Below are 233,502 nucleotides of genomic sequence, written 5' to 3' on the forward strand. Positions count from 1 at the left end.
TATCAGTTTTTATTGGAATTTTATTTTATTTTATTTACACCATTATTTTAATAAACATAACACTATAACATCGGTTGGGGTATTGTGTAATTATCATGAATATGGTGAAGTGTTATTTATTCGAGGTAGTACAATACCATGGAAACTCGTTGTGAAGGCATTCACAATATGAGATATAAATAAAACGATGCCAATTTAATTAATTAATTTAACTACTTCAGTAGATGGCTATGTGAAAAATCATGCTTTTGCACTAACCCACATGTTAGCCATTCTACCTTGTAGCATGAAGCCTTTGCCGCCCTTAAATATTTTATAGTCTATATCACTGCACACCATCAGGCATCTCTCATATTGTGAAGTTATACTTCATAACTGCATTGTCACTATTGCAACACCATGGTACTTGTCCACCCACCAAAGAGGAGCCAACAAGCTTTGAAATTGTGCCGTCTGGGTGGTGGTATCCGCTGAGAATAAATAACAGTAGTCTTCTCCACTGGTGAAGTGTTATTTATTTGAGGTCGTACAATACCATGGCACCTCGTGAAGGCATTCACAATATGAGATATAACCAAAACTGCCAATTTAATTAATTAATTTAACTACTTCGGTAGATGGCCATACATTAAAATGATGCTGTTGCACTAACCTACATGTTAGAAATTTCATTTTTAACTTTGGCCTTAATGGTATCATATTGTTTATATATGATATTCATTACATCATTAGGGTTTTCAGGAAGCAAATACCCTTTATCTTGTATTGCCTTATAAAATTACTCTTGTAATTGCATTTAGAGAGAATCCATGAACAGGAACAAGTTCGCTAACAATTTCTTCTAGGGTGTCTTTTTCCTTCTTAGCAAAATATGTTAATAATATTTGCTTTTGTTGACCAGTAGAAGTGCTTTATGCCTACAAATTCCACTGCCTGTTGGCTCAGTCAATTTACTGTTGAGTGCTTTTTTGTAAAGGTCAAATTAATCTACTTGTAGACCAGCCTCAGCACAGTAAGATGGAACCACACTTTTTACATTTTGCATTTTTTTCATTGGAAGGTTTGAAAAACCTTCCAATTGAGGAATTGAGTTTGAATTGAGGGTTTAAAAAAAAAATAAATAAAAATAAAAAAATTTAAAAAAAATCAAATAATTACTTTTTTTTTAAAATTAAAAGACAGATAAACTCTTTTTCACCTACTATATGGCGATGAAATGGAGAACGGTGAAACTGAGTTTAAAAAAAAACAGATTCTCCATTGTAAATACAGTGTTGTTATATGCAAGTCCTGATATACAGCACCTAGCATACTGGAGGTGACTACCCAAGTGCAAACCAACGTAAGCACGGGTCAAGGTGTGGCACCCACATCGTACGGAAGAATACCATCCCTCTGCATTACCAGGCAATATTATGTAGTGGTGGAATCCATGTTTAGTCTCCAGAGGAAAGCTCTGGCAACCCCCCCCCCCCCACCCTGGTCTCTTCCATCATGCAAAGATACAAACTTCGTTACACTTTGAGGGTACAGCCCCTAAAACAGTGTTCACAGGCAGGCCACTAGATAGTCCAACAAACTGAACCGATTGGTAACTTTCTAGGAGGCTTCTGGATCAGCTGGTGTATAATCTTGCTGCCTCTACTCTGCCAGATAGTAACTGGATGGAGTCCAAGTAGTGTGTATGCTGGGGGGGGGGAGATGCATTGTTGAGGCCATGATATGTAAAGGAGCTGGGTATATTCTTGCCATTTGTATGCCATATCCATTTCTTGTTATTTGTATGCCATATCCAAAAATTTTATTACTTCATACAGCATATCCTCCCACCTTTTCTTACTACTGAATACATCATGTATTGTTAAAGAAAAACAATAGAAAAACTTATTTGCAAAAAGATCTAAACCTCCCAAACACTTCCTTGTTCATTTCCCAAATATATGTGGTCTCAGTTCCAATCTCAGTGATGTCCATTTCTGCTTATAGTCTGCCAAACATCCACGTACTTTTTCTGACAGAATCCCAGTTAGCGGGTGATTCAATCACTGCTCATTTCAGTTGCCTGAATTATTTGCTGTATCATTCCTTTCCCTTGAAAGGTGGTACTTAGGCATATATGTCTGTTCTGATATTCCCTGTCAGAGACTTAGTAATTTGGAATCTCATCTTTTCGATTTTCTCTGGCTTAAAATCTCTGTACCACATTCTGTCAATTTCATCTGTTGCCTCTATTGTTCTCCCAGCTCCACTAATGCTTGGAACTCTAACTTCCTCTCTTTTAAACTTGACTTTCTCCAGTCCAACTTTCCTAATAGTGAGGTAATTTTCCTTGGTGATTTTAATGTTCACAACTCCAGCTGGTCGATATGCTGAGACTTTTGCAATTACTAATGGTCTTGCAGAGATTGTTCATTTACCTACCAGAATACCTGACAATCCTAACCATGCAATCAACGTGATTGACCTTTTTCTCACAAACAATCTTTCTAAGTACATGGTTGAGGTCAGTGGTCCTCTAGGCACCTCAGATCACAACTTGGTGGTCTCTTCTCCAATGAAGCCTTTCTTTCGTCGCCATTTTCAACCTCATGTTGTTTGGCATTACAAAAAAAAAAGCAAAATGGGATGATCGTAAGGTTTCTTTTCTTTTTTTCTTTTGTCAGATTACTGTTTCATATCTTCTGATATCAATGTTTGCTCAGATCGTGTCAGTGAAATTATTCTTTTGGGGAAGAAATCCTTTATTCCACTGCACCTTAAAATCTCATCCTTTCTCTAAACTGTGGTTTTCCAATAAATGTGCTAAGGCTGTTCAAGAGAAAGAACGTTGCATATCATAACTGGCTTGTATCCAAATCTCCAGGTTCATTTTCTATCTACACTAAAGCCTGCAACAATTGTACAGCAGTTATTAATGAGTCCAAACTAGATTTCGACCAGGCTAAGAATAGAAAACTTGCTTCTTATCCAAATGGTAAAGCATTCTGGTCTCTTGCTTAAGCTATTGGCTGCAACTTTTGCCCATCTCTGTTCCTACCTCTGTCAAAACCAGATGGTTCTATTGCTACTTTGGCCAAAGATAAAGCTGACCTACTAGCATCCTACTTTTCTGATTGGAAATTTGTTCATATTCAACCAGTTCCTAAAAAGGGTGACAAATCTCTCCAATTTCAATTATCCCATTAAACTTACTTCTACTCTTTTTAAAGTAATTGAGAAATTAATTAACTACTAACTCTAAAACCATCTAGAAACCTTCCATCTGATCAACGATTGCCAGCATTGATCCACTGGTGATATTCTGGCTTATGTTACCCACCCATGGACACATTTAATGGAAAATGTTTGGTGAGACTCAAGCAGTTGCTCTTGACATTTCAGAGGCTTTAGATCCTGTTTGGCATAAAGGTCTTCTAAATAAGCTTCCATCTTATGGTCTGCCAACTGTTTTTGTAATTGGGTATCCAGTTTTCTAACTGACATCTCACTGCAGATGATGGTAGATGGCTCTCCATCTTCTAACTTCTCCAATAATGCTGGTGTTCCAGAAGGCTCATTTCTTTCTCCCACTCTTTCCCTCTTGTATATTAATGACCTTCTTCCATTAACTGGAAAACCTATTCTGAGCTTTGCTGATGATAACACATTGCATTCCACCTTCCAGCCTGATAAACCTTTTCCTGCACAAACAGCTTCAACTTCTTGAATATCCACTACCAATTCTCTAAATTGTTGTTCTCTGGCAGGGAAAAGATAACTTAGTTAATTTCAGGAAATTAACTAAGTTGCATGATAAAAGACAGGAAAACTCCATCCTGTCTTTTATCATGCAAAAATAATTCTTCTGCTCCTATGCTTCTCTTCGATGACACTGATTTCTGCCAAGATCACACATCTCTGTTGGGGATTACCCTGACTTCTAATCTCTCTTGGCATAAGCACATTGCAAATATCACTTCCTCTGCATCTAGAAAACTGGGGTTTCTCTTTTGCTCCTGGTGATACTTTTCTTCCAAACAGATGTTTACTCTGTACAAATCCCAAATCTGCTCTACCATGGAATATTGTTCCCACATCTGGAGTGGTGCCCCCAAAACCCCTCAGGTTTCTAGATTCTATTCAAAAGAGGGCAGTTAGGTTTATTAATGACTCATCACTAACAGAGTCTCTGCACTCTCTGTCTCACAGACATTCTGTTTCTGCTGCATTCAATTTCTCTAGATACTTCCATGGGCACTGTTCTTCTGAATTGGCTTCTATATTTTTCGCTCTCTCTCTCTCTTCCAAAGCAGTCAGAACATGTGCCACAACCAGTCAACATCCTTTTACTGTCCAACTTCAAACTCACAGACCCAACTTTTCTTCTTCCTCATTTATTCATTCAACTTCCGTTTTCTGGAACAACTTTCCTTCATACATATTTCCTGAAAATTACAGTCTACAGAAGTTCAATTCTGGTGTCAACAAGTATCTTCTTTCATCTTCTCAACCTTCAGCCCATGGACGGTCAGTACTTAAATACTATACTAATACCTCTCGTTTTTGGGGTTTTCATAAAAAAATTTTTAAGTCTGGGGGCAATGCCTGATTTAGTTTTTAAGTTTACTTAAAATTTTTATGCATGTTAATTGCAAATTTTTTTTTCCATAATCTGTAACTGTGTTTTTATAGCTAAAAATATATATAATTCTACAATCAACATATTTAAGACAATAACATACTTGTAAAAAGATCATTACAGGTAAATCTTAATAACTTATTTATTGTTGTACTTTTCCACTATAAAGTTCATATAGTGGAAAAGTTTGTCAGCCACTGTTTTACATGACAACATCCACTGTTCGTTTTCCAAAATGAAAACGCAAAACATTTGGAAAAGGGAGACCAGGACATAGCAAAGTGGTCAGTGTAAGTACAGAGGTATTTTTATAATCTTGCTGACCAAAACATTAGAAATTTTTCTAATGTTTTGGTCAGCAAGTGCAAGTATAAAAATGGCACTTTATAGGGTTACTATAATTTTACTTTTTAAACGAAGTTTGTACAGATTTAATATTACAGCAGGGCAACAGGTGTTTTGGATATTCCTGCTTGACTTAGGATTTCCCATTCATCCACATCAAAGTCTAAAGTCTTAATTTTTTAAACAAAATATAAATGAGCTAATAATTCATTAAAGCAGTTCTTCAATGCTATTGCACTGCTAACAAGAGATATATGAAGTTGAAAAGATTTCCTTACATTTGAAGAAAAAAAAAGCATTAAAAAATAAAGCAAATAAAAAAATAATACAGTGCACTGCAAGATAAGAAACAACTGTCTTTGTTATTAAATAATACAATCTACTGTTGCTTTCTACATCATATTACTATACAAAATTTAATACCCTATACTTGAATGAGTAACAGCTGATGCTACGGTACAATGGCTTCAGCTCTTATTAACAGAATATTTGGTTATTGGTGCTAGGCCTTTGGTTGCCTTATATTATAAAACTACAGGTCTACTGTACAATTTTACTTAAATGGTAACTTATTTTATTTAATAAATAAATAAATCTGCAGCCATTGTCAATCCACTGCACAATGGAGGTCTCCTCAACAAGTCATGTTGAGACATGGACCATAATTTGCCATGCTGGTCTATTGTGGGTTGGCAGATCAACTGTATTTAGCAGACAGTGGCTTGAATCTCGGTCTACTCAAAGAGCACGTGCTATTGCATGCCTGCTCCTGATCAGCTGGCTATGGAGGCCTACTTATTAATAAATATATGAAATAAATGACAAATGAAAGCTGTAAAAACCACCAGGACTTTTAATTTTTACATTAAGGAGTTTAGAATTGTTTGTGTGTGCGTGCATGCTTGAGTACACAGTATACAACTTAGTATGTACTTAACAAGGTGTCAGACTAGCCATTAAATGTTCCATTTTATTTAGAAAGTTTCGTCCTTCCATCCTTTCCCAACTAACTTCTCGGAAATTTCCTCCTAGGTTCTGCCATTTTCGATCTCTAACTAAAGTGCTGGGATAAAAGTCCTGTTGTTGTGGAGAATATGAAACACTAACTTGCACACCAGTCTGTGGCCCACATCGAACAGCAATTACTCTATAAAGAGGTAGCATAAGAAAATATCATTAAGAAAATTAGAACTAATAAAATATAAAAACATATATTTAAAATCTGTCAAATTTAATATGAGGGACAGTCAATAACTTCTGCAGAGATTTCATAAATGACATAGTTTATTAAATCTGAACGAAATCCAATTATAAACCTTCAATGTAATCATATGTTTCATTGTGAGTACTTAAACAGTGTTGTCCATAACTGAAAGTGTCCGCAATTCTGCACAGACACAATAGGAGCGAGTACATGATGAGAGCACTGTCAATCAATTTGGCCCTGGAGAGATTGTGCAAGGATCATAGGGTAGAATTTTTCTCAGCGTGGTCTGTGCCTGTTAACAGGAGAGACTGCTTCTACAGGCACGGGATACACTTAAATAGAACGGTTGAAAGAATATTTGCTGACGCTATCGAGGCAGTGCTAAGTGGGTTGAAAAGCTGCTAGCTTGGGGGAAATACTTATACATAGATTAACAATGGCCGTAGGCAGAGGTAAAAGTGATTCTTGCATTGCTTCTATTGGAATGAGCAGCAGCTTGGGAAGCAAGGCATTAGGAATTTCTAGAACTGCTGGGAGTCATCATGGAACAAGTAAATACATGGGCTGTGTTCAGGTAACTAAGAGTAAGAACAGGTGTATGTATATTTGCATGTACACCAATGTTAGGAGTATAGTAAATAAATTTGATGAATTTTAAGTGTGGTCAAGACAACAAAGGTGGATATTGTTGGGATATCAGAGATGTGATACCACTTGGATATAAGAAATGCTGAATTTTAATTTTCAATATGTACAGAAAGTACAGACAGGATAGGAAGGGAGGAAGGGTTATGCTGTTAGTTAAGAAACACAAAATCTAAGGCAGTACATTGAGTTGATATGGGTGGCCAGTGCAATGCTGAGTCAGTTTGGTGTGACATAAGCACTGTGAAAGCAAAAATGAGAGTAGGAGTGTGTTAGCGGCCTAATGACGTTGATGAGTACAACAAACCACTGTACAGAGAAATAGAGTGGGCTAGTAAATCAGAATGTCTTATAATGGGGATTTTAACTTCAGATATTGACTGGAACTTGTGGATTGGTCACTCGCACACTAGCAAGACTTTTGTGGACTTACTAGATGGCTGTTTTCTACAGCAGTATGTGCAAGAGACAACCAAAGGGAATAATACTCTTGATCTGATTATCAGCAGTGATTATTCATGCATTAGGAATCTGCAGATGTTGTTGTTTGTTATTTGGTTTTTAGGAGCATTAGCAACTAAGGCCATATTGTTCCGGGGATATGCGGTGGTCATTCCCTGATCTTTCCGCACCCTCCTTAGTGTTAGGACACGTTTTATCGCGCTCCTGATTTTTAATGGAATTTAGTAGTTTAAAATGTGCATATAGTTCAAAAAAGTGTTCAAGCTGAAAGAACTTAATCGGAGGATTCCCTAGGTGAGACTATTTTTATATTCTACTGGGAATTTAGTAAACTACCAGCGTTTTTATCTGTGTCCTTTGTTGCCAGACCTACAATGGTCACCATGTGGCTGGCGGCAAGGCCATAGAGAGGCACTGATATAAAGCAGTGGCCACGTCGGTAGTTTGCACTTGACTGGGGAGGTTCCCAAACCGTGTTAAAACCGAGCAGGAAGTTTGCTCCATCAAACTGTGCTGATAACTGCTGCATGTTATATTATGTGTGTGTGTATTAACTGCCATATGTGTACATTAAACCAGAAGCAATGAATTCAGTGACTCCCCCCCCTCTTGCCATAAACTTTGCCTGGCTGACTGTGAACTCCTTACCTATGCATTCCACGGAATTACTAATGACACTATCGCCTCCGGCGCCCCACGAAGCCCCTATGAGAAGTGACCCTGCTCTTCTGGGAGCATTTTCACACTAGGCTATTTCCCCCCCCCCCCTTAGTGACCGAAGGGGATAGCACAAAACTTCAATAACCACCTGTGTGCCTCCAAATTCAACCACAGATTTGTGAAGGACATCGTCCGACAGCATTTTCAGTGCCTTACCAGATCATCCCAACATACGCCCGATAAACCGAACTCTCCCGGTTATCCGGAATTCGCTAAATGGAAGGGAAAACAGAAAAAATTATGGAATCCTTGATGCAGTCACAAAGTGACCACCTCGACATTACTGACGAGACAGAAGATATCGAGGACACCCGATCAGGAGCATCTCAAGCCAAGCGAAAAAATAAGCGAGTGACCCGCTCCCAGACCGAGTCTAGAGAACAGCACGACCACACAGCATCTCAAAGGGAAACAAACAACGATGACAAACAACAGGAACCACCCCTGAACCCCACTCTTCCAGAGGGCTCCGTTTATGAGAAAACATTTATTTTAAAAACGGCCCTTGAAAATATATTCAAAGAGAACCCTAACAGGATCTCCTCCGGACTGAGGTCTCAAATTGTGACAATATTTCACAAAATGGAGACAATTCTCCATGGTACATACTTAGAAAGTGAGAGAATAGCTACACGGCTACAAACCTATATGGAATGTGGGGCAAATAAAATGCCACAGCGCGCCCCCACATATGCTCAAACGCTGAGGAATATACCAAACGAGGCAGAGAAAACAAACAAAGTGGAAATCCAACAAAAGAAAGTATTATTGAAAACCCCGAACATCGTCATACTGAGACCCACCGGAGAAGAGAGACCGACCAGTGAGCAAATAAAGCAAAAAGTCATAAACAATCTCAAAGAGGACTTCGAAGACACTAGGATAAAGTCTATCCGAAAAACAAGAAGTCCTGGTATCGTAATTGAGACGGAAAGCAAGGAGGAAGCCGAGGAGATAATAACGAACCCCAAGCTAAATACCCTGGGACTCATGGCAGAGACCCCAAAAAAGAAAGGCCCATCAATAGTTATTTTCAATGTGGACCAAAATCTACAACCACAACAACTCACGGAAGAAATATATAGAAGAAACCTAAAAAGCCACCTACCGAATCAAGAAGGGGCGACACTGCTGACCCCAAAATACAGAACGCAGTCCAAAATAAATGGAGGATATAACTGGACAGTTGAGCTGACTCCGCCCGCCTGGCAGGTCCTAAAAAACCAAAGCAGGATTTTTGTCGAGTGGAGCTGCCTCCGTTTTAGAGAACATGTGGCCATACCGACATGCTTTAGATGTTGCAAATATGGCCACACCACTCACACCTGTGCCCAAAAGGAACCAACCTGCGGCCACTGCTCAGAGAGGGGACATGATTTTAAGACCTGCCCCAACAAAATTAAGGAATCCATCTGCACCAATTGCAAAAGCCTCAGAATGGATCACAACCACTCCATCCGAGACTCAAACTGTCCCACTTACCTCAAGGTAAAAGGCACCTACCAACAAAGAATCGATTATGGTAGTACAACATAAAAAATACAATTGCGGCGTACTAAAGATACACCAACTAAACGCCCAGCGAGCTCGAGCGGTTGTTGAGCAGGTACGACTCCAAGCAGATGAGGATAATGCCGACATCATCATAGTCTTAGAACCGTATACCAATCAGAAACAAGTAAGGGGATACCCGCTCAATTATAAAATTGTTCAAAGCAACGAAGACACCCCCTGGGCAGCAGTACTAGTAAGAAATCCAGAGATAACGGTTACAAAGATACCACAACTTTGCACGCCCTGGGCAGCCTGTGCCCATATAATATGCTCCATAGGCAGCTACTACATAATAGCCCTCTACTGTAGGCCTGGAGTAGAAATCGACTTTGCCACAACATATCTACAATCAGTACAGACATCCCTGGTAGGGCATAAAATCTTGATTGGAGCGGATGTTAACTGCCGATCACCTGTCTGGCACAGTGCCAAACCGGACCGCAGGGGAACCTCAAACGGACGGAAACTAGAAGACTTCCTAGCAAATTCAATATTTACAGTCATAAACCAGCCGTTCTGCCTCCCAACGTATTGTAACATGCTATGGGAAGAAACGATCGACATAACTTTAACGTCCAGAAATATAGATACAAACGTAACCCACTGGACTGTACAAAACGCGTGGACTACGTCTGACCACCGAACCATCACTTACAGCATACAAAGGAATCAGGCTCGAACAGTCGCCACTAAATACCTGTCAAACAGATTCGCAATCGGGAAAGCAAATTGGGACGCCTACTGCAATTTCCTATCCACCCAAGGGAGACAGTACATGGAGGACTTGGACAGACGGGAGACCGAAGGTGAAAGGATAGACCCCAGCCAGTTCGCACAAGATATAACCTGCATAATCATCAATGCAGCGGAAGCGTCCATGACAAGGAAAACTCCGATGACGGGAGCAATGCCATGGTGGACCCCGGAGCTGAAAAGAATGAGAAGACAAGTACAGGATAAAAGAAAGCAGTATCAAAGGGCACGAAGAACATGGCCCCAGGCGGAAGTTGCAGAACTGAGACAACAATATAGACAGATCCGAAACGTTTATACAGAAACTATTAAGAAAAACAAGAAAACATCCTGGGAACGACTTGTCCAAGTAAGAGGAAATACTGAACCCTGGGGAGTGGTGTATAAAATCGCCACAAACAAACTCCCCAGAGGCGAAGTGATGACCGCAACAAAGACGGCGCAAGGAACACTCACTGCAACATGGCAGGACTCAATAAAGAATATACTCAGCAATCTAATCCAAGAGCCACCAGGCATACTAACAGAGGACCAGAAAGCCATCTGCCAAGCAAACGAAGAATATGAGACCCAACAACTAGAACCCCCTTTCACAGCCAACGAACTACAAGAAGCGGTATCACAAACCAGGAACAAAAAGTGCCCTGGCCCCGATCTCATCGAGCCGGAAATGGTCAAGAAAGCAGCGGAGGTTATGCCGGACCTCCTGCTCCGACTGTACAACACCTGTATCAAAGAGGGCCAGTTCCCCACCAGCTGGAGGACGGCCAATCTAAAACTGATCCTCAAAAATCGAAACAGACACCAGGAAAATCCCAATTCATATAGACCCATAGCCTTATTGTCGACACTAAGCAAGCTTTACGAAAGATTATTACATAAAAGGATCCACAACCACTATAATGAGGCAAACCTGAATTCACCCAAGCAATACGGCTTCAAATCGGGATCTTCGACCATAGATGCCGTCCAAGGCCTAATCACCAAAGCGATGCAGTGTACCAGGAAATATTTCCTTGTCATAGCCGTCGACTTTGCTGGGGCGTTCGACACCCTCTGGTGGCCGAGCGTCCTTTGCAGGCTCAGGGCAGCGAGAACACCAAGCAATTTGTACAGGAGCATCAAAACTTATCTCTCGGACAGAAACGTCCAAGTAATAACGCTCTACAAGAAGTTGACCTGGCCGGTCCGCAGGGGCTGCCCTCAGGGATCTGTCCTGGGGCCGCTCCTGTGGAATATAGTGTTTGACGAGTTCCTCACCATGGACCTGGGGGAGGTGGAGGCCCAGGCCTTCGCAGACGACCTCGTACTGACGGTCGCGGCGGATTCCAGACAGAACCTTGAAACGCTTGGAAACCAAGCCCTTGAAACCTTGCAGAACTGGGCAAAACTACACACCTTAACAATCTCGCCAACGAAGACGAACTCAGTACTATTGAGAGGGAGGTTAAACCTTAGGTTAAATCAAGCTGGCAGGACAAACAATCAAACTGTCAACGCAAATTAAATATCTGGGACTGATCATCGATCAGAACTTATCATTTAAACCGTACCTAATCTATCTAAAAGAGAAACTGCGGAAATACACAGCGCTCGTTGCCAGAGTTACACGCAGGGACTGGGGGCTAAACAGGAGAACCCTGTCCCTGTATTATAAAGCCATCTTCATCCCGATAATAACATATGGATCTCCCATATGGTACAAGAAAGCAGAAACAGCAGTGAATAAAAGGATACTGGGCACGATCCAACGCAACATATTATTAACAATAACAAGAGCATGTAACACGGTTAGTACGAGTGCCCTACAGGTCCTTGCGGGGACCCTACCCTTGGATTTAGAGGTAACCCGCTGCGGACTTATGTATCTACTAGCCAAAGGAACCCAAACCACCTACAACAGTCTTACCATTGATATCACCAATAACAGGAAAAACGAGAAACAAAAAATAGTGGACCACCTTGTACAAATTTGGCAGAGAAGATGGACAGACGGAGAAAAAGGAGCGGTAACAAAAAAATTTATTCCCCAAGTAACCAAGCTGTATCCCAAGGCTCCCGCATGGCTGTACCCAGGCCTAAACACTACTTTTCTACTCACCGGCCACGGGCCTTTCAAGGCCAAATTAAATGCCATGGGCATAATCGAGGAATCACACTGTCTCTGCGGCGAACTAGAAACATGGCATCACGTTATGCATCAGTGTGAAATATACGAAGACATCAGATGTCAAATGATCACGAAAATTAAATACATCCCTAACACCCAGGAACATCATCTCCTGGACACACCAGAAGAATTTGCGGCCTTTAGTCGCTTTGCCCAGGACGTCTTCTCCAGAAGAAAACTACAAATAGCCATCCACCAAGGCCAACAGGAGTAATGAAACCAAATATGGACACCAAGGAATACGGGAAACTAAGGACGGGGATATCAACCAATGATCGATGACCATTGGAATATGCATCAGAGAAGGATGCTGAACCAATGAAAGAGGAACACAAGGATGCAGCTTGCCCCATGAGTGACAATGAAGAGAAACAGACGTGAGACAAAGGCCATATTGGAGACCTGAAGAGGGCACTCTAGCCCTCTTCACCTATAATTCCTAACTCCCCGGGAGGAGGGGACGGCCACACGGTCCCCCCTTCTCGCCATCCCCTGTTTCCTTTCTGGTGGGGCATGGGCATGCCCCACTGAAACTGGGGCCGCCTTCTCTATTGGCTCCATACTTCTGCCTTTTCCCCCCAGTCTTCTGCCTCCTTCCCCTCTATCTTCACGCTAGCGAAGTCCCACACATCAAAATTAATACATCAAAACCGCCATACGCCCAGCATTCGGCCTAAAAAATTAAAGCGATAATATCCCCACGTCAACGCAAATAATAAAAATCACTTTATTTTATTTTCTTGATGACCATTGGAATATGCCACCCAAAGTTTTTTTTTTTTTTTTTTTGGTCCTAGCCGCCGAAATCTCAGGAAACTAAGCGGCAGGACCTGCCAGAGTAAACTAAGTCTACGGAGTTCCTGGCCTGCCTCCACGGGGCGTAAGTGGGGCAACGTTGGATCCCAACAGGGGTCCAGCGGCTAAATGGCCAGAAGAACAACGGTACACGACATTACACGATCCAAGATCCATACACTTTTAAATCTCTGGCATTTACAGTGTACTGTAATACACCACAACGTAAACTACGCGGAGATGGGGGGAACCCCAGGTGCCGCTTGACCCTAAAAACACTTACTTACTTACTTACCCTCCGTATTTGGTGGTCACAGGCTCGAACCCCAGTCTAATCAAGAAGTGTGTGTGCTACGCACTGCTGCTCCTGCCTACCTGGCTACAGAGGTGCCTATCATCAATCTGCAGTTAAAGGAACCACTTGGTGACAGTGATCACAGTGTGCTGAGCTGGGATTTTCTCAAAGACGTAACTACCAACAGTGGTAAAGGAAGGGTTTTGCTTCCGTAAAGGTGACTACAGTGGTCTCATAGATTTTTTAGGTTCTATACAGAGACCAACTAATGATGTTACCAACAGAAAATTCTAAATGGGAAGCATTCGAGGGAGTAATTTTGGAAGCTACTAGGGTTTTCGTTCCAGCTAAGAAATACTGCTCTAGGTTTAGGCCCAAATGGATGTCAGATGAATTAATGAGACTTGTGGCAGAGAAGAAAAATGCATGGGATGCACATAAATTGTCAGGCAATAGAGAAGCCTAAGGTAGATACAAGCTAGTGTGTAATCAAGTCACAAAGGAAGTTTGGCAAGCGAAGGCTGATTATGAAAAATCTTTGGCAAAGGATGCAAAGAAAAACAGCAAAGACTTCTTTACTTATGTAAACTTTAGAAGGAAGGGGATGAATCAGATTGGTCCACTTCATACCAATGGTTCGACTGTTGATGATTCTGCTCAGGTAGCTGACAAACTGAATGAGTATTTTGCATCTACATAGACACATGAGGATTTCTGTAGAGAAGTGGAGGCCAGAAGTTTATCCAACTCTAATAGGGAGCTAAATGATTTTGTAATAACTGAGGGGAAAGTGGAGGAAAAATTGTTGAAATTGAATGGGATCTATCCAGTTATATTAAGGGAGGCAGCAAAGGAAGTAAGCAAACTCTTAGACATAATTATGATACCATCCTTGGATTCAGGGGAGGTCCCCATGGACTGGAGACATGCAAATGTATCCCGAATTCACAGAGGGGGATCAAAGAATGACATGAGTAATTACAGAACTGTTAGTTTAACTTCTGTTGTGGGGAAAATAATGGGTTTTGGGTTTTTTTTTTTTTTTTTGAAGGGGCATTAGCAACTAAGGCCATATTGCTCCGGGAAAATAATGGAGTTACAATGGTTAACGAAGCATTGCAGGATCATCTAGATAAGACTGAAGTTATAGTTCAGACACAGCATGGGTTCCTTAAGGGGATATCTTTCTGACCAATTTTGATGGATACTACGATGTGATCACAAAGGAACTGGATGTAAAAAATAATTTTGATATCATATACTTGGATTTCAGGAAAGCTTTTGACACTGTTGCACATAGAAGGCTGCTGTACAAATTGGAGCAGTATGGCATTAAGGAAAAGTTGCTGCTATGGATAAAAGGATGGTTGAGTGGGCGAGGACAGAGAGCGGTAATCAATGGACAATGCTTGTCATGGACCAATGTTATTAGTGGCATTCCCCAGGGTTTTGTGTTAGGACCATTGTTGTTAATGACAGTATGCAGCTGCAATTGGTTCTAGAAAAGTTGGGCAAATGGGCTGATAGGTGGCAACTGAAGTTTAACATTCAGTTTCTACCTATTGAGTACTGCATACAGATCTGGAGGCTTCAGTTTAGGAAAGATGTCGAGCTCTGGAACGGATACAGAATATGGATACAAATGGGATGCCCCTGCCAAGAAAGGGTTAAATTCTGCAAATTGCAGCGTCTGAAGACTAGGCACCTACAAGGTGAGCTAATCGAGGTGTATAAGGCTTTGAATGGTTTGAGCAAGCTCAATGCTGATGGGATTTACTTCTTGCTCTGATTATGTACTTGAGCAGCATAATTTCAAATTGAAGAAAGACAGTTGCAGAACAGATGTGCAGAAATTTGCCCCTAGTCATGGGTGGCTAATTGCTGGAACAAACTTCTGTCATTGTGGAAGTTGATAGCTTAAATAAATTCAAGAAAAAACTGGACAAAAATTTGGAGCAGATGATGGAGAGGTGAAATGGGAAGGGTTTTTTGGCTGATGCTGTATAAGCTTGCTTTCTTGTAGCATATGCCTCTACTAATGCTACTGCTAACTATATAGGATCACCTCCAAAACTAATGCCTCTCCAAATTTTTTCCCTGCTGGTGTGATATTGCACATAAAATGTAAATATTACTGGAAATATCCTGCATGTTTCAATACTGCACAATAGGTAGCAAGAAGCTGTAGTAGTCTGTGAGAGTGGAGAATGACACTGATGTGCTTATGAAGTATCAATGTGTTATAATTCCCGAGTACTGAGGTTGTTTCATCCATCAAGATTCATTAATATTTGAAGAATGTTTATGGGGACATGACTGTCTATGTGGTGGGTTAGGCATATCAGTGATATGCCTAACCCACCGGGCCATCCTCGCACTGCAGTGATGGCAGAAAATTAGGAGAGTGAATAAAATGATCTGTGAAGGCTGACAATTAAGACTGTGGAAATGTATATGCAAGTGGTAATAGGTTTTAATGCACTGAAAACAGTTCTGTATAATCTAGGATACTGGAAATTGCGTGAGAGGCAAGTTCCATGAAAGCTAATTCCAGATAACAAGAAGTAGTTAGTGTAGGTTTGTGCTCATCTTCTGAAGCAGTACAAGACCATGGGTGATGAATCCACCATGACTGAAGACGAGACCTGGGCACACCACTATGAACAAGAATCAAAAAAGCAGTCTATGGTGTGGCAACACAAGGATAGTCTAATAAAGAAGAATTCAAGGCTCAGTCATCTACTGAAAATGAGATCTAGGTACATCACTATGCATTGGAGTCAAAACAGCAGTCTGCCAACACAAGAATTCAAAGTTCAGTAATCTGCTGGAAAAATCATGTCTTCCATTTTTTTGAATGAAGAAAGGGGTTATTCCTTATGGATTTCCTGGAATGGGAACACACAATCAATTCTGTTTGCTATGTGGAGACACTGGAGATGCAGAAGACACTAATTGTAAGAATGAGACTGGAGAAGAAAAGAAACTTTCTCCTTGAATATGACAATGCCAGACCCCTATCCTGACATCGTTGTTGTTTAATGGTTTTAAGACACAAGGGCATCAGTGGCCAAGATGTGTCTTTCCAAGTTTTTAAAGTAAATCAAACATTTTTTTCAGATTTGTTTATCAAATCTGATTTGCCGAATAAAATTAAACAATTCATCTATATTCGCAGAATTGTCCAAGATCTGTTGAAGGGTAACTGGTTTCTGGTTATTGTATGAACTCTGAAAACAAAGGGATCTGGAATTTCTGAATCAAGGGCATACCAAAAGAATGTGTTTTACTGAAAGCTGAACTTGGCATTGAACACAGAGTGGGGGATTTTTGTTTCTCAATATATGCAAATGAGTAAGATGAGTATGGCCAATTCTCAGTCTGGCAAGTATTACTTCTTCTCTGCGACTGTCTCTGATGCTAGAGTTCCATATTTCTCGATTAGGTTTTATTTCCTGTAGTTTATTGTTGACTTAATTTTTCCATATTTGGGCCCATTCATTTTCACTTTCTCTAATAATGATTGGACTAAAATCAGTGTGTGGGACTATCCTTGTTCTGTTTGGCAGTTCTGATGCTGACTTAGCTGCAATGTCTGCTTTTTCATTGCCTTCTATTCCGCAGTGTCCTGGGATCCAGCAAAGAGTTATTTCAGGGTGTTTCTTTTGACAACAGTTGATTAGAAAGTTAATTTCTTGTAGAAGAGGATGACAAGAATGTCGTTTACCCTGTATGGCTGAAATAGCACTGAGTGAATCTGAGTATATTAAGACAGAGAGGGACGACTGTTGACATATTTCACTTAATGCAAGCTGTATAGCATACAGTTCTGCAGATAGAATGCTGCACTCAACTGGAAGAGATTTTGAAATTACATGCGAAGGGAACACGGCTGCTGCACCTACATGTGACTGGGTCTTAGATCCATCCGTATAGATTATGAGTTTCCCAGTGTGTTGTGAAGTTTAGTTGGCATGCAACTGTCAGATATTACATAGTGGAATGGTATTTTTTGGCCACTGAGCGAAGTAAAGATCAATGTTTATATGATGTCTATTCCATGGAGGTAAAGGCATATTTGCACTTTCCGCAATTTTGTTGAGATCGAGTTTCCACTTTTTTATTACTTCTAGAAGACGAATCCCAGCAGATCTGGATTCATTAGGCTTGGATTCATAAGGTGTTGGCCATAAGGGTTGGTTGAGGTATACCCAACAGGGGTGAGTTGGAAAGCTTTTTTTTTTTTGGCAGCATATTGGCAGAGTAGGCGTTGTCTTCTAAGATAAAGGGGAGGGTCATGTGCTTCTATATACAAGCTTTGTACTGGCGAGGTTCTGTAGGCGCCTAGTGCCGATCGAAGGACACTGTGTTGAATGGTGTTCACAGACCATAAGATGCTGTTTTTAGCTGATGCATATACTACAGCTCCACAGTCTAATCGTGACCGGATTAGAGAATGATATAAATTCAGCAATGACTGTCTGTCAGCACCCCAAGATGTTGAGGATACTGCATGAAGGATGTTTAGTTTCTGGAGGCATGTAGTTCATAGATAGGTTACATGTTTGCGGAAATTTAATTTGGTGTCTAAGTTCAGACCCAATAATCTTATGGAATCTGTCATCGGTATTTCTCTGCCTTTCAGTTTTAATACAGGTTCCGGATGAAGCGATCGTAATTTACAGAAGTGTATTGCTGCTGTTTTCCCCTCGGTTAATTGATAGCCGTTGCTTTCTGTCCAAGTTTCAATTTTGTTTATTGCTATCTGTAGTTGTCTTTCAATGGTAGCCATGTTCGATGATTGACAGGAAATAGCAAGATCATCTGCATACATATAAACTTCTACTGTGGCTGGGATGTCTCTTATAATGTTGCTGGTACGTAATGCAAAGAGTGTGGCACTTAAAATTGATCCCTGAGGTACTCCTTCTTCTTGTGTGTGAATTTTGGACAGCTCATTCTGGAATCTTACTTGAAAGGTCCTGAGGTGAAGAAAATTCTGAATGAATCTAGGTAGGTTACCTCTCAGTCCAAGTTTGTATAAGTCTTGGAGAATTCCATATCTCCAGGTTGTATCGAATGCTTTGGTAATATCGAAGGTTATCATTACCATGTGCTGTTTTTTTAAGAAAAGCATTTCGAATGTGAGCTTCAACCTTGATGTGGACATCAGTTGTACTCCTGTTACGGCGGAAACCAAATTGATGGCATGATATAGCATTTTGATCTTCAACAATCCAGACAAGTCTCTTGTGAACCATCTTTCCTAAACAGCTGGTCAAAGATATAGGACGATAACTATTGGGGGAGGAAGCATCTTTACCGGGTTTCGCTATGGCTACCACAACTGACTGATGCCATGTATCAGGGTAAACATTCTCCTCAAAGATTCGATTGTAAAATTTCAGTAGTACAGATTTTGAGTTTGAGTTGAGGTGGCGAAGCATTATGTAGAAAATGCCATCTGGTCCAGCAGAACTATTTCTAGAATTCTAGAGAGCTTCATTGAGTTCATTCATAGTGAACGGAAGGTTATAAGAATAAGATTGTCTTGTAACAAAGTTAATTTTATATTTTTCCACGGACATTTTTTTGCGTCTAAATGAGTCTTCATAAGATTGAAGCGATGAAGTGACTGCAAATGTTTCTGCTAAAGCCTCTGCAATATCAGTTGGAGAAGAAATATCCATTCCTTTCCAGGACAGGATTGGGGCTTTGGTTGGTTGACACTTTCCACTGAGGATACGGATCTTTCTCTAAATTATTCTGGGGTTAGTGTTTCTGCAGATGGTAGAACTGAATCGAATCCACGCATCCTGTTTAGCTTTTCTACGAATTCGGCGTGCTTCAGCTTTCAGCCGTTTATAGTTTATAAGGTTATCCATTGTAGCATTTCAGCGAAAAATGTTCCAAGCTTTGTTTTGTTTTCTTTTGGCAAGATAGCAATCCCTTGCCCACCAACAATTATACCTTTGTTTCGTAAGGTTAACTTTCGGTATTGTGCTGGCAGCAGCTCCGAGTAGTTCTTCTACTATATGTCTAGTAGCATTATTAATAGATTCAGTAAGAATAAAATGGTTATTAAATTGCACTGTTTTCGAAAACATATCCCAGTTAGTTCGATTAAAATTCCAGGTAATTCTTTGGTTAGATGTATAGTTTGTATCCGTCTGTATTTTGCAAATTATAGGAAAGTGATCACTGTTGTGAAGGTCAGTTAATACTGTCCAATCAAAGCTAGGATAGATGGACGAGGAACATATGGACAGATCCAGAGCAGAACTAGAACCTGTAGGCAAGTGGATGTAAGTATGCACACTGGTATTCAGTAGTGTTAAGTGATGGTTATCAAGTACACTTTCGATCATCCTCCCTCTACGATCTATGTTCGGGGAACCCCACAAAGGATGATGAGCATTTAGATCACCTAGAAAGCATACAGGTTGGGACAGTTGATTAAGTAAATTGTCAAGTTCTGCAATGGAACATAAAACGTTTGGTGGAATATAAATGGAGATAAGAGTGAGATTAATTCCAAGAACAATACGAACGGCTACTGCTTCTAGATTAGTGGAAAGCTGAATGGGTTTCGATGGTACATTACTACGAACTAATATTGCTACTCCTCCTCTTGCTGGAGACTCAGAACATCTGTCACGTCTATATAGTGTATACCGTGAGAAGTATGGGGTATAATTTGGTGATAAATAAGTTTCCTGTAGACAAATACATGCAGGATCATGCTGGTGCATTAAGTATTTTAATTCGTCAAGATTGCTTCTTAGTCCTCTACAATTCCATTGAATAATTTTCTACATTACTTGGGTTTAGGTTAGGTGGATTGATCTGATCGTTTGTTTTCCCCTCGATCCTGTTTATATTTCTCTCGTTTTGAAAAGACTGGGTGAGTAATATATATCTCATCATCAGCATGAAGCAGAACAGCATCCTCATTATCTACCTTCTCATCGATTTCCATAGTTCGTTCAGTTGGTTTATTTTGTGTACGATGAGCATCTTTCTCCTTTAATAATGTGCCTGAGTTGGGAACGTCTTGTTGTGGCTTGGATGGCTTTGTATTAGTAAAATTTGATGGACTCTTTGTCTTTGTTGCTGTCAGTGTCTCACCATCTGCAAGGATGGATCTAGCCCATTGATTAAGAGATAATTTAGGAGGAATAGTAATATAAGTCTGTGTAGAAAATTCTTTAGTGTTTTTGACTGCATTGGAATATGTTTTGGCAGGCATCACATTTAATATTTGTTTCCGTGCCTCTTGGTAGGATACATTTTTCTCTACCTTGTACTTCATTATTTTCTTTCCCATTTTCCATAATTCGCAAGTTCTAGAATATGCGGGGCGAGTACCCTGGCAATTGGGACACTTTGGCGTTGCTGCTGTACATTCAGTTTGGGAATGCTCTGATGAGCCACACAGGGGACAGATTGTCTTACCTTGGCATGCTGTTTGAGAATGACCATACTTCTGGCATTTAAAGCATCTAAGTGAATTTGGAATATAAGGTCGGATCTTACAGGAAAGGTAGCCAGCTTTTACTGATTCTGGGAGATTCGGACTGCTGAAGGTAAGGATAACATTTCTTGTGGGTGTAAGGACACCATCTTGTTTGGTCATAATTCTCTTAGCACCGACAACACGTTGTGCTTTAAGTACTAACTAGTTGACATTTCTGTTCACTGACATTTGTGGGTGGGGGTTAAAATTTAAAAAAGTAAAAAGATAAGCAATCAATAACAAAGAACACGGCACACACAAATTGCAAGTAACACGATACACGCAAGTGAGAACAGAGTAACAAGTTATGAAACTTTAAAAAAAGGAATGAAGAGAAGATTATGAAAATTAATTTTTTTTCATAGTTAGTTATTTTGGTTTTTAGGAGCATTAGCAACTAAGGCCATATTGCTGGGAATATGCGGTGGTCATTCCCTGACCTTTCCGCATCCTCCGTATTTGGTGGTCACGGACTCGAACCCCGGTCTAATCAAGAAGCATGTGCTACACACTGCTGCTCCTTCCCACCTGGCTATGGAGGTGCCATTTTTTTTTCATATGGTTGAAGATTCCATGAAAGTATAAACACATTTCACCATAATAACCCACAGAATTCCAGCTGTCGGTATTATCACAAATTCGATAAGATCAAGTTTACTATCCGTTTATGATAGATTGCACTAACAGAAAAGCCCGAACTCTCTGACCGAACAACGTGGTATGGTCGGAGACGATCGCAGAGTAATCTCCAATGCTGCCGTCTCCTGCCCCGATTAAATGGCATGTTGTCCCAATTAAGCGAAGTAAACCCTGGATATTTTCTCTATTGGGTTCTGTTTTTTAAGATTTGCCCCAAATAAATGGCTGCCCCAATTTAACCGGTGGGCCAAATAACCGGAATCCACTCTATAATATTCTCTATTCACTGTCTAATCTGGAAGAACTCAAATCTAAAGAACAACTATAGGTGGAAAAAAAGGGAAAGCAGGGAAACAGATGATTTCAAAAATCAAGTTTCTCAATAATCAATAAAGAATTTGTATTTGTCAAGTTAACAAATATGTTATCTTAAACTACATAACATGCAGAGATGGAAGTCATCTTAAGGACATCATCTTTTTAGAAGATGTCCTTGAGATGGAAGTCATCTCTGTGCAGGCATTCTTATCTTCCACACATTTCTCATGATGCAGCATAGCATTTCCAAAGGAATTTCAGCCATTTTTTTCTTCTTTCAGCTCTTCAATACTGTGTGCACAATGAGAGTACATCTTGCTTTTCAGTGCCCCCATAAAAAAAAAAAAAAAAAAAAAGGTCACATACTGATTACTTTTCATGCCAATCTTGTTGAAACCAAATGTCCTCATTAACCTGAGGAAACCCAGTACCTAATCCATTATCATCTTCAAAAAAAAAAAAAAAAAAAAAAAGGGGGGGGGGAAGCAGGACAATAATGCAACAAGATGAAATTGCACTTGACACTGATATGCAATCACTGCTGGTGGAATTTGGTGGGGGTTTTCTTCCAACCAATAATGAAAGTTCTGTTTATTCACAAAACCATTTAGATAAAACTGAGCTTCATCAGACATCCATATATTGTAAATAAAGCCTTCATCATAATCCACCAGACTGGAGTCAGCATTTCTTGACAAAAATTTTTGTGTGTAAGGAGATTGTGAGGTTTTAATTCTTTAGTACCTGTACCTTGTAAGGATGAAAATTTAAGTTCTAGTACATTATTTGTTGTACATATAATGTAAGTTCAATGACAGTGCATGTCAATGTGTAGTAATGCTTTGGGCTGTGTACGAGAGTGGTCCTGACAGCTGCCATGTTTTCTGGTATAGTGCTTCTTTTTCCACCTGGAGACCACTTTTTAAGAGCAGAACCAATTTCTTCAAAATTACATGAAAATTACATCGATAGAATGAGCAGATTTTACAGGAGCTTGATACTTAAGTTTAAAGTGAACATGAAATAAACATTGAAAGGTCTCATAGCTGTCGCTGTGTTTGTAAAATGCCTTGATAGTGAAGGCAGATTGGGCACATATCCACTGTTCCATGGTTACTAATGGAATGTGCACAAGGGCATGTCAGGTGATGCAATCCTCCCCAACACACTGAAAATCAGCTTTTAAAATTGCCCATTTCCCTATCCCGTCCTGTGCCAATGGCCATTTGTTTCATTTCTTGGTTCCCATTAAACTTTCCTGCATTTGGGTGATGAAGAGTGCAAGTCATTCTGCAGACTGTCTTACTTATTTTATTTAAAGTTCAAAACCACCATAATCACATTTCATCAATTGCAATGATTCAATGTAAAACAAAAACACCGCTTTTCCATCTAGATAGCAACAAAGATGCAAAAAACAAATATCTGTTTTTTTTTTTTTTTTTTTTTTCCCCACCTTTACACTGAAGGTGGGGTACCCAGCAAGATGTTTTTATTCTCCAAATGTTCAGTAAAAATGGTATAAGCTGTTGTTGGGAAAAAAGGCCTTGTGCGTCAAAGATCTTACAGTATGAACTTACTTACAGTATGGAACAGTATATTCCAGTATAAACCAGTATGGACCAGGATCTTACCAGTATGGACTAAATTTTATTAAAATAAGGATGTACAGAGATTAGTTAAAAATAAGTTAATATTTTCACTGCCACCTAAATGTGAGAGAACTTGTTCAACATGCCATAATTTTCAGAATTCCTGAAAAAATAAACATTCCTACATCTCCAGTATTCCAAAAATTTGTATATAATAGTTGAAAATTAAAAGTTTTCAATTCATTGCTAAAAGTAAACACTTAACTTTTATGCTGAGCTGTAAATAAGAACAAATCTTAAAGTTTTATAAAAAGTTTATTCATGTACATAAACTAACATCAACACAAGCAAAAAACATAAAACTGTGTGCCAATACTGAGTAGTTATTAATTTCATGTGCCTTTACATTTATGGCACTTGTTTGTCGACCACTTAAGAATGCTGCTTGTATGTGTTACAGCAAAACACTCCTAGTGCCGATTTACACATACTGTATATGCATTGAGGCAATGAACATGTTAAAAGCAGTTAAATGCAATCAAGAATAGATAAAACAATATACAAAAAGTGATAAAAATATACAGAGTAAAATATGCTAAAATAACAGGTAAGAGGAGCATTCAATAAATTATTTACCTACCTACATAGGAAATGAGATAGACAAAAAATCTGCTTTTATTTTTCAACGTAACTCCCCTGAACTTCAGTACACTTGTTCTATTTTGTTGGCAATGAGGAAGTATACAGAGTAAATAAAATTCTTTGTGCTGTCCATCAAAGAATGCAGAAACAGCAGACTGCAGTTCATTATCACCAGGAAAGCAACATCCATGTATGTTTTTCTTCAGGTGTTAAAACAGGAAATAGGGGGCCAGATCTGGTCTGTAAGGTGGATGGGTAAGTTCTGTAAAGTCACAGTCTCTCAAAACAGCATCAACAGTATGTGACCCGTGCAATGTTGTGAAGAAGCAGCACACCTCTGGAAAGTTTTCCATGGCATTTTTCATTTTTGACATCCCTTAGGTTGTACAGTAAGGATGCATATGACTCCTCAGTGACTGTCTGCTTGTGTTCCAAGTAGTGAATGTACAAAATTCCCCTCAGCATCCCAAAAATTAGTGGCCATAATTTAGCCAGCTGAAGGTTGTGTTCGAAATTTTTTGGGTTGGGGAGAACCCTTGTGCTTCCATTGCATTGATTCTTGCTTGGTTTCAGGATCCCAGTGATGAACCCATGTTTCATCACCTACAACAATTCCGGAGATGAAAGTTTCAGGATCCCTTCCATAAAGCTCTAAATTCTCCTCATAATACTGTACTGTGAATTGCTCCTACACAGGAGTCAGAAATCTGGAGATCCACCTTGTACTGACCTTAATCATCTTCAAATGTTCATGGAGGATGGTTGTAACTGTTCCGTCAGATATGTGACATTCCCTAGAGATTTGGGACAACTTTAAACATCTGTTATTCAACACAAAGATTTCCACAGCTTGGCACATTTCCAGAGTGGTCACTGTCACGGGCCTTCCTGGATGTGGATCATCTTCGATGGACTCTCTACCCCACTTGAATTGTTTTGACCAGAAATTCACCTGGTACTGTGAAGACATACTGTTGCCATACACAGCAAATATCCTAAACTATTAAAATATTGAAGAGCCAAGAATCTAAAGTTAATCAGCTTATTTATTCCTAGTATTTACAGAATAAGGTCAATAAAGCATTACATTGGAGAATTCACAATTTTATGGGCTACTTACCTAAGGTACATATATCAGGTGTCACTTTACAACTGGGGCTTTGTGTTTATCCAAGGCTACAATAATGTTCAGTCATCTTTTTATAGGCAGATCAAGGGTTCAGCTATGGGTGTTCCTGTCAGATCTATCATAGCCAATGTTGTTATAGAGGAACTAGAAGTTAATATATTTTTGAATCTGCTGGGTCCAATCTGGCTCTGGTGGTATTATACCGATGATGTGTTCATAATCATTCAGGACCTCTGCTCACTCATTATCTCAATTCCCACTCTCGTCATATACAATTTACTATGGACTTGGAGGCAGATAATGTCCTACCCTTTCTATATGTGATGGTGCATCATGTGGACTCATGTCTCAAAACCTCTGTTTTCAGGAAGTCTATGTTTGTATGCCAATTTGCTAACTATGGGTCTGCACATCACAACCCTATACACTTGTGGAGCACTGCTCATGCTCTGTTTCGTCAGGCATGGTCCCATTCCAGTTCTATTTTGTACAAGGATACTGAGATTGCTGCGGTAATGGAATATTTTGCACAGTGTGGATTCCTTCCCATGTTCTTGATAAGCTTGAGATGCAAGATCATGATGTTGCTTTACAGCAAAGTCCCCTTATCTGTGACATTGAGTTTTTATTAACTGTCAATAGACTATCCACTACCCAGGTGTTTGAGTGACTTAGCAGGGTCTTACAGAGTTACCATATTAGATGTGTTCAACTTCTGGCAGGATGTTATAGTCTATTATTACCAACATTAAAATTCCTGTTTCTTTGCTTATCCTATAAAGTGCCTGGATTATGAGGGTGTGTTATGTTTGTGAGTTTGACAGAAGTTGGAGGATAGCATTTTTATTTTATTCATTTTTTTGTGCATTATCGTGTCCTGGCTTTTTCCTTTGTTACATGACAGCTTTGCTATTTACACTGTATTGTGCCACTCACTGCCATATTGATAAAGAGGTGTTCTGTCTCAAAAGCTTCTTACCTGTGAATTTAGCATATTTTACTCTGTATATTTTTTATCACTTGTAACATATTGTTTTACCTATTCTTAATTGCTTTTAACTGCCTTTAAAAAGTTTACTCAGTTGTTGGAAGTAATTCTTACTGATGGTATAAACTGTACCTCAGCTGATACCAAGGCAAGTACACTATGATCTAAGCCATAAGACTGAGAAGCAATGGAAAAAAATTCTCTCTTGTTACTTCTCTTGAAAAGATATGCCTTCAACCATATGTGGAACTGGTATTCTCCTTAATACGTGCAGCCTTTGCTGTTATTACAACTTCAAGTATTGATATAAGTTTTTTTCTGGTTTCTGATAAGTAATCTTTTTACTTTTTTTTTTTTTGAAAAACTGACCATATAAAAACTGTCATAACTGTTCTAAGCAATATCATAACAAATGAAATTGCACAGAACAATTACTCCATGCAATCTCCTTCAAGTCAAATTTAAATCCTGTAACAGTTGTGATAAAAGTTAAGATATGATATGAGGGAATTTATGATGAGAGTTTGGCCAATCAATTTGTCCATGATGAGATTATGCACAGCTCATGGGGTAGAATTTTCCTGGGCATAACCAATGCTTGTTAATAGAAAGGACTATTTTCACGGCAATGGGATATGCTGGAATTGGAGACCTCATCTGAAAAAGAGACATTGAGCTCCTTGAAAAGATGCAAAGACAGGCAACTTTCATGGTGAGATCAGTAAAAGGATGACTATACGAAGAAAGACTCCGATTATGTGGGTTACAGAGCTTGGCAACCAGGCACCTCAGAGGTGACCTGATTGAGGTTTATAAGGCACTCAGAGGGATTAGTAAATGGACAAAGGTGGAACCTTTCACTGTTATAAAGAATTCCAGAACTAGGGGCCATAAATTCAAATTACAGGGGATGAGATTTAGATTGGATTGTATGAAGTTTTCTTTTAGCCATTGATTGCTGGAACAAGTTGCTCTCACAAGTAAAGGCTGATAGTTTGAATAAATTCAAAGGTCAGCTGTATAATTACCTGTATGAGGAGGGAAGCATATAATTTGTATTTTCTTATCTAGTTGGTGGTTTTTTTTTTTTTTGCTAGTGCAGAAAAAGCCTGCGGCTTCCTTGCACTATATAATGAATACTATTGCTATAGAAGCAATGCAAGAATATTTGTTAATCTTATCCAGGCAGTGTTAAGGGGTTTGGAAAATTGTTAGTTTTAGGAAATTGATTTTTAATTATTTTTAAACTATTTGTTACTCTAATGTAAGTTTTTTGATTTTTTCGTTTTAATTTCTGGAGAGTATCATACGGAAGTGTTCTATGTACCATACTGAGGTAAACTTCTCTTATTATTTTACAATTATTTATTAATATAAATTATAAGGTGTAAAAAAATTAAGAATTTAACTTCCTCCTGTTTAAATTGAGCTTTTATTTCACATTTAGCTGAAAAATATCATAATTCAAACCTTTACATGCTGGATGGTATATATCAACGTACCTATCTCCTGTAGGTGAAGCCATCAAAACAGATGACGCATTACCTATTGGTTCAACCTGACCAACACCTATGTGATTGCATGTTGACAACACTTTCCAACCCATTAATTTTGCTAAAGCCTGCACAGCATTAACCTGATGCTGAGAAACCTTGAAAATAAATAAATAAAAAAATAAATAACACACACACAATATTCAGCTATATCAATTTGTGTAAAAATTTTATATATTGTAAAAAATAAAAATATAACTATTATAAAAATATAATTATATCAAAGTACATTTATAACTTGCAATTTTGGTTTTAAATTTAAAAAAAAAAAAAAAAAGAAATACACAATTATATTATTTTGCATTAAACTTATTCAAATTTGCCATGAAACTGCATGACTTTTATAGTTTTGGAGAAAGTTTATATTCTGCCAAATTTTAGTCACATCTGTGTTGTGTTAAATAAAATCCACTGAATATATGACTTGAAACCCATTGTCAGATGTTGCTGCTCATCTTTTGTGCAAAGTATTCCTACAGTTTATACCAAGCACTATTGTTTGTGTTTTGTTTTTGTATTGGCACCTCCATGTTTTATGAAATGTAGGCCCTTGTATATTCATTTTCTAAAGGAGATGATTTTCCCATTGCATAAGGCAATGGTTAGGCAGTATCTTGAGTATGCAGGTCTGGAAGCCTTATTTTAAGTGTTTTAAGGCTTTAAATGGATTGGGTAAACTAGATTATGGTAGCATCCTTACTCTTTCTCAGACAACACACATAAGGAACATAAATTTAAATTGAAAAGGATAATTGTAGGATGGATGTGTGACAATTTGATTTCAGCCAGTGAGTAATTCAGAATAAATTTAAGGAAGGGTTAGACCAATTATTAGAGGGCACGGACAATGATGTTGACTTTGTGGTGGCTTGTTTCAACAGCTGATTATGTTTTGACTGAAGACAAATTTTCTTACCTCTATAACTATAGTTATCTTTCCTTAATTGCAGTTGTGGATTATTTGAATTCTGGAAATGTCTAAAAGAAAAGCATGCTTTAATAGTGGCCCATATCAGTATTCAATAATCCAATGACTGTATATGTGCCAAGGCATAAGTTATAACTGGATGCAAAAATATACACAAGAACAATTAATTTAGAGTTATAAAGTTGGATTATACTACATTAATCCTTTCACAAATGAATTTGCTAAACTGTGTGGACTAATGATAGTAAGTTTCAGCTAATAGTTGGTTCTATGATGCCATTTTTTGCCAGAATTTTGACTTTTTTTTAGAAAATTGTAAAAATAAAAAATTTCTATTCAGTTTAATAAAATGGACTTAAATATTAATTACTTATTTTATTTTGACTCAAATGCTCAACATTAACCTTCTGATGACTAGGAGGGGTCACATAGTGACCCCAATGCTACTTTTTTTTTACAATATTTTTCTCAATTAACGTCTTAGAGCCTTTGTTATTTTTTTTTCGAGTTTTTCACCTTTGTCCAGATCTCTATGGGGTAATTGCTTAAAAAATTTCACTACCTAACTTAGAAAAAATAATTTCTTGATTGGGGTCACTTAGTGACCCCACGTGGTTGTCAATGTTATAACATTGTTAACCAATATAGAGTACAATTATTCATTTGTGCAAGTTTTGTTTGCTCTGTTGCTCACAGCGTAATATTCTCGCTTGCTTGATTTCGGCAGTCCATAGCTATACGATGTTGCGTAACTATCTCACCAAAGCCGAACTTGAAAAGTTAGTAAACAAAGAGTTTGAGGATATTCCTGATGAACTGAAATTGTGGGAAGATGAAGATGTGTTATTGGAAGACATTTCCCAAAGCCAAGGCAACAAATTAGCGATTCATCTGACCAAGACAGTGAAAGAGATAATTTTGCACATGCTTGTAATGAATTATCTGATGACGGCAGTGAAAATAATAATTCTGCAAATACAACCGACTAAAGATGGCACTCGGTGGTCAAAAAATCAACCATCTGCAAAAAGACATCTTGCAACAAACATATTGAACAAAAAACCTGGACTTACAAGTTATAGCGAGAAGATTACGACACCCATAGAAGCATTTGACTTATTCAAGAAACCAATTGGAAAGTTATCTCTCTTAAAGGTGATGAATGGAAGGATGTAAGTTGTGTAGAAATGAGAGCATTTGTAGGCCTGTTGATTATTGCTGGTTCACTCAAATCATGTCAGGAACCCATTCTAGAATGGGTTCCTGACATGATTTCTGCAACCGTGTCACGCATTAGAATGAAGGATTTGTTCAGGTTCATTAGATTTGACAATATAGAGACTCGACCACAATAGCGAGAAGAGAATAATTTAGCAGTGATTGAGGATATATTCCTGGTGGCGACTTATGCACTAACGAGCAGCTTGTCCCACTCCATGGCCGGTGTCCATTTCGTGTTTATATGAAATCCAAATCAGACATGTATGGGATAAAGATATGGACCTTATGTAATGTAGAAGATCCTTATTGCTGGAATATGAAAATTTATACTGGAATGATAGATGGTGCACATGAAAAGAAACATGGAGTTACCACCAATAACCTCTTTACATCTCTTGCTCTTGCATAAGAATTATTGAAGCAGGGTAAAACACTAAACAGAACTATGCGGCTTAATCAAACAGAGGTTCCTCGAGAATTTCAATCCCAAATAGAAACCGTTCAGTGCGCTCAACTAATGTTGTATTTACTAAGGATGCCATGATGATTTCCTATGTTCCTAAGAAAAATAGGAGCATAGTCTTACTAAGCACTTTGATTTGAATATATCAGATGAAACAACTGATTTCAAACTCCAAGTGATACTAGACTATAATAAGCGCAAAAGGGCTGTAAACACTTTGGATCGCATAGTAAGAGAATATACATGCTCTAGTAATGCTAAACATTGGCCATTGGTGATATTTTTCCAAATTCTGAATTTGGCATCAGTAGATGGATTTGTCCTGTACACAAAGAAATAAGAAGATTACGAAAGAGGTAAAACTTTTAGAAGATGCTCATTCCTTGAAGAATTAGGAATGAATTTGGTAAAACTGCTAATAGCTGCACATTCTCAAGAACGGCTACCCAAATACATTAAAAATGCTATTAATATGATTTTGGAAACTGAGAACGCCAAGAAAAAACAAGAACCATGTGGGCAAAAAAAAAAAAAAAAAAAAAAAAAAACCACCTGGAAATGGTGCAAAACACAGTCGCTGTATTGCGTGCCCACTGAATCTTGATAAGAAAACCATGAAAAAATGTAGTAAGTATAATTGGTTTGTTTGCAGGAACCATGCCACTGTAATAAAGTCAACAATATGCCAATCAAGCAATAACCAGAACAAGTAATTTCAATTCAGTGGAATGCATATCTACTGAAACTAGTTAATGTTACAGAACTATGTCGTTACCAGTATTTAACTTAGCAACTGCGTTCGATTTAATTTTTTGTGTGTTATTTCTACCAATAAATATTTATATAGCTTTGTATTGTGTTTTATTTCATATACTTAGTAACCAGAAAATATTCATTGCTGGGACACTTAATGATCCCACCTGGTCGTTTGCATTATATTTTTGACATATCATCGGAAGCCTAAAGTGAAATTATTGCCAAATCGAAATCATAATGAGGGGGGAAACTCATGGTTACTTTTATTTTATTTTTTAATACAATAAGATCCTCTATATCTTTTTATTCATCACTTAATCCAGTTTCAACAATTTCTGTACTGCATTCCAGAGAATTTTGGCTTTTTTAAACCCAATTGAACTATAATGGTTGACAGGTATGATCTTGTCTTCCTTTGATTTTCGAAGATATTTTCATAGTTGGAAACAAAGAGGTTAATAAATATTGGCATTATTAATTTCTTATTTGTAGGTTAGTGCAAAAGCATCATTTTAACATAGCCATCTACCAAAGTAGTTAAATTAATTAATTAAATTGGCATCATTTTGGTTATATCTCATATTATGAATGCCTTCACGAGTTGCCATGGTATTGTACTACCTTGAATAAATAACATTTCACCAGTGGAGGACTACTGTTATTTATTCTCAGTGGATACCACCACCCAGGCGGCACCATTTCAAAGCTTGTTGGTTTCTCTTTGGTGGGTGGGCAGGTACTCTGGTGTTGCAATAGTGACAACCCAGTTATGAAGTATAACTTCACAATATGAGAGATGCCTGATGGTGTGCAGTGATATACACTATAAATAATTTAAGGGCAAAGGCCTCATGCTACTAGGTAGAATGGCTAACATGTAGGTTAGTGCAAAAGCATTATTTTAACGTAGCCATCTATCAAAATAGTTAAATTAATTAAATTGGCTTCGTTTTGGTTATTCTCATATTGTGAATGCCTTCACAACAAGTTGCCATGGTATTGTACTACCTCGAATAAATAACACTTCACCAGTGGAGAAGACTACTGTTATTTATTCTCAGCGGATACCATCACCCAGACGGCACCGTTTCAAAGCTTGTTGGCTTCTCTTCAGTGGGTGGGCAGGTATCCTGGTGTTGCAATAGTAACAACTTAGTTATAACTTCACAATATGAGAGATGTCTGATGGTGTGTAGTGATATAGACTATAAATTATTTAAGGGGCAAAGGCCTCATGGTATGAGGTAGAATGACTAATATGTAGGTTAGTGCAAAAGCATCATTTTAACGTACCCATCTACCAAAGTAGTTAAATTAATTAATTAAATTGGCCTCGTTTTGGTTTTATCTCATATTGTGCTTGGTTATTCATATTGTGCTTGGTAGTACAATACCATGGCAACTCAATTTGGTTATATCTCACAATATGAGATATAACCAAAACGATGCCAATTTAATTAATTAATTTAACTACTTTGGTAGGTGGCTATGTTAAAATGATGCTTTTGCACTAACCTACACGTTAGTCATTCTACCTCTTGCATGAGGCATTTGCCTTTAAATAATTTATAGTCTATATCACTGCGCACCATCAGGCATCTCTCATATTGTGAAGTTATACTTCATAACTAGGTTGTCCCTATTGCAACACCAGGGTATCTGCCCACCCACCGAAGAGAAGCCAACAAGCTTTGAAATGAAGGCATTCACAATATGAGATATAACCAAAACGATGCCAATTTAATTAATTAATTTAACTACTTTGGTAGGTGGCTATGTTAAAATGATGCTTTTGCACTAACCTACATGTTAGTCATTCTACCTCTTGCATGAGGCATTTGCCTTTAAATAATTTATAGTCTATATCACTGCACACCATCAGGCATCTCTCATATTGTGAAGTTATACTTCATAACTAGGTTGTCCCTATTGCAACACCAGGGTACCTGCCCACCCACCGAAGAGAAGCCAACAAGCTTTGAAATGATGCCGTCTGGGTGGTGGTATCCACTGAGAATTAATAACAGTAGTCTTCTCCACTGGTGAAGTGTTATTTATTCGAGGTAGTACAATACCATGCCAACTTGTTGTGAAGGCATTCACAATGTGAGATATAACCAAAATGATGCCAATTTAATTAATTAATTTAACTATTTTGGTAGATGGCTACGTTAAAATGATGCTTTTGCACTAACCTACATGTTAGTCATTCTACCTCATAGCATGAGGCCTTTGCCCTTAATTTATAATTTCTTATTTATATGTTAATATATTCATTCACCGAAATGTATTTGAAACAACCTTGAGTGAATGAACATTTCAGTGAATGAATAGTTAAATTTATATACACCGATGAGCCAAAACATTGTGGCCAGCGAGTCGTTATGCAAATCGAAGCACCTGCAGGTGAACTACGGTGTGCGCATTGGTCAGGACATAATATAAAAAACACCTGATACTGAGCTCTGTTAATCAGTGATACTCTTGTTCTTCGGATGGGAAAGGCAGCAGACTTAAGCGAGTTTGACAAAGGACAAATTATAATGGCCAGACGACTGGGTCAGAGCATATCCGAAACGGCATGGCTGGTGGGGTGCTCACGGTCAGCCATGGTTAATACCTACAGGAAGTGGTCAAAGGAGGGGAAACCCATGAACCACCGGCAATGTGTTGGATGACCATGGCTCATCGATGCTCAAGGTGAGCAAAGGCTCTCCTGGATGGTACGTGCAACAGAAGGGCAACTGTGGCGCAACTCACTGATAATTTCAATGCTGGTGACGGGAGTAATGTGTCACAATACACAGTACATCGAACCCTGCTGAAAATGGGGCTGCATAGCTGCAGGCCGTTCAAAGTGCCCATGTTAACCATGCTTCACCGGCGACAGCACCTACAATGGGCACGCAAATATCGAAACTGAACCTTGAGTGATTGGAAGAAGGTCGTCTGGTCCGATAAATCATGTTTCCTGTTGCACCATGTGGACGGCCAGGTAAGTGTGAGTTGTTTACCTGGGAAGTGATGGCGCCTGGATGCACCGTGGGACAAAAACAAGTCGATGGCAGCAGTGTCATGCTTTGGGAGATATTCTGCTGGGATACCCTGGGTCCAGTCATCCATGTGCTGGGTACTCAGATGTCTACCACCTACCTATACATCAGCTCTGTTTCAACAACAAAATCTCTTTTCTGCCTGTCAATATGGCTTCACCCCAGGTCATTTTTGCGAGAAGGCCTTGTCTGACTTTGTCTGGCACATTGTAAATTCTAAATCCAAATTTGAACTAACTATTATGGTCGACTTCGACACTGTCTGGCGGGGCTGCGCCCTTGAACGACTCCAGTCTGCCAGATGCTCCATTCATATGTACAAATTATTTCAAAGCTATTTCTCTGACCGCTCAATAATTGTCAAGTCAAAATTTCTCCAAGTCTCCAGGAAGGTCTTTCAAGGGTGCCCCCAAGGTTCAGTCCTGGGGCCCCTTATCTGTGGAACATTGTGCTTCAAGACTGGCTGGGCCGCTCTCTCCAGAATTGTAAAATTTTTGCTTTTGCCGATGACCTGACAATTGTGGTCCTCGATTCCTCATCTGATTCACATAAGTACTAAAATCAAAAAATTCACAGGGTCAATTGTTAGAATTTCCAGAGGGGAGTGGAGTCTCTCCAGGTAGTCACCCTTTCTCTACTAGAATGCTGTTTTCCTGCCCATAGTCACCTATGCAGCAGGAGCTTGGTTTCATCAGGCCACCAATTCCAAAATGAGGTTAAAACTGAATTCCATCCAGTAGAGCATGCTCCTCTGTATTCCACCGCTGCAGTGCAAATTATTGAGGAGTCCCTTCTGTTGGATCTATTTGTCATCTATTGTGGCCTCTACTTTCGACACAAAAAACAAATACCTTCAGAATTACTTGGTATCCAGCTAAATTTAAATGCAGATCCCAAAAAAGAGAAATCCAGATGCTTTAACGAGCTAATTAGCATCTGGCAGACCAGATGGGAAATAAGTTAAAACCTGGTGCTCCTGAACTATGGAAACTTCCTTTCTGGTAACTGGACATGGCTCTCTCAATCAAAAACTTTTTCAGTTTCGCTTGCATCACACACACTGATCTCTGCAGCTGCAGACATACAGAAGATTGGAGTCACCTGCTCTTTAACTGTGCAATCTACAACAATCTGAGGGCGAAGCTCCGAACTGACGTTCCATGTCTCTCTCTCCGGGGGGTGGGTTGCTTCTGCAGAATAAGAACCATCTCTCAGCTCTTCAGAACTTTGCCTCCAAGGTGTTTGCTTGCAAAAAGAGAATCAATGCCAGAGTAGCACACCAAAACAATCCACCAAATACACTTGTGTAAGCAGGACAATAGTTTGCTTCTCTGCTATCCTGGATGACAAAACATGTGCTTTCAGGGAACACTCAAAAATTTTTGTGCAGTGCTGGGCTACTCATGAATTAAGCACAATTGCATCACAATTCGATATATTTTCTTCTATGGCTCATGTATGCAAGAATTGTCATTGCACTTATCCTAAAGGTCACCAATTCCGCATCTGAATTATCTTGGATAAAGAGTATTTATTGAAGAATACTTTTCTGTTCTTTTTTTTTTTCCCCCAATTTTTGTCAACCAGCATCCGGTTTTTTTGCCAGCTTTTTTTTATTATAATAATTATTTTTTAAAAAATTATTATTTACTGTTTTTTATTATTATTAATATTTATTTATTTTTTTATCCAAACTATCACCAATGTGTCTTCCCCCCCCCCCTTGCTCCTTTCTTTTCCTCTGGAATGGGCCCCCCAGAGGATCCTGGCCCACCTTTTGGCATCACTAGATAGGGCAGAGTTTCTTTTGAGACATTACATGCTCTACTGGAACTGGCCCACCTACCCGTGGTGTGGACGAATACCCAGAATCATCTGTCCAGGTGACTGATGCTTCTGGGTAGCCAAGGGGCCAGATACAACAACAACAACAACAACAACAGAACACACATAAACCTATGTCACACACATATTTGGCCCATCTGTAGTGATACTGTTCTTCAAGAGACATGAGGCAGAGTTGAACAGACATTCTAGGTACAACCCTATACATATACATATACCTAACCATCATTGCTGACCAGGAACACCTTTTCGTGGCAAAGGTCTTTCAGCAGAACAATGTGCCATGTCACACTGCCCGGACTGTTCAAGACTGGTTCGCAGAACACAAGGAAGACTTCCAAGTATTGCCCTGGCCTCCAAATTCCCTAGACATCAATCCCATCGAGCATCTGTGGTTTGTGTTGGAACAACAACTCCGATCTGCGGTGTCTCAACCACGGACCTTACAGGAGTTAAAGGATCTGCTGGTACGTGTTGGTACCAGATACCCGAGACACATTTAGAAATCTTGTGGCATCCATGCCTCACTGGGTACTAGCTGTTTTGACTGAATGTGGAGGACCAACATCATATTAGGTAGGTGGTCATAATGTTTTGGCTCATCGGTGTATGTATTCCCAAAATGGATTAAAAACCAAAATTTTCTATTGAATTTCATATTAAGCTTTGAATGTAGATGTTGAAAAAAATGATGTATCATAAATCACCCTAAGAGATCTTTTTGGCTAGATGGAGATAAAGTTGGAACCCCATTAACTTTAGGATTAATCAAGAAAATGCTTTTTCCTATTAGAAATTCAAAGGCTAGATGAGTTTATTTTCAAATTAACAATGTGCCAAAATAGTCTGCCAGATTTAATACAGATTTTTATGTCAGTAGTATATGAGATGATGCTTAAATTTTGATGAAGAAATAATTGAAGCTGGGCAGGAAACTGAACTTATGAAAACATTCCAGTATCAATAAGCTTAATGTGAAACTGTTTTTGATTTGAAATGCTGTGGCTAGATTTCATGGTAAAATTGCTAGGAAAGCTAGGAGCACTCCACCAATGCCCCAATAATGCTCTGAAAGAAGATGAGAATCAATGTGATTGTGTAATGCTGATTACACAACAAGCACAGATAAAGATAAACTCACTTTTAGCATTTAAAGTAGCTTGTATAAGTATACTGATGGATAATAGACTGGGAACTGTGGATCTACTAGTTAGGCCATAATGGGTTTGCTGGATTCTATTAAGGTATCTATTTAGTTAAAATAAGACGGTGTGGACTATTCAGTAGAGCAGACTTAGTGATGGGCCTAAGACAGAAGACAGGTTTTGAGACTTGAGAACAGATTGCACGTAAACCAAGATCACTGAGGGAAGAAATAGTGCATTTTTCCAACAACAGTTGTATAAACTTGTTTTCAGAGTTTCTGCTGAGGTGGTGGAATAGCAGATTCTAAAGGAATAACAGTGAAGAAGTGGAAAACTTTGCAAGTACAATTGAGCAAATTCCCAAAATCTGGAATGTAGTGAAGACTGAAAACATTAATTCAGCAGAGCCTAGACCTATTTTTATTCATGTCTTCCAGGTACTTCTGATATTTGCTTTTGCCTGAAGTTGAGTAGGGTTGCATAATGTATTGTATCAAGTGGTTCTTTCTATTTACATCAGACCTTTTCCTTGGCCTTGAACACAGCATAGCAAACTGTCAAAAGAATACAAACACAATATTCTGATACTTCATCACCTTAGCTGCCTTGACACAATAAGAAACAAACAGCAGTGGCTGCAGCCTGGATTTGACCATTCCATATACTTTGCTTGTTTTGAGGTGTTAATTGTATAGCATTAGTAGAAGCACATAATGCAAGAAAGCAAGCTTATAAGCATCAGCCAAAAAAAAGAAAGAACCCTTTCCATTTCACTGATCCATTCATTCCTAATGTTTGTCGAGTTCTGCCTTGAATTTATTTAAGCTCTCAACTTCCACAACAACAGATGGAAGTTTGTCCAGCAATCAACTACACGCTAGCTAAAGACAAACTTTCGCCCATCTATTCTACAACTGTCTTTCCTCAGTTTGAATCAATGTCCCCTCAGGTTTGTAATCTGAGCAATAGGAAGAATCCCATCAGCATTGAGCCTGTTCAATCCACTCAAGGCCTTATACACCTCAATCAGATTGCCTCGCAGGCCTAAGTCTCCAGATTCTGGAATTTGCAGAACTTAAGCCTTTCTTCATAAGAATACCCCTTTGTTCCCTTCACCAGTCTTGTTGCCCTTCTCTGTACTCATTCTAGCAACTCTACATCCTTCCTAAAATGAGGGTTCCAGACCTGTATGCAGTACTCAAGGTGTGGCCTAACCATTGCCTTATACAAAGGGATAATCACCTCCTTGTCTTTGCTAGCAAAATTCCTATATAACGTTGACAAAACTCCATGACCTGCTCTGGCAGTCTGTCTGCACCATTCAGAGAACTTAATATCTGACTACAAAATTAAGCAGAAGTCTTTTTCATTCTCCACCTCCCTGAGTGTAATAACAAACAGTTGGTACATTTCTCTGGGGTTACTGCTACCCATATGCAGCACTTTGCATTTGTCAATGGTAAACTTCAGTTGCCATTCTCAGCCCATCTATCCAACTTTTCCAGATCCTGTTGCAGCAGCATACTGTTATTACTGTTATTAACAATCCTGCCAAATTTGAATCATCTGCAAACTTTAACATTAAGCTTGATATATACCTTCATCAATATCATTGATAAATATAGAAAATAACAGTTGGCCCAACACCGAACCCTGAGGGACACCACTAATAACATTAGTCCACGTAAAACAGTATCCATTGATTACCACTCTCTGTCTTCTCCCACTCAACCATCCTTTTATTCATTGTTGCAACTTGCCCTTAATGCCATGCTGCTACAATTTGTACAGTAGTCTTCTATGTGCAATGGTATCAAAATCTTTCCTGAAATCAAGTATATGTTATTAAATTATTTTTTGCATCCAGTTACTTTGAGACCTCATAGTATCCAATCAAATTGGTCAGACAAGACTTCCCCTTGAGAAACATATGCTTTTGTCTGAATTATTACTGCTTTCTTCTCTAGATGATCCTGCAATGCATCTTTAACCAGTGACTCCATTATTTTCCCTGGAACAGAAGTCAAACTAACAGGTCTGTAATTACTTGATGGCAGTCATCGTGAAACAGGTGGGTATATGGGATGTGTTTGGGTAACTAAGAATAAGAATAGGTGCATGTATACTTGCATGAATACCAATGCTAGAAGTATAGTAAATAAATTTGATGATTTTGAAGTGTTGGTCAAGACATCAAAGGCGAATATTGTTGGGATAGCAGAGACGTGGTGTCACACAGATATTAGGAAAGCAGAATTGAAATTTGGGGAGTACAATGTGTACAGAAAGTATAGACAGGATAGGAAGGGAGGAGGTGTTATGTTAATTTAGAAAAACATAAAATCAAAAGCAGTGCATCCAGTTGATATAGATGAACAGTGGACCGTTGAGTCAGTTTGGTGTGACATAAACACTGCGAAAGCAAAAATAAGAGTAGGAGTGTGTTATAGGCATAATGACTCGAATGAGTACAGTGAACATTTGTACAGAGAAATACAGTAGGCTAGTAAATCAGAATGTCTTATAATGGGGGATTTTAACTTCCCAGATATTGACTGGAACTTGTGGTTTGGTCACTCGCACACTAGTAAGACATTTGTGGATTTATTGGATGATTGTTTTCTGCAGCAGCATGCTCGAGAGGCAACCAGAGAGGGTAATACTCTTGACCTGGTAATCAGCAGTGATCATTCGTGTATTAAGAATTTGCAGATAAAGGAACCACTAAGTGTCAGTGATCACAGTGTACTGATGTGGGATTTGCTTAAAGATATAATTACCATCAATGGTAAAGGAAATGGTTTTTGCTACCATAAATTTGAGTAAAGTGGTCTCAGAGAGTTTTTAAATTCTGTACAGTGGGATCAACTGATGATGTTACTAACAGTAAATTCTAAGTGGGAAGCATTCAAGGAATTAATCGTGGAAGCTACTAAAAGTTTCATACCTATTAAGAAATATTGTTCAAGGTTTAGGCCTAAATGGTTTTCAAATGAACTAATGAGACTCGTGGCAGAGAAGTAAAATGCATTGGATGCATATAAATTATCAGGCGACACAGAAACCTATGGTAGATATAAGCTAGTCTGTAATCAAGTCAAAGGAGGTTAGGCAGGTGAAGACAGATTACGAGAAATCTTTGGCAAAGGATGCTAAGAAAACCAGCAAGGATTTCTTTACTTATATAAACTCTAAAAGGAAGGGGTGAATCTGATTGGTCCACTTGATATTGGTGGTTTGACTGTTGATGATCCTGTTCAGATAGCAAACAAACTGAATGAGTATTTTGCATCTACATTCACACATGAGGAGTTATTAAGGTTTGAAAATGGCAGAAGTTTATCAAATTGTAGCGGGGTGCTTAATGATTTTGTAATAACTGAGAACAAAGTGGAGGAGAAATTGTTGAAGTTAAACATAAGAAAGGCACCTGGGGTGGATGGGATCTATACAGTTATATTAAAAGAGGCAGCAATGGAAGTAAGCAAACCCTTAGCCATAATTATGAGAGCATCCTTGGATTCAAGGGCGGTCCCCACAGACTGGAGATGTGCAAATGTATCCCCAATTCACAAAGGGGGGGGAATCGAAGGATGACACAAGTAATTACAGACCAGTTTGTTTAACTTCTGTTCCGGGTAAAACAATGGAGTCACTGGTTAAAGATGCATTACAGGATCATCTAGATAAGACTGCAGCAATAATTCAGACACAGCATGGGTTTGTTAAGGGAAAGTCTTGTCTGACAAATTTGATTGGGTATTATGATGTGGTTACAAAGGAACTGGATGCAAAAAATAATTTTGATATCATATATTTGGATTTCAGAAAAGCTTTTGACACTGTTGCGCATGAAAGACTACTGTACAAATTGGACCAGAATGGTATTAAGGGTAAGTTGCTATAATGGATAAAAGGATGGTTGAGTGAGAGAAGACAGAGTGGTAATCAAAGGGTGCTGCTCTTCGTGGACTAATGTTATTAGTGGAGTCCAACAGAGTTCGGTGTTGGGTCCACTGTTGTTTTGTATATTTATCAATGATATTGATAAAGTTATATCAGGCTTGGTGTCAAAGTTTGCAGATGATACAAAGGTTGGCAGGGTTTTTAATGACAGTAATGGCACTGTGCTACTGCAACAGCATCTAGAAAATTTGGGCAGATGGGCTGAGAAGTGGCAACTGAAGTTTAACATTGACAAATGCAAAGTACTGCATATGGGTAGAAGTAACCTCAGAGAAATGTACCAACTGTGTGGTACTACACTTAAGGTGGTAGAAAATGAATAAGGACCTGGGAGTAATTGTGCAGTCAGATATGAAGTTTTCTGAGCAATGCAGACAGGCTGCCAGGGCAGGTTATGGGGTTTTTGTCAATGAAATACAGGAATTTCGCTAGCAGGGAAAAGGAGGTGACTGTCCCGCTGTATAAGGCAATGGTCAGGGCATGCCTTGAGTACTGCATACAGGTCTGGAGGCCTCATTTTAAGAAGGATGTAGATTTGCTTGAGTGTGTACAGAAAAAGGTAGCAAGATTGATGAGGGGAATGAAGGGATCCTCTTACCAACAAAGGCTTCAGTTCTACAAATTGCAGCAGCTAGAGACTAGGCACCTGCGAGGTGATCTGACTGAGGTGTATATGGCCTTGAATGGGTTGAGCACACTGAATTCTGATGGGATTCTACCACTTGTTCAAGATTACGAATCTAAGGGGGCATAAATTCAAATTAAGAAAAGACAGATGTAGAACAGATGTGTGGAAATTTACCTTTAGCCAGTGGGTGGTTAATTGCTGGAACAAACTTCCATCTATCATTGTGGAAGTTGATAGGTTGAATAAATTTAAGGAGGAACTGGTGTGATTTTTTTTTTTTTTTTGGCTCATGCTGCATAAGCTCATACACTTGCTTTCTTGCATCACATGCCACTACTACTACTACCCTTTGATCCCCCTTTGTGAATTGGAGACACATTTGCACATCTTCAGTCTGTGGGGACTTCCCCCGACTCCAAGGGTGTTCCTATAATTGTGGCTAAGGATTTGCTTACTTCCTTTGCCACTTCCTTTAATATACTACTGTCTTGAATATAACTGGACAGATCTTATCCACCCCAGTGCCTTTCTTATTTTTAACTTCAACGGTTTCTCCTCCACTTTGCTCTGTTTTTACAAAATTATTTAACTCCCTGTTAGAATTTGATACACATCTGGTCCTCTCCTCTTTGAGTAACTCCTCACATGTGAATGCATTTGCAAAATATTCATTCCTGAGAATGATCACCTACAGTCAAACCACTGATATCAAGTGGACCAATCTGATTCATCCCCTTCCTTTCAGAGTTTATATAAGTAAAGTCTTTGCTGTTTTTCTTTGCATTCTCTGCCGAAGAATTTTCAGACTAGCTTGTATCTACCATAAGCTTCTGTATCGCCCAACAATTTATGTGCATACCATGCATTTTTCTTCTCTTCCACGATTCTCATTAGTTCATCCGACATGCATTTGGGCCTAAACATAGAGCAATATTTTTTAGTTGGAACAAAAAGCCTAGTAGCTTCCAAAATTACTTCCTTGAATGCTTCCCATTTAGACTTTGCTGTTGGTCCCACTGTATAGAACTTAAAAAATCTCTGAGACCACTGTAGTCACCTTTATGAAAGCAAAAACCCTTCCCTTTACCCCCGATGGCAGTTATATCTTTAAACAAATCCCACATCAGTACACTGTGATCACTGCCATCTAGTGGTTCCTATACCTGTAAATTCTTAATGCATGAATAATCACTGCTGATAATCAGATCAAGAGTGTTACTCCTTCTTGTTGCCTCTCTAACATGCTACTGTAGAAAACAATCATCCAATAAATCCACAAAAGTGTGCGCGTGACCAACCCAAATTTGGGAAGTTAAAATCCCCCATTATAAGACATTCTGATTTACATGCCAACTCCATTTCTCTGTATAATTGCTCATTGTACTCATCAGAGTCATTAGGCCTATAACAAACGCCTACCCTCATTTTTACTTTCCCAGTGCTTATGTCACACCAAACCAACTCAACATTGCACTGTCCATCTATGTCAACTGTATGCACTTCCTTAGATTTTATGTTTCTTAACTAATAGCATAACTTCTCCTCCCATATTATCCTGTCTATCCCCAAATTCCAATTCTACATCCCTTATATCTGAGAGCCACCACGTCTCTGATATCCCAACAATATCCACATTGGATGTCTTTACCAGCACTTAAAACTCGTCAAATTTATTTACCCTGTGATCCTAGCATTGGTGTACATGCAAGTATACATGCACATGTTTTTACTCTTAGTTACTCTAACACAGTCCATGTATTTACTTGTTTCATGACTCCTAGCAGTTCCTGAAATCCCAAGTAACTAGCTTTCCAGGCTGTGCTCATTCCAATAGAAGCAGTGCAAGCATTATTTCCACCTCTGTTGCAGCTACTGTTAGTCTATTAGTTTGCAAATCCCCCAAAGATAGCAGTTTTCCGACCCACCTAACATTGCCTCAATAGCATCTGAAAATTTTCTTGCACTCCTTCTATTTAAGTGTATCCCATACCTGCAGAAGCAATCTCTCCTGTTAAGAAGCACAGACCACACTGAGAAAAATTCTACGCCATGAGCCCTGCACAATCTCTCCAGGGCCGAATTGATTGACAAGGCTCTCATCATATACTCCCTCCTATCGTGTCGGGGCAGGATTGCAGACATTTTCAAACTTAACCTAACTTGCGACTTGTTTTCAACATTGACCTGTATTTCCTTAGTAAATCTGCAGATCACTTACACTTAATGTCATTAGTGCTAACATATACAGCGATATCACCTTTTGTCCCCTTAAAAGATGATATCTGCTCTACAACGTAATCAACTTTTGCCCTTGGAGACATACCCCGATCCTATTCCACCTATTGTTTTGTACACTCTTTGTTAACTGTAAGGGAAAAATATAATTAACAAGCTTATACTCAATCAAAAACAACAAGTGGAATAGTTTCTGCTTATCTATTTAATGTGACCTCTTTCCAGATATCTCTTCTTCCCTGGTCTCCTCATCTGCTACTGAATATGGCACTCTAATTAAGGCTATGCAATAGTAACAGCTATGCTATCAGGAGTACAATGTGTACAGAAAGGATAGACAGGATAGGAAGGGAGGTGGTGTCATGCTGTTAATTAAGAAAAACATAAAATCAAAAGAAGTGCATCCAGTTGATACAGATGAACAGTGCACTGTAGAATCAGTTTGGTGTGACATAAGCACTGCTAAAACAAAAATAAAATAATAAATCCACAGACTTTTGTGGACTGATTGGATGATTATTTTCTGCAGCTATTACAGCCTAAAAGCATTATATCTGCACGAGAAATAATGGTGTATGAGGTGACTGAGAAGTGAGATTCAAGGAATATGTTAGTAAAATAAAATGGAGTATCATTTAATTACATTGAGAGGGCGCTGACTCTCTTTAAAAATTACAGCTGTGAATTACAGGCTCCAAAAAAGCAATAAGTGTTTGCCTTTTTATTTTATATTGTACTTTATACGTAGTCTTATAGTTATAGTTATGCTGATTATTTTTATTTTTAATTTAGATAAAAGAGTTTTTGTAAATTACTACTTGATACATGTAAAACCGTTATTTCGTTTGAATCTTGCAGCCATTGTTTTTATATAGAGTAGTAGGGAATTCAAATTTTTAATTGCGGTAACTAGATAGCTCTAACATATAATTATATAGCGTAGTATTGACAATTGATTAATTAAATTTATTGATCTTATTAATTTAAAATATCATGCCTCAGACTAGAGCAGCAAAGCAATGGGCACAAAGTGGCAGGAATGCTGTGACTCAGGGGAGAACTGAGGGGGGTGATTCTCCAACGCATCACAGCCTAAAAAAATGTGCAACTTGTGAAATGTCTGCCGAACTCTCTGGAACAGAACATGATCTAGCCAAGGAGGATGTCTTTGTGTGTACCAGGTGCAGAGAGTGTCTAGAAATTAGGCATCAACTCAGCGTTCTACTGGGCATTTATGAGAGCTTGAGGTGTACGGTAGATGCCCTCGAAGAAATTAATATGAGGGCCCGTCAAGCTCTCAGCTGCCCAACTCAACGCCAGAGCTCACTCCTGGGCGCATCAGGCAACACAGCAGCAATCTCCAAGGCAGAATGCACTGGTCCCAAAGGAACTAGTTATTGTTGGTGACATTATTGTCAGGAAGACGGGGAATATATTGTGTAAAACGGATAGATGGAACAGGACCAGGGTATGTCTGCCAGGTGCAAGAGTTGATGACGTTGTAAAGCATATATCATCTTTTAAGGGCACAAAAGGTGATATTGTTGTAAACTTTGGCACCAATGACATTAAGAGTAGGAGATCTGCAGATTTACTTACAACATTGACCCGTACTTAACAAGTACAGGTCAATGTTGCAAAAAAAGTCGTGAATTAGGGTTAAATTTGAAAGTGTCTGCAATTCTGCCCAGACACGATAGGAAGGAGTACATGATGAGAGCCTTGTCAATAAATTTGGCCCTGGAGGGAATGTGCAAGGCTCAAAGGGTAGAATTTTTTTCAGCATGGTCTGTGCTTGTTAACAGGAGAGACTGCTTCTACAGGGATGAGATACACTTAAATAGAAAGGGTGCAAGAATATTTGCTGATGCTATCGAGGCAGTGTTAGGTGGGTCGGAAAACTGCTAGCTTGGGGGGGGGATTCACAGACTAAAAGGTTAAAGGTAGCCGCAGGCAGAGGTGAAGGTGATTCTTGCACAACTTCTATTAGAATAAGTAGCGACCCAGAGCAAGGGATGCTGCGGGTTTCAGGGACTGATGGCAGTCATCGTGAAACAGGTGGGTATATGGGATATGTCAGGGTAACTAGGAACAGGAATAAGTGCATGTATGTTTGCATGTATACAAATGCTAGAAGTATAGCAAAAAAATTTAATGAATTTGAAGTTTTGGTCAAGACATCAAAGGCGGATATTGTTGGGATATCAGAGACGTGATGTCACACTGATATTAGGAATGCAGAATTGAAATTTGGGGAGTACAATGTGTACAGAAAGGATAGACAGGATAGGAAGGGAGGTGGTGTCATGCTGTTAATTAAGAAAAACAAAATCAAAAGAAGTGCATCCAGTTGATATAGATGAACTATAGATGGGTGCACTGTTGAATCAGTTTGGTGTGACATAAGCACTGCTAAAACAAAAATAAAATAATAAATCCACAGACTTGTGGATTTATTGGATGACTATTTTCTGCAGCAACATGTTATGTTCAAGAGGAAACAGAGAGGACAATATTCTTGATCTGGTTATCAGCAGTGATCATTCATGTATTAAGAATTTGCAGATAAAGGAACCACTATGTAGCAGTGATCACAGTGTACTGATGTGGGATTTACTTAAAGATATAATTACCATCAGGGGTAAAGGAAAGGGTTTTTGCTTCCGTAAAGGTGAGTACAGTGGTCTCAGACAGTTTTTAAATTCTGTACAGTGGGATAAACTGACGATGTTACCAACAGTAAATTCTAAGTGGGAAGCATTCAAGGAATTAATCGTGGAAGCTACTAAAAGTTTCATACCTATTAAGAAATATTGTTCAAGGTTTAGGCCTAAATGGTTATCAAATGAACTAATGAGACTTGTGACAGAGAAGAAAAAGGCATGGGATGCATATAAATTATCAAGTGACTCAGAAGCCTATGGCAGATATAAGATAGTCTGTAATCAGGTCACAAAGGAGGTTAGGCAGGCGAAGGCAGATTACGAGAAATCTTTGGCAAAGGATGCTAAGAAAAACAGCTATGATTTCTTTACTTATATAAACTCTAAAAGGAAGGGGATGAATCTGATTGATCCACTTGATATTGCTGGTTTGACTGTTGATGATCCTGCTCAGATAGCAAACAAACTGAATGAGTATTTTGCATCTACATTCACACATGAGGAGTTATTAAGGTTTGAAAATGGCAGAAGGTTATCAAATTGTAGCAGTGTGCTTAATGATTTTGTAATAACTGAGAGCAAAGTGGAGGAGAAATTGTTGAAGTTAAACATAAGAAAGGCACCTGGGGTGGATGGGATCTATCCAGTTATATTAAAGGAGGCAGCAAAGTAACTAAGCAAACCCTTAGCCATAATTATGAGAGCATCCTTGGACTCAGGGGAGGTCCCCACGGACTGGAGATGTGCAAATGTATCCCCAATTCACAAAGGGGGATCGAAGGGTGACACAAGTAATTACAAACCAGTTAGTTTAACTTCTGTTCCGGGTAAAATAATGGAGTCACTGGTTTGTTAAGGGAAAGTCTTGTCTGACAAATAAATTTGATAGGATATTATGATGTGGTTACAAAGGAACTGGATGCAAAAAATAATTTTGATATCATATATTTGGATTTCAGGAAAGCTTTTGACACTGTTGCACATGGAAGACTATTGTATAAATTGAAGCATAATGGTATTAAGGGTAAGTTGCTACAATGGATAAAAGGTTGGTTGAGTGGGAGAAGACTGAGGGTGGTAATCATTGAGTGCTGCTCTTAGTGGACTAATGTTATTAGTGGAGTCGCACAGGGTTCGGTGTTGGGTCCACTGTTGTTTTGTATATTTATCAATGACATTGATGAAGGTATATCAGGCTTAGTGTCGAAGTTTGCAGATGATACAAAGGTTGGCAGGGTTGTTAATGGCACTGTGCTACTGCAATAAGATCTAGAAAATTTGGGCAGGTGGGCTAAGAAGTGGCAACTGAAGTTTAACCTTGACAAATGCAAATTACTGCATATGGGTTGAAGTAACCCCAGAGAAACGTACCAACTGTGTGTTACTACACTTAAGGTGGTAGAAAATGAAAAAAGACCTGGGAGTAATTGTGCAGTCAGATATGAAGCTTTCTGAACAATGCAGACAGGCTGCCAGTGCAGGTCATGGGGTTTTGTCAATGATATATAGGAATTTTTCTAGCAGGGAAAAGGAGGGGATTTTCCCTCTGTATAAGGCAATGGTCAAGCTATGCCTTGAGTACTGTGTACAGGTCTGGAGGCCTCATTTTTGGAAGGATGTAGACTTGCTTGAGCGTGCACAGAGAAGAGCAGCAAGATTGGTGAGGGGAATGAAGGGATCTTCTTACCAAGAGAGGCTTAAGTTTTGCAAATTGCAGCGGCTGGAGACTAGGCACCTGCACGATGATCCCATTGAGGTGTATAAGGCCTTGAATGGGTTGAGCATGCTGAATTCTGATGGGATCCTTCCACTCGTTCAAATTATGAACCTAAGGGGGGCATAAATTCAAATTAAGAAAAGACAGATGTAGAATAGATGTGCAGAAATTTACCTTTAGCCAGCAGGTGGTTAATTGCTGGAACAAACTTCCATCTGTCATTGTGGAAGTTGATAGTTTGAATAAATTTAAGCAGGAACTGGACAGGCATTTGGAGGGAATGGTGTGATTTTTTTTTTTTTTTTTGCTGATGCTGCATAAGCTCATACACTTGCTTTCTTGTATCACATGCCACTAGTACATAAAAATTAAGAGTACCAAGAAGGAGAAACTGTCATAAGCAAGCTCAGTGGTATTTTTTATGTTTTAACTACTTCAATTTCATAATTATTATCAAATAGTATATTAGAAGGAATACTTCGTTAACATAAACTGCACTATTATTTAATCAAATATTAAAATTTATGTTTACTTTTACCTACTTGACACATAAGCAAGTACTGTAGTTCCTGTGGTTCATAAGACAAATTCATTACTCTTCCATCTCTACATATTGCTTTCAATGTTCTTTCTCCCACATGTATAACTAGAGGAGTTCTAAAAAAAAAAATTCACAGGTTTATTTAGATAATTTACATTTGGCTCTTTAGGATTATCCTAAAGATAGATCAAGTCATGATGCATCAGTACAGTACCAAATGTAAAGAAGACTGGTCTAAAATGTGAAATGAAAATCTGGGGTATCTGAAAGGGAAAATACCAAAATCTCTAAGGAGGATCGGATTGAGGTGTATAAGGCCTTGACAATTTGGCACTGAGTTTGAAAAAGACCTCTTTAAACCTATTTTATTCTAAACCTTTCCACTCAGCAAGAAAGAGAATTCTTTGGTTGACAGTTCTTTATCTCTTCCCCAAAAACATGAAAGCATATTTAGATGCAGAGAATGTATTCATTTTGCTGTGGACATGCTGCAGGTGCGGGAGTAAGGAGAGTCGAATTCTGTTAATTTTGACCTGAGGGGGCCTTCTCAGATCTAATCTGGTTTTAAACACCATCATGCTGGATTTTGTTGGGTTGATCTCGAGTTTATTCAGTGTGGTCCATGATATTAGACTAGTGAGGACTGTTTGGGCTGCTTGTTCTATATATGCCGTGCATGATTTTCTAGAAACAACAATGGTCAGATTGTCGGCGAATGCTATAACCTTTGTTTTTTGAAATGTGTAACTCAGCCAGTCTTGGAGAACCAGGTTCCAAATCGGGGGGCCCCAGCACAGAGCCCTGGGGTCACCCCCGATGGATGGTCTTTTGGACTTGGAGGTGTTACGATCTAATTACAATTGATCTGTTTGTGACAGATCATATCAGACATCACCGAAAGCCTCCTCGAAGTCGAAAAATAGTGCTAACTCGCACTTAGCCCGAGCATCTCCAGGTGGAGAACTAGATCAGTGAGGGCATCTTCACAAGACCTCCCCTTCATGAATCTGTATTGGGCTGGTGAAATAAGGTTTTTGATTTCAAACCAGAGGGTGATGCAAACAGTAATAAGTCGCTCGAGCATTTTCCTGAGGTTGGCTAGTAGCGCAATTGGTCTATATGAGCGGGGGTCTGTCAGTAATCTGCTGGGTTTTGGAATAAGACGAAGCATGGCTACTTTCCAAGCCTGTGGGAAGTGGGAATTTTCCAGACATTTGTTATATAGGAGCAAAAGATTATGTGGCTTCACTTTGCAGAATCTGATTATGAATGCGTATTCTATATGATCCATCTCCGGACATTTTTTGATGTTTATTTTTGATAGGGAGAGTCACGCTCTTGCAGTGAGAAGGGAACGGCTTGAGAGTCCGTCATCTATATATTCTGTATTTGCTTTGTATATGGTATCGAAAGAGAGAATACAAATTACAAAGTCTCAGGAAGGGAATATCAGAACGGATGCACAAGCATCACCTTTAAAGCGAAAGGAATTATACAGTGAATAATTTGGACAATTAAGATGAGTAGTGGTTGAATCAATCAATAATGGATTCTGCCAAAAAAAAGTACATATAGTTTGGCAGACTGTAAGTGGAAATGGACATAATTGGGATTGGAACTGAGACCACGTATATCTGTGAAATGAATGAGGAAGTATTTGGGAGGTTTAGATCTTTTCGCAAATAAGTTTTTCTATTAATCTGTCAATTCATAATGTATCCAGTAATAAAAAAAGAAAGGTGGAGAGGACGTGCTGTATGAAGTAATGAAATTTTTGGATATGGCAACACACGGCAAGAATTGCCATGCTCCCAGCTCCTTGACATAATGTGGCTTCGACAATGCCCCATAAACAAACTACTCGAACTCCCCCAGTCAATACCTGGCAGAGTAGCAGCGAGATTATGCATTAACTGATCCAAAAGCTCCCTAGATAGTTACCAATAGGTTCATCTGGTGGACTATGTAGCAGCCGACCTGCAAACACCACTTTAGAGTTGTACCCTTGAAATGTAAGGAAGACTGAATTTAACCATGATGTCCATCATAACTTCAAAAGACCTCAATCATACTGCATGATGGAAGAGATGGGAGGGTTGCCAGAGTATTGCTCTGGAGACTAAACATGGGTTCCATCACTTCAAGCCTCCACTAATCAAAGGTGATATTGCACCAATTAATGAGAGTATTTACCACCTAGTATTGCCTGGTAACACAGAGGGGGCAGCATTCCTCTGTGTGGTGTGGGTGCCACACCTTGACCCCTGCTTAATTTGGTTTGCACCTGGTTGGTCACTTCCAGTATGCTGGGTGCCGTATTTCAGGACTTGCACATGGTGGTTAAACCCAAAGTTACTAACAGTTCTGCCACCGTGAAGGTGCAAGCAAAGGATTTTTATTGTCACAGACTGACCGGACTTCACTGAAATTAGGCCGACTTCACTTGAGTGTCACCTGAATATCAGTTCCATCAGTGTTTTAGACTCCCATGTAGAAAGCCTTTAGATTGGCATACTTGAGAGAACGCCTGTGACAGCCTCAAGGACTAAGAGGAAGAATGTGTGTGAGAAAAAAATAAATGCCATCTGGACATGGAAACTTCTCAGCATTAAAGTTTTTACATAGTTATTTTATGTGTTTCTGTCAGAAAGCTAAGGCACTGAACAGGACATGTTTACAAAGATAGGAAAAGATTTACCAAAATCATTGATGAAAGAGTTAGAATAAGATGATAATATGTCAACTTTACCTTCAGACATTATTGCAATATAAACATCATGATGTAATAGAGGTGAAAGTATGGGTGGACAGTAGTAGTAATCAAGCCTTTTGGTCCTCTCTTTGGTAAGAGACCAGAAGGCCTGCCTAACATTTGGATAAGAAGAAAGTTCTCCACTTTAAGCCTAATTACTATAAGTTTACAACTTATAGTTGCAATATGTTCAATTTTTATCCGATACATCCTCTACACATACTCGGGAGAGCTATAGTTTAGATAAATGATGAGGGTTTAGGGTGGAATGAGAAATATAATCTACCTCCTAGTTTTTTTAATTCTCAATAACTTTATAAAAAGATAGATTTTAAAAAAAAACAAAAGAAATATTAGAATAATTTTGACTTTTTTGCAAATCAAGAGACACTTATCAAATTATGGTTCAGTGAATACAAGACAATCTGTAAATAGAGTAATGCAACAAGCAGAATGCCAGTGCACTATTGTATAGCCCCCCCATCCCCAAAAGGACAAGGTCATAAACCAGCCACTAATCCGATGCAGGTCGCTATAAAAGATAAGTTGCCCCTTTCATTTTTGTCTATTCCAAGAATTGGGGTTTTTCGACTACCCGAGCAATTAAGAATGCTTGCATGTTTGCATAGTTACCAAAATTTGTACGGGTATATTCGTGTTGTTGTTGTTATGGGAGTTTCTGGCGCAAGAGCTACTTTGGCCATATTGCGCCTACCAAAGGTAGTGAAGCTGTATGTGATGACTGCTCTGGGAGCAGTTAAAATTGATTATACATTTGAAGGTATATTCGTGTAGTATGCTCATTATAACAGTGAGTGATTGTATGGGAATACATGTAATTAAAATCATTGCAGCCGTGATCTCATTATTTCCATGCTCGTTATAACCAAGTTCGACTGTATATACATATGTATAAAAAATCAGATTTAGTGGCAATATATAATTTATCTTGATACAATCTTCCAAATTAGCAAAATATGAAAATATTATACTTACCTACATATTGTTTCATATCCATGTGTCATAATATTAATTTTCACACTGCTTTGGGAAGGACTATTTAAGCAGATCCAGTGGGCGACAATAAGTGGATCCTTTATTTCACAGGCATATGTATCAATCATGTACATTGTTCTATAAAAAAGAGAGGTAAACAAGAACACATAAATGAATAGCAATGAAATTGTGATATCAGTGGGGAAACTGATATCAAAGATATTGAAAACTGATACGGGTGAGGCTTTGGTTTAGTTTGGTGTAAAGATTTTATCGCACATCTTCTGCTAAGGCAATAATATACCACATCTGTGTTTAAGGTGGTGAATAAGTTTTCTGCATAAGATTTTGAAGTTGCAACCTCTTGAAGATGTATTCAATTCTGGTGGTGGAAGGGTAGGCATGGGCGTACGTGTGTATTTCTGATAATTGAATGGGATAATTGGCATTTAATTAGTTGCATGCATAAAAAATTGTCTATCCAACAATTAAGATAAATAATAGAACAAAAAAAAAAGTCAGCAAAACTGGATAAGGATAAAAGAAACATAAGCACAAAATAATTTAATTTATTGCATCTGAATATAAATTCCTTTTTGATAAACTGGTAATTAAATTTTCATTAAACGTACACAGGAAACAAAACAGCATCTAATGTGGCAGAATACCATTAATATATATATATATATATATATTATTCTTTAGTAATATGATAATTTATGTTGTATTTTACTTTTAATATACTTTTATAGTGGTTTTCCTTAAATTATTTCTAGATTTTTCTGTTGTCCCGGTAGCTGTTTTAGCAATGCCCGGGTACGAACAGAGTACATATTATTATTTTATCTTTCTATTGTGGTTTATTGTGTTTATTTTCTTAATTACGGGTGTTTTCTACTCATAGGTATTATGGTTAATACATTACTGGTCTTTAAGCTAGCCTAAACTCGGTTATCTTAAATGCCCAGGGCCTATTCATTTTTTATTTTTCAACTTGTTACGTATTGCTAAAGAAATTGTCATATTAATTATAGATGAAAAACTGTAGCAATACTACTTTATGACAAAATGATAAAATATTAAACATTTTTATACATTTATTGTATTACATCACATGGTCGTCAATCCCCTACTTCATCGGGGGCTTTGAGCGGATTGACGGTCCATTCGATGTAATGCATTACTTACTTACCCGTTTCTGTTTGTATCTATCACAGCTTTGCTATTTTGTCCGATACTGAATTCTAAGTTTCTTTTAAATTCCCATTTTTGTCCCTTTCCCATTGCTATTAGTTAAATAGGTATTATTTATTATAAATTTATTATGAACCGAATTAATATCCCATAATTTCTACAGCAACTGTGATAGAATACACAAAGCCCCAACGGGTGAGTTTTTTAAAAAATTACAATAACTTTACTTACTTGATGTGTATAAGTGGAGGTCGTAGTGTCGAATCAGGAAAGTTTCCCATTCTACTTGATGTGTTTCGGTGGAGGTCGTCGAGTCGAAAAAGGAATGTTTCGCACCCTTAACTTGTTTTATAGATGGCTATTTTTATGGCTTTGTCGCTTTAGCGTTTCCCTGTGTTCCGATGGTGTTTTGGCGGAAGTCCCCGAACTTCAGGCCAAGGTCTATTATGGTGGTTTTGTGGCAGGTTAAATGAATTTATTTAGTTGTGTATTTACAATATTTTTACATTTATTTTATGTCTCACCTCGGAGGTGAGACATAAAATAAATGTAAAAATATTGTAAATACACAACTAAATAAATTCATTTAACCTGCCACAAAACCACCATAATAGACCTTGGCCTGAAGTTCGGGGACTTCCGCCAAAACACCATCGGAACACAGGGAAACGCTAAAGCGACAAAGCCATAAAAATAGCCATCTATAAAACAAGTTAAGGGTGCGAAACATTCCTTTTTCGACTCGACGACCTCCACCGAAACACATCAAGTAGAATGGGAAACTTTCCTGATTCGACACTACGACCTCCACTTATACACATCAAGTAAGTAAAGTTATTGTAATTTTTTAAAAAACTCACCCGTTGGGGCTTTGTGTATTCTATCACAGTTGCTGTAGAAATTATGGGATATTAATTCGGTTCATAATAAATTTATAATAAATAATACCTATTTAACTAATAGCAATGGGAAAGGGACAAAAATGGGAATTTAAAAGAAACTTAGAATTCAGTATCGGACAAAATAGCAAAGCTGTGATAGATACAAACAGAAACGGGTAAGTAAGTAATGCATTACATCGAATGGACCGTCAATCCGCTCAAAGCCCCCGATGAAGTAGGGGATTGACGACCATGTGATGTAATACAAATATGTATAAAGATGTAATACAATAAATGTATAAAAATGTTTAATATTTTATCATTTTGTCATAAAGTAGTATTGCTACAGTTTTTCATCTATAATTAATATGACAATTTCTTTAGCAATACGTAACAAGTTGAAAAATAAAAAATGAATAGGCCCTGGGCATTTAAGATAACCGAGTTTAGGCTAGCTTAAAGACCAGTAATGAGTAGAAAACACCCGTAATTAAGAAAATAAACACAATAAACCACAATAGAAAGATAAAATAATATATATATATATATATATATAGAGAGAGAGAGAGAGAGAGAGAGAGAGAGAGAATCTTTATTGCAACATTTGATTGTAACTGGTTACAAGGTTAAGTATTGCAACTTTCCCTTCATGCCAAAAGGCCAGGGGTTTACAAATCAAGTATTACAAAAACATTAAATACTATAAGACATTAAAAAAACAAAAGCAGATGACAAATTATATAGAGATAAAACAAAATGAAAAATACATATACAATTTACAGTAGTGACTATTGTCCTCACCATCCAAGGGAGAGAGCAGCAAGAGCACTGTCAGGCTCATTTTCTGTTATGCTCACTAATTAATTCACAGGGGTCTCCAATGAGGGCAATTTCACTTCCTTCGATGAGTTTCAATGCTTTGTCAAGAGATGGTGGCGCGTCCCATTCCCTGTATTAGTTAAGGGGATGGGCAGATGCAGCTGACAGTTTGCGGTCTACGGAGTGTGTTGGGCCAAGTATCCCACGTCTATATTGTCGGAAAATTTCTTAGGGTCAGTGTCGATGTCCTGGATTCATCCGAGCATCTCATATGGTAAGAAACGATCTGATAGGTGGAGGTGTGCATGAAGAGGGCAAATAGTTGGGGTGGCTCTGAGCTGGGCAGGCGGAATCCTCAAGCTACAGAGATCCCAGAATGAAGAAGATGTGATCAGACCGGTCAACATCTTTACTGTGATTATCAGTCTTTTTTCGTCGATGAAAGAGGGCAGCCTGGGGATTCCCAGGGTCTGGGCCATTTCAGTTGTATGAACATGGGGTGGTAACCCGTGCTTATAGGTTATCCATTTGAGGAGCAATATTCTGCTGCCCAGATGGGTTTTCTGATCATGGGTGCTGCTAACACCCAGATTTCAGCTGTATAAAGTAGTGGGGAGTATATAATGGTCCTGACATATTTTGTTGCTGTAACCCTGTCTGAGACATAATGCAGGTGTTGTTTCGCTCTCCATTTCAAGTGCACCACACAACTGATGAGTTTGTCAATGTGCTTGTTGAATCTGAGTTATGTGTCAAAGACAACCCCCAAATCTAAATAATAAGGAACAGTCGGGATGGAAACTCTACTGATGTTGGGCGAAATGATTGTTGTTTCTTTCTTCAGGGAGTAGAGCATGCACTTAGACTTCACTGGGTTAATTTTAAGGCCAAATTGTTTAAGGTAGCCCGCTAGTGCGAGGAGGACACTTAATTTCCTCTGTGATCCTAGAGGGGTCTGTGTTTGCTTGGATGGTGGTCAATATTTTTAAATCATTCACGTAAGACAATACATCTGGTCTCTGGCTTATGAAAGGGGATATAATGGCAGTAAAGAGAAGACCTGAGAGTACTCCCCCCAGTGGTACTCCTGTAGCTATTTGCTTGATATAGGTTTTTTTTTGCTTGATCTAAATAATAAGGAACAGTCGGGATGGAAACTCTACTGATGTTGGGCGAAATGATTGTTGTTTCTTTCTTCAGGGAGTAGAGCATGCACTTAGACTTCACTGGGTTAATTTTAAGGCCAAATTGTTTAAGGTAGCCCGCTAGTGCGAGGAGGACACTTAATTTCCTCTGTGATCCTAGAGGGGTCTGTGTTTGCTTGGATGGTGGTCAATATTTTTAAATCATTCACGTAAGACAATACATCTGGTCCCTGGCTTATGAAAGGGGATATAATGGCAGTAAAGAGAAGACCTGAGAGTACTCCCCCCAGTGGTACTCCTGTAGCTATTTGCTTGATATAGGTTTTTTTTTTTTAATGAGAGAGTATAATAGTGCGGTTGAGAAGGAGTGATGAGAGGAAGTGCAATGCATCCCCGCCTATAGAGTAGTGGTCTTCAAGCAGTTGTAGGAGGGCAGGTACCTGAACAGCATCAAAAGCTGCTTTGATGTCGAGGTATGCTATGAGTTCTTTTTTTCTCTCAAATGCTGTAAGGATGCTATGGGTGGTGACAAGGATATTGGTAATGGTGGACCTATTTGGTAATGAAGAATGAATTTGTGGTGGGGCATCTGGAAGTATGTGAGTTATTAGAGTTGGAAGGAGGGCTCTTTCTAGTAGCTTCAGGAGACATGAGGAATTGGAGATGGGTCCGAAGTGCTTTTCCAATGATGGCATTCTTATTTTCAGGTGTGGCCTCACCAGATATACATTCTATTGATGAGGGAAAATGCAGCTGGTCAGCATTGCATTAAAGATGCTAACAAGGAGCTTGATGATATACGGTCCCAGGCATCTCAACATGAACTGTGGTATTCCATCAGCACTCACAGCTGTAGAGGACGGGGTTGAATTCAAGGCTGTCAAGATTTGCTTCTTTGATATGGTGATAGTTGTCAGAGAGTTCGGTTTGTCATGATTGAATATGTGGTCGAGGTTACTGCTGGATCCCGCGATGTCTTCAAATCTGGTTATGAAGTCAATCCACCTTTGGGGATTGAGTTGCTCTGGGAAACTGGTAGTTTGTTCTGTGTATGGTATCTTACCTATTGCTAGCAAACAATCAAAATAGCTCTTGATGGCCTGGGATTTTTGGGATTGAAAATGGTTCTTGCTCTTGAAACGGCTATTCTGTCATTAATTTCACCAGACTGCTTCCATTACTTATGGAGTTGCTGCTTTAGTTGAAAGCTGGAGTTTAGATGTGGGGACCACCATGCTCTAGAGTGGGGGATGTTAATTTGTTATTTGGTTTTTTAGGAGCATTAGCAACTAAGGCCATATTGCTCCGGGAATATGCGGTGGTCATTCCCTGACCTTTCCACATCCTCCATATTTGGTGGTGACAGGCTCGAACCCCGGTCTAATCAAGAAGCGTGTGCTATGCACTGCTGCTCCTTCCCACCTGGCTACGGAGGCGCCCCTAGAGTGGGGGAGTGATAGTGACTGTCTTTGAGGCAGTGTATCGAGCTACCGTAATAATCCATTGAGTTAACAGGTTGACTGCTAGTAAGGTATCACAGGATTCAGGGACATACCATGGGATGAGAGATGCTGCTGTAATGCATCTGGAAACATCCAGATATTTTGGACTATAGATTGTCCTTCGTATCACCTGTCTTTTTGGGTTGTAACTTGGGGTTGGTGGTTCTAGTTGTTTTAGGATTGGGACATGGTCAGAGTTAAAGTAACCATCTTGAGGAGTCTCAAGCTACAGGCAACAGAAGTGAAAATCAGATCCAGTTGGTTTGTACCCCTTGTGGGGCCTTCATTTTTTATAGTAAGGCCAGCCACTCCAAGTTGTGAGAGGAGCAATATTTACATGTGTTCCAGACATGGTGGGAGGTTGAAATCCCCACAAACAATTTTCGTTGATGAGGTGTGGAGGTGGTGAAGGACCCAGCTGGTCACCTATTGCATTGTTTCTGGTTTAGGATTGGGAGGTATGTAAATAACAATGACTTCAATGGAAATGGACCTCATTTTCAGCAATGTGCCTCGTAATCATCTGAGTTACTGGAGATGCTGTAATCAAGGGTGAAGATGGCTTGATTGTAGAATAGTGACAGTCCTCCTCCCCTCCTTTTATTTCTGGATGTGAGTACAGAGCCATAGCCACTTGGAGTCGTAGCTGCAATGTAATGCTCACGGGTTATAGCCAAGTCTCGGTGAGGCAAAGCATATCAAACTCTTTCGATAACAGAATTTTGTCCATGGTTTCAATTTTATTCCTTAAATTGCGAATGTTCTGATACAGCAGTGTGACCATGGGGGTCAAAGAGATTCTTTTAATTGTCCAGACTCTAGTTGGGTTGGTTTTTTCGAGGACAGGCTATTTCCCTTAATGTGATCCTGGTAGTGATAGGCATCTCAGTTTGGCGGATTATGTTTTGAGGTTGTCTTTCCAGAGGCCATACCGGGAGGCAACTCGGGTTAAAGTAGCAGCTGAGCGTGTACTGAAGCATCTAACATTTGGATAGATTGTTCACTACTGTGGCTATAGTCGAGTCACCTGTCTGTTTCTGGGGGCCTTCGGCATTTTCCAGCGTGTCATTATGGCGTTTTGCTCTCCTGTAAAGGGGGCATATGATGGTTCCTACTGGCCATATAGATGGACTTTTGATGTTGTGATACCGTTCGGAGTAGCATTTGAGCGTGAAAGAGGCATAGCTCTGGTGCTTGGCTGAGAATTTTTCCACTGCAACATCAAGTTGCCACCTTATCTCTCAAGGCTGTTGCGATTTGATCAGCTATGGTCTGAGGGAAGAGTCGCAAGACGTATATGCTGCTTATACTATTAGGCCAGATGTGCAAGGTTGTAATTAAAACAAATGGTATTAATTAAATGCCTACAAAAATCTGAATTTATTTGATACTTTCATATTGGGAGATAAAAGTTTCCCAAGTGAGTAAGGGAACTGCAAGAAGAAACCTATTTTCTGCTGTAAATTGGACATTCAATCAGTGTGTGTTTGACTGAGAGGATTGCTAGATCGGGCAAAGATAGAGAGTAAATCATGTAAAATCTGACATTTTATAAGAAATTCTTTAAAATTCAGCATATTTTACCAAACAATTAATTTTAAAATCCAGAAATATCATCAAAGTCTAGGGCTAGGATTGCCAGTTTCTATGACTGCATTAAAGGATATGCCAGATTTCTATGACTGGATTAAAGGACACTCAAAAATAATTAATGCTACCACTCTCCAACACTCACTCCACTCCCTCCCAACCCAAACAAAAAAAAAAGAAAATTGAATGATTTTTAGTTAATAATTAAACATTTTGTTTATATTTTTTTAGATTTTGGTTTAAAAATTATAGTTTTCATATTGACTATAAATATTTGCAATTTTAGAATTTAAAATATTTCACGGTAAACCATGGCTTTCTATGGGGAAGGATATGGATTGATATACAGGGTGTCTCAAAAATACACGGCATAACTTCAGGAATGAGTTCCTCATATGTAGACAATAAAAATATTTTATATCAACACAGTTCCAGAAATGCTTGGTTCCCGAGTTATTAACCGGAATGTCTTATCTCCCACAGATGATTTCCTTCATCACAAGGTACTGACAGAATCTGGTAGTTTTCCATTCCGACCATGTACTCAAATCAGCAGCAAGCGGATATGCACTTTATGTACGGTTTGGCGGACTGCAATGCTCTGGAGGCTCGTTGTTTGTACCACGAAAGGTTCCCAGAATGAAGATGTCCAGACAGCCTAGAACACATCGTCCTTGGTCCTTGAGGTTGTCACAGACATTCTCTTAGATATGCCAGACAAGCTGTACTTGCTACCTGGGAGTCTAAAACGCAGATGGAACTGATATTCGGGTGACACTCAAGTCAAGTGGACCCAATTTCGGCGAAGTCCGGACGGTCTGTGACAGCCAAATCCTCTGCTTGCACCTTCAAGATGGTGGGACTGTTAGTAATCCTGGGTATAACCCCCATGCACAAGTACATGATGGGTGACCACCCAGGTGTGAACCAACGTAAGCAAGGGTCGAGGTGTGGCGCCCACACCACATGGAGGAACGCCGTCCCTCTATGTTACCAGGCAGTACTAGGTGGAAGATGACTCTCATCAACCGGTGAAATACCACCACTTTGCTTATTGGAGGCTTGAAGTGGTGGAAGCCATGTTTAGTCTCTAGAGCTAAGTTCCGGTCAACCCTTCCCTATCTCTTCCATCATGCAGTATGATTGATGACTTTTGAGGTTATGATGAACGTCGTGGCGAGATCCAATATTCCTTACATTTCGAGGGTACAGCTCTAAAACGGTTTTCGCAGGCCAGCCGCTAGTTAGTACACCGGACCGGACCGGACCTGACCTATTGGTAACTCTCTAGGAGGCTTCCAGATCAGCTAGTGTATAATCTTGCTACCTCTACTCTGCCAGATAGTGACTGGAGGGAGTCCGAGTAGTGTGTATGCGGGGAGCATTGTCGAGGCCACGTTATGTCAAGGATCTGGGTATATTCTTACCACATGTACGCCATATCCAAAAATTTCATTACTTCATACAGCATGTCCCACCCACTTTTTCTTACTATTGAATACACCATGAATTGTCAAACTAATAGAGCAAGCTTATCTGCGAAAAGATCTAAACCTCCCAAGGACTTCCTACTTCATTTCACAAATATACGTGGTCTCAATTCTAATCTCAACGATGTCCATTTCCACTTGCAGTCTGCCAAACCTCATGTACTTTTTCTGACAGAATCTCAGTTATCGGTTGATTCAACTACTGCTCATCTCAGATGCCCAAATTATTCGCTGTATGATTCCTTTCGCCTCAAAGGTGGTACTTGTGCATATGTCCGTTCTGATATTCCCTGTCAGAGACTTGGCAATTTGGAATCTCCTCTCTTTGATCTTCTCTGGCTTAAAATCTCTCTACCTCATTGTGTCAAATTCATCTGTTGTCTCTACCGTTCTCCCAACTCCACTAATCACTTGGAGCTCTTTGACTTCCTCTCGTTGCAACTTGACTTTCTCCAGTCCAACTTTCCTAACAGTGAGGTAATTTTCCTTGGTGATTTTAATGTTCACAACCCCAGCTGGCTTCCGTTTTCTAGTCACACCGACCCAGCAGGTCGAGATGCTGAGGCTTTTGCAATTACTAATGACCTAGCACAGATTGTTCATTTACCTACAAGAATACCGGACAATCCTAATCATACAGCCAATACGCTTGATCTTTTTCTCACAAACAACCCTTCTAAGTACACAGTCGAAGTGAGAGGTCCTTTAGGCACTTCAGATCACAACTTGGTGATTGTCTCTTCTCCAATGGAACCTTTATCTCATGGCTATTCCCAACCTCGTGTTGTTTGGCATTACAAGAATGCAAAATGGGATGACCTGCGAGACTTCTTTTCTTCTTTTCCTTGGTCGGATTACTGTTTCAAAACTTCTGATGTCAACGTTTGCTCAGATCGTGTGAGTGAAATTATTCTTGCAGGAATGGAATCCTTTATCCCACACTCCACTTTAAAATCTCGTCCTTTATCTAAACCTTGGTTTTCCAATAAATGTGCTAAGGCTGTCCAAGAGAAGAATGTTGCATATCGTAATTGGCTTGTTTCTAATTCTTCAGTTTCATTTTCTGCCTACACCAAAGCTCGCAACAATTGTAAAGCAGTTATTAATCAGTTGAAACTAGAGTTTGAACAGGCTAAGAGTAGAAAACTTGCTTCTTGCCCTAATGGTAGCCGAGCATTCTGGTCTCTTGCCAAAGCTATTGGCCGCAACTTTTGCCCATCTCTGCTCCCACCTCTGCCCAAACCAGATGGTTCTGTTGTCACTTCAGCCAAGGATAAAGCTGACCTGCTAGCATCCCATTTTTCTTCCAGCTCATGTATTAATGATCTTGGTAAAACACCTCCCACCATTCCCAACACACTCCATTCAATGCCTCCTGTGGTCTTCCATCAAAAGGATATCAGAAGGATTTTGATGAATCTCGATGCTAAGAAAGCTCCAGGTCCTGATGGTATTTCTCCACTTGTTCTCAAAACCTGTGCTCCTGAACTTACTCCTATCCTTTGCCGCCTTTTTTCACTTTCTTATTCTAAAGGTGTTTTTCCTTCTGCTTGGAAATTTGCTCATATCCAGCCAGTTCCTAAAAAGGGTGACAAATCCCTCCCATCCAATTATCGTCCCATTGCAATTACTTCTACTCTTTCTAAAGTAATGGAGAAATCAATTAACCGCCAACTCTTAAACTACCTAGAAACCTTCCGTCTGATCAACGATCACCAGTATGGATTCCGTCAGTGTCGATCCACTGGTGATATTCTGGCTTATGTTACCCATTTATGGACTAATTCAATGGAAAGGTTCGGTGAAACACAAGTAGTTGCTCTTGACATCTCAAAGGCTTTTGATCGTGTTTGGCATAAAGGTCTTCTAAACAAGCTTCCATCTTATGGTTTGCCAACTGTTTTTAGTATTTGGTTATCCAGTTTTCTCTCTGATCGCTCACTGAGGGTGATGGTTGATGGCTCTCTGTCTTCTAACTTCTCCACTAATGCCAGTGTCCCCCAAGGTTCAGTTCTTTCCCCCACTCTTTTCCTCTTGTATATCAATGACCTTCTTCCATTGACTGGAAATCCTCTCCATAGTTTTGCCGATGATAGCACATTGCATTCAACTTTCCATTTTGAGAAACCTTGTCCTGCTCAATCAGCTTCAACTTCTCGAAAATCTGCTACCAATTCCTTAAATGCCGATCTTCAGGTAATTCTCCAGTGGGGCAAAGACAACTTAGTTGATTTCAACCCTTCTAAAACTCAGTCTTGTCTTATATCTCGCAAAAAGGATTCTTCTGCTCCTATGCTTATCTTTAGTGACACTCCAATTTCTAGGCAAAAGGATATATCTCTTTTGGGGATTACCCTGACTTCTAATCTCTCTTGGCACAAGCACATTACAAATATTGCTTCCTCTACATCTAAAAAACTTGGTTTTCTCTTTCGCTCTCGGCGTTACTTTTCTTCCAAACAGCTGCTCACTCTGTATAAATCGCAAATCCGCCCTGCCATGGAATATTGTTCCCACAACTGGGGTGGTGCCCCCAAAACCTCTCTCAGTCTTCTTGATTCCATTCAGAAGAGGGCAGGTAGGTTAATTAATGATTCATCTCTAACAGAGTCTCTCCACTCGCTTTCTCATAGACGCACTGTTTCTGCTGCATGCCTCTTCTACAGATACTTCCATGGGCACTGTTCTTCTGAATTAGCTTCTATAATTCCCGCTCTCTCTTTCAAAACAGTCCGAACACGTGCCGCCACCAGCCAACATCCATTTACTGTCCAACTTCAAACCCACAGAACCAACTTTTCATCTTCCTCATTTATTCATTCAACTGCCGTTTTCTGGAACAACCTTCCTTCATACGTATTTCCTGAAAATTACAATCTACAGAAGTTCAAGTCCAATGTCAACAAATATCTTCTTTCGTCTTCTCAGTCTCCAACCCAAGCACGGTACTAAGTACTATAGGTTCTAATAACTCTCGTGTTTGGGGTTCACATAAAAAAAAAAAAAAAGGAAAACGTTTGAAGGTATCCATCGCCGCCTTTGTGAACATGGGACCTTTACACCTTGTGCTGCCAACAGAGGATGACCAACATCTATGACTCCTGAAGTAGAGGAGGAGATTTTGGATGTTCTGCATGCCACTCCTGGAATCAGCACATGCAGAAAAGCAATGCAACTGGCTGTTCAACGTTCGACTATTTGGAGAGTGTTGCGAGAACACTAACTCTACCCTTACCATCTGCAACGGGTACAGGCCTTGTCACCAGCAGATTACCCTGCACGAGTAATGTTCTGCCAGTGGTTCTTGCAGCAGTGTGGTACAACTCCTCACTTTCCTGCCTTAGTGATATTCACAGATGAAGCACAGTTCACATGAGACGGAATCCAAAACTTTCACAATCAGCATGTATGAGCTGAGGAAAATCCACATGCAATTCTTCCATCACATCACCAACAGCGGTTCAGCCTCAACATCCGGGCAAGTGTTTTTGGTGATAAGTTATTTGGGTCCCATGTACTTCCAAACAAACTCACAGGGCAGGCGTACAGAAAATTTCTGGAAAACAACATGCCTGATTTCTTGGATGACATGCCATTGATCATTCGTCAACAAGCACACTTCATGCACATTTCAGCCACCTAGCCCGCAATTACCTGAATTGAAGGTTTCCTGGTCGGTGGATAGGTAGAGGTGGACAAACTGCCTGGCCTCCACACTCACTCATTTAAACCCACTAGATTTCTTCTTGTGGGGCCATTTAAAGTCATTGGTGTATTCGACTCCTGATTTGAGTACATGGTCAGAATGGAAAACCACCAGATTCTGTCAGTACCTTTTGATGAAGGAAATCACCTGCGGGAGATAAGCCATTCTGGTTAATAACTCGGGAACCAAGCATTTCCGGAAATACGTTGATATAAAATATTTTTATTATCTGCATATGAGGAACTCATTCCTTAAGTTATGCCGTGTATTTTTGAGACACTCTGTATAAGGATAATGAACGATACAGATGATATAAAAAGGGTGAATTAATCCAAATATTTTAATGCCAGTTTAGTGCATTAATTGACATCAAGCTAAAGTAATTTTAAGTAGGTAAAAAAAAAGTACTGGTTTAATAGCTAGAAATCATTCCCATTGAATATATTTTGTACTACTTCAAGCAGCCTTAAGAACTTCGGCATCATTTTTAATTTTCTCAGAAAAATCTAAACAATTATCTTTAAAATTGAAGTAGATCATTAGATTGCTTTTTATGAGTGAAACTGAACATCTATTTTGTCCCTCCCTCTACTTCGAGTTCATTACATTAAAATCCTTTCTGAATTTGCTTCATTTATATAAATGAAGACAGAAGTAGAAGTAAAAGCAAAAAGGAAAAAAATAAAATAAAAAACCTTCTGTCTTTGTTTATTTATTTGATTCTTCACTCTTTTCTGCACCTTTTCCAGTCTGCCTGTCCTTTATTTTACTTAATAAGTGTGTGTGTGTGTGTGTGTGTGTGTGTGCGCGCGCGCGCGTGTGTAATAAGTTTAAAAACGAAGCAAAAAATTAAGTGGTAATGGAGATAAAAATAGAAATATGACATTTGCACCTGGGTGAGTGCAGCAAAGGATACAAAACAAAAGTTTATATGTGTGGTAGAATTAATAAGTCTGTTGAAAAGTGTGAAGATGGATGCTTAAAATTACACAAAATGCCAAGCCTAATAAGAGAAGGATAGCAGAAATTGGAGATGTTGAATGCGTGAGAAAGAATGTGAAAATCCTATATGATATAATGAATTAAAAAAAATTATAGGCTGAATTGGATAGCCAATTAGAGGAAGAGAACTGTAAAGCAAAAAATGATTAAAATATATTGAGTAATAGCAAGCATCAGGTAAGGTTGGGAAATTTTGGTAATAAGTCCAGAAAATCAGTAGAGAAATTATAAGATTATAATCTGATATTAGCTAAAAATGAATATTGATACATAATCACGTATGAGGGGGTATCGAAAAGTTTATATCCTTGCCTAGAAATAATAGCCCTAGAAAGGTGAAACTTCACAGGAACTTTAATCCTTTTCTATGTACTCTCCATGTATGGTAACACATTTCTCCCATCTATGGATCAGTTGTTTAATGCCTTGATCATAGAAGTCTGCACTTTGTGTCACAAACCATGATTCCACTTCATTGATGACTTCCTGAGATGAATCAAGGCAGTGTCCATGAAATAGTTTCTTCATTCCTAGACACCAGAAGATTGATGGTGCTAGGTCAGGAGAATAGGGTGGGTGTAGCAGTAGTTCAAAGCCGCACTGGGTAACAAAGTTGGTGGTGGCAACAGCTGTGTGAGCCGGTGCATTGTCTGACACCTTTGGTTAACATTCCATGCCTTTTCACCTTCAAAAGATTTCTGTAGTATTCTCTGATAAGTGTGGAACCACAAGGTAAGTAATCTGCCAGGATAACCCCTTTTTTATCCCAAAACGTGGACAACATCACCTTCTTTGCAGATGGAGTGGTCTTTGTCTTCCTGGGAGGTGGGGAAGAGGTGTGCTTCTACTGCTTTGACATGTCTTTAGTCTCTGGATCATACTGGTACACCCAGCATTCGTCATTTGTCACCAACCGATCAAAAAAGCTCTCAAAATCAGCATTACACAAATCCAACAGTTAGCAAGAACTTTGCTTTCGACACTGCTTCTGCAAAGGCATCAGCAATTTTGGAACCTATCATGCGAAAAACTTTGACATGTGCAGATGGTCATGTAAAATGCTGTGGGCAGACCCATAACTAATTCCCACTGCATTTGCGAAATGAATTGTCACACGTCTGTTACTCAGCACCAGCTGCTCAACCTTTGCAACAGTCTCACTCTCTGTGGTTGTTGATGGCCTTCCTTCTCTTGGCTCATCAAAGATACTTGTATAGATACTGCAATAGAATTCCCAGTTCCACTTTTTTACAGAGTAATAGGATGGACGATTCTGCCCATACACAGCATTCATTTCTTCATAAATTTCCTGAGCTTTCTTGCCCTGCAAATGCAGGAACTTGATCACTGCTCGATACTCCATTTTGTCAACTATAGCGTCCTTCCTCAGATTCCGGGTTTCACCTCAGTGTGCAATCACCTATGGGAATGAAATTTCACATGTTAGTTATTGAATGTAGACAACTTGTACTAAAAATGCCATCTTCCTACTGATGTTTTACCTAGGTCAGGGTATGAACTTTTTGATACCCCCTGTATTTCATCAGGGTACTACACCTGATCATGTATCAAACATTGCATAAATCATGTAACTCATTTGATCATGTATCAAAAATGTGTAAATTGTAATTTACACATCCATCTTCAGACAGACTTATTCTACCCCCCCCACGTATTTTTTTGCCTTATTAATATTATTGCTTAAAGTGGGATTTATTTTGTTCAGGTATTTTATTTGTTCTAATACAGGCATATATACAAGGCTTTTTTTGTAAAATATAAAGCTTCCAGAATGCTAAGGAAATTTCCCTAGGAAAGAGGAGCTTCCAGAATGCTAAGGAAATTTCCATAGGAAAGAGGGTGGGAGTTGTGTCCTCTCCCAAGAAAATTTTTAGAAAATCAAGCACCAAATTTTCAAATGGGGGGGGGGGGGTTTACAGAATCTTGGACAGTTAGTTTTTCAGGGGATTTCATCCCCCCCCCTGAGATTAAGAAAAAATTATTTTATCATTTGACCACTTGTTACTTTTTTGCTACTGGTGGCCCTTTACTCTCACAGATTCTTTGTTGAGTGTTTAATAATGTCACCTTTCCTTTATTTGATGCTTAAATAATATCACACTTACATAATAAACAGTAATGCATTCTCATTCCTCAGTGACGATTTTAAAGAATGGCATTGTAAGCACTAAGTTGACATTTCAAATTACAAAAGTATAGTCAATTGGAAACTAGTTAATAAAACTAATTTAACAAGTATTATTTATTTATTATTGAAATCATCCTCCCCGAAATGTTACCACTTTGTCACAGCGAGGAGGCTTGAGTATCCCGATGACCCAGAGAGCTATGCTGGCGGTAGCTAGACTACCAGTAGGGCCACCCTAGCCAGACAGGTCAAAGGGTAGGGATCAGACAAAGAGTAACATACTGGTCCTCCAGGTTGGGGGTTGTGCAGGAGGCTGGTTCCCTCCCCATGTAAAAAAAAATAAAAACTCAAAGTTCAAAGAGGAAAACCGGAAGGACAAAGGGATGCGACTCAGACTGGAAAAAGGAAACGAAAAGGAATAACGGACATTTTAAATATTGCAACATGGAACATACGAGGAGGATTAGGATATAAAGAAGTCGAACTACTTGTATGAAAGATTATGATTCTTATACAATGATATACAGTGGAATAGATCAAAAGGAAAGAGCTAGTGGTGGGGTAGCAATATTAATAGATCGGAAATGGAAAACCAAAATACAGAGCTACACATTTATAAATAATAGAATAATAACAGTAAGATTTAAATTAGACAGAGGTTATTTATGTATAATTGGAATTTATGCTCCAGAAGATGGAAAAGTGGAAGAAACAGATAAATTTTATTTGCAGTTACAAAAAGAACTAGATAAGAATATAAAAAAGGACCATGTAGTTATTTTGGGAGATTATAATGCTCGTGTAGGGTATAAGCCAATAAAAAATATTATGGGATGTTATGGAGAAAATAAAGTAAATGGAAATGGATATAAATTAAGAGATTTTGTAACATTTAATAATTTAAAGATAACAAATATATTTTTTAGAAAACGTGATATATATAAATATACATGGTCGGCAAGATGTACACAATCAATAATAGACTACGTAATAGTAAATCAAAAATTAGCAAAACAATGTTGAGATACTAGGGTGTTTAGAGGATATGATATTAATTCAGATAATTTTTTAGTGGCTTCAAAAATAGAGTTATGGGCTAAATGGAAGAAGAGAAAAGCTAATAAACAGGGGAAGGAGGAGGAGTTGTGTTATAAAGTATATCTACTTCAAGAAGAAAGTATACAAAATTTATATGAAAAGAGGATTAAAGACGAAATAAGTAAAACATCGGAGAGAGAACAAATAGAAGAAGAATGGAATAATATATGAAATATAATTCAAAAGATAGCAAAAGAGACACTAGGACAATTCAGGAAAAACTATAAGAAGAGCGGGGGAGGGTAAAGATATAGAATGAAGAAATAGCTAAAACAGTACAAGATAAATATCTTATTATTTTGTATATATCTTATTATTTAGATATATATTTTGTATATATATAATAAATATCTTATTATATATATACAAAACAGGACAAGTGAGAATGAAGAAATAACCCCAGGGGCTCACATCTGGTGAGTATGGGCTTAGCACACCCAGGGTCCTGAGCTGGATATCATCATTCTTCTCTTTCTTGGTGATTCCCTTTTACTTCTGACGCTCTCTTGCCTAGTACAGCATAAGCCTCAGGCTTCCTTGTACTATATGGTTGCTAATAATAATAATAATAATAATAATAATATATAAACAAGGACACAATAAAACTAAAGATATAATAAGGAAGGCTAAAGCAGAGTCATGGGATAGATTTATAAGCACAATAGAGCATGTTCATGGAAGACAAAATTTGGCATAAAAAATGATGAAACACTTGAATAGCACAGAGAAAGACACTTCAAGAATAAATATAATAAAGGAAGAACAATGGAAAAAACATTATGAAGAATTGTGGAAAGACCCAACATATCAAACAGAAGAGATACAGTTAGACCCAGTTAGTGACATAGATCCAATAATGAAGGAAGAATTGGAAAAGGCATTGAAAGCTACAAAAAATAAGAAAGCAGTAGGAATGGATGGTATAAATGCAGAACTGATCAAGTATGGAGGAAGTTTTTTAAAAGACAGGATATTAAATTTATTTAATAAATGTTGGGAACAATATAAAATACCAGAAGAATGGAAGATAGCAAAAATTATTTCAATATTTAAAAAAGGAAATAGAAATGATACAAAGAATTATAGAGGGATTAGCATACTAAATACAGTATATAAAATGTATAGCAAAATAATAAATAATAGAATTAAAATTATCTCTGATTAAATATTAATAGAACAGGCAGGATTCAGAAAAGGAAGATCATGTACAGATAATATATTTATATTAAAAAAAATAATAGAAAAACGAAAAGAGTTTAATTTAGAAACAAATTTAGCATTTATAGATTATGAAAAAGCATTTGATCGAGTAAAACAGACGAAAACTATGGGACATATTGAGTAATAAAGGATACCCAGAGCATCTTACAAAAATAATACAGAGTTTATATCAAGGAACAAAAATAGTAATAGATACAAGTAATAAATTAACAGAAGAAAGTATAATAAATCAAAGAGTTAGACAGAGATGTAGCTTGTCACCAACACTGTTTAACATATATATATCAAGGATATGATATGTAAATGGAAAGAAGAAATTAATACAGGTATATATTTAAATACAAAGAATAGGATTAATACACTGTTATTTGCAGATGATCAAGTAATTATTCAAGATAGTGAAGATAATTTACAAAGAGCAGTATTTAAATTAAACCAAATAACAGAAGAATATAAGGTTAAAATATCAACGATGAAAACTAGAACAATTGCTTTTAAAGGGAAAAATACGGTGAGAACAAAAATAGTTATGGACAATAAAGTATTAGAACAAGTAAAACATTTTAAATATCTAGGATGTGATATAACATATGATGTCGAAGAAGATATGAACCAGGAATTGGCGAAATTTCAGAATATATGCGGAACAAAAGAAAGAACTCTGGCTAAGAAAACAAGGAAAGAAACACAATTGAAATTTTACAAAGTAATGGCAATACCAACACTTCTTTATGGTTCTGAAACATGGATACCGAAACAAAGAGACATCAATAGAATACAAGCTGCAGAAATGAAATTTTTAAGCTATGTTAAAGGATGTACAAAATTAGATAAAATACCAAACGTAAATATTAGAAAGGAATTAAAGATTTACTCAATTAATGGAAAAATTATAGAATATAGACAAAGATGGAAAGAACATGTAGAAAGAATGGAAGATAATAGATTCCCTAAATTAGCTTATACTTATAGTGCAAAATGAAAAAGAGACAGAGGAAGACCAAAGAAAAGATGGGCAGACCTCTTTGAGATTGGAACAGGCACATTGCCTAATCCATGAAGGAAGATAAGATTGAAATCGTTTTTATAAAGATTTTAAAAGCATGTTAGAATATTTCTTATTGTGATTTCTTTTTTTACTGTTTATGACTATGGCTGCATGATGGCCCTGAATAAGGCAGATTTTATTAAGCCTTTAATTACCAAGTTTTGTAATTGGCAAATGCTTCAACAGATGAGTCCCAAAGTCAAGCTGTGCAACTAGCTTAACTCTCCACCAATGCACAACATGCCAATGGCTTTAGTAATAATAAGCAATTTTTGTTTTAAAATATATATTTTTTTTGTTTTAAAGATATGATTTTTTATTTTTATTTTTTTTTAACTTCTGGAGTGCCATTCCGGCAGGGAAAAATCTCTGCATATATGCCATTTATTGATTTCATTTGCTTTAATGTCTGTTCTTGCCTTTTCACCATGTTATAAAAGCTTAGTACTCTTGTATTTGGGCATTACATTATTTCGAGCAGTATTCTTTAATATTTTAGGCAAAGCTTTTCTTATTATTTACATATCAGTGTTATAATTGTATTGTTAGGCAAGGCTTTACCACTGTTTTTATAATAAGTGTTAGAGTCCTGTATTGGATCAGGCACCTGCGTTGCAGGTTGAGTCTTCAGAAATTTTGCAGTTTGCAGATCAGGTGTGGTTCCAGTTTCTAAATGTATAAAATTTAATACAATAATAACAAAAATTAATATATTAACTTATAAAGTAACTGTTTTATTTGTTTTTCTAAGTAACATTATTAACTAAAATATGAAGTGTGTGTTTGGTTTGTGGTTTTAATTACACGCAACACAACTCTACTCTGATATCTTTAGAAATTGCATACATTCGAAAAGGTATGATTAGTTTTCTATATTTAAAATTATTTTTTATCCTCACCCCAACATCACTTTGCCAGAAAATAAAATCAAAACACAAAGACATGCAGGTGTCCTTTTTTTTGATTTCTGATATATCTTTGATTATGACTGTTGCTGTAAGGTTTTAGGTGCAATTCAGGCCATATTATACTGTATATAACATATTTGCAAATTGCGTGTGTTCTGCGGTTGATTTGCTATTTACTGGATGAAAAACCCGAGTTTAGGGAGGGGGGGGGACCATGCTAAAACAAACCTGAGACTAACTCAGCCACGTTGTGAAAAAGATCCATAGAAATCCCTTTTGTTACTGACAGGATTTGAACTCGGGTCTTTTCCATCAAGTGTGGGGAAGATGGTGATTATACCAACCCCGCTGCACATGAAGGCTCTGAATAAGATGTTGTTGTTGTGTACTGCTTATTATAAACTCACTGAGTGCTTCAGAATTAGAAATTGAATTGACAATAAAAATGAAATCTTTCAGCACAAAACAAAGAACATCATTAAAAATTTCTCAAAAATTGCAGATATAAAGAATACTAACTTAAAATTGCATTTGTTGTGGTAAATTCAAAATTACTGTATAATTTAAGCAGCTTATCATCATACATACAAAATCATCTACATTTTTCATTTTTTACTCAGATTTAATTCTTGGCATCTCTGCCAACAGTGCCAATGCAATAAGCAAAAGAGTTTCCTGCAACTGGATTTCTCATCCAAGGAAGAAGAGTACAGCTGAACCCAGAAACTGCTGATGTCCTGTTTCTACACAGCAACTTACTAAAAATTTGCAAATTATATTATGAATGTTTCATTATTTTTTTTAATTTTTATATTTTCTGCTATTTTTATGTATTATATATAATATAATATTGCTAGTATCGATTGATATATTTTAATTTAAATCTAACTATTGTATTATTAATGATGTGTAGAAAATTTAATACAAATTTTCTTATATGTCATTATTTTTAATTTTCATTTTTTATTTCTATTTATTTCATTTTTGTGGGTTGTCAGTAAAAACAGTGTGAATCGTGTTCGGTCTAATGCAGTGGACCTAGCAGGATTCTAATATGTGCTAGGCTTGGTCTTTCACTTATTCTCTTATAATTTCATCTATATAATTTTATTATGGGGCATAACTCATTTAATAAATAATATATAAAAAAAATTATAGATGTCTATTTTTGCTTTCTAATATTTAACACTTTCATTTCTCAGTTTTCTTTTTGCTTAAAGAGTTTTCTATATTTTACCATAAGTTTGTTTTAATTGATTCATTTCATATTCAATGATTGCTCTATGACTTACTGAAATACCAGGACCCCACCTCATGGGTTATTGGTTAGGCAGTTATGCTTCCAGTATGTCCAAGTACCACTGCTATATGCTTTGATCTTCTCTTTATGTCTCTATGCTATCATATTCTGAATTTTTATGCTCTATGAATTATTAGAGTATTCAAGGAGGATTGGAGTACTATTTATATTCTATTTCTTCCCTCCCTTTGCCTTTTTTGGCTTCAGCTTATTTCTTACCTTCTGATTACAAATAGATACTGTAGCTTTCGAGACAAATGATGCCTTTCGAGACAGATGTTGTAGAGTGTCAAAAGAGAAATGGTACTGATGTGCTTGGAGTGCAGTGGGTGAATTTGAAAGTGGAGACTATAAAGTTGTGCACTCTGGAAGTAATGGCGGACAGAAGGAGTGGCAATAATTATGACAAGAAGATTTATGAGAGCACTGGTCGATGTGGAATTGTTGGGACATAGAACCACCATGGTCAGATTTTTGGCAAAACTGGTCGACACTGTGATTATACAAGTATATATGATAATCTCAAATAGTGTTGACGAATTAGTTGAGGAGACATATGAACAGTTGGAGGAATTAATATGGAAAACTATATTAAGAGACAATGTGATAATTATGGGGGGATTGGAATGCAGTGGTTGGGGGAGGGAGGAGAGAGAGAGAGAGAGAGAGAGAGAGAGAGAGAGAGAGAGAGAGAGAGAGAGAGAGAGAGAGAGAGAGAGAGAGAGAGAGAGAGAGAGAGAGGAAGAAAAGACTGGGGAACTTTTGTTCTAGGAGAGAGAAACACCAGAGGTCAATGCTTAGTGGAGTTTTGTAAAGAAGAGAGACTAATGGTAGCAAATACGTGGTTTAAGGCGCCACAATGCAGAAGATATATATGGAAGAATTCTGGCGACTCATGAAGGTATCAAATTGATTACACCTTAGTTAAACAGAGATACCAAAACCAAGTGAAGAAAGCAATGTCCTTTCCAGGTGCCAACGGAGATTCAGACCACTCATTTGTGAAGATGAAAGTGAAACTAAAATTGAAACGCCTAAATAAAAGAAAATCATTCGTGAGATGGAACATGGGGAAATTTAGTGAGGAGAGAACAAAAAATGCATTTGAAGAACTGACCAATGATATCGCTACTGAGGAGACAATGAATGATCGAGAGAAAAATTGGTCTTTAATCAAGGAGATGACTTGTAAAGCTGCATTGGAGACACTGGGAAGAGTGAAAAAAATTAGGAGGAAGCCTTGGATCACAGATGTTATATTGCAGAAAATGGATAAGAGGAGAAGACTGAAAGGCCTAAAAAATGAAGATCAAAGAGTTAACAAAGAGAAAAGTCAGAGAGTTAACAAGAAAGAGGTAGTGGAATTCAAACAAGAGCAATGCGGGATGAAAAGGGAATAACAGTACTGAATTTTGAAGAACAAAAGGAAAGCTGGCGGAGATATGTTGAAGAACTTTATAAAGATACAAGCTGTTTTTGTTGTTATTATTTGGTTTTTAGGAGCATTAGCAACTAAGGCCATATTGCCCTGGGGATATGCGGTGGTCGTTCCCTGACTTTTCCGCATCCTCCGTATTTGGTGGTAAAGATACAAGCACATACACATGGGGGGGGGAATACAGCAATAGAAGAACAAGAAAACATGGAGGAGGAAATATCTAAAGAAGAATTCAATGCAGCCTTAAAGTCTCTTAGCAACAACAAAGCACCAGGAATTGACAACATACCCACAGAGCATTTAAAATATAGTAGAGAAAATCTGAAGAAATCCTTATTTGAACTGATAAAGAAGATGTACAGGGATGAATGGTGGCAAGAAGAATTCTGCACATCAATCATTATCCAAAACGATGACACCAACAGTATGCCAAGGCTACAGAACTATAAGTCTTATTACCCATGCATCCAATATTCTGCTGAAAGTTATCAAAGTCCTTATGGAGAAACATAATGAACAATTTCTAGATGACTCACAGTGTAACTGTTGCAGAGGCAGATCGACAACAGATGGTATCGGAACCTTGAGAGTGTTGGGAGAGAAAATGTGTAACATGGGAGGAAACCTATGTGTGTGTTTTGTGGATCATGAAAAGGCATTTGATTGAGTAATCTGGAGAGAACCATTCCCATTGCTTCAGAAAAATTGGATGCAAGAAGAAGATTATTGGACTGATCTATGACTTATATAGAAGACAAAATGCAATGATAAGAGTGAGAGAACTGACAGAAAAAAGCTAAAGTTAAAAAGGGAGTAAGACAGGGATGCTTACTTGCACCTGGATTGTTCAATGCTTTTGCCGAACTGATAATAAAGGAGGCACTTGAGAGTAAGAAGTGAAGAGTTAAAATAGGAGAAAAGAACATACAGGCTATTAAGTTTGCAGAATATCGGGCCATTCTAACAGCTTGCCTTGCTACACTGCAAAAAATGATCAGAAGGCTAAATAAGAAAGTGCTAAAGTATGGAATGAAGATAAATGTGAAGAAAAACAAAGGCAATGATGATTGGTAGAAGGTCAATTTCCTTCCAAATTGAGAATGATGGAGAAAGAATAGAACAGCTTTAGGTATCTGGAGGAGTTATTTACACAGAACATTATGTCAGAGATTCAAATCAGAATTGCAATGGCAAAACAATCTTTCAAGAATAAACTGTCACTGATTACACAGAAGATGTCACAGGAAATTGGGAAGAAGTTAATGATAATATTTAGCTATAGAAGATAATATAGCACCACCGACCAGATGACATATATCTGCAGTAGAGACGTGGATTCTTACAAAGAGAGACTTGAGGCCTTCAAGATGTGGTGCTGGCGTAAAATGGAAAAAAATAAAATTGACTGAAAAAGTTCAAATGAGGAAGTATTAAGACGTGTCCAAGAACAAAGAAAAATTCTAGGTAGAATAAGATCAACCAGACTCAAATGGGTTGGTTACATGATTCGACATGGTGGCTTGCTTCTGGATGCCATGGAGGGGAGTGTAGAGGGAAATGCCCTAGGGAAAGACCAAAAAATACATTCATCGGGGCATTACTGGATGAAGCAAGACTTCGAAATTTTGAAGAACTAAAACAAACGGCACAGGAGAGACAAAGGATGGATGGATGTTGCTCTCAATACTTAATAAAAATTAAACTGAATTTGCTTTGTATGCATTTTTTATTAACTTTTTCTTAAACCCAGAAATTTATTTGTGGTTTACTGGGAGTACACTGTATACATAAACAAACAATACAGATTTTATTTAAAAAAAAAAAAAAAAAAAACTATATTAAAACATCCTTTCTCAACTATTTTTGTTTATATTAACTTTGCTTTCTTACCTCAACCTTAAAACAACATGCTGAGTTTGCCGAACAATTTGTTCTAGGAGAGCTTCACTAAAAAAAAGGAGAGGAATTAAATATAATTAGAGAATACAATTATATATAATTTCAAATATGACATTCATGAATATAAATTAATATAAAAGTTGTAGAATAGATGTGGGGAAATTTGCCTTTAGCCAGAGGGTGGTTGATTGCTGAAACAAACTAAACTTCCATCTGTCACTAGGGAAGTTGACAGCTTAAATAAATTCAAAGTTGAACTAGACAAACTTTTGGAGGAATGGACAGGTGAAACAGGAAGGGTTTTTTTTTTTTTTTTTTTGGCTGATGCTATATAAGCTTGCTTTCTTGCATCATATGCCTCTGCTAATACTAATAATAAAACTGTCAGAAATCAGAAACAAAAAGTGTAAAGTCAGGCAAAACCCACATAACTACATCATTTACATACTCATACACAGAGTTTAAATACAGGACTCAGAAATTTTACCAAGTTCTAGCACCAAAGCAAAAATTAATTTACCATCTGTAGTTTTTACGGGAATCAGAGTGAACGATATTTGTGACTACATGAGACTCCACTGTGCATTATTCACATCATCTCTCTTCCCCCCCCCCACCAACAAGAGCACAAAATTTCTTAAAATATATTGCCAGACTGTCAAATATATACAGGGTGCTTGTTTTAAAAGTAAACCCAAAAATGCCCAAAGGAAAATACAATTTATTATCAGAATAATTAACAAATAAATGGTGGAAGTGTCTTCCATTGTTAGTAATACAGAAATTCATCTTTTGATCATATTGGGAATGACACAACAAAGAGTTTTTGTCGATACACTTATGATTATATTCTCAACACTCACTTTGAGCTACTGAATTCTTTGTGAAATGTTCTCATAAGCTTTAATTCTACTTTAATAACCCCCATAAAAAGAAGCCTGGGTATGTTAAATCAGAAATAGGTGGCCAAAGTTATTGTGATATGCTTGATCCCCACTAAACTCTTGCAACATTTCAGTGGTTGAGTGTGGTGTGGCAGGCTGCCCCAGTCCTGTTGGAGCCAGATGTCTCAGTTTCCTCTAGCAATGTAATAAACTACATTATGATGCCTTAATAAACATCAGAGGTGACTTTGTTCAAAAAATATGGTCCCAACTATCCTTCTTTTAGATATACCACACCAAAAACCAATTTTCAGGCATGTATGGGAGGAGGGGTTCACAAAAATGTGCAGATTTTCAGCATTCCATATTCTCCAATTTAGATTGTCAATAGACAAGGTAAAACTGTACATCATCAGTGAAATAAATTTTATCCAAAATTTCAATAAATTAAAATTTTTCAAAAACAAGTTTTGTTGACATTCATTATAAGACTTCATTTCCAAGTAAGATTCCACTAAAAAAACACATTGCTTAATGATATACAGCATGACATTTTTCACCAGTAATTCACATGCAACCTCTGACAGTTGGTAACAAACTGAACAATTTAAATGCAAAACTGTCACTTCCTCCAGTTACATAACATCCTTCACAGGTGCCCTCACACAATTACAACAATGATCGTTACTTGGCAGCACTGTGCTTAATACAAATAACAGGGCAGTTTACTTTAAAATGAACACCTTGTATAATATTCCTTAAAGAAATGGGTTTAATCACATGACTTTTTGAATGCATTTTATATAAAATTTATATTACAGTGGTACAGAAATTAAATATTTTACTGTTAAAAGTGTTAAAAAAAATATACGCTTCCAGATTTTATAATCAGATGTACCTCTAAACAGGCTGTCGCACAATATAGACAAATAAGACATGTGGCACCTTGCCTTATTTTGGAACAAATCATTAGAACAAATGAGTAAATTAATTTTGTATTTTTTTTTTTTTTTTTGGCTTGTGCTGCATAAGTTTTGCATCATGTTGCCAATACTAATCCCAGAATTGTAAAAAAATTCTTAGTCACTCCTACTTAGTTCTCCTGTTGGTGATTTCAACTAGCAGTGATCAGATATTCCTAACAGACATATTGTAAAAATTTGACAAATTCAGCTCAATTATTGAATTTTTCTGATGTATGATTCCTGCCCAGAGAGATCATGATCAGCATAACTCAATACACCTCACTGTTGAATATAATTAAAAAAAAGTTAATTTCGGAGCTCATAGGTGCTCTTGTTGTATTTCCTAAAGCTAATACAGTCAAATCTCTATATAATGACCCTGTAGGGGAATGAGAAAAACAGTCATTATATCGATCATTCATAAAATCAGCAAAAAACAAGTAAAAGCTTGAACATTTAATGCAATTGTACTAATACAATATAGTATAATCTTATTTATACGTACTACAGTATTAAACAAGGAAATTATGCTTATAGAGTGCAGTAAAGTTGAAATAAATTGCAAATTTCACTACATAGGCTACATACCTATCAAGACCTAACAAGAGAATTGTTTCATACTTGAAAATAATCTGTCAAAACACACTGTTGCAATAGTAGAGCGTATTTTTAAAAAAGAATTATGAAGGTCCGCAATAGCAGTTATTTCACTTTGGCAGTAGGCTGCACAAATCGACATACGAGTACTAACCCTTGATGAGCATCTTTCACTGCAAACTTCTTGTTCAACCACAGCAGGTTCCTCATCTTCGTAACTACAAATTTCAGAAGATTCCTTTACATCTAGAAGGAGTTCCTCTTCATTTGTGCATATTCTGAAACATTCAAAGTCTACATCCACTTCTGCATAATCTTTGAAGCTTAATTTTTTCTATAAGTTTAGGTGATGATGCACACCTCAAATATTTCTTCTCTATTATCGGACTGTTCTTCACAATTAATAGAGGAAGAAGCATGCAAAACTTGACACACTGCATCATTCAAGAAGCTAATTCCAGCAGGTTTTAATCAGTTGGTACTCACTTTTTCATCAACTTTATTCCATGCTGAAACACACTGGTTGCAGGATGTCAATTTCACATTGATTTTTGCTTTCAGGAAGTAGCACAATTTTCTTTAATAGCATTCTTCGGTAGCTTTGTAGCATCAATGTCCAGGGCTGCATTTTCACCACACTTTTTTGAAAAACAGGCCATGACAAGTCTTAAATTTCTGGATCCATCTGAATGTTTAAATTCTTCAATATCCATTCGATGTGCAAATGATTCAGCCTTAGCTTTTAAAACAGGCCCGGGCAAACTATGGAATGCGGGCCAGATGCAGCCCGCCGCACATTTTTGTGCGGCCCGCGAGCTTTAATTGTATTTTCGAAAAAAGTTTATTTATTTTATGCCTTTTGCGATGCCTTTTTGAAAAATAAATTTGTATATGTAATACATTACAGAATTTGTCGACTTGTAAATTGTTTTATCATCTCTGTATTGTTCAAATTGAGATAGAATTTGAAATTGTGCACGAACCGGAGCGAGCCAACGGGCACTTTTATAACGGTATAATTTGCGATTATAAACTAACTGCGCGAAACTACAGTAACAGACAACCGGTGATGATGACAACAGCTTTGCTGTGGTGGCAGAGTAACAGGATAGGACTGCTGACCGGCTGCAGTTCCAATCTGTTTTCTCTGACGGTCATCCCGCAGTTAGTTATCTTCGGTTATTATCTTGGTGCCAGTAACGATAAAAATAATATTTACGCCCTTTTAAAAATGAATAAAAAACGAAAAATTCAACAAGAGCATCATGTCTTCAATGAAGACTGGAACACAAAATATTTTTTTGCTAACATAAATAACGAGACTATTTGTCTCATCTGCCGGGAGAGTGTGTCTCAGTGTTGAAAGAGTACAATATTAAAAGACATTTCACTACTAAACATTCCGAATATGGTGCCAATTTAACTCCGGAAGCGAGAAAGAAAACTGCTGATGGATTGATTCAAAATTTATCTAGACAACAAAATGTGTTTACGCGGCTAACTAAGGAACAAGAAGCTACTGTAGAGGCAAGTTTTGTTATTTCTCTAGAAGCTACTGTATAGCAAGTTTTGTTAGAGAATAATTGCAAAAAGCAACAAGCCGTTTTCTGATGGATACTATATTAAAGAATGTATGACTGAAGCTTGTGGAATTATATATCCTGACATTAAACACAAATTTGAGAATATATATTTATCTCGGCGAACTGTAGTAAGAAGAATTGAATGTATCGATACAAATTTGAATGAGCAATTATTATCAGTATTAGAATCCATAACATGGTACTCGATAGCTCTCGACGAAAGTAACGACCAAAAGAATACTGCACAGTTATTAATTTTCATACGTGGGTGTACCTCTAATTTTGAAATTATTGAAGAGCTTCTTTCAATGGAATCTCTTAAAGACCAAACAACAGGCTGATATATTTGAAAAAGTTGAAAAATGCTTAACAAGATATAATTTACAATGGAACAAAATGGTAAGTGTAACAACTGACGGAGCACCAAGTTTGACAGGTAAAAATGTTGGAGCGTTAAAGAAAATTCAGGATAACATTTGTGAAAATTATCCTGATTATAATTTAATTACAATTCATTGTATTATACACAACAAGTATTATGTAAAAATGTGTTAAAAGTTGAACATGTCACATCTTGTATTATTAAACTAGTAAATGTAATACAAAACAACGACAATTCATTAATTTTCTTCAAGATATTGAATCCAAGTACACAGATATTCCTTATCATAGCCAAATTCATGGCTTAGCTTAGGAAAAGTTCTTCGACGAGTCGTTCTAAAACTGATCTTAAAGATGACATCATTCTATTTTTAAAACTGAAAAATATTATGGACTTTCCCAAATTAATTGATAATAACTGGATTTGTGATTTTGCATTTACCCTGGACATCGTGACACACTTAAATACTTTCAACACCGTGTTACAAGGGAAAAATTTATACGCCCATGATATAGTAAAAAGTTTGAATGGATTTCAACTCCAGTTGTTCTTTCGACATTTATTGATTAACAAGGTAGACCACTTTCCAACCATGAAGTTGCTGAAGATTCCAGAAAATAAATTTGAAAAATATTGTGAAATTATCAACGCGCTGAATGACGACTTTCCACAAAGATTTGGCGACTTCCGAAAAATTGAGACAAGTTTGGCAATAGTGCGCGACCCGTTTTCAATAGAAATTGATAGTGCACCGAGTGAACTACTGATTTAAGGGAATTGCACCGTCATGAGGAAATCTGTAAATTTTACAATACTCTTAATTCGGACAAATTCGACGAACTTAACAAAAGATTTTGCCCGAAAAATGTTGGTTATTTTTGGATCAATCTACGTATGTGAACAAACATTTTCCATCATGAATCTAAATAAAAATTCTTTACGATCAAGCATCACTGCTGAACATTTACAAGCAGTTTTAGGAATCTCAACTACAAAATTAACACCTGAAATTAAAAAAATTTTAAAAGGTGTAAAACAGTTCCATTCATCTCATTAAATTCTTGGTTGTTAGAGAATAATTTTTTTTATGTTATATTTCTTCATGATAATATATATCTAAAAATAGTATTTTACGTGCGGCCCGCCTTCTTTTTGAATTCCTAATGTGGCCCTTCAGCCAAAAAGTTTGCCCAGGCCTGTTTTAAAAGATTACCATCTATGGGAACGTTTTCTGCAAACATCATTATTATCCATTCCAAAAGTACCTTTTCAAGATCCAAATACTTCACCTTTCATGCTCAGATTCTACCTGGTGCAGCAAATTTCTCCAAACTTTCAATCTTTTTCCAATCTTTCAAAATAGTGAACAGAGTACTCTTAGGCAATGTTAGTTTTAGAATTCACACCTTATCTACAGTTTGCAAAATCCTAATATTATCTGCGATTGGCAAAGCTATCTGCTTTATTGGAGCAAATAACCAATAAACATACACTTTAACTAATGAAATGAACTTCTAACCAATGTTGATTTCATTACAGCACTGTGAGAAAAGAGCATGGGAAATCTTAACAAATGATTTCTCACAATCAGACTGCAACTACTTCAATATATTTGAAGCATTCTGTCATTTTGCATACTTGCATGCCCACCAATGTAAATAAATTTCATGAATTTGAAGTGCTGGTAAAAACATCAAAGGCAGATATTGTTGGATATCAGAGACGTGGTGTCACACAGATATAAGCAGTGCACAATTGGAATTTGGGGAGTACAATGTGTAGAGAAAGGATAGAGAGGATAGGAAGGGAGAAGGGGTTATGCTGTTAGATAAGAAACACATAAAATCTAAGTGCATTCAGCTGACATAGATGGACACTGCAATGTTCAGTCAGTTTGGTGCGATATAAGCACTGAGAAAGCAAAAATGAGAGTGGGAGTGTGTTATAGACCTAATGACTCTAATGAGTATAACAAACAATTGTACAGAGAAATTGAGTGCGCCAGTAAATGTATAATAAAGGAGCTGTTCAGAGGTAAAGTGGTATAAGTCAAGAAAAATCGATTTTTGACTCATACCACATTTTGATACTACTAGGTGAAATGTGTTCACAGGCAAAGTGGTATAAGCCTAACTTTTACACTGATCGTGTGGCAGCAGCACTTGTCAAAGAGTCTGATCAGAATCACAGAGCGTTGTCAGAGGTACAGTGGTACCTCTGACGTCAGTGTTAGCTGTCAAGACGTGTGATTACAGATTGTGTTCCATGAACAAACTTTGTTTGAATGTCTTTTATTGACATTTCTTGAAGAATTATGGCTGGTGAAGAAGAAATATTACATGTACAAGGTAAGTACATTATAATAAGCTTAAGACTATGTTTTGTTTTCATAACCTATAAAAACATGTTTTCTGGTCAGGATTAGTATCCTGAAAACTAAATTAACTACATGAAGTTGACATTACATGAAATTTTTGTTTGTTTTTGTTTGTTTTCACATGTAGACAATGATAAAAAAAGCCTTGACAGTGGTACTCCATAATTCAAAAAAAACAAAGAAACGTAGAAGAGATCCTGAGAGTCATAATTCTACAGGAAGAGAAATATGGGTGAAGAGTATGTCACCAGAAATAACAGAACTGTGAAAGGTCAGGTTTTTACCAACAAAGGCTGTGGCTGTCAACAAAAATGCCTCCAAAAAATAACGTTTGATGATAGGCAACTAAATTTTAACAACTTTTGGCAGACTGGCAATTATTCTAGATAGAACGCTTACTTAAGTGGACTAGCCCACCGAATGCAAGTCAGAAGTCATCGTCCTAGATCCGGAGAGAAAGGGCCTAAGCAAGTTTCTTACAAATATAATTTGAATATTAAAAACAAGACCATACAAGTTTGTAAGTGATTCTTCTTAGACATTTCAAATACCCTATGGACCTTTGGCCCGTTTGTTAAAAAAAGAGGGTAAGGTACCTGGTGAAGATTTAAGGGGAAAAGGACCACCTTTTAATAAAATTTCAGAAGCCTTGAAAGAAACAGTTAGAGAACACATCCAAAAATTTCCAACTTATGTTAGCCACTATACTAGACACAACAACCCAAATAGAAAATATTTGAGTGCAGACTTCAACATAAAAAAAATGTACGAACTGTTTGTTTTAGAGTGTAAAGACAGGCAACAAGTAGCAGTAAAAGAACATGTTTATAGGCATATATTCAACTATGAGTTGAATTTATCTTTTATTGCTCCTAAGAATGATACGTGTCAAACGTGTGATGCCATGAAAATAAAGATTGATGCATCTGAAAATGATGAAGAAAAAAGGCAAACTTCAAGCACATCATGAATTTCATTTACGCAAAGCAAACAAAAGCATGTAAAATGTTGAAGAAGGCTACCGATGATTGCAAGAATGATAATAAATCTTAGCTTTTACATTTGATCTTGAAAAGGCACTGGCCTTTCTTAAGTTATCCACTTCAGTTGCCTATTACAAGAGAAATATGTACGCATATAATCTTGGTTGTCACAATTTACGTAACGGGGAGGGCCACATGTATGTATGGGATGAGACCGAAGGCAAAAAAGGAAGCTAAGAAATTGCAGCCTGTCTTGTGAAGCACATCAAACAATTTGGCAATGGAAAAAATCACTGCATCATGTTTAGTGACTCGTGTACAGGACAAAATCAGAATTGGAAACTGACACTTAGTCTTCTGAAGCTACAGTACAGATAACTCTATCAAGACTCTAGACCACCTATTTATGGTAAGTAGTCATTCTTTTTTGGCGAATGATCGCGATTTTGCTATTACTGAATCCTCATCAAAGCCCAAGGTGTGTTTTCACTGCAGCAGATTGGTATGAAACAATAAAAGGTGCCAAGAAGAAACATCCATTTCATGTACATAAAATGGATAGGCCAGATTTTCTATCCACTGAGCCATTATTAAACCATGTAGTCAAAAAGAAAATTAGTACCCAAAACGACAATGTCAACTGGTTAAAATTTCAATGGATCAAGGCTTACAAAAACCCCACTCCTTATGTTACCCAGTATAAAGAAACTTTAAATGAAATTGAAGAATTCAAGACTATCAACATTCAACCATCTCTTTCATATCGTAGAGGTAGACCCCCCCCCCCCCAAAAGTGAGAGAAGCTTGGGAGAAGTGGAACAGCCAATGTTATATAAGTAACCAATTCCTTTATCAGTTGCAAAGAAACAGGATATGCTGAGTCTACTTCGGCACATCCCACCAATCCACCACAGTGTTTTCTGCAATTTGGTTACTGCTAATGACACTACTGCTGGTGCAAGACAAGACGAAGCAATACCAGATGATGATGATGAAGCAGAAAAACAAGAGGGTGGGAGGAATTGAACATTCTTCATGGTTTAACTTTTTAACATGGTTTAAAAAGATCGAAAGCCAAGTTTTTATGTATTTTTCTGGCTAAAAATTAATAAAACATTTATGTAGACTAAAAATGTATTATATTTTGAATATAAAACCATCCTTATTTGAGTTTTTTAATACAAGTTTCATTTTTCATAAGCTGAAATGCAATAATCTCCTGTGAAATTAAGAGAAAGTGACTTATACCACTTTACCTCTGAACAGCTCAAATATGGGATTTTAACTTCCCAGATAGTGACTGGAACTTGTGGGTTGGTCACACACACACTAGCAAGACTTGTGTGGATTTATTGGATGATTGTTTTTTGCAGCAGCATGTTTCAGAAGCAAGCAAGCAGAGAGAGTAATACTCTTGATCTGGTTATCAGCAGTGATTATTCATGCATTAAGAATTTGCATATAAAGGAACCACTGGGTGGCAGTGATCACAGAGTACTGAAAAGGTATTTACGTAAAGATATTACTACCATCAGGTGTAAAGGGAAGGGTTTTTGTAAAGGTGACTACAGTGATCTTGGACAGTTTTTAAATTCCATACAGTGGGATCAGCTGATGATGTTTAAAACAGCAAATTCTAAATCGGAAACCTTCAAGGAATTAATCTTGGAAGCTACTAGGCTTTTCATACCAATTAAGAAATACTGTTCAAGATTTAGACCTAAATGGATATCAGATGAAATAATGAGGCTTGTGGCAGAGAAGAAAAATCTGTGGGATGCATATAAAGTATCCAGTGGCACAGAAGCCATTGGCAGATATAAGTTAGTCTGTAATCAAGTCACAAAGGTTAGGCAAGCGAAGTTTGATTACGAGAAATCCTTGGCAAAAGATTCAAAGAAAACAAAGACTTCTTTACTTTTTATTAGTGTGAGAGTTGATGGTGGTTGCTCAAAAGTCTCTCAACATTAGGCAACAGGCTGGATGAGGCCAGATGCAGGACATCATCTAAATGAGCATCAATCAGTTAAGTTCTTAATTTGCTCTTTGTGTATTTCATTTTTGAGAAGAGTTGCTCGCACATATAAGTAATACATACATCGATGCCATTTTTTTTCATGTGATCTACCAAATTGGTATATTTCCCAGACTCAATAAGATAGCTCCTGCAGAACTCCAGTAGAGATGCACCTTCTGCATGAAATTTGGATCTTAATAGATTGCTGCACTGCATCTCAACAAGTTCTATTTGAACATTTTCTGGTACGGCATCCACTTCCACGTCAAACAGAGTGGCAAACAGCCTGAAATCACCTGTGCATGAAAGAATGTCAGCAAAATGGGAAGAAAACTCAGTTCTCAAGTTACATATCACAGTCACAAATATGTGGGCATCTGCTGGTTTGGTCTCCTGGAGTTTAAGGAAATGAGTGTAGTTTGATTTCTCAAGCTGGCATTCCCACTATCGTAATTTTGTTTCAAAGGTGACACTGTATTCACGCATCTCATGTATCAGCAGGTTTCTTCCCTGAAGCTGCAAATTCAGGTTGTTTAAATGGGATATTAAATCCACTAGAAATGCCAGACATGAAAGCCGTTTGGGATCACGAAATTCTGAGGCATTCACATTTTTACTTTCAAGGAATGTAGCTATTTCTTTGCCACAGAGTGTATACTCTTCCTAACATTGCACCTTGACTGAGCCAGTGAACATAGAAGTAGAGCAGATCCCCGTACTGAGTCTCTGCTTCCAACAAACGTTGTTGAAACTGATGATGATTTAATCCTGGGCAGTAAACCTGGAGACAAGCTCAGGTTTACAGCCTTCAAATTTGAAGAACGTGATAGGTCCATCACGTTCTTCAAATTTGAAGAACGTGATGCACATATAAGTTTATATATATATATATGCAGTGCATTTTTTGGACTTTGTTTAATTCCAAGGCTTTCCATGTGTCTTTGGAGCAAAGCCACAACACCTTTCTTTTCTCCAACCACTGCCGGCAATCCATCGATTGTTACACATACTAGCTTTGATAGATCCAGCTTCATGTCTATAGTACATTTCAGCAATGCTTCAAGAATGTCTGCTCCTGTGGCAGTACCCTTGAACAAACTCCTCACGAATGTCAAAAGTTGAATTTACTCCATGTACAAATATTGCAAGCCAAGCGATGTCTTTGGTATCTCTACTCTCATTGAGTGCTTTTGAGAACTGGAAAATTTTGTTTATTATAGTCTAAACAATTTTTCACATCTGCTGACATTTCTTCTATTCATCGTGTAACTGTGCTTGCAGAGAGACTGACATTTTAAAATTTTCTCAGGACATAGAATGTCTACAACTGTCATCAAACACTCTTTCACAAAATCTCTGTCAGTGAAGGGCTTCAAATTTTCTGCTATCAACTTTGACATCATGTAGCTGGCAAGTTTATTTCTTTTTGATTCTGCACTTTGTTTCTTAAATACCAAATTGTTTTCTAGGCTCAATTTAAGTTTATGAAATTCATCCTTCCTTCCTTCCTTGCCCGCACATAGTGTTTGTTTTGTCTCATAGTGCCACTTAATGTTGAACTCCTTATTCACAGCAACACTTGCATGGAAAATTAGGCATATGGGCATGCCAAAGTGATTTGTAAAAAAGTATTTTTCTGTCCAAGTGTCTTGGAATATGTGGCATTTAGCATCCACCTTCCTGCATTTTGTTGCCATTGGGGTTTGCTGAAGAAAAAAAAAAAGAAATTCAAATGTTACTATACCTATAACTATTATAATTGAAGATAATGCCTCACAGTTTAGCTATAAATTACGCCACCATGCCACAAGTAGAAAATACAAGAAATACAAACACTGTTATGACAAACAAAACTCACCCAATTCAGATGAATCCAAATTAAGGCACAAAGTAGAAAGAGCAGTAGAGCAACATATGAAATTAAGGAGAAGGCCAAAACACAGGTGACAAGGAGATGGCAAACGAAAGAGTGACAGACATGTCTCTATGCAAGCTCCTCCCATGCCAAGCATAGCCGACGCAACAACAGCCGTGGTGCTGTCAGCTGCTGTAGCACAGACAGAAAACGGGAGCTATGGGAGATCTAAACCAATCATAAAAAATATGTATGAAAGCAACACCGTTCCCCGAATCTTCTAAAATCAAAACTCTATATGCTTCTTTTTTATTTCTATTTTTGATATTTATTTTTTTGAACAAATATGTATATTTATATACAGGCTCTTAACCCTGTCCAAATCATTACAATTTATTGAGATACTGCGGTTCTACATCAGGCCCGAGATAGAATTACAAACTTGAGATCTTTTTTAGGATCACCATGGGCTGGGTGGATATATTTCTTTTTGGGACTAAGGGCCGGATGACTTCGTTTGGTGGGCTAGATCTGGCCCACGGGCCGTAGGTTGCTGACCATTCGGCTAGACCATATATAGCAACCCATCATTATCCATTTATGAGGCAGAGATAGGGGAACCCCCCAGTGCCATAAGACCCTAAACACACCATCCATTTATGATTCAACTCCAAACTTACTTGCCTTTTCTTCTTCATTCTTCTCAACCATCTTTCTTCACATGTATTTTCTGAAAATTAGAAGTTCATATTCAAAGTAACCACAGGCTACAATGTAACAGCCCCGTTTGGTGGGCTAGATCTGGCCCACGGGCTGTAGGTTGCTAACCATTCGGCTGGACCGTATATAGCAACCCATCATTATCCATTTAGAGGCAGAGATGGGGAAACCCCCAGTGCCGTTAGACCCTAAACACACTATCCATTTATGATTCAACTCCAAACTTACTTGCCTTTTCTTCTTCATTCTTTTCAACAATCTTTCTTCATATGTATTTCCTGAAAATTCAAAGTTCATATTCAAAGTAACCACAGGCTACAATGTAACAGATTCCACTAAATGTTTTGTGCCTAAGATTACTATTAAAAACCATCCTTGTCACAGATATAACAACCAGACTAAAGATTACTATACACTGATTCTAGTTATCTATTCTAAACCCACATCCCCTTCCTTACCTTTTAGAAGATTCAAGAATAGTCTGCCTGTCAGATGCATCTGGTCCAGCAAGCTGACGGCATTTGCTAATGCCCAGTGTTGCAGTTGTAGGATGTGGCATTGGATGATGAAGGGCATTATAATGTAGTTCCCTTAGTAGCTGATGAAGGGAATGTTCAAGGACAGGTTTGTGTTCCATTTTTGATACTGGTGGATTATTCTAATCAAAATTAAAAATACATAAAACTCAAAGTATAAACTGTAATAATAAGTCATCATTATAAAAACAACAGGAAAAATTTGTCAAAAAAAAAAAGTGCCACCACATACACATTTCTTAAATGAATTCTGTTTTCTGGGAAATTCCAATTCATTAAATGAATACTTTCATCTTTTAAGCAATTAGCAACAGATCTATTCAGGATGTATTATAAATAATTTAATTCTGCAACATAGCTTGATAGAGAATTACAGAACTGGTAAAGGTTCTGAAACTAGTAGAAGTTCAGAACCTCTGCTAGTTTTTTTGATCATATGTAATTCACCATTCAGAAACAAGTTTTCATTTGATTCCATGGAATTATTTTTATGCTGTAGACAACTTCCCATAAATAGAGCTTTCATCTAAATAAATTTATCCTCTCTTTATTTAACAACCTCCTTTATCACAATAAGCATACCCTCATTCCTAAATCTTAATGATTATATAATTTATCAAAATAAGGAAATTTAATCACAAAGATGGCCAGTGATGAGCATTATATATGGAACTAAATCAAGTATTATTACAGATAAGAGATCTATTCTATGTTGTCAGTGAAGGTGTTAATATTTCTCTTTTTATTAGCTAATTTAGTTTCTAAGTTTTGCTCTGTGCATAAAGGAAAGTACAAACCAGAAACAGAATTTCGGTATCAATACTCACTCATGAGACAAAACATCTACTATCAACATGAGACAAAACATGACCATCTACCTAATAGTGTGTTGAGCTGCCTTTCACCATGATAACTGCACATGGCTCAAGCGTACATTTTTTATTTTTACCTGGCTCTTCCTCAAAGTCTAGATGGCCTGATCTGACCTGAGTCCGAATTTGTTTTTCAAATTCATTCCCCCGAACCAATTTTTATCCCACCCCGATTGAAACTTTTTATCTTTGTTATTTAGTTTTCAAGAGCATTACCAACTAAGGCCATATTGCTCCGGGATATGCGGTGATCATTCCCTGACCTTTCCGCATCCTCCGTATTTGGTGGAAACTTTTTTTATACAAATAAAATCACCAGCATTACTTTGAAGTTACATAATAATAAAAAAAAATTACTTTCAGATTCAACATTCAATATTAATAATTATCCAAAATAATTATCAATATTAATTATATAAAAAAGAAAATATAATAAATTTTCAATTTACCATATTTAATATAATTCCAAAATGAATATTGATATCCACCTCTACTTAAATTTAAAAAATTAGAACTGACTTTCACTGGCAATTCTCACTGTATGAATATACACATGTAAGCAATCATCTTACCCATATTTCTAAATTATTGGTCAATATTGGATATAGCAAAGAAGCAGTTAGAAAGTGTTATAAACGAATGTTCTTAGAATTGAGAGTAGTTCAACCCAAAATCTCAGATGTAGTAGAACTAGGGATTAACGGTATCACACTTTTAAGAAATACTGTATACTGTACACATACAATTAAAAAGGGACCCACTGGCAGTGGGGCATAATGACTCATATCATACTTTTGATTTAATGTAAATTGCAACTTAATACCCGCTAAAGGGTGAGCAAAAATATACACCAGGTCATTTCTACGAAAGAGTACAAATTTCAGTGAATTCTGGAGACGCTGGCAAAGTGTACCTTATTTGTCATTCAACAGACAACTAATACACAAAAAAATATTTATATAAGAGATAGCCCGAAAAAGTCCAAAATGTTTGAAATAACAATTTACAATTATTGGTACCTGACCCAAGCCCGAACATCCTTTGTGTTACCTGACCCGAGTGCTAGGCCTGGACCTGTGCAGACTAGCTGGACAGGATCCAAGATTTGGCAATGAAGCAAGGCACTGGTGGACTGGCAAATGCTACATTCCATTGCAGCCCACATATTTTCAATGGGACTGACGTTGGGAAAAACTGAAGGCCAGAGGAACACAAAATGCTTGAACATAATCCTTGAACCATTCCTGCATAATGCAGACCTTGTGATATGGAGCACTGTCTTGTTGAAAGAGTCTAGTGCAATCTGGATACACAATCATTATGTAGGGTAAGCCTGGTGGTGAGCGTGTATTTAACGGGATGAGGGGACCCAGTGATGTCCATGAAAACATGTCTCAAACCATGATACTACCACCACAGGCCTGTTCTTGCCAAACTGTGCAGTCTGGTTGCAGCTGTTCACCTGCTTGCTGTTGAATACACACCCATCCATCACTGTAATGGAGCTAGAACCTTCATTCATCAGACAAGGCATCTCTTTTTCAGTCATCCAATGGTGCTCCTGTGCCCAGTGAAGGCAGAAGTGTCAATGACAGCCAGATGAGCACACGAACAAGTTGCCTACACAGTAGGCTTATCCACAAGAGTGTCCATTAGATGGTGTGCTCAGAAACATTTCTCTGTTCACAATGGTTGTAGTTTGCCATTAATTAAGGGATCATGACCAAACTGTTTTCTCAGACAGCACATGTCAACTGCCATTCACCCAACTATTAACCAGTGATAGTCACCCTGCCCAGGCACACTGGATGGTTGAATGACCATTTCTGCCACACCTTCACTATGGTGCCCCCCTTGAAAAGCTGACAATGCCTGTGGTTGCCGATATGCTGGCCATGCCATCATAGCATCACAAATCATTCTTCATTCAAACCCTGTCAGATCCTCCCCTTTCCCCATTGTAAGGGATTCATAATAATGAACAGACAGGCACCAACAGTGCCATAATTATGTATGCTGTGCCAGTCAGTGATATCACTGCCAGGTATTGTGGGATGCAACCACTCGCAGAGGCAGGAGTGGGGAGTGGTTGTAATTTTTTGGCTCATTACTGTTTATATATATATATATATGAAGCATGATTGATAAGCATGTGCTTCTGTGACAATTCAGTAGGTTTGCTACTTGTCAATGTTAGAAGTTCTGGATTCAAATCCTATTGGACACTGGAGGAATTTTTAAAGGTTGCTTTAACTATGGTTGTAATTGCAAAAACTGTGAAATTATTCTTCCCATCTGGTTCCTTTGTGATGACCCCATAGCTGCTAATCACGCTGACCATGCATGATCTTTCCATAACACATCTTTGTCATGATTGTCTTATAGATTAGTTCCTATAGAGATAATCTTGAATCACTTCTTTAACTACTGACTAAATTATTTGCCCCAGTACAGTAGTCAAGTCTGTAGTTACTAGGGCTGTTGATTATGTTAAGTGATGCAATTAATGTGTTTATTTTAATAACAATTAAAATTTTTAATTGTAAGATTAAAATCTAATGTCGAATGCATCTGGGACTGAAATATAGCAGAGGATCTTGCTAAGCAGAGAATCATCAAATGCTTTTTCTGAGAGGTGAAAATTGTAAGCAATAGTGGAAGAATTAATTTCAATCAGAATAATCTCGGTTTTGACATTTTTATATCAAAAATGTATATTCAAAGCAATGTCTGCTAAATTAAACTTTGTATTAGAGCATATAAAAGGTTACCAATGAATGTTTTTTTTAGATGCATTACCATTTCAGTTGTGCATTTTAGTCGGTAAGCATGTTTAATAAATAATTCATGCACACAATGGTATAAAGTATTTCAGTTGGGTGGGCCTGAATCTTTTAGTTGAACTTTTCAATTTACTTAACTGTAAAAATTTTTGTTTTTAATATTAACGGTGACGATGTTACCAACAGTAAATTCTAAGTGGGAAGCATTCAAGGAATTAATCGTGGATGCTACTAAAAGTTTCATACCTATTAAGAAATATTGTTCATAGTTATCTAATGAACTAATGAGACTCGTAACAGGGAAGAAAAATGCATGGGATGCATGTAAATTATCAAGTGACTCATAAGCCTATGGCAGATATAAGCTAGTCTGTAATCAGGTCACAAAGGAGGTTAGGCAGGCCAAGGCAGATTACGAGAAATCCTTGGCAAAAGATGCTAAAAAAAACAGCAAGGATTTCTTTACTTATATAAACTCTAAAAGGAAGGGGATGAATCTGATTGGTCCACTTGACATCGATGGTTCGACTGTTGATGATCCTGCTTAGATAGCAAACAAACTGAATGAGTATTTTGCATCTACATTCACACATGAGGAATTATTAAGGTTTGAAAATGGCAGAAAGTTATCAAATTGTAGCAGGATACTTAATGATTTTGTAATAACTGAGAGCAAAGTGGAGGAGAAATTGTTGAAATTAAACATAAGAAAAAGCACTTGGGGTGTATGGGTTCTATCCAGTTATATTAAAGGAGGCGGCAAAGCAACTAAGCAAACCCTTAGCTATAATTATGAGAGCATCCTTGGAGTCAGGGGAGGTTCCCAAAGAGTGGAGATGTGAAAATGTATCCCCAATTCACAAAGGAGGATCGAAGGGTGACACGGTGACACCAGTAATTACAGACCAGTTAGTTTAACTTCTGTTCTGGGTAAAATAATGGAGTCACTGGTTAAAGATGCATTGCAGTATCATCTAGACAAGACTGCAGCAATAATTCAGACATAGCATGGGTTTGTTTAGGGAAAGTCTTGTCTGACAAATTTGATAGGATATTATGATGTGGTTACAAAGGAACTGGATGCAAAAAATAATTTTGATATCATATATTTGGATTTCAGGAAAGCTTTTGACACTGTTGCGCATGAAAGACTATTGTACAAATTGGAGCAGAATGGTATTAAGATGCTGCTCTTCGTGGACTAATGTTATTAGTGGAGTCCCACAGGGTTCAGTGTTGGGTCCACTGTTGTTTTGTATATTTATCAATGACATTGATGAAGGTATATCAGGCTTAGTGTCGAAGTTTGCAATGATACAAAGGTTGGCAGGGTTGTTAATGACAGTAATGGCAGTGTGCTACTGCAACAGAATCTAGATAATTTGGGCAGATGGGCTAAGAAGTGGCAACTGAAGTTTAACCTTGACATATGCAAAGTACTGCATATGGGTAGAAGTAACCACAGAGAAACGTACCAACTGTGTGGTACTACACTTAAGGTGATAGAAAATGAAAGACCTGGGAGTAATTGTGCAGGCAGATATGAAGTTTTCTGAGCAATGCAGACAGGCTGCCAGGGCAAGTCATGGGGTTTTGTCAATGATATATAGGAATTTTTCTTGCAGGGAAAAGGAGGTGATTATCCTCTGTATAAAGCAATGGTCAGGCCACGCCTTGAGTACTCCGTACAGGTCTGGAGGCCTAATTTTAGGAAGGATGTAGATTTACTTGAGCCTGTACAGAGAAGGGCAACAGGATTGCTGAGGGGAATGAAAGGATCCTCTTACCAAGAGAGGCTTAAGTTCTGCAAATTGAAGTGGCTGGAGACTAGGCACCTGCGCGGTGATCTGATTGAGGTGTATAAGGCCTTAAATGGGTTGAGCACGCTGAATTAGCATTAGCATTAGTAGAGGCATTTGATGCAAGAAAGCAAGCTTATGCAGCATCAGCCAAAAAAAAAAAAAAAAAAACCCACTTCCACTTCACCCCTCTGTTCGTTCAAAATACCTGTCCAGCTGAGCCTTAAACTTATTTAGGCTATCAATCTCCACCACAAGGGATGGAAGTCTGTTCCACCAACCAACCACCCGCTGGCTAAAGGCAAATTTCCGCACGTCTATCCTACATCTGTCTTTCCTCAATTTGAATTTATGCCCTCTCAGGTGATTTTTCTGAGCTAGAGGAAGAATCCCATCAGCATTGAGCATGCTTAAACCATTCAAGGCTTTATACACCTCTATCAGATCACCTCGCTGGTGCCTAGTCTCCAGACACTGTAATTTGCAAAACTTAAGCCTTTCTTCGTAAGAGCACCCCTTTGTTCCATTCACTAATCTTGTTGCCCTTCTCTGTACTCGTTCCAGCAGCTCTACATCCTTCTTGAAATGAGGCCTCCAGACCTGTATACAGTACTCTAGGTGTGGCCTGACCATCGCCTTATACAATGGAATAATCACCTCCTTATCCCTGTTGGAAAAATTCCTGTATATCATTGACAATGCTCCATGAGCTACTCTTGCAGCCCGTCTGCACTGCTCAGAGAACTTCATATCTGCCTGCACAACCACCCCCAAGTCCCTTTCATTCTCTACCACTGTCAGTGTAGTACCACAGGGTTGATACGTTGCTCTGGGGTTGCTGTTTCCCATGTGTAGTACTTTACATTTGTCAATGTTAAACTTCATTTGCCACCTCTCAGCCCATCTGCTCAACCTTTCCAGATCCTGTTGCAGCAGCATAGTGTCAGTAGTGTCCTTGACAACCCTGCCAACCTTTGTATCGTCTGCAAACTTGGACATTAAGCCCGATATACCATCATCAATATCATTTATAAATACAGAAAACAATAATGGACCCAACACTGAGCCCTGAGGGACTCCACTAATAACATCAGTCCACGATGAGCAGTGTCCATTGATTACCACTCTCTGTCTTCTCCCCCTCAACCACCCCTTTATCCATAGCAGCAATTTGCCTCCAATGTCACACTGCTCCATTTTGTGTAGCAGTCTTCCATGTGCAACAGTATCAAAAGCCTTTCTAAGATCCAAGTATATAATATCAAAGTTATTCCCTGCATCCAGTTCTTTTGTGACTGCATCATAGTATCCAATCAAGTTGGTCAGGCAAGACTTCCCCTTAACAAAACCATGCTGTGTCTGAGCTATAACTGAAGTCTTGTCTAAATGATCCTGCAGTGCTTCTTTAACCAGTGCCTCCATTAATTTTCCGGGAACAGAAGTTAAGCTCACAGGTCTATAATTACTTGTGTCAGCCTTTGATCCTCCTTTGTGAATTGGGGTCACATTTGTACATTTTCAGTCTATGGGTACCTCCCCTGAGTCCAAGGAAGCTCTCATAATTATGGCTAAGGGTTTGCTTACTTCCTTTGCTGCCTCCTTTAATATAACTGGATAGATCCCATCCACCCCGGGTGCCTTTCTTGTGTTTATCTTCAACAGTTTCTCCTCCACTTTACTCCCAGTTATTTCAAGATTCTGTAGCTTACTGCTAGAGTTGAATACACCTCTGGCATTCCCCTCGCTGAATAACTCCTCATGTGTGAATGTCGATGCAAAATATTCATTTAGTTTGTTAGCTACCTGAGCAGGATCATCAACACTTGACCCATCAATATCAAGTGGACCAATCTGATTCATCCCCTTCCTTCTAGAGTTTACATAAGTAAAGAACTCTTTGCTGTTTTTCTTTGCATCCCTTGCCAAGGATTTCTCGTAATCTGCCTTCGCCTGCCTAACCTCCTTTGTAACTTGGTTGCATATCAACTTGTATCTATCATAGGCTTCTGTGTCATGTGTTAATTTGTATGTATCCCATACATGGTTAAATGGGTTGAGCGGTTAATTTGTATGTATCCCATACATGGGTTAAGAGGGTTAAACGGGTTAAGAGGTTAATTTGTATGTATCCCATACATGGTTAAATGGGTTGAGCACGCTGAATTCTGATGCGATCCTTCCACTTGTTCAGATTACGAACTTAAGGGGGCATAAATTCAAATTAAGAAAAGACAGAAGAATAGATGTGTGGAAATTTGCCTTTAGTCAGCGGGTGGTTAATTGCTGGAACAAACTTCCATCTGTCGTTGTGGAAGTTGATAGGTTGAATAAACTTAAGGAGGAACTGGACAGACATTTGGAGGGAATAGTGTGATTTTTTTTTTTTTGGCTGATGCTGCATAAGCTCATACACATGCTTTCTTGCATCACATGCCACTACTACTACGACACATGGAAAGAAGTTGGTGAAAAAAAAAAATCTTGTATTCTATGCTATATCTGTCTTAATTTAGTTTTGTAGGACTAACTGTAATGTGATGCTATCCCAATCCACAGGCATTATGATGAACACAGTAAGCTCAGGAGAGATGGAGTTTTGTGGGGGGGGGGGGTTCCTAGGCTTCTTATCTAAAGCTGCCTGAAAGGGATCAGATCATAAATGGAGCCTTAGCAAGCCCAGGTGGATGCTTAGCCCAGTGATATGAGATTCGCATTAATACTTGCATTACAATGGACAAAGATGCAAGAAATGAAAACTTATTCTGCATTAGATGTAGATTCCGGAGAGAGATGGAGGGGGAGAAGAAGGAGGATATGCTTTATATCAAGCATTGCTTGAAAATGACCTGATGATAAATGGAGTCTGGGCAAGCCAAGATGGATGTAAAATTTCTGTGCTCTAAGATTAATATTGGTACTACAATAGCCAAAGCATACAAAAAAGCTAACTTATTCTGCATTTGGAAGGGGGGGGGGGGGGAAACAATCATTTATACTACTCCCAATGCTAGTAAATCCACATCCAGTTCCATCTTGAATAATGAACTTGCTATCCTGACCATTTTCAAAAATTTAAATAACCTAAATTAAATACCAAAAAGACAGAATATTGGAATTGGGATGTAGTTGGTATTTTTAAGTCTTTTTGATTATACATCAATTCCTTGAACAGCATTACTGAGCTCCCAGTATAGCCAGCTTCACTATAACCTTAAGGTCCCCAAAAGATCATTAAAAAAAAGAGGGGAACTGATCCATGTTAGCATTAGTAGAGGCATTTGATGCAAGAAAGCAAGCTTATGCAGCATCAGACAAAAAAAAAAAAACAAAAAAAAAAAAAAAAACCACTTCCACTTCACCCCTCTGTTCGTTCAAAATACCTGTCCAGCTGAGCCTTAAACTTATTTAGGCTATCAACTTCCACGACAAGGGATGGAAGTCTGTTCCACCAACCAACCACCCGCTGGCTAAAGGCAAATTTCCGCACGTCTATCCTACATCTGTCTTTCCTCAATTTGAATTTATGCCCTCTCAGGTGATTATTCTGAGCGAGAGGAAGAATCCCATCAGCATTGAGCATGCTCAAACCATTCAAGGCTTTATACACCTCTATCAGATCATCTCGCTGGTGCCTAGTCTCCAGACACTGTAATTTGCAAAACTTAAGCCTTTCTTCGTAAGAGCATCCCTTTGTTCCATTCACTAATCTTGTTGCCCTTCTCTGTACTCGTTCCAGCAGCTCTACATCCTTCTTGAAATGAGGCCTCCAGACCTGTATACAGTACTCTAGGTGTGGCCTGACCATTGCCTTATACAAGGGAATAATCACCTCCTTATCCCTGCTAGAAAAATTCCTATATATCATTGACAATACACCATGAGCTACTCTTGCAGCCCGTCTGCACTGCTCAGAGAACTTCATATCTGCCTGCACAACCACCCCCAGGTCCCTTTCATTCTCTAGCACTGTCAGTGTAGTACCACAGATTTGATACGTTGCTCTGGGGTTGCTGTTTCCCATGTGTAGTACTTTGCATTTGTCAATGTTAAACTTCATTTGCCACCTCTCAGCCCATCTGCTCAACCTTTCCAGATCCTGTTGCAGCAGCATAGTGTCAGTAGTGTCCTTGACAACCCTGCCAACCTCCGTATCGTCTGCAAACTTGGACATTAAGCCTGATATACCCTCATCAATATCATTTATGAATACAGAAAACAATAATTGACCCAACACTGAGCCCTGAGGGACTCCACTAATAACATTAGTCCACGACGAGCAGTGTCCATTGATTACCACTCTCTGTCTTCTCCCCCTCAGCCACCCCTTTATTCACAGCAGCAATTTGCCTCCAATGCCACACTGCTCCAATTTGTGCAGCAGTCTTCCATGTGCAACAGTATCAAAAGCCTTTCTAAGATCCAAGTATATAATATCAAAGTTATTCCCTGCATCCAGTTCCTTTGTGACTGCATCATAGTATCCAATCAAATTGGTCAGGCAAGACTTCCCCTTAACAAAACCATGCTGTGTCCGAGCTATAGCTGAAGTCTTGTCTAAATGATCCTGCAGTGCTTCTTTAACTAGTGCCTCTATTAATTTTCCTGGAACAGAAGTTAAACTCACAGGTCTATAATTACTTGTGTCAGCCTTTGATCCTCCTTTGTGAATTGGGGTGACATTTGCACATCTCCAGTCTGTGGGTACCTCCCCTGAGTCCAAGGAAACTCTCATAATTATGGCTAAGGGTTTGCTTACTTCCTTTGCTGCCTCCTTTAATATAACTGGATAGACCCCATCCACCCCGGGTGCCTTTCTTGTGTTTATCTTCAACAATTTCTCCTCCACTTTACTCTCAGTTATTACAAGATTCTCTAGCTTACTGCTAGAGATGAATACACCTCTGGCTTTCCCCTCGCTAAATAACTCCTCATGTGTGAATGTCGATGCAAAATATTCATTTAGTTTGTTATATACCTGAGTAGGATCATCAACAGTTGACCCCTCGATATCAAGTGGACCAATCTGATTCATCCCCTTCCGTCTAGAGTTTACATAAGTAAAGAACTCTTTGCTGTTTTTCTTTGCATCCCTTGCCAAAGATTTCTCGTAATCTGCCTTCGCCTGCCTAACCTCCTTTGTAACTTGGTTACAGATCAACTTGTATCTATCATAGGCTTCTGTGTCATGTGTTAATTTGTATGTATCCCATGCATGTTTCTTCTCTGCCATATGCCTCATCAGTTCATCTGACATCCACTTAGGCCTCAACCTTTTGCATTTGCTGTTGGTAACATCATCAGTTGGTCCCACTGTATAGAATTTAAATACTGTCTCAGTCCAGTATACTGTCGTAGTCGCCTTTACGAAAGCAATAACCCTTCCCTTTACCCCTAATGGTAGTTACCTCTTTGAGTAAATCCCACTTCAGCACACTGTGATCACTGCCACCTAGTGGTTCATTTATCTGCAGATTCTTAATGCATGAAGAATCATTGCTGATAATCAAATCAAGAGTATTACTCCCTCTAGTTGCCTCCCGAGCATGCTGATGTAGAAGACAATCATCCAATAAATCCACAAAAGCCTTGCTAGTGTGTGAGTGACCAGCCCCCAAATTCCAGTCAATATCTGAGAAATTAAAATCTCCCATTATAATACTCTCTGATTTACTGGCCCACTCTATTTCCCTGTACAGTATCTTATTATACTCATCAGAGTCATTAGGCCTATAGCACACTCCTACTCTCAATTTTGATCTCCCAATGCTTATGTCACACCAAACTGACTCGACACTGCACTGTTCAGCGATGTCCACTGGCTTCACTTCCTTGGAGTTTATGTATTTCTTAACTAATAGCATAATCCCTCCTCCCTTCCTATCCAGTCTATCCTTTCTGTACACATTGTTCTCCCCAAATTCCAATTCTGCATTCCTTATATCTGTGTAACACCACGTCTCTGATATCCCAACAATATCTGCCTTTGATGTTTCGAGCAATACCTCAAATTCATCAAATTTATTTACTAAACTCCTAGCATTGGTGTACACGCAAGTATACATGCACCTATTTCTATTCTTAGCTACCCTAACACAACCCATGTGTTTACTTGTACCGCAATGACTCCCGGCAGTCTCTGAAATATCCTGCATCTTGTTTTTCAGGCTTCTGCTCATTCCAATAGAAGCAGTGCAAGAATCTCTTTCATCTCTGCCAGTGGCTACTGTTAATCTATTCGTCTTTGTCTCCCCCCAAGCTAGCAGTTTTCCGACCCACCTAACACTGCCTCAATAGCATCAGCAAATATTCTTGCACCCTTTCTATTTAAGTGTATCCCATCCCTGTAGAAGCAATCTCTCCTGTTAACAAGTACAGTCCAGGCCGAAACAAAGTCTACCCCTTGAGCCTTGCACAATCTTTCCAGGACCGAATTTATCGACAAGGCTCTCATCACATACTTATCATATATGTTGTTTCTTATTCCTTTGATCTTATATCCCATGACACAAGATCAAAGGAATAAGAAACATCATATAAGATTTTATCCCATCTCCTTTCTTAGTCCTATGTCGTTAATCATATGCAGCATATTCAATGAGTTATACAAAAAAAAAGCATTCCATTTCTGTTCTTTTAGACATGTTTTTTTAACTAAATTAAAATATGCTTAATATGCTTCAACACTAAGAAATTTTTAATGATAAAATATGCTTAATATGCTTCAACAATAAGAAATTTTTAATGTTAAAATATGCTTAATATGCTTAACACTAAGCAATTTTTAACACTTCTTTCATTTAGTAAGTTAGTTTCCTGCCCTCCCATCCAATTAGTTCCTTTTACTTGTGCCACTCATTCCTCTACATCAGTTCTCTTCTACTCCAGTTTAAATCTTACCTCAGAAGTTTAAAAGTTTAAATCTTATCCAGTCACTCTTAGAGCATAGCAAGTAAGTAACATTTAGTATATTATCACTTTTAACCTGTTTTTATAATTTGTCTCTGTATTTTTCTTAATTATACTGATATTTTCATTATATCCTGGAGGCTCTCGATTTCGCTTCTTGATCAGACCGGGGTTCGAGCCCGTGACTACAAAATATGGAGGATGTGGAAAGGTCAGGAAATGACCATTGCATATCCCCGGAGCAATATGGCCTTAGTTGCTAATGCTCCTAAAAACCAAATAACCACAACAACAACAACAGTTCTCAATTTAAATAGTGTAGTTAATTTTGTTTTTATGTTTCTTAATTTAGCATGCCTGTGGTCATGATATCTTAACATAAATTTCAGAACTCTTTAAATCAGTATTAATTCATGCAGTTTGTGAAATCTTTATCTTTCCTTTTTCTCATTCTATTAGTTTTTCTTGATAACAATATCCCATACAGATCTGAAATGGTTGACATTAAAGCAATTTTATTTAGTTAATTGAATATGCCTTTGTTAGGAAACCATTTTCTCCATTCTTGATATCAATAAACTATTTAACTTTGCAAATATACATGGAGCCTAGTGTTTTTAATTATTTTAATTAATTATTAACTACAAATAATGCCCAAACAGAAAATAAGTTTCTTGGTTTAGCTTCTAGAAGGAAAATGAACAGGAAACAAGATGATCATCTGAATGCAAACAGCAAGGAATTTTTTTCATACCTGCTAGTATCAACTTATAAATATTTTCCTATTTCTTTTCTTTCATATTTCAATATCTTAAATAATAAAACCTTTTCTACCTGATGAGTTCTCTCCTGAAAATATCATGAATACATTGAGGCCCAAATCTTTTAAAAATATCACTTTACTTGTAGTTATCTTACTTCCTAAAGTAAAACAAGTAATTTTGCTGAAAAAGTTAAAAAATTTATAATTACTTATATCAAAACATAGATGCTATCTTCAGTGACCTGGTTACTTTCAGAAATTAGCACAAATGTACTAATATATATTAAAAGGTTTTATACAATTACTTTTGTCAAAGAAAAAACTACCTGAACTATATCATAGAGATATCTCTATAATAAAAATATCCTAAAAAATACCATAAAAAATAAAATACTGAAAATTTTGTGCAATTAGAAGAGCTACTAATTAATCACTAACTGTGTTATATTATGTAATAATGTAGGTAAACCTAAGAAGCAAGAATTCCAGATAATAGTAAAATAAAATTACAAGTAAAAATTTACCTTACTTTTTTCTTGTACTGTACTATGGCACAGCCCAATACTAAGCTGAACACCTGGAAACAACTGGAAGAAAATTGAGTATTTTTAGAAAAGAATTAATAAGAATAAGCACACATTATCTTAAGAAAATACCAGAATTAAGTAAAGACCATCTCTTCTTTAACAAAATTTAACTTTTGTTACTCCAAATTAAGTGAGTTCATTATAAATGGGCACAGAGACGGTTTAGCTCATCTGTAGTAAATTTAAGAAAATACTTAGAGCTAATTAATTAAGTAAGTTGCTGAGTGCAATTGTTAAACTGTAGCAAATGACATACAATACAGAGAAAATGATTATCTGGGACAAGATTATCAAAGTGGTAGCAAGGTGAGATATACTTGATGTCCGATAAGTAATTTCTGATTTTTATTTCTTATAACTCCTAAAATAAATGCAACATAACAGTATTGCTACCAGTGAGGTAAAGCTTACTAATTTTCTGCTATTTTGCTCTTTTCTGAGAATGGCTAATTGGTTAAGCATTCAGGAGAATGTGCAAATCGCAGAAAGGATATGAAAAGTAGTAGCATGTCCAAAGGTGACAGCAAGTTACACATGGAAGATATGCAAAACCGGACTCCAAATTTTTCTGGTCTCTAAACTTCATATAAAGATTGGTCATTGACCTTATTGTGAAGTTGATGACTGCAGCTCAGTCAAAAAAGGAGAAAGTGAAATGCCATGCTATACATTGCATACTGTAGAAAAGAGGAAATACATTACCAATCACAAAAACCTGTCCAAGAGCTGTTGGTGGAAAACTGTACCCAATGCACAGAATTTGTTATCACAGAACATATGTTATCATATAAACAAGATTACTCTGACTTGTTTTGTCATTTGGTTTTTAGGAGCATTAGCAACTAAGGCCACATTGCTCCCAGGATAATGTGGTGGTCATTCCCTGACCTTTCCGCATCCTCCGTATTTGGTGGTCATGGGCTCGAACCCCGGTCTAATCAAGAAGCATGTGCTATATACTGCTGCTCCTGCCCACCTGGCTACGGAAGTGCCATTACTTACTCTGACCTGATCAACAGTATTCGGTCATATAAAACAGCCTTCCTTGTTTGAGGATTTTTTAATCAACACAACTACTATTATTGGGCAGATAATGTAAATATGGTAATGGAGAAAATGCAGTGCAGGCAAAAAGTAACTGCCTGGTTTTGTATGATACCACAAAATGAAATGAATTCTACTTGCATATTTGTGAAAAATTTAATGTTTCCAATCATTTCAATCATTTCACAATAGGAGAGGAACTGATATTTGTGTAAAATGGTGCCTTTTCACATTTTGCAACTGTTGGTAGTTGGATAATCACTTTTCTGGAAGGGGATTAGGATGATGGGGGGGACCAAATGAATGGCTTGCTAAGAGACCAGATCTAACAACAATGACAACATCTGGGATTGGGACAAAGAAGGGTCCCATCCAAAGAATCTTGAAGTGGAAGGGGGGGAGGAATCGAACTGTTTTAGGCAATGTTCTGCCTGAGTTCGTGAAATTATTTGTATGGATTTTCTTGGACAGCAAATGCATATATAGTTTGGGCAGCTTCAGCATTTTCTTCCACATGATAAAGGCTTGCCACATTTCTCCCCATCTTTGCATTTTTTGTAATTTTACATTATGGTAAACTCTGTTAAATGCGGCACTTTACAAATCAGAAATATTGAGAAAGCAATCTGACATCCGTATCAACAATCACGTTTATTTTTAAGAATCCATGTGAAAAAGAGTGACGTTTCTTTCTTTATAAGATGCTAACAGTACTATATCTTGTGTTTTAATCTGTTTTTGCCGGTATTTGAATTCATATATTATGCAATGGTTATTAATTCTGACAGCAGAGCAAACTTTCTTTTGTATTGAGTTACCATATCAAACACTAAAGATTTAATTGGCTATTTATTTAAAGATGACACTGCAACAGCCTGCTTCAGGACTAAATGGTCTCCCACAAGATAGCAAGCGGTCTCTAGTGACAATATACCAGAGTTTGTATGAAAATCAAGTAATCTCTTTCACTCCCCCCTTCTTGATTTTCATACAACCTTCTAGATAAACTAGTAAATTATTAGATAATTCTAGTAATTTAGCAAGTTCAAGGACAGAACAGAATAATTTACAGTTATCCTGCTGAGGGTTAGCAACCAGTGTTCTCTAGAGAATAATGGTCATTAACACTATAATCTTTAAATAAGTAAAAATAAAAGAAAAGCAATGGGAAAAGATTGCTATGATTGATACATAGCTGAAAAATACAGAAACGTTTTTTAAAACAAAAAAGGAAGAATCAGTAATGTAAGTTACAAATATAAAATTACTCTAAATTCTAATCTAGCAGTAATCCATAGAATGTATTGAATTTAAACAGAAATCATGATTCAGATTAGAGCGACAAAAAGGATCAAAGTAGCAGGAGTGCTATGGCTCAGGAAAGAACTGAAGAGGGCAGTTGTATTACGAATCACAGCTTTATAAAATATACCACTTGTTCAATGTTTGCAGACTGCCTGGAATGGGACAGATACAGCCGGGGGGGGGGGATGTCTTTTTTGCGGGTGTTTTTTTGTGCAAAGAGTGTAAGGAAATTAAGAGTGAATTCAGCATAGGGTGGATGCCCTTGAAGAAATTAAAATGGGGATCCACTGAGCTTTCAGCTGCCCACCTCAGTGCCAGAGATTACACTTGTGCATCAGGCAACAGAGCGACAATCCCTAAGGGAGCATACAGTGGTCCCACAGGAGATATTTAATGTTGGTGATTCTACTGTATGGTAAATATATTGTGCAAAAAAGGGTAGATGGAATAGAATCAGAGTATGTCAGTCAAGAGCAAAAGTTAATGACATTTGTTTGTTTGGTAACTTTACAGCACAAGAGCAACATGGCCATAATGCACCTAACTATGGTAAATGTGCACTTTTTTTAAATTTTTTTTTATCAATATGGATTATGGTTGAAGTTAGGGTGCATTATGGAGTTGTATCTATTTAAGAAAAGTAAAAACTTTGTCCAAGTTAATGACACAGAGCAGATATCTTTAAAGGGCATGAAAGGTGATATTGTTGTACATGTTGCCACTAATGCTATTAACAGTAGCAAAACTAAGGGCTTAATAAGTACAGGACAATATTGACAAAAACAGTGAATTACAATTAAATAAGTAAGTGTCTACAACTCTGTCCAGACAAGGAGGAAGTACATGGTGACAGCCTTGTCAGTTAATTCAATCCAGGAAAGACTGTGCAAGGCTCATGGAGTAGAATTTTTCTCAACATTGTCTGTGCTTGATAATAGAAAACACTGTTTTTACAGGGATGGGACATACTTAAATAGTAGGGAGTACAAGAATATTTGTAGTGCTATCAAGGCAGCCTTAGGTGGGTTGGAAAACTGCTAGCTTTAGGACTTCCACAGGATTAACAACAGGCAGAGGTAAAAGTGATCCTTGCACTGCATCTACCGGAACATGTAGCAGCCTGGAAAGCAAGATATCAGGGACTTCAATGCCTGCTGGGGTTCCTTATGGAAAAAGTAAATATATGGATTCTGTTAGGGTAACTAAAAGTAAGAAAATGGTGCATGTATACTTGAATGTACACTTATGCTAGGAGGAGAGTAAGTAAATTTGATAAATTTGAAGTGATCGTTAAGTCAATAAATGTGAACATTGTACAGATAGCAGAAACAATGGAGGCACAAGTTGAATATGGGAAGTACAATGTGCACATAAAATACAGATAGCACAGGAGGTGCGGGGTAATGCTATTGGATTAGAATTGCACAAAATCCAAGGCAGTCCATCCAGGTGATATTGTTGACAGAAAAAGTTGACATGAATGGCCAATGCAATGATGGGTCAGTTTGGTGTGACATAAGCACTAAGGGAAAAAAAAAATTGACTTGGAATATGTTACATGCATAATCAGTGATGAGTATAACAAACAACCATACACACAAACAGAATGAGCCAGAAAATCAGACTGTCTATAATGGAGTATTTTAACTTTCTTGATACTGAATGGATCTTGTGGGCTTGTGGATTCACACACTAGCAAGACTTGTGGATTTACAACAGAAGAGCAATAATTCTTGATCTCATTATCAGCAGAGATTCTTCCTGCATTAAGAATACAAAGATAAAAGAACCAGGGTGGCAGTAATCACAGCATATTGATATGAGACTTCCCTAAAGATGTAACTACTATCAAGGGTAAATGGAATGGTTTTTGCTTTTGTAAAGGAGACTATAGCAGTCTCAAAGAGTTTTTAAATTCTATACACTTTGGGATAAAGTGTAAATGGGAGGCATTTGGGGAAGTAATAATCTACTAGGCTTTTTATACCAACTAAGAAATGTAGTTCAAGGCTAAAACCTAAATGGAAAGAAATAATGAGACTTGTGACAAAGAAGGAAAATGCAGGGGATGCATATAAATTATCAGGTGTACAGAAGTCTATGGCTGATATAAACTAAGGAAGTTAAGCAAGCTAAGGCCAATTATGAAAAGTCTTTGGTAAAGGATGCAAAGTAAAAAGGTAAACACTTCTTTCTTCACTTATGTAAACACCACAAGAAAGTAAACAAATCACAATGGTCCACTTGATATCAATGGTCTATCACAGGGATGACCAACTTAATTTGTGATGCAATCTACTTTTTTTCTTCAAAATGTGCCGCGATCTACCACTGAATATGCATTTTGTACCTATATTCACGCATGAGGAATTCTTTAGGGAAGGGGATGCCAGAAGTTTTTCAAATTATAAATTCTGAAGAGAAATTGTTGAAGCTAAACATAAAACAGGCAATGGGGTGGATGGTCTATCACAGGGGTGACCAACTTAATTTGTGATGAAATCTACTTTTTTTCTTCAAAATGTGCAGAGATCTACCATATCAAGAATTTCATTGCACATAGTTAAAAAAGTTAATCAACACATACTGAAAAACGTTGTTTATAAATTTTAAAATTAAATACAATTCAGAATTCTTATTTTAAATTCACATGTATTTAAATTTTTAATCAATGTGAAGTTTGTGTCTTCATGTCATCTCCCAAGTTTTCAAAATTGGGGATATACTGTGATAAGAATCTTCTGTATGCAGGTCCGTAAGAGTAGAGCGATTATTCGTTTTTGTTTGTTTCAAATTCGAAAGGGCCGATTCACATAGAGATGTGGAACCAAAACAGGAATTTAAAAGTTCAATTAATTTTTTTTACATTTAGGTACTTTTCTCGGCAAACATATTTCCAAAAGTCTTTTTCCGATGACCTGGCTTTTAAGAAGTTATCGTTTTGCAATGTAATAATTTCATTTTCAAGTAATATTTTCTGCATGTGAAAACTCTCAGAGATTTTTTCTGTAATTTGTTTCGTATCTAAGTCAACATTAAATGGATAAGAAATATGTTCAATGGATAAGAATATGTTGTCTTCAATTGTTTTAAAATCACTGAATCTGGTTTTAAAATCATCAACAACTCTCTCAATTTCAGAAACATATTTCTCACTATTAAATTCAAAAACAGGATATTTTTGCAAATGATCTTGATATTTGCAAAATGATCGAATTTTTTTTTTTTTTTAGAACTTCAGCATTGCGAAAATTGATATTTATATGCAGAAATACTACTTATTGTGTCACCCACATCTTTATTTTTTTACTTGTAATTCCAAATTCAGATCACTTAATTTACTGGTGAAATCTGCCAAAAAAGCCAGATCACACAACCACTCCATATCTTGTAGCTGCTGATAATCATCTCCCCTTTGATCAACAGTTTTTTTAATTTCATTCAGCAAATTTCAAAATCTCTGTAGAAACTTGCTCCGACTCAGCCACATCACATCACAGATGTGATGTGGCTGAGTCGGAGCAACATCACATCTGTGTGTAATATCAGATCTAGTTCATTTTCATTGAGTTGCATTTTGAAAAGTCTCCTTTAAAGAGATTGTGTCCTCTGATGGAATTCACGATATTTAAAGCTATGTCCATAACACTTTTAGTATTTAATCTTTTGCAGGCTAACACTTGATGGTGGATGATACAGTGGTAACTCAAAAAATCTGGGAATTCATTTGGCACAATGCGATGAATCTGTTAAGATGCCCCGTCAGTGCTTTGGCTTCATCTATTGTTATTGATACGAGCTTAAATATATCAAGACCTCCAGTTCTTTCTTTTAACGAAACCATACCCAGCAGTTCTTCTCTAATAGCAGAATCATCAAACACCATACGAATAAAAACCAAGCAATTGAGCTATATCACTGACGTCTGTAGATTCATCCAGTTGTAAAGAAAAGGACACAATTAGCAATATGAGCATGCAATTGTTCCCTCACATTATTCCTCATTTTTTCGATGCATCGCATCACAGTATTTCGAGATAATTGCAGATCTTGAAGAGCACTTTTAATTTCATTTTTGTTCTTGAAATTTTTGAAAAGAGAATCTGTTATTTCTAAAAATGCATCTTTGATGAATTGACCACATCAGAAAAAGGTTTGTATTTTTTTTGCTAGACTGCTCGCTTCAAATGATGCTGCAGTTGCTGCTTTAGATTGTAAATGAAGAAATTTTGTTGTGCGAATAATCTGGATTTAAATTCTTTTAATTTAATTTTTCTAAAGTCACTATTAGGCGGAAAATCCAATTGGTATTTACCATGGAGTGCGTTGAAGAGCCTTTCCAAATTTCCTTCTTTGGGTATAGCCATGAAAGCACTGCAAATCAAACATTACAAAAAAGTATTCTAGTTCCCACTTGATGAAAATTATAAGTTTTACTCTTTTTCGTAGTATTCATTTTAAATCAAAGGGTATTAAATTAATGTATAAGTACTGTCCAGTTATTAATATTAAGAAAAATAAGAATTCGACACACACACAAGCTTTCCACAATGTAACTGTGTGAATTTTCACTAGACAAGCCTAGCAGCTGCATGGCAACAAGAGTTGTCACGTGGTTCAGCGGATTTGTAATAAGCTTATGCAGTGGGACGCATAATAATAATAACATTTAGATTTTGACTAATCAATTTTTTATATATATTTAAAATATGTCATGATTGACTGGTAGATCGCAATCGACTTGTTGGCCACCCTTGGTCTATCAAATTATATTAAGGGAAGCAGCAAAACAGGTAAGCAAACCCTTAGATAATTATGAAAGCTTCTTTGGTTTCAGGGAAGGTCCCTGTGGATTGGATATCAATGGGTGATATGAGTAATTACAGACCATTTAGCTCAACTTCTGTTCCAGGGAAAATAATGGAGTTGCTGGTTAAAGAAGTAATACAAGATTCTTGTATTACTTCTTTAACCAGAGTGCAGCAACTGGATACCATGATGCCTATGACTGGATACTATGACTATGAGTAATAAATGAACTGGATACAAAAAATAATTTTGATATCATATACTTGTATTTCAGGAAATCTTTTCCTTGTGTTGCACATAAAAGATTGCTGTACAAATTGGGGTAGTATAGTATTAAGGATTAAGGGCAAGTTACTGCTATCAATAAAGGGATAGTTGAGTGGGAGAAGACGGAGAGTGGTTATCAATGGACACTGCTCTTTGTTATTAGTGGAGTCAGTGCTAGGCCCATTGTTTTTTTCTATATTTATTAACAATATTGATGAAGTTATACGAAATGTCAACTGAAGTTTAACATTGACAAATGAATGGTGATTCAAATGGGTAGCAGTAATTGCAAATTAATGTTAATGTATGAACTGTCTGGTACTACACTCTGGGTAGGACAAAACAAAAAAGACCAAGGGAGGGACGTACTGATATTCATACATTAGATATGAAGTTGTCTAAGCAGTACACACAGAAGCCAGGAGAGCTCATGGGTTTTTTAATGTTATACAGCAATTTTGCTAGCATGATAAGGATATGTGATTATTCCATTGTATAAGGCAATGGTTGGGCTACATCTTGGGTACTGCATCCAAGTCTGGAGGCCTCATTTTAGGAAGAATGTGGATCTGCTGGAACATGTGCAGAGAGAGGGGGAATGAAAATGGTGCTCTTATCAAGAAAGAGCTTCTGTTCTGCAAACTGCTGCATCTGAGAACTAGGCTTGATTTGATTTGATTTTGTTTTTTTGTGGCGCAAAAACAGCAGGGTTATAGTGCACCAGGAAAAAGTTAAAATATAAAAAGGTAAGACTGGTAATTTGTAAAAAAGTTACTTCGTCTAAAAGTGCATACAGTCATAAAATCAGTTCAATGACAAAAGCAAATTGTATATTTCATACGAGTGTATATAAATTGATCGACTTTAAAAATTTAAAAACTGCTGACACATTGTCGTTGTCATTTAAAATCTGACTGAGTGTATACGGGTCAGTCAGATGGGTAAAAGCAGTAAAACGAGCATTTATAAAACTGGAACAATCACATAAAATGTGTTCGACGGTTAAAACGGTGTCGCATTGCTCACACATAGGAGGGTCATCAGCCCTCAGCAAAAAAGGAGTGTGTCAAATGACAGTGTCCTATGCGGAGCCGAGCAAGAACAACTTCCTCTTTGCGATCCCTGCGTAAGCTGGACCGCCAAGGATGGATCACAGGTTTAATTCGACATAGTTTGTTTGTAGTAACCAGGCGATGCCACGAATCTTGCCACTGAGATTGCAGGTTACTACGAATCACTTGCCTGTAGTCTGTATAGGGGACTAACAGGTCAAGATTATCCGTCAGGGCTGTCGATTTGGCTGCAGTGTCAGCCAAATCATTTCCTCTAATCCCGATGTGACTGGGGATCCAACAGAAGCAGATATCGAATCCACTTGCATCGAGGCTGTATATTATCTGCTGGATTCGGGACAGGGTTGGATGATTGGTGTGTGACACCGCTGATAAAGCCTGTAGTGCACTCATTGAGTCGGCATATATAATACACCGTTGGTAACGGTGTTTTCTTATGTGATCTAGAGCTAACTCTATGGCATGCAGCTCTGCAGTGTAAATGCTGCAGTTAACAGGTATCTGCTCTGATATGGTTTTATCTGGAAAAACAGCAGCAGATCCTACATATGATTCTGACTTCGAGCCGTCTGTGTAAACTGGCAAGAAGTCAGAATGTTCTGCACGGTGTTGTGAATAGAGCTGAAGGTAGACAGAAGGGGGAGTATTAGACTTCGTCGCAAGTTTGAGCGAGAAGTCACATGCTGGTGTTTGTGCATGCCAGGGTGGAAGGGGCTCCTTTGGTGATCGAGCAACCCTGTCTACCGAGATGTTAAGCTCATTGAGTAGCTCTTGAACACGAATGCCGAATGGCCGATTGGCAGTGCGTCATGTGTTATAAAGATTTTCCCATCGTGGCTCGAAAATGGATGTCCACGTGGGATGGTCCGGCAGGGACTTCAGCTTGAAGGCATATTGCAGAGACAACTGCATTCGCCGAAGTGACAAAGATGGTTCATTTGCTTCGGCATACAGACTTTGGACAGGCGAAGTTCTAAAAGCACAGGTAGCAATGCGGATGGCTTGATGATGGACGGGGTCAAGCCAACGAACAGCGCTATTTCTGGCAGATGCATATACCTGAGACCCATAGTCTAGTTTTGAGCGTACAAGTGCACGGTACAGATGTAGGAGAGTGCATCGGTCTGCACCCCAAGAGGTAGAAGAGAGAGAGCGGAGGATGTTAAGCCCTCTCGTGCACTTTGTGCGAAGCTGACGAATGTGTTGGACAAATGTCAGCTTTTTGTCAAAAATGAGTCCCAGGAATTTCGCCTCTGATACAACTGGAATGGTGCTTTGTCCAAGTCGTAACTCAGGTTCGGGGTGGAGGTTACGTTTGCGACAAAAATGTACGCAAACGGTCTTCTCCGGCGAGAACCTGAAACCATTGGCCGTGGCCCAGGAGTTAAGACGGTCAATAGCTTGTTGCAGTTGTCTCTCAATAACCCTCATACTGCATGATTGAGAGAATATGCTGAAGTCATCGACGTAGAGTGCACTGTTTATAGTTGGAGGAAGTTGTTCAGAAATAGAATTTATTTTAATGGCAAAAAGCGTGACACTTAAGACAGATCCTTGTGGTACCCCCTCCTCTTGGCAGAAGGGCCGCGAAAGGGAGGATCCTACACGAACTTGGAAATGACGGCAGGATAAAAAATTTTTAATAAAAATTGGAAGGTGGCCTCTTAGACCGAGGTTGTAAAGGTCTTTTAAAATACCAAATCTCCAAGTTGTGTCGTACGCTTTTCCATGTCAAAGAAGATGGACACCAAGTGTTCTCTTTTTAGGAAAGCATCTCGGATAGATGTTTCCAGTCTAATTAAGTGGTCCAGTGTGGACCTGTTTCTTCGGAAGCCGCACTGAAAGCGGGAGAGAAGGTCATTCGATTCTAAATACCATAAGAGACGGGCATTGACCATTCTCTCCAATATTTTGCACAGACAGCTGGTCAGAGCAATGGGACGATAGTTTTTTGGACATATAGGATCCTTTCCTGGCTTAGCAAAAGCAAGAATAGTTGCCTTGTGCCAGGTATCCGGAAAATGCTCTTCAAGGAAGATTCTGTTGTATAGGAAGAGCACATGGTCCATGGATTCTGGTGAAAGATGTTTGATCATTTCATAATGGATGTTGTCTGGTCCAGCAGCCGTAGCCTTTGTACGGGCGAGTGCTGTTTTCAGCTCATTGATATTAAATGGCCCATTGTATGGGTGGGAACCCTTCGATGTGAATTTAAGGGCATGTTTTTCAATGCTGTGCTTTAGGACCAGAAACTCTGGGGAGTAAGATGACGTTGCAGAGATGTTAGAAAAAGTTTCCCCAAGAGCATTGGCTATTGCAGTAGAGTCTGCAATAGTACATCCATTATATTCAAGGACCGATGAGGGGTGTGCTGTGTATTTTCCCTTCATTTTCCGGATTTTTTCCCAGACCACCTTAGTACTGGTCGTCTGGGTAATGGATGATGTGAAACGGATCCACGATTCCCTTTGACTCTGACGGCGGATGTAGCGTGCTTTGGCTCGGGCACGTTTAAAGGCTAATAGGTTGACTGTGGTATGATATCTTCGAAATATCCCCCAAGCCTTGGTTTGAGCCTTTTTAGCTGCTGTGCATTCTGGATTCCACCATGGCTTTGGAAAGGGAGGAAACCGGGTGGATGTTTTTGGAATTGCAGTTGCAGCTGCATGGACAATATTTTCTGTTATGTACATAACTGCATCATTGATAGGCTCCTGACTGACTGCAGAGTTGTCAAATTTTGCCAGGTGTTGAAAGGCACTCCAGTCAGCTTGATCAAACTTCCACCGCGGTAACCTGACAGGAAGACAAGGTCTCCCAGTAATTAAGGTGGTTATCACGGGGAAGTGATCACTTCCATACGGGTTCCCTTCTACCTCCCAGGTAAGTGACGAGAGAAGAGAAGGCGAGCCGATAGAAAGATCAATGGCAGAAAACGTACGGGTAGGCATGTGGAAAAAGGTGTTTGTTCCCACATTAAGAAGGCAGAGGTCATTGTCAATGAGCATACGCTCTATGACTCGTCCCCTTCTATTAATGCTAGCACTACCCCACAGGGTGTTATGTCCATTAAAGTCCCCAAGAAGTAAGAAAGGCGGAGGCAACTGCATTACGAGATCATCAAGGTCTTTCTGGCAGATGTCAGTACCAGGTGGCAGATATATAGAGCAAACGGTTAGTAAAAACCCCACTGTTATTCGAATTGCTACTGCCTCTATGTTGGTAGTAAGTTGCAGATGCTGAAAAGGGGTATGGTAGCCCACAAGGATTGCGACTCCTCCATGAGCGGGGCCATCCCCAGTTCTATCCTTGCGAATGATAGTAACGTTGTGCATCCTGGGGTCATCATTTGCCCTTAGGTAAGTCTCCTGTATACAAAAGCAAGATGGTTTGTGCTTTTGCAGGAGTGCCTTGATGTCTTCTGCATTTTTCCGGAATCCACGACAATTCCATTGTAGGAATTTAGCCATTATTTTGACTTGGTGGTTCCTTCAGGCGGCTTCCGAGGTGCTGAGGGCTTATTTTTGTCAGTCTTAGATTTATCCTTCCTGGGGAAGTATGGACGCTGCCCCGTGTCCATATCCTCCTCAGTAAAGAGTTCCAAGACTGCTTCGTCCTGTACCTCCTTCTCCTCAACATCCATTTTTTCCTGAGAACTAGGATGTACGTCAGATTTCTTATTCTTTTCTCCAGAAACTGATTTTCTAATTGGTGGGGCACTAGGAGGTACAGATATTGGAGTGGCAGCTGATTGGTCTTTTTGTGCGGGTTTTATTGAACTTAACAGGTAGCGAGCAATAGGAGTGAATGACTCCTTTGGTGGTATGGTCATTTCGGTCTGAGTTCCGATGGAACAACTCCCAGCTACCTTCTGAGCGTAGGTTGGTTTATTTATATTTATAGGTTTCACCGTTTTCCTTGCCTCTTGATAAGATATGTTCAACTCTGCCTTAAGTCGCTGAATTTCTTTTTCTTGTTTCCACCTCTGGCATGCCCTTGAGTAGGCTGGGTGTTCTTCTTGGCAGTTAATGCAGGTTGGTTTTGCAGCTGAGCATGAAGTTGTTTCGTGGTCCTTTGCGCCACACCAAGCGCATACAAGGGTTCCACGACAAGCCATCTGTGAATGTCCGTATTTCTGGCACTTAAAGCACCGTAACAGATTTGGGATATACGGATGCACTGGGCAGTTAATATAGCCAGCTTTAATTTCATGAGGAATAGTTGGTGAATTGAACGTTAAGATGATATTTCTAGTGGAAACTAATTTTCCATCCCTACGCATGGATATACGTTTAGCAGCTGTCAATCCCTGGGGTTTTAACTCTGAACAGATTTCCTCTTCAGTTACGCGATAACACCACAGGATGAGTTCAGTGTCTTGTGGGGGGTTATGGTGACAGGCATTCCCCCGATAGATGTAGCACGGAGGAGCTGTTCTGAGTGTATATCACTTCTGGTTTCTACAAGTATGTCACCAGAACGAAGCCGTTTGACAGACTTAGGAGAGCCTGCCAACCCTTCCAAACCCTTCTGGATAAAGAAGGGTGACATTTTTCCTATAGGCTTCTCACTAGTTGAGTGAATTATCAGGAACCGAGGTGTAGGACCTGATATAACCTCCTTTTTCTGTCTTTTTGCAGAAGTGACGTTCTCTTGGTCTACGGTAAAGTTTTCAGTTAGGGACCGGGTTGGGGCCCCAGAAGAAATTAATTTATCAGGATTCATGCAGTTTTTTAAGTGGTTCAGTGCCCGGGTTCCCCACCCACCATGGAGCCCAAAGGGACGCCACTACCTGGCATGCAATAAATGCGCTCGGGAGTGGAACGCCAGGGCTACCCAGACACCATACCCGCACCGCCGCCAGCCTGAATCCTGTCCCTCGGACCATGAGGGTAGGGGCATGGCATTGACACGGTTGACCCTCGCAGGCGAGCCTACTAGCCGATTGATCCTAGCCGGGCCTTCCAGGACCTCCTGTCTTGTCGAAGCAGGGGCCAAAGTGGTGTATTGAAGCTGGGCCCCTCAACCACCAGGATCCCCCTTTCCGAATTTCCACGGGTCGCAGCGCACGGCAAACACGCCGGATTCCATTGATGTAAGCCTGGAACCTGGGCTGTGGGCGTTGGATCCCAGTGACGCTAGTCTGGAAGTCCAGCAGCGTCACTGGGAGGTCCCCTCACCACGTACAGGTGCCCACGTCGAGGGGAAGAGAACTAGGCACCTGCAAGGTGATCTGATTGATGTGTTAAAGGCTTTGATGGGATTGAACAAGCTCAATGCATATGGCATTCTTCCTCTTGCTCGAACATGAGGGGGCATAAGTTCAAATTGAGGAAGGAAGGTTCAAGGACCGATGTGCAGAAGTTTGCCTTCATCCAGTGGGTATTTGATTGTTGATAAACATTCTGTATATGCATATAAAATTAAAGATAATTTTATATGCATATACAGAATGTGCCTATATATACAATATATTTATTTTTTTTTTCAATTTTACAGCAAGTATGATATATGAAAGTTACAATATTTAATAAAATATCAGATAATGATAAAAAGTTTGTATTGAAAGTTGAAGTGTTTTTGCTGAGGATCAATTCATCAAATTCCAAATGAATAAGTAAAACCTGCTTGGAACACAAGCAGGTTCATATGTAGTGAAAGCTGAGTAGAAAAAAGAGAAACCACAAATAAGCAAAGCTGTGTTCAAAAGGGTCAGAACTGGGGTGATGTATATGTATGAGGGACATTCATTAAATTATCTATCTACCATACTTTCCATAGTTATATTTCAATGATTCATGATATATCATGTTCCTACATATCTCAACTTGAATTATACTAATTTTGATCACACAATGTTTTCAGGTTGTGCTGCTGTAACAGAAAGAAGGAAGTTACCTATATCAAATGGATTTGCTGAAATTGGTGCATCATTCAGTCATCAAGTTTCTCACCAAAGAAGGGAATGGGCCAAAGGCCATTCGTGAAAGGATGCTGGCTGTGTATGGCAACAGTGCACCTTCACAATACCAGGTGAAATTCTGGTCAAAACAATTTAAGTGGAATAGAGAGTCCATAGAAGATGATCCACGTGCTGAGGGGAATTTTGTACATTCACTACTTGGAACACAAGCAAACAGTCACTGGGGAGTCATATGCATCCATACTGTACAACCTAAGGGATGTCCAAAAGGAAAAATGCCTATGACAGCAACCACTCCAGAAATGTGCAACAGAAACCCTTCTGTTGAATGACAGATGTTTAAAGTTATCCCAAATCTCTAGGGAATGTGAGGGAACAGTTATAACGATCCCCCATGAACATTTGGAAATGACTAAGGTCAAGGTGGGTCCCCACATTTCTGACTTCTGTGTAGAAACAATTCAGAGTATGGTGTTGTAAGGAGAATTTAGAGCTTTATGGAATGGATCCTGAAACTATCTCAGAATTGTTACAGGTGATGAAACATTGGTTCATCACTGGGATCCTGAGACCAAGCAAGAATCAATGCAATGGAAACACAAGAGTTCTCCCCCACCCAAAAAATTTTGGACACAACCTTCAGCTGGCAAGATTATGGCCACCATTTTTTTGGATGCTAGGGGGAATTTTGTACATTCACTACTTAGAACACAAGCAGAAGTCACTGGGGAGTCATATGCATCCCTACTGTACAACCTAAAGGATGTCAAAAAGGAAAAATGTCGTGGAAAAATTTCCAGAGGTGTGCTGCTTTTTCAAGACATTGCACCAGTGCACAGATCACATGCTGTTGCTACTGCTTTGAGAGACTGTGACTCTACAGAACTTATCCATCTACCGTACAGACCAGATCTGACCCCAGTGACCATTTCCTGTTTCGACACCTCAAGAAAAAAAATATACATGGATGTTGCTTTGCTGGTAATAATGAACTGAAGTTTGCTGTTTCTGCATTCTTTTATGGAAAAGACAAAGAATTTTACTTGTTTCCTCATTGCAACAAAATGGAACAAGTACATTGAAGTTCATGGGAGTTACATCAAAAAATAAAAACATATTTTTGCCTCTATCTCATTTCTTTCATAGGTAGGTAGATAATTTATTGAATGCCCCTCATATATATAATCAGTCTGTGGCACTATATAAAAATTTTCTGGATATATTTAAAATTACCATGCACTTACATGTGTAAAACTAAGCATGAAAGGATAAAATTATGTATGCATATGTATTTATTTCAGAAGTACAGAAATGGTTATCTTACTGATGTAATGATGTGATTTCCAACAACTAAATTGGGAATGGCTGACTGAAGTTGAACAGCTTCTCTGGCTAGCTATAAAAAAAAAAAAAAAAAAAAAAAAGGTTAAAAATAATTAAATAAATAGCTTGTGTGTTTGTATATGTTACCTTACCAAAGGTAACTGAATACCAGCATATCTGGAAAAACATGGGTTTTAATAAACAAATTAGTAAGTTGTAAACCAAACTGTAACCCAAATGCTATTATTAATCAATCATATAACTTTCAACCAGTTCCCTGTTACATAAGAGCAGGAATCTGCATTCACTCCTTAAGGTCACTAGTTCAGTTGTGGAAGAGGGGCAGTGTACTAGTCATGCCCTGATCTAACTTTCTTGTTTTTCCCAAAAATGTTCAATCAGATTCATGTTTGCAGTTTGGACAGGCCAGATGATAAATCCAAACCATTTTCCCAAAAGACCAAATTTTTACATGCCCACTGTACAGGATTATCCCATTTCCATAGAACTGCCAAAGCACCACAGAATTTTCTAAGATAAAAATCAGTATATGACCCAGCACTGATAGTTTTTAGCATTACAACGAACAGCCCAAATCATGTGAACCAGTACAACACGATGTGGATCATAATTTCAGGATTCATGGGTGCCACTCTCAGCAACTTACCAAAACTGAAAAATATCCAACCAATTTTTACCATCATCGTCAATGTCAGCACTTGAGTAAATGAAAACATCCCTCCTAATCAAAAATGACACAGCATATGTTTAGCCATTAGAATTGCATTTCAATTATAAATACAGTATAATCAACAATGTATATACACAGTAAACCCTCGATTTAACAGACCCCGATATACCGGATTTCGGATTTAACGGACCGGACAAATAATACAGTAATGTACATATTAATCTCGACCATATTATTTTTTTTTTAGGTTATACAAAACTTCAGTGTTATTATTAATTAAAAATTAATAATAATTATCTATTTCCATTATTGTTTTGAAAATAACCTACTTTTATTTATTTTTATCATCAAATTCAGGAAATTGTTTTATATTCTTTCTGAAAATGTGTTCAAATAGCTGTTTTTCCCAGATTACAGATAACAGCAGGCAGTGACTTGTGAACTGAACATGATTCGGGATACTAAACTGCAGGTCTACCGACTCGCTTTGTTTCTGTCTCAGTCTGCCTCAAGCTATTGTGCAGTCAGATTCTATACAGAGTGTTTCTATGATTTCCAAATTGTGACTTCCATGCATTATCTATACACATCCTCCCATTTTCTTAAATTAACCAAATGTAAGAGTTTCATTAACTGAACAGCAATTTCTCAGTAACTGAAAAATTTCCTTTAAGCCTTATGGTCATCCATCAAAATTCTTGATACTTATCTTACACATGATTTTCAGAAATTCAGCTCATTATGAATGATCAAATGAGCATTCATATTAATTGATATTAAGGTTTATAAGGCTTGGGGGGAATGAAATGAGGTAAAATTTTCACAGTATTAGATGGTGCTAAGAATCAAGGTGCATAAATTCAAACTAAAGGGGAGAGAAATTATAGGATGTTTTCTTTAGCCAATGAAATATTGTCCACTGAAATAAGCTACCTTTGTGGTATTTCAGGCTAACGGCTCAGGGAAATTCAAAGGTTTCCTGGATAGATACCTATAGGAAGAGGGGAGCTTGTATGCAGTACTTATTTCATTTTATTGTAAAATACTAATACAGTAAACCCCCGCTATTCGCGGTATCTGTATTTGCAGTTTCGCGGTCCCTGATTTACTATAAAATTAAACCTAAAAAAATGTGAATTTTAAAGCGCCGTGATTTCCGCCATAAAAAAACATGGGCGTGGCTAAAATTATCTTTCCCGGTCAAAACAGCGCTCAGTGGGTGGGGGGAGAGGGGTGACAAAATTGCGAGCGTGGATGTTTCTCGCTAATCCTTGTTCAGTATGTGTTACGCGCTTGTCATGGAAGATTTCGTCATTTGCTTTTAATTTATATGCTTATAAATTGAATAAATTTATAAGCATATAAATATGCTTACAAAAGTGATAAATCTACCATTTTGCAGTGTAAAACAGACTTTTTCGAGTGTGTTAACGGATGATTTATTGTGGACAAGTTCTTTCTAACCCGTACAAAAATATGGCTACGAATAACAAGGGAAATGTGAAAAGATCAAAGAAGGTGATGACATTAGCGAATAAAATTGAGTTATTTGATAAAATTTCTAATGGTGAAAGTGTCTCCTCAGTGGCAAAACATTATAAAATCACTGAGTCGACGGTACGATCAAACAAGAAATTGGAAGAAAAAATCCGCTGTAGTGTCCGTAAAAACGCGCTAACTGCTTCAAAAATTTGCTCTGTAACTCGTGATGTTAAATTAGAAAAAAATGGAAAAGGCTTTAAATCTGTGGATAGAAGACCGAACTCAAAATAAAATTCCGTTAAGTTCACTCATCATTCGTGAAAAGGCAAAACACCTTTATCAACACTTTAGAGAAACTGGTGATAGCACTGGCGGGATAAGTTTTTTAGCTAGCAAAGACGCTGGTTTGAAAGATTTGTTTGAAATTTCTAATAAATATTACATTTAATATTAAATTGTTTCTTATTTTCATTTCGATGCCATATACTTGCATTTCACTATGTACTGTCTATGTACATAGTCATATTATGAAGGTACATATAATACATACATAGATAAAATTTTAGACTAGTTTTTCTTATATATTTCCTACTTTGGAATGGAACCCCTTTATTACTATGGGGCCATAACTCAGTATTCGCGGCATTTCTCAGGAACGTAACCCCCCCGAATAGCGGGGGTTTACTGTATACTAATACTGATATTTATCGAGCAATTTTTCAAAATTCATTCATATGATATAATCTTGATGCTGTGTCCTGGAGATTTCATTTAATTTGCTTGAACACTGTTTGTTATTGACACTTTGATGACCTTCTTTAAACCTGTGAATTCACTTGTACATGTTTCAGCAATTACTGAAAGCATTACTATACTATGCTACCATACAACTGTAGAGGTTTACAAGTTGAACACATGATGAATACTAATACTGAATCATCATCATCATCAGCCATTTTCAATCCACTGCAGGATGAAGGCCTCTCCAGCAACTTTCCAGTTGCTTCTGTTTTGAGCACTGGACATCCATTTACTACCCACAAACTCATGAATTTCATCTATCCATCTCCGCCTTTGTCTTCCAGGTTTTCTTCTAGCTCCTCTTGGATACCATTCTGTTATTTTCTTAGTCCATCTGTCATCATGTCTTCGAGCTATGTGTCCTGCCCAAGACCATTTTAGTTCTTTAGTTTTGATAAGAATGTCCTTTACTTGAGTTTGTTGCCTAATCCATGTGTTTCTCTTCTTATCTAACAGTCTTATTCCCAATATGATTCGTTCCATTCTTCGCTGTGTGGTTCTCAGCTTCTCTTCCATTCTTTTGGTGAGTGCCCAAGTTTCACTTCCATAAGTCATGGTGGGGAGTATACATTGGTCCATTATTTTACGTTTCAGACAAACTGGGATATTGCTCTTCAGTATGTGACTATATTTCCTGAATGCTATCCATCCAAAATTTATTCTTCTCTTGACTTCCAGCCATTTATCATTATTACAGCTAATAACTTGTCCCAGATAAGTATATGACTCCACCTTTTCAATTACTGCTCCTTCAATCATTATTTCCCTTTCTGTGGCATACTTGTTCATCATTACTTTTGTTTTAGCCATATTCATCTTTAGTCCAAAATCCTTACTAGCTGTGCATAACTGATTAAGATTTTCCTCTAATTCTTTGGGATCATGGCTTATGACCACAATGTCATCTGCAAATCGCAAATGGTTTAGGTACTCTCCGTTCACATTGACTCCTTTCTGCGACCAGTCTAATCTTCTGAAAGCTTCCTCAAGGGCAGCAGTAAACAGCTTCGGAGATATTGTGTCTCCTTGTCGAACTCCTTTCTCAATTTTAAATTTCCTACTGTCTTTGTCTAGTCTAATAAAGGAGGTAGCACACTCATATATTTTCTTCAAAATCATAATATATGGGGTATCAATGCCTTGTCTTTCCAGTGCCCGAAACATTGCCTTATGCTGTATGGAGTCAAATGCCTTTTCATAATCCACAAATGCCAGGCATAATGGTGTTTTATATTCATTTGCTTTCTCCATTAGCTGTGATATTACATGAAGGTGATCCATAGTTGAGAATCCTGTCCTAAAGCCAGCTTGCTCTTTCGGTTGATTCTCATCCAGTATTCTTTCTAATCTGTTAGTAATGACCCTTGTGAACAACTTGTAGATGTGGGATAACAAGCTAATTGGTCTATAATTTCCAATTTCTGATTTATCTCCTTTCTTATGCAGCAAAACTATGATTGCATTATTCCACTGCTTAGGCGTCACACCTTTTCTAATGCACTTTGTGAAGAGCCTTGCCAGTTTTTGTGTTATGTCTCTTCCTCCCAATTTTAACAACTCTACAGTAACTTCATCTTCCCCCGGGGCTTTCTGATTCTTCATTTTCTTCAATGCATGTTCTACCTCATCAGGAAGAATATTGGGTATGTCGTATGTGTTGCTACTTTGCAATCCATCTTCCCCACTGCTGGCATCATTCCCCTGCTCCTTGTATAATTCTCTATAGTAGTCTTCTGCTATTTGAATTATGCCTTCTCTGCTGTTTATAAGTACACCATCGCTATTCTTCAGTTTCAGTATCATTTGTCTTTCTGTATTACTGCTCATGGCTGCTGATTTAAATCCTTTGTTTTCCCTTAATGCTTGTTCTACTTTTCTTGTGTTAAATCTTCTTATGTCCTCTCTGAGTCTCTTTCTAATGGCTTTGCATAACTCAGTATACTCAATTTTCTCCCTGTCAGTGTTTTTCTTGCTTTTCATTTGTCGTCTTCGGTTCATCATGACAAGTGTTTCTTGACTAATTTTTTCTTCTTTGGATTTCTTTTCCCTATAGGTTTCTTGGGCTTTATCACTTTCAAAAAGCTGTAATATTCCTCGTCGATATCTTGGTCCTCAGCAGTCTGCAGAAGCTCAAACTTGTTCTTAAGTTCCAGTACATACTGCTTTTTCTCCTCTTCTGTTATCTCAAAGACCTTTGTATTATTTACTCGAGTCAGTTTTTTCCTTTCCTTTCCTACATCTATATCAAGTGTACATCTTACCATTCTGCGATCACTTCCAACATTTACCTTATTCAGGACGGTGACATCATTCACAATATATCTTCTATTAGTGAGGATGAAGTCGATTTCATTAGTAGTTAATCCATTTGGACTCTTCCATGTCCACTTTCTGTTCACCCTTTTCTTGAAAAAAGTGTTCATTACTGACAGTCCTTGAGATTCTGCAAATTCCACAAGTCTTTCACCTCTTTCATTTCTTTCACCAATTCCAAAATTTCCTATAGTTCCCCTTTCTGTGCTGTTTTGTCTTTTTCCAACCTTAGCATTGAAGTCTCCCATAATAATAGTGTAGTGGGTTTTCTGCTCATCTAGAAGACTCTCAATTTCAGTGTACATTTCTTCAACCTCTTCATCATCATGGCTCGATGTTGGTGCATAAATCATTATAATCTTTAGCTTGTATCTCTTAGAAATCTTGAGTATTAGTCTTGACACTCTTGGTGATGTACTTTTGAATTCCAAAATGTTGTTTTTAAAATCTTTATGGACCAGGAACCCAATTCCACCTTCACTCCTTTCACTGTTTCCATTGGTGTACAGCAGATTTCCACTTGATAAACTTATAAGTGATTCATTTCTTCTTCTTGTTTCAGCCAAACCGATGATATTCCAATTCACATTTTCTAATTCCTTTTCCAGCTCTAATATCCTGTCTTCACCGATGAGTGTTCTTACGTTATAACAGGCCAAGTTCAGTTTCCGTGCATGGCAGCCTGGTCGTACCCAGAGATTCTTAGCACCCTCTGCTTCCACTCTAATCCTCTCGCTGCCGTAAGAGGGAGAGTGAAAGCTGCTGGGGACTGAGGGCCATTTGTTTCGTCGTGCTTTCATATTGCTGGAGGGGTTGGTCTTTTCCTCTTCATGCTGACCAGGCATCTTGAAGAGAACCACTCTACACGTTCGTTGCCACCTAAGTGACGTAACAGGGCTTACCATCGAGAAGGTGTGCATGAGTGGATTTTAGGGAGGCAGGCCAACCGGACTTCTCCTAAATCTTCTGTAATAGAGAGATATTGGATCCATCAGTGTTTTAGGCTGAGTGTCTGATAACACACAGGATACCTGTTCCCCTCTAAGCCCCCTAATACTGAATAGTAATAGAGAATTTTCATTTTCACTAATTGTAAAAATTTTCAATTATAATTGAAAACTTTTACTGAAAATTTTCATTCAATTGAAAATGAGGTTTACCAGTCTGGTAATTATGAAAGTTTTTACCAGTCTGATAAATACTTTTTTTTTTTTTTTTTTTTTTTTTTTTTATGAAAACCCCAAACACGAAAGGTATCAAAACCTATAGTACTTAGTACCATGCATTTTTTTTTTTTTTTTTATGAAAACCCCAAACACGAAAGGTATCGAACCTATAGTACATAGTACCATGCATGGGTTGAAGGAGAAGTATGGGGTGAGGGGGATGCCGGAAACTTTGCTCTAGAGACTAAACATGGGTTTCACCACTTCAAGCCTCCAATAAGCAAAGTGGTGGTATTTCACCGGTTGATGAAAGTCATCTACCACCTTTATGGGTTGAAGGAGAAATATGGGGGGAGGGGGATGCCGGAAACTTTGCTCTAGAGACTAAACATGGGTTTCACCACTTCAAGCCTCCAATAAGCAAAGTGGTGGTATTTCACCGGTTGATGCTTCCATGGTTCCTGGAAAAAGTAGATGAAGATCCTCTAGTGGTGGACTGTGGGCTCTCTTCTGTGATGCAGTATGGGTAAGTAACCTTTCAGAATACTTGTCCGTGATTGATGGAAAATTCCTGTGCAGCACATCAAACTCTCCTGCACTCATCTTTTTCACAGAAACCATAACTTCTCAGAGATATATTGACACAGTCCATAAATTCCTAGGACACATCACTGATGCAGAGATTGTTAAAGCATGGTTTCAGAAAGATAGCGTAACAAGTCACATGTGTGCATCTATAGCTAAACTGTTCCTCAATCAGAGATCACATAATTTCAAAAGGAATATTACCGCCACGTTCAGATTTGTTGCCATTAGATTTCTTTATGAGGGGCCAAGTCAAAGACAACAACAATAATCCATATGGGGAAATCAAAAAGAAACATATCCAATATCATTTCCAACATCACTTAGTACTTTCAAACATGCTTTGCCATGTTCAACTATGTTGTGATTATCATGGTGATCATTTTCAATATTTTTTGCGAAAAAATGAGTAAGTTAAATAAAAGTACAGTAAACCCCCACTATTCACGGTATCTGTATTCACAATCGCTTTTAATATAAAATGAAACCTAAAAAAATGTTAATTTTAAAGTGCCGTGAACATTTTCCGCTATAAAAAACATTGGCGTGGCTAAAATCATCTTGCCCAGTCAAAACAGTGCTCAGTGGGTGGGGAAAAGGGGTGATAAAATTGCGAGCGCAGATGTTTCCCACCAATCCTTGTTCAGTATGTGTTATGCGCTTGTCATGGAAGGTTTCGTCGTTTGCTTTTAATTTATATGCTTATAAATTGAATAAATTTATAAATTGATATGCTTACAAAAGTGAAAAATCTACTGTTTTGCAGTGTAAAACAGACTTTTTCGAGTGTGTTAACGGTTAAAAGAAAGCGACTTTATTGTGGACAAGTTCTTTTCTAACCCCTACAAAAATATGGCTACGAATAACATGGGAATTGTGAAAAGATCAAAGAAGGTGAAGACATTAGCGAGTAAAACTGAGTTATTAGACAAAATTTCAAAATGGTGAAAGTGTCTCGTCAGTGGCAAAACATTATAAAATCAATGAGCTTTAAATCTGTGGATAGAAGACCAAACTCAAAATAAAATTCCGTTAAAAGTTCACTCATCATTCGTGAAAAGGCAAAAAACACCTTTATCAACACTTTAGCGAAATTGGTGATAGCACTGCTGGGGATAAGTTTTTTTAACTAGCAAAGGCTGGTTTGAAATTTCTAATAAATATTACTTTTAATATTAAATTGTTTCTTATTTTCATTTCGATGCTTGTATTTCACTATGTAGTGTCTATGTTTGTCTAGGTACATTGTCATATTATGTAGGTAAGTATCATACATTTTTTTTTTTTTTTTGGTAGTTGTTGGCGCATCGGCTTCTGTGGCCATGATGCACCGCCCAAGGTTTTTGCAGTACTTTGATCCAAGCCCGAGGCGGGCACTTTACCCAGTCGGCAGTAGTATCATACATAGACAAAATTTTAGACTAGTTTTTCTTATATATTTCATACTTTGGAACGGAACCCTTTTGTTACTATGTGAGGCATAACTCAATATTCACGTTTTCGGTATTCGCAGCATTTCTCAGGAATGTATTGGGGGTTTACTGTATACAAAATTTTTACAGTAAATTTCACATCAGTAGCAATCTTTTACTCTAAATAATTCACAATTTCATTGGTTTTCATTTAAAACAATTACCCTGTCTTTTATTATTAATAAATTTAAAACTTAAAAAGCAGAATGGTTAATTTAAAATTTTTGGGATTTTAGTTTGTTGAGCTTTCAGAATTTTGACTCAGATCAATATGTAACATAGCATGCAAAGTGATATATATAGACTATGCTCAAAGAGCTCGCTTTAACCATGTATAAGGTGCAAAAAATGGATCTGAGCAAATCAGTGAAGTATACTGTAATGCAGTCTCTTACCACAAAAGGAACACCTCTGAGTGTTTTCATTCCATGCAAGTTTCTTATGGGAATGCTTATTACAGAAGCAAGCAATGGTTTACAAATGGTGAAAATAATACACGAATGACAGTTGGTCCACCGAGTATCTTCCAGATAATGAAGTCACAATGATGATACTATATACATGATAATGCACAACCGCTTAATTTATCTGAAGCCATGTATCCTCTTCTTCATTTATTAGAAGGCATGTAATCAAATTTTAACCAGAATATTGTGTGGATTTCTGTCTGCAACATCTTAGACACTGCTTATTGGTCTCCTCCATCAGAAGGGGGCCAAATGAAGTAACTGTTTCCAAAAATAAATTATGACATCATCATTAGACACAAAAAGCAAAGATGAACCTTTCAGTGCAAGTGGGATCATTTTTCTTTGATCCCCAAGGACTGATAATCAGAATTTTTACTACAGTGATGAAAAATTCTGGGCACTACTTCAAAACACAACATCTGAGATAACTAAACATTAAGATTTATGATGAGAGATGATGCATTACTAAAAGAAAATATATCCTTTTCACCAACTGAAACAACTGGACAGATTTTAAAGGAAGGTATTCAAACATCTTCCTTACAGTTTATATCTTCATCTGTGTGATTACTATCAATTTAGTCCCTTAAAGATGCACTGAAATCTAAATATTTTCACATGGGTGACAAAAGAAAATCTACAATAAGGAGGTGATTTACAGGGAATTCATTTGAATTATGTCAGGGGTGGATGTGCTTGCTTAGCACAGGGAAAGCTAAACACCTATAATGAATATAATCTTTTGTGAAGCAAAGTAAAATACATACACTTTCTAAGATTCAGTTAAACAACCCTTTATATTTAATGTTTTGTTAATCCTTGATATATATATATATAGTAATGCCTACCACTCTTTCTAAAATGTTAGTCCTTTACTTTTATTTAAGCAAGCTGTGAAAGTATCATTATAATTATTCTCATTATAACTATTAAGAGTAACAGCAGTTCAACAGACTAACAATCTTCTAAAGACACAATCCCAATGGACTACTGATGCTTTCTGCTTAAAAATGTAAATTTTCAATATCTCTCTCCCTCTCTCGCCCCCTCCCCTAATTCTATCAAGGCATTTTAAAACCTTCTGTTGAATGTCTCCCTTTTTTTTATAATTTGATTAAAAAAGAAAAACAAAACTATAAAAAAGACAAGTGTCATTTATAATTTACTAGAAAAGAAAACCCAAGATGCTAATAATGAATATAATCTTTTGTGAAGCAAAGTAAAATACATACACTTTCTAAGATTCAGTTAAACAACCCTTTATATTTAATGTTTTGTTAATCCTTGATATATATAAGCAAGCTGTGAAAGTATCATTATAATTATTCTCATTATAACTATTAAGAGTAACAGCAGTTCAACAGACTAACAATCTTCTAAAGACACAATCCCAATGGACTACTGATGCTTTCTGCTTAAAAATGTAAATTTTCAATATCTCTCTCTCTCTCTCGCCCCCCCCCCCTAATTCTATCAAGGCATTTTAAAACCTTCTGTTGAATGTCTCCCTTTTTTTTTATAATTTGATTAAAAAAAGAAAAACAAAACTATAAAAAAGACAAGTGTCATTTATAATTTACTAGAAAAGAAAACCCAAGATGCTACTCAGGCAAATAGAACCACAGCCAGCTGTAAGCATATTCCTGGACAGTTGTGTGGGGAGACAGAACTTGCAAAACAAAATTATAACTTCAGTGAATGAAATTGCACATCAAATTAATTGAATCAATAACAGATCTCACTGAGATATATCAGAAAAAGTAAAAAGTGAAAGCCCAACTTGCTACCTGTGCAGTAAGTTTCCAAGTAATAACAAAAAATTTACCTGTTTCACCACCACATAATGTAAATTGAATAAATTCTGAAAATTTCATTATCCTATGATAAAAAATTAAAAACAAATACAGGTAACCCTCGCTATTCGCGGGGGTTACGTTCCTGAGAAATGCCGCGAATACCGAAAACGCGAATACTGAGTTATGGCTCCCATAGTAATAAAGGGGTTCCGTTCCAAAGTATGAAATATATAAGAAAAACTAGTCTAAAATTTTGTCTATGTATGTATTATATGTACCTTCATAATATGACTATATACATAGACAGTACATAGTGAAATGCAAGCATATGGCATCGAAACGAAAATAAGAAACAATTTAATATTAAATGTAATATTTATTAGAAATTTCAAACAAATCTTTCAAACCAGCGTCTTTGCTAGCTAAAAAACGTATCCCGCCAGTGCTATCACCAGTTTCGCTAAAGTGTTGATAAGGAGTTTTGCGTTTTCACGAATGATGAGTGAATTTAACGGAATTTTATTTTGAGTTCGGTCTTCTATCTACAGATTTAAAGCTTTTTCCGTTTTTTCCAATTTAACATCACGAGTTACAGAGCAAATTTTTGAAGCAATTAGCGCATTTTCACGGACGCTACGGCGGATTTTTTCTTCCGATTTTTTGATTGATCGTACCGTTGACTCATTGATTTTATAATGTTTTGCCACTGAGGAATTAGAAATTTTATCTAATAACTCAATTTTATTCGCTAATGTCATCACCTTCTTTGATATTTTCACATTTTTCTTGTTATTCGTAGTGATATTTTTGTAGGGGTTAGAAAGAACTTGTCCACAACAAAGTCACTTTCTTCCGTTAACACACTCGAAAAAGTCTGTTTATCACCGCAAAACGGTAGATTTATCACTTTTGTAAGCATATCAATTTATAAATTGATAAATTTATTCAATTTATAAGCATATAAATTAAAAGCAAACGACGAAACCTTCCATAACAAGCGCATAACACATATTGAACAAGGATTAGCGAGAAACATTCACGCTCGCGATTTTGTCACCCCTCTCCCCCCACCCACTGAGCGCTGTTTTGACCGGGAAAGATAATTTTAGCCACTCCCATGTTTTTTTATGGCGGAAAATATTCACGGCGCTTTAAAATTCACATTTTTTAGGTTTCATTTTATATTAAATCGGCGATCGCGAATACGCGAAACCGCGAATACAGATACCGCGAATAGCGGGGGTTTACTGTATTTGGACATATTCAGAGAATAAAAGAAAAAATAAAATAAAAATAATCATTACCAATAAATAAAATATTCAAACATTGCACTGGTTTTACATCTCATACTTACTTAGTGTACAGATCAAGTTAGAGGGGAACAGGTATCCTGTGTGTTATCAGACACTCAGCCTAAAACACTGATGGATCCAATATCTCTCTATTACAGAAGATTTAGGAGAAGTCCGGTTGGCCTGCCTCCCTAAAATCCACTCATGCACACCTTCTCGATGGTAAGCCCTGTTACGTCACTTAGGTGGCAACGAACGTGTAGAGTGGTTCTCTTCAAGATGCCTGGTCAGCGTGAAGAGGAAAAGACCAAACCCTCCAGCAATGAGAGCACAACAATACAAATGGCCCTCAGTCCCCAGAAGCTTTCACTCTCCTTCTTACGGCAGCGAGAGGATCAGAGTGGAAGCAGAGGGTGCTAAGAATCTCTGGGTACGACCAGGCTGCCATGCACGGAAATTGAACTTGGCCTGTTATAACGTATGATCACTCATCGGTGAAGACAGGATATTAGAGCTGGAAAAGGAATTAGAAAATGTGAATTGGAATATCATCGGTTTGGCTGAAACAAGAAGAAGAAATGAATCACTTATAGGTTTATAAAGCGGAAATCTGCTGTACACCAATGGAAACGGTGAAAGGAGTGAAGGTGGAGTTGGGTTTCTGGTCCATAAAGATTTTAAAAACAGCATTTTGGAATTCAAAAGTACATCACCAAGGGTGTCAAGACTAATACTCAAGATTTCTAAGAGGTACAAGCTAAAGATTATAATGATTTATGCACCAACATCGAGCCATGATGATGAAGAGGTTGAAGAAATGTACACTGAAATTTAGAGTCTTCAAGATGAGCAGAAAACCCACTACACTATTATTATGGGGGACTTCAATGCTAAGGTTGGAAAAAGGCAAAACAGCACAGAAAGAGGAACTATAGGAAATTTTGGAATTGGTGAAAGAAATAAAAGAGGTGAAAGACTTGTGGAATTTGCAGAATCTCAAGGACTGTCAGTAATGAACACTTTTTTCAAGAAGAGGGTGAACAGAAAGTGGACATGGAAGAGTCCAAATGGATTAACAACTAATGAAGACAAGGAAAGTAGAACAAGCATTAAGGGAAAACAAAGGATTTAAATCAGCAGCCATGAGCAGTAATACAGAAAGACAAATGATACTGAAACTGAAGAATAGCGATGGTGTACTTATAAACAGCAGAGAAGGCATAACTCAAATAGCATAAGACTACTATAGAGAATTATACAAGGAGCGAGGGAATGATACCAGCAGTGGGGAAGATGGATTGCAAAGTAGCAACACATACGACATACCCAATATTCTTCCTGATGAGGTAGAACATGCATTGAAGAAAATGAAGAATCGGAAAGCCCCGGGGGAAGATGAAGTTACTGTAGAGTTGTTAAAATTGGGAAGAAGAGACATAACACAAAAACTGGCAAGGCTCTTCACAAAGTGCATTAGAAAAGGTGTGATGCCTAAGCAGTGGAATAATGCAATCATAGTTTTGCTGCATAAGAAAGGAGATAAATCAGAAATTGGAAATTATAGACCAATTAGCTTGTTATCCCATATCTACAAGTTGTTCACAAGGGTCATTACTAACAGATTAGAAAGAATACTTGATGAGAATCAACCGAAGGAGCAAGCTGGCTTTAGGACAGGATTCTCAACTATGGATCACCTTCACGTAATATCACAGCTAATGGAGAAAGCAAATGAATATAAAACACCATTATGCCTGGCATTTGTGGATTATGAAAAGGCATTTGACTCCATACAGCATAAGGCAATGTTTGGGGCACTGGAAAGACAAGGCATAGATATTCCATATATTATGATTTTGAAGAAAATATATGAGAGTGCTACATCCTTTATTAGACTAGACAAAGACAGTAGCAAATTTAAAATCGAGAAAGGAGTTCGACAAGGAGACACAATATCTCCGAAGCTGTTTACTGCCGCCCTTGAGGAAGCTTTCAGAAGATTAGACTGGTCGCAGAAAGGAGTCAATGTGAACGGAGAGTACCTAAACCATTTACGATTTGCAGATGACATTGTGGTCATAAGCCACGATCCCAAAGAATTAGAGGAAAATCTTAATCAGTTATGCACAGTTAGTAAGGATTTTGGACTAAAGATGAATATGGCTAAAACAAAAGTAATGATGAACAAGTATGCCATGGAAAGGGAAATAATGATTGAAGGAGCAGTAATTGAAAAGGTGGAGTCATATACTTATCTGGGACAAGTTATTAGCTGTAATAATGATAAATGGCTGGAAGTCAAGAGAAGAATAAATTTTGGATGGATAGCATTCAGGAAATATAGTCACATACTGAAGAGCAATATCCCAGTTTGTCTGAAACATAAAATAATGAACCAATGTATACTCCTCACCATGACTTATGGAAGTGAAACTTGGGCACTCACCAAAAGAATGGAAGAGAAGCTGAGAACTACACAGCGAAGAATGGAACGAATTATATTGGGAATCAGACTGTTAGATAAGAAGAGAAACACATGGATTAGGCAGCAAACTCAAGTAAAGGACATTCTTATCAAAACTAAAGAACTAAAATGGTCTTGGGCAGGACACATAGCTAGAAGACATGATGACAGATGGACTAAGAAAATAACAGAATGGTACCCAAGAGGAGTTAGAAGAAAACCTGGAAGACAAAGGCGGAGATGGATAGATGAAATTCATGAGTTTTTGAGTAGTAAATGGATGGCCAGTGCTCAAAACAGAAGGAACTGGAAAGTTGCTGGAGAGGCCTTCATCCTGCAGTGGATTGAAAATGGCTGATGATGATGATGATGATGATGAGTGTAAACTAAATAAATTCTATGCAAATTTTCCATGCTAAATTGAAACAAGGGATGCAGACATTTATATATATGTAATTACATTGGTATGCAAGATAAGGTTTGTTTGTTATTTGGTTTTTAGGAGCATTAGCAACTAAGGCCATATTGCTCCAGGAATATGCGGTGGTCATTCCCTTGACCTTTCCGCATCCTCCGTATTTGGTGGTGACGGGCTCGAACCCCGGTCTAATCAAGAAGCGTGTGCTACGCACTGCTGCTCCTTCCCACCTGGCTACGGAGGCGGCACAAGATAAGGATATTGAATAATAGTGTATAAAGTACTATACAGTATTATAAAAGAATTCAAAGTGAGCCATTAGGCCAAAAGAACACTTATTTTTTACTTTTCAATTCATGCATTTTATTTTCATTATTACATAAATGTGTGTGTGTGTGTGTGTGTGAGAGAGAGAGAGAGAGAGAGAGAGAGAGAGAGAGAGAGAGAGAGAGAGAGAGAGAGAGAGAGAGATTAATTACAGCACAGTTATCTTCTTCATATTTTTTATTAACGAGTGCAGTTTTGCAAAGACTGACAAATGAAGAATATAAGGAAGATGGACAAACGGCCAGATACACATACACACAGTGCAAAATTTTACGCATTTTGTTTTAAGAATAGTGCTGTGTTCAAAAATTAAAATAAGAGATTTTAAAGAAAGCATAAATATAAATTCTTATGCTGCAATTTTTATATGCAACATTTAGTAAAATGTGCTTAAAGTTATAATATTAATACTGTAATTTTTACTTCTATAAAGGTGCTCCTCTCAAAAGTTGAGGATGTTCACATAACAATGATACTTGTAATAGAGGAAGCTGATGGTAGGATAATGGTGGTCACAATATATAGTCAACAGTTACTGTCATTAAAATTTCCAGCTAAAATAATATATATTTTTTTTAAATAATGCAAAAGAAATATAACTGTTACCTGAGAAAACAGTTCTCTACAAAACAAAATATTCTGAGCTGCTTCTAATTTATGATGCCAATTTGACTCTGGTTGTGCTAAAGGAAGGAGTAGTGTAAGTTCTCCACTTGCAACAGTTTCTGCATCTAGAAACGATGAATATAAATTTATACAATTAAAAAAACTACAAACAAAAGCTGAAAGAATTATCACAGCAAACAACTTCTGATGAATAAGAATAACAAAATCCCTTTCTACTAAGCACAAAAAAGTAATTAACCATAAAAATTCAACATACTGCCATATCTCTTGTCACTATACTACACTCAAAGACACATTCATATTCATGGTCGCAATTAGGCATGTGAAGTCAACTCCCTCCCAATTTTTTATATCTCAAAAGACATTGAAAAATAAGGGTAGCCAGATGTAGGAAATGTGCTAACTCTGCTGGATGAAACATCCTTTAATACACTAAAAGTTTTAATTCCTATAATCTTATACTCAAATAATAGTCTATACTTTACAAAGGAAGGCGATAACATTCCAAAATTAGATTTGTGATGAAACGTCTATAATAGGCTTCAAATGGAAAAAATAAGAAAAATTGTGATGGGATTTGTTTCACAATTGTTCACAACCAGAGTTATATAAGGTGAAGCAAATGTATGGGAAAAATTGCTAAACCACATTAATTATTAACCATTTGAAAAAAGATTTATATGAAAGTTACTGAACACACATAATATAAACTCAATATCGTTATTTATGTATTTAATAACATAAACTTCATAGTGCAATATATATTATTGCTGTATAACTGGTGCATAGTATTATTATTGCATTTAAGTATATTATTTTTGATTAGTAGTTTTAATTAAACTGCATTTGAACACAAATAATGCCTCAGGCCAGAGCCACAAAGACATGGGCTCAAAGTGTGTGTTATGGGTGCTAATAGCCAGTGCATAAGTTGCGCTAGCTATTAGCATTAGTAGAAGCATATGATTGAAGAAATCAAGCTTATGCAGCATCAGCCAAAAAAAAAAAAAAAAAAAAAAAAACCCTTTTCAATTTCACTGATCCATTCATATGTTTGTCTAGTTCTGCCTTGAATTTATTTATGCTACCAACTTCCACAACAACAGATGGAAGTTTGTTCCAGCAATCAACTACCCATTGGCTAAAGGCAAATTTCCACACATCTATTCTACAACTGTCTTTCCTCAGTTTGAATCTATGCAACCTCAGGTTTATATCTGAGTAAGAGGAAGAATCCCATCAATGTTGAGCCTGCTCAATCCATTCAAGACCTTATCCACCTCAATCAGATCGCCCTGCAGGTGCCTAGTCTCCATAGGCTTCTGTGTGTGTGCATCTACAGTTTATGGCAATTTATGTGCATTCTCTGAATTTTTTTTCTCTGCCACATGTCTCATTAATTCACACGTGACATCCATTTGTGCCCTGAGTCCAATGGCCATTCAAGCAAAAGCAAGAAGTATTTATGAAGATATTAAGGATAAGTATGGCAAACTCCAAGCCAAGCAACGGGTGGTTTAATAGGTTCAAGACGCTGGTTTCCAAAACATTAAAGTATGCAGTGAAGTCGCCAGTGCCGATTCTGCAGCTGCAAAGAAATTTTGTGATGTGTTGAAAAAAAAACCCTTCAAAATCTCCACAGTCCTCAACTTCCACAGCAGCGTACTTATCAAGCTGGAGAATTAATTCTGGCAACAATTATCAAAAGGTAAAACTTGCTGATGTTATGCCTATCTCCTCTCTCTTTTTGTAATTTTTTCTGCGCATGAGAAAAAAATTAAATAAATAATTCTATTTACATGTTCGTTGAACATTTCTTTTTTGTTTCAATCAAATTCAATCAAATTTGCGAGCGCTGCATAAGCATTTAGGGAAATTCTGACTTAAGTAGAGTTCCGGGGAACACAACCCTTATGTAAGTCGGGGAGTGGCAGTAGGTTTTAATTGAGGGATTAGTGTTGAGAGTTAGATTAAACATTTCTTGCAGGAAAGTAATTAATGGTTTATTTTCTTCCAATTCAAAGTTAACATTGAAATCTCCGCTCATGATCATGGGTATGCAATATGCTGGTACGATATGCTGCTCACAATCATGGGTATGCAGGTACAAGTATGGCAACAAACCGAAATGAATGAATGAAGTCAATTATGTCACTGTTAGGAAAAATGCAGACAACCATTCTAAGTATCACTTGGCTGTTGGGTAACACTTAAGATCCTTGTTTTTCAGTGATCCCGTTGATGTCAACATCGAGAAATACAGTGAGTATGAATGGTGCATCTTTAGCAGCTGGTTTCTTTATGTTGTTTTCGAACCATAGATGATCACAAATATAGCATATAGAACAGAAATCATTTTTCATAAATATCCTTTCAAACTCTCAATGTGCATTCTTATGTAAATAGAAGTCTGTGTAAGGAAAAACAGCTTGATCATTTAAACTCATCTGCTCCACAACTGGAGAACATTTCTTCAATTGTGGAGCAGATGAGTTTCCATTGTAAATAATTAATACTCACTTTGGATTAATCATTGTTAAATGGAGCAGCATTGCTGGTTATAGGCACTGTTTATTTTCTGTTTGTCTTTTACACAATCTTGGTAGTCTTTGTCATTCTTGTGCACTCACTGCTGCCTCTGTCTTTATTTTCTTAGGTTGACTTGTTCGATACTCTCAACAATGCTGTGCATTTGACTTTGGGATCATTGAACACTCATCTATAGCAGTGCAGTATTCAGTCCCTTTCACTAATCAAAAAATTACAATTACTGATGTGAAAACATCTATAGTGGCACCTAACAATGGAATGTAATGGAAAATGCAGATTGCAACAATACAAATACTTTTATTGTTGTAATAATACTATTCAACAAATGGGTAATTAGGCTATTGGCTTCGATTTTGCTAACCTTTTCCAAACGTTAATTCTGTAGAGTAAGCAGCGGGCATGAGCATAAAACGTTAATTTTTCATACTAAATACTTTGGACTGAAGTATGACACTGTCACTAATGCTGATTCGGTAGAGTAAGTAGCGGGGGTGAGTATAAAATGACACCTCATTCATAACTTTGGTTCTAGTTGTTCGATTTTAAAATGGTTCAGATTTTCGTCAAAGATGTTTTCACATAAAACATCTTTTGTGATTACAGGGTATACACACAGTTTATTTTTTAAGGTTAAGTTCAATAGCAAGGCTTAATTATATGGTACTCACCTTAGATGATCTGCAGTGGTTACTTGAGGAGGGTTGGAAGAATAATTTTGGGGTTTAAATAATTTAGAGTTTACATGGGTTAATTAGTAAGGATACGGGATTAAATTAAAAATTAAAAAGGAATTAAAATATGCACAAGGAAGTAGAAGTGCACGACTCCGTCCCTGGTTGTCATTGAAGAATTTATTGAATTAAGAATATATGAAAACTGGTGAGGCCAAAAGTCATAACGGTTGACTTTCATTTTTAACGTCGTCAGTTGGCAATATTAGGCGAGGAGAGAACGCATATTGTATTTAAAAGAATTTCATGTTCCCGTGATGCTCTTTGTGACATGTGGGAATCTTAAGTGTGTGAGATTCCAGACCAGGGAAAGGTTGGAGGGTAGTTTCGCATTTATGATGTTTAATTTAATTAATTAAATATCAATTTTTGTTTAATTTAATTAATTAAATTAATCTTTCCCTGGTCTGGAATCTCACACACTTAAGATTCCCACATCACAAAGAGCATCATGGGACCATGAAATTCTTTTAAATACAATACGCGTTCTCTCCTCGCCTAATATTGCCAACTGACGATGTTAAAAACGAAAGTCAACCGTTTATTACTTTTGGCCTCACCAGTTTTTACATATTTTAGAGTTCTTAATTCAATTAATTCTTCAATGACAACCAGGGACGGAGTCATGCACTTCTACTTTCTTGCGCATATTTTAATTCCGTTTTAATTTTTAATTTAATCCCGTATCCTTACTAATTAACCCATGTAAACTCTAAATTATTTAAACCCCAAAATTATTCTTCCAACCCTCCTCAAGTAACCACTGCAGATCGTCTAAGGTGAGTACCGTATAATTAAGCCTTGCTATTGAACTTAGTCCAATCACAGCGGTATATTAAGATATTCTATAACTTATCTAATTTTTAAGGTTATTAATTAAGAAGTCAACCAGTTAATGTTAGAATAAATGGAATTTTCAAAATTCTCAATATGTTTGCAGATATTCTGTGATAAAGTAAGGGTAGGCAGAAGGGAACAACAGAGCATATATCATGATAGATTATAGACTATTCCAGCACCTTCCATTCATATTTGAAGCACTTTCAAGAAAGTTCTTTGGATATATGAAGAGGTGTGGACAGACACAGAGGAAGAACAGCAGAATAACTGGATATTATAGTAACAGCAGCAATATTTATTATGATGTAGGTGACATTATAAAGACTACACTGTGTTACACATTCTGCCTCCTATACAATAACACTGCACAGGAATATAATGTATAGTAATTCACATGCAATCTTCATATCCTGGAAGAAAAAGCTAATGAATGAGTCTGAAGTGACAAATGCAGATCAAAACACAGTACACAAATATCTCCTCAAAAGATCTGCAATTTTATGATACATGCAACTAATAAGGCTATTATTAAATCCATCTGATAAATACAAGAGTTCACTTATATTGCATGATGCTGAACATAAAGAAATGCAGTATATAAAATGTGATAATCACAGTTTCAACAAAGACTGGACATATACGGTATTGTCAAACAGTGAAAACCTATACAAAAAATGTTTTGTTTATTTTTATTCTCCAAATAATATTTTATTTTTCTTCCCATGTCATTTATTTTCATAAAAACACATTCTTCACTGTTGACTAAACAAAAAAAGAGGATTTTCCAAATGAAAACAAGTAAACCCCAGAATTCCAAACCATAAATTACCTTCAGATCACATAAATTGCTACACAAATTGGAAAACACTGGGGAAAAATTATAAGATCTGTAAAAATTGATGATGAAAATGTTCTGATGGAGGAATATCTTAAATTATTTCTTTTATGCCCCCTCATGTGCACAGTCTGAGCAAGAGGAAAAATCTCATCAGCACAGAGTTTTCTTAAGCTATTCAAAGCAAACAGATCACCTTGCAGGTGCCTAGTCTCCAGATGCTGCAAATTACAGAACTGAAGCCTTTCTTGATAAGAGCTCAAATATTAAAAGTAACAACCTTGCCAAATATGTTAATTGTTTAATTTGATCCAAGTACTTGGAGAGAGAAATACAGAAACATTTTCTGGAGTAATACAAAAATTATTTAATTATTTTACTTTTTAAACTCAAGAATAAGAAAAAAATTATCATTATTAGTTATAATGCTCAACAGACATAGCAGTACAAGTACTGCTGTTCTAAAGCTCAGGCTATAAGTACTTTTTATTTGCAAATTGGAGATGTCCTACATACTTTAAAAGCAATACAGTGGATTCCGGTTATTTGGGCCATCAGTTAATTGGGGCAGCCGTTTATTTGGGCAAATCTTAAAAAACAGACCCCAATCGAGAAAATAGCCAGGGTTTACTTCAGTTAATTGGGACAACATACCATTTAATTGGGGCAGGAGACCACAGCACTGGAGATTACCCTATGATTGACTCCAACTGTACTACGTGGTTCGGTCAGATTTCTGGAGGTCACAACCATAAAACAATAAAAACAATTAACAGTTGCCTGTTCATTGGGCTTTTCTGTTACTGCAATCTATCATAAACAGATAGTAAACTCGATCTTATTGAACTTGAGATAATACCAACAACTGGAATTCTGTGGGTTATTATGGTGAAATGTGTTCACACTTCCATGGAATCTTCAATCATATAAAAAAATAAATTTTCAGAATCTTCTCTTCGTTCCTAATTTTAAAGCTTCGTAACTTGTTACTACGTCCTCACTTGCACGTATCATGTTACTTGCAATTTGTGTGTGTCGTGTTCTTTGTTATTGATTGCTTATCTTTTTACTGTTTTAAATTTTAACCCCCACCCACAAATGTCAGTGAACAAAAATGTCAACTAGTTAGTATGTACATATTACAGTACGTATTAATTATTCCGATTAACATGTATATTCTTCCGATTTTCAAGTAATTTTTTAATTGGTAAGGTAATAAAGGGTGAATTTGTGCTTAATATATCTTTACTATTATAGCCTGTGGATAATATTCCTCCTATTTTCACTAATTAGAATCGCTGTTTAACAGAATTAAAATTCAATTCACAAACGTGATCACAATGACCAGCACTTACTACACATCGTATAGTGAATGATACTCTACTATGGTGAGTCTATCGTAACGTGATTTGATTGCACAGTGAACCAATTGTAAAGCGGAGATCCATTGTATTTTTAACTATTTACGTGAAACTTTGGATAATTGGGGCAGCCACTTAATCAGGCCAAAATGCACTAGTCCCAATGTGTCCCAAATAACCGGAATCGACTGTATTTGAAGATAATTAATTTGGAAACAGTGTAGTTACAGCCAAATGTTCAATGTCACATTAAATCATATAATTTCATTTTTATCTTATGTATAAAAATATTTTAACAGATATATCATATTTTAAAAAGATATATTTCAATTATCAAAAATATTAGAGCAGCTATTAATTTTTTTTTTATCCAGAAATAATTTTGCACTATTTTTTGGAAGATTTTGAAATAGAAATGAATTAGAATGTTTTCAAAGATATTTTGGAAAATTTAAGCAAACTGCATCACTTCCACATATTGGAAGGAATGGTAAAGTGGGACTTGTTCTGAAATGTGATTTATTTATATTTCAATGATATAATTGATGAATTTGTTAATATAAAATCAAGAAAAGTTAATTTAATTTAAATAATCATTTATAAAATTATTCTGGAGGAATTTTGTATTTCTGATCTTCAATATAATTTGTTATTTATCAATTAATACAGTATTCTAATTTATTATATTCATAATCATAATAATCAAAATTATCACTATACTACCATAATTCTGTCACTGTTTAGTGCAAATGAATCATTACTATACAATTGAATTTTAGGACAAAACCAAAGTTTGTACATCGGGCATTATTACAGCATCTCATATTGTGAAATCCTTCACATCAAGTTCCTTTTCCCTTATACTTCAAATAAGTAACATTTCTGCTGTTACTTATCTCAGTTGAACACCATCATCATCACCACCCATACAGCATCATTTCGAAGCTATTTGGCCTCTCATCCACTGATGAGAGGGTAAGTACAAGAAGATATAAGAGCCAATGACCCAGATACAACTTATTTACATAAACTGAGAGATGCCAAAAGGTGTTCTTCTTAGAACAATAAAATTTTAAAGTGGAAAGCCTCAAACTACATGAAATTCAACTATGATATTTTGTAGTGCAATTGATAAAAGATATGAAATTTATAAAATTTATAATAGTTACTGTTTCATATTAAAGACATACTTTTATACTGAATAATAATTTAATAAAAAAATATTTAATTGAAAGCAAATGTGCATTTCTGAAATTTGTACACAGGTACCAAAAACTGTCACATGTCATTGTTATTTATGGCATACATTTTATGGAGAATCATACTGCTCTTAAATTAACTGCAGTACAGTAAACCCCCGCTATTCGCGGTATCTGTATTCGCGGTCGCTGATTTAAACCTAAAAAAATGTGAATTTTAAAGCGCCGTGAACATTTTCCGCCATGAAAAAAACATGGGTGTGGCTAAAATCATTTTGCCCAGTCCACAGAGTAGTACAGTCAGTCGTCGTATAACACGTGTTTACACTACACTAATTCGATCTTACACGATTTATAAATAGGGGAACGATATCTTATATAACACGAACCGAATTCGCTTATACACGATTCGCCTTTGTGTTTACAAGAAATGGCAGTTGAACGCGGAATCACCCCAACTGAACGCAACACGATAGGAATGAAGAGAAGATTCTGAAAATGTATTTATTTTTTTATAGCAGTGAAGGGGAAACACATTTCACCATAATAACGTAAAAACCAACACAATTCCAGCTATTGGTATTATCGCAAATGCAATTAGAGTTCACTACCAGTTTATAACAGATTCCACTAGCAGGAACGCAACTGGAAATTGTTTTTATTGTTTTATGGTAGTAACCCCCAGAAATGTAAAATGTGAGTTAGTGAGGTGTTAATAGAGTTGTCTCTGCCTTTATGGTGTTGTTTATTCAGTTGCTACACGCTCACAGCTTTATGTGTATCAAGTGTGCCTCCTCATTTTGTAATTGTGCTTTATTCTCTAAAAATGAGTAAAAATAACTTAAAAGGTGTAAAAAGGAAGTGTCCTGCGCTCAATGGGTGTGGGGTGACAAAATCGCGAGCGCGGATGTTTTAAGCTAATCCTTCTTCAGTATGTGTAATGCGCTTGTCATAGAAGGTTTCATCTCTTGCTTTTAATTGATACGTTTACAAAAGTGAAAAATCTACCATTTTGCAATGTGTTGATGTAAACAGACTTTTTCGAGCGTGTTAAAGTTAAAAGAAAGTGACTTTATTGTGGACAAGTTCTTTTCTAATCCTACAAAAATATGGCCGCGAATAAAAAGGGAATTGTGAAAAGATCAAAGAAGGTGATGACATTAGCGAGTAAAACTGCATTGTTAGACAAAATTTCTAATGGTGAAAGTGTCTCCTCAGTGGCAAAACATTATAAAATCAACGAGTCAACGGTACGATCAATCAAGAAATCGGAAGAAAAAATCCGCCCTAGTGTCCGTGAAAACGCGCTAATTGCATCAAAAATTTGTTCTATAACTCGTGATGTGAAATTAGAAAAAAATGGAAAAGGCTTTAAATCTGTGGATAGAAGACCGAATTCAAAATAAAATTCCGTTAAGTTCACTCATCATTCGTGAAAAGGCAAAACACCTTTATCAACACTTTAGTGAAACTGGTGATAGCACTGGCGGGATAAGTTTTTTAGCCAGCAAAGGCTGGTTTGAAAGATTTAAAAATCGATATGGTTATTTTTCGCCCAGCAACCCATGTTCTTGATATGTTTTTGAAAGGTTTCTTTAAAATGTCTAATAAATATGTACAGTATTACATTTAATAAGTTGTTTCTTATTTTCATTTCGATGCCTTATGCTTTTTTTTTTTTTTTTTATGTACTTACTCTCTACGTTTGTCTATGTACATAGTCATATTATGTAGGTAAATACACATAATACGTACAGACAAAATTTTAGACTAATTTTTGTTATATATTTCATACTTTGGAACAGAACCCTTTTATTACCATGGGCGCCATAACTCAGTATTCGCGTTTTCAGTATTCGCGGAATTTCTCAGGAACGTAACCCCCGCGAATAGCGGGGGTTTACTGTATACTTCTCCATAAGAATGGTGCTTTTTATTTAAAGTGCATAGTGCAATACTCAGACAACTCATGGTGAAGTACCTCTACAACACAGGATCAATGCATTTGGTAGCAAACTTAGTTGGCTTAATGCTATGTACAAACTGAAGCTATGCCTGCCTATACAATATAAAAAAAAATGTTAAAAACAAATATTGCAATCCTGGATTAGTACCATTCTGAATGGCAACTTGGATATAGCTAATTCCCTCCAGTTCACTAGGAAGTATAATCTTAATAGCACTGGCTCGAGGCTGAAGAGTAGCTCCAGTTAATACAGGACTAGAAGTTGGGTTTGCAGACTGCTCACTTTTAGTGACTTCAAATGTTCCAGACTGCCAAAATCGAGATCCAGCTTTAAAGAAAGGAAAAGCTTGTTCTAACATATATTGCTGTACATGTATTATAGTAAAAATAAAAATTATTCATTCTTACATCCCTTCTTAGAAGACATATTCTTAAATGGTTTATTCAAAATTAAAGATAAGTGGAGAAAGAAGGGAAATCTGTTAGCATTAACATTAGCAGTGGCATATGATGCAAGAAAGCAAGCTTATACAGCATTAGCAAAAAAAAAAAAAACCACTTCCCATTCACCTCTCCATCCACTTCAAAAGTTTGTCCAGTTCTTCTTTGAATTTATTTAAGCTATCAACTTCCACAATAACATTTGGAAGTTTGTTCCAGCAATCAACCACTCCCTGGCTAAACAACAATGGTTGTTTTCTATATTTCCATTCTTTCTCCTTAATACTGATATTTAACAAAATTTCTCTTCCCTTTCTTTAATGGGGGAATAAGTGATTCTAGTAAAATTGGAGATGCTGAATCTAAACAGAAATAGACAATCTTTTATCACAAATAAAAAAGTAACTAAAATAAACTAATAAAAAAAATAAAATAAGTTTTTGAATGCATTGAATTAAATTCAGTGCATTCAAAAACATGTATATAGTTGAAAAGGAAATAAAAAATTTAACTTTTTTTTCATAAATTAGTGGATATACTCATTTCAACCTCAGCTCATTAGACACTGTCTTGAATAAAGATTTCTTGAGAGCTGAAATAACTGTCAAGTTTTCTTTTCATATATTTTAATAAATTAGAAGGAAACTAAAATATTTGTAAAAGACTGTAGAATAAGAAAAGTGAAAAGATATTAACAAACTTTTCTCACCCCCCCCCACAGAATTTTCATGTGAATCCTTTGATACTGGAAAACTATTGTTTGGAAAATGCTTGACTAGGAATATGGCAGCATTTCTCAAATTGTGGGGTATGACTCCAGGGGGAGGGGGTCGCAGCTGAATACAGATGAATGCATAATGTATAAAAAAATCATTTTCTTTTGTAGTAAAATTGAGGGTTATAATCTCAGATATGCTATTAATTAAACCTGGCTTTATTAACCAAATTACAAGCGAGCCCCTTTTCCTACTCACACAATATTTATGCTACTGTTTTGTTTCTATTTTCATTAAGAGTATCCATGGTAAAAAAATCTAAGGTTAATGAAGTTTTATTTGATGTCTTTACCGTATTTATATTTCTTACCATACGATTCCAAATTTGATATATATATTTTATTTTCAATAAAATATTAGATATCAAAATTATTGAGATATTTGTTTATTGCCCAATTTAATCTCAATGTATTCGATTAGTTTTACTCATGGCAGAAGGGGTGGGGGTCTCACAAATTCAGTTAGCATTTTAGGGGGGTCATGATATCACAAAGTTTGAGAACTCCTGCATTATGGGAATCCTTGATTAATGAGAGTTTGAGATATGAGATCAGTTCAAAAAGTATCTATATTACTATGATACAGTGAAATAAGCAAATTTATGGGGCAGATGACTTAATCTCCTTCAAAACAGTGTCCTTCTGAGGAGACACTGTTTTGAAGGAGACACTTTTTTAAGACACTTCATGCAACAATTTTCTCACTCTTGAAAATCCAATTTTTAAATCACCAAAAGCTGAGCCAATTTTTGAATCACCAAAAGCTTAATAAAGAGTACTTTATTGTTTCTACACCATTGAGCTGATGTCCTTACAGGGCTTTTTTTTTATATATACGTCCAGGAACAAACAAAAAAAAAAGGTCACATGGGGCCATATCTGAAATACAGAAATTGCTGGATTTGAGAAATTCTATGTTAAAAAAAAAATTAATTCTCTAAGCAAGTGAATAGTTTACTACATGGATGCAAGAATGAGACATATCTAAGCTCACCATGCTTTGTTTGAATATGTGCTGCTGTCTCAACCTTGAAGAATGAGCATAATTTAGATACTTTTTGAACAGACCTGTACACACACTTCAGTCAGATGAATTCAATTATGATAAATGGATATAACATGCTCCCACCTATAAGGAAGATATATATATATATATATCAAATAAGGAAGAATTCATCAGAAACAAGTATTTTAATAGTGAAATTTTTTCGTGTTTGTAACCAGTATGGTGACTGCGAGATTTATGGAAATAAGAAGTGAAAATGAAAGGCATAAATTATCTGTATGAGGATAATCGTTTCAATGTTTTCTGATAAAGTTAGATTAGCAGAGAAAGGAACTCAAATACAAGAAACCTCCAATTTGTGTGGTTCCATATCACATTTCAATATTACATTGTTTTTAATTAAAAATTTTTAAATTCTAAATTTAAAAACTTCTGATGCTTCTCTTCCTCCATCAAGAAGATTTGCAAGAAACAAAGTGAACAGAGCCTAGCTTGTTTCTGACAACATGTCTAACCATCCTTATTAATAACAATGAAGACCTAATTGACAACATACAAGTTTTTCCTTGCCAATAAATACTCCCTCTTTGTTGCATCCAAAGGCTTAAGGGATGTAGTGACATTCAAAGCCTATTTATTGCCACAGGACAGTTGACTGCTGAGAAAAACAGTGAGGACCAGCCATCACCTTGAGAGTTCTGACGTGGACACAATATTAAGAAGTTCAGAGACAATAAATTGAGAAGTCATCCAAGCCACAATGAATTGTGTGCGGCAGAATATATAACTAAAGTGCATTTAGTGTCCAGGAATTTGATAATGTCCCCAAAATTCAGTTAATGACTGTGGAATTGACTTGGAAGCATTTCTGGAAAGACAATTCTGATTTTGAAATGGACAAAGGTAACGTGGCAGAGATGCTCAAATTACACGTTACTGAGCTGACTAAAAGTCAGGATCTCAGTGAGTTAGAGAAATAAAAGGTAAAACTGCAGTAAAAAGTGAAAATACAACCAGCACTCACAAATAACACATCTGACAATAAAAAGATGACTAAAACCATCATTTTCTTTAGGAAAGAGGGGCAAATTTATTCAAGAATTGTGTAATCTTTTGTGCTGCTATAAGGAAATGTATTAAAAAAAAAAAAAAAAAAAACCAGCAGCAAAATTCTGTTCAGGCCACTATCTTTAGCTTCTTAAAATGAATAATTTGGCAGTTCTGCATTTTGACTAATACTAAAACTGAAGAGAAAAGCATGGGACAGAAGAATGTTTCTTCCATGTCCTATGCTTTTCTCTTTAGTTGTAATGTTCAAGACCACCCCTGATTCTTCGTTATCTTTTAATTTTAATGTATCATTTGTGCTAATTATTTCATATACAGTAGACTCCCGATTTTCCGGGATAGATGGTAAAATAAAAATCCCGGATAATCGATTTCCAGGTTAATCCAAAAATACAGTAAGTCAGTAACACATGTTCCAAGAATTCTTACGTAAGTCGAGTTTACGTAACTCTGGAATGACTAATAAAACATTGCTCCTATATCCGTGATATGCCAAAATTACAAAAACCACAATATCCTCAGAAGAACGAAGAAAAAAAATATATTTTTAATTAGTTCAATTAAAAACTTTATCTGGAGACAGCAGTGAAGTTGCTGGAGTGGCACATAAGAAAAGAAAACATTAAAGGAAGAAATTGTACAGTAAAAACTGATATGTATTTTGTAGCCTTGGTTATCATAGTTGACTTCATTGGTACCAATCCCTTCACCGCTTCTCGTATTCTGTCTTTTTCCTTTATTATTGTGTTCACTGTTGACATTGACAAATCTAAATTCTGCGCGATACTTGTTCATGTTTGACCATTTTAAAACATCCTTATTTTAATTTTCTGATCCGAATCGATCACTTTCCTTTTTTTTTGATAGATTTACTAGTACCGCTGTCACTTATCCTCTTAGTCGGCACCATGATAACGGTCAAAATGAAATTTTCTGTAAAGATTCACAGGGTTAAGGCAAAAACTCACTATTATCACCCCAAGCGAGCTCACATTTTACTAAAGCACATTTCTGGAGGTCACTGCCATAAAACAAAAACAATTTGCACTTCCCGTGTCATTGGGCTTTTCTGTTAGTGCATCTAATTATAAACGGCAGAAGGAGTAGGGTATTATATTGTATTTCATTTGCAATATGATCGTATTGCATTTGTGATAATACCAATAGCTGGAATTCTGTGGGATTTTACATAATTATTATGGTGAAATGTGTCCTCTTCAATGAAATCTTCAGTCTTATAAAAAAAAAATCTTTAAGAATCTTCTCTTCATTCCTATTTTTAAGTTTGTTACTCCATATCCCACTTGTGGAATTTGTGCCTGCCGCAATTGTCATTATTGATTGCTTATTATTATTATCCTTTTTTTTAAATTTTACAATCCTAAAAAAAAAAAAAAAAACTTTTTTTAATGAAAAACATTAACGTAAGTCAGGGACTTACTACAGTATATCCAAAAATGTTCAGCAACCTACATAAAAAATATGGCGATGGATAAAAAACTTACCGTGCACTACTTGTGTGTCCAATACGATGCTTCCCTTTATTTTTTTTCAATGTCGATTTTAAATCGAATAACTTCCCTTTATTTTTTACATTTTTGCACATGGTTTGGTCACCAACATTGTAATGGTTCTTTAGAGATTTAATGAATGCATCGTTTTCAGACTTTTGAATAATTTCAAGACTTTGTTCAATTGAAAGCACAACTCGTTTGTGTTTACCCATCATTTTTGCAATTTCTAAACCAAAAAAGTTTTTCTTTATCCCTGACAAAAATAATGATACAAAATTTTTCTCTTTGCAGTGCGACCAAACAACAATCGAAGCGACGCAGTAAAACAAAATAAACATTTGGTCTCTTTCTCTTTTTTTTTTTAGCGTCAGGTGTGACGACAGTGGGGGTTGCAAGATAATAATCTCCCAATAATGACTTTATAACACCCTGCATCTTGAAGTGTCCTGGTTAAACCGATCCCAGTAAATCGTGAATCTGCTGTATTTAATTTACTTATGTTAATTGTGTTTTGTTATGATTTAGCTTTTCATGTTAATTGGGATGTTCACTGACTGAATGGTCTATTTTTTTTTTTTGTTTCATTTCCTGATTTAACCAACGTGTGGTGGTATACCTTACAATATGAATTTAGTCCGTTTGTTATTTTCTTTCTGTGTTTAGATTGTATAGATTGTATATAGTTTAGATTGTATATCCAGCCAAATATCTACTGACATTTGGCTGGATAGTGGTCAACGACTGAAATATGATTCTTTTTTGGAGTTCACAAGTGCTGATGTCGTCCCTTTGAAAAGGTGGTGCCATGGAAGCAAGAATTAAAGTAATTAACAATTCTCTGTTTAAAAAAATTCTTGAAATCTAGTCTAAAACCTTCACACATAATTTGAATTTATAGCCTCCTAATAAAAATCATTTATAACAGTGAAAATTTACTCATGTTGATTTTACTTCCACCTCTCAGAGCCTTAATATACTTCCATCAAGTCTTCTAGGTGTCAAGGTGTCTAGTTTTCAAGCACTATATCCCACATATTCCATGTCTTTCCTCATATAGATGCTCTTCTGCCGACTTCACCAGCATGTTGCCTACCTTTGGATCATTTCAAGGCACTTAATGTCTTTTTTTTTTTTTTAGGTGCAATCTATGCTTGAACACTGTTTTCAAAGTGTGGTCTTACAATTGGCTTAAACAGTAAAATTATAACCTCCCTATCTCTACAAGCAAATGTTTGATAAATAAGTCCTTGGCTTCCTGCCACGACAAGCATAATATACCTTTTCCTTTGTTATTTACTGACTATGGTACATTGAATAAAGATTTATTATTAATAGAACCCCATGAGCCTTCCTTGCCACCTGTCTATGTTACTCAAAGAACACATTCGACTGTACATTCCAAAACCCTTTTTAACTCTAATGTTTTTAGTTCAACCCACACTAAGTGTGTAAGTTATTTTACAGTTGCTATTTTGCAAAAACTTTTTTGACATTCCTGAAGTGTAAACTATACTGTAATTGCAGAAGTGTACACATTCTGACCTAACTAATGGCATTTTTTCAACATGGTTGTACAATTATCCAACAAATGGTCAATGTGTGTGTGGTTAATATTTTTAGTCCCCATATGAATAACAATGCTCTCTTTAACTTACCTCCCCCACCGCAAAAAGCTGATTATCTCTTAATGACATCAGTAATGTCTGCTAGCAACAGACACATTTTAGGTTGAGTTTTCCTATCATTATTAAAAAAATGTTACCTGCTTCCCTGACAATGGAATCTCCCAATAAAACTAAATCCTTCTAGAAAGAATCCTTTATTCCACACTCAGCCTTAAAATCTCGTCCCTTATCTAAACCTCGGTTTTCCAATAAGTGTACTAAGGCTGTTCAAGAGAAGAACATTGCATATCGTGATTGGCTTGTTTCCAATCCTTCAGTTTCATTTTCTGACTACAACAAAGCTCGCAACAATTCTAAAGCAGTTATTAAAAATAGCTCTCTTGCCAAAGCTATTTGCCGCAACTTTTGCCCTTCTCTGCTCCCACTTCTGTCAAAACTAGATGGTTCTGTTGTCACTTCAGCCAAGGATAAAGGTGACCTGCCAGCATCCCATTTTCCTTCCAACTCATGTATTAATGATCTTGGTAAAACACCTCCCACCATTTCCAACACACTCTATTCAATGACTCCTGTGGTCTTCCGTCAAAAGGATGTCAGAAGGATTTTGATGAATCTTGATGCTAAGAGAGCTCCAGGTCCTGATGGCATTTCTCCACTTGTTCTCAAAACCTGTGCTCCTGAACTTATTCCTGTTCTCTGCCACCTTTTTTCACTTTCTTATTCCAAAGGTGTTTTTCCTTCTGGTTGGAAATTTGCTCATATCCAGCCAGTTCCTACAAAGGGTGACAAATCCCTCCCATCCAATTATCGTCCCATTGCAATTACTTCTACTTATTCTAAAGTAATGTAGAAATCAATGTTACCCATCTATAGACAAATTCAATGGAAAAGTTCGGTGAAAACACAAGCAGTTGCACTTGACATCTCAAATGCGTTCAATCGTGTTTGGCATAAAGGTCTTCTAAACAAGCTTTCATCTTATGATTTGCCAACTGTTTTTTGTAATTGGTTATCCAATTTTCTCTCTGATTGCTCACTGAGGGTGATGGCAGATAGCTCTGTGTCTTTTAACTTCTCCACTAATGCTGGTGTGCCCCAAAGTTCAGTTCTTTCCCCCACTCTTTTCCTCTTGTATATTAATGACCTTCTTCCATCCATAGTTTTGCCAATGATAGCACATTGCATTCCACTTTCCATTTTGAGAAACCTTGCCCTGCTCAATCAGCTTCAACTTCTCGAATATCCCTTACCAATTCCTTAAATGCCGATCTCCAGTGGGGCAAAGACAACTTAGTTGATTTCAATCCTTCTAAAACTCAATCTTGTCTTATACCTCACAAAAAGGATTCATCTGCTCCTATGCTTATCAATGGCGACACTCTGATTTCTAGGCAAAATGATATATCTCTATTGGGGATTACCCTGATTTCTAATCTCTCTCTCTTGGTATAAGCACATTACAAATATTGCTTCCTCTGCATCTAAAAAATAGGGTTTTCTCTTTCCCTCTCATGTTACTCTTCTTCCAAACAGCTGTTCACTCTGTATAAATCGCAAATCCGTCCTACCATGGAATATTGTTCCCACATCTGGGGTGGTTCCCACAAAACCTCTCTCAGACTTCTAGATTCCATTCAGAAGAGGGCAGTTAGGTTAATTAATGACTCATCTCTAACAGAGTCTCTCCACTTGCAGTCTCATAGACGTACTGTTTCTACTAACGACCTTCTTCCATCCATAGTTTTGCCGATGATAGCACATTGCATTCCACTTTCCATTTTGAGAAACCTTGCCCTGCTCAATCAGCTTCAACTTCTCGAATATCCCTTACCAATTCCTTAAATGCCGATCTCCAGTGGGGCAAAGACAACTTAGTTGATTTCAATCCTTCTAAAACTCAGACTTGTCTTATACCTCACTATTCTTCTGAATTGACTTCTATAATTCCCGCTCTTTCTTTCGAAACAGTCCGAACATGTGCCACCACCAGTCAACATCCATTTACTGTCCAGCTTCAATCTCACAGAACCAACTTTTCATCTTCCTTGTTTATTCATTCAACTGCCGTTTTCTGGAACAACCTTCCTTCATACATATTTCCTGAAAATAACAGTCTACAGAAGTTTAAGTCTAATGTCAACAAATAACTTTTTCCGTCTTCTCAACCTCCAACCCAAGCATGGTACTAAGTAATATAGGTTTTAATACCTCTCATGTTTGGTGTTTTCATTAAAAAAAAAAAATACACTTGATTATGCTGTTCTGGTGACTCAATCAGGGAGGGTGTATCACTTGGCAGTTTACTTCACTAGAATCTTGAGGTTTACTAGAAATTCAAGATCCCAGTTACATTTGTCTCTAGGACAAGCATTTGTTTTGCAAATTCTTCTAGTAAATCCAAGTTTTAATTTTAGATTGGTACACTCCTTGTGCTTCTGCATTCCCTGCCTTTATTTAATTTTATTTCCTTATTTATTATAAAGTGGCAACTATGCTTTGGTGGGCTTGAGGGTGGTCTGTCTGGGTGGGGAGTCATGTCTTTGCACCATTGAGGATGAGTGATGCTTTGTCTTTTTCTTATTTTTTTTTGGATATTAGAGTACTCAGGTAGCAGAATCATACCTGGCCAAGTATAACCCTAATTGTACGAATAATTTGCCACTGTACATTTCGAAGTAATTAGTGTTTATTCTTCTATCATAGTCTTAGAGACATAACCAATGTCAATGTCTGTTCAGATTGTCTCAGTGAAATTATTCTTGTAGAGATGAAATCCTTTCTTCCACACTCCACCTTAAAATCTCATCCTTTATCTAAACCAGCATTTCCAAAACCATGTTCCGTGAGATGCGAACAAGTGTCCTATGAAAAATCGTAATTAATAATTAAAAAAAATAATAATAAAATAAAATAAATAAATTTTGCATATTTGTAGAATACACCACTTTTCTCATTATAATTTCTAACATTATAGTTATTAATATACTGGCATCGACTAATAATCAAATCAACCGCAGAACACAATATTTTGGCAGACTTTGCATAGGAAAAAAGCCGTGAATTCAGGTTGAATTTGAAAGTGTCTGCAATTCTGCGTAGAGGTAATGACATTTACAAAAAAGTAGCAATATAGTGATCTAATATACCATTTGCACATGATTTAGCCTAGAGTACATGGGCCTCCGTAGCCGAGTGGGCAGGAGCGGGAGTGCAGTAGCACACGCTCTTTGAGTAGACTGGGGTTCAAGCCCCTGACTGCTGAATACGGTCGATCTGCCAACCTGCACTAGACCAGCGTGGCAGATTATGGTCCATTTCCCTCAACATCTAGAAAATTTGAGCAAATGGGCTGAGAGGTCGCAAATGAAGTTTAACATTGACAAATGTAAAGTACTATAAATGGGAAGCAGTAACCCGAGTAAAATATCAACTCTTTGCTACTACACCGACAGTGGTAGAGAATGAAAAGGACCTGGGGTCCTTTCATTGAAATTTCAAGACACCATGAGCTCATGGTGTCTTGTCAATGATATACAGGAATTTTTCTAACAGGGATAAGGAGGTGATTATCCCTATGTATAAAGCAATGGTCAGGCCACACCTTGAGTACTGTATACAGGTCTGGGGTTTGGAGGCCTCATTTCAAGAAGGATGTAGTGCTGTTGGAAAAAGTACAGAGAAGGGCAACAAGATTAGTGAATGGAACAAAGGGTTGCTCTTATGAAGAAAGGCTTAAGTTTTGCAAATTACAGTATCTGGAGACTAGGCACCTGTGAGGTGATCTGATTGAGGTGTATAAAGCCTTGAATGGTTTGAGCATGCTCAATGCTGATGGGATTCTTCCTCTTGCTCAGAATAATCACCTGAGAGGGCATAAATTCAAATTGAGGAAAGACAGTTGTAGGATAGATGTGAGGAAGTTTGCCTTTAGCCAGCAGGTAGTTGATTGGTATAACAGACTTCCATCTTTTGTTGTGGAAGTTGATGGCCTAAATAAATTTAAAGCTGAGCTGGACAGGTATTTGGAACAAACGGAGGGGTGAAATCTGAGAGGTTTTTTTTTTTTTTTGGCTCATGCTGCATGACCTTGCTTTCTTGCATCGTATGCCTGTACTAATACCAATAACTAAACTCACTTCCTTGGATAAATTTTTTTTGATAATTATTAGTATTTCAAAATATTATTTTTAAAATATGACCATGGATTTATGGTTGAAAAAAGGAACTTTAAAACGAGAAGCAAGTACTTCTAGTATTGCAACTGTGGTCGATGAAAACGAACACAACATTGTCATACTTCAAAGTGAGGATAGAACAATCGCAGCCTTTCTTTCCCCAAAAATCTCAAGTGAAAAAACAGGAACCAACCAATAAAAGACCAAAACGAAAGTATGATGACAGTTATTTCAATTTTGGCTTTATATGTGTTGGAAATAAAGATTCTGCTGATGCACAGTGCATCATATGTAATAAATATTAGCAAACAGTTCTTTAGCTCCCACTAAACTTGTGTTTTGTAAGTGTTCCATGAATATGTTCACGACTAAAAAGGTTTGGGAAACGCTGATCTATACCTTGGTTTTCTAATAAATGTGCTAAGGCTATTCAAGATAAGAATGTTGCACAATTGGCTTGCATCCATTACAGGTTCACAATCATTGTAAAATAGTTATTAATCAGTCCAAAGCCGACCGGGTTAGCCGGGCGGGTAAAGTGGTTGCCTGGCAACCCAAAGGTCGCAGGTTTGAATCCTGCCTCGGGCTTCGATATTAAGATGGTGCAGTACTCTCCAGTTGGACCTCACGGCAATGATACATGAAGGAAGCAGGAAAAAACTGGTTCCTTCGTGTATTGCTCACATCATACGATAAAAAAAAAAAAAAAAAAAATCAGTCCAAACTAGATTTTGAACAGGCTAAGAGCAAAAAACTTGCTTTTATCCAAATAGCAACCAGGCATTTTGCTTACACCAAAGTTCACAACTATTGTAAAATAGTTATTAATCAGTCCAAAACCGACTGGGTTAGCTGGGTGGGTAAAGCTATTTGCTGCAACTTTTGCTGAACTCTATTAAAATCCAGTAGTCCTACTGCCACTTCAGCTAAAGATAAAGCTGACCTGCAAGCATCCCATGTTTCTTCTAACTCCTGTGTTGGTGATCTTGGTAAACCATGTCCTATTATTCCCAGTGCACTCCACATCTGATGCCTCCTGTGATATTCTGTCAAAAGGATGTGAGAAGTAGTTTGAAGAGTCATAAGGCCAAGAAAGTGCCAGGTCCTGATGGCATTTCTCCACTTGTTCTCAAAACCTGTGCTTACTCTTGGTCTCTGTCACCTTTTTACACCTTCTAATTCCACTGGTGTTTTTCTTTCTACTTGGAAATTTGCTTGTATCCAGCCAGTTCCAAAAAAAAAAAAAGGGGGGGGGGGTTAAATTCCTCCCATCACAGTTACTTCTATTATTCTAGAGTAATGGAGAAATTCATTAACCACCAACTCCTAAACTATCCAGAAACCTTCCATCTGATCAATGATCACCAGTATAGATTCTGCCATAGCGGATCCACTGGGGATATTCTGGCTTATGTTACCCATCTATGGATAAATTCAATGGAAAACTTTGGTGAAACTCAAGCAGTTGCTCTTGACGTTTCAAAGACTAGATTGTGTTTGGCATAAAGATCTTCTAAATAAGCTTCCATCTTATGGTTTGCCAACTGTTTTTTGTAATTGGATATCCAGTTTTCTCTCTGATTGCTCACTGCGGGTGATGGTAGATGGTTCTCGGTCTTTAACTTCTCCACTAATGCTGGTGTTTCCTAAGGTTCAGTTCTTTCTCCCAATCTTTTCCTCTTGTATATTAATGACCTTCTTCTACCAACTGGTAATCCTCTCCATAGTTTTGCTGAATGATAGCACATTGCATTCCATCTTCCAGTTTGAGATAACTTGCCCTGCACAAAGAGCTTCAACTTCTCCAACATCCACTGCCAATTCCTTAAATGCTGATCTCCAGGTAATTCTCCAGTAGGGAAAAGATAACCTAGTTAACTTCAATCCTTTGAAAACTCCATCCTGTCTTATACCTTGCACAAAGAATTCTTCCACTCCTATGCTTATCTTCGATGATACTCAGATTTCTAGACAAAATCAAATATCTCTATTAGGGATTAACCTTGACTTCTAATCTCTCTTTGCATAAGAACATCACAAATATTGCCTCCTCTGCATCTAAAAAACTGGATTTTTTCTTTTGCTCTCAGTGTTACTTTTCTTCTAAACGACTACTCACTCCTTACAAATCTGAAATCTGCCCAACCATGCCATGTCACAGATCTGAAATCCACCCTACCATGCTGCCTTCCCACATCTGGGAAGGCAGCATGGTAGGGCAGATTTCAGATCTGCATTTTCACAGTCTTTCCACTCCTGTCTCATAGATGTTCTGTTTCTGCTGCATGCCTTTTTTACAGATACTTCCATAGGCACTGTTCTACGGAATTGTCATCTGTAATTCCCCCGCACTCTTCCAAACATGTACTGCAACGGATCAACATCCATTTATTGTCTAACTTCAAACTCGCAGAACCAACTTTTATCTTCCTCATTTATTCCTTCAACTTCCATTTTCAGGAACAACCTCTCTTCACACATATTTCCTGAAAATTACAAACTACAAAAATGCAAGTCTAATGTCAATAAGTATATTCATTTACCTTTCTGTCCATCAGTCCATGCACGATATTAAGCACTATAGGTTCTAATGCCTTTCGTGTTTGATGTTTCAATAAAAAAAAATAATAAAAAAAAAATAAATAAAAAATTACAAATTTTACTCAACTCACCACTACGATAGCTCAAATCTCCAAGAATGGTACTGCCAACTTTTTTTAAACGCCATGTCTGTCTCATATGAAGTAATTCCATGTGGAAATCTGGAATAGCTCTATTCCTTCCAGACTCACACTGTGATGCCCGCAATCGATCTGCTCCATTTAAAATTATGCCAGCTGCTCCTGCTAGTGCCTAAAATAATCAGGACTTGAGTTAACACAGAAATATTCTCAACTATATCTGAAATCAAAATGTGTTTCACTTAAGTAATGTAACCCCAGTGCCATCAGACAACTAACACACTTTAAGTATTGTAATGTATTACACTTACACCTTCACTTTTACTCCTTACTAATTGTTGATAAAAAAAAAAACTATATGAGGTATCACTGCTGATTTGTATACTAATGAACTCTGTAATCTTCATTAGAGCTGTTCCTTAACTGAAGCATGGAAGATTTAAGTTACAAACTTTATGAACTGAAGTAATGAATGCTTTGATTTGTTTCATCTTGTAAATAGTTAACTGCATAATTTATACTTGCCTAGCTGATACTTTATTTTATTCCTTAAGATTTGTTATTTTTAAAGATAATATCTGTTCAATATAAATATATATATATATATATATATATATATCTGCACTTCATTTAACTACATTGTTATGAAAACGCTTATCAGCTATAACACATTTTGTCTTGCATTAATGACTACTTCATTCTTTTGCTACTGGGCCTGTTCTACTGCTGTAGTCATGAACATGGAGCAAATAGTAATAGTAAGAGTGGGAATTTAAAAACATACAAGAGAGCTTCTAAGCATAAGATATAGATGTGTTTAATAGTGTATAGCTAGGAAAGAAATAATAAGTGAGCTCATGAGCTTTAAGGCCATAGGAATTCAAGTTTTTGCATACTTGTAAAGTTTTTCTGCTTTTCAGCAAGAATTCTAATTTAAATAAAGTTAAACAGTATTTCATAAGCCTAATGAGAAATATACACTTAATACATTACCATCTAACGAGTTGGAAAGGTAAAAGGTTTTTCATTAATCCTGTCTTCTATAGAAGGAAGGATAAAAATCTATTTAAAGATGGCATGATTTTACTACAGTCATTCTTTTTTTACAAAAAAATTACTCTCATTGAAGTTGTTTGCTCTATCATTGAGAGCTTCATATTTATGAAGAAAATGAGGGCAAGCTCTTTCATTTTATGTTTTAAAAAAAATAATTTCTTAAAAATTAAATTTCATTTTTCTTGACACTGGACCAAAACTTATTAGCATTAGTAGAGGCATATGATGCAAGAAAGCAAGTTTATGCAGCATCAGTCAAAAAAAAAAAAAAAAAAAACTCTCCCATTTCACCCCTCCATTCGTTCCAAATACCTGTCCAGCTCAGCCTTAAATTTATTTAGGCTATCAACTTCCACAACAAAGGATGGAAGTCTGTTCCACCAACCACCAACCAACTCTGAATAACTAACTCCTCATGTGTAAATGTAGATGCAAAATACTCATTTAGTTTGTTAGTCACCTGAGCAGGATCATCAACAGTTGAACCCTCAGTATCCAGTGGACCAATTTGATTCATCCCTTTCCTTCTAGAGTTTACATAGGTAAAGAACTCTTTGTTGTTTTTCTTTGCCTCCTTTGCCAAAGATTTCTCACAATCTGCCTTTGCCTGCCTAATCTCCTTTGTGACTTGGTTACAGACCAGCTTATATCTACCATAGGTTTCCATGTAACCCATTAATTTATATGTATCCCATGCATTTTTCTTCTCTGCCATATGTCTCATTAGTTCATCTGACATCCACTTAGGCCTAAACCTTGAACAACATTTCTTAGTTGGTACGTAAAGCCTAGTGGTTCCAAGATAAATTCTTTGAATGCTTTCCATTTTGAATTTGCTGTTGGTAACATCATCAGTTGGTCCCACCATATAGCATTTAAATACTGTCTCAGAATAAAGTCACCTTTACAAAAGTAAAAACCTTTCCTTTACCCCTGATGATAGTTACCCCTTTGAGTAAATCCCACTTCATCACTGCCACCTAGTGGTTCCTTTACCTGCAGATTCTTAATGCATGAAGAAGCACTACTGATAATCAGATCAAGAGTATCACTCCCTCTAGTTGCCTCCTGAACATGCTGATGTAGAAAACAATCATCCAATAAATCCACAAAAGCCTTGCTAGTGTGTGTGTGAGTGATCAACCCACAAATTCCAGTCAATATCTGGGAAATTAAAATTCCCATTATAAGACTGATTTACTGGACCACTCTATTTCCCTGTACAGTTTCTTATTATACTCATCAGAGTCATTAGGCCTATAATACAGCCCTACTCTCAATTTTGATTTCCCAATGCTTATGTCACACCAAAATGACTTGACACCGCACTGTCCAGCGATGTCAACTGGCTTCACTTCCTTGGATTTTATGTGTTTCTTAACTAATAGCATAACCCCTCCTCCCTTCCTATCCTGTCTATCCTTCCTGTACACATTGTTCTCTCCAAATTTCAGTTTTGCATTCCTTATATCTGTGTGACACCAGGTCTGTCTGATATCCCAACAATATACAGTGCATTCCGGTTAATTGGGCCACCGGTTAATCGGGGCAGCCGCTTATTTGGGGCAAATTATGAAGAACAGAAACAAAACAAATATTTAGTCTGAATTTGTTCCGCTTATTTGGGCCAACTCGCCGCTTAATTGGGGCAATGAAGGTCTTGATTGAACAATAAACTATATTTAGATGGCGCGCACAAACATCTAAATATAGTTTATTAGGCCTGACGTAGCCCAGTGGTCAGGAGCGAGAGTGCATCGCACGCGTTCTTTGAGTGGACCAGGGTTCAAGCCCGTGACTACTAAATACGATAATTGCCGATTTATTGTAAATTCTACTGACTTGGTTGTCGTGCCGGAGTATAAACAGAATTTTTTTATTGAACAATAAACTAATTTAGATGGTTCGTAACAAAGAGGTCATGTGGGCAGCAGCGGAATCAGTTATTGCGAAGTCGTGCTGTTTTACGTGGTTGTTTGCGTGGTTGTTTTACGTTTGTTCTGTGTTGTGGTAATCGGATTCTGAAGAAATTTTGCTGAAGAATAGATTAAAAACTGTACCAAACAGTGCACTGATTTTGGTTTCCCCCTCCCCTTTTTTTCAGTACATTTAAGACCCCTGTCAAGATGCCACGTAAAGATTTGTCACTTTCAGAAAAAATCGCTATTCTTGACAAGATAAAAAGTCAACCTCCTAACATCAGTCATTGTCAGCTAGCGGAGATAATAAAGGTGCCAAAATCTACGATTTCACGACTGCTACAGCAACAAGAAAAACTTAGAGAGGAGTGGACATTGCGCGTGGATTTAAAGAAAACATCTCATAAGCGAAAGAGGGAAGGCAAAGATCCAGACGTCGAAGATGCTTTGAATCAATGGTTTTCCACTGTATCTAAACGAGGAGTGCTTGTAAGCGGCCCTATGCTAAAACACAAGTCAGAAGAGTTGGCCAAAAAGCTAGGTCACGTAAATTTCAAAGCGACGGATGGTTGGTTGTCTCGATGGAAGTGTAGACATGACATTAGTTACAAAAAAGCACATGGCGAGAAGGACAGTGCTGATGCTACGAGTGCTGAGCAATGGAAATGTGAAAAACTGCCAGAGTTGCTTAAAAAATTTAGTGCGGATGACATTTACAATGCCGATGAAACAGGTCTATATTATCGTGCTACGCCGGATGGTTCCCTCAGCTATCAACACATAACACTGTCTGGTTCAAAGAAAGCAATGGATCGTGTAACAGTGTTGTGCTGCTCAAACATGTCAGGAAATGATAAACTCAAACTTTTGGTTATTGGTAAAAGTGCCAAACCTCGTTGTTTCAAGGGGCTTACAATAAGCAGTTTGCCAGTTTCGTATTATGCCAATAAGAAGGCGTGGATGACCACATATATTTTTACGCAATGGCTAATGAACTGGGACGCAGAACTGCAACGGAAGTCCAGAAAAATTCTGTTGATATTGGACAACTGCACCGCACACTCTAATGTAGCTGGTTTAAAAAATATTGAACTGGAATTTTTACCCCCTAACACCACATCTCTGATACAGCCTATGGACGCGGTAATTATAAAAAATTTGAAGACCTATTATCGCGGAAAGCTGGTTAATCACATCCTTGAAGCAATTGAGGAAAATCTGCTGACATCATCTTCGAAATCAATAGAGGTTAGTGCAAAAGTTTCGATGTTAAAAGCTGTACAATTTATCGCCGATAGTTGGCGAGTAATAACCAGTAAAACAATTCAGAATTGTTTTACTAAATGTGGTTTCGCGACTAATTGTGATTCAGACGCGATAAGCTGTACAGAAAATGAACTGGCTTTGGAACTGCAACAGGTCCAAAATTGTGAAGAATTTTTAACGATTGACGATAACCTTCAATGCCACGATGAAAATGAAGATTATGAGGAAACAATTATTGAACAAATTGCGGCAAAACACTCAGAGACACCAAAAGACCAAGAAAATGATGACTATGATATACCTAAGCGAGTGACTAACCAGGATGTCAGGAAATGTATCGCTAAATTGAGATGTTATTTCATGCAGGAAGGCAATGAAGGCAGTCCTTTATCAGCATTAGATACCTGTGCCGACTTTGTTCAATTGCAGTCCATAAAGAGGACACGTCAGAGTACACTTCATAATTTTTTCAAAGTAAGAACCCTTAAGTAATGTGTAACCTTTGCCTGACACGGACATTATTCTGTACTGTATCTTCATTTTACACATGTACATACGTACATTTTGTTTGCTTTTAGCTTTAGTTATTTTTAAATAAATGTTTGTACCAATATAACTTAAATACAGTGTGCTTTCTTTAAATACCACATTCCCTTTATTTTATTCATACCTTTTTTGCCTCCGTTAGAATGTGCTTTTCAGCTCATTAAAATTTCGCTTAATTGGGGCAGCCGCTTAATTGGGCCAAAGTGATCTGTCCCGATGTGTCCCAATTAACTGGAATCGACTGTATATGCCTTTGATGTTCTGAACAATACCTCAAATTCATCAAATTTATTTACCACACTGTTAGCATTGGTGTACACGCAAGTATACATGCACCTGTTCCTATTCTTAGCTACCCTAATACAACCCATGTGTTTACTTGTACTGCAATGACTCCCAGCAGTCTCTGAAATCCCCTGCATCTTGTTTTCCAGGCTGCTGCTCATTTCAATAGTTCAAGAATCACTTTCACCTCTGCCAGTGGCTACTATTAATCGATTAGTCCTTGTATCCCCCCAAGTTAGCAGTTTTCCGACCCACCTAACACTGCCTCGATAGCATTAGCAAATATTCTTGCACCCTTTCTATTTAAGTGTATCCCATCCCTGTAGAAGCAGTCTCTCCTGTTAACATTTCCCTTGATTTTTGACTAAAAGTACAGAAGTTCTCTGATTTCCCAGAATATCAGTACCTATTGTGTGTATAATAAATGTAAATATTTTAATGTTTTTGTTGTATATTAAATGCTAATGATCGAAAAAATGGCAAATACCAGTTGATAGGGTTGTTTTGAAAATAATCACTTATTATGTAAAAAAATTAAACATTATTATATTATGCATAAGAAGTGATATAACAAACAATGCTTCAGTGTTAAAAGCAACCTACATACAAACACTAAAAAAAAAAAAATAATTAGAACTATAATGAAAACAATAAATACAATTATAAGAGATAACAACCAAAAGACTACAAAAAGCCAGGCAAGCATAGAATCTCATGATAGTATGGCATAAGTGGTGCCTAAAATCACCCACTCCCAAAATTAGGTTTGGGTGATAAACATAGACAGCTGCCAGCCAAGAAGAAAAATAATGCAAAAAACGTTTAGTGGAACCACAGTGGCTACTTCATTACAGAGGCAACAGCCTCTGTGAAAATTCCCAAATGCCCACATTTCTGTCACAGCCCGCCAAATTGGCAAAATGACCATGGAAGATCCAATACAATGATTTTCAACAAATATATGCCTTAAAAACCAATAACCACAAAACAATTCACACAAATAGAAATTAAAAAAAAAAAAAACAACTAAATGTAAAATTCTAGATCAATCAGAACCAAAACAAGCCTAATGAAAATACCAATATGTAACAATAAAATCTATTAACTAAAATTAGAAGGCAAAATTAAAAATGAAAAGAATATTTACACAGCTAAATACAAATAAAAGTCAAAAGATAAAGAAATTAATAGACAGAATAAATATATATCTGCCTTTAATGTTCTGAGCAATACCTCAAATTCATCAAATTTATTTAACAAACTGGTAGCATAAAAAGCATAATTATATATCAAAGAATGAAGAGGTCACCCAATTCAGTTTGCCATATTAATTTCACATTTTTATCTTTTGACTTTTCCCCTTTTGAAAAGTTGATTAAATATTCTTATTTCAACAAAAAAAAATGTAAAAAAAAGTGAGCCAAATTCTTTTGCAAACATTGCATAAAACTCCAACATGAAAAGCAATGATAACAAAAAATTGTGCCAAGTTTGTTACAGGATCGACTGTGAAAAGCACCGAGATGAAAAAGTTATGCTAAGTTTGCTATTTGCTAAGCAAATTAAAAGTATGTCATGTCATACACTTGGTGGATTCACTACCTTATGAACCTGGAATGAACCACAACTTAAATAATGTGGTGAATCTGCCAAGTAAATGACAAACTTTTAATTCTGTTAGCCAATAGCAAACTTGGGATAACTTTTTTATATCAATGCATTTCATAGTTGAGGTTATGATGAACTTGGCATCACCATTTGATCTCAAACCTTTGCATAGTAGAGGTTTTTGCAAAGCTTGCAAAAGAACTTGGCTCACTTTTTTTTTTTTTAACAAAAGTTTGTTTAGATCAAATCTTTTTGCAGAGATATTAAACTTTCAACACATTAACAAGCTATGTTATATTGGCAAATAACAATAACAATTAGCTGAATACCATTTCTTCTCTGGGCCATGCACACAAATGATCCATGTTTATACAATGCAATTACAAGCAGAGTGATGTATAGCAAATAATGGTCTGCAGTAGGGCATACAATACCGGGATCCCAGAAATTTTTTTCCGGTACTGAAATACTGGTATTGATAAAAAAAATACCGGTTTTTCGGTACTAATTTTAAAAAAAATAATTGTTTATAATTTAATCACACAAAGGTTATAAAATAACCTTTATGTGATTATGACGTCGTTATCTCTACAAGCAAATGTTCGATAAATCGTCGATAGGACACCATGCAACGTTGCAACCTGACCACAATTCTCAGACAACTTCATGTCTGACCATATCGTAACTCCCAAGTCCCGTTCCTCCACTACTGACTTTAATTCAACTCATTTTGGGGTTGCTGTTCCCCAGGAGTAAGACCTTGCATTTTGCTGAATTAAAGCATAGATGCCACTTTTCTGACCATCCCGGAAGTCTATCTAGGTCATTCTGAAGAAGCTCTGTTTGGCGACGATCATTAACTACTCTACTGATCTTTATATCATGTGCAAGTTTAGACCCCCAAGCCCTCCATCCCTTCATAGATGTCATTTAAGATTATTCTAGACATCCCTTCCTTTTGTTCAAAAGTTACTTTGCTGAACGCACTGTCTACATCTAAACCAAACATCAGTCAGTATCCAAAGCTGTTTCTCGAGGGTGTCCCCAGGGTTCCATTCTTGGCCCTCTTGTATGGAACCTCATCCTTGATGATTGGCTGTCTTCTCCCTCCAACACGGCCGATGTGCAAATGATTGCCTTTGCCGACGATCTCTCCATCTTAGTATATGGTAACTCCAGGTCCCAATTGGAACAACGGGCTAACACTGTACTCGATAACTTGCTGGATTGGACTCTGAAAAATAAATTAAGAGTGTACCCATCTAAAACCAAGATGATGATATTTCACGGAAAACTAGACCATAATAGACCTCCAGTTGTCAAGTTTAATGGAGTATCTCTGCCACTTATTACCACTCATAAGCATCTTGGTATTATTTTTGATGAAAAATTGTTATTCTTACAACACATCCAGAACCTTTCCAAAAGAGTGAAAACTTTTACGGCCATGATATTCAAAATCTCTCGGCGGGACTGGGGTTTAAAAAAGCGAACCCTCAGAATTCTATACTATAGTGTTTATTCCAATTGTTACATATGCAGCCAGCATATGGTTTCACAGAACCAAACTTATTACAGTTCAAACCAAACTAGACAGTGTCCAGCAGACCTTTTTGCTAGCTCTCCTGAGAACTTGTAGAACAGTTTCAGCTGCATCTTTGCAAGTCACCGCAGGCTTGTTACCCAGATTTGGGCTTCCTGGGTATGGGAACTGCTGCCATCCATTGCTATTACACTTTCTGCGGTGGATGCGGGATTCTTTGCGGTATTCACCACCGTACGTGATTACAGGAGACTGCTGCATCCTTATGGCTTGTGCTTATTCTTATGGGTGCTTGAAATATTGCATTTAGTTTAGTACGTGTATAGTTCCCTTCCCCATCTCTTCCATCATGCAGTATGATTAATGACTTTTGAGGTTATGATGACCATCGTGGCGGGATCCAATCTTCCTTATATTTCGAGGGTACAGCTCTAAAACGGTGTTCGCAGGCCAGCCGCTAGTTAGTACATCAGACCGAACCTATTGGTAACTCTTTAGGAGGCTTCCGGATCAGCTAATGTATAATCTTGCTACCTCTACTCTGCCAGATAGTGATTGAAGGGAGTCCGAGTAGTGTGTATGCAGGCGGCATTGTCAAGGCCATGTTAGGTCGAGGATCTGGGTATATTCTTACCATGGGTACGCCATATCTAAAAATTTCATTACTTCATACAGCATGTCCCACCCACTTTTTCTTATTATTGAATACACCATGAATTGCCAAACTACTAGAAAAAGATTATCTGTAAAAAGATCTAACCCTCCCAAACACTTTCTAATTCATTTCAGAAATATATGTGGTCTCAATTCTAATCTCAACGATGTCCATTTCCACTTGCAATCTGCCAAACCGCCACGTACTTTTCCTGACAGAATCTCAGTTATCGGTTGATTCGACTACTGCTCATCTCAGTTGCCCAAATTATTCGCTGTATGATTCCTTTCGCCTCAAAGGTGGTACTTGTGCATATGTCCGTTCTGATATTCCCTGTCAGAGACTTGGCAATTTGGAATCTCCTCTCTTTGATCTTCTCTGGCTTAAAATCTCTCTACCTCATTGTGTCAAATTCATCTGTTGTCTCTACCATTCTCCCAACTCCACCAATCACTTGGAGCTCTTTGACTTCCTCTCTTTGCAACTTGACTTTCTCCAGTCCAACTTTCCTAACAGTGAGGTAATTTTCCTTGGTGATTTTAATGTTCACAACTCCAGCTGGCTTCCGTTTTCTAGTCACACTGACCCAGCTGGTCAAGATGCTGAGGCTTTTGCAATTACTAATAACCTTGCACAGATTGTTCATTTACCTACAAGAATACCAGACAATCCTAACCAAAGAGTCAATACGCTTGATCTTTTTCTCACAAACAACCCTTCTAAGTACACGGTCGAAGTGAGAGGTCCTTTAGGCACCTCAGATCACAACTTGGTGATTGTCTCTTCTCCTATGGAGCATTTATCTCATGGCTATTCCCAACCTCGTATTGTTTGGCATTACAAGAATGCAAAATGGGATAACCTGCAAGATTTCTTTTCCTTGGTCAGATTACTGTTTTAAAACTTCTGATGTCAACGTTTGCTCAGATCTTGTCAGTGAAATTATTCTTGCAGGAATGAAATCCTTTATCCCACACTCCACTTTAAAATCTCATCCTTTATCTAAACCTTGGTTTTTCCAATAAATGTGCTAAGGCTGTTCACTTCAGTTTCATTTTCTGCCTACACCAGAGCTGGTTTTCTCTTTCGCTCAAGGCATTACTTTTCTTCCAAACAGCTGTTCACTCTGTACAAATCACAAATCCGCCCTACTATGGAATACTGTTCTCACATCTGGGGTGGTGCCCCCAAAACCTCTCTCAGGCTTCTTGATTCTGTTCAGAAGAGGGCAGTTAGGTTAATTAATGATTCATCTCTAAGAGTCCCTCCACTCGCTGTCTCATAGATGTACTGTTTCTACTGCATGCCTCTTCTAGAGATATTTCCATGGGTACTGTTCTTCTGTATTGGCTTCTATAATTCCCACTCTCTCTTTCAAAATAGTCCGAACACATGCCGCCACCAGCCAACATCCATTTACTGACCAACTTCAAACAAAACCAACTTTTCATCTTCCTCGTTTATTCATTCAACTGCCATTTTCTGGAACAACCTTCCTTCATATGTATTTCCGCTAAATTACAGTCTACAGAAGTTGAAGTCAAATGTCAATAAATATCTTCTTTCGTTTTCTCAACCTCCAACCGAAGCACGGTACTGAGTACTACAGGTTCTAATAACTCTTGTGTTTGGGGTTTATATATATATATATATAAAAAAAAGTTGGGCCCGCCTCCTCATGGCATGGATGGGTACTGGGAAGCAGCCTTCCTGGTGATCGCTGCTTCCTAGTAGCAAAGCAGCCAGAAACAACTAAACAACACACACACACACACACACACACACACACACACACACACACACACACACACACACACACACACACACACACACTTTGCAAACATAACACTACACTCATTTCTGGCCATTGTATAGAGTCTTGTATATCATCACAGAGAACCATGGCGGAGATAAAATAATGTTTAGGGGCCACCTTGTGTAAAACACAGCACATGTGCCCACACACACACAATCAAAAACAACAGTGGTTCTGAGGAATAACCATTTATCACAACCCCCTGCCTGGTGCCCTCAAGCCATCATGCTATCCATCTAAGGATTTTCACTATGATTCCAGCCTGCTCCAACTTATAAAGTAACCACTCATGTGGGGCTGAGTCAAATGCTTTGCTGAAATCCAAATAAACGTTGAAATTATTCCCTAAATGCAGTTCAAGAGTGACCTGTCAAAATGGCTAACCAGATTTGTTAAACATGATTTTCCCTTTACAAAAACCATGCTGTGTATCCTACAGAATTCCATTTCCATCTAAATGATCCTGAATTCCACCCTTGATCATTGCTTCCATGATTTTCCCTACTACTGAAGTTAGACTGGACGGTCGGTAATTTCCCGTTACACTCCTAGAACCACCTTTATGTTCCAATTTACACAAATCCAAAGGAATCTCTCCTATCTAGTGATGTATCTCCTATCTCATAACTAGCCTTAATGGTTCAATGCACTCACTTGCTGCCTCCTTTAAGATTACATGGTATATGCCATCAACCACAGGAGCCTTACTCGCCTGTAGGCACGAAAGTTCTCATTAAATAATCATTTGAAATTCCAACATCATTAATTACATTTTTTTTCAACTTCACTTCCATAATATCTCACTGACACAAAGGTGTTTTTTTTTTTTTTGTAAATATCGATGCAAAGTAACTGTTGAGTTCATCTGCAACTTCAGCTATGTTATCTAATACTATCCCACATCCATTATATAAGGGTCTAATCTGATTTGTCCTTCTGTTCTTTGCATTTATATATGTAAATAATTCCTTATCCTCCATTCTTTACTCTCTTCTTTATTCCTTATCCCCACTCTTTGCTCTCTCCCAGACTCAGTAAAGTTACTATAGTGAAAATTATACTTCACTTAATAAAATGTCTTTCTCCTTCAGAAAATGATGAACATAATTCAACCATGGAAGACCAACATGGAACAGAACACAGAATGTCAGTGTTCCGCAAATTCTTTTCAAAATAAGAAACTGCCTGTCCCCAATGAGATTTTAAAAGATGAACTTGAGTCGGAAATTAATGAAATACTTTTAACTATTTTTGCTAAAAACGTTCAAAGCCTAGAAAATATGGACTGAGATTGTCTACAATTATCTCAGTACAATAGCACCATCCAGCATAGAATCCAAAAGGGCATTTTCTGCTGCTAATCAAATACTGTATATACCAAAATTAGATCCATTTTAAACGATCATACTATTGATTGCTTATGTTTAAGAGCTCACTTTATTCAGACAGGTAGTGTGGATGCTTAAACATAACTGTATTTTAATGATTTTTTTCAGAATATTTATTATTGCAATAAAAGTTTATTTAAAACATGAATTCAAGTAATTACAGTACTTGTTTTTTTTTTTTTCCTCCTTACTTTATTAGGCACCTCCATAGCCAGGTGGGCAGGAGCGGCAGTGCGTGGCACACTCTTCTTGATTAGACCGGGGTTCGAGCCCGTGACCACCAGCCAAATACGGAGGATGCAGAAAGGTCAGGGAATGACCACCGCATATCAGAGCAATATGGTCTTAGTTGCTAATGCTCCTAAAAACCAAATAACAAACAAATAACCTTACTTTATTGCACCTAATTGTCATCAAAATTTGAGAAAAACGTTTTGTTTTTGGAATACCAGTATCCCAGTTCCATAAATTAAAAACACCGAAATACGGGTATTAAGATTTTGACCGGTACTGTAAGCTCTAGTCTGCAGTGTAACTGCAGACTAGAGGTTACAGTACCGGTCAAATGATGTTTAAAGGTGAGATTATTTACACACGCTAAATGGATCATTTGTATTCATTAAGAACTATCACTCATACTGTTATTTTATGTATGCAGCCCCTAAGATAACTGTTATGGTTTTATTAATTTTTCCATTATCAGGAAAGACTATCCTATAACAGTACCAAATTTCAAGTCTCTACCCTAATCAAAAATATGTTAGAATATTGATGTCAGTCACAGATCAAAAAGCTACCATGTTTGATGCTCTACAGAAGGACAGTGATTTATCTGTCCTCCTACTTCGAGAAATGAAATTTGGTATATTTTGTCTCAAGAGTCCAGTCTTTCGGAAATCCAAGATTTTAATCTTCTGGCTTTTCCATGTTTAGAGATACAGTGGTATGAAAACAGATATTTGGTGGTTAGAGTAAAATGTGCACTTAGCCAGGTTCATAACAAGTAGCTTGTTATGAACCTGGCTAAGTGCACTGCCACACATCTTGATAATTTGCTATTTTAATTTTTGTCTTGCTTTTTAACTTTAGTTAAAAAGGAAGACAATGTGTCTTGTGACAATGTGTAGTTAAAAAGCAAGACAATGTGTGCATTTTTATTACGCTTGTCAACTGGTTCCAATTAACATAATAAGCATGTCATTTCCTCGTTATCAGGCTAACCATATTTAAAATAAATTTTCATTGAATATGTCACATCAGGGGAGATCCAATCTGGTTATTTTGGCCAATATAGCAGGCCATGAGAGGTATTCAAGAATTTGGGAATTTTCATAGTGGTCCATGCCTTCACCTCAACATTCAATTATGTTTTTTTTCATTCTTAGTGAAATCTATATTTGCCCATTAAGATAGTGTGAGGGCAGGTTCTTGCCTGATTCAGGCAGTGGTTTTGCCATATTATCACAGGATTCAGTGCTACAGGATCTTGGTATTTTTATTTAATTTTTCATTATGAAGTTTCAATTGTTTTGTTTGTTTTTTTTTTTTGTGCTTGTATGCAGGTTGCAGTTAGCATTATTTGTTTGCAAGAGTTTGCAACAATCATTATATATGGTATAATAGTGTTGATTTCAGTACATCATTAGCTGATTACAACACACTGAATTTACATATTTTGTGAACTTTTATAATCACTTATGTTCTCGCTTTGCTCATATGACCATTATATTTCAAAAGTTATTAAAAATAAAGCAAACAAATTTGTAGAATTAACTCCAAGCTTTTTGTTTAGAATGATAACATACTGTAAGTGCCCAGAATCCAAATCTCTTTGCAACTTTCTCCATTTCATTAATGTAATAATTACTGATGTCCACTTCTTAATTGGATTTTTAAATACCCTGTAATGAATACATCAAATGGGAATGATATATGAATGCACACAATAAATATTTATTCATTGAATGATTTAGCTGCATATATATTTTTAATTCGTAAGCAACTAATGGCTCAATGAAAAAAAAAATGCCCTGTACATGCATAATTGCTGAAACGTTTTGCTTTTTTCTCATCAAAATAAGAATTGTATCAGACAGAGATTATAAATAAGGAAACAATACTGAAAAAAATTTAGAATTTAAAAAAAAACTGATTATGATGTTCAGGAAAAGGATACCTCAAGGATGTGAAAATAAAAATTTAATATAATAAAATGGATAACTCTCTATTTACTGAACTGCAACAGGTTTTAAATTAATGTATGTGACAAATACTGAGTTTTAGTAGTAGGTTCTTTGGAGCAGTTTTTTCCCCATGAAATTTTAGTTTTGTAAAAATGAAAACTTTTACCTAAATGCACTCAAATATTAATTGGTTTTTATTTCTAGTTGTATTGCCTAATATTTGAGCAAAATTATTGTCACTGTTGTTGAATTTAATGACGCATAGGCTGCTAGGGCCATACTGTGACCGGTATCGTGACGGTGAAGCAAAATTGTCAAAAATCAAATCAGAATTTTAAAAAACATCATTAAAATTCAAAAAATGAAACAAAAACTAATCACTCTTCTTTCTTGATGCAATAATATCCTCTATATCTATTTATTTATCACTTGATTCAATTCATCAAGTTCTGGTTCTGAATTCCATAGAATATTTTCAATTTCAGGATGAATTTGGAAAAGTGAAGCTAACAATCTCCTCTGACTGTGAATTTGAAAGCTACTTTTGTGCTACCATATTAAAACTGTGTTTAATATTAGTTAGAAATACAGGCACTTCCTATATAAATAGAAGTTATTTGCAATGAAAACATAAATATATGTATATGCTGCTGCAAGGGTTAAGGAATAATTAACAAGTAATGTGCATATTAATCAGCATATTAACCAGGTTAATATGTTGATTGCAGCATATTAACATGGGACACATATAAAGAGAACTGTTGTCAAGAGCAAACAGAATGGTTTTAATTTTTGCAAGGGAAATTATTATTTCTATTTTAGAAATTAAGAAACAGCTGAATAAATTACCTAAGGAAATTTATAAAAATAAATGAGTAAATAAGGAAAATTGAACAAGTACAAATGCAAAACAGGATATGTTCAAAGAAGCTACATATCTTTTTCTACTTTTAAAGTACAATTCAGGCTTAGACCACAGTGTACAACTACTGGATGAAGTTAGTAATCTAAAAAGAAAATTGTGTGGAATGAATATAAATTATCAAGCAGTAGTGGACACCATAACAAGTATAAATTAATGTATAATTTATAATTTTTATAATTATGTGTGACCTGAGTATGACAAACTAGGGCAGACTTTCAACTTGACAGTACTATTGGACAGATAAACTGGCAGTGGAAACTAAATGAATACGTGATAGCTGAAAATGGATTGAAAAAAAAATTATCACATTTGAATCTGAAAGAGACACAAGGAGTATGATGAAATTTATCCAATAAATTAAAACATGCATCATGACAAACTTCTAAACCATTATGTATCATAATTATGACAATCCTGAACTCAAATGAGGTCCCAGCAGGTTGGGGCTATGCAAACATCTTTCAAATTTGCCAAAGTCTATTGAAAAAGAAAAAGTCTTACAACTGCAAATAAAAAAGTTTCCCATCCTATTAAGACACTCAAAAAGATTATCCCTTTTCCAAATTATATTATTATTCAAAATATCAGCTTTTACCGAGCAAACTGGTAAATTCCAGGATTTAGCAGACTTTGGACATATATGCACGTACACTTGTCAGCACATGTGTGTTTTAATGTTATTACATGTATATACAGGGTGTCTCAAAAATATTGGTACAAACGTGTAGGGGAGGTAGGTAACATCTAAAGGAATGTGAATCGCATGGGACCCCATAACCGGAAACGTCACCGTAAGTCGGTACACGGCGCTGTTCATCAGTTCGCAAGAGGGAAAATTTCTGGTTTACTCATTCAAGCAGTAGTCGCCGCACAAAGAGCATGCACTGATATACAAACTGTGAGCTGGCAGACATGCACCTAGTGTATTGATTAGCAGAGGGCAATGCACGAGCCACTCAATGAATTTATGAAGAACGCTTTCCAGACAGACATGTACCGGACCACCGTTTGTTTGCACATGTGCATCAAAATTTGTGCGATTATGGGTCATTTAGAGGTAACAGGAGTAGTGTGGGCAGACCACGTTCGACACGAACTCCCGCCATGGAACAAAGTGTGTTGAATGCCATCCAAAATAATCCTACTACCAGCACACGTGCCGTTACCTCTGCCTCAGGGGTGTCTCGTTGCAGTGTACAGCGTGTCTGGCACAACAATTCCTTACATCCCTTTCATCTCCAAAGGGTTCAGTTACTGCTCCCCCAAGATCATCCTGCACATGTGGCTTTTGCGCAGTGGTTTCTCCAAGAAAATGTTCAAGAACTTGAATTTTCCAGCCTATGTTTTGTTCACGGATGAGGCTTATTTCGCTCGGGAAGGCTTATTCAATCAGCACAATGCTCATGTGTGGGCTCACAATAACCCACATGGTGTGTGCTCCATGCGGCACAACATCGCTTCACAATAAATGTGTGGGCAGGTATAATCGGTGGCTGCTTAGTCGGATGGTAACATACCTGTTACCATCCCGCATGAACTCCGCTAAATTCGGATCTTTCTTGAACAAGTTCTATCAGGGTTACTTGACTATGTTCCAGCAAATGTGAGACGCAACATTTTGTTTCAACATGACAGGGCGCCTACCCATTATGGAAGGTGTGTTTGTGACCATTTGAGCAGGCGTTTTGGGTGTCGATGGATTGGCCTCGTTACACCCGTTGCCTGGCCCCCACGCTCACCTGATTTATCGAGCCTTGATTTCTTTCTGTGGGGGGGCCCTCAAATCTATCGTGTATGAATCGCCTGTGGAGACGGAAATGGATCTCGTGGCGAGACTTGTCTGCGCTGCTGCTACTGTCAAAGAAACTCCAGGTGTATTCGACCGTGTCCGCCAATCCATGCTGCGTCGGTGTCATCGCGTCTCATGGTGGAACCTTCAAGCATCTGTTGTAACATCATGAAATGCATCCATCTTGTACTCCATTGTTAATATTATGTCAAATAAATGTTTGCCACTAATTACTGTCATGTGTCATTTCTGCTTCTTGTGCCTCTGCTACTACTTTCCTGTGACATTTCCAATTATGGGTTCCTATGCGATTCACATTCCTTTAGATGTTACCTACCTCCCCTAAACGTTTGTACCAATATTTTTGAGACACCCTGTATAAGCAGAATTAGTGCATAAGTACAATTTTGAAATTTTGCATACTTAATGGTTTTATAAACTTGCACATGGAAATGAGTAGGGGCGACTCGTCCATAGGCACTGCAGCACCCCCAGCTATTTAAATCTAGATATACAGTGAATGGATTATATGAAATTTTGTGAAGAACGAATGCAACACAATGAATATTTTTATTAACAGGACCTGCATACGGTATGCACATCCTCTATTTCCAGTAATCATTTCAATAATAAACGAATGTTTATTATTGAAACACAAAATTGTTTCCAACTTTGAAGTTTAATTAACCTTAGGCCTCACTGTGTGCCAGGCAGTGACACATTTTGCATTCCAGTGAATATCTGGTAGTTGGTTGCAATTGGCAACCAGCATATTGGCAACTTGCTAATATACATTTTTATAGGTGAAACGAATCAAAGTCACTATTGGACAAAATATCGAAGTGCATACTAGATCAGTTAGACATAACTCCAGGGTCCTGAGCTGGATATCATCCTTCTTCTTCTGACTCTTGTTCTTCCTCCTCCCCCCCCTCTCTCTCAGGGTAATTCAGAAAATTTTTTTTGGCTGGTGCAGCAAAGGCCACAGGCTTCCTTGCACCATACGGCTAATAATAATAATAATAATAATAATAACAGCAGAAGAACCGAAAACAGAAGGAACCGCCAGCTTGAAAAAGAAGACTTCAGCAGAAGATAGAAGAATTAAGAGTCAAGATAGGTCAGTTGACCCAGTACCAACAGGGTAATAGAAGTAAGAAATTGATTGGAAAGGTGAAGAGCATCCCTCAAGAGAGACAGCGTCCACAGCAAACATGAAACCAGAAATCAGAGAATGGAAGAATACTTGGACACACTGAAGCAGAATCTCTTTGCACTCAGCAAGAGACTATGCCGACACAAAGAGAGCTCCCAGAGGAAAATAAACAACCGAATCTTCGATGAAGACCAAAGGGCCTTCTACAGGAAACTGGGTGAAGATGAGAGAGCAGGAAAACGGTCCACTTGAGAAGATGATCGAGGAGTTCTGGGGAAATATCTGGAGCAGTGAAGTAAGACATAACAGCAGAGCCACATGGCTAGAAGTAGAATGGAAGAAAACCAAGGACATACAAGAGATGAGAGAGTGGGAGATTCGAGAAGAAGTAAAACAGTCGATCAGGAACACCCATAACTAGCGAACCCCAGGAACTGATAACATCCACAGCTACTGGTATAAGAAGTTCACCTGCACACACACACACACAAGCACCTAGCAGAGCAGTTCACTCGAATGATAAGGCACCAGAAGACAAACCCGAAGTTTCTCACTGAAGGAGTCACATATCTGAAGCCTAAAGATGAAGATACAAGAAATCCGGAGAAATACAGGCCAATCATCTGCCATCCAATGATGTACAAGATACTGACCAGCTGCATAACAAAGAAGACGTCAGACCACTTAGAGAGTCAGAACATAATGGCCGAACAGCAGAAAGGATGCAAGCGGAGGAACAAAGGATGCAAGGAGCAGTTAACAATAGATGCCACAGTTATGGAGCAGACCTACAAGAAGCACCACAACCTACACACGGCCTACATCGATTACCACAAGGCCTTCGACTTTGTACCTTATAGCAGGCTAATAGAGACAATGAAGATCTATAAGGTCAATACAATAGTGACAAACGTCCTGGGAGCAACAATGGCGAAATGGAGTACCACCATTAAGGTCAAGAACATCACAACCAAGTCAATCCCCATCAGAAGAGGAATCTTTCAAGGAGATGATCTGAGCCCACTGTGGTTCTGTCTAGCATTCAACATGCTCTCCACCATTGTTAACGGCAGCAAGTATGGATATAACCTCAAAGAAGGAAGAAAGAACCCGTACACCCTCACCCACCTGATGTACATGGGTGACAAAGCTCTATGTGGCAACCGAGAAGCAACTCCAGCAACTACTCCGGATCACTGAAGAATTCAGCAAGGACATGAGGATGGAATTTGGTCTAGACAAATGCAAGACCCACACACTCCAGCGGGGAAAATTAGTCGGTCGAAGCTACCAGATGCTGACTGGTAAAGAGATTGAGGCTATGACAGAAAGAGAGACCTACAAATACCTAGGGATGATGCAGGCTCAGCAGTTGGAGCATAAGGATTATAAGAAGTGCCTGACCGAAAAATATCATCACAGACTCAGAAGCCTGCTGAAAGCAAAATTGAACGGAGGGAACACAGTTAAAGTCATAAACACCTATGCAGCTCCAGTACTAACATACACCTTCAGGTTCATAGATTGGACTAACACCAAGCTAGAGGATATCTTACGAAAGACAAGGACAATGACGACCAAGATCCGTCAACACCACCCGAAGTCAGCAGTGGAGAGACTAACAATAGCTCGGAAAGAGGGAGGAAGGGGCCTGATAGAGAAACAGAAAACAGCAATAGTTAACCCGAAGGATTACTTCTAGAACAACACAGCATCACTCCACCAGGCCATAAGGAAGATAGATGAGTGGTATACCTCACAACCTAAGCACCCAAACGGCACAAGAAACGAAGCTAGAAAGATGGGCAAAGAAGACACTCAATGGCAGACACTACAATGACCACCATCAAGATAACATCAAAAACATTGCTTCCAATGCATGGGTCATTTAGCGGTAAGCAGGAAGCTCTTCCCCGAGACCGAAGGATTCTTGCTGGCCATCCAAGACCAGGTAATCAACACCAGAAACTATAGAAAATACATGGCAAAGGATACTGGAATGTCAGATTACACACATCGATGATGCCACCTGGCCTCAGAAATGATCCAACACATCACCGCGGGGTGCAAGGTGATCACCCAGACTGAGTACACTCATAGACATGACCAGGTAGCCAGGATAATAAATCAGAAGGTAACAAGGAAATACCAGTTGAGCAAAGTGTACCATATTACAAGCACGAAACCCAGTCAGTACTAGAGACCCGAAACCACAAGTTGTATTGGGACTGCGCCACAATAACGGATAAGACCATCCTGCCCAACAGATCGGACATAACCATTGTGGACAAGATGGAAAAGGCTACCTACCTGATTGACATAGTGGTGCCCAACACCAGCAATGTCCAGAAAGCCCATGAGGAAAAAATTAGGAAGTGCACGAACCTGAGACATGAGATCAAGATGTGGCATATGCAAGAAGTAACGATCATCCCGATCATCGTCGTGTCAACCACCGGTATGGTGCCAAAGGCTCTACAATGCAGCCTAGCAGCAATAGGTCTCTCAGAGAACATCTACAAGGAACTCCAGAAAGTCACAATCCTGAACGCCTGTAGGATAGTCAGAGAGTTCCTCGACCAACAGTAACACCAGACATTACACCACCCTGTGTACTTGGTAGCTGTTCCCATCACAGAGTGGAATCCCTCAATCAGGGAGAAATAATATAAGAGCAAAAATAATAATGATAATCCAGAGACAATGCCGAAGTTTCTCACACAAGGAATCACATATCTGAAGCCTAAAGATGAAGATACAAGAAACCAGGCGAAATATAGGCCAATCACATGATTCCCAACAACATACAAGATCCTGACCAGCTGCATTACCAGGAAGATATCAGGTCACTTGGAGAGCCAGTACGTAATGGCCGAACAGCAAAATGGATGCAAGGAGCAACTCACAATAGATTATGGAGCAAGCCTACAAAGAAGTGCCACAACATGTGCACAGCCTACATCAATTACCACAAGGCCTTCGACTCCGTGCATCATAGCTGGCTAATAGAGGCGCAGAACATCTACAAAGTCAATCCGATAGTGACAAACTTCCTAGGAGAAACGATGGCGAAATGGAGTACCACTATTAAGGTCGAAAACATCGCAACCGGGTCAATCCCCATCAGGAGAGGAATCTTTCAGGGAAATGCCCTGAGCCCATTGTTGTTCTGTCTAGCACTTAACCCGCTATCCACCATGCTCAACAGTAGCAAGTACGAATATAACCCCAAAGGAAGGAAGGAAGAACCTCTACACACTCACCCCACCTGATGTACACGGATGACATCAAGCTCTAAGCTGGAACTGAGAAGCACCTCCTGCAACTACTCCAGATCATCGAAGAATTCAGCAATGATATTAGAATGGAATTTGGTCTAGACAAATGCAAGACCCATGGATTGCACCAGGGAAAATCAGTCAACCGAAACTACCAGCTGCAGACTGGTAAAGAGATTGAAGCCATGGCAGAGGCCTACAAATACTAGAGGATGATGCAGGCTCAGCAGTTACAGCACAAGGAAATTAAGGCCTGCTTTCCGAAAAATACCATCAGAGACTCAGAAGCCTGCTGAAAGCAAAGCTGAATGGAGGAAACACAGTTAAAGCCATAAACACCTATACAGTCCTAGTGCTAACATACTCTTTCGGGGTCATAGATTGGACTAACACTGAGGTGGAGGATATCACAAGAAAGATAAGGACAATGATGACCAAGAGCCACCAACACCACCCGAAATCTGCCATTGAGAGACAGACAATTGCCTGGAAAGAAGGAAGAACGGACCTGATAGACCTCACTGAGCAACAGAAAACAGTGATAGTTAACCTGAAGGATTACTTTCAGAATCACACAGCAGCACTCCAGCAGGCCATAAGGAAGGCAGACAAGCGGTATACCCACTCAACCTAAGCGAGGAGTCCTCCCCCAACCAAGAGGCACAAATGAAGTTAGAAAGATGAGCAGAGAAGACACTACAATGATCTCCATCAAGATCACATAGATAAAATAGCTTCCAATGCATGGCTTACGAGCGGGATGCTCTTCCCCGAGACTGAAGGATTCATGCTCGCCATTCAAGACCAGGTGATCAACACCAGAAAATATAGAAAATACATCCCCAAGGAGCCCAGTGTCCGATGACACGTGTCGATGATGCCACCTGGCCTCAGAAATGATCCAACATATCACTGCGGAGTAAAAGGTGACACCCAGACTGAGTACACTCATAGATACGACCAGGTAGCCAGGATAATACATCAGAAGGTAGCAAGGAAATACCAGTTGATCGAAGTGTACCGTACTACAAGTACGAACCCCAGGCAGTACTAGAGATCCCAATCTACAAGCTGTACTGGGACTGTGCCATAATAACAGATAGGACAATCCCACACAACAGACCAGACATAATGTTTGTTTACAAGGAAAAAGCTACCTATCTGATTGACATAGTGGTACCCGACACTGGCAACTTTCAGAAAAACCCATCAGGAAATACACGAACCTAAGACAGATCAAAGAGATGTGGCATATGAAACAAGTAACAACCATCATGTCAACTGCAGGTATGGTGCCAAAGAGCCTACATAACAGCCTAGCAGCAATAGGTCTCCCAGCAAACACCTACAAGGAATTCCAGAAAGTTGCAATCCTGAACATCTGTAGTATAGTCAGAGAGTTCCTCGACCAACAGTAACACCAGACGTAATAACCACCACTCTGCGTACTTGGTAGCAATACCTGTCACGAGGTGGAACCCCAATTAGGGAGAAATAACATAAGAGCAATAATAATAATAATAATCCTTGAAGGAAATGCTCAAAAACTGGTTGTTCAGACATTTGATGGTGCAAATGTGATGAAAGGCAAAAAAGGGGGAGTTCAGGCTAAAATAAAAGAAGTGCACAAAAATGCACATTTTATTCACTGCTATGCACACCAACTAAATCTGATGATGAGAAATGGAGCAAGTAGGGCCAGAGATTCAAGAATATTCTTTTCGAACCTCGTGTCGATACCAATATTTTTCTCGAGATCACCACAGCGTCTCTCTGTTCTCAGAAATCATATGGACAGTCGGTTGTCCAACCTTCCCCTACAAGATGGAACTTCAAATTACGCACTGTAAACAGCATTTATGAAAATTTTGAATCCTTAAAAAAAAAGTGCATGGAGGAACTACAAGTGACATCAAATGTAGATAAGACGATTTCAGAAGCAAATGGAATTTTGCACACCTTGAATAATGAAAAATTCGAGTTCTGGTTAGAGCTTTTCCATCAGATAATGCCTGACGTGGAAGTTATTTGTAATCAAATGCAATCTTGAGAAATTGAGGCAGTTAAAATACATGAATATATAGGTAACTTTAAGAATGCTATTCTAAAAATCAGAAATTCAATGTACTGTGAAAATCCTTCAAAAACACTCACATGATTGAAGCAAAGGAAGTATGGACTATATAAGTGTTGACATAGGTGAGAGATATTCTTTTACAAAGCAATTAATTGCTGCTAAATTGTTTAACAAGGAGAATTTTGTTATTTTTCATACAAAAATGCCCATGGAAAAAGGTATGGGAGACTACTGATTCATATCCCATGATTGAAAGAGAAAAACTTCTTATGGAATTGCAAGTTTTTAACTGACTTGCTGAAATTTATCTCAGAAAATAATCTAGCTGAAGTTCTTGGTAAACTTAGAAAACTCATAAAAGTTCTTTTGACCATTCCGATGACTAGTTCAGAGCCTCAATGCTGCCATTCGACATTAAAAAGAATAAAAACATTTTTAAGGAGCACTATTAATCAGGAATAGTGCTAAATGCTCAAGCAATGCTTTCAATAGAAAAAAGCTTGGTCAACAGTGCACCAAACTTGAATGAAAAAGTTATTAATCTATTTTCATTATAAAAACCGAAGAATGGATTTTGTTTTAAATAAAAGTTCAAGTCTGTTAATGGTAAATGTCTAGTTAATGTTTTGTAGTATTTTTAACTTGCTTATCATAATTACTGTGTATGTTGTTGTTGTTTGGTTTTTAGGAGCATTAGCAACTAAGGCCATATTGCTCCGGGGGATATGCAGTGGTCATTTCCTGACCTTTCCACATCCTCCGTATTTGGTGGTAACAGGCTCGAACCCCAGTCTAATCAAGCGTGTGCTACGCAATGCTGCTCCTGCCCACCTGGCTACGGAGGCACCTTACTGTGTATGTATACATGTCTTATAACCAAGGCAATTTAATGTAATTTTAAGACGCAGCACCCCCAAACATCAGAGTCACGAGCTGCCACTGGGTTTGACTATTGATCATGCTCAGGTAGTGATAAACTGAATGACTATTTTGCATCTATATTCACACTTGAGGAGTTATTCAAGGAGGGGAATGCCGGAAGCTTATCAAACTAACAATTTTGTAATAACTGATAGCAATGTGGAGGAGAAATTGTTGAAGTTAAATATAAGGAAGGCACCTGGAGTGGATCTATCCAGTTATATTAAATGAGGCAGCAAAGGAAATAAGCAAACCCTTAGCCATAATTATGAAAGCTCACTTAGACTGAGGGGGAGGTCCCCACGGACTGGAGGTGTGAAAATGTATCTCTAATTCACAAAGGTCGTTCAAAAAGTGACACAAGTAACTATAGACCTGTTAGTTTCACTTGGTTATTTTTGTTATTTTTGATTTTCAGGAGCATTAGCAACTAAGGCCATATTGCTCTGGGGATATTTGGTGGTCATTCCGACCTTTCCGCATCCTCCGTATTTGGTGGTCACGGGCTCGAACCCCGGTTTAATCAAGAAGCGTGTGCTACACACTGCTGCTCCTGCCCACCTGGCTACGGAGACGCCCAGTTTCACTTGTGTTCCAGGGAAAATAATGGAGTCACTGGTTAAAGAAGCAATGCAGGATCATCTGGACAAGACTGCAGTAGTAGTTAAGTCACAGCATGGGTTTGTTAAAGGGAAGTCTTGTCTGACCAATTTGATTGAATACTATGATGTGATCACAAAGGAACTGGCTGCAAAAAATAATTTTGATATCATATACTTAATTGCAGGAAAGCTTTTGATACTGTTGCACATGGAAGACTGCTGTACAAATTGGAGCTGTATGGCAGTAAGGGCAAGTTGCTACAATCGATAAAGGGATGGTTGACTGGGAGACGACAGAGAGTGGTAATCAATGGGCACTGCTCTTCATTGACTAATGTTATTAGTGGAATTCCCCACAGTTCGGTGCTGGGCTTGTTGTTTTGCATATTCATTAACGATATTGATCAGGGTCTATCAGGCTTAATGTCCAAGTTTGCAGATGATACAAAGGTTGGCAGGGTTGTTAATGACAATAAAGACAGTATGCTACTGCAAATGGATCTGGATAAGTTGGGAAAATGGGCTGAGAAGTGGGAAGTTTAACATTAACAAATGCAAAGTACTGCATATGGGTAGCAGAAACCCAAAAGAAATGTACCAACTGTGTGGTACTACACTCAGGGAAGTGGAGAGTGAAAAAGACCTGGGGATAATTATGCAATCAGATATGAAGTTCACTGAGCAGTGCAGACTGGATGCCAGAACAGGTCACAGAGTCTTATCAATGATATATAGGAATTTTGCTAGCAGGAACAAGGTGATTATTCCATTGTACAAGGCAATGGTCAGGCCACACTACGAATACTGTGTACAGGTCTAGAGGTCTCATTTTAGGAAGAATGTACAGTTGCTAGAACGAGTACAAAGAAGGGCAACAAGACTGGTGAGGAAAACAAAACGGGTGCTCTTACCAAGATAGGCTTAAATTCTGCAAATTGTAGCACCTGGAGACTATGCACATGTGAGGTGATCTGATTGAAGTGTACAAGGCCTTGAATGAGTTGGGCAAGCTAAATGCTGATGGGATTGCTCAGTTTAAAGACCTGAGGGGAATAGATTCAAAGTGAGGAAAGATAGTTGTAGAATAGATGTGAGGAAATTTGCTTTTAGCCAGCAGATAGCTGATTGCTGGAACAGACTTCCATTTTTGTTGTGGAAGTTGATAGCTTAAATAAATTTAAGGTTGAGCAGGGGTTTTTTTTTTTTTTTTTTTTTTTTTTTGGCTGATGCTGCATAAGCTTGCTTTCTTGCATCTTATGCCCTCTGCTAATGCTAATATCCCCAGATGCATTTGTGCCCATCAGCAGTGTTAATCATACTTAAGCTGCTTTAAATCCAGAAGCTCTTTTCTCATGTTGGGAGATTTTTGCAAGGTAAGCATTTCCAAAATAGCCTGCCTTCATCCACGATGAATACCAAATTTGGCAGTTATTTTCCTTGCTCCACTATGGCTTGCAGTTATCTAGGAAATTCTGCTGCTGCCTGGACATCGGCACTTGCTGCCTCGCCTCTCAATCTAATGCTCTGAATCCCTGCATATTTTCTGAATATTTCAAATCATCTGCGAGAAGCCATAAAAGTCTTGGTGGTTTGTTCAGCTTCCTGGGCCTTTAAATGGTTAAAAAAAGTCTAATGCTTATGTTGAATTACCACCTGGGTGAGTGGAATATGGCACTGTATTGTATCACCCAAACACAACATTTTTTCAGGTTCTTTATAACACTACTATGTGTACGTGTTAATTTAGATGCGGTAAGGTCACTACAATTTTGCACAGAATCCTTAACTTTATAAGTTTGATTTAAAATTGTTTTTAGTTGATTGCACCAACCCCAATGACTGTGTTACACATGGCTTTTCTTTTCTCCAGCCTCTATCCTCCTTATAATCTACATTTTTGTTTCTAAACATATTACTTTGTTTTCTTGACATACTGGGCAACTTAATATTTTATAAAAATATTAAAATAACTACATATAATAACTACGTAATATATGTACTTGCAGTGTGCACAGTATCAATGACCACTAACTACTGCTCAGAATAGCATGGAGTGAGTTTATGTACATCAAACATCCCCGCTGCAAACTTGCGCATGTACTGTAGTATGTTATTTGCTGCCTTCGTTATAGAGGAGGGAGCCTCGTTCATAGAGGATTCAATAACTGTGGTATTAATCTAATGGAGTTTGTAAAAGACCTGTGTTTAGCTTTTACTTTCTGATTGATATATGTTAATCCTTAACCTTAAAGTTTTGTAGGCAAACATATCATTCTTCATGTATATTTAGACATTAGGCCTTAACAACCGTATTTGTGAGACACTTAATCATCTTAAATAACTGACATGCACAGAAATGTAAATAGCTTTATGAAGTTGCACTTTACCTCTATCTAAATTGTTAATTATACTGGAAGTTACCGATGTTTATGAACTTGGCCTGTTATAACGTACGATCACTCATCGGTGAAGACAGGATATTAGAGCTGGAAAAGGAATTAGAAAATGTGAATTGGAATATCATCGGTTTGGCTGAAACAAGAAGAAGAAATGAATTACTTATAAGTTTATCAAGTGGAAATCTGCTGTACACCAATGGAAACAGTGAAAGGAGTGAAGGTGGAGTTGGGTTTCTGGTCCATAAAGATTTTAAAAACAACATTTTGGAATTCAAAAGTACATCACCAAGGGTGTCAAGACTAATACTCAAGATTTCTAAGAGGTACAAGCTAAAGATTATAATGATTTATGCACCAACATCGAGCCATGATGATGAAGAGGTTGAAGAAATGTACACTGAAATTGAGAGTCTTCTAGATGAGCAGAAAACCCACTACACTATTATTATGGGGGACTTCAATGCTAAGGTTGGAAAAAGGCAAAACAGCGCAGAAAGAGGAACTATAGGAAATTTTGGAATTGGTGAAAGAAATAAAAGAGGTGAAAGACTTGTGGAATTTGCAGAATCTCAAGGAATGTCAGTAATGAACACTTTTTTCAAGAAAAGGGTGAACAGAAAGTGGACATGGAAGAGTCCAAATGGATTAACAACTAATGAAATCGACTTCATCCTCACTAACAGAAGATATATTGTGAATGATGTTACCGTCCTGAATAAGGTAAATGTTGGAAGTGATCACAGAATGGTAAGATGTACACTTGATATAGATGTAGGAAAGGAAAGGAAAAAACTGACTCGAGTAAATAATACAAAGGTCTTTGAAATAACAGAGGAGGAAAAAAAGCAGTATGTACTGGAACTTAAGAACAAGTTTGAGCTTCTGCAGACTGCTCAGGACCAAGATATCGACGAGGAATATTACAACTTTCTGAAAGTGATAAAGCCCAAGAAACCTATAGGGAAACAGAAATCCAAAGAAGAAAAAATTAGTCAAGAAACACTTGTCATGATGAACCAAAGACAACAAATGAAGAGCAAGAAAAACACTGACAGGGAGAAAATTGAGTATACTGAGTTATGCAAAGCCATTAGAAAGAGACTCAGAGAGGACATAAGAAGATTTAACACAAGAAAAGTAGAACAAGCATTAAGGGAAAACAAAGGATTTAAATCAGCAGCCATGAGCAGTAATACAGAAAGACAAATGATACTGAAACTGAAGAATAGCGATGGTGTACTTATAAACAGCAGAGAATGCATAATTCAAATAGCAGAAGACTACTATAGAGAATTATACAAGGAGCGAGGGAATGATACCAGCAGTGGGGAAGATGGATTGCAAAGTAGCAACACATACGACATACCCGATATTCTTCCTGATGAGGTAGAACATGCATTGAAGAAAATGAAGAATCGGAAAGCCCCGGGGGAAGATGAAGTTCCTGTAGAGTTGTTAAAATTGGGAGGAAGAGACATAACACAAAAACTGGCAAGGCTCTTCACAAAGTGCATTAGAAAAGGTGATGCCTAAGCAGTGGAATAATGCAATCATAGTTTTGCTGCATAAGAAAGGAGATAAATCAGAAATTGGAAATTATAGACCAATTAGCTTGTTATCCCATATCTACAAGTTGTTCACAAGGGTCATTACTAACAGATTAGAAAGAATACTTGATGAGAATCAACCAAAAGAGCAAGCTGGCTTTAGGACAGGATTCTCAACTATGGATCACCTTCACGTAATATCACAGCTGATGGAGAAAGCAAATGAATATAAAACACCATTATGCCTGGCATTTGTGGATTATGAAAAGGCATTTGACTCCATACAGCATAAGGCAATGTTTCGGGCACTGGAAAGACAAGGCATAGATACTCCATATATTATGATTTTGAAGAAAATATATGAGAGTCCTACATCCTTTATTAGACTAGACAAAGACAGTAGCAAATTTAAAATCGAGAAAGGAGTTCGACAAGGAGACACAATATCTCCGAAGCTGTTTACTGCTGCCCTTGAGGAAGCTTTCAGAAGATTAGACTGGTCGCAGAAAGGAGTCAATGTGAACGGAGAGTACCTAAACCATTTACGATTTGCAGATGACATTGTGGTCATAAGCCACGATCCCAAAGAATTAGAGGAAAATCTTAATCAGTTATGCACAGTTAGTAAGGATTTTGGACTAAAGATGAATATGGCTAAAACAAAAGTAATGATGAACAAGTATGCCACGGAAAGGGAAATAATGATTGAAGGAGCAGTAATTGAAAAGGTGGAGTCATATACTTATCTGGGACAAGTTATTAGCTGTAATAATGATAAATGGCTGGAAGTCAAGAGAAGAATAAATTTTGGATGGATAGCATTCAGGAAATATAGTCACATACTGAAGAGCAATATCCCAGTTTGTCTGAAACGTAAAATAATGAATCAATGTATACTCCCCACCATGACATGGAAGTGAAACTTGGGCACTCACCAAAAGAATGGAAGAGAAGCTAAGAACTACACAGCGAAGAATGGAACGAATTATATTGGGAATCAGACTGTTAGATAAGAAGAGAAACACATGGATTAGGCAGCAAACTCAAGTAAAGGACATTCTTATCAAAACTAAAGAACTAAAATGGTCTTGGGCAGGACACATAGCTCGAAGACATGATGACAGATGGACTAAGAAAATAACAGAATGGTACCCAAGAGGAGCTAGAAGAAAACCTGGAAGACAAAGGCGGAGATGGATAGATGAAATTCATGAGTTTTTGAGTAGTAAATGGATGGCCAGTGCTCAAAGCAGAAGGAACTGGAAAGTTGCTGGAGAGGCCTTCATCCTGCAGTGGATTGAAAATGGCTGATGATGATGATGAATTACTTGCTAATGGATAGTTTTCTGACTAAAAACCTTGTCTGTACTTTCCTTGCATTAGATTTCTGTGAAGCATCTATGGCATCACATTTTCTGGTTTAACCAAACTTATGCCAGCTATGGCATATATATATACAGAAGAAGAGCTGCTTAATGGATGACTTTGAAGCCCATATTAATAAACATATCAATCACACTTCAGCCTTGGATAGGTCTCTAATTGGAAAAAAAAAAAAAATACACAATTAAAATCGGTAAGAATCACCTTCAATAAAATTGAAAGTGATTTTATTTTTTTGCCTATACTGTGCATTTTAGACAAAAACACACATTACAGAAAAAAATTTAATTTTATCAACTTATTTTAAAAAATCATTTTCTATATACAGGTAAATATGAAAGCTAGCAAGTATGAATTATCACTATCATTATTCATGCAACTATTTTTTATTTAGAGATGTCTGAAAGATGATTTAGAGGGTGCTGTGGTGACAAGTACTGTTTCCTTACATTGACGTGATATAGTAAATAGTGCTAAACCTCTAATCAGCACTGAAAATGTTTGAAAAATTATTATTAATATTACTAATTAAACCATACCTTTTTCTTTGCTAGAAGTACAGCAATTGGCTTTAATTCAGGTGGATCTTGGGAAACAGGATCAAGAAATAGGTACCGTTTTTCTTTGGCAATATTTAAGACATCTACCAGAACTGTCAATTCTGTTAGCATGTTCCTAAAATTGTAGAGAAGAGCATTATAGTAGAATAATTTTATTAAAGTTGTTTTTAACAAAATTTACCTTTTAATGAAACAAATTAATGCCCCACCAAAAGTCCACAAAATGCAAATTGATTAATGCAAAAAGCACTCAATGAGACAAAATTTATGGAGTAATAAACTTTTAACAAAAACAATTAATTAGACATGGGGCTCACTGCAGGGTGTACACTATTTATGGTGTGGTAGTGTTATTTACATGCAAAACTACAAGTTGCACTAAAAAAAATTTCAGGTGTGATGAAGTAAATGTCAGAATTTTCTACAATTTTTCAGACTCAAGAATGATTTAAAAGTCCTTTTAATAGAGCCAACATAAAGATATATATCCTAGGAAGTTTGAAGAAAGTCTCTAATTTACAAACTAAAGGCCCAATCTTATGAACTTTTGCACAGTGACTTGCAAATCTGGATACAATGCAGTTTCAACCATGCAAGTTGTACAACATACCTAGCTGAATCAATACTAGGTGTTACACTGCTGTGATGCATATACATTTTAGGATGCTACCTAGTATTTTCTGCTGTATTGCTCTAAAGCTTTCCTGTGTTCACATAAGAAGTTCACCCTGTCAAATTACAATTTAATGTGGATTACTGAAGATGCTAAACTATCAGTAGTATTCTTTTATGGAATGAATCTTAGTGGTTAAAGGAGCTGACATGTTCAGTGATAAATAACAGTTCTTGACCAACAAGATTAAGTTTTTGTTATACACTAACATTTAATAAATACAGGTTGACCATCACTAATCCAGCCACCGGTAATCCGGTTCCACAGCTAATTCGGACATAATTTCCATGAACGTAATTTCAAAAATCCCTGGTCAGCGCATCGACCTGCCACTACTGTTTTGGTGGCATTGGTTGCAGCATCAGCTGTTGGCACGAACTCGTAAACACTGGCAAGCCATTCCCACTTGTTTTCCTGCATTTATTAATATTATAACCTGCTCACATTTAGCCCCAGCTGTGGTGCCAATACATAAAGGAAGTGCCTCTGGTGGTGTAAAGCACAAACACCGTACATTGTCTATAACAGATAAAGTTGAACTTCTGAAAAAACTCGACAGCAGTGTGTCCTGCGAGAAGTTTCACTCTGCTTAATTGTAAATTCCAGCAATTTCTCCCAATTCCTCTTATTTTATTAATTTTCTTTTAGCCATTCCTTTTTAGATTATTATTATTTTTTTTTTAAACACACTTGTACAAACTTACGGAAAAACACAACACAATATGATGGATAATACAGCACGCTGACAACTTGTTTTCACAAAATCTCTAACAATACTGACAAACTTATTGCGACGTTTGAGTTTATTTTATTGCAATTAGTTTTATTGCAGTGCTGGTGCAATAAACTAATCACAAACGACCTTCATATGTATGTCATAATAGCGTCACATGTATGTGGCCGACACGGCTTCTCAAGAAATAAAGTAACCTACTGGTCCACATATATGCGACATAAAAAAAGTCTCTTTTTTTTTTAATATTTGCGAAAAAAAATCAACACTGACATTACAATATTTATTTTAGAATTACTGATCAAATTATTTGATTAGTAATGGCAACTGAAGTTTAACTTTGACAAATGTAAAGTACTGCATATGGGTAGAAGTAACCACAGAAACGTACCAACTGTGTGGTACTACACTTAAGGTGGTAGAAAATGAAAAAGACCTGGGAGTAATTGTGCAGGCAGATATGAAGTTTTCTCAGCAATGCAGACAGGCTGCCAGAGCAGGTCATGGGATTTTGTCAATGATATATAGGAATTTTGCTAGCAGGGAAAAGGAGGTGATTATCCCTCTGTATAAGGCAATGGTCAGGCCACGCCTTGAGTACTGCGTACAGGTCTGGAGGCCTCATTTTAGGAAGGATGTAAATTTACTTGAGCGTGTACAAAGAAGGGCAACAAGATTGGTGAGGAGAATGAAGGGATCCTCTTATCAAGAGAGGCTGAAGTTCTGCAAATTGCAGTGGCTGGAGACTAGGCACCTGCGCGGTGATCTGATTGAGGTGTATAAGGCCTTGAATTGGTTGAGCACGCTGAATTCTGATGGGATCCTTACACTTGTTTAGATTACGAATCTAAGGGGCATAAATTCAAATTAAGAAAAGACAGATGTAGAATAGATGTGCGGAAATTTGCCTTTAGCCAGAGGTGGTTAATTGCTGGAACAAACTTCCATCTGTCATTGTGGAAGTTGATAGGTTGAATAAATTTAAGGAGGAACTGGACAGGCATGTGGAGGGAATGGTGTGATTTTTTTTTTTTGGCTGATGCTGCATAAGCTCATACACTTGCTTTCTTGCATCACATGCCATTACTACTACTACTACTATTTGCTAAATATTTTTTGGCCACTGGGGAATTTTTTTCTTAAACTGGCTTGGCAGTTAAAGGTAGGAGGAGGTGGTTAGCTGTTGGGCAAACTGTATGTGCTAAAATAACCACAGGTGATCCAGCAAACTCACTAATCCAGCACCCCCACAGGTCCCAACACTGCCAGATTAGTGATGGTCGACCTGTAATTTGTTGCACTCTTTTTTTTTTTTCCTGTTAGATAAAATGCATATTATTGAATTAATCCAAATTTGCAAACATAATAAAAAAGAAGCTATATAAACATAATAAAAAAAAGAAGCAATAGAGCACATGCTTAAAAGGCTTATGTGCAGGTTATTATGCAGGACATGCATATTTAATCAATGCTTCATAAACAGCGCAATAAAAATCCAAAAAATTAAAAATCCCGAAACTCAGTTATATAGAAAAATATTGACTTAATATGAAAAATTGCCTCCAAAAAGGAGATTTTGCTCAATAACAACACTTCAGCACTCTTTGGGGCCAGTCCCCTTAAAAGTACCATAAAAGGAGTTTATTGTAGTTTTGAGGAAAAATTCAGTGCAAGGAATTACTTTCACTTAAACCTAATAAGAATTAGTTTAAAGGGGGGGGGGGGATTTTTTTGGAAAATTATAAATGGCGCTGTGTAACTGATATTATAAATAGAACTATGGATGCATTCGCTTGAAGGGAGAAAAATGGAGATTTGAAAGATGCAGCAAAGGCATTCATTATTATTCTTTACTATACTTCAAACCTTTCTGAATAATTATGCTTTTTTTTAAATACTTGTGGTATCCACATTTTTAATTGTACTAAAGTTAAATTTTCTTATTAATGCAAGGAAAAAAAAAACTAAAAACAAAACTAATGTATTAATATGTGTAAAGTACAATAAGGTGTATCTGCTGTACCACATTTCTAAAGATGTGGCATTTTTTATAAATAAAACATGCTTTCAAAACAATATTCTCTATTTTTCACTTTTGTAGAACATGTTATACATTTTTTAGTACATGTATCGTAAAATAGAAGAGATATTACTACTCGGGGAGTTTCTAGGGAATGTGGCGCCTAGGCACCAATCGCAATTTGGTGTCCCCGCCTTTAAAATTTTCTTCATATGTGTATGTTAGTTTCAGGTGCCACTTGAATGTTGGCACCCAGGTGTAATGCACCCCTTGTGCCCTCAGGAAGGTCCACCCCCTGTTACTACTTATATTTATTAGAATTCTGCAGAATTTATTTCTACAAATAATAATTCTTTTGAAATAATTTTCAGCAATATTTACTGGAATATTCTGGTACAAAGAAATGATTCATGAATCACCAAGATCTTCAACATAACTTTATAGTATATCACTTTTCACAAGCCGTAGGGGAAACTGACTAATATTTAGAAATAACATTTATTGATATAATAAAAAGGAAACAATACCTGATGGTTTGTAATGAGAACTTCATTGCTATATAATTTTGTATAAATAAATTCTATTTATATTAATTGTTTACAGGTGGCTGCATGCAAACCCCAGGGGCTTATTTGGTGAGTATGGGCTTCACACACCCAGGGTCCTGAGCTGGATATAATCATTCTTCTCTTTCTTGGTGATTCCCTTCTACTTCTGACTCCTGCTCTCGTACTCGCACTCTCACTCACTCTCTCTCTCAGGGTAACTCAGAAAATTTTTTTGTCTGGTGCAGCAGACAAAAAGGCTTCCTTGCACCATATGGCTAATAATAATAATTTCCTATACATGCCTCGCATGGCACTCAAGCCAACATTGTCTTTTTAATGTTACACACAACAAAATTACATAAAAAAACATAGCAACACTTTTGATGTGAAATCACCTTTGCCGACACCTACTAAATTTCAAACTGTGACACGGACATGACATCATGTGATGTCATTTCCGTGTCACAAAATACAAACTGGAAATGACATGTCACAAAATCGTGACAGAATAGTCAATTCCAAGGGAACGAAAGAAGTGTCAATGATGAAAATGACGTCATTTAACATCATTTATGATTTGATTGACAAACCAAAAATCACGATTGCATGGTAATTACATAATTTTACATAATCAATTTCCATGTGACTGTCATCAAAGAATGGCTGATCTATCGTGATTTTATACAATCGACAGAGAGGTGTATTGACCAAATATTGAAGCCATGCCTTAACTACTCGCTTTCTTACTACCTTGATCAAATAGCTGGACTTGTGTATTTTCTTGCATTTTATATGCATGTTTATACAATGATCATCATCAATCTCCCTTGGCAAGTGATGGACCATCATGTTGAATGAAATCGGCACATTGTTCACTTGGCCCAGAATGCTGTATTGTCCATGTGCATGTCTCAGGCGCCTTATCTGCATGAACGATAAGTGAGGAAAAACAAGTCTCTTTGTCACTAAATCCGACTTCAGTAAATGCAATGTAATTTATGAGTAAATAAAGTCATTCAACTTAGACAGTGCTGGAATGGTGATGTTCTTAAGTGATCCTCTACAGCTATTACACACAAGGATCCCATCGACTTAAACATTGGGAAATGCAGTGCATATCAATGGTGTATCTTTAGCAGCTGGTTTCTTTGTGTTGTTTTCAAACCATACACAATCGCAAACGTAGCATACAGAACAGAAATTATTTTTCATAAATATCCTTTCAAACTCTCAATGCACGTTCTTATGTAAATAGTAGTCGGTGTAAGACAAAAGAGCTTGATCATTTAAACTCATCTGCTCTGCAATTGGAGAAATGTTCCATTGTATATAATTAATACTCACTTTGGGTATATCATAATTAGATGGAGCGGCACTGCTGGTTGAAGGCACTACTAAATCCAATGCTTGATTTTCTGTTTGTCTTTTACGCAATCTTGATAGTCTCTGTCGTTCTTGCACACTCATTGCTACCTCCATCATCTTTATTTTCTTAGGTTGGCTTGCTGGATACTCTCAACAACGCTCTGCATTAGACTTCCGCATAATCAAATACTCAGCTGTAGCAGTGTGGCATTCAGTCCCTTTCACTAATGAGAAAATTAATGATGTGAAAACATCTATAGCTGCACCTAACAAATAATGTAACGAAAATGCAAATTGCAACAATACAAATATTTGTATTGTTGCAATCATACTATTCAACAAATGGCTAAAATCAAATGGGTAATTAGACTATTGGCTTGGATTTCGCTAACCTCTTCCAAACGTTGATTCGGTAGAGCAAGTAGCAGGCATGTGCATAAAACATTACATCTTTCATAATAAATATTTTGGACTGAAGTATGATGCTAATGACACTAATGTCACTAACGTAGATTTAGCAGACTAAGTAACGGATGTGAGCATAAAACATTACATTGTTCATGACTTTGGTTTTAGCTGTTCATTTTTAAAAAGGCTCTGATTTTCGTCAAAGATGTTTTCACATAAAACAAATTTCATGTGTACAGGGTACACAAGCAGTTACAAACAAATTTCAAGAAAAATCCTGTATGCATCTAATTAAACAACCACCATTTCTAACTGCCAAGTGAAAATGGTACATGTCAGCATAGGAAAGTTGTCATCATCCCTCATTCAAGCAGTTGGACAACACTGTTACTAAAGGAGTCATGAAAGTAACATCAATCATCATGTTTTTATTGAAGTACAGTAAATTCATAGATGCAGACAATCTCCACAGGCTATTGGTCAAAATTACTTATGCAGGCAGAGTGTTATTTATTTATTATTTTTTTTTTGAACAACTGTACTGCAGCTGTATTCCCATACTTTTTTAATGTACAGTAGCACAAACTAAATTCGGTATACAGAATTGTTACAGTAGCCTTTTTTTTTTTTATTTTCTTTAATTCTGGCAATGGTACCTCATAGTGTTTGGCCGTTTTTTGCCTTGCTAAGTGATACATCAGTAGAACTGAATCAGACAATCCAATTAAGTTTGTAAACATTCTTTACCAGCAGTGATGAGCACTATTAATGGCATATTATGCCATCTATTCCACAAGTTGTCCACAGCCACCACAAATCTAATTAATATTAATGTAACCTTGACCTTCACTTGCCTTCATTGCAAATTCTGTTGACCTACAAAAACACGCACATGTCAATTACCCTTGAAAGCGTTCACATGTGTATTAGATAAGTGTCCATTTTGGAGAGGTCATTTAACATGTAATTTCTAATACTTCTGAACAGGACAAATGAGCCAGCAATGCCATTTGTTTTTGTAAGGGATGACGAATTTGGGTTGACTGAAAATTTAATACTACCATATCCATCAAAAAATTTGAGCAGTGAGCGAAGAATTTTCAATTACAGATTAACTTGAGCAAGGTGACTTGTAGAATGAATGTTTGGAATACTGAGCAATAAGTTGTGCATTTTTCACTCTAGCATATTACTGAATCCCCATTCTGCTATCAACGTAATAAAAAATTGTTGCATACTGCATAATTTTGTGAGAAAAAGGATGGATATGTTTTTGAAGACACTAACTTATGAGATGGAAGAGGGAATGGAAACAAGAGCAGTTGGAGCGTGGTCTTCAGCTTCAGGGCCTAGTAACCATACATGTTTCAAAGCTGCATTCAACTACTACTTTATTATGTTTATATGTTTCGGCTGAATAAGCTACATCTCATTTAGCTTATCCAACTGATATAGCAGAAAAGTGGTTTCAAAAAAGTGACTATGAAACACTTTCCACATATCTTCAGTTTGCACACTATCCTAAGGAAAGCTGGATATGACTAGTTGAACAATCATTCTTCGTTGCGTTCTTTCAACCAATAAGATTCAGTCCTGCACCAAGATGCAAATTCAAAGATCTCTGAGTTCAACCTCACAGCCACTAGACCGACCTATAAAATACTATTCACCAGGTTGGATTTTTCAGTTTCCACAGTGACTCTGTGTAGATTTGTTCAAAATTGGATATGATACTTATAACACAAATATAATAATGACTTAAAATATTAGGTCTGGAAAAGATTAAAATCCTATCTTAATCTCATTTGTCTACAAAAACTCTCTAACTGTCTGACATGATTTTATTTAATAACTATGTGAAAAGAATGCATATATGTGAAATATCAAGTGAAATGAAAAGCAAGGGAAATGCTAACTTATAAAAATTTCTGCATACTAACCTTATCTTATTACGGACAGAATCCCAAGGCCAAAGAGAAGGCTGAAACAGAACTAACTCTTTATGATCTTCTTCAGTGCCATCTGTGGTTGTCAGATCAGGACTGTCATCATTCACTTTACGAAAATCAATCTTCTGTGCAAGTTTAGCAAGATTTTCTGACATAGAAAGTGGCCTACACAAAAAAGAAGGAATATTAAATAATATGCAAAGCTAACATTAAACTATATACAAATATTCCAATTTAGAAAGTAAACAGCAGAGAGAAAAGTGAAAATAAACTTTTAATTAGAACTGTTATAGACATAATTAATATCAGAACTCTACATCCATAGGTTAGAGAATAATGGTTTAGAACTTTATATACAGAATTTGGTTTTGAAAATGTTAAGAAAGCCTTTATAGAAAGTATTTATAGCCCTTTGCCGTACCTACAACAAAGGCTATAAATATGATATAGTAATAAGGTATGCTAAGAACAAAATTAATGCAGCTGTAATTAAATTAAAGTTCATAACAAGTACACATTACTGAAATTAGTAAAATTATTAAATGGGTGATTTGAAAAGTTGGGTAAAATAGGTATTTGAGAGCTTCCATGTTTATTTTTATTTATTTTTTTCCCACTTTCATTGTCAAATTATCTAGTTTTATACTTTTCTGGTACTGTAAATCCTCTGGTTTCTGTTAACGAGATCTCTCTGTAATTATACCTTTTACAGTTATTAAAGAATATTATTTATTTGTGAAAAGACAATCTTGTCATTATGAAATTATATAACAGTAAAAGTACATAATTATACTATTTTTCAATATAGTTACTTTACTTATTAAGGCATTTGACCTATTGTGGGATGAGATTATCTGTATTACTTGCAATTAGGGCTGAGCTCTGACTTTTATTCTTCTGAAAAAAATGTCAGGACTCAACCCTAATAGTCAATCAAACACCAAACATGCAAGTGTGTGTATATTTGGTGCTCAATCGGCATTTCTGGAATATCTGAACTATAGTATGCCATGAGGTTCTCTGGGCAGTGCAGATAAGCTGCTGGGACAACTCGCAGGGTCTGTCAATGATACACAGGAATTTTTCCAGCAGTGAAGAGGGAGCGATTGGGGTCACATCTTGACTACAGGTCTGGAAGCCTGATTTTAAGATGCAGATCTCTTGGAACAGGAGCAGAGAAGAATAACAAAATTATTCAAGGACACAAAAAAGGAACTCTTAACATCAAAAAACTGGAGATCAACATTTCTAAGCAGGAGGAAAAGAGGTATTTGGGCTAAAACAGGCAAAGAAAAAAGAGACTTTTTATATATATATATATATATATATATATATATATATTGGAATTATGTCTGATGACAATTAGATTTAAATATTAAATTTGTAAATAGCGTAAATGACAGTAACAGGGCTAGATTTATACATAACTAGCGGGTTGGTTAGGGTCACTACAAACCTGATGCTCCCAAGTAGTACCAAAATTAATTATAAAATGTAATAATATATAAATAAGTTAAGTATATATATATATAAAGGGAAAAAAGGATGTTTTTTGGGAAAAAAAAAATTTCACTGGAAAAAATATTTCATAGGATTGTTTACCAGTAGGGTATGCATTTACATATTCAATTACCTAACATTTTTCTGTGTGAATTTCTAGATTGCTGTTTGAATATTCTGTTATACATTAACTGATTTTGACTGCTTCAAGAAAAACACAGACTTCTCCCTCTTCAGAAATGCTGAGTCAAATTTTTGTTCATAACAACTGAGCTGCTGTCTCAACTTGGCTGTTAAGTAGTATTTAGTAATAGCAATAGTTACAGTATTGACCATATAGTGCAAGGAAGCCACAGACTTTTGCTGCACTGGCCAAAACAAAACAAAACAAAAAAAAAAAGAAAGAAAGAAAACGCACATAGCTAAGAAAATGCAAATTATGTGCTTTCTTAACTACTTTTTCTTTTTTTCTTCAATTTCCGAAGCCTCATCAGAAAGAGAGAAGATCTGAACTCAGTTTTTGGTCCTCTTTTGTAATAGCATATGTTAGTCACAGTATGAAAACCTACCAGATGCTATTATGAAACCCTATCATATGCTATTCTTTCATAATAGTATCTGATAGGTTTTCACAATGAAACTAACAGAACTGATGCTGCAAAAAACATCTATCGTCCATTTATTTCTTTATATTTAATGACAACAAGAAGTACTGGAAACGTGCAGAAAAAATTTCAAAATTGAAAATGACTGGCAGTCATTTTCAATTTTGAAATTTTTTTTCTTCTTATAGAATCTCCACATCCTTGGCAGTAAAATTTGTGCTACCTGAACATTTATAATTTTTCAAATGGAACTTGAATGCAGGGCTGTGCAAATGGGGGTGCATTAGATGTGCTACACCATGACCATGACCCCTGATCTAGAGGTCCCAATCAAGGGAGCCATCAAAGTCCCAATGTAAATAAATTAGGCCCCTTAACCCCATTTGCATCCAGGCTTCCAAGTATCTTTGCACAGCCTTGCTTGTCTGCCATTTAGTCACATGCACCAATAAAGCACTTACTCACTAAGCAAAAGAGCAGAATCTTTTCTTCTTCTTTTAGACTCTCCACAACTCTGGCAGTAAAAGTGCCTATTACTAAATCAGAATCATGTTTCTGGTTTTGTCTACTATGGTAATCAACTTTCAAAATAGAGGTGAAAGTTTTAAAAACTGTTGCACATAACGTTCTTTCAGCATAAGTGTGCAAATTAAGAATTTTGAGATTGTGGGAACGGATAAGTTTTCGGAAATTTTTACCGTTTCTTCTGATTAATTAATATATTAAATTGCATTTGACAAATAGCTTAATAGTCTTAGTTGTGTCCATTAGCTTATTTTTAAATTTAGCTAGAGATTTTTTTTACGACTTATTATTCATAGAGCTTTTGTATTGGTATTTTGGAGCAAATGTTTAATTAATGCAATGAAATTGTGGTAAAATAAGTAGCTTGTCAATTAATTGATTAATTTTCATTGTTAAACTATTTAAATGACAGCAAAATGCAAGGTCTTGCACTCAGGGAATGGGGTTAAATTAATAACAATAGAGGAAGAAAAAGATTTGGGAGTTAGGAAACAGGCAGATATGAAGTTTTCTGGAAAGTCCATAGTGTCCTATCAATAATTTGTTGAATATTATCCTGTAGGGATAGGGAGGTCATAATCCCAATGTATAAGGTAATTGTAAGACCACTTTTGGAATACTGTGTTCAAGTATGACTTCATCTGAAAAAAAGACACTCAGCTTCTTGAAAAGGTCCAAATATGGGCAACTCGAATGGTGAAATTGGCAAAAAGACCCGGCTACATATTGCACTAAAGTTTACGTTGTACCTTATTCTGTCAAGTTCAAGTTATATATTTGACTCTACCATTACGTTCACAGAGTTTTAAATTAGTTATATCCTTACTAAAAGTAAATCGTACAAGAAAAGACTGATTATGTGGGTTACAGAGCTTAGCAACTAGGCACCTCAGAGATGACCCTGATTGACATTTATAAGGCTCTAAGAGGGATTAGTAAAATAAATAAAGGTGAAATTTTCGCTGTTATAAAGAAATCCAGAACTAGGGGCCATAAATTCAAATTACAAGGGTAAGGTTTACATTAGATCATAAGAAGTTTCCTTTAAGCCAGCAAGTTGTTGATTGCTGAAACAAGTTGCCCTAGCAGGTAGCTGAGGCTGACAGTTTGAATGAATTCAAAGGTCAACTGGATAGTTACCTATATGAAGAGGGAAGCATACAACTTGTATTTTCTTATCTACTTGGAGAGGTTTTTTCTGTGATTCAGGGAAGAGCCTAAGGGGCAATTCCCCTAAAAATCATGGTCTAACAAAATGTGTAACTTGTGCAATGTTTGCGGACTTTATGGAACAGGACTAGGCACCTGCGAGGAGATCTCATTGAGGTGTTTAAGGCCTTTAATGGATTGGGTAAGCTCAATGTTGATGGTATTCTTTCTCTAACTGAGACTACACATATGGGGGGGACATAAATTCAAATCGAGAAAGGAGGGTTGGGCAGCTGATTGTTGGAATAAACTTCCATCTGTTGTGGAATATGTGGTTTGAATAAATTCAAGGAAGAACTAGATAAATTCTTGGAGGGTATGGATGGGTGAAGTGTAGTGTTTTTTATGCCACTACCAATATCCTAGAATAATGACTTCGGCACACAGATCTGAGGTATGTTGGATTGAAGAACTATATTTAGATTTTCAAACATTGACATAACAGTTAAAAGAAACTGGTATTCTTTATTCAATCCAGAAGGGAGAAATGTGAAGACTTTCTACATGAATTAGAATAACATGCCTAGAATTACCAGCATGCTTGGTTGGCTGTTTAGGATTACTTTTACCAGAACTTCTGAAACACAATGGCTCACCAAATATGAATGGCACAACTATTGATAATCCTGTTTAGGTTGCTTATAAACTGATAAATATTTTGCATTTACATTCATGCATGAAGTTAAGGATAGAAATATAACCAAGTTATAACTGGGAAGCTAAATGATTTTGTGGCTAAGGTAAAGAAAGCCAACACAAGAACCAGTGGAAACTTCAGGAAACTTTTACCAGTCAAAAGTATTTCCCAGTACTGCAGCTCCTCCACGCATTCTCAGTAAACAGATATTGGTTGTTATCGGTAGTGGCAGTAGAAGTCAATAATGATGTACTGATTAGTTTTTTTCTTATTATTAAAAGCAGATTATCAGAGTTCATGAGTGGGCTGAAATTATTATGAGTACTTATTATGAGTACACCCTCCAGACTGCCCAAGTCTTAGGGTATTTATCCTCCCTACCTGCTGTTTTAACCCGATACTAAAATGACTTCTACAAATGGTGCATATTATCGGTAGTTGCAGTAGAAGTAATTTTCCTATTGGGTTAAAACAGAGGGAAGGGGGAAAAACACCCTAAGACTGAGGCAGTCTGGAGGGTGTACCCGTAAGTAAATTTCAGCCACAAAGGCATTACACTCATGAACTCCAATAATCTGCTTTTAATAATGAGAAAAAACTAATCAATACATTGTTATCGACTTCTACTGCCATTACCGACATGCACCATCTGGTTAGCGAGAATGCAGGGAGAAGCTGCGGTACCAGGAAAAGCATTTGACTACTAAAAGTTTCCCGCAGTTCTTGTGTTGACTTTCTTTACCTTCGCCAATTTTGTAATAATGATAGGGAAGTGAAATAGAAACTGTTAAAGCTAAAAGTAAATAAGACACCTAGGACTGATGGAATCTATCCAATTATGTTAAAAGCAGCAGCATGGACATGAGAGCATCCTTGGATTTGGGAGAGGTCCCTATAGACTGGAGATGTGGAGGAAATTTAGGGTAAGGTGACCATTCATCCCCAAAACAATACTTGTTTATTTTTTTTTTTATTTTTGTTCCCGATTATTTTGTCCCAGCTTATTTTTGTCCCCGATTCTGTATTTCTTCCTTAAAGTTATAAAATAATGAATATAAGACCAGAGCCACAATTTTGTAATTAAAATTAAAACTTAAAATTCTGATAAACTGGCAACAGTGTAACCACACTGGGAATCCCTGAGTTCTCAACTGTAATATTCAGCCCTGGGTTGTGATCAGTGATGAACGAGACATCAAAGTGGTTTGATGACAGGTTTCTAGTAGAAGTATTTTCGTAGAGTTGAACACTTGTCTTTCTATTTACTACGTGTGTTTACTGTATTATTAAATAAAAAAGTTATATAGGATTAAAACTGTAAATTGCTTCGTATATTGAAATTTTAAATTAATTACTCACTTGTTATTTTAGAATTATTAGTTCAAAAAAGCGAAAGGCTCACTTCAGCAAATCATTACAAGCCCAATTTTCATTTATTCATGCAGTTAACAATGAAAGCGCTTCAGTACAATGCACTGTGTGCAATTCGATATTTTCTATAGCCAGTGGTGGAAAATCTTCCATAACATCTTTCATGATGGAAGAAAATCTTCCATAACATGAAAACACAAAACTGCATTGGAAGCAAATTCTCAGTCTCAAAGTATTAGTAACTATTATCGCAAACTTGAGCCATCAAAATCCGAATACGATTTAGCTATTCATGGTACTTATGCCTATAATACCATTTGACAGAATCAAAGTTTTCGAAGCATGGACTGCACAATGAGTTTACAAAAGAAATTTTCAGACAAAAAATTTTCATGCTCAAGAACAAAGTGCAAGGCAATTGTAAAAAATGTACATTGTATTTTACCCTTGGTCGCTGGAAGAAATGAAAAATGAACTTAAAAACACTAATTTTCACCTTTTCTTGAGATACTTTGAATCACAAATACTTAAAAGTTACTACCAATTACTGAGAGTTGTATGATGGATACAACATGCTCCGATCAATAATAGTCTTAACTTCTGTTGAAATATCAGGTGAAACAGCTGACATTATTTCTTCAGAAATCATGAAAACAATTGCATCTTATGAGTTGGATAATAAGGTAATTGGACTTTTAGCCAATAACACACACAAACTTTGGAGGTTTACTAAGAAGAGGCAAAGAAAATGCTATAACTAAACTTAAAACCCAATTAAACAGAAACATAAGTCTTGACTGTAATGCACATATTGTACATAATTGTGCTAGGGCAGCTTTTGATTCAATGCTCATTGATATTGAAGTACTTGTTACGAAAATATTTGGGTATTTCTATATATATATACACAGTTCGTGTAGAACGCTTAAAAAGATTTTTGTGATTTTGTTGGACAGGAATACAAACAAATATTGGGTTATGCTAATGTGAGATGGTTGTTATTACTTCCAGCCTTAGAAAGGATACTTAAATGTCCAAAAAGAATACCAATGTCCAAAAGTGCTGAAACAATTTTTTGATAGCAGTGACACAGAACTGTGGATTAGCTCTGCTCATTCCCAAGCTTCTCTTTTTCATGATACAATCAAGATGCTTGAAGGCGATGAGTGTGCTAAGGAATCAGCATTAGTTGTAAAAAATCTATGGTCAAAACTGGAGACACAACGAGATGAAAATTTTATTCCACACATGGCGAAGAAACAATTAATAGATTTAGTGGATGATGGCAAATGATAATGGAATCTTATTTTGAAACATCAAAAGAATTTTATGATACGGCTTTATCTTATTTAAAAACTTGGAACAAAAACAATGAAGATTTATCAGATTTAAACTGCTTTCTTCTGAATCAGGTTCCTCTGAGAGAAAATTCTGATATGGCAATTGATCTATTGTCGTCAGAGTGTCAAATACTAAATATCAATCACGATGAACTCTTTGATGAATTTACTTACTTGCAAACGTATTTATCGGTAAGAGACAACGAATAACTCAATTCTACGGCCCTTGCTAAGAAATGGTGCGAAGCTCTTCTTCACATGAAAGAAAATAATGTGCTGCATGCTAACATGAAGAAAGTTGTTAGTCTTGTGATGTGCCTCCCTGGAAGCAACGCTTTTGCTGAAAGAGTGTTTTCTTGCATAAACTACATTTGGAGCAATGAAAAATCACAGCTGAAAGTGCAAACAGTGCGCGCTATCATAGCTGTTAAAATAAACATGAGTTTATCATGCGAGGCCTTCAGTGTGAAAATATTAGCAAACCCTGCTATATATTGAAAAAAATTTATTCTTCAGACAAATATACAGCAGTTAATTAGTGCAATGCAAACATTTATGTAAAATGGGTTTTCAAATGTTCAAATAAAATGATTATTATTTAAATTAAATTATTATCATTATTACTATAGAATAAGTATTATTTAAGGTCCCGTATCAGGCCGTGCGATGGCTGCTCATGTTAGAGTGCACCTCTCTGATTGTTGGGGTTATGCACCATCGGGTATGGTCAGTAGTTGGAGGGGGGGGTGACCATTCTATGACAGTCAGTGCTGGTCCGCAGCATAATGGGCTGAGATCCCACCGAGAGCATTTATATAGCCCATCAAAGGACTCATCCTCTACCAGGAGTAGGGGATGGGCCCTTTAAAAAAAAAAAAAAGGTCCTGCATCCCCAAGAAAAAAATGGTCATCTTAATTTAGGGTATCCTACTGAGGAACAACATGGACTTTGCATCATGACATATGGTGCCTAGGCAGAATAAAATGAGAATTAGAAATTTTGAAGTAGGTTTTTATGCATTTCCCAAATTGAAAATGAAGTGATGCAAGGCTGCCGACACTAGCGAGGCAATACCACAGGATTCAAAAAAACTACTGATTTGGGAACAGGAAGATAGACTAATAATTTAAAAACATCCATAAGAAAAAAGTACAACTAATTCTTGCTCTGCTTCTATTGGGACATGCAGTACCCAGGAAAGCAGAGGGGAGGAAGAATACAAAGTTTCTTGGGAGTGCTCATGGTATTAGCAATTATATGGGCTATGTCAGAATTACTAAGGGTACAAACAGGCATGTATATACTTGCTTATAACCTAATTTTAGGAGCACAGAAAATAAATCAGATGACTTTAAAGTATTAGTTAAGTCACCAAGCGTTACATGTTAGGAATATCAAAAACAAACTGAAAACCACTGTGATATAAGAGAACTTGAATTCTAATTACAATACCACATTGAAATTCAGCGGATTTACAGGATATTTAGTGTAACAAGGCTGTGGTTCAGCAATATTATAAACATTGTCTCATAAGCTAAAAACTTGTTCAGTTTGACATGCAACATATTATTTATATACAAAACAAAAAGCAATAAATAATTAGAAAGGGATTGTTCATATTAAAATTTGTAGTTAAAAGTTTCAAAACTCACCTGCATTTTCCTATTTGAAGAGGAATAATTAAAGTACAGTAATCCCAAATGGTTTTTTTTTTATTATTTTTTGTATCCATGTAGTTCAATCTGGTCTCCTTAAACAAAAGAACATCTCAATTATTGCTTCCACATCAGAGATCATTTGTATGGCAGAGGGACATCATTTGTTTAAAATGTACCTCAGCAGTTCAAGTTTTTTGTCACTTGAGCCATGCCTGGAAATTCCTTTCGACTACCCACCCATGTGTGTTGTGTATGTAAATTGTGTGTTCTTTGGTTGAGTTGCCTGCTTTGCTGGATGAAAAACCCCAGTTTTTCCAGAAGGGGAACCTTGCTATCTATGCCTGAGACCAACCAACTCAGCCAGAGTTAAAAAAAACTTGAACCATGCTTAGATTTAAACAAATTATTATTTGCAGTGCACCTAAAGGTTGATCACCACTGAACTCGATGCAGTTTCTCCTAATCTGGTGAGTATGGGCTTGGCACACCCATGGTCCTGAGCTGGATATCATCATTCTTCCTTTTCTTGGTGATTCCCTTCTACTTCTCTTTACTCTCTCAGTAATTCAGAAATTTTTTTTTGGCTGGTGCAGCATAAGCCGCAGGCTTCCTTGCACCATATGGCTAATAATAATCTCACAACACCAATGTGCCAGGGGATACAATCTAAAAACCACTGCTATCTATACTCTAAATGAGGCATCTAGCAGTACCAAATATAGTTTTGCGCAGGGACATATTGCCCCTCTATGTAAAATTGTGTTTTGAGTAGTTCTTATTTTTCCTTGATTACTTTGGATTTCTTTCATCATTCTTTAAAGACTGAGAAGCATGAGAAGGGTGTTTCACAGCATTACATGAACCCTAGGAAGACATGATATTCTGTAAGTATATATATATATCTTGTTCTATCAGTTTGTTCCGATCACTTTTTCTTATTGCATTACCAACCTTATTAGTTACACGTTGATTACTCTATACTTCCACCTAAAAGTTTGGAATAGCAATGAATAACAATAGTTTTCATTGTTTTTTTTAAATTAGCTAAGAATGTAAGGCTTAATATATCAAAAACACACACTACAAAGTATTTTAAGCTTTTTTATTAAGCAGTGAAAAATTTACAACAAAAAATATTGAAATGATTAATATTAACAACTACACTGATTTTTCACCAAAATACCCTACATGAGATTTTATCACTGCCTTACACTGACATGGAATCCAATAAAAGTTTTATTTTATTTAATTCAACATATTGAAATTACTGGACTACTGATTCTAGCTTTTCAAAATCTGACAATCATTTAACGAAAGTCTTAGAACTACATTTAGTAACAAGTTCATTTTTCTGTAAATTTTTAATGCAAGGGATGGGTTTGATGACATAATACCAGTTTTTCAATGTCCTGTTTAAAGTTGCTTAGAAGGAGTCTTAAATCACATGTTCAGTAATCTGGAGTCAATTTCTTTGTTTGGGTAAATTGGATGATCACACTAAAACCACATTCTACTAAATATGAAGTTGGGAATGTAATAAGTAGCTTCTTCACCATAGTGCTTCTTCACCATAGTGCAGGACAGTGATCAGAAATTTTCTTCTGTAACCAAAACTCTTGATAAGATTTCTTAAACTTCAGTTTCAGCTGAACATCATTTTGTAAGTCAATTAGTTCTTCCCCTAAGTCTAATACCCCAACTTCCTCAATATCTAAAAATGGATTCATCACCCAATCTGGAATTTCTATCAAAAGATCATCCTTAAATCATTCAGACATATCTTTAAGCAGCATATCCAAATGATCACAAAAGACTCACAGATCATCATCCCATATCCCACCAATCTTTTCTAGCTCAGACAGAGAGGGAAATTGATATAGCTCGCAACAGCTTATACTACACTTGAATAAAGTTAAATTTGAAATCAAAGTGGATACTACAGATTTGGCCTTAATAAGGTTGATATCATTTCCTTACAACTGTAAATTCATTTCACTGAACTTTGCAAATAGTTTGGACAAATATGTAATGTCATGCCTGATACCTTTAAGTTTATCAATGAGAAAAGCATCCATCTTTCTCTTCAAAAAACTCCACAACAGAGTCAAAAAGATTGTAAAAGTGTGTTACACAGTTGCCTTTTGATAGCCAATGAACTTCAGTAAGAAGCAACAAACGTTGAAAATCCTTATCATTCTCAACACAAAGCTCCCAGAATAGTCTATTGTTGAGAGAATGGGCTTTGATTTTATTAACACCAGTAATGACAGTGTGTAATGACTTGTGAAGGCAATCACTGAGGTTTTTTGCAACCAGATGTTGCCAATGAATAACACAGTGAATGGTAAAGACATTTGGTACAACTTTCTTCAAGTATGCAACACAACCACGGTAGCGCCCAGTCATTTATAGAATTCCATAAGTTGCAAGAGCGTTAGCAAGTGGAATTTTCATGTCTTTAAAGAACTGCTGAACAATACAAAATATTGACTCACCTTTAGTATCTGTTTCTAACTGCCTTTCAAACAATAATTTTGAACTAAACTTTCATCTTTTTTAAGGAGAACATATGCTAGAAGCAAAGGGTCATTGCCTGGCAAAGTTGACTCATCTAGCTGTAATGCAAATTCTGTAGTCCTTAGTATGCTATACAACATATCCACATTCTCAGCCATTTCATCTATACATCTTTGAATTGAATTGTTGCTTAGTGGAATACTCTTAATTACTTTATGTGGTGACATGTTAGTTAGTTAGTTATTTGGTTTTTAGGAGCATTAGCAACTAAGGCCATACTGCTCCGGGGATATGCGGTGGTCATTCCCTGACCTTTCCGCAACCTCCGTATTTGGTGGTCACGGGCTCAAACCCCAGTCTAATCAAGAAGCATGTGCTACGCACTGCTGCTCCTGCCCACAGAGGGTGACTTATGTAAAACAGTAATCAGAACCTCACTTACTGCTGGCAAGATGAGTTCTTCATCAATTGTATGTGGCTTTCCAGACTTGGCAATCAACAATGAAATATTGTATGATGCATGCAAACCATTATTTTTTTGTTGTGAGGCATTACAAAATATCCTTGACAGTGTTTGCCACTTTTGAAATTTAACATGAAGTGACTGAAAAAAATGTTAAACATTTTGTTAAACAAAATGTTAAAAAAAAAATGTCTGCTATGTCAGGACGATAGTTCCTGAAAATGCTGTACTCAGACAAGGGTGCATGATTTTCACTTATAATTTGGGAACGGAATCTTGAGTTCTGCACACCATTTGTGTGACACCCTGTGTAATTACTTAACAAATATGCACAAATATTTGTGTTATGCACTAACCTGAACAATAAGTAAATAAGCAATCAACACATTCGGGAAGGTCTGGCCTCAAATGCTCTCCTGTTACCCCCCCCCCCCTTGCTTCTTTGCACTCCCAGGTAAACCAGCTGCCCCTAGGGGACAGTACTGCCAACTTTGGGAACCACTGGTCTAGATCAGAGGTTCCCAACCAGTGATTCGTAAACCCCTGGGGGTTCGCAAGTGTTCCAGGGGATTCACACTAAAAATTCTGTAATGGCGTCTGCTTACATTTACATAGATATATTTTTGTAGTAAACTACAAAATATCACTAATAATAAACAATAAAGTAAAATAAAATTATATAAAGTAAAGAACTGCCAACAAAAGAAACCACATCTCCCACAATTCCTTATACTGTAATTAGTTTATTATCTTACAGTATATCGTGTTAAATAATTGTTTTCCATACTATTTTTTTTTTCATTCTCAAAAACCATTGTTATGTATAGTTACTTAATAATAATTTTTATTATTAAGCAATACTGCTTATAAAAACGTAATACTGGAAATATTTTATAAAAATTCAGAACTATTATACGATTTCAGAGAATATAGGCTTAGTGGTTTACAATAAAAATATTACATTTAAACGGATTTGCAATAAAAAAAATATTATGTTGAAAGGGGTTTGTAATAAAAAATATTAGCCCCTCCTGTTGTTTCTAGCTCTGCAAGGACCTTCTAGTTGCTAGAAGGTACTTGCACAGCTCAAAGCTGTGCTTCAGGTCATTGACTTGTAATATAAAATTTCCTCCACAAATTCAAAGTCCAGAGGGTATTGCATTACATTCAAGAATGTTTTATAGCCTCCTTTTCTTAAAATTCCTTCTATTCTGATGATTTCAACCCATTCCAGAAAAACAGAAGTAATCCCATCACGTAACCACCACCACCATGCTTAAATATAAGCACTAAACAATGTGGCACCATTTTTCCTTCGGTTGATTATCTCGCATAAATTCTATATTTGGATCCAAAAATTTCAAATTTGGATTCATTCAACCACACTATATTTTTCCACTCTTTGATTGTCCAATGTTGATGGCTCTTAGCCCAAGCCAACCATTTCTTTTGATTTTCCAGTATTTAAAAAAGCGTTTTTGGACCTCTACATTTCATGAAGTCCTACTTGTTTAGGATGAAGTTTCACAGTGAATGTACACATGGGAGTTTCTCTATTCCTATTGAACTCAGCTCAGATTCCAGGGGCAGTAAGTCATTGACTGGATTTAGAAATTCCAATTTTAGAAATAAAATTGGAATTCCAAGCATTCGGAAAGCTTAATATAGTCTTCAGGACAAACTTACCACTCTGTCTCAAACAAAAATGTTTTTTAATCAATGTATCTTCCCTGTCCTAAAATATGGTTGTGACACACGGACATTGATTGCTAAAACTTTCTAAAGACTGAAGGTCAACGCAAAGAAGTATGGAACGCCGAATTTTAAACATAACTAAAGGAGACCGAAAAACTCTTAAAAGGAAGGGGATGAATCAGAATGGTCCACTCAATATTGATGGTTCAACCATTGATGATCCTGCTCAGATAGCAAACAAACTGAATGAGTATTTCGCATCTACATTCACACGAGGAGTTATTAAGGAAGGAAAATACCAGAAGTTTATCAAATTGTAACTGGGTGCTTAATGATTTCGTAATAACTGAGAGCAAAGTGGAGGACAAATTGTTGAAGTTAAACAAAAGAAAGGCACCTGGGGAGGATGGGATCTATCCAGTTATATTAAAGGAGGCAGCAAACTATTAGCCATAATTATGAGAGCATGGGAACTTCCCCTGAGCTTAGACTCTGGGGAAGTCCCCACGGACAGGAAATGTGCAAATGTATCCCCAATTCACAAAGGGAGATTGAAGGATGACATGAGTAATTACAGACCAGTTAGTTTAACTTTTGTTCCAGGTAAAATAATGGAGTCACTGGTTAAAGATGCACTGCAGGATCATCTAGACAAGATTGCAGCAATAATTCAGACATGCCATGGGTTTGTTAAGGGAAAGTCTTGTCTGATAAATTTGATTGGTTATTATGATGTGGTTACAAAGGAACTGGAAGCAAAAAATAATTTTGATATCATATACTTGAATTTCGAGAAAGCTTTTGACACTGTTGCACATGGAAGACTACTGTACAAATTGGAGCAGAATGGTATTAAGGGTAAGTTGCTACAATGGATAAAAGGATGGTTGAGTGGGAGAAGACAGAGGGTGGTAATTAATGGGTACTCTTCGTGGATTACTGTTATAAGTGGAGTCCAACAGGGTTCGATGTTGGGTCCACTGTTGTTATGTATATTTATCAATGACATTGATGAAGGTATATCAGGCTTAGTGTCGAACTTTGCAGATGATACAAAGGTTGTTAATGACAGTAATGGCAGTGTGCTACTGCAACAGGATCTAGAAAATTTGGGCAGATGGGCTGAGAAGTGGCAACTGAAGTTTAACCTTGAAAAATGGGTAGAAGTAACCCCAGAGAAACTTACCAACTCTGTGGTACTACACTTAAGGTGGTAGAAAATGAAAAAGACCTGGGAGTAACTGTGCAGTCAGATATGAAGTTTTCTGAGCAATGCAGACAGGCCATATTTATGAGAGCATTGACAAAACCCCATGACATGCCAGGACAGGTCATGGGGTTTTGTCAATGATATATAGGAATTTTGTTAGCATGGAAAAGGAAGCGACTGTCCCTCTGTATAAGGCAATGGTTAGGCCACACCTTGAGTACTGCATACAGGTCTGGAGGCTTCATTTTAGGAAGGATGTAGATTTGCTAGAGCGTGTACAGAGAAGGGCAACAAGATTTGTGAGGGCAATCTTGTTGGCTGATGCTGCATAAGCTCATACACTTGCTTTCTTGCATCACATGCCACTACTACTACTACAATAGTCCTATAAAGGGAAAATTAAAGCGAACTTCACACCCTTTATATGATCAATTTTCTTTAAAGCACATTTAAAAAAACATATCCTCCAAAATTAGGCGATGGATTATTGTAATCTGTTTTTGACAGTTCTTTATACTGAAAATTTTATGCTGTGAACACTTTATGCGGTGAGATGAAACGATACCAAATGGCGATGTTAGTTTAGTATATGAATTATGGGATATTCCTTTCTTACTGATAAAAAATTCTGCTTCAAAACTTACTGAGAATAAATTTCTTGGCCATCGTAAGTAATTTCCTGGACTTGGTATTCTTGAGTAGCTTCAACGCTTACATTCACAGAAAGCGCCATTTTAACTAACACTACCTTTAATTTACACACGTGACACCTGGAGTATGGTTGGTTGTTGCTATAGAGTTTACGCGCACTAGCAACTTAGGCCATATTGAGCAATAAATATTATAAATCGATTTGCTGTCTCTCTGAACGAAAAACCCGAAATTCCGGGGATTTAGAAAAAACGATACAATTAAAGAACTACGATTATACACCAGTTTCAAGGTCATATGAATGACAAAAATAATATTACATCCCGACAGATCGCAGAATAATAGAGTGTGTTTTCGAGTAAAAATAAATACATTATGTGACACTCTGAAACAGGAACATAGGCAGGATACTTAGAGTAATGTTAGCCCAGAAGTTAAAGAAAACGTCATAAAAGTTACAGACATTAATGTATGTTGTGTGAACACATTTAATGACACAAAAAAGATGCTTCCAGTGGACAGGTCAGGGGCTGGGGCCGTCCGGAAGGTGCAAGGGGTTCATCGCACCCAGACGCCAACGTTCAAGGGGCACCTGAAAACCTGAAACTTACGTACACATATGAAGAAAATTTTAAAGGTGGGCCAGATTACAATTGGCACCCGAGCATCACATTCCCTAGGAAACTCCTCTGGCTGGTGCGTTTCTGTCTGTTTGGAAGTCTTCGCTATTGAAAAACGTACCGAACAAATTACCTAACGATCCCAAGTCTTACTGTTGTCAACCCTTAGATAAATTACTTGAAAGAATAATGGCCCATTGATGCGACCAAACTCAGATTTGAATTTGAAACTGGAATCAGATTTGACCTCTGATCTACATTTCGGTTTTAAACAGCAAAAGTTGTGAATATGCACTTTATGAATTTGAAACAATAATCGGTGAATCATCCTTCAAATACACTTTAGTAATATATAATGATTTTATGGGTTATTTGACACTTTGTGGTGGTGGTGGTGGTGTAGCGCCTCATAATGCATCAGACTTTCAATTTTGCTCTAACAATTTATAGTAACTTTTTAAAAGTTACTTCTCCAATCGTTCGGTGCTACTGCAAGCTTAAAATCAATCAGTCACTAGATACATCTTTCATGGCTGCCCCAGCCATGTGCGCAGCCATGAAAGATATAGGAAGGATAGCACTTACTTTTTTTTTTCAGAAAATCGGATGTTTCTTTGAGAAAAACAGGCAAGCCGACCAGACAACGCACCCAATTAATGAACATAATACACATGGTTGGATTAGGTTTATCTAGGGTAACTCTAATACTGCAAATTAAATTTTATAAATTGAATGGGTATTGGAGTGCTAAGTTTTCCACTTCGGCCGCGACCGTCAGAAAACAGTTCTAACTTCTTGTTACCTGCTAAAATCAATTCCAAACTCAACGGATTGAAAATTTGCATATACCACCCTCCTTATGTGGGAGGACACACCCAGCCACCAATACCTCAAAGTCATGCAAATCAATGGACACAGGTCTCGTGCCATTGCCAATGAGATTCGTCTGGCTGCTGAGTTGCATGCAGTGGATGTGATTGCAATCCAGGAGCCTTATGCTGCTAAAAACCATTCCAATCACACATCCAAAATCACCGGCTTCTCAATGCACACTGGAGTCATCCAGCCTATCCTGGAGGACCCAAAGACACGCATCGTCGTTCTAAACAAGGATTTGGATGTCCTCGTAATACATGGTCTCTGCAATCAGCTTGCCATTTGTGTGCAGATCACATACGCCACACGGTCATTCTACCTGCTGTCCCTGTATTGTCCCCATTCTGCTGATTTTAACAACTCACTTAACTTCCTGGAATATGCTCTTGACTTCCTCAGCTCAAATTTTTTCCTAGTTGCCTCTGACGTTAATGCCAAGTCTAAGTTCTGGTTTTTCCCTACTGCTGATGCCTGTGGATTACTTCTGGAGGACCTTGTTCTGAATAGAAACCTAACAATACACAATCAACCCAGTCTCTACACCACGTATAGCAGCTGTACAGGTGAATCGAACATTGATGTCACCATCTCCACTAGGGACCTTGACCCCCCTGGTCTCTGACTAGAAGGTTATCCCAGACTGGACCCTCAGTGACCATAGAGTCATACTTTTCCTCATAAACTTAACCCCACTGAAAAAAGACAACCAGATAAGACTGCCTGCACTTGTGAGGTTCTCCATCAGAAATGTCGACTGGCAATCCTTTGAATGTTCTATTAAAGGAGACTTCCCTGAAAGTGCGCGAAATCTATATAAATCCAAGTAAGCCAATGAACTGGTAACTGCTCTCCAGCAAGCAATCCGCAAAGCATCCTATAAATCCGCCGAAAAGAAAATATTCCGACCTATTGTCTCCACTTGGTGGACCAATGATCTCACTAGACTTCGGAGACACTGCAGGCACAACGTTACTACCAGGGGCACCGGGACTGGGCGCCCCCTGAAGTCGAACGGCTCTACAGTGACTACATCCAAAAGAAAAACGACTATACTAAAGCCAGCAGCCAGGAAGAAAGCAACCTAGGTGAGCTTTTTAAGGAAACTGGGAATTCCAACCCCTGGGATTTAGTGTATAAAATCACAAGAGATAAAACCTTCACCCCTGAAATTTTCAACACTGTACAGGCTAACTCCCAGGAAACTTCCAACTGGAATGATTCAGCCAATCTAATCCTTGACAGGGTGTTTCCTCCAGACGATGTTCCTGATGATCTCCCAGAGCATACAGTAATCAGAAGAGCAAATCGAAACCACGCCACAGAAAACAACGGATCCTTTCATCCTGGAAGAGCTGACTGAAGTATTACAGAAAATAAACCCCAACAAATGCCCTGGCCTAGACCTGATAGAGTATATCTTCATCTTGCGTCTGTTTAAACTAAGGCCGTTATACCTCCTCCTGTTGTACAATAAATGCCTCCAGGGAGGTTTCTTTCCCAAGGTCTTGAAAACTGCGCTTCTGCGCCTGATAAAGAAACCACATAAGCCACCTTCAGATCCTTGTTCCTTCCGTCCCATTGCACTCTTCGAAAATCTCGGGAAAATTCTCGAGCGTCTTATGGTCTTAAGAGTCTCGGCACTTTTCAAGGCGAAAAATCTAATCTCTCCACATCAATATGGCTTCACACCAGGACGCTCCTCTGAAGAGGCCCTTTTTTTGACCTGGTGTTACATATAGAAAACGCCGAAGCCAAGTTTGAATTGGCAATCTTTGTCGATTATGAGGGAGCATTCGACACTGTCTGGTGGGACAGTGCTTTGGAGCGCCTCCGGTCTGCCTCCTGTTCCCATCAATTATATAAACATTTCCTTAACTACTTCTCTGAAAGAACTGTTATCCTAAAATCCAAGTATCAACATGTCCTCAGGCCTGTCTCTCGGGGATGCCCCCAGGGGTCAGTTTTGGGGCCTATGGTGTGGAATATGGTTCTACAGAATTGGCTCTCCCGTTCCTTTGAGAACACCAAAGTTGTAGCCTTTGCCGATGACCTTACGATCATTGTCTGGAAAATCTAGGAGTGCTATTGAACATAACGCCAATCTGGTCCTGTCTGATCTCTCCTCCTGGGCAGCATGGAACAAACTCTGCAAGTAAAATACAAGTAAAATCAAAATGATGCTCTTTAAGCACAAGCTAGATTAAAATCCGGTTAAAATCTCTGGAATCTGGCTAACCATAGTTACTGAAGCTACCATTCTTGGAGTGGTAGTTGACCACAAACTGAGCTTCCTGCCACACCTCACCCATCTCATATCAAAAGTCAAGGAGCTCTCTGGCTTCATTATTCGTATCTCCAGGAACAACTGGGGCCTTTCCAAGAGGACGCTTCATCTCTACTATAAATCAGTCTTCTGCCAATCATCACATATGCAGCCGGTGCTTGGTTTCACTGAATTGGCTTGGTCAAGATGAGAGATAGATTGAATTCCATCCAACGTACAATGCTACTGGCTACCCATAGAGTTTGCAGAACAGTTTCTACAGCAGCCATCCAGATCATAGCTGGAACACTTCCTCTGGATTTGTATGCCGCTTACAGAGGACTAATATTGAGAATTAAAAACAACATCCCCACTAGTTACATGACATCAAGCTTGATCTTTACACCGATCCAAAAGCTGAAATGCTACGAGTTAGTGCACATCTGGCAGACCCGCTGGGATGTATCCCAGCAGGTCTGCCAGATGTACTAGAATCTTCTAGTAACCTGGAGTGGTTACTAGAAGATTCCTTCCTGATGTCACCTTTACATCCTCTAATTCGGTCCAATCCTGGCTTTCCCTCGCCATGGAGACTTCCTTCCTAGTTACTGGACATGGCTCTCTTAATGAAAAACTGTACAAATTAGGCTTCTGCACGACTGACCTGTGCTACTGTGGAGCCAAGGAAAACTGGAGGCACCTCCTTTTTGACTGTATTCTGTACGAAGACTTGAGATAAGGTTTAGTGAACACCATCCCAATATCGGAAAACCAATTAGACCAGTTACTCAAAACCCCTGAACGCTTATTTGCTCTTCACAACTTTGCTACGGAAGTCTTTGCTCGAAGGAGATCATGTAGCATGGTATTGAGCCTGAAATGGATTAGACAATGGCTGTTTTTTTTTTTTCTTCTCCTCCTTGCATTCTGTTTGGAGTCAGCCACTTCACACTTACTTTTATTTATTATACTGTATATATATATATATATATATATATATATATATATTTTAATTATTATTTTTATTTTTTTCTCAAAATTTATTTTATTTTAATTTTTTAATTATTTTTATTTATTTTTTATTTATTTTATTTTATTTTATTATTATTTTTAAATTTTATTTATTTTTTATTTATTTTTTATTTATTTATTGATTTATTATTATTATTATTTTGTTATTGTTATTTTATTTATTTTTTTTCCAAAACCTCCACCACGGGTGGTTTTTTATTATTATTATTTTTTTATTCTTTTTTATTTTTTTATTTTTATTATTTTTATTTTATTATTATTTTTTTTAAAAAATTATTTATTTATTTATTTTATTTATTTATTTTTATTATTTTTATTTTATTATTATTTTTTTTAAAAAAATTATTTATTTATTTTATTTTATTTTATTTATTATATTTTTTAAATTTTATTTATTCATTTATTTTTATTTTATTTATAATTTTTTTAAATTTTATTTATTTATTTATTTTTATTTTATAATTTTTTCCCGTACACCAGGGTGGTTTTTTTTTTTTTTTTGTCTGTCCCTCTGGAATGGGCCCCAAGAGGATCCTGACCTACATTAGCATTAGCATTAGTAGAGGCATTTGATGCAAGAAAGTGAGCTTATGCAGCATCGGCCAAAAAAAAAAAAAAAAAATATATCTATATATATATATATATATATAATAATAATAAATGAATAAATAAAAAAAACCACTTCCACTTCACCCCTCTGTTTGTTTGAAATACCTGTCCAGCTGGGCATTAAACTTATTTAGGCTATCAACTTCCACGACAAGGGATGGCAGTCTGTTCCACCAACCAACCACCCGCTGGCTAAAGACCAAATTTCCTCACGTCTATCCTACATCTGTCTTTCCTCAATTTGAATTTATGCCCTCTCAGGTGATTATTCTGAGCAAGAGGAAGAATCCCATCAGCATTGAGCATGCTCAAACCATTCAAGGCTTTATACACCTCTATCAGATCACCTCGCTGGTGCCTAGTCTCCAGACACTGTAATTTGCAAACCTTAAGCCTTTCTTCGTAAGAGCACCCCTTTGTTCCATTCACTAATCTTGTTGCCCTTCTCTGTACTCGTTCCAGCATCTCTACATCCTTCTTGAAATGAGGCCTCCAGACCTGTATACAGTACTCTAGGTGTGTCCTGACCATTGCCTTATACAAGGGAATAATCACCTCCTTATCCCTGCTAGAAAAATTCCTATATATCATTGACAATACACCATGAGCTACTCTTGCAGCCCGTCTGCACTGCTCAGAAAACTTCATATCTGCCTGCACAACCACCCCCAGGTCCCTTTCATTCTCTACCATTGTCAGTGTAGTACCACAGAGTTGATACGTTGCTCTGGGATTGCTGTTTCCCATATGTAGTACTTTACATTTGTCAATGTTAAACTTCATTTGCCACCTCTCAGCCCATCTGCTCAACCTTCCCAGATCCTGTTGCAGTAGCATAGTGTCAGTAGTGTCCTTGACAACCCTGCCAACCTTCGTATCGTCTGCAAACTTGGACATTAAGCTTGATATACCATCATCAATATCATTTATAAATACAGAAAACAACAATGGACCCAATACTGAACCCTGAGGGACTCCACTAATAACACTAGTCCACGATGAGCAGTGTCCATTGATTACCACTCTGTCTTCTCCCCCTCAACCACCCCTTTATCCATAGCAGCAATTTGCCTCCAATGCCACACTGCTCCAATTTGTGCAGCAGTCTTCCATGTGCAACAGTATCAAAAGCCTTTCTAAGATCCAAGTATATAATATCAAAGTTATTCCCTGCATCCAGTTCTTTTGTGACTGCATCATAGTATCCAATCAAATTGGTCAGGCAAGACTTCCCCTTAACAAAACCATGCTGTGTCTGAGCTATAACTGAAGTCTTGTCTAGATGATCCTGCAGTGCTTCTTTAACCATGCCTCCATTAATTTTCCGGGAACAGAAGTTAAACTAACAGGTCTATAATTACTTGTGTCGCCCTTTGATCCTCCTTTGTGAATTGGGGTCACATTTGCACATCTCCAGTCCATGGGTACTTCCCCTGAGTCCATGGAAGCTCTCATAATTATGGCTAAGGGTTTGCTTACTTCCTTTGCTGCCTCCTTAATATTTTTGGTTAAAATTTATTCAAAAATATATTCTTGTTTATACCCCTAAGACTACTAAGTTCAGAGGAGTTACAATTAATTCTTTTGATGCTGAATACAATCGTTAACAGTATTGAGCAGTTATGCATGCATGAATCACAATCCACACAAATCATGTTGTGTATTACTGCACCCTTTAGATTGTCCACTTGGCTAGGTTGGTACTAATTAAGTTTACAAAAAAATATATATATATGTGCATTCAGATTCTTTCTTCTTATGTGTGGTGAAATCACAACAGAAAATTTTAGGTCTTAAGTTTTCTGTAATCAAGAATCTTAACTTTTTTGTCATTCATGATGCTATATGAATTACCTCATTACAGTACATTTTTTTAATCAAATGTGATAATAATGATAAACAATATGGAAAAATTTGTCTGGAATTAAGAAATAACTCATAATTGCTCCAAAAAATTCACATGAGAAAGTGTATTTCTTATTAGCATCCACTCGTTTTTGCATTTTTATATCATATCTTGTTTCTTTACAGAATAGCTAAATCATTAAATTCAAGAAACATATTTTATCAGATATTCAACAGAACATGCCTGATAAGATAAACTTCTGATAGCAAAGGAACAAGGTCACAAACTTGCTTGAATATGTATGTGTCCTAATTTATTCATGCTTTAGTGTGTAGCTCATAGTGAAATACGCCATATCATTTAATGAGGGACCTGTTGCATAGCCTGTTGCTACAAAAAATCAAACCCCCCACCTCTGCAAAACTGTCACAATCCCCCCACCTTGGGGAAAAACACATACTTTTTAACCTTAAATGGAACCTGTTATTTTTATGTTTCAATTTTGCATTTTTGAGTTTTTTATTTTCTATATACAGTAAAATTCCATTACAATGAATTTCTCAAGGGTGCACGAACCATTTTGTTGTACTGAAATTTTGAATTAATAAATATTGCTGAAAATTATTTCAGTAGAACCCATAAAATAAATAAAATGGCAAATATACTACAAAATGTAAAAATATTTGTTCAGAGATAGTCATTTGGAAGCATATTGTATTTATAATAAATAATTTTTTCATATAAATTATTAATAACCCACACATTGGGAAATATGGTACAGTAATGTAGCTTATTGTAACTTTGTGTGTATTTATAATTCAATTTTTGTTTTTAATATTTAACATTTTTTTCACAATTTAATATGAAAATTTAACTTTAGTGCAATCGAAAATGTGTATTCAAGTTGCACTAAATTAAATACGTTTACCCGTTTTAACTCAACAAGTGAGTGAACCATTTTTTTCCTTAGAGGGTTTTTTTTTTATCTTGTTAGGAAATAAAAAAAAGTGATGTGATCCAGCTTTCTCTTATACTCTGAGATTTTATATTTGTGTCCCCTGGTTCTTGTCTCATCTGTGAGGGAGAACAGACCTTCCTCATTCATTTTACTCAACCCCATTTGTGGTACTTTAAATACCCCAATCAAATCTTCCCTTGGGTGTGTAGTTGTCAAACTGCATAAATCACACTTTCTAAGCTTTTATTCATATGCGTATCAATTTGCCCTCATCACTAATCTGGTTGCTCTTCTTTGAACACTCTCCTGAAGTTTCTTCAATATTCCAAAGGCAGTTGAACCATAGTTTTGTATAGAGGGATAATGACATCCTTCGTTTTACCAGCAAAGTTCCTGTAAATCATGGATAGAACATCCTATGCCTTTCTAGCTGCTTGTTTATGCTGCAGGGAAAGGTTCATACCAAATTTAATCACAATGTTTATTTGTTTTCATCTTGAATCACAACACTCCCTAGCTTACTAGGGGATATATCAAAACGTTATCAAAATGTTAACCCTGACTATATTCTATATGTCCCATAGATTCAGATTTGGAACATATATTACTGCTTCTCTATGTAGTCACCACCCAAAGCAATATATTTCTCCTCTTTTGTGGTACTTTCCTATGCCATTTTTGTAGGTTTCACTTGGTCCTCGAAACCATATTTGTTTCTCAGAATTACCTCTGCATTGCCAAATAAATTCTTTCAATGCAAAAATGATTTCATCTGCGGAAAGAGGAAGAAGTCAGAAGTGCCAAGTCAGAGGAACAAGGTGGGAGTGGCAAGATATGAAGTCCTAACTTCCAGCCAAGATCAGTGATTGCACAGCAGTGTGGACTGGTGTATTGTTGTGAAGCAGCAGTATACTTTTGCTGAGCATTTCATGCTGCTTTTCCTTAATTGCTTTATAAGTTGCTATAGTAATGTGGATTTATGGCAGTACCCTTTTCCAATTAATCTGTGAGAATAATGTCCATCTTATCCCAGAAAACTGATAAGAACACCATTTCTGCAAATGGTTGCATTCTGGCCTTTTTGGAAATTGGTGATGATAGATGTTTCTATTATTTTGAAACCTGTTTGTTGTTTCTGGGTCAAAGTGATGTATTCATCCATAGTCAGAAGAAAAAACAAGTCAGGATTTCTGTCATACATGGTAATCAATTTGGCAGAGCAAGGTTGCCTTCTTTCTCTCTGAAGACATGAGCAAATGAGGAATCCATCATGCTGAGGCCTTATTTGTATTCAAATCATTGTGAATTATGCTCTCCACTGATTCATTGCATATCCCAGTCTCAGCAACTATCTGTTTAATTATTATCCGTCAATCACCGAGGATCAGCTGTTCAATTTTCTCCATGAATTCAGAGTGTGAGATGTGGATGACCACCCACTTCTTTCCTCATCATGGATGCTCTCCTGGCCACGCTTGAACTATCTCCACCAATGTTTTATAACTTCATAAGATGGACAGATAACCTAACCCTATACGCCACAGTAGACATCTCTTTGTGAATAGTCCCTTGACTGTTTGCCTTGTAAAAACAGGAATTTGATAATGGATTGATATTCAACTTTATCCATGATGACGCTCTGTCACATATTCTTATTTACCCTAACACGTCTCATGTATTTATTTGTTTCATGATGACTGCCATCAGTTCCTGAAACCCCCAGCACCCCTGTTACATTCAGCTCTGTAACAAAAGAAACATAAGATTTAGAGCAGGGATTCTTAACCTGGTGCTCACGAGCACCATTGTGCTCTTTAAAAAATAAATTTTGCTCGCGACCGATCCTAAAATGGGTGCTCGCAAGCACCTTCACTTAAGCTAAAAAATTTATATATAAATGTTTGTATTTAAAAAAAAAGGTGCTTTCTATTTCTCAACTTTCCGGATATTCTACAAAAATCCATGCTAATCTTTGCTAGAAAATCTTTTTTTCACCCAACGCCTCAAATTCTATGAAATAGCATAGGATCATATAATAATGTGATAGAATTTAGTCTACAGTGGACATAGAACTCGACTTCAACAGAAAACATGCAAGTGACTGCCAGATAGATTTACCTTTGTCCTATCAAGAACTTTTGTAAATGCACTTATTAATTAAGCCTACATAATAGGCTCATAATAATAAAAAATGTAAGAGTTACATTGCAACCTTCTTGGAAAGAAAAACGAAAATGGCTTAATAAGTTGTTTTGTCTCCACTGCATTCATAGCGTATGGTGCAAACTTGATAGTTAAAACGCATTGTTATTGATGTTTCTCTTGTAAATATTCAATTTAGTAAAAAAAATTTTACAAAATACTTTGTTGAGAGTACGATCATTGTTCCAGATCACAGTTCTTGATCTGTAGCAACAGATCAAGTACCCTTGATCTGTTGCTACAGATCAAGGGTACTGCCTCACACAATTCTCAGTTTCTGGTTTTAACAGGTTTCTGCTGGGTTACACTCAGCTGCACTGCTGCAGTAGGTACTGCATTGGTTTCCAACCTTTTTTTAAACAAGATTTATCAGCAGACATATCAATCAGGCAATTTTTTTTTTATTTGACTTTTCAGAAATGTTCACTTTATTTATGTTATTTTTACCCTGCCAGCTGCCTCTACCAAAAGATCATTTAGTAAATTACGAATAATAAAAGAAATGCTATTGGTGGAAGTAGATTAAAGATATAATTAACATCGGAGATAAAGGAAAAGTTTTTTGCTTCCGTAAAGGTTACTACAGTTGTCTCAGACAGTTTTTAAATTCTGTAGAGTGGGACTAACAGATGATGTTACCAACAGCAAATTCTAAGCATTCAAGGAGTTAATCATGGAATCTACTAGTCTTTTCATATCTATTAAGAAATATTGTTCTAGGTTTAGGCCTAAATGGTTGTCAAATGAATTAATGAGATTTGTGGTAGGGAAGAAAAATGTATGGGATGCAAATAAATTATCAGGCAACACAGAAGCCTACACCAGATATAAGCTAATCTGTAATCAAGTCACAAAGGAGATTAGGCAAGCAAAGACAGATTACAAGAAATCTTTGGCAAAGGATGCTAAGAAAAACTTTCAAATTGAGGAAAGACAGATGTAGGATAGATGTGAGGAAATTTGCCTTTAGCCAGCGGGTGGTTGGTTGGTGGAACAGACTTCCATCCCTTGTCGTGGAAGTTGATAGCCTAAATAAGTTTAAGGCTCAGCTGGACAGGTATTTCAAACTAACAGAGGGGTGAAGTGGAAGTGGTTATTTTTTATTTATTTATTTTTTATTTTTTGGCTGATGCTGCATAAGCTTGCTTTCTCGCATCAAATGCCTCTACTAATGCTAATGCTAAAACAGCAAGGATTTCTCTACTTATATAAACTCTAAAAGGAAGGGGATGAATCAGATTGGTCCACTTGATATAGGTGGTTTGACTGTTGATGATCCTGCTCAGATAGCAGACAAACTGAATGAGTATTTTGCATCTACATTCACACATGAAGTTATTAAGGAAGGAAAATGCCAAAAGTTTATCAAATTGTAACAGGGTGCTTAATGATGTAAAAACAGAGCAAAGTGGAGGAGAAATTGTTCAAGTTAAACATAAGAAAGGTGCCTGGGGTGGATGACATCTATCCAGTTATATTAAAGGAGGCAGCAAATGAAGTAAGCAAACCCTTAGCCATAATTATGAGCATCATTGGACTCAATAAAAGTCCCCACGGACTGGAGACATGCAAATGTATCCCCAATTCACAAAGGGTGGGGGGATCAAAAGGTGACACGAGTAATTACAGGCCAGTTAGTTTAATTTCTGTTCTGGGTAAAATAATGGAGTCACTAGTTAAAAATGCATTCCAGGATCTAGACAAGACTGCAGCAATAATTCAGACACAGCAAGAGTTTGTTAAGGGAAAGTACTGTGTGACAAATTTGATTGGATACTATGATGTGGTTACAAAGGATGCAAAAAATAATTTTGAAATCATATACTTGGATTTCAGGAAAACTTTTGACACTATTTCACATGGAAGACTACTATTTGATAGTATGAATCAGAGCTATAATGCTCAATATATTCTACGTTGATATCAATATTTGTAAAAGAATAAGAGAAGTTTACCTCAAAATGATACGTAGAACACTTTCGTATAACACTCTCCAGAAATTAAAACAATTAAAAAATTGTTTTCGTTAAAACAATTCAAAAATATGTAAGATTTTCAATTTTTTAATTGTTTTTGTTTTAATTTCCGGAGAGTATTATACAGATGTGTACTACATATCATATTGAGTTAAACTACTCTTATTCTTTTACAAATGGAAGTCTACTGTATGAATTGGAGCAGAATGATATCAAGGGTAAGTTGCCACAATGGATAAAAGGGTGGTTGAGTGGGAGAAGACAGAGGGTGGTAATCAATGGACACTGCTTTTCGCTTACTAATGTTAGTGGAGTCCCACAGGGTTCAGTGTTGGGCCGACTGTTGTTTTGTATATTTATCAATGATGTTGAGAAGGTATATCAGGCTTAGTGATACAAAAGTTAGCAGGGTTGTTAGTAACAGTAAAGGCTGCGTGCTACTGCAACAGGATCTAGAAACGTTGGGCAGATGGGCTGAGAAGTGGCAACCGAAGTTTAACATTGACAAATGCAAAGCACTGCATATGGGCAGAAGTTACCCAAGAGGAACATACCAACTGTGTGGTACTGCACTTTGGATGGTAGAAAATGAAAACGACCTGGGAGTAATTGTGTAGTCAGATATGAAGTTTTTCAAGCAATGCAGACAGGCTTCAAGAGCAGGTTTCTGGGTTTTGTCAACAAAACTTCTGGGGTTTTGTCAACGATATACAGGAATTTTGCTACAAGGGAAAAGGAGGCGATTGTCCCTTTATATAAGGCAAAGGTCAGGCCACGCCTTGAGTACTGCATACAGGTCTGGAAGCCTCATTTTAGGATGTAAATTTGCTTGAGCATGTACAGAGAAGGGCAATAAGATTGGTGAGGGGAAATGAAGGGATCCTCTTACCAAGAGAGGCTTAAGTTCTGCAAATTGCAGCGTCTGGAGACTAGGCACCTGAGAAGTGATCTGACTGCGGTGTATAAGGCCTTGAATAGGTTGAGCACGCTGAATTCTGATTCGATTCTTCTACTTGTTCAGATTACGAACCCAAGGGGGCATAAATTCAAATTGAGAAATGACAGTTGTAGAATTGATATGCGGAAATTCGCCTTTAGCCAGCGGGTGGTTAATTGGTGGAAACTGATAACTTAAATAAATTCAAGGATGAACTTTATAGCGAATGGTTGTGTGAATTTTTATTTATTTATTTTTATTATTTTATTTTTTTGGCTGATGCTACCTTATGCAGCATCAGCCAAATCTCTTGCATCACATTCTTCTATTACTATCGCCACATAAAGGGTCATCTTGATAAGTAAAACTAAACGGTCTGTTCTAAAACTTTTAAACTAATGCAAAGGCAAAACAAAATTTAAAAAAAAAAAAAAAAAGCAACAAAGAAAAAGGAAATATCGATGCCCATGCCACTATCGACAGCCGCAATTATCGAAAGGCGTGCTACCGACGTGCTATTATATAGGCATCGAATCCCCAACAGCAATGTTTTTACTTTCTTATATATAACACTGAATAAAATGATATGTTGAAAAGAGGTGTTGATGCTATTTTTTCGAAAAATGACACTAATTTGACGACTTCGGCATCGGTTACTTGAACACTTTATTTAAATGGTAAGTTACAGGAGTATTTTATATAATTTATCGAGATTGTTTTTACAAAATGAGCAAAATAGAAATAAATAGAAAATGTACAGAATGACGGTAATGTATATTTGGTAATCAAGATAAACGGACAAACGAATGCAAAAAAAAAGTCATAGGTGGCGCTCACTAAATTCAGTTTGTTGTATCTGTATAGCTTTAAGTTGTGCATAGTTACTTAAATTAATTAATGGGAATTGTTCCATAATTATACAAAATTATCCATAATTATACAATAATGAAAATAATCATTAAAAATTGTTAAATGAATATCTGCATACGTTTCTTTGTATTTTTAAAGGCGTAGGATTTTAATGGTTCCGTAATATTGATAATTCATTTCAAACTTATTTTCCTACTAATTGTATTATTTCCTCAGCAACCAGCTTAATTATTATTATCATTATTATTATTATTATTATTATTATTATTATTATTATTCCATATGGTGCAAGGAAGCCTGAGGCTTATGCTGCACCAGCCAAATTTTTTTTCTTTCTCTCTCTCTCTCTCTCTCTCTCTCTCTCTCTCTCTCTCTCTCTACCCCGAGAGTGAAATCAAAGGGAATCACCAAAGAAGAGAAGAATTATGATACCCAACTCAGGACTCTGTTTATCAAGTCCATACTCAGGGCCCTGAACTGGGTATGATACTGTTGTGAGCTGGGTATAATATCTTCTCCGTGACTTGCCCTGCACAATCATATAATCCTCCACTACAGGATCTTAGAATATTTTCTTTGCGATGCATCATGTGGAACCGGTTTAATGACTCAATCAACACTGATCTCCTAATTGAAACCATAAACTTCATCTATCACTTTACAGCTTCTGAATTAGCTTCCTATGTTAATGATGCTCTCAGCCACGCCTGTTATAAAGCAGCCAAAAAGAAAATTCAGTCTTCCCATCACACTCCATGGTAGAACCGAGAACTTACTTTGCTTGGTCAGCAAGTGCATCGGGCTAGGCGTACCTACCAACGACATCACAGGAGCTGGCCACCTCCTGACGTTGAAAGTCTTAAAAGGAGAATATCAGGTTCTCAGAAGCCAATACGTGAAAACCATCACCACCTGTAAAATAAAATCTTGGCAGAACTTGATTATTTCTACTGGCAATCGGGACCCATGGGGCCTTGTTTATCGCCTTACGAGGAACAAATCCTGTTCCCCTGCTGTTTATTGGTCGGTACCCGCAAACAGCACCGAAACTCATCAACAAATAAGTCAGCTCAACCTGGAAGGACACCATCAACACTATCTTGGACAATCTGCTTCCTTCTGATTGCCCAGAGGATGACTTGACTACTCATCAACAAATAAGTCAGCTCAATAATTCCTACACCACTACTTCTGAATCTCAGCCAATTACGCAGCTGGAGGTGAACACAGCTGTCCTAAAAATTAAAAACTCTGTTTGTCCAGGTCTCTCTGCCTTCACGTGGGCATCCTTATCAAACAATTCCACAAGCTACGTCTAACGGTTCTTCCGACTCTATTCAACAAATGTCTGAATGAAAGCACTTTCCCTGTTGTCTGGAAGATAGCTCTTCTTAAACAAATTCCTAAACCTTCAAACACCCCGGGTGGCAAGTCCTTCCGTCCTATTGTTCTCTTATCGCATTTGGCCAAAACACTTGAAAGATTGATTGCTATAAGACTCACTTCTCTCTTTCACTAACTCCTCTCTTGTATCAAATGATCAATATGGTTTCCGAACTGGACGAGGAACTGAAGAAGCAGTCGTTGAATTCCTTTCTCGAGTTAACTCTGCAAGCTCTAAATACGTTCTTGCTATTTTTGTTGATTTCTCTGCGGCGTTTGATCTGTTATGGTGATCTAGTTTGTTTGCTCTCTTACGTGTTTCCGATTGCCTCTTCCTCTCTATAACCTTTTAAGAGGTTATTTTGAAAATCGTACAGTTTCTATTATTTCTGGATCTAACTCTGTCTCCCGATCTGTCACTAGGGGCTGCTCCCAGGTCTCTGTTCTTGGACCACTCGTCTGGAACAATCGCTCTTGATGAATGGCTCCTTAAAACTATTCCTTATACTTCCAAATTGGCTTATGCAGACGATCTCACCCTGCTGATCCAGGGCAATTCCCGTGCCTTTCTTGAAAGTACTGCCAATTTAGTCGTGTCAGATCTCTCTCAATGGGCCACCATAAATAAATTATCCATATCCTCCACGAAAACTAAAATGATGCTGGTTAAGGATTCGCTTAATATTTCAAGGCCACCCGTTGTAAAACTTCAAAACAAATCACTTTCCATGGTTTCTTCTTCTCTAAAATTTCTTGGTCTGATCTTTGATAGTAAACTTACGTTTACTAAAAACTTGGAAGATATCAGAGAAAGTCAAAAAACTTACCTTCTCACTTCTGCGTCTCTCTAAACAATCTTGGGGACTTAATTCTCGCTCTCTACGGTTATATTATAAAGCTGTGTTTCTACCAATTTGTTCCTATGGCGCGGCCGCCTGGTTCTGGCATGTTAAGAAGGTTTCAGTAGAGACAAACTTCATAGCATTCAACGTAAAATGCTTTTAGCAATGTGCAGGGCCTGTAGGACTGTGTCTACTCCTGCTTTGCAGGTCCTTAACGGCTGTAGGCCCCTCTATCTCTTTCTTCTGTACCGAGGCCTGTGCTTCTACATTAGGCACACTGTCCCTTTACCTTCCTTGGTATTACTATCGATGTCGCTGTGGATCCCAAGGCAGAGAAAAGACGCTGTTGGAATATTTTGATGCAGAGTTGGCAAGACAGATGGTCTGCTACCTCTAACGGACTTGTTACTTTAAAGTTCATTCCTATCGTCCCCTTTGACACGTTAGAGTCCACTCAGAAATGGTTTCACCCTGGTTTGTACACTCTCCACTTACTCTCTGGTCATGGCTCCCTTAATGCCAAACTAGCAACTTTCAACCTTGCTGAATCACCTCTGTTCTTGTGGCGCCCCAGAAGACCGGGAACATATTTTATACCACTGCTATCAATACCTAGATCTTCAACAGAACCTTCTTCACTCCACTAGTATCACTGTCCCCGGAAATGAGCCGGACTTCCTGATCACCAGAGAAAATTTCCAGTCCCTGCAAAAATTTGCTCGTCGTGCTTTTGATCGCCGGAGACGCCTTCTCACTGAACTACGGAATACCTCCTAGCCTTCCTACTGGAGACTCCTGCTGGCACCGGCCTTTGGCCAGTGCGGGATCAGATATATATATTTATTTATTTTATTATTTTTTTTTCTCTCTTTTCTTTCCTTTTCTCTTCTTTTTTTTTTTTTTTAATTTATTTTTCACTTTATTTTGATTTATTTATTTTTGCTGGTACCCTGGGTTTGGGCTGCCCGAGGGACATAATATTATTATTTACAGGGCTTTCCAATAGTAACGCTCGATTTTTGTAACGCAATAAAACAAATTGTAAGAGTGATAGTGATCTATTTTTATTTTTATTATGAGGTATATGTGTCAACATTATGTTTTAAAAATTATATCAGATAAATGTCCGCCGCGGCTTTGTCTGGTTTGGTTAATCCTGGATACCCAATTGGTGATGACGTTATCGCATAAAAGTGGCTCAATTTCAGCAATAACGCGCCTAATGTAACTTTTTCGGAATGTAGTGGGACCTCATGAATCTCCCGTGGGTTTTCGTCGCTCCAAATTCGGCAATTTTGCTTGTTAACAAAGCCACTTAACCAAAATGAGCCTCGTCACTAAACATTATATTTCGCCCAAAATCAGGATCGACCTCCAACTGCTCTAGCGCCCAATCAGCGAATGCACGCCGCTGCGCATGATCGTTGGGCTTTAGTTGTTGGGTTAATTGCACTTTATAAGGGTGAAGCCCTAAGTCCTTATGCAGGATTCGCCAAGTTGTCGTCGAAGACAGGCCAAGATCTTGAGCTCGACGCGGAATGGACTGTTGCGGATTCTCACGCACACTTTCCCGGACTGCAGCAATATTTTCAACGGATCTTGCGTTTCGCTGACGTACAGGCACTTTCAGATTTGCCACAGACCCAGTTGCTTCGAATTTGTTTATTAAACGGCGAATTGTGGATTCTGAAGGACGTTCGTCGACACCATAAACTGCACGGAGTGCACGAAACGTTTGACGAGTAGAACATTGGTTTTGATTTTTTACAATATCGACTCGTTGCTCAGTCGTGTAACGCTCCATAATAAAATGCAGAGACTAACTGAATACGGCTTCCAAAGATACCACCTGTGTGACTGTCGACTTCGTCATGCGCTGTTGCCAAACATCGAGCGTTACTATTGGAAAACCCTTTAGTTTTAATTATCAACTTACATTTTTTTTTTTTTTTTTTTTTTTGCTCTGATATTAGGGCAGTAAGAGTTGGTAAACCAGAGGGTAGAGAGGGCGGCCGCGATACATGCGCAGTTGTGGCCTACCTCCCCGTGGTGCAGACGGACACTGGGCAGGCCTTCCAGGTGATCGCCTGCCTTTTGACAAAACGGCCAGAAACAACTAAAAAAAACAACACACACACACACTGCACGAACATAATATTACACACATTTCTGGCCTTTTACAGTGCTTTTACTTTTACAAAGGCTAATATGAACTGACCTTCATGTGCCATCCTACATAAGATACTATACATGTCACGTCGTTGTGCATAACTTTTTTGCTTTCTGGACACGGCAGTCTAAATTCAAATTTACATACTGTGTTTGGCTGCCTCTCCGATGTGTAAATGTGGGTCTCTGGAGACTGTCCAATATTTAATATTTGAGTGTAATTACTACGTTGATTATAGGTATGAATTACAGATGTTAGCTAATGTTTATGATGAATGTGATCTCCCGAAACTTGTTGAAAATAAATAAAATTTTGGGATCCCTAGCAAATTTTGTTGATAAGGTATTCCATAGAAGGAGAAGAATAATAAATGTTATCTGATTGCTATTTCTAGATTGAATAATTGGTTAAATAATTTTCTCATTTTAGTTGAATACTTTGGTGTTGATTGCCTACTTTGGTGTTCTCACTTGGCAACATTATTAAATTTCTGTTTCTACTTATGTTTAATAGTTGTTTTGATCTGAAGATTTTTCAGATCTTATCTTAACTGTAAATATTGTGAATAGGTTGAACTTGCCTTTTGGGGTGCATAAAAATTCTGCGTTGGTACTTGTTCTGGGTCTTGGGGGAAAAAATAATAAATGTAATATGTTAAAGTACTAATTTAGTTCTCCCTGAACTTGTTCTGGTTGATTTTTTTCCTATCCTAAAGTACTTTAGGCAGGAGTATTTTATTGTGCTAACATAGATTGGAATGGTAATAGCACTCTTTTGTTTACTTTTGTTAGATCATCTCTTTGGCATTTGTTTACTTAGTATTCTGCGTTGAAGACCGTAGCATCAAAGTTATATGCTATGCGTGAGGTTGTATAGTAAATGGGTATTTCTATTACAGGTTCTAGACTGTTTTAGTTTGGGAACTGACGCTGACTATTTGGCAAAGTGTAAGGACCATGAGTATGAACCTCTCTTAGGATCTGTTTACTTGATACTCTGTTGTTGAGTATTGTAACTTATGTATTGTAAGATACATATGTGATTGAATCTTTAGTTGACACCCCTTTCACCGGTTTTGGACTATATTAGTTTGGAACTGACACTGTTGTCTTGCCTAAAATGTTGGGTGGGATTTCCCTTCACAGCTGTGTTGATGTTTCAGCTTGATACATATCTTTGTAATTGCTGTACATTGTATTATAAGTTTGACTGTTTAATAGTTTACTTTACGAGGGTTTCTTTTTGCAGGGGATAATTCTCCCGTACAGCTGCTAAATTATTTTTACCATGGAATTGGTACAGGCAACCACTGTATATTTGTAATTTAAGTATTGATTTAATAATGATAATAGCACATTAGCACATGGCAACCTCTGTAAAATTGTATTATAAGTTTAGAGTATGTTAACGGATTTAAACTTTGCACTTTAAACTCTATTTTCTAACTTCTTCATTTTCGGGGATGTCTTCTTCTTCCCCTTCTTTTTGCTTTCCCTCCCCTTCCATCTCCCTAACTAAACCTTCTATTTCCTATCAGTTGAAAACTCGGGGCTTCCAGGCTTGCCTGATAGCCCAGTAAGTGTCTCTGGTTAAAAGTGAACCCTAGCGCACCTCCTCGTGTCCAAGGTTAGGAGTCAGGGGATCGGGAGCCCCCTGCCCGCTAAGTCCCCATGTGCCGGCACGCAAATCACAACAACACATACTTACACACCTACACTTGCCGGTCTTGGCCTTTTGCCATTTCAGAAGCTACAGCGGTATATAGGGGAAACCCTGGAGACTGCAATTAAACAAATACACCTTCACCTTGTCGTTGTGAAAGTTGAAGCTTAAATAAATTCAAGGAAGAACTGGAGATACGTTTGAAGCGAATTAATAGGTAAAAGGGGAGGTCCTTACACATTGTCAAATAGTCAGTGTCAGTTCCCAAACTAAAACAGTCCAGAACCTGTAAGAGAAATACCCATTTACTATACAACCTCACACCTAGCATTATTTATTATTGTTATTTTATTTATTCATTTATATATTTATTATTATTGGTTTTTTTTTTTTTTTTTTTTGGCTGATGCTGCGTAAGCTTGCTTTCTTGAATTGTATGCCTCTGCTAATGCTAATGCTATGCGTGGTCCGTGCTTGTTAACAGGAGTCTGACTCTACAGGGATGTGATACCCTTAAATAGAAATGATGCAAGAATATTTGCTGATGCTATCGAGGAAGTGTGAGGTGGGTTGGAAAACTGATAGCTTGGGGGATTCACAGATTAATAGTAGTCGCATGCCGAATTGAAAGTAATTCTTGCACTGCTTCTTTTGGAATGAGCAGTAGCCTGCAAAGCAAGGTGCTAGGGATTTTCAAAAACTGCTGAGGTCATCATAGAACAAGTAAATACATAGAATACGTTAGAGTAGCAAACAGTAAAAAGAGCTGCATGTACACTGAGTGATCACTGAATTATGACCACCCCTATGAAAACTGAATGCGACCCGTTGACCACGTGAGGTACGAGAGTGCGCAGTTAGTCGACCTACGTAGCATAGATAAGGTGTCAGTGGTTCAGTAGATAATAAAATTTCAAGCGTGATGGGTAAAAGGAAGGATTTATCGGACTTTAATAAAGGACAGATTGTGGTAGCTCGACGAGCTGGTGTCTCGCTTTCTCAAACGCCTGAA

General features: G+C 37.3%; 1 protein-coding gene across 1 annotated transcript; it reads right to left on the reverse strand.

The window, feature by feature from the left end:
- Window positions 1-5,813: 5,813 nt before the first annotated feature.
- On the reverse strand, window positions 5,814-212,355 carry MED17 (mediator complex subunit 17). The gene is made up of 14 exons (XM_090373520.1): window positions 212,238-212,355; window positions 196,854-197,027; window positions 189,146-189,281; window positions 158,256-158,436; window positions 145,128-145,307; window positions 135,477-135,601; window positions 119,595-119,666; window positions 103,787-103,849; window positions 90,062-90,261; window positions 77,232-77,288; window positions 52,851-52,988; window positions 49,104-49,218; window positions 27,891-28,039; window positions 5,814-6,110 (listed from the first exon to the last, which is right to left on the reverse strand). Exons 1-14 carry the CDS (start codon window positions 212,324-212,326, stop codon window positions 5,897-5,899), a joined length of 1,893 nt encoding a protein of 630 aa, XP_090229646.1. The 5' UTR covers window positions 212,327-212,355; the 3' UTR covers window positions 5,814-5,896.
- Window positions 212,356-233,502: the final 21,147 nt, after the last annotated feature.

Source organism: Mastigoproctus giganteus, chromosome 5 (assembly GCF_048544385.1).
Source record: "Mastigoproctus giganteus isolate SK-2022 chromosome 5, ASM4854438v1, whole genome shotgun sequence".
NCBI classification, from domain to species: Eukaryota; Metazoa; Arthropoda; class Arachnida; order Uropygi; family Thelyphonidae; genus Mastigoproctus; species Mastigoproctus giganteus.

Coding starts and splice junctions, on each gene's coding strand:
- MED17 (XM_090373520.1), bottom strand. CDS start 212,326: ATGGCGCTTTCTGTGAATGTAAGCGTTGAAGCTACTCAAGAATACCAA. Junction 189,282..196,853: donor TCTGTCCGTAATAAGATAAG/GTTAGTATGCAG, acceptor CTACAATTTTAG/GAACATGCTAACAGAATTGA. Junction 49,219..52,850: donor GGATATGAAACAATATGTAG/GTAAGTATAATA, acceptor TTTTTTTTTTAG/AACTCCTCTAGTTATACATG.